We start from the raw sequence: 260887 nt of genomic DNA, 5'->3' as shown, positions 1-260887 counted from the left end.
TATGGTAGAGCTGTACAGGGGAATATGGTAGAGCTGTTCAGGGGAATATGGTAGAGCTGTACAGGGGAATATGGTAGAGCTGTTCAGAGGAATATGGTAGAGCTGAACAGGGGAATATGGTAGAGCTGAACAGGGGAATATGGTAGAGCTGTACAGGGGAATATGGTAGAGCTGTACAGGGGAATATGGTAGAGCTGTACAGGGGAATATGGCAGAGCTGTACAGGGGAATATGGTAGAGCTGTACAGGGGAATATGGTAGAGCTGTGTGGGGGAATATGGTAGAGCTGTACAGGGGAATATGGTAGAGCTGAACAGGGGAATATGGTAGAGCTGTACAGGGGAATATGGTAGAGCTGTACAGGGGAATATGGTAGAGCTGTACAGGGGAATATGGTAGAGCTGTGTGGGGGAATATGGTAGAGCTGTACAGGGGAATATGGTAGAGCTGAACAGGGGAATATGGTAGAGCTGAACAGGGGAATATGGTAGAGCTGTACAGGGGAATATGGTAGAGCTGTACAGGGGAATATGGTAGAGCTGTGCAGGGGAATATGGTAGAGCTGTACAGGGGAATATGGTAGAGCTGAACAGGGGAATATGGTAGAGCTGTACAGGGGAATATGGTAGAGCTGTACAGGGAATATGGTAGAGCTGTGAGGGGGAATATGGTAGAGCTGTGTGGGGAATATGGTAGAGCTGTACAGGGGAATATGGTAGAGCTGTGCAGGGGAATATGGTAGAGCTGTGAGGGGGAATATGGTAGAGCTGTACAGGGGAATATGGTAGAGCTGTGAGGGGGAATATGGTAGAGCTGTGTGGGGAATATGGTAGAGCTGTACAGGGGAATATGGTAGAGCTGTACAGGGGAATATGGTAGAGCTGTGAGGGGGAATATGGTAGAGCTGTACAGGGGAATATGGTAGAGCTGTACAGGGTAATATGGTAGAGCTGTACAGGGGAATATGGTAGAGCTGTACAGGGGAATATGGTAGAGCTGTACAGGGGAATATGGTAGAGCTGTGAGGGGGAATATGGTAGAGCTGTGAGGGGAATATGGTAGAGCTGTACAGGGGAATATGGTAGAGCTGTACAGGGGAATATGGTAGAGCTGTGAGGGGAATATGGTAGAGCTGTACAGGGGAATATGGTAGAGCTGAACAGGGGAATATGGTAGAGCTGTGAAGGGGAATATGGTAGAGCTGTACAGGGGAATATGGTAGAGCTGTACAGGGGAATATGGTAGAGCTGTACAGGGGAATATGGTAGAGCTGTGAAGGGGAATATGGTAGAGCTGTGAGGGGGAATATGGTAGAGCTGTGAGGGGGAATATGGTAGAGCTGTGAGGGGGAATATGGTAGAGCTGTGAGGGGGAATATGGTAGAGCTGTGAGGGGGAATATGGTAGAGCTGTACAGGGGAATATGGTAGAGCTGTGAGGGGGAATATGGTAGAGCTGTGAGGGGGAATATGGTAGAGCTGTACAGGGGAATATGGTAGAGCTGTGAGGGGGAATATGGTAGAGCTGTGAGGGGGAATATGGTAGAGCTGTACAGGGGAATATGGTAGAGCTGTGAGGGGGAATATGGTAGAGCTGTGAGGGGGAATATGGTAGAGCTGTGAGGGGGAATATGGTAGAGCTGTACAGGGGAATATGGTAGAGCTGTGCAGGGGAATATGGTAGAGCTGTACAGGGGAATATGGTAGAGCTGTACAGGGGAATATGGTAGAGCTATTCAGGGGAATATGGTAGAGCTGTGTGGTGGATGATGCTGTTTAGGAGACCAAGACACATCTCGGAAACAGGTCTTCTCATGAAAATGTCTGAACCATTTAGAAACAAGATGCTGAGACTCAGGAACACAAAGATATTGTTGTTGTCCGTTTGGCTCTACAACGCCCACAAGCTTCACAGGACTCATCTGAAGTCAGACCCGTGATAATTCATGGTAGGAAATGAATGGGGTTATTCCACCTCAATAGAATATGGGTCATTCCAGGTCCACATTTTTAAAGAAATGCTGAGCAAAACAAACATCCTTTTGATTTATTTTCTGACCGTCTGTTTTGTCATGTGTGGATGTTTTATTCAATGGGTTTCTATGGGCTGACAGCAGTAAGGTCAAATTCAATGTTTCATCAAAATTAAATATCTAAATGGTCCATGGTCTATAAACAATTCCATATCTTAGCTTAGTAGACATCGCCATCTAGGGGCTGAGACTGAAAAATCCTCAGATACCTTTAAAAGTGTACAGCTCTATAAAACACTCTGGATTGAATCCCTCAGATATGTGACAGGTTGAAACTGCTGGAGTTTATTAACGCGCCGACTACTCCAAATATATCATGGGGGATCAATCACTCAATGTAACGTGGGAATCTGTCACTCAATGTAATGTGGGGATCAATCAATCAATGTAACGTGGGGATCAATCAATCAATGTACCGTGGGGATCAATCAATCAATGTAACGTGGGGATCAATCACTCAATGTAACGTGGGGATCAATCACTCAATGTAACGTGGGGATCAATCACTCAATGTAACGTGGGGATCAATCACTCAATGTAACGTGGGGATCAATCAATCAATGTAACGTGGGGATCAATCACTCAATGTAACGTGGGGATCAATCAATCAATGTACCGTGGGGATCAATCACTCAATGTAACGTGGGGATCAATCACTCAATGTAACGTGGGGATCAATCAATCAATGTAACGTGGGGATCAATCACTCAATGTAACGTGGGGATCAATCACTCAATGTAACGTGGGGATCAATCACTCAATGTAACGTGGGGATCAATCACTCAATGTAACATGGGGATCAATCACTCAATGTAACGTGGGGAACAATCACTCAATGTAACGTGGGGATCAATCACTCAATGTAACATGGGGATCAATCACTCAATGTAACGTGGGGATCAATCACTCAATGTAACGTGGGGATCAATCACTCAATGTAACGTGGGGATCAATCAATCAATGTAACGTGGGGATCAATCACTCAATGCAAAACGCAACATACTGTGACACTTTCTGTATTTTGATTGCTGACATGCAAAACATTGTGGGACGGTGGACGAAATATTTAGTTAATATTAATGTGCATTAATGTTGTAAGCTCACACACACACGGACGTCTAGCGGCTCTGAGCTGCACATAAAGCAGGACGTCAAATCAAAGGCTCTCTTGAACGGTGATCCAACTGGGAATTTACAAGTCAGATAGAACGCATGTTAATGAGCCTGTTCTAAAACCATCCTCTTTCTGCAGGTCACAGTGAATTACAGCCATAATGCCAGTAGATATCTCACCCAGGAACCCATGAATACGAAACAGGTTCTGTTCTGTCTTTGAATTCACCTGCATTTAAAACGCACAGAAAATATATGTTGTTGTAAACTGTGTCAGTTTAGCACCATTACGTTGAGAATTTTATCTAAGCCCAGGCAAAACACTGTGATTAAGTTGTTCCCCTGACGGAAGACACTGTACATTGTGTAGTGTAAAGTCAGAGAAATGACAAAACACTCCAAAAAGGCATTATGATTCTGGACGTAGTCTAGCCTCCCTGGATCATTAAGCTGATCAGAGACCAGCCTCCCTGGATCATTAAGCTGATCAGAGACCAGCCTCCCTGGATCAATAAGCTGATCAGAGCCTCCCTGGATCATTAAGCTGATCAGAGACCAGCCTCCCTGGATCAATAAGCTGATCAGAGCCTCCCTGGATCATTAAACTGATCAGAGACCAGCCTCCCTGGATCATTAAGCTGATCAGAGACCAGCCTCCCTGGATCAATAAGCTGATCAGAGCCTCCCTGGATCATTAAGCTGATCAGAGTCTAGAGTCTGAGCCATTTCAGATCCGGAGGAAATGGAAAAGAAAAGGAGACTGTGGGAGTGGAGAGGTAGAAAGGTTGAATCAGCAGAAGGCTGTTAGGAATGTGTTCTCCCCCTCCCCTCCCTCCCTCCCTCCCTCTCTCTCTCTCCATCTCTCCCTCCCTCCCTCTCCATCCCTCCCTCCCTCCCTCCCTCCTCGTCCTCAACCCACTCCCCCTCCCTCCCTCCCTCCCTCCTCCCTCCCTCCCTCCCTCCCTCCCTCCTCGTCCTCAACCCTCTCTCGCTCCCTCCCTCCCTCCCTCCCCTCGTCCTCAACCCTCTCCTCCTCCCTCCCTCCCTCCCTCCCTCCCTCCCTCCTCCCTCCCTCCCTCCCTCCCTCCCTCCCTCGTCCTCAACCCTCTCTCCCTCCCTCCCTCCCTCCCTCCCTCCCTCGTCCTCAACCCTCTCTCGCTCCCTCCCTCCCTCCCTCCCCTCCCTCCCCTCCCTCCCTCCCTCGTCCCTCAACCCTCTCTCCCTCCCTCCCTCCCTCCCTCCCTCCCTCCCTCCTCGTCCTCAACCTCTCTCCCTCCTCCCTCCCTCCCTCCCTCCCTCCCTCCCTCCCTCCTCGTCCTCAACCCTCTGTCCCTCCCTCCCTCCCTCCCTCCCTCGTCCTCAACCCTCTCTCGCTCCCTCCCTCCCTCCTTTCCTCATCCTCCTCTTACTCCTCCAATTCCAAGACATGCATCATGTTTTTAACAAGGCACTACAGTAATTCTTCAAGAAATTTGGCAAAGCAATTCACTTTTTGTCCTGAATACAGTGAGATCCCTCAATCAATAACAGTTTGTTGTATTCAAAACATTTATATGGGAAGCTATTGAAGTTAAGGAAGTATTTTTATGTTAAGTAAAATAATACAAAAGTAATTCCTGAACTTCTTGCAGTTGGTTTGTCATGTGGTTGCTAATTCCGCTTTTAATCTGTAAGTACACAGAGAATTATCAATCGAAATGACTGTAAAGTCACTTTTTGAAAACAGAATGGAACAGAGAAATCATTAGCTCATTCACTGGCGTCAGCTGATTCAGAATATGTCGATTATATCATCCTGGAATGTTCTGTTGAGGAGGTATTGACAAGCAAAGTCTGAATATTTATTATAAAGCTAACTTTACTGCAGTGAGTAGAGGGGAAAGAGGGGAGGAGAGGAGGGGGCAGGAGAGGATAGGAGAGGAGAGGAAGAGAGAGGAAGATTGTAGAAGACATGAGAGGAGTAGAGGAAAAGAGAAGAGAGGAGTGGAGAGGAGAGGAGGAGAGGAAGAGAAGAGAGGAGGAGAGGAAGAGAAGAGAGGGGAGGAGAGGAGAGGAGGAGAGGAAGAGAAGAGAGGAGGAGAGGAAGAGAAGAGAGGAGGAGAGAGAGGAGGAGAGGAAGAGAAGAGAGGAGGAGAGGAAGAGAAGAGAGGGGAGGAGAGGAGAGGAGGAGAGGAAGAGAAGAGAGGAGGAGAGGAAGAGAAGAGAGGGGAGGAGAGGAGAGGAGGAGAGGAAGAGAAGAGAGGAGGAAAGGAAGAGAAGAGAGGGGAGGAGAGGAGAGGAGAGGAGGAGAGGAAGAGAAGAGAGGAGTGGAGAGGAGAGGAGGAGAGGAAGAGAAGAGAGGAGGAGAGGAAGAGAAGAGAGGAGGAGAGGAAGAGAAGAGAGGGGAGGAGAGGAGAGGAGAGGAGGAGAGGAAGAGAAGAGAGGAGTGGAGAGGAGAGAGGAGGAGAGGAAGAGAAGAGAGGAGGAGAGGAAGAGAAGAGAGGGGAGGAGAGGAGAGGAGGAGAGGAAGAGAAGAGAGGGGAGGAGAGGAGAGGAGGAGAGGAAGAGAAGAGAGGAGGAGAGGAAGAGAAGAGAGGGAGGAGAGGAGAGGAGGAGAGGAAGAGAAGAGAGGAGGAGAGGAAGAGAAGAGAGGGGAGGAGAGGAGAGGAGAGGAGGAGAGGAAGAGAAGAGAGGAGGAGAGGAAGAGAAGAGAGGGGAGGAGAGGAGAGGAGGAGAGGAAGAGAAGAGAGGAGGAGAGGAAGAGAAGAGAGGAGAGGAGAGGAGAGGAGGAGAGGAAGAGAAGAGAGGGGAGGAGAGGAGAGGAGGAGAGGAAGAGAAGAGAGGAGTGGAGAGGAGAGGAGGAGAGGAAGAGAAGAGAGGAGGAGAGGAAGAGAAGAGAGGAGGAGAGGAAGAGAAGAGAGGGGAGGAGAGGAGAGGAGAGGAGGAGAGGAAGAGAAGAGAGGAGTGGAGAGGAGAGGAGGAGAGGAAGAGAAGAGAGGAGGAGAGGAAGAGAAGAGAGGGGAGGAGAGGAGAGGAGGAGAGGAAGAGAAGAGAGGGGAGGAGAGGAGAGGAGGAGAGGAAGAGAAGAGAGGAGGAGAGGAAGAGAAGAGAGGGGAGGAGAGGAGAGGAGGAGAGGAAGAGAAGAGAGGAGGAGGAGAGGAGAGGAGAGGAGGAGAGGAAGAGAAGAGAGGAGTGGAGAGGAGAGGAGGAGAGGAAGAGAAGAGAGGAGGAGAGGAAGAGAAGAGAGGGGAGGAGAGGAGAGGAGGAGAGGAAGAGAAGAGAGGGGAGGAGAGGAGAGGAGGAGAGGAAGAGAAGAGAGGAGTGGAGAGGAGAGGAGGAGAGGAAGAGAAGAGAGGAGGAGAGGAAGAGAAGAGAGGGGAGGAGAGGAGAGGAGGAGAGGAAGAGAAGAGAGGGGAGGAGAGGAGAGGAGGAGAGGAAGAGAAGAGAGGAGGAGAGGAAGAGAAGAGAGGGGAGGAGAGGAGAGGAGGAGAGGAAGAGAAGAGAGGAGGAGAGGAAGAGAAGAGAGGGGAGAGAGAGGAGAGGAGGAGAGGAAGAGAAGAGAGGAGGAGAGGAAGAGAAGAGAGGGGAGGAGAGGAGAGGAGGAGAGGAAGAGAAGAGAGGAGTGGAGAGGAGAGGAGGAGAGGAAGAGAAGAGAGGGGAGAGGAAGAGAAGAGAGGGGAGGAGAGGAGAGGAGGAGAGGAAGAGAAGAGAGGGGAGGAGGGGCGAGAGGAAGCGAGGACGAGATGCTGCCAACAGGATTCTCCCGGGAATATAACAGTAGATAAATAATTCCTCAGATATGGTGACATGGTGTGACTCAGAGAATACCAATGTACCAGTCTCCTGATGGGGGAAATAACACAGCCCTTCCTACCTGTCACCAAAAAAAATATGAACATGTGTCAAGTGGGATTTGAAAAATAGGGGAAGTTGGGTTATGATTATCTTGACTGTTTTAGTGAGCGTCAACATTCCACACAACGATGTAAACTCAACCCAATGTATGTGTCCACAATTCACTAGTTAACTTCCCAAGACGTTGTGACACTGCCCATCCCTTGCAGTTATTGGACAGCAGAGCCTTGGTCGCTGAAGCATTGTGGAGGAAGAGGAGGAGGTGGAGGAGGTGGAGAAGGAAGGGAGGGAGGGAACACCCATAGTCTCATTATTACCTCAACTACCTCGTACCCCTGCACATTGACTCGGTACCAGTACTCCCTGTATATAGTCTCATTATTACCTTGTACCCCTGCACATTGACTCGGTACCGGTACTCCTTGTATATAGTCTCATTATTACCTCGTACCCCTGCACATTGACTCGGTACCGGTACTCCTTGTATATAGTCTCATTATTACCTCCACTACCCCTGCACATTGACTCGGTACCAGTACTCCTTGTATATAGTCTCATTATTACCTCAACTACCTCGGACTATACCACTCATCATATGAGAGGGGGGTTTACGACTATACCACTCATCATATGAGAGGGGGGGGGGGGTTCAAGACTATACCACTCATCATATGAGAGGGGGGGGGGGTTCAAGACTATACCACTCATCATATGACACCTCCTACCTGTAGTGTGTTTTGTTTTCACCTCCTTTTTCCATCTTTCAACCTGTCTCCTTCAGACCTCAGTGAGTGAACGACAGACATGACATACATTCAATATGAACATATACTCAGGTCAGTCTGGCTACAGTGAAACAAGGGATTTTAAGGATTCAAATGAAAGGTTTTTATAATGTCCAAAACATAAGGCATGGGGAAGTTCTGCAGGAGAACTAGACTTACTGCATGGGGAAGTTCTGCAGGAGAACTAGACTTACTGCATGGGGAAGTTCTGCAGGAGAACTAGACTTACTGCATGGGGAAGTTCTGCAGGAGAACTAGACTTACTGCATGGGGAGGTTCTGCAGGATAAGTAGACTTAGTGCATGGGGAAGTTCTGCAGGAGAACGACTTACTGCATGGGGAAGTTCTGCAGGAGAACTAGACTTACTGCATGGGGAGGTTCTGCAGGAGAACTAGACTTACTGCATGGGGAAGTTCTGCAGGAGAACTAGACTTACTGCATGGGGAAGTTCTGCAGGAGAACTAGACTTACTGCATGGGGAGGTTCTGCAGGAGAACTAAACTTACTGCATGGGGAGGTTCTGCAGGAGAACTAGGCTTACTGCATGGGGAGGTTCTGCAGGAGAACTAGACTTACTGCATGGGGAAGTTCTGCAGGAGAACTAGACTTACTGCATGGGGAAGTTCTGCAGGAGAACTAGACTTACTGCATGGGGAAGTTCTGCAGGAGAACTAGACTTACTGCATGGGGAAGTTCTGCAGGAGAACTAGACTTACTGCATGGGGAGGTTCTGCAGGATAAGTAGACTTAGTGCATGGGGAGGTTCTGCAGGAGAACTAGACTTACTGCATGGGGAAGTTCTGCAGGAGAACTAGACTTACTGCATGGGGAAGTTCTGCAGGAGAACTAGACTTACTGCATGGGGAGGTTCTGCAGGAGAACTAGACTTACTGCATGGGGAGGTTCTGCAGGAGAACTAGACTTACTGCATGGGGAGGTTCTGCAGGAGAACTAGACTTACTGCATGGGGAGGTTCTGCAGGAGAACTAGGCACCACCGTCACCTAATTTGTTGCATGTTTTCCTTTTCAAAAAGAAAATCACACAATCGAATGAGTATCCCAAAAAACATTATATCCACTAGAGATGAGAATTTCAGAATCTATACATACCTCAGTGAAATCACACTGTACTTCAATTGCAATGTACAGATTTAAAAGTTAATAAAGAGTTAATTAAGGAGGTTCTAAGTTTGATATTTATGATAACAACAATAAAGATAATAGTAAATCATTATAATAACACCAGCCCCCCCTCCAGGAATATAATTCAGGATGTAGAAGACCCCCCCCCTCCCTCCAGGAATATAATTCAGGATGTAGAAGAGCCCCCTCCAGGATTATAATTCAGGATGTAGAAGGCCCCCCCCCCTCCAGGATTATAATTCAGGATGTAGAAGACCCCCCTCCAGGAATATAATTCAGGATGTAGAAGACCCCCTCCAGGAATATAATTCAGGATGTAGAAGACCCCCCCTCCAGGAATATAATTCAGGATGTAGAAGAGCCCCCACTCCAGGATTATAATTCAGGATGTAGAAGGGCCCCCTCCAGGATTATAATTCAGGATGTAGAAGACCCCCTCCAGGAATATCATTCAGGATGTAGAAGATCCCCCCTCCAGGAATATAATTCAGGATGTGAAGACCCCCCTCCAGGAATATAATTCAGGATGTAGAAGACCCCCCTCCAGGAATATAATTCAGGATGTAGAAGACCCCCCTCCAGGAATATAATTCAGGATGTAGAAGACCCCCTCCAGGAATATAATTCAGGATGTAGAAGACCCCCTCCAGGAATATAATTCAGGATGTAGAAGACCCCCTCCAGGAATATAATTCAGGATGTAGAAGACCCCCTCCAGGAATATAATTCAGGATGTAGAAGACCCTCTGCAGGAGTTTGATGTATGCATTGTGTATGTAGTGTAAAAAAAACTGTAGGAAATAGGTCTCAAACAAGTGTCAATAATAATAAACAATAAAAAGTAGAAGCAATATCAACAGTGTGTTCTGCAGGCTGACAGCACAGAAATAATAATACACTTTCATGTGTTATAACAGAAAATAGGACTAATATAATATACTGAATAGCATCTTACCATCAAACCAAACACAGTTGTTTGACAAACCTTGCGTTTCTAGGCCCTGTGGTGTGAACAAGGTACAGTTTTCAATAAAGACATGACAATCAAAAGGTACAGTTCAGTGGAATAATTTAAAGGAATATCTAACCTGAACATCATCCACACCAAAAGTCCTCCAAGGTCCAGGGGACAAGATCCCAGCAATGTTACACAGTGTATGAGAAAGTGAAGAAAAAGTACAATTCAACAGTGTTTTTATACTCCAGCATGCATAACAGGTTTGAACACAGTTGGAACTGAATTAGCACAAGTATTTGTCACAACATGTATGGGTGTTGCTGGACCAGAAAATGTATTTTCGACTGCAAAGACACCATTTCTCACATCAACGCCACTCACATGCCAAAAAACCTTTCCCCGGACACTGTTTCAAAGCAATGTGTCTGCTTTCTTCATAAATGTGTTTTAGTTTTTCTTATTGAACTTTTATTGACTTGCCATGTATGTTGGGACCAGGTGATTTTCATTAGTGTATATACTATGTTTAGACTCGCTATGTGTAACTACTGCTTATTGCTCAAGTAGATCTGAAATCTCAAATAATCTGTCTGTGAAGAATTGTTGGAAAAATGACAAAGTAGATGTCCTAACCGACTTGCCAAAACTATAGTGTGTTAAGAACAAATTCTAATTTACAAGAACAGCCTACTCCTTCCTCCCCGGTCAGGGAATTAAACCCTGGTCTCCCATGTGCCCTGCCCACTAACATTGGGATTCATTAGCTAAATAGCCCAGTACTGTACTGCCGACCGTCACGTTGTACAGCGCCATATTTTCCTAATGGAAACCCAGAGTTTTTAGTTTTTCTTGGAATAGAAACACCATAATATAGATAAAATTCATTAGGCAAGTACCAATCAAAACTTCAGACACCTACTCATTCCAGGATTTGTATTTATTTTAAAGATTTTCAACATTGTAGAACAGTAGTGAAGACATCACAAATTTGAAATAACACACATGGAATCAGTTAGTTAGTCCAAATAACAAACTGTATACAAATGAGTGAGAATGTCTCACCCCATATTCAAGAATTGCCCTTTTCTCACTCACTCTAGGTTAAATGAAGATGAACTCTCCAAAATATTGTTACTTTTTAAACTAAGCAATTATTATTGTTATTATTATTAATTAATTTAGAATGATATAAAAGTACCTCAGATCCTAACGGAAAACGCCCCTTAAATATTAATTTAGAATCCTCCAATCCTCTAAATTGTCGTCTGTTGAAAGAAGAGAGTCGGACCGAAATGCAGCGTGTAGGTTACTCATGTGCTTTAATAAAGGAAATAGCGATACATGAAATAACTGTGAGATACAAAACAACAGACGGAACGTGAAACTATACAGCCTATCTGGTGAATACACAAAGACAGGTACAATCACCCACGAAATACAACGCGAACTCAAGCTACCTAAATACGGTTCCCAATCAGAGACAAAGAGAAGCACCTGACTCTCATTGAGAACCGCCTCAGGCAGCCAAACCTATACCACACCCCTAATCAGCCGCAATCCCAAATAATACAAACCCCAATACGAAACACAACATATATACCCATGTCACACCCTGGCCTACCCAAACTATACCAAAAACACAAAATATAATGACCAAGGCGTGACATAAATGTAATTATTGGTGGAGAGTCACGTCATTGAACAAAATATTTGTAGATATACTGTGGGCCTACCATAGGCGAAATGAGTATTGGTTAAACTACATTTAGGGGAAGGAAATGTTATGCCCCTTAGATATTAATTTAGAATCCTCCAATCCTCTTATGCTGTACCTCTGACCATCACGTTGTACAGTGCACTATTTTCCATTCCATCCTAAGGGAAACACTGCGGGTTTCGTTTTTTGTTTTTCTCTGAATAGAAATACATTAATCAAATAAATTAAGCCTTTAAAAAAAAACTATCCCATGTACTATGTTATTACAAAAAATGTTTTAAATTCTCTAGTAATGCCAATATGGGAGACTATCAGATGCTTCTCAAAGTTGCCCTCTGGTGGTAAAAACTAGCACTAACTTGCATTAACGTAAAAAATAGCTGACGATTAAATAACGTGCCACAGAATGCTGCAGCAGCACGCAAGGTGTGCTGTTTTAAAGGAGGAACCACTGTAGCCAGGGCTCTATGTAGTACTGTGCGCCTCCCATAGTCTGTTCTGGACTTGAGGACTGGAAAGAGACCTCTGGTGGCATGTCTTTTGGAGTATGCATGGGTGTCCGAGCTGTGTGCCAGTAGTTCAAACAGACAGCTCAGAGCATTCAGCATGTCAACACATCTCACAAAAACAATAATTGATGAAGTCAATATTCTCCTCAACTTGCTCACTTTCCACTTGATTTATTACAAGATTTAGTTGAGGTTTATGGTTTAGTGAACGATTTGTGTCAAATACAATGCTTTCAGTTTCATTAATATTTAGGACTAACTTATTACTTGCCATCCATTCTGAAACTGATTGCAGGTCCCTGTTAACAACATCCGGTGTTGCAGGGATTTTCTGTTGTAGCTGATGTGTAAAGTGTTGAGTCATAGCTGATGTGTAAAGTGTTGAGTCATCCGCATGCATAGACATACTGGGTTTACTCAAGGCCAGTGGCATGTCGTTAGTAACGATTGAAAAAAGTAAGTGGCTTAGACAGCTGCTCTGGGGAATTCCTAATTAAACCTGGATTACGTTTGAGAGGCTTCCATTAAAGAACACTCTCTGTGTTCTGTTAGACAGATAACTCTTTATCCACAACAAACTGATATGGCTTATTAACCTATACAGTCCAAATAATGATGAGCTTCTTTGAAAATTAATATAATAATTTATCAAGTCTACAAGCAACACTAGACTCTATTATTATGGTGGAAGATTTTAAATACCTCTATGGACCGTAAAATTAAATCACACTACAAACTTTCACCATCAGGCACTTAATTAAGGAAATCATGAATGCGATGTATATGTTGGAATTAGTGGATTTATGGAGGCTTAAATACCCTGACCTGGAGGAGGCTCAATCAAACTAGTCGTCTTGATTACTTTCTTTCTTATGTCAAAAAAAGGTTGATAGGGGACAGAAAGTGGTCGGATCATCACATAATTGGCATATATATTACAGAATTTCCACCTGGGTGAGGATATTGAAAATGTAATCAAAGCCAACTGGATGACAACTTGTTTATAACTAGAACAGAAGAAAGTATAACTGACTTTTTCCAGACATAACACAGGTACAGCAGATCCCCTTATTGTATGGGACACTTTTAAATGTGCCTTTAGAGGCCATGCAGTTCAGTACTCATCTCTAACACAAAAGCAATTTAGATCAAAAGAGTCCATATTAACAAAGGAAATTGAAGATAGATAGCAATAAAAACTGTACCATAGAGGCACAGAATAAGTTAGAGGAAAAACAAAAAGAAATGGAGGAACCTATTCAAGAAAGTTCCAGTGTAATAGATTATAAAACATAAAGCGAACTGGATGGAATATGAGGAGAAATACAGACATATTCATTTTCAATCTTCAACATAGAAATATAAAACATATTGAAACTTGTTACAAATGGAGTCAAGCATGATTCACCAAGCTATATTTTGAAAGAGGAAGTGAACCTCTTGCGACGAGCAAACCCGTATCCGGGAGCGTAATCATAGCCTCAAAACCATTAGCATAACGCAGCGGACATAAATACGCAAAAAATCGCAAATGAAATAAAATAAATATATTCAAACACAAGCTTAGCCTTTCGTTAACAACACTGTCATCTCAGATTTTCAAAATATGCGTTACAGCCAACGCTAGACAAGCATTTGTGTAAGTTTATCATGGCATAATGCTAGGCTCTGCTGGCAGCAGGCAACATTTTCATGAAAATAAGAAAAGCAACCAAATTAAATAATTTACCTTTGAAGAACTTAAGATGCTTTCACTCAGGAGACTCCCAGTTAGATAGCAAATGTTCCTTTTTTCCAAAAATATTATTTTTGTAGGTGAAAAAAGCTCCCGTTTCTTCATCATGCTTTGCTGAGAAATCGACCGGAAAATGCTGCAACTATAACGCCAATTTCTTTTCTAAATTTGCTCCATAATATCGGCAGAAACACAGCAAACGTTGTTTAGGATCCATCCTCAAGGTGTTTTTCACATATATATTCGATAATATATCCGTGGAGGCAATTGGTTTCTCATAAGAAGCGATTGGAAAAATGGCTACCTCGGTATTTTACGCAAGATTTTCTGCGGGAGACACCATGTGACTACATGCTATATATGGTCCCTTACAGCCATTCTTCAATGGAAATGCATACAAAGACGTCACAATGCTGTAGACACCTTAGGGAATATGTGGAAAACGTAAGCTCATTCGTAGCTCATTCACAGCCATATAAGGAGTCATTGGCATGAGGCAGTTTAAAAAAATGCGGCACTTCCTGGTTGGATTTTTATCTGGGTTTTGCCCGTAACATCAGTTCTGTGGCACTCACAGACAATATCTTTGCAGTTTTGGAAACGTCAGAGTGTTTTCTTTCCAAAGCTGTCAATTATATGGATAGTCGTGACAAAATATCTTGTTTAAAACGGGAACGTTTTTCATCCAACATTTTTAATAGCACCCCCTAATGCATAACTGGTTTTAAGAATATGTTTTTATTTCAGTCTCCTTCATCTCCACTAACCGTAGCTAATTATATGGACTTTTTTCCTAATAATAGTAATAGTAATAGTAAAATGAACAGCTGTAGAGAAAGACTCATGTGAGGCCAAATTACAGGAGGAACTTCTTGATGCAATTAAAGCCTTTAAGTCTTGGAAATCTCCAGGGTTGGATACCAGTTGAAGTATACAAAGTATACTAAGTATATAAAATATAAATATTTTTTTGATATACTCAGAGGACCATTATTACCATGTTTTAACCACTTCTATATAAACGGTAGATTAACAGACACGCAACAAGAAGGTCTGATTTCATTATTACTGAAACAGGATCCAAGTGGTAAATATAATGATCCAGTCCATTTAAAAAATTGGAGGCCTCTTACACTTCAGTGTTGTGATGCAAAAATTCTAGCTAAATGCTTGGCGCGTAGAATTAAAACGGTATTGTCAGATATTATTCATCCTAATCAGACAGGCTTTTTACATGGATGGTACATTGGAGATAATATAAAACAAGTACTGGAAACAACAGAATATTATGAAATATCGGGGAAACCAGGCCTGGTTTTCAAAGCTGATTTTGATCAAGTATGACTGGAGTTTATATGTAAATGCCTAGAATATTTAAATTTTGGGGATTCTTTTATAAAATGGGTTTAAGTTCTGTATAGTAACCCTCGGTGTAAAATAATAAATAATGGCTACATCTCAGAAAGTTTAAAACTCTCTAGAGGAGTAAAACAAGGTTGTCCACTATCGGCATGTCTATTCATCGAAATGTTGTTGCTGTTAAAATTGGATCCAAAAACAACCAATAATATTAAGGGATTAGAAATCCGGGGCTTAAAAACAAAGGTGTCATTGTACGCTGACGATTAATGTTTTCTTTTAAAACCACTATAGAATCTCTCCACAGCCTCTTAGAGGATCTAGATACTTTTACCTCTCTGGATTTAAATACAATTATGATATGTTAATTAATTATGATGTACTATATTTTATTTCTTTTACTAGGCAAATCAGTTAAGAACAAATTCTTATTTTCAATGACGGCCTAGGAACAGTGGGTTAACTGCCTGTTAAGGGGCAGAACGACAGATTTGTACCTTGTCAGCTCGGGGGTTTGAACTTGCAACCTTGTGGTTACTAGTCCAACACTCTAACCACTAGGCTACCCTGCCGCCAATATTACGTATTGGATCACTAAAAAATCAACTTAAACATTACCGTGTAGTTTACCAATAAAATGGTCTGACGGAGATGTGGACATACTCAGTATACAAATCCAAAAAAGAAATGATCTCACTCAATTATTAAAAACGTAGTTTAAATGTATTTGGCTAAGGTGTACGTAAACTTCCGACTTCAACTGTATCTTTATATCTATATATGTATATGGTGTAAAAGCGTGCTGAAAGTCTGTGGTCAATGTGTTTACTGTAAAATAGCATTGTCTGGTCAAACACTATTTTTTCCAAAAGTTTACTAAGTGTTGGTAACAGGCTGATTGGTTGGCTATTTGAGCCATTTAAGGGTGCTTTACTATTCTTAGGTAGTGGAATGACTTTTGCGTCCCTCCAGGCCTGAGGGCACACACTTTCTAGTAGTCTAATGAAGATATGGTAAATAGGAGTGGCAATATCGTCCCGCTATTATCCTCAGTGATTTTCCATCCAAGTTGTCAGACCCTGGTGGCTTGTCATTGTTGATAGACAACAATAATTTTTCACCTCATCCACACCGGGTTTATTGAATTCAAAATTACAATGCTTGATTTGTTATACTTAGATGTGTAGTGTCAGTGTTTGTTGCTGGCATGTCATGCTTAAGTTTGCTAATCTTTCCAATAAAAAAATCATTATCAGTATTTGGCAATATCAGTGGGTTTTGTGATGAAAGAGCCATCTGCTTCAAGGAATGATGGAGCAGAGTTAGCCTTTTTCCCCTAAAATGTAATGTAAGGTGTTCCAAAGCTTTTTACTATCAGTCTTCATGTCATTTATCTTTGCTTCATAGTATAGTTAATTTACATTTTTATTCAGTTTAGTCACATGATTGCTCAATTTACAGTACGTTTGCCAATCAGCTGTGCAGCCAGACTTATTTGCCAATTATTTTTGCTTCATCCCTCTCAGCCATACAATTTTTCAATTCCTCATCAATCCACAGGGATTTAACAGTTTTTACAGTCATTTTCTTAATGGGTGCTTATTAGTAACTGGAATGAGCAATATCATAAATGTGTCATAAATGTGTCAAGTGCAGCGTCTGCTTGCTCCTCATATGAGCTGTCACTCTATTAGGGTGGGCATACATCTATCACTCCATTAGGGTGGGGATACATCTATCACTCCATTAGGGTGTGGATACATCTATCACTCCATTAGGGTGGGGATACATCTATCACTCCATTAGGGTGGGGATACATCTATCACTCTATTAGGGTGGGGATACATCTATCACTCCATTAGGGTGGGGATACATCTATCACTCTATTAGGGTGGGGATACATCTATCACTCCATTAGGGTGGGGATACAAATGATGTAGACATCTATCACTCCATTAGGGTGGGGATACATCTATCACTCCATTAGGGTGGGGATACATCTATCACTCCATTAGGGTGGGGATACATCTATCACTCCATTAGGGTGGGGATACATCTATCACTCCATTAGGGTGGGGATACATCTATCACTCCATTAGGGTGGGGATACATCTATCACTCTATTAGGGTGGGGATACATCTATCACTCCATTAGGGTGGGGATACATCTATCACTCTATTAGGGTGGGGATACATCTATCACTCTATTAGGGTGGGGATACATCCATCACTCTATTAGGGTGGGGATACATCTATCACTCCATTAGGGTGGGGATACATCTATCACTCTATTAGGGTGGGGATACATCTATCACTCCATTAGGGTGGGGATACAAATGATGTAGACATCTATCACTCCATTAGGGTGGGGATACATCTATCACTCTATTAGGGTGGGGATACATCTATCACTCCATTAGGGTGGGGATACATCTATCACTCCATTAGGGTGGGGATACATCTATCACTCTATTAGGGTGGGGATACATCTATCACTCCATTAGGGTGGGGATACAAATGATGTAGACATCTATCACTCCATTAGGGTGGGGATACATCTATCACTCTATTAGGGTGGGGATACATCTATCACTCTATTAGCAGCCACCAGTAACCGAAAGGTTGCAAGTTCAAATCCCCGAGCTGACAAGGTACAAAATCTGTCGTTCTGCCCTTGAACAGGCAGTTAACCCACTGTTCCTAGGCCGTCATTGAAAATAAGAATTTGTTCTTAACTGACTTGCCTAGTAAAATAAAGGTAAAATAAATAAAAAAATATCTGACCAAATGATGAAAGACAAGCGTTGTAATTTTGAATACTGTAAAGTGGGTGTTGAAGAGGTGTCTATCAACAATGACAAGCCTCTGAGGTCTGACAACTTGGATGGAAAATGACTGAGGATAATAGTGGAAGATATTGCCACCACTATTTATCGTATTTTCTATATCTTCAATTTAAGCCTACTAGAAAATAAAACAAGCTTTTCTTGCAAGAAGTTTCCAGAAGGTATCAAATTTGTCAATAAATGTTACACCCACAGAGCTGCAATAGTCTGGTAGCCAGTTATGGAGGGATACAAGTCTGCTGAACCGTTCAATGATTTAGGGAGGGCAGAGGGCATTATGGGGGTTTGTTGATGTCAAGTAGAGACCCAATCAGTTCTTTACAATCCATCTTCAGCTGTTCTGAGCTGCCCTTCATAATGTCATTGAATCACACATGAACTATGATAGACTGATAGAGGTAGCTATTGCTACCTCTGCAGGCATATCATTTGATTGATATATATACGTTGTATAAATCTAGGACCAACATCTTGATAATTAAATTGTAGCTCATATTTAATTTGAATAGCCTAAAATGAATGGAATGCAATGGAATTTAAGACTGAATATGAACTAAATAAGATCAAGCACTCATGAGTATTAGATCCTCCTGTGCTTTACGGAGGTTTCTCCTCTTCTAATGTGGTAGAGCTCGTTAGCTAGGCAACAGTGTATCATTCTAGAACACCCCACATCATTGGCTAGGCAACAGTGTATCATTCTAGAACACCCCACATCATTGGCTAGGCAACAGTGTATCATTCTAGAACACCCCACATCGTTGGCTAGGCAACAGTGTATCATTCTAGAACACCCCACATCATTGGCTAGGCAACAGTGTATCATTCTAGAACACCCCACATCGTTGGCTAGGCAACAGTGTATCATTCTAGAACACCCCACATCATTGGCTAGGCAACAGTGTATCATTCTAGAACACTCTACATCGTTGGCTAGGCAACAGTGTATCATTCTAGAACAGTGGTTCCCAAACTTTTTAAAGTCCCGTATTCCTTCAAACATTCAACCTCCAGCTGTACCCTCTCTAGCACCAGGGTCAGCTGTACCCCCTCTAGCACCAGGGTCAGCTGTACCCTCTCTAGCACCAGGGTCAGCTGTACCCCTCTAGCACCAGGGTCAGCTGTACCCCCTCTAGCACCAGGGTCAGCTGTACCCCCTCTAGCACCAGGGTCAGCTGTACCCCCTCTAGCACCAGGGTCTGGTAGCACCAGCTGTACCCCCTCTAGCACCAGGGTCAGCTGTACCCCCTCTAGCACCAGGGTCAGCACACTCTCAAATGTTGTTTTTTTGCCATCATTGTAAGCCTGCCACACACACACACTATACTATACTATACATTTATTAAACAGAAGAATGAGGGAGTTTTTGTCACAACCCGGCTCATAAGAAGTGATAAAGAGCTCTTATAGGACCAGGGCACAAATAATAATATTATAATAATCAATGATTTTTCTCTTTATTTAACCATCTTACATATAAAACCGTAAAACTGTAACAAATTGTGAATAACTCACGACAGGTTAATGAGAAGGGTGTGTTTGAAAGGATGCACATAACTCTGCAATGTTGGGTTGTATTGGAGAGAGTCTCAGTCTTAAATCATTTTCCACACACAGTCTGTGCCAGTATTTAGTTTTCATGCTAGTGATGGCCGAGAATCCACTCTCACATAGGTACGTGGTTACAAATGGCATCAGTGTCCTAACAGCAAGATTTGCCAAGGCAGGATACTCTGAGTGCAGCCCAATCCAGACATCTGGCAGTGGCTTCTGATTCAATTACATTTTCACAGAACTGCTTGTTGCAATTTGGATGAGTCTCTCTTGTTCAGATATCGGTAAGTGGACTGGAGGCAGGGCATGAATAGAATAACGAATCCAGTTGTTTGTGTCGTCCGTTTCAGGAAAGTACCTGCGTAATATCACACCGAACTCACTCAGGTGCTTCGCTATATCACATTTGACGTTGTCCGTAAGCTTGAGTTCATTTACACACAAAAAATCATACAATGATGGAAAGACCTGTGTGTTGTCCTTGTCAATGCAGACAGAGAGGAGCTCCAACCTGTGTGTTGTCCTTGTTAATGCAGACAGAGAGGAGCTCCAACCTGTGTGTTGTCCTTGTTAATGCAGACAGAGAAGAGCTCCAACCTGTGCGTTGTCCTTGTTAATGCAGACAGAGAAGAGCTCCAACCTGTGTGTTGTCCTTGTTAATGCAGACAGAGAGGGGCTCCAACCTGTGTGTTGTCCTTGTTAATGCAGACAGAGAAGAGCTCCAACCTGTGTGTTGTCCTTGTTAATGCAGACAGAGAAGAGCTCCAACCTGTGTGTTGTCCTTGTTAATGCAGACAGAGAGGGGCTCCAACCTGTGTGTTGTCCTTGTTAATGCAGACAGAGAAGAGCTCCAACCTGTGTGTTGTCCTTGTTAATGCAGACAGAGAGGAGCTCCAACCTGTGTGTTGTCCTTGTTAATGCAGACAGAGAAGAGCTCCAACCTGTGTGTTGTCCTTGTTAATGCAGACAGAGAAGAGCTCCAACCTGTGTGTTGTCCTTGTTAATGCAGACAGAGAAGAGCTCCAACCTGTGTGTTGTTCTTGTTAATGCAGACAGAGAGGGGCTCCAACCTGTGTGTTGTCCTTGTTAATGCAGACAGAGAGGGGCTACAACCTGTGTGTTGTCCTTGTTAATGCAGACAGAGAGGGGCTCCAACCTGTGTGTTGTCCTTGTTAATGCAGACAGAGAGGGGCTCCAACCTGTGTGTTGTCCTTGTTAATGCAGACAGAGAGGGGCTCCAACCTGTGTGTTGTCCTTGTTAATGCAGACAGAGAAGGGCTCCAACCTGTGTGTTGTCCTTGTTAATGCAGACAGAGAAGAGCTCCAACCTGTGTGTTGTTCTTGTTAATGCAGACAGAGAAGAGCTCCAACCTGTGTGTTGTCCTTGTTAATGCAGACAGAGAAGAGCTCCATCCTGTGTGTTGTCCTTGTTAATGCAGACAGAGAAGAGCTCCAACATGTGTGTTGACCTTGTTAATGCAGACAGAGAGGGGCTCCAACCTGTGTGTTGTCCTTGTTAATGCAGACTGAGGGGCTCCAACCTGTGTGTTGTCCTTGTTAATGCAGACTGAGGGGCTCCAACCTGTGTGTTGTCCTTGTTAATGCAGACTGAGGGGCTCCAACCTGTGTGTTGTCCTTGTTAATGCAGACAGAGAAGAGCTCCAACCTGTGTGTTGTCCTTGTTAATGCAGACAGAGAGGGGCTCCAACCTGTGTGTTGTCCTTGTTAATGCAGCCAGAGAAGAGCTCCAACCTGTGTGTTGTCCTTGTTAATGCAGACAGAGGGGCTCCAACCTGTGTGTTGTCCTTGTTAATGCAGACAGAGAAGAGCTCCAACCTGTGTGTTGTCCTTGTTAATGCAGACAGAGAAGAGCTCCAACCTGTGTGTTGTCCTTGTTAATGCAGACAGAGAAGAGCTCCAACCTGTGTGTTGTTCTTGTTAATGCAGACAGAGAGGGGCTCCAACCTGTGTGTTGTCCTTGTTAATGCAGACAGAGAGGGGCTCCAACCTGTGTGTTGTCCTTGTTAATGCAGACAGAGAGGGGCTCCAACCTGTGTGTTGTCCTTGTTAATGCAGACAGAGAGGGGCTCCAACCTGTGTGTTGTCCTTGTTAATGCAGACAGAGGGGCTCCAACCTGTGTGTTGTCCTTGTTAATGCAGACTGAGGGGCTCCAACCTGTGTGTTGTCCTTGTTAATGCAGACTGAGGGGCTCCAACCTGTGTGTTGTCCTTGTTAATGCAGACAGAGAAGAGCTCCAACCTGTGTGTTGTCCTTGTTAATGCAGACTGAGGGGCTCCAACCTGTGTGTTGTCCTTGTTAATGCAGACAGAGAAGAGCTCCAACCTGTGTGTTGTCCTTGTTAATGCAGACAGAGAGGGGCTCCAACCTGTGTGTTGTCCTTGTTAATGCAGCCAGAGAAGAGCTCCAACCTGTGTGTTGTCCTTGTTAATGCAGACAGAGAGGGGCTCCAACCTGTGTGTTGTCCTTGTTAATGCAGACAGAGAAGAGCTCCAACCTGTGTGTTGTCCTTGTTAATGCAGACAGAGAAGAGCTCCAACCTGTGTGTTGTCCTTGTTAATGCAGACAGAGAAGAGCTCCAACCTGTGTGTTGTTCTTGTTAATGCAGACAGAGAGGGGCTCCAACCTGTGTGTTGTCCTTGTTAATGCAGACAGAGAGGGGCTCCAACCTGTGTGTTGTCCTTGTTAATGCAGACAGAGAGGGGCTCCAACCTGTGTGTTGTCCTTGTTAATGCAGACAGAGAGGGGCTCCAACCTGTGTGTTGTCCTTGTTAATGCAGACAGAGAGGGGCTCCAACCTGTGTGTTGTCCTTGTTAATGCAGACAGAGAAGGGCTCCAACCTGTGTGTTGTCCTTGTTAATGCAGACAGAGAAGAGCTCCAACCTGTGTGTTGTTATTGTTAATGCAGACAGAGAAGAGCTCCAACCTGTGTGTTGTCCTTGTTAATGCAGACAGAGAAGAGCTCCAACCTGTGTGTTGTCCTTGTTAATGCAGACAGAGAAGAGCTCCAACCTGTGTGTTGTCCTTGTTAATGCAGACAGAGAAGAGCTCCAACCTGTGTGTTGTCCTTGTTAATGCAGACAGAGAAGAGCTCCAACCTGTGTGTTGTCCTTGTTAATGCAGACAGAGAAGAGCTCCAACCTGTGTGTTGTCCTTGTTAATGCAGACAGAGAGGGGCTCCAACCTGTGTGTTGTCCTTGTTAATGCAGACTGAGGGGCTCCAACCTGTGTGTTGTCCTTGTTAATGCAGACTGAGGGGCTCCAACCTGTGTGTTGTCCTTGTTAATGCAGACAGAGAAGAGCTCCAACCTGTGTGTTGTCCTTGTTAATGCAGACTGAGGGGCTCCAACCTGTGTGTTGTCCTTGTTAATGCAGACAGAGAAGAGCTCCAACCTGTGTGTTGTCCTTGTTAATGCAGACTGAGGGGCTCCAACCTGTGTGTTGTCCTTGTTAATGCAGACAGAGAGGGGCTCCAACCTGTGTGTTGTCCTTGTTAATGCAGCCAGAGAAGAGCTCCAACCTGTGTGTTGTCCTTGTTAATGCAGACAGAGGGGCTCCAACCTGTGTGTTGTCCTTGTTAATGCAGACAGAGAAGAGCTCCAACCTGTGTGTTGTCCTTGTTAATGCAGACAGAGAAGAGCTCCAACCTGTGTGTTGTCCTTGTTAATGCAGACAGAGGGGCTCCAACCTGTGTGTTGTCCTTGTTAATGCAGACAGAGAGGGGCTCCAACCTGTGTGTTGTCCTTGTTAATGCAGACAGAGAGGGGCTCCAACCTGTGTGTTGTCCTTGTTAATGCAGCCAGAGAAGAGCTCCAACCTGTGTGTTGTCCTTGTTAATGCAGACAGAGGGGCTCCAACCTGTGTGTTGTCCTTGTTAATGCAGACAGAGAAGAGCTCCAACCTGTGTGTTGTTCTTGTTAATGCAGACAGAGGGGCTCCAACCTGTGTGTTGTCCTTGTTAATGCAGACAGAGAAGAGCTCCAACCTGTGTGTTGTTCTTGTTAATGCAGACAGAGAGGGGCTCCAACCTGTGTGTTGACCTTGTTAATGCAGACAGAGAGGAGCTCCAACCTGTGTGTTGTCCTTGTTAATGCAGACAGAGAGGAGCTCCAACCTGTGTGTTGTCCTTGTTAATGCAGACAGAGAGGGGCTCCAACCTGTCTGTTGTTCTTGTTAATGCAGACAGAGAGGGGCTCCAACCTGTGTGTTGACCTTGTTAATGCAGACAGAGAGGAGCTCCAACCTGTGTGTTGTCCTTGTTAATGCAGACAGAGAGGAGCTCCAACCTGTGTGTTGTCCTTGTTAATGCAGACAGAGAGGGGCTCCAACCTGTGTGTTGACCTTGTTAATGCAGACAGAGAGGGGCTCCAACCTGTGTGTTGTCCTTGTTAATGCAGACAGAGAGGGGCTCCAACCTGTGTGTTGTCCTTGTTAATGCAGACAGAGAAGAGCTCCAACCTGTGTGTTGTCCTTGTTAATGCAGACAGAGAAGGGCTCCAACCTGTGTGTTGTCCTTGTTAATGCAGACAGAGAAGAGCTCCAACCTGTGTGTTGTCCTTGTTAATGCAGACAGAGAAGAGCTCCAACCTGTGTGTTGTCCTTGTTAATGCAGACAGAGAGGGGCTCCAACCTGTGTGTTGTCCTTGTTAATGCAGACAGAGAGGGGCTCCAACCTGTGTGTTGTCCTTGTTAATGCAGACAGAGAGGGCTCCAACCTGTGTGTTGTCCTTGTTAATGCAGACAGAGAGGGGCTCCAACCTGTGTGTTGTCCTTGTTAATGCAGACAGAAGAGCTCCAACCTGTGTGTTGTCCTTGTTAATGCAGACAGAGAAGAGCTCCAACCTGTGTGTTGTCCTTGTTAATGCAGACAGAGAAGAGCTCCAACCTGTGTGTTGTCCTTGTTAATGCAGACAGAGAAGAGCTCCAACCTGTGTGTTGTCCTTGTTAATGCAGACAGAGAGGGGCTCCAACCTGTGTGTTGTCCTTGTTAATGCAGACAGAGAGGGGCTCCAACCTGTGTTTGTCCTTGTTAATGCAGACAGAGAGGGGCTCCAACCTGTGTGTTGTCCTTGTTAATGCAGACAGAGAGGGCTCCAACCTGTGTGTTGTCCTTGTTAATGCAGACAGAGAGGGGCTCCAACCTGTGTGTTGTCCTTGTTAATGCAGACAGAGAGGGGCTCCAACCTGTGTGTTGTCCTTGTTAATGCAGACAGAGAGGGGCTCCAACCTGTGTGTTGTCCTTGTTAATGCAGACAGAGAGGGGCTCCAACCTGTGTGTTGTCCTTGTTAATGCAGACAGAGAGGGGCTCCAACCTGTGTGTTGTCCTTGTTAATGCAGACAGAAGAGCTCCAACCTGTGTGTTGTCCTTGTTAATGCAGACAGAGAAGAGCTCCAACCTGTGTGTTGTCCTTGTTAATGCAGACAGAGAGGGGCTCCAACCTGTGTGTTGTCCTTGTTAATGCAGACAGAGAGGGGCTCCAACCTGTGTGTTGTCCTTGTTAATGCAGACAGAAGAGCTCCAACATGTGTGTTGTCCTTGTTAATGCAGACAGAGAGGGGCTCCAACCTGTGTGTTGACCTTGTTAATGCAGACAGAGAAGAGCTCCAACCTGTGTGTTGTCCATGTTAATGCAGACAGAGAAGAGCTCCAACCTGTGTGTTGTCCTTGTTAATGCAGACAGAGAGGGGCTCCAACCTGTGTGTTGACCTTGTTAATGCAGACAGAGAAGAGCTCCAACCTGTGTGTTGACCTTGTTAATGCAGACATAGAGGGGCTCCAACCTGTGTGTTGACCTTGTTAATGCAGACAGAGAAGAGCGCCAACATGTGTGTTGTCCTTGTTAATGCAGACAGAGAGGGGCTCCAACCTGTGTGTTGACCTTGTTAATGCAGACAGAGAAGAGCTCCAACCTGTGTGTTGTCCTTGTTAATGCAGACAGAGAGGGGCTCCAACCTGTGTGTTGTCCTTGTTAATGCAGACAGAGAGGGGTTCCAACCTGTGTGTTGTCCTTGTTAATGCAGACAGAGAGGGGCTCCAACCTGTGTGTTGTCCTTGTTAATGCAGACAGAGAAGAGCTCCAACCTGTGTGTTGTCCTTGTTAATGCAGACAGAGAGGGGCTCCAACCTGTGTGTTGTCCTTGTTAATGCAGACAGAGAGGGGCTCCAACCTGTGTGTTGTCCTTGTTAATGCAGACAGAGAGGGGCTCCAACCTGTGTGTTGTCCTTGTTAATGCAGACAGAGAAGAGCTCCAACCTGTGTGTTGTCCTTGTTAATGCAGACAGAGAGGGGCTCCAACCTGTGTGTTGTCCTTGTTAATGCAGACAGAGAAGAGCTCCAACCTGTGTGTTGTCCTTGTTAATGCAGACAGAGAGGGGCTCCAACCTGTGTGTTGTCCTTGTTAATGCAGACAGAGAGGGGCTCCAACCTGTGTGTTGTCCTTGTTAATGCAGACAGAGAAGAGCTCCAACCTGTGTGTTGTCCTTGTTAATGCAGACAGAGAGGGGCTCCAACCTGTGTGTTGTCCTTGTTAATGCAGACAGAGAAGAGCTCCAACCTGTGTGTTGTCCTTGTTAATGCAGACAGAGAGGGGCTCCAACCTGTGTGTTGTCCTTGTTAATGCAGACAGAGAGGGGCTCCAACCTGTGTGTTGACCTTGTTAATGCAGACAGAGAAGAGCTCCAACCTGTGTGTTGTCCTTGTTAATGCAGACAGAGAGGGGCTCCAACCTGTGTGTTGACCTTGTTAATGCAGACAGAGAGGGGCTCCAACCTGTGTGTTGTCCTTGTTAATGCAGACAGAGAAGAGCTCCAACCTGTGTGTTGACCTTGTTAATGCAGACAGAGAGGGGCTCCAACCTGTGTGTTGTCCTTGTTAATGCAGACAGAGAGGGGCTCCAACCTGTGTGTTGTCCATGTTAATGCAGACAGAGAAGAGCTCCAAACTGTGTGTTGTCCTTGTTAATGCAGACAGAGAGGGGCTCCAACCTGTGTGTTGACCTTGTTAATGCAGACAGAGAGGGGCTCCAACCTGTGTGTTGTCCTTGTTAATGCAGACAGAGAAGAGCTCCAACATGTGTGTTGTCCTTGTTAATGCAGACAGAGAGGGGCTCCAACCTGTGTGTTGTCCTTGTTAATGCAGACAGAGAGGGGCTCCAACCTGTGTGTTGTCCTTGTTAATGCAGACAGAGAGGGGCTCCAACCTGTGTGTTGTCCATGTTAATGCAGACAGAGAAGAGCTCCAAACTGTGTGTTGTCCTTGTTAATGCAGACAGAGAGGGGCTCCAACCTGTGTGTTGACCTTGTTAATGCAGACAGAGAGGGGCTCCAACCTGTGTGTTGTCCTTGTTAATGCAGACAGAGAGGGGCTCCAACCTGTGTGTTGTCCTTGTTAATGCAGACAGAGAGGGGCTCCAACCTGTGTGTTGTCCTTGTTAATGCAGACAGAGAGGGGCTCCAACCTGTGTGTTGTCCTTGTTAATGCAGACAGAGAGGGGCTCCAACCTGTGTGTTGACCTTGTTAATGCAGACAGAGAGGGGCTCCAACCTGTGTGTTGACCTTGTTAATGCAGACAGAGAGGGGCTCCAACCTGTGTGTTGTCCTTGTTAATGCAGACAGAGAGGGGCTCCAACCTCAATTTTGTCCCGCACATTGAATGTAGTTGCGGAGAGACCCTGTAATTCTAGATTCAGATCATTCAGGCGAGAAAAAACATCACCCAGACAGGCCAGTCATGTGAGAAACTCGTCATCATGCAAACGGTCAGACAATTATGGTCAGTAAAGAAAACTTTAAGCTTGTCTCTCATTTCAAAAAGACTTGTCAATACTTTGCCCCTTGATAACCAGGGCACTCCTGTATGTTGTAAAAGCGTTACATGGTCGCTGCCCATATCGTTGCATAGTGCAGAAAATACACGGCCTTGCTTTAACAAAGTTAACCATTTTCACTGTAGTGTCCAGAACGTCTTTCAAGCTGTCAGGCATTCCTGATTTGAATCTAGTATTTGCCATTGATTGCAGGGATGAGGTCCCTGAACCAATAACATTTGGTTGTATTCGTGAAAGTCATATGGGGTGGAAGCTATTGACGTTTTTAGGATGTATTTTTATTTCAAATGAATTTTAAAAAGTAAGAAAATAGATCAAGTAAATTCGAGAGAAGAGAACAATGTCAAATCGGTTTGAGATCTCTATGTGGTTGAGAAGATATTACAAATGTTCATTTAACATGCAATCAAATCAAATTGTATTGGTCAAAGACACATGGTTAGCGGATGTTAATGCGAGTGTAGAAAAATGCTAGAAGGCGTTGCAGTTTTAAGACGGTCCCTTAACCCTCGGAGCAGAGGAGAGAAACATTTTAGCGACATTTTCACCTCCAAAAATAAATATGACACTGAATTGTAAAGACAAGGGATGTAAAGTCTCTATCTTCAGGTGATGTAGAATATGGTGTTTCTATCACCCTGTTCCATTGAAGAGGTATTGATGAGCAAAGTCCCAATCTTTAATACAAAGCTAACTTCACCGGAGTCCTCCCTCTCCTCTTCCTCCTCCTGCTCTCCTCTCCTCTCCTCTCCTCTCCTCTCCTCTCCTCTCCTCTCCTCTCCTCTCCTCTCCTCTCCTACCCTCTCTCCTCTCCTTTCATCTGCTTTCAACCTCCTCTCCTTTCATCACCTCTCAACATCCTCTCTTCTCCTCTCCTCTCCTCTCCTCTCTTCTCTTCTCCTCCACCTCTCATCTCCTCCTCCTCTCCTCTCCTCTCCTCTGCTACCCTCTCTCCTCTCCTCTCCTCTCCTTGCATCACCTCTCAACCTCCTCTCCTCTCTCCTCCTCCTCCTCCTCCTCTGCTACCCCTCTCTCCTCTCCTTTCATCTGCTCTCAACCTCCTCTCCTTTCATCACCTCTCAACCCCCTCTCTTCTCCTCTCCTCTTCTCCTCTCCTTTCCTCTGCTACCCCTCTCTCCTCTCCTCTCCTTTCATCTCCTCTCAACCTCCTCTCCTTCTCTCTTCCCCCTCTCTCCTCATCCTCTCAACCTCCTCTCCTTCTCTCTTCCCCCTCTCTCCTCATCCTCTCAACCTCCCCTCCTTGCCTCTTCTCTTCTGTGTTGATGTCTGGTGACTGCTGACTTCCATTATACCAGCTACTGAAATATTATGTCTTGTTTTCCACTTCACCACTCATTCCACATTAAGAGCCACAGAAACAAATAAACACATCATTGAGTACAGAAAAAAGAAACATTTATTTATAGTGAATTCTCTGTTCCGGTGGGGAACAGGTCCTGACTGTAACAACAGGAGGTTTGAGGTCTTATTGTGATGTCTCTGGTATAAACCTGTTGGCCTTCTGTAGCATTCAGCTGCCTCTCTCTGTAACTATGGTCAATACTCTATCTCTGGTATAAACCTGTTAGCCTTCTGTAGCATCCAGCTGTGGTCACTACTCTATCTCTGGTATAAACCATCCAGCTGCCTCTCTCTGTAACTATGGTCACTACTCTATCTCTGGTATAAACCTGTTATGGTAACTACTCTATCCTGGTATAAACCTGTAAGCATCTAGCTGCCTCTCTCTGTAACTATGGTCACTACTCTATCTCTGGTATAAACCTGTTAGCCTTCTGTAGCATCCAGCTGCCTCTCTCTGTAACTATGGTCACTACTCTATCTCTGGTATAAACCTGTTAGCCTTCTGTAGCATCCAGCTGCCTCTCTCTGTAACTATGGTCAACTACTCTATCTCTGGTATAAACCTGTTAGCCTTCTGTAGCATCTAGCTGCCTCTCTCTGTAACTATGGTCACTACTCTATCTCTGGTATAAACCTGTTAGCCTTCTGTAGCATCTAGCTGCCTCTCTCTGTAACTATGGTCACTACTCTGGTATCTCTTCTGTAGTATAAACCTGTCACTTAGTATAAACCTTCTGCCTCTCTCTGTAACTATGGTCACTACTCTATCTCTGGTATAAACCTGTTAGCCTTCTGTAGCATCCAGCTGCCTCTCTCTGTAACTATGGTCAAACTTCTGTCTCTCTACTGTAGCTCTAATGGATATAAGACATCTAGCATTACTGTAACTCTATGGCCTAAACTCTAACTGTAGCAATATTCATGGCTATACTGTAGCTACATGTACAATCACCTGCCCCATTATATAGCCTTACTACAGCTCTACGGCATTCACATAGCTACAAACATTCAGCTACCCCTTTATATGGCCTTACTACAGTTCTATGACATTCACGTAGCTACAAACATTCAGCTACCCCTTTATATAGCCATACTACAGTTCTATGACATTCACGTAGCTACAAACATTCAGCTACCCCTTTATATAGCCATACTACAGTTCTATGACATTCACGTAGCTACAAACATTCAGCTACCCCTTTATATAGCCATACTACAGATCTATGGCAGTCAGCTTCCCTCTATAGCCTTACTACAGATCTATGGCAGTCAGCTTCCCTCTATAGCCTTACTACAGATCTATGGCAGTCAGCTTCCCTCTATGGCCTTACTACAGATCTATGGCAGGCAGCTTCCCTCTATGGCCTTACTACAGATCTATGGCAGTCAGCTTCCCTCTATAGCCTTACTACAGATCTATGGCAGTCAGCTTCCCTCTATAGCCTTACTACAGATCTATGGCAGTCAGCTTCCCTCTATGGCCTTACTACAGATCTATGGCAGTCAGCTTCCCTCTATGGCCTTACCACAGATCTATGGCAGCCAGCTTCCCTCTATGGCCTTACCACAGATCTATGGCAAGCAGCTTCCCTCTATGGCCTTACTACAGATCTATGGCAGCCAGCTTCCCTCTGTGGCCTTACTACAGATCTATGGCAGCCAGCTTCCCTCTGTGGCCTTACTACAGATCTATGGCAGTCAGCTTCCCTCTATGGTCTTACTACAGATCTATGGCAGGCAGCTTCCCTCTATGGCCTTACTACAGATCTATGGCAGGCAGCTTCCATCTATGGCCTTACTACAGATCTATGGCAGTCAGCTTCCCTCTATGGCCTTACTACAGATCTATGGCAGGCAGCTTCCCTCTATGGCCTTACTACAGATCTATGGCAAGCAGATGCCCCTCTATAGGCTTTATGGCCGGTAATTCTATGGCAGTCAGCTGCCCCTCCTTTATGGCCTGTAGTGTTGACAACCAGCAGACTGTGTGTAAAGGCGATACATTGCAATCCAAAAGACTATTAACATTCCACAGTACAACAATATTGTATACATTTGAACTATGTGGCACTGGTGAGGCTTTATACACGCATCTAAAAACAAAATGTACAGTATTATCACATTTGTGTGTCTCAGTGCAAAATATATTATGTTGAAAAATAACAAAAACGTGCCCTTGTTGTATTTAATTCCATTTCCGTGCACAAACAACAGAACGAATCAACATAGCTAGAAAGGTCTTCAATAGGGTCTGTGTTCCAAATGGCATCCTGTTCCCCATAGAGTACACTATGTTGACCAGCAGCCGTAGGACCTGGTCAACACCAGCAGCCGTAGGACCTGGTCAACACCGTAGGACCTGGTCAACGCCGTAGGCCCTGGTCAACACCGTAGGCCCTGGTCAACACCGTAGGACCTGGTCAACGCCGTAGGGCCTGGTCAACACCGTAGGCCCTGGTCAACACCGTAGGCCCTGGTCAACACCGTAGGACCTGGTCAACGCCGTAGGCCCTGGTCAACACCGCAGGCCCTGGTCAACACCGTAGGACCTGGTCCATGCCGTAGGCCCTGGTCAACACCGTAGGCCCTGGTCAACACCGTAGGCCCTGGTCAACACCGTAGGCCCTGGTCAACACCGTAGGCCCTGGTCAACGCCATAGGCCCTGGTCAACACCGTAGGCCCTGGTCAACACCGTAGGTCCTGGTCAACGCCGTAGGCCCTGGTCAACACCGTAGGCCCTGGTCAACACCGTAGGCCCTGATCAACACCGTAGGCCCTGGTCAACGCCGTAGGCCCTGGTCAACACCGTAGGCCCTGATCAACACCGTAGGCCCTGATCAACACCGCAGGCCCTGGTCAACACCGTAGGCCCTGGTCAACACCGTAGGCCCTGATCAACACCGTAGGCCCTGGTCAACGCCGTAGGCCCTGGTCAACACCGTAGGCCCTGATCAACACCGTAGGCCCTGATCAACACCGCAGGCCCTGGTCAACACCGTAGGCCCTGGTCAACACCGTAGGACCTGGTCAACACCGTAGGCCCTGGTCAACACCGTAGGCCCTGATCAACACCGTAGGACCTGGTCAACGCCGTAGGCCCTGGTCAACAATAGTTCTGCTACAAAGGGAACCAGGTGCCATTTGGAATGCAGACCATTGTTAAATAACACACCTATGGTGTCTGTATTAGGACATCCTCAGTCTGACCAGGACCTAATAACTCCTGCTGAGACTGACGCTGTCCTAATATGGGCACCGTACAGACCTAATGTTACAGTCACCGTCAGGTAGCAGCAGTGTTCTCAGCTTCGTCTTTAAAAAGTACAGTATCCACAAACAATAGTCTCTTACTGTACTGTACGTTCACAACCCCAACAATGTCAACAGAATAATATAATTATGGTGGTGTTGAATAATCATGAACTATAACAGATCAATAGAATAATATAATTATGGTAGTATTGAATAATCATGGCTTTAACAGACAGACAGACAGACAGACAGACAGACTCAAGTGTGTCGCCTGCTTTAACTAGTTACATTACAGTTGGTTCAAGTTCTCTGGCTTTGTTTTCCCGTCTGAATCCCCGGGGAGAGAAGGCAATGGAAGGACAGTCAGCCAGCCAGTCAGCCAGCCAGCCAGTCAGTCAGCCAGCCAGCCAATCAGTCAGGAAGTCAGCCAGTCAGTCAGCCAGCCAGCCAGCCAGTCAGCCAGTCAGCCAGTCAGCCAGCCAGCCAGCCAGCCAAACAGCCAGCCAATCAGCCAGCCAATCATTCAGCCAGCCAGTCAGCCAGCCAATCAGCCAATCAGTCAGCCAGCCAGTCAGCCAGCCAGTCAGCCAGCCAGTCAGTCAGCCAGCCAATCAGTCAGGAAGTCAGCCAGCCAGCCAGCCAGTCAGTCAGTCAGTCAGTCAGCCTAGCCAGTCAGCCAGCCAGCCAGCCAATCAGTCAGGAAGTCAGCCAGTCAGCCAGCCAGCCAGTCAGCCAGCCAACCAGTCAGTCAGCCTAGCCAGTCAGTCAGTCAGTCAGACAGTTACTAGGTGTTAGATCCCATCGCCGTGCCAGCTAGTACAGTCAGTAAGTGATTTAATCAGCTGGTACAGTCAGTCAGTGATTTAATCAGCTGGTACAGTCAGTAATGGATTTAATCAGCTGGCACAGTCAGTCAGTACGTGCTAGATCCTGTCCTCATCTGGTACAGTCAGTCAGAGTTAGGGCTAGATCCCATCCTCGGCTGGTACACTCAGTCAGTACGTGATAGATCCCATCCTCAGCTGGAAGAGTCAGTCAGTAGGTGCTAGATCCCACATCCAGCTGGTACAGTCAGTCAGTCAGTAGGTGCTATATCCCATGTCCAGCTGGTTCAGTCAGTCAGTAGGTGCTATATCCCATGTCCAGCTGGTACAGTCAGTCGGTAGCTGCTAGATCCCACATCCAGCTGGTACAGTCAGTCAGTCAGTAGGTGCTATATCCCACATCCAGCTGGTAGTGTCAGTCAGTAGATGTTATATCCCATGTCCAGCTAGTACAGTCAGTCAGTAGGTGCTAGATCCGATGTCCAGCTGGTACAGTCAGTCAGTCAGTAGGTTGCTAGATCCTACTTCCAGCTGGTACAGTCAGTCAGTCAGTAGGTGCTAGATCCCACATCCATCCGGTACAGTCAGTAAGTCAGTAGATGTTATATCCCATGTCCTGCTGGTACAGTCAGTCAGTAGGTGCTAGATCCCGTGTCCAGCTGGTACAGTCAGTCAATAGGTGCTAGATCCCGTGTCCAGCTGGTACAGTCAGTCAATAGGCGCTAGATCCCGTGTCCAGCTGGTACAGTCAGTCAGTAGGTGCTAGATCCCGTGTCCAGCTGGTACAGTCAGTCAATAGGTGCTAGATCCCGTGTCCAGCTGGTACAGTCAGTCAATAGGTGCTAGATCCTATGTCCAGCTGGTACAGTCAGTCAGAGTTACTGATCTCAGGCATCAGCTGATACTAATACTATTGATAGCGACTATGGCAGGGACCGGGTCCACCAATCCCATCTCCTCGTGCTCGTTGACGCACAGCTGGTAGCCACACCCCTTCCGACGTTTCAGAGGTGTGAGCTTGGTGCGGGGCTTGGCGCGGGGAGGGAGCAGGAAGCCCACGCTGCCGGCGATCAGCATGTGCCAGATAGAGTGTATGTAGAAGTAGTTGTCCTCTGTCTCCACGAAGGCATAGAGCGCCACGGCTGAAACCGCTATCATCGTCCCCGGGAACAGAAAGAACGCCCAGCGCTTCCAGGTCGGAGGGTAACATCGCCGCCGTCGCACTGTACGCACCGTCTGGAGGGGGAGGGGGGAGACAGATAGTTGGGGAGGGAGGGGGAGACACAGATAGTTGGGGAGGGAGGGGGAGACACAGATAGTTGGGGAGGGAGGGGGAGACACAGATAGTTGGGGAGGGAGGGGGAGACACAGATAGTTGGGGAGGGAGGGGGAGACAGATAGTTGGGGAGGGAGGGGGAGACACAGATAGTTGGGGAGGGAGGGGGAGACACAGATAGTTGGGGAGGGAGGGGGAGACACAGATAGTTGGGGAGGGAGGGGGAGACACAGATAGTTGGGGAGGGAGGGGGAGACAGATAGTTGGGGGAGGGAGGGGGAGACACAGATAGTTGGGGAGGGAGGGGGAGACACATATAGTTGGGGAGGAGGGGAGACACAGATAGTTTGGGGGAGGGAGGGGGAGACAGATAGTTGGGGGAGGGAGGGGGAGACAGATAGTTGGGGGAGGGAGGGGGAGATACATATAGTTGGGGAGGGAGGGGGAGACAGATAGTTGGGGGAGGGAGGGGGAGACAGATAGTTGGGGGAGGGAGGGGAGACAGATAGTTGGGGGAGGGAGGGGGAGACACATATAGTTGGGGAGGGAGGGGGAGACAGATAGTTGGGGGAGGGAGGGGGAGACAGATAGTTGGGGGAGGGAGGGGGAGACACAGATAGTTGTGGAGGGAGGTGGAGACACAGATAGTTGGGGGAGGGAGGGGGAGACACAGATAGTTGGGGGAGACAGATAGTTGGGGGAGGGAGGGGGAGAGACAGATAGTTGGGGAGGGAGGGGAGACGAGATAGTTGGGGAGGGAGGGGGAGACACAGATAGTTGGGGAGGGAGGGGAGACAGATAGTTGGGGAGGGAGGGGGAGACACAGATAGTTGGGGAGGGAGGGGGAGACAGATAGTTGGGGAGGAGGGGGAGACAGATAGTTGGGGGAGGGAGGGGAGACAGATAGTTGGGGGGAGGGAGGGGAGACAGATAGTTGGGGGGAGGGGGGGAGACAGATAGTTGGGGGGAGGGAGGTGGGAGACACATATAGTTGGGGAGGGAGGGGGAGGCAGATAGTTGGGGGGAGGGAGGGGGAGACAGATAGTTGGGGGAGGGAGGGGAGACAGATAGTTGGGGGAGACACATATAGTTGGGGCGGGAGGGGGAGGCAGATAGTTGGGGGAGGGAGGGGGAGACAGATAGTTGGGGGAGGGAGGGGGAGACACAGATAGTTGGGGAGGGAGGGTGGAGACACAGATAGTTGGGGGAGGGATGGGGGAGACAGATAGTTGGGGGAGGGAGGGGGAGACACAGATAGTTGGGGGGAGACAGATAGTTGGGGGAGGGAGGGGGAGACACAGATAGTTGGGGGGAGGGAGGGGGAGACACAGATAGTTGGGTGGAGGGAGGGGGAGACACAGATAGTTGGGGGAGACAGATAGTTGGGGGAGGGAGGGGGAGACACATATAGTTGGGGGGAGGGAGGGGGAGACACAGATAGTTGGGGAGGGAGGGGGAGACAGATAGTTGGGGGAGGGAGGGGGAGACAGATAGTTGGGGGGAGGGAGGGGAGACACATATAGTTGGGGGAGGGAGGGGGAGGCAGATAGTTGGGGGAGGGAGGGGGAGGCAGATAGTTGGGGGAGGGAGGGGGAGACAGATAGTTGGGGGAGGGAGGGGGAGACAGATAGTTGGGGGAGACACATATAGTTGGGGAGGGAGGGGGAGGCAGATAGTTGGGGAGGGAGGGGAGGACAGATAGTTGGGGGAGGGAGGGGGGGAGACAGATAGTTGGGGGAGGGAGGGGGAGACAGATAGTTGGGGGGAGGGAGGGGAGACACAGATAGTTGGGGGAGGGAGGGGGAGACAGATAGTTGGGGGAGGGGGAGACAGATAGTGGGGGGGGGGAGGGGAGACACAGATAGTTGGGGGAGGGAGGGGAGACACCGATAGTTGGGGGAGGGAGGGGGAGAGAGATAGTTGGGGGAGGGAGGGGGGAGACAGATAGTTGGGGGGAGGGAGGGGGAGACACAGATAGTTGGGGGAGGGAGGGGAGACACCGATAGTTGGGGGAGGGAGGGGGAGAGAGATAGTTGGGGGAGGGAGGGGGAGACAGATAGTTGGGGGAGGGAGGGGGAGACAGAGATAGTTGGGGGAGGGAGGGGGAGACAGATAGTTGGGGGAGGGAGGGGGAGACACCGATAGTTGGGGGAGGGAGGGGGAGACAAATAGTTGGGGGGAGGGAGGGGGAGACAGATAGTTGGGGGAGGGAGGGGGAGACAGATAGTTGGGGAGGGAGGGGGAGACACAGATAGTTGGGGGGAGGGAGGGGGAGACACAGATAGTTGGGGGAGGGAGGGGGAGACACAGATAGTTGGGGGGAGGGAGGGGAGACAGATAGTTGGGGAGAGGGAGGGGGAGACAGATAGTTGGGGGGGGAGGGAGGGGAGACAGATAGTTGGGGGAGGGAGGGGGAGACAGATAGTTGGGGGAGGGAGGGGGAGACAGATAGTTGGGGAGGGAGGGGGAGACACAGATAGTTGGGGGAGGGAGGGGGAGACACAGATAGTTGGGGGAGGGAGGGGGAGACACAGATAGTTGGGGGGAGGGAGGGGGAGACAGATAGTTGGGGGAGGGAGGGGGAGACAGATAGTTGGGGGAGGGAGGGGGGAGACAGATAGTTGGGGGGGAGGGAGGGGGAGACACAGATAGTTGGGGGAGGGAGGGGGAGACAGATAGTTGGGGAGAGGGAGGGGGAGACAGATAGTTGGGGGGGAGGGAGGGGGAGACACCGATAGTTGGGGGAGGGAGGGGGAGACAGATAGTTGGGGAGGGAGGGGGAGACACAGATAGTTGGGGGAGGGAGGGGGAGACACAGATAGTTGGGGGGGGGAGGGGGAGACACAGATAGTTGGGGGAGACAGATAGTTGGGGGAGGGAGGGGGAGACACAGATAGTTGGGGGGAGGGAGGGGGAGACACAGATAGTTGGGGAGAGGGAGGGGGAGACAGATAGTTGGGGGGAGGGAGGGGGAGACACCGATAGTTGGGGGAGGGAGGGGAGACAGATAGTTGGGGGAGGGAGGGGGAGACAGATAGTTGGGGAGGGAGGGGGAGACAGATAGTTGGGGGGAGGGAGGGGGAGACACAGATAGTTGGGGGAGGGAGGGGGAGACACAGATAGTTGGGGGAGGGAGGGGGAGACACAGATAGTTGGGGGAGGGAGGGGGAGACAGAGATAGTTGGGGAGGGAGGGGGAGACAGATAGTTGTGGAGGGAGGGGGAGACAGATAGTTGGGGAGGGAGGGGGAGACAGATAGTTGGGGAGGGAGGGGGAGACAGATAGTTGGGGAGGGAGGGGGAGACAGATAGTTGGGGGAGGGAGGGGGAGACAGATAGTTGGGGGAGGGAGGGGGAGACACAGATAGTTGGGGGGGAGGGAGGGGGAGACAGATAGTTGGGGGAGGGAGGGGAGACAGATAGTTGGGGAGGGAGGGGGAGACACAGATAGTTGGGGGAGGGAGGGGGAGACACAGATAGTTGGGGGAGGGAGGGGGAGACACAGATAGTTGGGGGAGGGAGGGGGGAGACAGATAGTTGGGGGGAGGGAGGGGGAGACACAGATAGTTGGGGGAGGGAGGGGGAGACAGATAGTTGGGGGGAGGGAGGGGGAGACAGATAGTTGGGGGAGGGAGGGGGAGACACAGATAGTTGGGGGAGGGAGGGGGAGACAGATAGTTGGGGAGAGGGAGGGAGACACAGATAGTTGGGGAGGGAGGGGGAGACAGATAGTTGGGGAGGGAGGGGAGACACAGATAGTTGGGGGAGAGGGAGGGGGAGACAGATATTTGGGGGGAGGGAGGGGGAGACACAGATAGTTGGGGGAGGGAGGGGAGACAGATAGTTGGGGAGAGGGAGGGGGAGACAGATAGTTGGGGAGAGGGAGGGGGAGACACAGATAGTTGGGGGGAGGGAGGGGGAGACAGATAGTTGGGGAGAGGGAGGGGGAGACAGATAGTTGGGGGAGGGAGGGGGAGACAGAGATAGTTGGGGGAGGGAGGGGGAGACACCGATAGTTGGGGGAGGGAGGGGAGACAGATAGTTGGGGGAGGGAGGGGAGACAGATAGTTGGGGGAGGGAGGGGGAGACACCGATAGTTGGGGGAGGGAGGGGGAGACAGATAGTTGGGGGAGGGAGGGGGAGACAGATAGTTGGGGAGGGAGGGGGAGACACAGATAGTTGGGGGAGACACAGATAGTTGGGGGAGGGAGGGGGAGACACAGATAGTTGGGGGAGGGAGGGGGAGACAGATAGTTGGGGGAGGGAGGGAGGAGACAGATAGTTGGGGAGAGGGAGGGGGAGACAGATATTTGGGGGAGGGAGGGGGAGACAGATAGTTGGGGAGGGAGGGGGAGACAGATAGTTGGGGGAGGGAGGGGGAGACACAGATAGTTGGGGGAGGGAGGGGGAGACACAGATAGTTGGGGGAGGGAGGGGGGAGACACAGATAGTTGGGGGAGGGAGGGGGGAGACAGATAGTTGGGGGAGGGAGGGGGAGACACAGATAGTTGGGGGAGGGAGGGGGAGACAGATAGTTGGGGGGAGGGAGGGGGAGACAGATAGTTGGGGGAGGGAGGGGGAGACACAGATAGTTGGGGGAGGGAGGGGGAGACACAGATAGTTGGGGGAGGGAGGGGGAGACAGATAGTTGGGGGAGGGAGGGGAGACACAGATAGTTGGGGGAGGGAGGGGGAGACAGATAGTTGGGGGAGGGAGGGGGAGACAGATAGTTGGGGGAGGGAGGGGGAGACACAGATAGTTGGGGGAGGAGGGGGAGACAGATAGTTGGGGAGGGAGGGGAGACACAGATAGTTGGGGAGGAGGGGGAGACAGATATTTGGGGGAGGGAGGGGGAGACAGATAGTTGGGGGAGGGAGGGGAGACAGATAGTTGGGGGAGGGAGGGGGAGACAGATAGTTGGGGGAGGGAGGGGGAGACAGATAGTTGGGGGAGGGAGGGGGGGAGGGAGGGGGGAGACAGATAGTTGGGGAGAGGGAGGGGAGACACAGATAGTTGGGGAGGGAGGGGGAGACAGATAGTTGGGGAGGGAGGGGGAGACACAGATAGTTGGGGAGAGGGAGGGGGAGACAGATATTTGGGGGGAGGGAGGGGGAGACACAGATAGTTGGGGGAGGGAGGGGGAGACAGATAGTTGGGGAGAGGGAGGGGGAGACAGATAGTTGGGGAGAGGGAGGGGGAGACACAGATAGTTGGGGGAGGGAGGGGGAGACAGATAGTTGGGGAGAGGGAGGGGGAGACAGAGATAGTTGGGGGAGGGATGGGGGAGACAGATAGTTGGGGAGGGAGGGGGAGACACCGATAGTTGGGGGAGGGAGGGGGAGACAGATAGTTGGGGGAGGGAGGGGGAGACAGATAGTTGGGGAGGGAGGGGGAGACAGATAGTTGGGGGAGGGGGGGGAGACAGAGATAGTTGGGGGAGGGATGGGGAGACAGATAGTTGGGGGAGGGAGGGGAGACACCGATAGTTGGGGGAGGGAGGGGAGACAGATAGTTGGGGGAGGGAGGGGGAGACAGATAGTTGGGGAGGGAGGGGGAGACACAGATAGTTGGGGGAGGGAGGGGGAGACACAGATAGTTGGGGGAGGGAGGGGGAGACACAGATAGTTGGGGGAGGGAGGGGGAGACAGATAGTTGGGGGAGGGAGGGAGGAGACACAGATAGTTGGGGGAGGGAGGGGGGAGACAGATAGTTGGGGAGAGGGAGGGGGAAGACAGATAGTTGGGGGAGGGAGGGGGAGACAAAGATAGTTGGGGGAGGGAGGGGGAGACAGATAGTTGGGGAGAGGGAGGGGGAGACAGATAGTTGGGGGAGGGAGGGGAGACAGATAGTTGGGGAGAGGGAGGGGGAGACAGATAGTTGGGGAGAGGGAGGGGGAGACAGATAGTTGGGGAGGGAGGGGGAGACAGATAGTTGGGGAGAGGGAGGGGGAGACAGATAGTTGGGGGAGGGAGGGGGAGACAGAGATAGTTGGGGGAGGGAGGGGGAGACAGATAGTTGGGGGGAGGGAGGGGGAGACACCGATAGTTGGGGGGAGGGAGGGGGAGACAGATAGTTGGGGGAGGGAGGGGGAGACAGATAGTTGGGGAGGGAGGGGGAGACACAGATAGTTGGGGGAGGGAGGGGGGGAGACAGATAGTTGGGGGAGGGAGGGGGAGACACAGATAGTTGGGGGAGGGAGGGGAGACACAGATAGTTGGGGGGAGGGAGGGGGAGACAGATAGTTGGGGGAGGGAGGGGGAGACAGATAGTTGGGGAGAGGGAGGGGGAGACAGATAGTTGGGGAGGGAGGGGGAGACAGATAGTTGGGGGAGGGAGGGGGAGACAGATAGTTGGGGGGAGGGAGGGGGAGACAGATAGTTGGGGAGAGGGAGGGGGGGAGACAGATAGTTGGGGGAGGGAGGGGAGACAGATAGTTGGGGAGAGGGAGGGGGAGACAGATAGTTGGGGGAGGGAGGGGGAGACAGATAGTTGGGGAGAGGGAGGGGGAGACAGATAGTTGGGGAGAGGGAGGGGGAGACAGATAGTTGGGGGGAGGAGGGGGAGACAGATAGTTGGGGAGAGGGAGGGGGAGACAGATAGTTGGGGAGAGGGGAGGGGGAGACAGATAGTTGGGGGAGGGAGGGGGAGACAGATAGTTGGGGAGAGGGAGGGAGACAGATAGTTGGGGGGAGGGAGGGGGAGACAGATAGTTGGGGAGAGGGAGGGGGAGACACAGATAGTTGGGGAGAGGGAGGGGGAGACAGATAGTTGGGGAGAGGGAGGGGGAGACAGATAGTTGGGGAGAGGGAGGGGGAGACAGATAGTTGGGAGAGGGAGGGGGAGACAGATAGTTGGGGGAGGGAGGGGAGACAGATAGTTGGGGGAGGGAGGGGGAGACAGATAGTTGGGGAGAGGGAGGGGGAGACAGATAGTTGGGGGAGGGAGGGGGAGACAGATAGTTTTTGAGAGGGAGGGGGAGACAGATAGTTGGGGAGGGAGGGGGGAGACAGATAGTTGGGGGGAGGGAGGGGGAGACAGATAGTTTGGGAGAGGGAGGGGGAGACAGATAGTTGGGGAGGGAGGGGGAGACAGATAGTTGGGGAGAGGGAGGGAGAGACAGATAGTTGGGGAGAGGGAGGGGGAGACAGATAGTTGGGGAGAGGGAGGGGGGAGACAGATAGTTGGGGGAGGGAGGGGGAGACAGATAGTTGAGGGAGAGGGAGGGGGAGACAGATAGTTGGGGAGAGGGAGGGGAGAGACAGATAGTTGGAGAGGGAGGGGGGAGAGGGAGGGGGAGACAGATAGTTGGGGGGGAGGGAGGGGGAGACAGATAGTTGGGGGAGGGAGGGGGAGACAGATAGTTGGGGAGGGAGGGGGGAGACAGATAGTTGGGGAGGGAGGGGAGACAGATAGTTGGGGGAGGGAGGGGGGAGACAGATAGTTGGGGAGAGGGAGGGGGAGACAGATAGTTGGGGAGAGGGAGGGGAGACAGATAGTTGGGGGAGGGAGAGGGGAGACAGGTAGTTGGGGGAGAGGGAGGGAGGGGAGACAGATAGTTGGGGAGAGGGAGGGGGGGGAGACAGATAGTTGGGGGGGAGGGAGGGGGAGACAGATAGTTGGGGGAGGGAGGGGGAGACAGATAGTTGGGGGGAGGGAGGGGGAGACAGATAGTTGGGGAGGGAGGGGAGACAGATAGTTGGGGAGAGGGAGGGGGAGACAGATAGTTGGGGAGAGGGAGGGGGAGACAGATAGTTGGGGAGAGGGAGGGGGGGAGACAGATAGTGGGGGGGGAGGGAGGGAGAGACAGATAGTTGGGGGAGGGAGGGGGAGACAGATAGTTGGGGAGAGGGAGGGGGGGAGACAGATAGTTGGGGGAGGGAGGGGGAGACAGATAGTTGGGGGGAGGGAGGGGGAGACAGATAGTCAGAGGAGGGGAGACAGGGAGAGGGAGGGGGAGACAGATAGTTGGGGGAGGGAGGGAGGGGGAGACAGATAGTTGGGGAGAGGGAGGGGGAGACAGATAGTTGGGGGAGGGAGGGGAGACAGATAGTTGGGGAGAGGGAGGGGGAGACAGATAGTTGGGGAGAGGGAGGGGGAGACAGATAGTTGGGGAGAGGGAGGGGGAGACAGGTAGTTGGGGAGAGGGATAGTTGGGGAGAGGGGGGGAGACAGATAGTTGGGGAGAGGGAGGGGGAGACAGATAGTTGGGGGAGGGAGGGGAGACAGATAGTTGGGGGAGGGAGGGGGAGACAGATAGTTGGGGGAGGGAGGGGGAGACAGATAGTTGGGGAGAGGGAGGGGGAGACAGATAGTTGGGGAGAGGGAGGGGGAGACAGATAGTTGGGGAGAGGGAGGGGGAGACAGATAGTTGGGGAGGGAGGGGGAGACAGATAGTTGGGGAGAGGGAGGGGGGAGACAGATAGTTGGGGAGAGGGAGGGGGAGACAGGTAGTTGGGGAGAGGGGGGGGGAGACAGATAGTTGGGGAGAGGGAGGGGGGAGACAGATAGTTGGGGAGAGGGAGGGGGAGACAGATAGTTGGGGAGAGGGAGGGGGAGACAGATAGTTGGGGGAGGGAGTTGGGGAGGGGAGAGACAGATAGTTGGGGAGAGGGAGGGGGAGACAGATAGTTGGGGAGAGGGAGGGGGAGACACAGATAGTTGGGGGAGGGAGGGGGAGACAGATAGTTGGGGAGAGGGAGGGGGAGACAGGTAGTTGGGGAGAGGGAGGGGGAGACAGATAGTTGGGGGGAGGGAGGGGGAGACAGATAGTTGGGGGAGGGAGGGGGAGACAGATAGTTGGGGAGAGGGAGGGGGGAGACAGATAGAGAGTCAGAGAATAGATCCCAAGCTTCATTAATTAGTAACAAGACACAGATCAATAACACATAATAGTAACAAGACACAGATCAATAACACATAATAGTAACAAGACCACGTGCACCTTAGGAGCAATAGGGGAGTCCATAGAATCAGGAGAAAGGCATCCGACTCTGGGAGTCCCGTTTAACTGATCGCTGTATCTATAGGTCTAGGAACTAGGAGAGAACCGTTTAACTGATCGCTGTATCTATAGGTCTAGGAACTAGGAGAGAACCGTTCAACTGATCGCTGTATCTATAGGTCTAGGAACTAGGAGAGAACCGTTTAACTGATCGCTGTATCTATAGGTCTAGGAACTAGGAGAGAACCGTTTAACTGATCGCTGTATCTATAGGTCTAGGAACTAGGAGAGAACCGTTTAACTGATCGCTGTATCTATAGGTCTAGGAACTAGGAGAGAACCGTTTAACTGATCGCTGTATCTATAGGTCTAGGAACTAGGAGAGAACCGTTTAACTGATCGCTGTATCTATAGGTCTAGGAACTAGGAGAGAACCGTTCAACTGATCGCTGTATCTATAGGTCTAGGAACTAGGAGAGAACCGTTTAACTGATCGCTGTATCTATAGGTCTAGGAACTAGGAGAGAACCGTTTAACTGATCGCTGTATCTATAGGTCTAGGAACTAGAGAGAACCGTTTAACTGATCGCTGTATCTATAGGTCTAGGAACTAGGAGAGAACCGTTTAACTGATCGCTGTATCTATAGGTCTAGGAACTAGGAGAGAACCGTTTAACTGATCGCTGTATCTATAGGTCTAGGAACTAGGAGAGAACCGTTTAACTGATCGCTGTATCTATAGGTCTAGGAACTAGGAGAGAACCGTTCAACTGATCGCTGTATCTATAGGTCTAGGAACTAGGAGAGAACCGTTTAACTGATCGCTGTATCTATTGGTCTAGGAACTAGGAGAGAACCGTTCAACTGATCGCTGTATCTATAGGTCTAGGAACTAGGACATAAACTTCCGCAGTAAATCTAGCACGCTGTATTTGTCCTGTTGTCTTGACAATCTGTTGTTCCACAAGTCCATCTCAATCAAGTATCTTACTCAGCAACACCCACGCCTGACTGAGTGATGTATTGTGTGTGTGTGTGTGTGTGTGTGTGTGTGTGTGTGTGTGTGTGTGTGTGTGTGTGTGTGTGTGTGTGTGTGTGTGTGTGTGTGTGTGTGTGTATATACCAGTGTTTTGCCCTGGGCAGCAATCTCACAGTGAGCTGCTTCCTGCATTTATCCCACTTAGTCTCAGGGGTCTCTGTCATCTCAGTCTCAGGGGTCTCTGTCATCTCAGTCTCAGGGGTCTCTGTCATCTCAGTCTCAGGGGTCTCTGTCATCTCAGTCTCAGGGGTCTCTGTCATCTCAGTTTCAGAGGTCTCTGTCATCTCAGTCTCAGAGGTCTCTGTCATCTCAGTCTCAGGGGTCTCTGTCATCTCAGTCTCTGTCATCTCTGCCATCTCAGTCTCAGGGGTCTCTGTCATCTCAGTCTCAGGGGTCTCTATCATCTCAGTCTCAGGGGTCTCTGTCATCTCAGTCTTAGGGGCCTCTGTCATCTCAGTCTCAGGGGTCTCTGTCATCTCAGTCTCAGGGGTCTCTGTCATCTCAGTCTCAGTGTTAACTGTCATCTCAGTCTCAGGGGTCTCTGTCTTCTCAGTCTCAGGGGTCTCTGTCATCTCAGTCTCAGGGGTCTCTGTCATCTCAGTCTCAAGGGTCTCTGTCATCTCAGTCTCAGGAATGTCAGTCTCAGGAGTCTCTATCATCTCCGTCTCAGGGGTCTCTGTCATCTCAGTTTCTGGGGACTCTGTCATCTCAGTCTCAGGGGTCTCTGTCATCTCAGTCTCAGGGGTCTCTGTCATCTCAGTCTCAGGAGTCTCTGTCATCTCAGTCTCAGGGGTCTCTGTCATCTCAGTCTCTGGGGTCTCTGTCATCTCAGTCTCAGTGTCACACTAGTTGCTGTTACTGGGAGAACATTAGGTTTTATTCATCACTGACTACAGAATATAATTATAATTTATCACTGATTACAGAATATAATTATAATTTATCAGTGACTACAGAATATAATTATAATTTATTGTATGCTTATACACTTCTCAAATGCTTGTTGAACTTGTTATGCACTATTTATGATGACAATGTTTAGTTCACAAATGGATCGAGCACGTTCTCTTTTATAAACTTTACTTCTCAGCACAAATACGATTCGTAGATTACAACATTCATCAGAATATAATTAGATTCGTAGATTACAACATTTATCTCTGCTAACTGTTAGAAGTGGAAGTGAGGATGTTCTTGTTAAGATCAACCAAGTAGAGACAAGAGAACATGTCCCTGTCCCCGTCTCTGTCCCTGTCCCTCTCTCTATCCCTGTCTCTATCCCTGTCTCTGTCTCTGTCCCTGTCTCTGTCTCTGTCCCTGTCCCTGTCTCTGTCCCTGTCTCTGTCTCTGTCCCTGTCCCTGTCCCTGTCTCTGTCTCTGTCCCTGTCCCTGTCCCTGTCCCTGTCTCTGTCTCTGTCCCTGTCCCTGTCTCTGTCTCTGTCTCTGTCCCTGTCTCTGTCCCTGTCCCTGTCTCTGTCTCTGTCCCTGTCTCTGTCTCTGTCTCTGTCCCTGTCCCTGTCTCTGTCCCTGTCCCTGTCTCTGTCTCTGTCCCTGTCCCTGTCTCTGTCCCTGTCCCTGTCTCTGTCCCTGTCTCTGTCTCTGTCTCTGTCCCTGTCCCTGTCCCTGTCTCTGTCTCTGTCCCTGTCCCTGTCTCTGTCCCTGTCTCTGTCTCTGTCCCTGTCTCTGTCCCTGTCTCTGTCTCTGTCCCTGTCCCTGTCCCCGTCTCTGTCCCTGACTACTTTGCAATTTTCTGTGAACTCTTTTCTCTCTCTCTCTCAGTGTTTGGTCTACATAGTCCTTCGTGAAAAGACGAAAGGTCTCCACAAAGGAAAATGTATTTCATGTTAACCACAGTCCTTCACCTTGGCTCAACCTCCTCATCACCTACACACTGTGCTTATAGATGGAATGTGCTTTGTCAGTAACATTCCCACCCCTCATTCTGTTCTCTAACAGACCCTTAACACAAACCCACATCATCTTGCCTGTTGTCTCCTAGGTTACCGATTTACTCTGAGCACAGTATAGAAAAACAGAAGTTCAGAACACTTTGCCGATCTCCGATAACGTGATGAAAAGGGATAGAAACATCGAAAGTTGGATTTGTTTGAATTTGTAAACTTTTATCACCATTCCGTTTGGTTATTACATCTCTGCACCACTTACATACAAACATTTTGTGGATACTTTGTCAATTTAGCAGTCAAGTTTCAAGTCTTAGTGTCACATGAACAACAAGTACAGGGAAATGTATTTCTTGAAAACTCAAACCCAAAACAATGTGATAATCAATATTAATGTATTACTCGGTCCCAGTCTCAAATCTCTGGAATAATTAAACAGGTTTCCCTCAAGAATTTCCCTGTATTAAGCGCCATACATCATTCCTTCATTTCTGACCAGTTTCCCAGTCCCTGCCGATGATAAACATCCCCACAGCATGATGCTGCCACCACCATGCTTCACTGTGGGGATGGTATTCTCAGGGTGATGAGAGGTGTTGGGTTTGCGCCAGATATAGCATTTTCCTTGATGGCCAAAAAGTTCAATTTTAGTCTCATCTGACTCAGGGGTCTCTGTCATTTCAGTGTCAGGGGTCTCTGTCATCTCAGTTCCATATGTTTGGGGAGTCTCCCACATGACTTTTGATGAACACCAAACGTGTTTGCTTATTATTTTTCTTTAAGCCATGGCTTTTTTTCTGGCCACTCTTCCATAAAGCCCAGCTCTGTGGAGTGTACGGCTTAAAGTGGTCCTATGGACAGATACTCCAATCTCCGCTGTGGAGCTTTGTGGCTCCTTCAGGGTTTTCTTTGGTCTCTTTGCTGCCTCTCTGATTAATGCCCTCCTTGCCTGGTCCGTGAGTTTAGGTGGGCGGCCCTCTCTTGGCAGGTTTGTTGTGGTGCCACATTCTTTCAATTTTTTAATAATGGATTTAATGATGCTCTGTGGGATGTTCAAAGTTGGTGATGTTTTTTTATAACCCAACCCTGATCTGTACTTCTCCACAACTTTGTCCCTGACCTGTTTGGAGAGCTCCTTGGTCTTCATGGTGCCGCTTGCTTGGTGGTGCCCCTTGTTTAGTGGTGTTGCAGACTCTGGGGCCTTTCAGAACAGGTGTATATATACTGAGATCTTGTGACAGATCATGTGACACTTAGATTGCAAACAGGTGGACTTTATTTAACTTATTATGTGACTTCTGAAGGTAATTATTTGCACCAGATCTTATTTAGGGGTTCATAGCAAAAGGTAAAAAATAACAAGTTATTTTTTTCATTTCACTTCACCAATTTGGACTATTTTGTGTATGTCCATTACATGACATCCAAATAAAAATCATTTTAAATACCAAGGGGGATGAATACTTTTGCAAGGCACTGCATGTGTGTGGGCGAGTGGGTGTGTAGAGTCAGTATAAATGTAGGAGTGAGAAGATAATGGAGTGAGTGTTTGTGTGTGTGTAGTGTGCAGGGCCCTGTGAGTGGGCAGGGCCCTGTGAGTGGGCAGGGCCCTGTGAGTGGGCAGGGCCCTGTGGGTGGGCAGGGCCCTGTGAGTGGGCAGGGCCCTGTGAGTGTGCAGGGCCCTGTGAGTGGGCAGGGCCCTGTGAGTGGGCAGGGCCCTGTGAGTGGGCAGGGCCCTGTGAGTGGGCAGGGCCCTGTGAGTGGGCATAGAGAGTGCCAAGATGTAAATAAAAGGTCAATGAAGATCCAAGGTAAACTCTGTCTGTGTGGCTATTTTGTCAGCTCTTTATCAGTCAGTATTGCTTGGAGATAGAAGCTGTTCGAGAGCCTGATGGAGTCAGACTTGATGCACCGGTACCTCTTGCCGTGCGGCAGCAGAGAAAATAGTCTATGGCTTGAGTGGTTGGAGTCTTTGACGATTTTCCAGGCCTTCTTTTCACACTGCCTGATAGATGTCCTGGATGGTACACACAACCCTCTCTTGCACCATGCGATCGAGGCCGGTGCTGTTGCCAAGCAGTGATGCAGCCAGTCAATATCAGTGGTAACCAAGCAGTGATACACCCAGTCAGTATCAGTGGTAACCAAGCAGTGATACAGCCAGTCAATATCAGTGGTAACCAAGCAGTGATACAGCCAGTCAATATCAGTGGTAACCAAGCAGTGATACAGCCAGTCAATATCAGTGGTAACCAAGCAGTGATACAGCCAGTCATATACAGACAGAGAGTGGACAAAGGATGTAAGTGTTGGGGACATTCTTACCCAGGCTACAGCCATGATGCCCAGGGCGAAGAGGGACGGTCCCAGGAGGTTCCACAGGCCGTGACGGTCCAACTGGAGAGCCATGGAGAGAGTCATGGCCCCGAGTAAATACAGCACCTGGAGAACGAGGGGAGAGGGTTGAACACCGACAGACAGACAGACAGACAGACAGACAGACAGACAGACAGACAGACAGACAGACAGACAGACAGACAGACAGACAGACAGACAGACAGACAGACAGACAGACAGACAGACAGACAGACAGACAGACAGACAGACAGACAGACAGACAGACAGACAGACAGAGATGATAGAGAGGGTTATTTTATTTATTTATTTCACCTTTATTTAACCAGGTAGGCAAGTTGAGAACAAGTTCTCATTTACAACTGCGACCTGGCCAAGATAAAGCAAAGCAGTGTGACACAAACAACAACACAGAGTTACACATGGAGTAAACAAACATACAGTCAATAATACAGTAGAAAAATAAGTCTATTTACAATGTGAGCAAATGAGGTGAGATAAGGGAGTTAAAGGCAAAAAAGGCCATGGTGGCAAAGTACATACAATATAGCACAATAAAACACTGGAATGGTAGATTTGCAGTGGAAGAATGTGCAAAGTAGAGATAGAAATAATGGGGTGCAAAGGAGCAAAATAAATAAATACAGTAGGGGGAGAGGTAGTTGTTTGGGCTAAATTATAGATGGGCTATGTACAGGTGCAGTAATCTGTGAGCTGCTCTGACAGCTGGTGCTTAAAGCTAGTGAGGGAGATAAGTGTTTCTAGTTTCAGAGATTGTTGTAGTTCGTTCCAGTCATTTGCAGCAGAGAACTGGGAGGAGAGGTGGCCAAAAAATTGGTTATGGGGGTGACCAGAGAGATATACGTGCTGGAGCGCGTGCTACAGGTGGGTGCTGCTATGGTGACCAGCGAGCTGAGATAAGGGGGGACTTTACCTAGCAGGGTCTTGTAGATGACATGGAGCCAGTGGGTTTGGCGACGAGTATGAAGCGATGGCCAGCCAACGAGAGCGTACAGGTCGCAGTGGTGGGTAATATATGGGCCTTTGGTGACCAAACGCATGGCACTGTGATAGACTACATCCAAGTTGTTGAGTAGGTTATTGGAGGCTATTTTGTAAATGACATCGCCGAAGTCGAGGATCGGTAGGATGAACAGTTTTACAAGGGTATGTTTTGCAGCATGAGTGAAGGATGCTTTGTTGCGAAATAGGAATCCAATTCTAGATTTAATTTTGGATTGGAGATGTTTGATGTGGGTCTGGAAGGAGAGTTTACAGTCTAACCAGACACCTAAGTATTTGTAGTTGTCCACATATTCTAAGTCAGAACCGTCCAGAGTAGTGATGCTGGACGGGCGGACAGGTGAGGGCAGTGATCGGTTGAAGAGCATGCATTTAGTTTTACTTGTATTTAAGAGCAGCTGGAGGCCACAGAAGGAGAGTTGTAATGGCATTGAAGCTCGTTTGGAGGGTTGTTAACACAGTGTCCAAAGAAGGGCCAGAAGTATACAGAATGGTGTCGTCTGCGTAGAGGTGGATCAGAGACTCACCAGCAGCAAGAGCGATATCATTGATGTATACAGAGAAGAGAGTCGGCCCAAGAATTGAATCCTGTGGCACCCCCAAAGAGACTGCCAGAGGCCCGGACAACAGGCCCTCCGATTTGACACACTGAACTCTGTCAGAGTCATCTACAAGTCCATGCTAGGTAAAGCTCCGCCTTATCTCAGTTCACTGGTCACGATGGCAACATCCACCCGTAGCACGCGCTCCAGCAGGTGTATCTCACTGATCATCCCTAAAGCCAACACCTCATTTGGCCGCCTTTCCTTCCAGTTCTCTGCTGCCTGTGACTGGAACGAATTGCAAAAATCGCTGAAGTTGGAGACTTTTATCTCCCTCACCAACTTCAAACATCTGCTATCTGAGCAGCTAACCGATCGCTGCAGCTGTACATAGTCTATCGGTAAATAGCCCACCCATTTTTACCTACCTCATCCCCAAACTGTTTTTATTTATTTTACTTTTCTGCTCTTTTGCGCACCAGTATCTCTACCTGTACATGACCATCTGATCATTTATCACTCCAGTGTTAATCTGCAAAATTGTAATTATTCGCCTACCTCCTCATGCCTTTTGCACATAACGTATATAGACTCTTTTTTTCTCTACTGTGTTATTGACTTATTAATTGTTTACTCCATGTGTAACTCTGTGTTGTCTGTTCACACTGCTATGCTTTATCTTGGCCAGGTCGCAGTTACAAATGAGAACTTGTTCTCAACTAGCCTACCTGGTTAAATAAAGGTGTTCTCAACTAGCCTACCTGGTTAAATAAAGGTGTTCTCAACTAGCCTACCTGGTTAAATAAAGGTGTTCTCAACTAGCCTACCTGGTTAAATAAAGGTGAAATAAAAAATAAAAATAAAAAGAGAAGTAGTTGGTGAACCAGGCGAGGCAGTCATTTGAGAAACCAAGGCTGTCGAGTCTGCCGATGAGGATGTGGTGGTTGACAGAGTTGAAAGCCTTGGCCAGATCAATGAATACGGCTGCACAGTATTGTCTTTTATCGATGGCGGTTATGATATCGTTTAGGACCTTGAGCGTGGCTGAGGTGCACCCATGACCAGCTCGGAAACCAGATTGCACAGCGGAGAAGGTACGGTGGGATTCAAAATGGTCAGTGATCTGTTTAACTTTTCTAACTGCCTGGTTGGTTTCTAGCTTCCCTGAAAAGTTGCATATCACGGGGGGTGTTCGATGCTAATGCAGAACGCCATAGGATGTTTTTGTGTTGGTTAAGGGCAGTCAGGTCTGGGGAGAACCAAGGGCTATATCTGTTCCTGGTTCTACATTTCTTGAATGGGGCATGTTTATTTAAGATGTTGAGGAAGGCATTTAAAAAAAATATCCAGGCGTCCTCTACCGACGGGATGAGGTCAACATCCTTCCAGGATACCCCGGCCAGGTCGATTAGAAAGGGATGAGGTCAACATCCTTCCAGGATACCCCGGCCAGGTCGATTAGAAAGGGATGAGGTCAACATCCTTCCAGGATACCCCGGCCAGGTCGATTAGAAAGGGATGAGGTCAACATCCTTCCAGGATACCCCGGCCAGGTCGATTAGAAAGGGATGAGGTCAACATCCTTCCAGGATACCCCGGCCAGGTCGATTAGAAAGGCTCGATGAAGTGTTTTACGGTGTGTTTGCCAGTGATTAGTACCAGTGATGACTAGAGGTCGTTTGACCGCTGACCCATTACAGATGCAGTCAATGAGGCAGTGACCGCTGACCCATTACAGATGCAGTCAATGAGGCAGTGACCGCTGAACCATTACGGATGCAGTCAATGAGGCAGTGACCGCTGACCCATTACAGATGCAGTCAATGAGGCAGTGACCGCTGACCCATTACAGATGCAGTCAATGAGGCACGCTGAGATCAGAGAGGTGTATTTAGCGGATGATATCTTTCAATTTCAGCCGCTGCCATTTCCGGTCACAACTTGCAGACTTGTTTACGAGTTGCTGTGCGTTTTGTTGCTAACCTTACTTTGCTACCTGACAACTTTACGGTTTTTACTTTTTAATTACCGTTTATATTTTTGTTTTTTCCCTCAACTTTTTCACTCCGGACGCTTTATCTGGACATGGTTCGTCAGGACCTCCAACAGCCGAAGCTAAATAGTAACTTTAACATGATGCCTTCTAATTGCAGTCGCTGTACTCGCCTTACGGCGAGGATAGCTGTGCTACAAGCCCAGCTTCAGACGCAATCGTTAGGCAAGGGTACTTTAAGTGTAGGAAAGGATGAAACAGCGTCTGCGCCACCAGTAAGTACAGATAGTAACGTTAGTATAAATCCCCTCGCACAGTCCCCGCAGCCGGACAGCTTTCTCATGGCTTCTGGAAGGAAATGCTGTAGGAATGCTCAACTGGTGTCGCTCATTCAGCCGACAGAAACTTTCAACCGGTTTTCCCCATTAAGCAGCGAGTCGGAGTCTGAGGCCGAGCCTTCTCTTGTCTCTACTCCTCCCGTTACGGGGTCTGAGACGCCGAAGCTTCCCACCATTAGCTCTGACAAATTGAAAACCCTAGTCAGTGGTGACTCCATTACCCGCAGTATTAGACTTAAAACGAATCATCCAGCGATCATACACTGTTTACCCGGGGGCAGGGCTACCGACGTTAAGGCTAATCTGTTTACCAGGGGGCAGGGCTACCGACGTTAAGGCTAATCTGTTTACCAGGGGGCAGGGCTACCGACGTTAAGGCTAATCTGTTTACCAGGGGCAGGGCTACCGACGTTAAGGCTAATCTGTTTACCAGGGGCAGGGCTACCGACGTTAAGGCTAATCTGTTTACCAGGGGGCAGGGCTACCGACGTTAAGGCTAATCTGTTTACCAGGGGGCAGGGCTACCGACGTTAAGGCTAATCTGTTTACCAGGGGGCAGGGCTACCGACGTTAAGGCTAATCTGTTTACCAGGGGGCAGGGCTACCGACGTTAAGGCTAATCTGATGATGGTGCTGGCTAAAGCTAAAACTGGCGAGTGTAGAGAGAATAGAGATATTGTTATCCACGTCGGCACCAACGATGTTAGGATGAAACAGTCAGAGATCACCAAGTGCAACATAGCTTCAGCGTGTAAATCAGCTAGAAAGATGTGTCGGCATCGAGTAATTGTCTCTGGCCCCCTCCCAGTTATGGGGAGTGATGAGCTCTACAGCAGTCTAACAACTCAATCGCTGGTTGAAAACTGTTTTCTGCCCCTCCCAAAAGATAGAATTTGTCGATAATTGGCCCAATTTCTGGGACTCACCGACAAACAGGACCAAGCCTGACCTGCAGAGGAGTGACGGACTCCATCCTAGCTGGAGGGGTGCTCTCATCTTATCTGCCAACATAGACAGGGCTCTAACTCCTCTAGCTCCACAATGAGATAGAATGCAGGCCAGGCAGCAGGCTGTTAGCCAGCCTGCCAGCATAGTCGAGTCTGCCACCAGCACAGTCAGTGTAGTCAGCTCAGCTATCCCCATTGAGACCGCGTCTGTGCCTCGACCTAGGTTGGGAAAAACTAAACATGGCGGTGTTCGCCTTAGCAATCTCACTAGGATAAAGACCACCTCCATTCCTGTCATTATTGAAAGAGATCAAGATACCGCACATCTCAAAATAGGGCTACTTAATGTTAGATCCCTTACTTCAAAGGCACACCATCACACCATCAGACTGGCTGCACCATCAGGCTGCACCATCAGACTGGCTGCACCATCAGACAGGCTGCACCATCAGGCTGCACCGTCAGACTGCACCATCAGACTGGCTGCACCATCAGACTGGCTGCACCATCAGACTGCACCATCAGACTGGCTGCACCATCAGACTGCACCATCAGACTGGCTGCACCATCAGACTGCACCATCAGACTGGCTGCACTATCAGACTGCACCATCAGACTGCACCATCAGACTGGCTGCACCATCAGACTGCACCATCAGACAGGCTGCACCATCAGGCTGCACCCTCAGACTGGCTGCACCATCAGACTGGCTGCACCATCAGACAGGCTGCACCATCAGGCTGCACCCTCAGACAGGCTGCACCATCAGGCTGCACCCTCAGACTGGCTGCACCATCAGACTGGCTGCACCATCAGGCTGCACCATCAGGCTGCACCATCAGACTGGCTGCACCATCAGACTGGCTGCACCCTCAGACTGGCTGCACCCTCAGACTGGCTGCACCATCAGACTGCACCATCAGACTGGCTGCACCATCAGACTGCACCATCAGACTGGCTGCACCATCAGACTGCACCATCAGACTGCACCATCAGACTGGCTGCACCATCAGACTGCACCATCAGACAGGCTGCACCATCAGGCTGCACCCTCAGACTGGCTGCACCATCAGACTGGCTGCACCATCAGACAGGCTGCACCATCAGGCTGCACCCTCAGACTGGCTGCACCATCAGACTGGCTGCACCCTCAGACTGGCTGCACCATCAGGCTGCACCATCAGACTGGCTGCACCCTCAGACTGGCTGCACCCTCAGACTGGCTGCACCATCAGACTGCACCATCAGACTGGCTGCACCATCAGACTGGCTGCACTATCAGACTGCACCATCAGACTGGCTGCACCATCAGACTGCACCATCAGACTGGCTGCACCATCAGACTGCACCATCAGACTGGCTGCACCATCAGGCTGGCTGCACCATCAGGCTGCACTATCAGTCTGGCTGCACCATCAGGCTGCACCATCAGGCTGGCTCTACCATCAGACTGGCTGCACCATCAGGCTGGCTGCAACATTAGGCTGCACCATCAGTCTGGCTGCACCATCAGGCTGCACCATCAGACTGGCTGCACCATCAGGCTGGCTGCACCATCAGGCTGCACCATCAGGCTGCACCATCAGAGTGGCTGCACCATCAGGCTGCACCATCAGGCTGCACCATCAGAGTGGCTGCACCATCAGACTGGCTGCACCATCAGACTGCACCATCAGACTGCACCATCAGGCTGCACCATCAGGCTGTCTGCACCATCAGGCTGTCTGCACCATCAGGCTGCACCATCAGGCTGCACCATCAGACTAGCTGCACCATCAGACTAGCTGCACCATCAGACTGCACCATCAGGCTGGCTACACCATCAGGCTGTAGCAGTGGGCAGTTTACATTATACTTCTAGCAGGTGCTGATCACTCACTCACTCACACACACACACACACACACACACACACACACACACACACACACACACACACACACACACACACACACACACACACACACACACACACACACACACACACACACACACACACACACACACACACACAGACAAAGCTCTCCTCCCCTGCCAGTCTGACATGTGTGATTTGATTAGTGGCTGCGTTTTGCACTGCTCAGCAAAATGAAAACCTCTAGAAGACAACAGATGTTTGGTCGGGCACTCTCTCTTTCCCTCTTTCGCTCTCTCTCTCTCTCTCAATATTTCTTCATCACTCTCTCCACTTCTCTCCCTTTCTCTCTCTCTCACTTTGTCACTGATTTTGTCTCTGTCAGTGAGACAGAAGGAGAGAGGGATGGAGAGAGGTAGAGCGAGAAGAAGGGAGGAAGTTCCTGCTAGTGTTTAATGTTGAATACAGCAGAATGTCAACAACCAGAGAATAAACGGTGACAGATTACTGACAGATTACTGACAGATTACTGACAGATTACTGACTCCTATATCTTTGTATCAACTTATCTACTTCTCTCTAATGTGAAGCTGGTTCTACTGTATGTCTCTGTAATGTGTAGATTAACTATGGAGATGAACTATTCTGAACAAAAATATGAACACAACATGTAAAGTGTTGATCCCATGGTTTCATGAGCTGAAATAACAGATCAGAGAAATGTTCCATACTCACTTATTTCTCTTAAATTGTTTTGTTGTGGACAAATGTGTTTACATCCCTGTTAGTGAGCATTTCTACATTACCAAGATAATCCACCCCCCTCACAGGTGTGGCATATCAAGAAGCTGATTATTAAACAGCATGATCATTACAAAGGTGCACCTTGTGCTGGGGACAATAAAAGCCCGATCTAAAATGTTTTGTCACACAACACAATGCCACAGATGTCTCAAGTTGAGGGAGCGTGCAATTGGCATGCTGACTGCAGGAATGTCCACCAGAGCTGTTGCCAAAGAAATACATTTTAATTTCTCTACCATAAGCCGCCTCTCCTACGTCATTTAAGAGAATTTGGCAGTACGTCCAACCGGCCTCATAACCGCAGACCACGTGTAACAACGCCAGCCCAGGACCTCCACATCCGGCTTCATCACCTGCAGGATCGTCTAAGAGCAACAACCCGGACAGCTGATTTGCATAACTGAAGAATTTCTGCTCAGACTTTCAGAAACCGTCCCAGGGAAGAGCGTCTTGACCTGGTACCATCATACCAAACTTCAGTTGTTGTGTAACAGGGTTGAAATAGACATCTTTAGTTGTATGAGTTGTCATATTTAAGCAGCCAGGTTATGTACAGTATGTGGAGCCATCTGTTGTATTATGTGAGTATACACATCCCTGTATAAATATAAATATATATATATATTGTACACAGTTGAAGTCGAAAGTTTACATACACTTAGGTTGGCGTCATTAAAACTTGTTTTTCATTCACTCCACAAATGTCTTGTTGACAAACTATAGTTGTGGCAAGTCAGGTTATGACATCTACTTTGTGCATGACACAAGTCATTTTCCCAACATTTTTTTTTACAGACAGATTATTCCAGTGGATCAGAAGTTTACATACACTAAGTTGACTGTGCCTTTAAACAGCTTGGAAAATTCCAGAAATTGACTTTAGAAGCTTCTGATAGGCTAATTGACATCATTTGAGTCAAACTCGGTGTCTCTTTGCTTGACATCATGGGTAAATCAAAGGAAATCAGCCAAGACCTCCGAAAACAAATTGTAGACCTCCATAAATTTGGTTCATCCTTGGGAGCAATTTCCAAACAGCTGAAGGTACCATGTTCATTTATACAAACAATAGTATGGAAGTATAAACACCATGGGACCACGCAGCCGTCATACTGCTCAGGAAGGAGACGCGTTCTGTCTCCTAGAGATGAAAGTACTTATGTGTGAAAAGTGCAAATCAATTCCAGAACAACAGCAGAGGACCTTGTGAAGATGCTGGAGGAAACAGGTACAAAAGTATATATATCCACAGTAAAACAAGTCCTATATCGACATAACCTGAAATGCCACTCAGCAAGGAGGAAGCCACTGTTCCAAAATCGCCATAAAAAAAGCCAGACTACGGTTTGCAACTGCACATGGGGACAAAGATCGTACTTTTTGGTCTGATGAAACTGTTTGGCCATAATAACCATTGTTATGTTTGGAGGAAAAAGTGGGATGCTCGCAAGCCGAAGAACACCATCCCAACCGTGTAGCATGGGGGTGGCAGCATCATGTTGTGGGGGTGCTTTGCTGCAGGAGGGACTGGTGCACTTCACAAAATAGATGGCATCATGAGAAAGGAAAATTATTTGGATATATTGAAGCAACTTCTCAAGACATCAGTCAGGAAGTTAAAGCTTGGTCGCAAATGGGTCTTCCAAATGGACAATGACCCGAAGCAGACATCCAAAGTTGTGGCAAAATGGGACAACAAAGTCAAGGTATTGGAGTGACCATCACAAAGCCCTGACCTCAATCCTACAGAAAGTTTGAGGGCATAACTGAAAAAGTGTGTGCAAGTAAGAAGGCCTACAAACCTGATTCAGTTACACCAGCTCTGTCAGGAGGAATGGGCCAAAATTCACCCAAATTATTGTGGGAAGCTTGTAGAAGGCTACCCGAAACATTTGACCCAAGATAAACAATTTAAAGGCAATGCTATCAAATACTAATTGAGAATGTAAACTTCTGACCCACTGGGAATGTGATGAAAGAAATAAAAGGCTGAAATAAATCATTCCCTCTACTATAATTCTGACATTTCACATTCTTAAAATGAAGTGGTCATCCTAACTGACCTACAACAGGGGATTAATATATTTGGCTAAGGTGTATGTAAACTTCTGACTTCAACTGGATATAACTATATATATATTTATATATGTGTGTTTAAATAAAGTTTTCTAAAATTAGTAGAGTTCTGGTCAAAGGGTTGTTAAACTCTTGATTGAGATTCCATGGTGGGTTTGCAGTTGTTCTGAAGTTTACACATTGTTGTGGTTGCAGAATAAACCGTGAAAGAGAACAGCACTGTGTCCTTTGTCTGTCTGTCTGACGATGAGCCATATGGGAGCATGATAATGCACGGCCCCATGTCATCTGAACACAATTCCTAGAAGCTAAAAATGTCCCAGTTCTTCCATGGCCTGCATACTCACCAGACATATCACCTATTGGGCATGTTTGGGATGCTCTGGATCAATGTGTACGACAGAGTGTTCCAGTTCCTGCCTAAATCCACCAACTTCTCACAGCCATTGAAGAGGAGTCCAGCAACTTCGCACAGAGGAGTGGGACAACATTCCACAGGCCACAATCAACAGCCTGATCAACTCTATGTGAAGGAGATGTGTCAAGCTGCATGAGGCAAATCATGGTCATACCAGATACTGACTGGTTTTCTGATCCACTCCCCTACCTTTTTTTAAAGGTATCTGTGACCATCAGAGTCATATCTGTATTCCCAGTCATGTGAAATCCATAGATTAGGGCCTAAAATTAGTTCATTTCAATTGACTGTAACTCGGTTAAATATTTGAAATTGTTGCATGTGGCATTTAGATTTTTTGTGTAATATTGTAATTTTGGCCAACAATTTACCTACTTATTTTGTCATTCTGTTGAACCCCTATTTGATGTCATATGTTTGTTTAGTGTATATATAGTATATATATATTAGTATGAATGTGGAAGATACATTAAAACAACATAGACACACTACTACTACATAATACACACATTAATCATTTACATCAGTGCATTAGGAAAGTATTCAGACCCCTTGAATTTTTCCACATCTTGTTATGTTACAGCCTTATTCTAAAACTGATTAAATTGTTTTCCCCCCTCATCAATCTAGACACAATAACCCATAACAACAAAGCAAAAATAGGATTTTAGAAATGTTTGCAAATGTACTACAAATAAAAAACTGAAATATTACATTTACATAAGTATTCAGACCCTTTGCTCAGTACTTTTGTTGAAGCACCTTTGACAGTGATCACAGCCTTGAGCCTGGGGAGTTTATCCCATTATTCTCTGCAGATCATCTCAAGCTCTGTCCGGGTCGCTGCACAGCTATTTTCAGGTCTCTCCAGAGATGTTATATCAAGTTCAGGTCCGGGCTCTGGTTGGGCCATTCAATAACATTTAAAGACTTGTCTCAACGCCTGTTTTGTCTTGGCTGTGTGCTTAGGGTCATTGTCCTGTTGGAAAGGAGAACCTTCGCCCAAGTCTGAGGTCCTGAGTGCTCTGGAGCAGGTTTTCACCAAGGATCTCTCTGTACTTTTCTCCGTTCATCTTTCCCTCGATCCTGACTAGTCTCCCAGTCCTTGCTGCTGAAAACATTCCCACAGAATGATGTTGCCACCACCATGCTTCACCGTAGGGATGGTGCCAGGTTTCCTTCAGATGTGATGCTTTGCATTCAGGCCAAAGAGTTCAATCTTGGTTTCATCAGACCAGAGAATCTTGTTTCTCATGGTCTGAGAGTCCTGTTGGCGCCTTTTGGCAAACTCCAAGCAGGCTGTCATGTGCCTTTTACTGAAGAGTGGCTTCCGTCTGGCCCCTCTACCATAAAGGCCTGATTGGTGGAGTGCTGCAGAGACGTTTGTCCTTCTGGAAGGTTCTCCCATCTCCACAGAGGAACTCTGGAGCTCTGTCAGAGTGACCATCGGGTTATTGGTCACCTCCCTGACCAAGGCCTTTCTACCCTGATTGTTCAGTTTGGCCGGGCGGCCAGCTCTAGGAAGAGTCTTGGTGGATCCAAACTTCTTCCATTTAAGAATGATGGAGGCCACTGTGTTCTTGGGGACCTTCAATGCTGCAGAAATGTTTTGGTACCCTTCCCCAGATCTGTGCCTCGACACAATCCTGTCTTGGAGCTCTACGGACAATTCCTTTGACCTCATGGCTTGGTTTTTGCTCTGACATGCACTGTCAACTGTGGGACCTTATATAGACAGGTGTGTATCTTTCCAAATCATGTCCAATCAATTGAATTTACCACAGGTGGACTCCAATCGATTGTATTGGTCACATACACATGGTTAGCAGATGTTAATGCGAGTGTAAAGAAATGCTTGTGCTTCTAGTCCCGGCAGTGCAGTAATATCTAACAAGTAATCTAACAATTACCCAACAACTACCTAAAACACACAAATCTAAATAAGTGAATGAGAATATGTACATATAAAGATATGGATGAGTGATGGTACAGAACGGCATAGGCAAGATGCAGTAGATGGTATAGAGTACAGTATATACATATGATATGAGTAATGTAGGGTATGTAAACATTATATAAAGTGGCATTGTTTAAAGTGGCTAGAGATGCATTTATTACATCCAATTTCCATTATTAAAGTGGCTGTAGTTGAGTCAGTGTGTTGGCAGCAGCCACTCAATGTTAGTGATGGCTGGTTAACAGTGATGGCCTTGAGATAGAAGCTGTTTTTCAGTCTCTCGGTCCCAGCTTTGATGCACCTGTACTGACCTCGCCTTCTGGATGATAGCGGGGTGAACAGGCAGAGGCTCGGGTGGTTGATGTCCTTGATGATTGCGATTGCGCCGTCTGTGGACCTATTGGGGCGGTACGCAAATTGGAGTGGGTCTAGGGTGTCAGGTAGGGTGGAGGTGATATGGTCCTTGACTAGTCTCTCAAAGCACTTGATGACGGAAGTGAGTGCTACAGGGCGATAGTCATTTAACTCAGTTAACTTAGCTTTCTAGGGCACAGGAACAATGTTGGCCGTCTTGAAGCATGTGGGGACAGCAGACTGGGATAAGGATTGATTGAATATGTCCGTAAACACACCAGCCAGCTGGTCTGTGCATGCTCTGAGGACGTGGCTGGGGATGCCGTCTGGGCCGGCAGCCTTGCAAGGGTTAACACGTTAAAATGTTTTACTCATGTTGGCTGCGGTGAAGGAGAGCACGCAGGTTTTGGTAGCAGGCCGTGTCAGTGGCACTGTATTGTTCTTAAAGCGAGCAAAGAAGTTGTTTAGTTTGTCTGGGAGCAAGACGTCGGTATCCACGACGGGGCTGGGATTTTTTTGTAATCCATGATTGATTGTAGACCCTGCCACATACGTCTCGTGTCTGAGCAGTTGAATTGCGACTCTATATTGTCTCTATACTGACACTTAGCTTGTTTGATTGCCTTGCGGAGGGAAATAGCTACACTGTTTGCATTCGGTCATGTTTCCGGTCGCCTTGCCCTGAATAAAAACAGTGGTTCGCGCTTTCAGTTTTGCGTGAATGCTGCCATCAATCCATGGTTTCTGGTTGGGGAAGGTTTTAATAGTCACCGTGGGTACAACATCACCAATGCACTTGCTAATAAACTCGCTCACCGAATCAGCGTATACATCAATCTTGTTGTCTGAGGCTATCCAGAACATATCCCAGTCCACGTGATCGAAGCAATCTTGAAGCTTGGAATCAGATTGGTCAGACCAGCGTTGAACAGACCTGAGCACGGGCGTTTTTTAGTTTCTGTCTATAGGCTGGGAGCAACAAAATGGAGTCATGGTCAGATTTGCCAAAAAAGAGTGCGAGGGAGGGCTTTGTATGCATCACGGAAGTTAGAGTAACAATGATTCAGAATTGCCAGCCCGGGTCGGCATTCGATATGCTGATAAAAATTAGGGAGCCTTGTTTTCAGATTAGCTTTGTTAAAATCCCCAGCTACATTAAATGCAGCCTCCGGATATGTGGTTTCCAGTTTACATAGTCCAATGAAGTTCTTTCAGGGCCGTCGAGGTGTCTGCTTGGGGGGGATATACACGACTGTGATTATAATCGAAGGGAATTCTCTTGGTAGATAATGTGGTCGGCATTTGATTGTAAGGAATTCTAGGTCAGGTGAACACAAGGACATTGAGTTCCTGAATATTGTTATGATCACACCACAACTTGTTAATCATTAGGCATACACCCCCGCCCTTCTTCTTACCAGAGAGATGTTTGTTTCTGTCGGCGCGATGCATGAAGAAACCGGGTGGCTGTACCGAATCTGATAACGTATCCAGAGTGAGCCATGTTTCTGTGAAACAGAGAACGTTACAGTCTCTGATGTCTCTCTGGAAGGCAACCCTTGTTCGAATTTCATCTACCTTGTTGTCAAGAGATTGTCACGAGACTGGACATTAGCGAGTAGTAAACTCGGGAGCAGTGAGCAATGAGCCCGTCTACGGAGCCACACCAGAAGACCGCAAGACCGCTCCGTCTGCCCCTTCTGCGGCGCCGTTGTTTTGGGTCGCCTACTGGGATCTGATCCATTGTTCTGGGTGGTGGTCCAAACAGAGGATCCGCTTCGGGAAAGTCGTATTCCTGGTCGTAATGTTGGTAAGTTGACGTTGCTCTTATATCCTGTAGTTCTTCCCGGCTGTATGTAGTAAGACTTAAGATTTTCTGGGGTAACAATGTATGAAATCATACATAAAAAAACTAAATACTGCACAGTTTCTTGAGAACATGAAGCGAGGCGACCATCTCTGTCGGCGCCATCCTTGTGCACAATTTTGAGTCTCATAGCAAAGGATCTGAATACTTATATAAGTAAGGTATTTCTGTTTTTAAATTTTTAATACATTTGCAAAAATGTCTAAAAACCTGTTTCCGCTTTGTCATTATAGGGTATTGTGATGTCATTATGGGGTATTGTGATGTCATTATGGGGTATTGTGATGTCATTATGGGGTATTGTGATGTCATTATGGGGTATTGTAATGTCATTATGGGGTATTGTGATGTCATTATGGGGTATTGTGATGTCATTATGGGGTATTGTGATGTCATTATGGGGTATTGTGATGTCATTATGGGGTATTGTGATGTCATTATGGGGTATTGTGATGTCATTATGGGGTATTGTAATGTCATTATGGGGTATTGTGATGTCATTATGGGGTATTGTGATGTCATTATGGGGTATTGTGATGTCATTATGGGGTATTGTAATGTCATTATGGGGTATTGTGATGTCATTATGGGGTATTGTGATGTCATTATGGGGTATTGTAATGTCATTATGGGGTATTGTGATGTCATTATGGGGTATTGTGATGTCATTATGGGGTATTGTGATGTCATTATGGGGTATTGTGATGTCATTATGGGGTATTGTGTGTACATTGGTGAGAAAAAAATACATTTTATACATTTTAGAAAAAGTCTGTAATGTAACAAAATGTGTTAAAAGTCAAGGGGTCTGAATACTTTCTGAAGGCCATGTACATAAAACAGGAGGCTGCTGAGGGGAGAACGTCTCATAATAATGTCCTGAATGGAGAGAATGCCATTAAAGACCTGGACACCATGTGTTTGATGTATTTGACACCGTTCCACTATGCCACTTCAGCCATTACCACCAGCCCGTCCTCCCCAATTAAGGTGCCACCAACCCCCTGTGATACATAACTAACCTGTTTGATGATAGACTTAAACCTGGGCATAGAGTTGGATAGAGCACTAACCTGTTTAATGATAGACTTGAGCCGGGCCATAGAGATGACGGTGACCCAGACAGACATGAGGGAACCCAGAAAGTCACAGAACTGGAGAACATCGTATTCCATGATACAAAACACCACGATACCAGGCTGGTCACACGCATGGTAGAACTGAAATTATACACAATATATAATATTAAATACTGTGGCATTGTAGAACTAGAATAGAACACAGTTAAGAAAATAATAATACAAAGAATAATATAAGAATACCTAGGATAGGATAAAGTAATCCTTCTCCCCCTTAAAATACCTAGATGCACTATTGTAAAGTGGCTGTTCCACTGGATGTCATAAGGTGAAAGCACCAATTTGTAAGTCGCTCTGGATAAGAGCGTCTGCTAAATGACTTAAATGTAAATGTAAATGTACCAGGTAGTAACATGACTATATACAGGAAGTACCAGGTAGTAACATGACTATATACAGGAAGTACCAGGTAGTAACATGACTATATACAGGAAGTACCAGGTAGTAACATGACTATATACAGGAAGTACCAGGTAGTAACATGACTATATACAGGAAGTACCAGGTAGTAACATGACTATATACAGGAAGTACCAGGTAGTAACATGACTATATACAGGAAGTACCAGGTAGTAACATGACTATATACAGGAAGTACCAGGTAGTAACATGACTATATACAGGAAGTACCAGGTAGTAACATGACTATATACAGGAAGTACCAGGTAGTAACATGACTATATACAGGAAGTACCAGGTAGTAACATGACTATATACAGGAAGTACCAGGTAGTAACATGACTATATACAGGAAGTACCAGGTAGTAACATGACTATATACAGGAAGTACCAGGTAGTAACATGACTATATACAGGAAGTACCAGGTAGTAACATGACTATATACAGGAAGTACCAGGTAGTAACATGACTATATACATGTAAATGTAAATGTTAAATGTAATAAAATGGAACTGGAATCAATAAAATCCATTCATAAAAATAAGGATGATAATGTGAAGTATTCAGTTTTGAAAACATGGAGTGTGTATTGTTCACATGCTTTTCTATCCCATAATAATGAGTAGGCCATGAATGGGGAACCTGGCACCATCCCTATGGTGAAGCATGGTGGTGGTAGAGAGCCTTGTAACTGTATATCTTCATGTTGGGTTATGTAGAAACATTGTCTGAGTACTTAATATCAGTAATATTTTGGTAATCTGGGCTCTGTGTCGGTGTTCCATTACACCAGTGGTCATTTCATTTCATCAATAATAACTTTGCTGAAACAATTTTTCTTGAATAAAACTAATGACGATAACGAGACAAATTGCTTTTCATTTTTGTTGACGAAAATTGTAACGAGACAAAAATTCCAAGTGAGTCTAATGGACAATTTCTCATCAGCCAGGACACGATGTTGCTTCTAATCAGCCAGGACACGATGTTGCTTCTCATCAGCCAGGACACGATGTTGCTTCTCATCAGCCAGGACACGATGTTGCTTCTCATCAGCCAGGACATGATGTTGCTTCTCATCAGCCAGGACACGATGTTGCTTCTCATCAGCCAGGACATGATGTTGCTTCTCATCAGCCAGGACACGATGTTGCTTCTCATCAGCCAGGACACGATGTTGCTTCTCATCAGCCAGGACACGATGTTGCTTCTTATCAGCCAGGACACGATTTTGCTTCTCATCAGCCAGGACACGATGTTGCTTCTCATCAGCCAGGACACGATGTTGCTTCTCATCAGCCAGGACACGATGTTGCTTCTAATCAGCCAGGACATGATGTTGCTTCTCATCAGCCAGGACACGATGTTGCTTCTCATCAGCCAGGACACGATGTTGCTTCTCATCAGCCAGGACACGATGTTGCTTCTCATCAGCCAGGACACGATGTTGCTTCTAATCAGCCAGGACATGATGTTGCTTCTCATCAGCCAGGACACGATGTTGCTTCTCATCAGCCAGGACACGATGTTGCTTCTCATCAGCCAGGACATGATGTTGCTTCTCATCAGCCAGGACACGATGTTGCTTCTCATCAGCCAGGACACGATGTTGCTTCTCACCTTCCGGTTACTAGTCCAACGCTCTAACCAGGAGGCTACCCTGCCGCCTCTCTACCCTGGGTATCGTATTAAACTCCAGAGTCCTAAATGACAAGGTTAAACACATCTCTCTACCCTGGGTATTGTATGCAACATATGAGAAGGTTACTAGTAAAATGTTGTAACACGTATCTTAACCATTACAGCTGCAAAGAGGAACTAGACAAGGATGTCTGATTCACCAATGTTATTCACTGTTAAGTATTCTTCATAATGACAATAAAATGTGTGTGTGTGTGTGGGTCGGTGGGGTGTGTGTGTGTGTGGGTCGGTGTGTGTGTGTGTGGGTCGGTGGGTGGGTGTGTGGGGGGGGTGAGAGAGAGTGTGTTTAGGTGTGTGTATGAGTGTGAGAGAGAGTGTGTTTAGGTGTGTGTATGAGTGTGAGAGAGAGTGTGTTTAGGTGTGTGTATGAGTGTGAGAGAGAGAGAGTGTGTTTAGGTGTGTGTATGAGTGTGAGTATGTGAGTGTGTGTGTGTGTGTGTGTGTGTGTGTGTGTGTGTGTGTGTGTGTGTGTGTGTGTGAGAGAGAGAGAGAGAGAGAGAGGGAGAGTGTGTTTAGGTGTGTGTGTGTGTGTGTGTGTGTGTGTGTGTGTGTGTGTGTGTGTGTGTGTGTGTGTGTGTGTGTGTGTGTGTGTGTGTGTGTGTGTGTGTGTGAGAGAGAGAGAGTGTGTTTAGGTGTGTGTATGAGTGTGAGTATGTGTGTGTGTGTGTGTGTGTGTGTGTGTGTGTGTGAGAGAGAGAGAGAGAGAGAGAGAGAGAGAGAGTGTGTTTAGGTGTGTGTATGAGTGTGTGTATGAGTGTGTGTGTGTGTGTGTGTGTGTGTGTGTGTGTGTGTGTGTGTGTGTGTGTGTGTGTGTGTGTGTGTGTGTGTGTGTGTGTGTGTGTGTGTGTGAGAGAGAGAGTGTGTTTAGGTGTGTGTATGAGTGTGAGAGAGAGAGAGTGTGTTTAGGTGTGTGTATGAGTGTGAGAGAGAGAGTGTGTGTTTAGGTGTGTGTATGAGTGTGTGTGTATAACTCACAGTAGAAAAGAACATGGTGAAGATGTATACAGAGGCCTCCAGAAGGTAGTGGCCGCGGACAGCGATCACCACAGGAGGAACGAACATCAGGTTACTGAGGCAGAGCAGCAAGGTGGACAGGAGCTGGAAACTATAGGAATACGCCTCCGAGGGGTCTGTACAGCCCCAGCCGTCCCAGCCTGGACCCACAGACAGGAGAGACAGGTTAACATAGACACAGACACACACACATTATAACGCAAACACACACATGTTTACAAGAAAAGTATGCTAACTAACCATGGTAGTATAGTACAGTACAAGGTTGGGGTCAGATTCTGATTTTTGAATTGAGTCACGACAAGAGTTCTGTTGTTTTGGCGGTTCCTTGTTCTGAGTTCTGACATTTCAGGCTCATGAGGGAAGTATTGTTCTTGGAACCATGGGGTCTATGGACTTGGGCTGCAGTAGCAGCATGTCAGTGTGCAAAGCCAAGTTGCAGCAGGTTCAGGCCTCATGAGGCTTTGACAGTTCAAGCGTCTCAGGTATTAGGGGAAAAGGTGGCTTCTGTAAGCCCATTTTGGAGCCAGTGGAAGCTGTGTGTGCCTCCTAGTTTGGTGTGCATCGAATAGCCCCCACGATATGCAACTTTTCAGGGAAGTTAGGAACCAATATATACTGGCAGTTATGAAAGCAAAGGCTAGATTTTTCAAACAGAAATCTGCATTCTGTAGCACAAACTCCAAAAAGGACACTGTAAAGTCCATGGAGAATAAGAACACCTCCTCCCACTGCACTGAGGCTAGGAAACACTGTCACCATTGATAAATCCATGATAATTGAGAATTTCAATAAGCATTTTTCTATAGCTGGCCATGCTTTTCACCTGGATACCCCTACGCCGGTCAACAGCACTGCACCCCCCAAAGAAACTTGCCCAATTCTCTCCCATTTCTCCTTCACCCAAATCCAGACAGTTGATGTTCTGAAAGAGCTGCAAAATCTGAACCCCTACAAATCAGCCGGGCTAGACAATCTGGACCCTCTCTTTCTAAATGTATCTGCCGCAATTTTTGCAACCCCTATTACTAGCCGTTCAAACTCTCTTTCGTATCGTCTGAGATCCTCAAGGATTGGACAGCTGCCGCAGTCATCCCCCTCTTCAAAGGGGGAGACACTCTAGACCCAAACTGTTACAGACCTATATCTATCCTACCCTGCATTTCTAAGGTCTTCGAATGCCAAGTTAACAAACAGATCACTGTCCATTTCGAATCCCACCGTACCTTCTCCGCTGTGCAATCTGGTAGTGGAGCAGGTTGAGGACTTCAAGTTCCTTAGTGTCTACATCACCAGCAAACTGTCATGGCCCAAACACACCAAGAAAGTCATGATGAGGGAACAACAACGCCTTTTTCCTCTCAGGAGACTGAAAACATTTGGCATGGGTCCTTAAAAAGTTCCAAAGCTGCACCATCGAGAGCATCCTGACCGGTTACATCACTGCCTGGTATGGCAACTGCTCGGCCTCAGACCTCATTGCACTACAGAGGGTAGTGCGTATGGTCCAGTACATAACTGGGGCCAAGCTTCCTACCATCCAGGACCTCTACACCAGGCGGTGTCAGAGGAAGGCCCTAAAAATTGTCAAAGACTCCAGCCACCCAAGTCATAGACTGTTCTCTCTGCTACCGCACGGGAGCGACATGTCTAGGTCCAAAAGGCTCCTGAACAGCTTCTACCCCCAAGATATAAGACTGCTGAACAATTAATCAAATGGCTACTCAGACTATTTTCATTGACATCTGTGCAGCAACGCTCCCCATTCAACCTGACAGAGCTTGAGAGGATCTGCAGAGAAGAATAGGAGAAACTCCCCAGATACAGATGTGCCAAGCTTGTAGCGTCATACCCAAGAAGACTCAAGGCTGTAATCGCAGCCAAAGTTGCTTCGACAAAGTACTGAGTAAAGGGTCTGAATACTTATGTAAATGTGATATTTCAGAAGGGGGAAAAACGATTGAATCCATTTTAGAATAAGGCTGTAACCTAACAAAATGTGGACAAAATCAAAGGGTCTGAATACCTTCGGAAGGCACTATATCTCCTAGATGTAGGACAGACACTTCAGAACCATATTCCTTGTGACATTTCTTTTACTCATGAACGTGTTCCTCAATGCATTTCTATACTAGTAAATGGACTATAATAGCTACGCTGTTGGAGTAACAACAGAAGCACGTTGCTGTACCTGCGATAACATCTCCGAATATGTGCCCGACCAATCAACTTTGATTTGAACCTTATAGTCACCTGCTTTGCACTCGCAGGCAGCGTACAAATAGTTGTTAGTACGTAGCAGTTTGCACTGTCCGTAGGTCCCACAGTCATTGATGCAGGGGGTCAGGTAGGAGCGCAGGTACACCTCCGCTGTCATGTTGGAACATGGCTCAAACCTGGACAACAAAACATTGACATCACACACACATCAAATGGGAAAAAATATGAAGTCTCGTCTCATTGACTTTTTGTTCATTTTATATTTAGTCCCAGCTAGGGAGAGATTGACGACTGTCTCAGCAATCAAATCAAATCAAATTCAGTCTGCTTAGATGTTAGAGTACACACTGTCCCCTGATAAACTGTCCCCTGATACACTGTCCCCTGATACACTGTCCCCTGATACACTGTCCCCCTGATACACTGTCCCCTGATACACTGTCCCCTGATACACTGTCTGTCCCCTGATAACCAGTCCCCTGATACACTGTCCCCTGATAACCAGTCCCCTGATACACTGTCCCCTGATAACCTGTCCCCCTGATAACCTGTCCCCCTGATACACTGTCCCCTGATAACATGTCCCCTGATAACCTGTCCCCTAATACACTGTCCCCCTGATACACTGTCCCCCTGATACACTGTCCCCCTGATACACTGTCCCCCTGATACACTGTCCCCTGATACACTGTCCCCTGCTACACTGTCTGTCCCCTGCTACACTGTCTGTCCCCTGATACACTGTCTGTCCCCTGATACACTGTCTGTCCCCTGATACACTGTCCCCTGATACACTGTCCCCCTGATACACTGTCCCCCTGACACACTGTCCCCTGATACACTGTCTGTCCCCTGATACACTGTCCCCTGATACACTGTCTGTCCCCTGATACACTGTCTGTCCCCTGATACACTGTCCCCTGATACACTGTCCCCTGATACACTGTCTGTCCCCTGATACACTGTCTGTCCCCTCATACACTGTCCCCCTGATACACTGTCCCCCTGATACACTGTCTCCTGATACACTGTCCCCCTGATACACTGTCCCCTGATACACTGTCCCCCCTGATACACTGTCCCCTGATACACTGTCCCCTGATACACTGTCTGTCCCCTGATACACTGTCTGTCCCCTTGATACACTGTCTGTCCCCTGATACACTGTCTGTCCCCTGATACACTGTCCCCTGATACACTGTCTGTCCCCTGAAACACTGTCTGTCCCCTAATACACTGTCTGTCCCCTGATACACTGTCTGTCCCCTGATACACTGTCCCCTGATACACTGTCTTCTGATACACTGTCCCCCTGATACACTGTCCCCCTGATACACTGTCCCCTGATACACTGTCCCCCTGATACACTGTCCCCTGATACACTTTCCCCTGATACACTGTCCCCCTGATATACTGTCCCCTGATACACTGTCCCCTGATACACTGTCTGTCCCCTGATACACTGTCTGTCCCCTTGATACACTGTCTGTCCCCTGATACACTGTCTGTCCCCTGATACACTGTCCCCTGATACACTGTCCCCTGATACACTGTCTGTCCCCTGAAACACTGTCTGTCCCCTAATACACTGTCTGTCCCCTGATACACTGTCTGTCCCCTGATACACTGTCCCCTGATACACTGTCCTGATACACTGTCCCCCTGATACACTGTCCCCTGATACACTGTCCCCTGATACACTGTCCCCTGATACACTGTCCCCTGATACACTGTTTGATACCTGATACACTGTCCCCTGATATACTGTCCCCTGATACACTGTGATACACTGTCCCCTGATACACTGTCTGTCCCCTGATACACTGTCCCCTGACACACTGTCCCCTGATACACTGTCTGTCCCCTGATACACTGTCCCCTGATACACTGTCTGTCCCCTGATACACTGTCTGTCCCCTGATACACTGTCCCCCTGATACACTGTCCCCTGATACACTGTCCCTGATACACTGTCCCCCTGATACACTGTCCCCTGATACACTGTCCCCCTGATACACTGTCCCCCCTGATACACTGTCCCCTGATACACTGTCTGTCCCCTGATACACTGTCTGTCCCCTGATACACTGTCTGTCCCCTGATACACTGTCTGTCCCCTGATACACTGTCCTCTGATACACTGTCCCCTGATACACTGTCTGTCCCCTGAAACACTGTCTGTCCCCTAATACACTGTCTGTCCCCTGATACACTGTCTGTCCCCTGATACACTGTCCCCTGATACACTGTCTTCTGATACACTGTCCCCCTGATACACTGTCCCCCTGATACACTGTCCCCTGATACACTGTCCCCCTGATACACTGTCCCCTGATACACTTTCCCCTGATACACTGTCCCCCTGATATACTGTCCCCTGATACACTGTCCCCTGATACACTGTCTGTCCCCTGATACACTGTCCCCTGATACACTGTCCCCTGATAACCTGTCCCCCTGATACACTGTCCCCCTGATACACTGTCCCCCTGATACACTGTCCCCTGATACACTGTCCCCCTGATAACCTGTCCCGTGATACACTGTCCCCATGATACACTGTCACCTGATACACTGTCCCCTGATACACTGTCCCCTGATACACTGTCCCCCTGATACACTGTTCCCCTGATACACTGTCTGTCCCCTGATACATTGTCCCCTGATACACTGTCTGTCCCCTGATACACTGTCCCCCTGATACACTGTCTGTCCCCTGATACACTGTCCCCCTGATACACTGTTCCCCTGATACACTGTCTGTCCCCTGATACATTGTCCCCTGATACACTGTCTGTCCCCTGATACACTGTCCCCTGATACACTGTCTGTCCCTGATACACTGTCCCCTGATACACTGTTCCCCTGATACACTGTCTGTCCCCAGATACATTGTCCCCTGATACACTGTCTGTCCCCTGATACACTGTCCCCATGATACACTGTCCCCTGATACACTGTCCCCATGATACACTGTCCCCTGATACACTGTCTGTCCCCTGATACACTGTCTGTCCCCTGATACACTGTCCCCTGATACACTGTCCCCTGATAACCTGTCCCCTGATACACTGTCTACTGATACACTGTCCCCCTGATACACTGTCCCCCTGATACACTGTTCCCCTGATACACTGTCTGTCCCCTGATACACTGTCCCCTGATACACTGTCCCCCTGATACACTGTCCCCCGGATATACTGTCCCCTGATACACTGTCCCCTGATACACTGTCTGTCCCCTGATACACTGTCTGTCCCCTGATACACTGTCCCCTGATACACTGTCTTCCCCTGATACACTGTCCCCTGATACACTGTCCCTGTCCCCTGATACACTGTCCCCTGATACACTGTCCCCTGATACACTGTCCCCTGATACACTTTCCCCTGATACACTGTCCCCTGATATACTGTCCCCTGATACACTGTCCCCTGATACACTGTCTGTCCCCTGATACACTGTCCCCTGATACACTGTCCCCTGATAACCTGTCCCCTGATACACTGTCCCCTGATACACTGTCCCCCCCTGATACACTGTCCCCTGATACACTGTCCCCTGATAACCTGTCCCGTGATACACTGTCCCCATGATACACTGTCACCTGATACACTGTCCCCTGATACACTGTCCCCTGATACACTGTCCCCTGATACACTGTTCCCCTGATACACTGTCCCCTGATACACTGTCCCCATGATACACTGTCACCTGATACACTGTCCCCTGATACATTGTCCCCTGATACACTGTCCCCTGATACACTGTCCCCTGATACACTGTCCCCCCCTGATACACTGTCCCCTGATACACTGTCTGTCCCCTGATACACTGTCCCCTGATACACTGTCCCCTGATACACCTGTCCCCTGATACACTGTCCCCCCTGATACACTGTCCCCTGATACACTGTCCCCTGATACACTGTCCCCTGATAACCTGATACACTGTCCCCATGATACACTGTCACCTGATACACTGTCCCCTGATACACTGTCCCCTGATACACTGTCCCCTGATACACTGTTGTCCCCTGATACACTGTCCCCTGATACACTGTCCCCATGATACACTGTCACCTGATACACTGTCCCCTGATACATTGTCCCCTGATACACTGTTCCCCTGATACACTGTCTGTCCCCTGATACATTGTCCCCTGATACACTGTCCCCTGATACACTGTCCCCCTGATACACTGTCCCCATGATACACTGTCCCCTGATACACTGTCCCCTGATACATTGTCCCCTGATACACTGTCTGTCCCCTGATACACTGTCCCCCTGATACACTGTCCCCTGATACACTGTTCCCCTGATACACTGTCTGTCCCCTGATACATTGTCCCCTGATACACTGTCTGTCCCCTGATACACTGTCCCCTGATACACTGTCTGTCCCCTGATACACTGTCCCCCTGTACACTGTTCCCCTGATACACTGTCTGTCCCCTGATACATTGTCCCCTGATACACTGTCTGTCCCCTGATACACTGTCCCCATGATACACTGTCCCCTGATACACTGTCCCCATGATACACTGTCCCCTGATACACTGTCTGTCCCCTGATACACTGTCTGTCCCCTGATACACTGTCCCCTGATACACTGTCCCCTGATAACCTGTCCCCTGATACACTGTCTACTGATACACTGTCCCCCTGATACACTGTCCCCCTGATACACTGTTCCCCTGATACACTGTCTGTCCCCTGATACACTGTCCCCTGATACACTGTCCCCCTGATACACTGTCCCCCGGATATACTGTCCCCTGATACACTGTCCCCTGATACACTGTCTGTCCCCTGATACACTGTCTGTCCCCTGATACACTGTCCCCTGATACACTGTCTTCTGATACACTGTCCCCCTGATACACTGTCCCCCTGATACACTGTCCCCTGATACACTGTCCCCCTGATACACTGTCCCCTGATACACTTTCCCCTGATACACTGTCCCCCTGATATACTGTCCCCTGATACACTGTCCCCTGATACACTGTCTGTCCCCTGATACACTGTCCCCTGATACACTGTCCCCTGATAACCTGTCCCCTGATACACTGTCCCCTGATACACTGTCCCCTGATACACTGTCCCCTGATACACTGTCCCCTGATAACCTGTCCCGTGATACACTGTCCCCATGATACACTGTCACCTGATACACTGTCCCCTGATACACTGTCCCCTGATACACTGTCCCCCTGATACACTGTTCCCCTGATACACTGTCCCCCTGATACACTGTCCCCATGATACACTGTCACCTGATACACTGTCCCCTGATACATTGTCCCCTGATACACTGTTCCCCTGATACACTGTCCCCTGATACACTGTCCCCTGATACACTGTCCCCTGATACACTGTCTGTCCCCTGATACACTGTCCCCTGATACACTGTCCCCCTGATAACCTGTCCCCTGATACACTGTCCCCCTGATACACTGTCCCCCTGATACACTGTCCCCTGATACACTGTCCCCCTGATAACCTGTCCCGTGATACACTGTCCCCATGATACACTGTCACCTGATACACTGTCCCCTGATACACTGTCCCCTGATACACTGTCCCCCTGATACACTGTTCCCCTGATACACTGTCCCCCTGATACACTGTCCCCATGATACACTGTCACCTGATACACTGTCCCCTGATACATTGTCCCCTGATACACTGTTCCCCTGATACACTGTCTGTCCCCTGATACATTGTCCCCTGATACACTGTCCCCTGATACACTGTCCCCCTGATACACTGTCCCCATGATACACTGTCACCTGATACACTGTCCCCTGATACATTGTCCCCTGATACACTGTCTGTCCCCTGATACACTGTCCCCCTGATACACTGTCCCCTGATACACTGTTCCCCTGATACACTGTCTGTCCCCTGATACATTGTCCCCTGATACACTGTCTGTCCCCTGATACACTGTCCCCCTGATACACTGTCTGTCCCCTGATACACTGTCCCCCTGATACACTGTTCCCCTGATACACTGTCTGTCCCCAGATACATTGTCCCCTGATACACTGTCTGTCCCCTGATACACTGTCCCCATGATACACTGTCCCCTGATACACTGTCCCCATGATACACTGTCCCCTGATACACTGTCTGTCCCCTGATACACTGTCTGTCCCCTGATACACTGTCCCCTGATACACTGTCCCCTGATAACCTGTCCCCTGATACACTGTCCCCTGATACACTGTCTGTCCCCTGATACACTGTCCCCCTGATACACTGTCTGTCCCCTGATACACTGTCCCCTGATACACTGTCCCCTGATACACTGTCCCCTGATACACTGTCTGTCCCCTGATACACTGTCTGTCCCCTGATACACTGTCCCCCTGATACACTGTCCCCTGATACACTGATACACTGTCCCCTGATACACTGTCCCCTGATACACTGTCCCCCTGATACACTGTCCCCTGATACACTGTCCCCTGATACACTGTCCCCCTGACACACTGTCCCCTGATACACTGTCCCCCTGATACACTGTCCCCTGATAACCTGTCCCCTGATACACTGTCCCCCTGATACACTGTCCCCTGATACACTGTCCCCCTGATACACTGTCCCCTGATACACTGTCCCCTGATACACTGTCCCCTGATACACTGTCTTCTGATACACTGTCCCCTGATACACTGTCCCCTGATACACTGTCCCCTGATACACTGTCCCCCTGATACACTGTCCCCATGATACACTGTCCCCTGATACACTGTCCCCTGATACACTGTCCCCTGATACACTTTCCCCTGATACACTGTCCCTGATACACTGTCCCCTGATAACCTGTCCCCCTGATACACTGTCCCCTGATAACATGTCCCCTGATAACCTGTCCCCTAATACACTGTCCCCTGATACACTGTCCCCCTGATACACTGTCCCCTGATATACTGTCCCCTGATACACTGTCCCCTGATACACTGTCCCCTGATACACTGTCTGTCCCCTGATACACTGTCTGTCCCCTGATACACTGTCTGTCCCCTGATACACTGCCCCCTGATACACTGTCCCCTGATACACTGTCCCCTGACACACTGTCCCCTGATACACTGTCTGTCCCCTGATACACTGTCCCCTGATACACTGTCCCCTGATACACTGTCCCCTGATACACTGTCCCCTGATACACTGTCCCCTGATACACTGTCCCCTGATACACTGTCCCCTGATACACTGTCCCCCTGATACACTGTCCCCTGATACACTGTCTGTCCCCTGATACACTGTCTGTCCCCTGATACACTGTCTGTCCCCTGATACACTGTCTGTCCCCTGATACACTGTCTGTCCCCTGATACACTGTCTGTCCCCTGATACACTGTCCCCCTGATACACTGTCCCCTGATACACTGTCCCCTGATACACTGTCCCCTGATACACTGTCTGTCCCCTGATACACTGTCTGTCCCCTGATACACTGTCTGTCCCCTGATACACTGTCCCCCTGATACACTGTCCCCTGATACACTGTCCCCCTGATACACTGTCCCCCTGAAACACTGTCTGTCCCCTGATACACTGTCTGTCCCCTGATACACTGTCTGTCCCCTGATACATGGTCTGTCCCCTGATACACTGTCCCCTGATACACTGTCTTCTGATACACTGTCCCCCTGATACACTGTCCCCCTGATACACTGTCCCCTGATACACTGTCCCCCTGATACACTGTCCCCTGATACACTTTCCCCTGATACACTGTCCCCTGATACACTGTCCCCCTGATATACTGTCCCCTGATACACTGTCCCCTGATACACTGTCTGTCCCCTGATACACTGTCCCCTGATACACTGTCCCCCTGATAACCTGTCCCCCTGATACACTGTCCCCCTGATACACTGTCCCCTGATACACTGTCTGTCCCCTGATACACTGTCCCCTGATACACTGTCTGTCCCCTGATACACTGTCCCCTGATACACTGTCTGTCCCCTGATACACTGTCCCCTGATACACTGTCCCCTGATACACTGTCCCCTGATACACTGTCCCCCTGATACACTGTCCCCTGATACACTGTCCCCTGATACACTGTTCCCCTGATACACTGTCTGTCCCCTGATACATTGTCCCCTGATACACTGTCTGTCCCCTGATACACTGTCCCCTGATACACTGTCTGTCCCCTGATACACTGTCCCCCTGATACACTGTCTGTCCCCTGATACACTGTCCCCCTGATACACTGTCCCCCTGATACACTGTCCCCCTGATACACTGTCTCCTGATACACTGTCCCCCTGATACACTGTCCCCCTGATACACTGTTCCCTGATACACTGTCTGTCCCCTGATACACTGTCCCCTGATACACTGTCTGTCCCTGATACACTGTCCCCTGATACACTGTCTGTCCCCTGATACACTGTCCCCTGATACACTGTCCCCTGATACACTGTCCCCCTGATACACTGTCCCCCGGATATACTGTCCCCTGATACACTGTCCCCTGATACATTGTCTGTCCCCTGATACACTGTCTGTCCCCTGATACACTGTCCCTGATACACTGTCCCCTGATACACTGTCCCCTGATACACTGTCTGTCCCCTGATACACTGTCTGTCCCCTGATACACTGTCCCCCTGATACACTGTCCCCTAACACACTGTCCCCTGATACACGGTCCCCCTGACACACTGTCCCCTGATACACTGTCCCCCTGATACACTGTCCCCTGATAACCTGTCCCCTGATACACTGTCCCCCTGATACACTGTCCCCTGATACACTGTCCCCCTGATACACTGTCCCCTGATACACTGTCCCCTGATACACTGTCTGTCCCCTGATACACTGTCCCCTGATACACTGTCCCCTGATACACTGTCCCCCTGATACACTGTCCCCTGATACACTGTCCCCTGATACACTGTCTGTCCCCTGATACACTGTCCCCTGATACACTGTCCCCTAAGTGTGTCCCCTGATACACTGTCCCCATGATACACTGTCCCCTGATACACTGTCCCCTGATACACTGTCCCCATGATACACTGTCCCCTGATACACTGTCCCCCTGATAACACTGTCCCCTGATACACTGTCCCCTGATACACTGTCCCCTGATACACTGTCCCCTGATACACCTGTCCCCTGATACACTGTCCCCTGATACACTGTCCCCTGATACACTGTCCCCTGATACACTGTCCCCTGATACACTGTCCCCTGATACACTGTCCCCTGATACACTGTCCCCTGATACACTGTCCCCTGATACACTGTCCCCCTGATACACTGTCCCCTGATACACTGTCCCCTGATACACTGTCCCCTGATACATTGTCTGTCCCCTGATACACTGTCTGTCCCCTGATACACTGTCCCCTGATACACTGTCCCCTGATAACCTGTCCCCTGATACACTGTCCCCTGATACACTGTCCCCCTGATACACTGTCCCCTGATACACTGTCCCCCTGATAACCTGTCCCGTGATACACTGTCCCCATGATACACTGTCCCCTGATACACTGTCCCCTGATACACTGTTCCCCTGATACACTGTCTGTCCCCTGATACATTGTCCCCTGATACACTGTCTGTCCCCTGATACACTGTCCCCTGATACACTGTCTGTCCCCTGATACACTGTCCCCCTGATACACTGTTCCCCTGATACACTGTCTGTCCCCTGATACATTGTCCCCTGATACACTGTCTGTCCCCTGATACACTGTCCCCTGATACACTGTCTCCTGATACACTGTCCCCCTGATACACTGTCCCCCTGATACACTGTTCCCCTGATACACTGTCTGTCCCCTGATACACTGTCCCCTGATACACTGTCTGTCCCCTGATACACTGTCCCCTGATACACTGTCTGTCCCCTGATACACTGTCCCCTGATACACTGTCCCCTGATACACTGTCCCCTGATACACTGTCTCCTGATACACTGTCCCCCTGATACACTGTCCCCCTGATACACTGTTCCCCTGATACACTGTCTGTCCCCTGATACACTGTCCCCCTGATACACTGTCTGTCCCCTGATACACTGTCCCCCTGATACACTGTCTGTCCCCTGATACACTGTCCCCTGATACACTGTCCCCTGATACACTGTCCCCCTGATACACTGTCCCCCGGATATACTGTCCCCTGATACACTGTCCCCTGATACATTGTCTGTCCCCTGATACACTGTCTGTCCCCTGATACACTGTCCCCTGATACACTGTCCCCTGATACACTGTCCCCTGATACACTGTCTGTCCCCTGATACACTGTCTGTCCCCTGATACACTGTCCCCCTGATACACTGTCCCCTGAACACACTGTCCCCTGATACACTGTCCCCTGATACACTGTCCCCTGATACACTGTCCCCTGATACACTGTCCCCTGATAACCTGTCCCCTGATACACTGTCCCCTGATACACTGTCCCCTGATACACTGTCCCCCTGATACACTGTCCCCTGATACACTGTCCCCCTGATACACTGTCTGTCCCCTGATACACTGTCCCCCTGATACACTGTCCCCTGATACACTGTCCCCTGATACACTGTCCCCTGATACACTGTCCCCTGATACACTGTCTGTCCCCTGATACACTGTCCCCTGATACACTGTCCCCTAAGTGTGTCCCCTGATACACTGTCCCCATGATACACTGTCCCCCTGATACACTGTCCCCTGATACACTGTCCCCATGATACACTGTCCCCTGATACACTGTCCCCCTGATAACCTGTCCCCCTGATACACTGTCCCCATGATACACTGTCCCCCTGATACACTGTCCCCCTGATACACTGTTCCCCTGATACACTGTCCCCTGATACACTGTCCCCTGATACACTGTCCCCTGATACACTGTCCCCCTGATACACTGTCCCCCTGATACACTGTCCCCTGATACACTGTCCCCTGATACACTGTCCCCTGATACACTGTCCCCCTGATACACTGTCCCCTGATACACTGTCCCCTGATACACGGCTCAAACCTGGACAACAACAACAGATATCAAATAGTTATATTGTAGTCTTCAATCTCTCATAATTTTTTCAATTTCCATTGAGTGTCAACTAGGGAGGAAAGACCCAGCATTGTTTTCTAACCAATCAACTCATGTGTTAATTCCTCACACCTGCAGCGATTCAATTTCAATATATTATGCACACCAATTACCTCCTCCACATTCCTGAGCCAATCAACTTCAGCCTGCTTATAGACTTATCATCATCCCCTGATACTGTGTACCAATCGGTTGGCTCGTATTTAACCCCTTACACTGGCCTAAATGGATAGGGGATACATTTAAATGTTTCTAACAGAAGAACTATAAAAAGAGGAGAGGAGGAGAGAGGATAAGAGAGCAGGAGAGAGGAGCAGGAGAGAGGAGCAGGAGGGGGCAGGAGAGAGGAGCAGGAGAGAGGAGCAGGAGAGAGAAGCAGGAGAGAGGAGCAGGAGAGAGGAGCAGGAGAGAGGAGCAGGAGAGAGGAGCAGGAGGGGGCAGGAGAGAGGAGCAGGAGAGAGGAAGAGAGAGGAGCAGGAGAGAGAAGCAGGAGGGGGCAGGAGAGAGGAGTAGGAGAGAGGAGCAGGAGAGAGGAGCAGGAGGGGGCAGGAGAGAGGAGCAGGAGGGGGCAGGGAGAGAGGAGCAGGAGAGAGGAGCAGGAGAGAGGAGCAGGAGAGAGGAGCAGGAGGGGGCAGGAGAGAGGAGCAGGGGAGAGGAGCAGGAGAGAGAAGCAGGAGAGAGGAGCAGGAGAGAGGAGCAGGAGGGGGGGAGAGAGGAGCAGGAGAGAGGAGCAGGAGGGGGCAGGAGAGAGAGCAGGAGAGAGGAGCAGGAGAGAGGAGCAGGAGGGGGCAGGAGAGAGGAGCAGGAGGGGGCAGGAGAGAGGAGCAGGAGAGAGGAGCAGGAGAGAGGAGCAGGAGGGGGCAGTAGAGAGGAGCAGGAGAGAGGAGCAGGAGGGGGCAGGAGAGAGGAGCAGGAGAGAGGAGCAGGAGAGAGGAGCAGGAGGGGGCAGGAGAGAGGAGCAGGAGAGAGGAGCAGGAGAGAGGAGCAGGAGAGAGGAGTAGGAGAGAGGAGCAGGAGGGGGCAGGAGAGGAGAGCAGGAGAGAGGAGCAGGAGGGAGGAGCAGGAGAGAGGAGCAGGAGGGGGCAGGAGAGAGGAGCAGGAGAGAGGGAGCAGGAGGGGGCAGGAGAGAGGAGCAGGAGAGAGGAGCAGGAGAGAGGAGCAGGAGAGAGGAGCAGGAGGGGGCAGGAGAGAGGAGCAGGAGGGGACAGGAGAGGAGCAGGAGGGGACAGGAGAGGGGCAGGAGAGACGAGGAGAGAGGAGGAGAAAAGAGCAGGAGAGAGGCTGGGTCAGTAGAGGGTGAGAGAGGCTGGGTCAGTAGAGAGTGAGAGAGGCTGGGTCAGTAGAGGGTGAGAGAGGCTGGGTCAGTAGAGGGTGAGAGAGGCTTGGTCAGTAGAGGGTGAGAGAGGCTTGGTCAGTAGAGGGTGAGAGGCTGGGTCAGTAGAGGGTGAGAGAGGCTGGGTCAGTAGAGGGTGAGAGGCTGGGTCAGTAGAGGGTGAGAGAGGCTTGGTCAGTAGAGGGTGAGAGGCTGGGTCAGTAGAGGGTGAGAGAGGCTGGGTCAGTAGAGGGTGAGAGAGGCTGGGTCAGTAGAGGGTGAGAGAGGCTGGGTCAGTAGAGGGTGAGAGAGGCTGGGTCAGTAGAGGGTGAGAGGCTGGGTCAGTAGAGGGTGAGAGAGGCTTGGTCAGTAGAGGGTGAGAGAGGCTGGTTCAGTAGAGGGTGAGAGAGGCTTGGTCAGTAGAGGGTGAGAGAGGCTTGGTCAGTAGAGGGTTAGAGGCTGGGTCAGTAGAGGGTGAGAGAGGCTTGGTCAGTAGAGGGTGAGAGACTGGGTCAGTAGAGGGTGAGAGAGGCTTGGTCAGTAGAGGGTGAGAGGCTGGGTCAGTAGAGGGTGAGAGGCTGGGTCAGTAGAGGGTGAGAGGCTGGGTCAGTAGAGGGTGAGAGGCTGGGTCAGTAGAGGGTGAGAGAGGCTGGGTCAGTAGAGGGTGAGAGAGGCTGGGTCAGTAGAGGGTGAGAGAGGCTGGGTCAGTAGAGGGTGAGAGGCTGGGTCAGTAGAGGGTGAGAGAGGCTGGGTCAGTAGAGCGTGAGAGAGGCTGGGTCAGTAGAGGGTGAGAGAGGCTGGGTCAGTAGAGGGTGAGAGGCTGGGTCAGTAGAGGGTGAGAGGGTGGGTCAGTAGAGGGTGAGAGGCTGGGTCAGTAGAGGGTGAGAGGCTGGGTCAGTAGAGGGTGAGAGGCTGGGTCAGTAGAGGGTAAGAGGCTGAGTCAGTAGAGGGTGAGAGGCTGGGTCAGTAGAGGGTGAGAGGCTGAGTCAGTAGAGGGTGAGAGGCTGGGTCAGTAGAGGGTGAGAGGCTGGGTCAGTAGAGGGTGAGAGGCTGGGTCAGTAGAGGGTGAGAGGCTGAGTCAGTAGAGGGTGAGAGGCTGGGTCAGTAGAGGGTGAGAGAGGCTGGGTCAGTAGAGGGTGAGAGGCTGAGTCAGTAGAGGGTGAGAGGCTGAGTCAGTAGAGGGTGAGAGGCTGGGTCAGTAGAGGGTGAGAGGCTGGGTCAGTAGAGGGTGAGAGAGGCTGGGTCAGTAGAGGGTGAGAGGCTGGGTCAGTAGAGGGTAAGAGGCTGAGTCAGTAGAGGGTGAGAGAGGCTGGGTCAGTAGAGGGTGAGAGGCTGAGTCAGTAGAGGGTGAGAGGCTGGGTCAGTAGAGGGTGAGAGGCTGAGTCAGTAGAGGGTGAGAGAGGCTGGGTCAGTAGAGGGTGAGAGGCTGAGTCAGTAGAGGGTGAGAGGCTGAGTCAGTAGAGGGTGAGAGGCTGGGTCAGTAGAGGGTGAGAGGCTGAGTCAGTAGAGGGTGAGAGAGGCTGGGTCAGTAGAGGGTGAGAGAGGCTGGGTCAGTAGAGGGTGAGAGAGGCTGGGTCAGTAGAGGGTGAGAGTCTGGGTCAGTAGAGGGTGAGAGGCTGGGTCAGTAGAGGGTGAGAGGCTGAGTCAGTAGAGGGTGAGAGGCTGGGTCAGTAGAGGGTGAGAGGCTGAGTCAGTAGAGGGTGAGAGAGGCTGGGTCAGTAGAGGGTGAGAGGCTGAGTCAGTAGAGGGTGAGAGGCTGAGTCAGTAGAGGGTGAGAGGCTGGGTCAGTAGAGGGTGAGAGGCTGAGTCAGTAGAGGGTGAGAGAGGCTGGGTCAGTAGAGGGTGAGAGAGGCTGGGTCAGTAGAGGGTGAGAGAGGCTGGGTCAGTAGAGGGTGAGAGGCTGGGTCAGTAGAGGGTGAGAGGCTGGGTCAGTAGAGGGTAAGAGGCTGAGTCAGTAGAGGGTGAGAGAGGCTGGGTCAGTAGAGGGTGAGAGGCTGGGTCAGTAGAGAGTGAGAGGCTGGGTCAGCAGAGGGTGAGAGGCTGGGTCAGTAGAGGGTGAGAGAGGCTGGGTCATATACTCAGTTAGGGTATTAGCAGGTATCTCACCCATATACTCAGTTAGGGTATTAGCAGGTATCTCACCCATATACTCAGTTAGGGTATTAGCAGGTATCTCACCCATATACTCAGTTAGGGTATTAGCAGGTATATCACCCATATACTCAGTTAGGTATTAGCAGGTATCTCACCCATATACTCAGTTAGGGTATTAGCAGGTATCTCACCCATATACTCAGTTAGGGTATTAGCAGGTATCTCACCCATATACTCAGTTAGGGTATTAGCAGGTATCTCACCCATATACTCAGTTAGGGTATTAGCAGGTATCTCACCCATATACTCAGTTAGGGTATTAGCAGGTATCTCACCCATATACTCAGTTAGGGTATTAGCAGGTATCTCACCCATATACTCAGTTAGGTATTAGCAGGTATCTCACCCATATACTCAGTTAGGGTATTAGCAGGTATCTCACCCATATACTCAGTTAGGGTATTAGCAGGTATCTCACCCATATACTCAGTTAGGTATTAGCAGGTATCTCACCCATATACTCAGTTAGGGTATTAGCAGGTATCTCACCCATATACTCAGTTAGGGTATTAGCAGGTATCTCACCCATATACTCAGTTAGGGTATTAGCAGGTATCTCACCCATATACTCAGTTAGGGTATTAGCAGGTATCTCACCCATATACTCAGTTAGGGTATTAGCAGGTATCTCCCATATACTCAGTTAGGGTATTAGCAGGTATCTCACCCATATACTCAGTTAGGGTATTAGCAGGTATCTCACCCATATACTCAGTTAGGGTATTAGCAGGTATCTCACCCATATACTCAGTTAGGGTATTAGCAGGTATCTCCCATATACTCAGTTAGGGTATTAGCAGGTATCTCACCCATGTTCGGTGGCACAGAGGGATCTCAGGCTGAGGTACCAGGTGCCAGTCTGGGGGTAGGGGATCCTCAGCTTAGTGATGTTGGAGCTGGAGTTTACTGACAACAGGAAGCCTGATACGGAATCTGGAGGGGGGGGGCAGAGACAGAGAGAGGGAGGGAGAGACAGAGAGAGGGAGGGAGAGACAGAGAGAGGGAGGGAGAGACAACGAGAGGGAAAGAGGGAGAGGGAGAGGGAGAGACAGAGAGAGGGAGGGAGAGACAGGGAGAGGGAGGGAGAGACAACGAGAGGGAAAGAGGGAGAGGGAGAGGGAGAGACAGAGAGAGGGAGGGAGAGACAGGGAAATGGAGGGAGAGACAACGAGAGGGAAAGAGGGAGAGGGAGAGGGAGAGACAGAGAGAGGGAGGGAGAGACAGGGAAATGGAGGGAGAGACAACGAGAGGGAAAGAGGGAGAGGGAGAGGGAGAGACAGAGAGAGGGAGGGAGAGACAGGGAAATGGAGGGAGAGACAACGAGAGGGAAAGAGGGAGAGGGAGAGAGAGAGACAGAGAGAGGGAGGGAGAGACAGGGAAATGGAGGGAGAGACAACGAGAGGGAAAGAGAGAAAGAGGGAGAGGGAGAGAAAGAAAGGGAGAGAGATGTATTTGATCACAAGCTAGTTTCTTATCATTTATCTGATTTTATGGGAATAAACGCCTGGATTATAGTGATATCTGTTATCTCTGCAATATGTTCTATCAAAGCAGCAGCTCCTCCTACCTGATTCACATTTGACAGAGGAGTTGTCTTTCAGGGACAGGGGCATGCCGTGGTTCAGACAGCCAAACACCGTGATGTTCTCTCCTCTCAACGAAGACTGCAGGGGAAACACCTCCGTTAGATGGTACATTTCATTTTACAACGACACTACAGTCCTGAGCTGGGAGGAGAAATGGAGTTGAGACACTACAGAACTGAGCTGGGAGGAGAAATGGAGTTGAGACACTACAGTCCTAAACTGGGAGGAGAAATGGAGTTGAGACACTACAGTCCTGAGCTGGGAGGAGACATGGAGTTGAGACACTACAGTCCTGAGCTGGGATGAGAAATGGAGTTGAGACACTACAGTCCTGAGCTGGGATGAGAAATGGAGTTGAGACACTACAGTCCTGAGCTGGGAGGAGAAATGGAGTTGAGACACTGGAGGTTGAGACTGATCCCTGTAGGAGACCAATCCTTCATCATGGTTTGTTACTGTATAATCCCTGTAGGAGACCAATCCTTCATCATGGTTTGTTACTGTATAATCCCTGTTGGAGACCAATCCTTCATCATGGCTTGTTACTGTATAATCCCTGTAGGAGACCAATCCTCCATCATGGCTTGTTACTCTATAATCCCTGTAGGAGACCAATCCTCTATCATGGCTTGTTACTGTATAATCCCTGTTGGAGACCACATCTTGTTGCTGTGGTTGGCTTGTTACTCTATAATCCCTGTTGGAGACCAGTCCTCCATCATGGCTTGTTACTGTATAATCCCTGTAGGAGACCAATCCTCTATCATGGCTTGTTACTGTATAATCCCTGTAGGAGACCAATCCTCTATCATGGCTTGTTACTGTATAATCCCTGTAGGAGACCAATCCTCCATCATGGCTTGTTACTCTATAATCCCTGTTGGAGACCAATCCTCCATCATGGCTTGTTACTGTATAATCCCTGTAGGAGACCAATCCTCCATCATGGCTTGTTACTCTATAATCCCTGTTGGAGACCACATCTTGTTGCTGTGATTGGCTTGTTACTGTATAATCCCTGTAGGAGACCAATCCTTCATTATGGCTTGTTACTCTATAATCCCTGTTGGAGACCAATCCTCCATCATGGCTTGTTACTGTATAATCCCTGTAGGAGACCAATCCTCTATCATGGCTTGTTACTGTATAATCCCTGTAGGAGACCAATCCTCCATCATGGCTTGTTACTCTATAATCCCTGTAGGAGACCAGTCCTCCATCATGGCTTGTTACTGTATAATCCCTGTAGGAGACCAATCCTTCATCGTGGCTTGTTACTGTATAATCCCTGTAGGAGACCAATCCTCTATCATGGCTTGTTACTGTATAATCCCTGTAGGAGACCAATCCTCTATCATGGCTTGTTACTGTATAATCCCTGTAGGAGACCAATCCTCTATCATGGCTTGTTACTCTATAATCCCTGTAGGAGACCAGTCCTCCATCATGGCTTGTTACTGTATAATCCCTGTAGGAGACCAATCCTTCATCGTGGCTTGTTACTGTATAATCCCTGTAGGAGACCAATCCTCTATCATGGCTTGTTACTGTATAATCCCTGTAGGAGACCAATCCTCTATCATGGCTTGTTACTGTATAATCCCTGTAGGAGACCAATCCTCTATCATGGCTTGTTACTCTATAATCCCTGTAGGAGACCAGTCCTCCATCATGGCTTGTTACTGTATAATCCCTGTAGGAGACCAATCCTTCATCGTGGCTTGTTACTGTATAATCCCTGTAGGAGACCAATCCTCTATCATGGCTTGTTACTGTATAATCCCTGTAGGAGACCAATCCTCTATCATGGCTTGTTACTGTATAATCCCTGTAGGAGACCAATCCTCTATCATGGCTTGTTACTCTATAATCCCTGTAGGAGACCAGTCCTCCATCATGGCTTGTTACTGTATAATCCCTGTAGGAGACCAATCCTTCATCGTGGCTTGTTACTGTATAATCCCTGTAGGAGACCAAATCCTTCATTATGGCTTGTTACTGTATAATCCCTGTAGGAGACCAATCCTTCATCATGGCTTGTTACTGTATAATCCCTGTAGGAGACCAATCCTTCATCATGGCTTGTTACTGTATAATCCCTGTAGGAGACCAATCCTCTATCATGGCTTGTTACTCTATAATCCCTGTAGGAGACCAATCCTCCATCATGGCTTGTTACTGTATAATCCCTGTAGGAGACCAATCCTCTATCATGGCTTGTTACTCTATAATCCCTGTAGGAGACCAATCCTTCATCATGGCTTGTTACTGTATAATCCCTGTAGGAGACCAATCCTCTATCATGGCTTGTTACTGTATAATCCCTGTAGGAGACCAATCCTCCATCATGGCTTGTTACTGTATAATCCCTGTAGGAGACCAATCCTCCATCATGGCTTGTTACTGTATAATCCCTGTAGGAGACCAATCCTCTATCATGGCTTTTTACTTTATAATCCCTGTAGGAGACCAATCCTCCATCATGGCTTGTTACTGTATAATCCCTGTAGGAGACCAATCCTCTATCATGGCTTGTTACTGTATAATCCCTGTAGGAGACCAAATCCTTCATCGTGGCTTGTTACTCTATAATCCCTGTAGGAGACCAATCCTCTATCATGGCTTGTTACTGTATAATCCCTGTAGGAGACCAATCCTCCATCATGGCTTGTTACTCTATAATCCCTGTAGGAGACCAGTCCTCCATCATGGCTTGTTACTGTATAATCCCTGTAGGAGACCAATCCTTCATCGTGGCTTGTTACTGTATAATCCCTGTAGGAGACCAATCCTCTATCATGGCTTGTTACTGTATAATCCCTGTAGGAGACCAATCCTCTATCATGGCTTGTTACTGTATAATCCCTGTAGGAGACCAAATCCTTCATCATGGCTTGTTACTCTATAATCCCTGTAGGAGACCAAATCCTTCATCATGGTTTGTTACTCTATAATCCCTGTAGGAGACCAGTCCTCCATCATGGCTTGTTACTGTATAATCCCTGTAGGAGACCAGTCCTCCATCATGGCTTGTTACTCTATAATCCCTGTAGGAGACCAGTCCTCCATCATGGCTTGTTACTGTATAATCCCTGTAGGAGACCAAATCCTTCATCATGGCTTGTTACTGTATAGAAATTAACAGTAAACATTGCACTCAAAAAAGGTTTTAATTAAAAAAGATAAAGATCTTTCAGTGTTTTAGCAATGTGCAAATAGTTGTAGTATGAATAGTAATAATAATATAATATATATAATAATAATAATAATAGTTGTAGTATGAATAAACAGATAATTATGATTTGGAAATGGTGTTTGTTCTCCACTGGTTGCTCATGGCAACGGGCCGCAAATCTTGTTGCTGTGATTGGGGCTGTTACGGTGACCGTATTACTGCCACACTGTCGGCCACTCATCTCCAAGTTCTGCTTCTCTTACAAACAGGAGTATATCCTACCTAGCTGGCATGAAAATGAACTATGGGGAAAAGTGTCCCTCCATTCGCTATTTAAGTGCATAGAGTAAATGTATTATTTTTTCCCTCTGCCCTTGTGTCACGTTGGCATGAAGGGTCGGGAGACAGGCGTAGGAATGCGTAATAGGATTTTTTATTAAACCCAAATTACAGCCTGCCGTGTGAAGGCATTGGGACGAAGACCAAACAAACACGTAGCAAACACACAGGGTTGAAACCCAAACAAAAAGCATACCTCAAATAAATAACACAATAACATCTGCACAATGATTATCACACTGGTCGAGACCTGTAATCATCTGCACAATGATTATCACACTGGTCGAGACCTGTAATCATCTGCACAATGATTATCACACTGGACGAGACCTGTAATCATCTGCACAATGATTATCACACTGGACGAGACCTGTAATCATCTGCACAATGATTATCACACTGGACGAGACCTGTAATCATCTGCACAATGATTATCACACTGGTCGAGACCTGTAATCATCTGCACAATGATTATCACACTGGACGAGACCTGTAATCATCTGCACAATGATTATCACACTGGACGAGACCTGTAATCATCTGCACAATGATTATCACACGAGACCTGTAATCATCTGCACAATGATTATCACACTGGACGAGACCTGTAATCATCTGCACAATGATTATCACACTGGACGAGACCTGTAATCATCTGCACAATCCACAAGGGCACCAAAGCCCAAAACACACAGCACAGGTACTCACACGCACCAACGGACATTGTAACAATAATGGACAGCCCAATGGAAACCAAAAGGGAACACTTCTACCAGTACTAATCCGTGGGAACAGGGGACAGGTGTGTGTAATGAACGTTCCGGAGGCGTCCGTGACACCCTGTTCTGATACAGGTGCATGATAATGGTCCATTCTAAAGCAAAACAAATTTCACACATATGATTTAGTCTATGTAAAGACAATATTAAATCAAGAATAGTCTAATGGGTGACAATAATATCACTTGTAAATGATATATTATCACTTGTAAATGATATATTATCACTTGTAAATGATATATTATCACTTGTAAATGATGCCGAGCGTAAAGCAAGAAACAGTGCCTTTTCCTCCCATAGGCCTATATGTTTTGATAAGGTTTGTATCACAACTAAAGTAGCCAAATAACTTCTTAAAATTAATCACATTAATTCACTTTACAACGAGTTTAGAGCCTAACTACATATATAAACTGCGCGTGAGTTTCAAGTTTGGGGAAGATCTGTGTGATTTTGGGGAAATATGTGTCTCTAATGTGGTAATACATTTGTCAGGAGGTTAGGAAGTGTAGCTCAGTTTCCACCTCATTTTGTGGACAGAGGGAACATAGCCTGTCCTCTCTTGAGAGCCAGGTCTGCCTTTGGCCGCCTTTCTCAATAGCAAGGCTATGCTCACTGAGTCTGTACATAGTCACAGTGGACAGGTATTCTGCCGCAGTGTACTCTCGGTTTAGAGCCAGATAGCATTCTAGTTTGCTCTGTTTTTTAGTTAATTCTTTCCAGTGTATCAAATAGATATATTTTTTGATTTCTCATGATTTGGTTGGGTCTAACTGTGTTGCTGTCCTGGGGCTTTGTGGGGTCTGTTTGTGTTTGTGAACAGAGCCCCAGAACCAGCTGGCTGAGGGGACTCTTCTCCAGGTTCATCTCTCTGTCAGTGAGGGGTTTTCTGGATTTTGATAACTAGTGGGTATTGTCTCCTTGTTTGGGGTTTTGCGTTGTACACAATGTATATTTTTGCAGAATTCTCCATGCAGAGTCTCAATTGGGTGTTTGTACCATTTTGTGAATTCTTGGTTGGTGACCCCAGACCTCACAATCATAAAGGGCAATGGGTTCTATAACTGAAGTATTTTTAGCCAGATCCTAATTAGGATGTTGAGTTTTATGTTTGATTACATAAAAGGCCCTTGTTGTCTAATTAGATCATTCACAGCCTTGTGGAAGTTACCTGTGGTGCTGATTTTTAGGCCGAGGTACATATAGTTCTTTGTGCTCTAAGGCAACAGTGAAATACTAGAATTTTGTATTTGCGGTCCTGGCAACTGGACCTTTTTTGAACCGTTATTTTTGTCTTACTGAAAGTCAACGTCAGGGCCCAGGTCTGACAGGATCTGTACAGGAGATCTAAGTGCTGCTGTAGGCCCTCCTTGGGACAGAAGATCATCAGCAAACAGGAGACATTTGACTTCAGATTCCAATTAGGCTGGATGCTGCAGAATATTCTAGAGCCCTCGCCACTTCGCTGAAATACAGAAATTATTCACATCCCTTGACTTTTTCCAAATTTTGTTTAAATGATTAAATATAGATTTTGTGTCACTGGCCTACACACAATACCCCATAATGTCAAAATGGAATTGTGATGAATTACAAATTAAAAGCTGAAATGGCTTTTTGTCAATGAGTATTCAACCCCTTAATTACGACAATTGTTTGTTTTAGTGATTCACCATAGTGAAGTAAAGGTTTGTTTTAGTGATTCACCATAGTGAAGTAAAGGTTTGTTTTAGTGATTCACCATAGTGAAGTAAAGGTTTGTTTTAGTGATTCACCATAGTGAAGTAAAGGTTTTCTTTTTCTCTGTGTTTAAGTTTTTGCATTCTTCATCAAAACATTTTTTAATTTGTATTAGTTGTCTTAGGTTTTTCTGCTTGAATTTAAAGTGTGATATGTTAGCTGATAGGTCAAATATACTGTTCATGCTTCCTACTGCTAAATTTACACTTTCACTATTGCAAGAAAACATTTTGTACAGGAAGGATGTCTAGGAAGGATGTCTAGGAAGGATGTCTAGGAAGGATGTCTAGGAAGGATGTCTAGGAAGGAAGGAAGGATGTCTGGGAAGGATGTCTAGGAAGGATGTCTAGGAAGGATGTCTAGGAAGGATGTCTAGGAAGGATGTCTGCCTACAGTATCTTGCTTCCATCGATAGCATTTCTTAATAGTGTGCTATTTGTTCATCTTCGATGCTTCATGGTTGAGTACTGCTCTGTCCAAATAGATTGTAATTTTGCTGTGGTCTGATAGGGGTGTCAGTTGGCTGACTGTGAACGCCCTGAGAGACTGGTTTGAGGTCAGTGATAATGAAGTCTACAGTACTGCTGCCAAGAGTTGAGTTATAAGTGTACCTACCATAGGAATCCCCTCGAAGCCTACCGTTGACTATGTACAGACACAGCGTGTGACAGAGCTGCAGGAGTTGTGACCCATTTTTGTTGGTTGTTTTGTCATAGTTGTGTCTAGGGGGGCATATTGGGAAGGAAATGTTAATAAACCTCCCTGCATGTCTTTTTAGCAGGTCTGACTGAAGGAAGAGGCAGAGTACTATGGTAAGATTAGAGGAACAAACTGACAGCATCTATACATATATATATATACCTATCTATATCTATACCTATATATATATACCTATCTATATCTATACCTATATATATATAACTATCTATATCTATACCTATATATATATACCTATCTATATCTATACCTATATATATATAACTATCTATACCTATATATATATACCGTACCTATCTATATCTATACCTATATATATATAACTATCTATATCTATACCTATATATATATACCTATCTATATCTATACCTATATATATATATATAACTATCTATATCTATACCTATATATATATACCTATCTATATCTATACCTATCTATATCCATACCTATATATATATATACCGTACCTATCTATATCTATACATATATATCTATACGTATCTATACCTCTATACATCTATACCTTCAAGACTGCAGGCTGTTTTTGATGGAACAGGGTCTCTGAGGGCTCTGCAGTACCTACTGACGATACTATCTCGAACCACTTTCGCGTAATAACACACGACTCAAAAACTACCCAACAACCCCTGCTCAGGTAACTGATCCTATTCCCATTTCACAGAGCTATCATAATACTGCTACCATGTTCCCAGGGGTATTGTCGGGAATAATATTGTGCCCATCAAGTTCAATTTGACTATTAGCTCTGTTACTGAAGCCCACCGTGGTAAGCTCCTCCAGTGCTATTGTATCAAATACTGTTTTCAAATCACGTAGAGGGCTTGTATCACTGAACTGCACTGTTGGTATTCTCCTCCAGTGCTATTGTATCAAATACTGTTTTCAAATCACGTAGAGGGCTTGTATCACTGAACTGCACTGTTGGTAAGCTCCTCCAGTGCTATTGTATCAAATACTGTTTTCAAATCACGTAGAGGGCTTGTATCACTGAACTGCACTGTTGGTACGTAAGCATTTCACGGTAAGGTCTCCACTTGTTGTATTCGGCGCAAGTGACAAATAATTGATTTGATTTATCAATGTACAAAGTTTGATCAAATATGGACTTTCTTGACATCTGGGTGCATGACACGAACGCATATAATCTGGTTCTCACAGAGACTTAGCTAAATCCCGGATAAGGACATTGACCAGTATTGTAGTACAGTCTGGTCTCCAGACCACATGTTGAGTGTCTCGGTCTTGTCTCGGTTTTGGATACATTTGTAATCGGTCTTGACTCGATCTCGGACAGTGAGGACTAGTAATTTGCTACCGAGACCAGCTGAGACCAGCGGAGTAAAAAACTCATAATTATCTGCCTGATAGGGCTAGGGCTGTTTACTGCCCCTTCTGGAGGAATTCGGTACCCATATAAAACATGATAAATTTTTGTCAAAAGTTGCTAATATATGCATATAAAAAATATTATCGAATAGGAAACACTCTAAATCTTCTAAAACCGTTTACATTTTGTCTCTATGTAAAGCAGAAGTCTCAGGGCATGCATTCTCCCAAAGTCTCTCTTGTAATGGAAAAAGTTGCCACCACTTTGACGTCATCGTATACACACTTACCAAGCAGTTATAACCATGGGAACAGTTTCTACGTCTTCAGCGCGAAGCCTGCTTTCGATGAGGCGTGTAACTGTGAGAATCACGCGCTCACGAGACGTTCAGCGTGCCGAAAGGTCTCGGTCAAGCAAAAAAAAAGTTTACCCAATGCGCGCTGTGAAGTTTCTCTCTCTTTTCCTCAGGATGGATTGAACAACGTGTGTGTGTCTGTTCGCCCTCACGATTGCTGTAGACCTTTATAACATGTTAAGGCTTAATTATGGACATAGTTTGACAAGTTTACTCACCATATAATGTATACTTTCGACGTTTTGGTGCGCATCCACTATAAATTTGCATACATTTCGACCGAAATGTGGCTAGTTTGAGAACCGAAAGACACAGACTTGAAAACTGAACGCTAACTTGGTGAGTATTAACCCTTCCAGGTCTTCTGATGGAAGAACAGCAACGGTAAGGGAATATTTATGTGTTAATTTTGGGTTTCTGTCGACTCCAAGATAGAGGAGTCATTATGCTAAATGGGAGCGCCGACTCCCTATTATAGCCTAGTGAACGCAAAATGTAACGTTAAAAATAAATGTAACACAGCGATTGCATTTAGAAGAAGTTTATCTTGCTATACATATGTAAAACATGCATATTTAGTCAAAGTTTATGATGTGTATTCCTTGTTAGCTGACGTTATCTGCCGGAGCTATTTATTTCTCCTGACATTGCAGTAGCATTTTTTGAACGATGCATAATTGGAAACAGAGATTTATGGATATATATTGCAGATTATTGAAAAAAAATGAATGTACTGTGTAACATGTTATATTACTGTCATCTGATGAAGATTTCAAAAGGTTAGTGAAATGATTTTTCTTTTAATCCTGCGTTTGTTGATTGCATATTTTTTCCTACTTGGCTATGCTAATGAGGTATGTCTGCAGTGGTGGTTGGACATAAATATGTGCTATGTTTTCGCCGTAAAACATTTTAGAAATCTGACTTGCTGGGTAGATAAACAACTTGTTTATCTTTCATTTGAGCCATTTTTCTTGCTAATCTGTGGAGGTTAAATATTTTTAGGATTATTTCTTGCGTTCCCTGCGCCACATTACAGCTCAGGGGGGGTGGGGGGTGTTCCCAAATGGGAACTAGTGGCCCCAAGGACATTGACCAGTATTGTAGTACAGTCTGGTCTCCAGACCACATGTTGAGTGTCTCGGTCTTGTCTCGGTTTTGGATACATTTGGAATCGGTCTTGACTCGATCTCGGACAGTGAGGACTAGTAATTTGCTACCGAGACCAGCTGAGACCAGCGGAGTAAAAAACTCATAATTATCTGCCTCGTATGGTTCACCAACTACTTCTCAGACAGAGTTCAGTGTGTAAAATCGGAGGGCCTGTTGTCCGGACCTCTGGCAGTCTCTATGGGGGTGCCACAGGGTTCAATTGTCAGACCGACTCTTTTCTCTGTATACATCAATGATGTGGCTCTTGCTGCGGGTGATTCTTTGATCCACCTCTACGCAGACGACACAATTCTGTATACCTCTGACCCCCCTTCTTTGGACATTGTGTTAATAAACCTCCAAACTAGCTTCAACGCCATACAACACTTTTAAATGCTAGTAAAATGAAATGCATGCTCTTCAATCGATCGCTGCCCGCACCCGCCCGCCCGTTCAGCATCACTAGTCTGGACGGTTTTGACTTAGAATATGTGGACAACTACAAATACCTAGGTGTCTGGCTAGACTGTAAATTATCCTTCCAGACTCACATTAAGCATCTCCAATCCAAAGTTAAATATAGAATTGGCTTCCTATTTCGCAAAGCCTCCTTCACTCATGCTGCCAAACATACCCTCGTAAACTGAATATCCTACCGATCCTTGACTTCGGCGATGTCATTTACAAAATAGCCTCCAACACTCTACTCAGCAAATTGGATGCAGTCTATCACAGTGCCATCTGTTTTGTCACCAAAGCCCCATATACTACCCACCACTGCGACCTGTATGCTCTCGTTGGCTGGCCCTCGCTTCATATTCGTCGCCAAACCCACTGGCTCCAGGTCATCTATAAGTCTTTGCTAGGTAAAGGAATTGCAAAGATCGCTGAAGCTGGAGACTTATACAGTGGGGCAAAAAAGTATTTAGTCAGCCACCAATTGTGCAAGTTCTCCCACTTAAAAAGATGAGAGAGGCCTGTAATTTTCATAATAGGTACACTTCAACTATGACAGATAAAATGAGGGAAAAAATCCAGAAAATCACATTGTAGGATTTTTAATGAATTTATTTGCAAATTATGGTGGAAAATAAGTATTTGGTCACCTACAAACAAGCAAGATTTCTGGCTCTCACAGACCTGTAACTTCTTCTTTAAGAGGCTCCTCTGTCCTCCACTCCTTACCTGCATTAATGGCACCTGTTTGAACTTGTTATCAGTATAAAAGACACCTGTCCACAACCTCAAACAGTCACACTCCAAACTCCACTATGGCCAAGACCAAAGAGCTGTCAAAGGACACCAGAAACAAAATTGTAGACCTGCACCAGGCTGGGACGACTGAATCTGCAATAGATAAGCAGCTTGGTTTGAAGAAATCAACTTTGGGAGCAATTATTAGGAAATGGAAGACATACAAGACCACTGATAATCTCCCTTGATCTGGGGATCCACGCAAGATCTCACCCTGTGGGGTCAAAATGATCACAAGAACGGTGAGCAGAAATCCCAGAACCACACGGGGGGACCTAGTGAATGACCTGCAGAGAGCTGGGACCAAAGTAACAAAGCCTACCATCAGTAACACACTACGCTGCCAGGGACTCAAATCCTGCAGTGCCAGACGTGTCCCCCTGCTTAAGACAGTACATGTCCAGGCCCGTCTGAAGTTTGCTAGAGAGCATTTGGATGATCCAGAAGAATATTGGGAGAATGTCATATGGTCAGATGAAACCAAAATATAACTTTTGGGTAAAAACTCAACTCGTCGTGTTTGGAGGACAAAGAATGCTGAGTTGCATCCAAAGAACACCATACCTACTGTGAAGCAAGGGGTGGAAACATCATGCTTTGGGGCTGTTTTTCTGCAAAGGGACCAGGACGACGGATCCGTGTAAAGGAAAGAATGAATTGGGCCATGTATCGTGAGATTTTGAGTGAAAACCTCCTCCCATCAGCAAGGGCACTGAAGATGAAACATGGTTGGGTCTTTCAGCATGACAATGATCCCAAACACACCGCCCGGGCAACGAAGGAGTGGCTTCGTAAGAACCATTTCAAGGTCCTGGAGTGGCCTAGCCAGTCTCCAGATCTCAACCCCATAGAAACTCTTTGGAGTGAGTTGAAAGTCCGTGTTGCCCAGCAACAGCCCCAAAACAGCACTGCTCTAGAGGAGATCTCCATGGAGAAATGGGCCAAAATACCAGCAACAGTATGTGAAAACCTTGTGAAGACTTACAGAAAGCATTTGACCTCTGTCATTGCCAACAAATTGTATATAACAAAGTATTGAGATAAACTTTTGTTATTGACCAAATAGGAGTGGAGGACAGAGGAGCCTCTTAAAGAAGAAGTTACAGGTCTGTGAGAGCCAGAAATCTTGCTTGTTTGTAGGTGACCAAATACTTATTTTCCACCATAATTTGCAAATAAATTCATAAAAAATCCTACAATGTGATTTTATGGATTTTTTTTCCCATTTCGTCTGTCATAGTTGAAGTGTACCTATGATGAAAATTACAGGCCTCTCTCATCTTTTTAAGTGGGAGAACTTGCACAATTGGTGGCTGACTAAATACTTTTTTGCCCCACTGTATATAAAAAATAAAATGGTGCCGTCTGGTTTGATTAATATAAGGAATGTGAAATTATTTATATTTTTACTTTTGATACTTAAGTATATTTTTGTAATTACATTTATTTTGTACAAAGTGGGTACTTTTTCCACTACTGGCAGCACATTGACTCAGTACTGGTACCACTGGCTGCACATTGACTCAGTACTGGTACCACTGGCTGCACATTGACTCAGTACTGGTACCACTGGCTGCACATTGACTCAGTACTGGTACCACTGGCTGCACATTGACTCAGTACTGGCACCACTGGCTGCACATTGACTCAGTACTGGTACCACTGGCTGCACATTGCCTCAGTACTGGTACCACTGGCTGCACATTGACCTACAGTACCACTGCACATTGACTCAGTACTGGTACCACTGGCTGCACATTGCCTCAGTACTGGTACCACTGGCTGCACATTGCCTCAGTACTGGTACCACTGGCTGCACATTGCCTCAGTACTGGTACCACTGGCTGCACATTGCCTCAGTACTGGTACCACTGGCTGCACATTGCCTCAGTACTGGTACCACTGGCTGCACATTGACTCAGTACTGGTACCACTGGCTGCACATTGACATTGACTCAGTACTGGTACCACTGGCTGCACATTGACTCAGTACTGGCACCACTGGCTGCACATTGACTCAGTACTGGTACCACTGGCTGCACATTGACTCAGTACTGGTACCACTGGCTGCACATTGACTCAGTACTGGTACCACTGGCTGCACATTGACTCAGTACTGGTACCACTGGCTGCACATTGACTCAGTACTGGTACCACTGGTACCACTGGCTGGCTGCACATTGACTCAGTACTGGTACCACTGGCTGCACATTGACTCAGTACTGGTACCACTGGCTACACATTGACTCAGTACTGGTACCACATTGCCTCAGTACTGGTACCACTGGCTGCACATTGGTACTGGTACCACTGGCTACATTGCCTCAGTACCACTGGCTACACACTTGACTCAGTACTGGTACCACTGGCAGCACATTGACTCAGTACTGGTACCACTGGCTGCACATTGACTCAGTGGTACCACTGGTACCACTGGCAGCACATTGACTCAGTACTGGTACCACTGGTTGCACATTGACTCAGTACTGGTACCACTGGCTGCACATTGCCTCAGTACTGGTACCACTGGCTGCACATTGCCTCAGTACTGGTACCACTGGCTGCACATTGACTCAGTACTGGTACCACTGGCTGCACATTGACTCAGTACTGGTACCACTGGCTGCACATTGACTCAGTACTGGCACCACTGGCTGCACATTGACTCAGTACTGGCACCACTGGCTGCACATTGACTCAGTACTGGTACCACTGGCTGCACATTGCCTCAGTACTGGTACCACTGGCTGCACATTGACTCAGTACTGGTACCACTGGCTGCACATTGACTCAGTACTGGTACCACTGGCTGCACATTGACTCAGTACTGGCACCACTGGCAGCACATTGACTCAGTACTGGTACCACTGGCAGCACATTGACTCAGTACTGGTACCACTGGCTGCACATTGACTCAGTACTGGTACCACTGGCAGCACATTGACTCAGTACTGGTACCACTGGCAGCACATTGACTCAGTACTGGTACCACCTGAATACAGCCATGTTTTCTTTTACTCGTTATCGTTATTCATAATTTTTTATCTCTTAGAGAAATAACAGAAGTTGTCCGTGCACAGTGAGTAACCATGGGGATCAGCTATTTGGATGGATTGATGACCCAGTTTTTGACAGGTTTCTAAACTCAACTAAGTTGCACTTTTTGGGGCCTGATGCTTGAAAATGGTGCTCCGTGTATTAGATTTGAGGCTAAACACCTCTACTTGAAGACAGTGTCTCATGTAATTAATAGCTTCCAGAACGTTGCTTTACTCTGAGCAAAAGAAACCAACTCCAAACAGTGTTGTAGGTGACTCTGTTCTTTCTACCCTCTGCCTCTCATGTTGTATTTCAGAACCTACCTGAGACTTTCCATGCCAACCTTCAGAACCAGTGCTTTCCATGCCAACCTTCAGAATCAGTGCTTTCCATGCCAACCTTCAGAATCATTGCTTTCCATGCCAACCTTCAGAACCAGTGCTTTCCATGCCAACCTTCAGAACCAGTGCTTTCCATGCCAACCTTCAGAATCATTGCTTTCCATGCCAACCTTCAGAACCAGTGCTTTCCATGCCAACCTTCAGAACCAGTGCTTTCCATGCCAACCTTCAGAACCAGTGCTTTCCATGCCAACCTTCAGAATCAGTGCTTTCCATGCCAACCTTCAGAACCAGTGCTTTCCATGCCAACCTTCAGAATCAGTGCTTTCCATGCCAACCTTCAGAATCAGTGCTTTCCATGCCAACCTTCAGAATCAGTGCTTTCCATGCCAACCTACAGAACCAGTGCTTTCCATGCCAACCTTCAGAATCAGTGCTTTCCATGCCAACCTTCAGAACCAGTGCTTTCCATGCCAACCTTCAGAACCAGTGCTTTCCATGCCAACCTTCAGAATCAGTGCTTTCCATGCCAACCTTCAGAACCAGTGCTTTCCATGCCAACCTTCAGAATCAGTGCTTTCCATGCCAACCTTCAGAACCAGTGCTTTCCATGCCAACCTTCAGAACCAGTGCTTTCCATGCCAACCTTCAGAACCAGTGCTTTCCATGCCAACCTTCAGAACCAGTGCTTTCCAACAGCTGTGTTGGATGACGAGAAGTTGTGGAAAACCAAGGAGTTGTGGCCACAGTGAAATGACCAGTGGGAGACTGTTTCATCCTCTTCATGAAGAGCACATTTCTGAGTTTGTGAAAGTGAACCAGATGTATTAATATTCAGACTCTTTTAATATCGGTGACCTCTTTACCAACCATAGCATTGGGAATCCATCGGTATGCATATCAGCTCGGACCATTACATTCCTGACATTCAAACCTGGTGAATTGGATTATCATGCCCTGCATTGCCACCATTCATCAACAGACAAGTTCATTACACTTGTTCATCAAAGCGTTCAAATATAGGCATTTGTGAAGGTAACATTACAGAGTTTACCAGTTGAATTTCAATCCGTAGTGTGTCTTTGTGCCTTTGATTTTCATTTGATAGTGTAACGTGGTATTTTAATGTGTGAAATTGTGGTTTTTCAGATAATGGCAATGATAGTCAATTTAATGACTGTGTGTGTGAGAGGCTAATCCCAAGAGTGAAGGAGCAAGTCCAGTACATATTGGCCCTCGAGGCCATTAAAGAGTAAGCAGAAATCCACTCCTGTCATTTACTCCCATCAATGTTGCAGTGGAGCTCAGTCCCTCTGCTCTTCCTTTCAACTCCCTCTGCTCTTCCTTTCAACTCCCTCTGCTCTTCCTTTCAACTCCCTCTGCTCTTCCTTTCAACTCCCTCTGCTCTTCCTTTCAACTCCCTCTGCTCTTCCTTACAACTCCCTCTGCTCTTCCTTTCAATTCCCTCTGCTCTTCCTTTCAACTCCCTCTGCTCTTCCTTTCAACTCCATCTACTCTTTAATTACAGACTTTTTTATTTCTTCCACCTCATGTACCATGTCACATGGTTGCTTTTATTCAGTCCGCTTCGGTACAACATACTATGGGGAAGTCACACTCTCATGATCCACAATCATGTCTGACAAGGCCATTGAAATCCTCTCCTCACTGGAAGCCCTACATCCCACAGGTGATGAGCATGAGACTCGGATTCATTCCTTCAATTATTCCTCTCTTCACCTCAGTGTGAACACGGATACCCGCATCCAACTCCTGTGTGCTTATGGGAGCCTACTCAAAGAGAGAGGGTGGCCAGGTTGTGTCTGTGTCTTCCTCGGTCCAGCAGTGCTTGCCTCTCTTCACAGAGTTGTTGATGAAGGGTCGGGTCCTATGTGGACTGATTAGATTGGGCTCAACCTGCTAAACAACATTTACATTTACATTTAAGTCATTTAGCAGACGCTCTTATCCAGAGCAACTTACAAATTGGTGCATTCACCTTATGACATCCAGTGGAACAGCCACTTTACAATAGTGCATCTAGGTCTTTTAAGGGGGGGGGGGGGGAGAAGGATTACTTTATCCTATCCTAGGTATTCCTTAAAGAGGTGGGATAGATGCTGGGATAGATGTCTTGTTCAGTATACGTAGCGTTAAGTCACTTGGTTATTCTAAACGGAACGTGCTGGCTAGCTTAGCTTAGGCTAAAAAGCCTCCTGGCTGACGTCAGCTAGAATGCTTACCTTCCAGCGAGTGAAATTTACTAGCTTTCCACCGGTGTTATGGCAAACCCATACTATTTTCAGTTCCTGGAGTTGGAGGGAGGGAAGCAGGGTTTACATGGGACCTTGGCACGGATCTGAGTGACCAGTGCACCCCTCTGAAAAAACATTACTGTGACAACGTTTGGTCAAACGGGATACTACTTTCAGACATTACCAGAGCCCCTAGTGACCGTAAAGGGCCGAGCTTCATGCTATACAGTCGCACAGAAGCACGATGCATATTGGAAGCTTGTCCATGTTTAATGCCCCCCCCCTCTGATACCCAGCATTCCACAGTGTTCACAGGGTTCAAGGGGTATATCAATCTCACAGGGTGAGAGTGACAAGTTGGGTCAGTGTACACAAAGGGTGCCCCTCCCCCATAAGTGGCTCAATACTGTGATTCATTGCTGATTCCTGCCTGTAGCTCACTAGTCCCTATATCTAGTGATACAGGTTATGGGCTCTATAGGCAATTCGTTGTTGGTAGCAGTCAGGGAATGAGCAGGGTTGGACACAACTACGCTATTATCCCACACGCAGTCTCTGTGATTCATATGAGGCCACAAATGAGCTGCCTGTCCCATCAACAGGTCAACTGTTCGCGAGGCCTCAGCGCCCGTTTTGAGGAAATATCCTCTCGTCTCCAGAAACAGGCATTCCGAGTGGTTCCAATGTCGAAAATCTGGTACAGTCGGTATTCATGGTTACGAAAAGGGGCGGGACTTAGCAACCCATTCTAGACGTACGTGCCCTCAGCAAACACCTCAGACTACAAACCCATGAGCTACCAGCGACTGGCTGCATAGTGGAGGAGGAGGCAAGCAGTGTTACATCACAGCTACTGTCCCATATTCTGTCTCCAGGCTTCATCTGACACCAGAAAAATATCTGTCTGACTCCATCTCACAGTATTCTGTCTCCAGGGCTTCATCTGACACCAGAAAAATATCTGTCTGACTCCATCTCACAGTATTCAGTCACTAGGATTCATCTGACACCAGAAAAATATCTGCCTGACTCCCATCTCACCGTTCCCGTTCAGTGAGCTTGTGTGGCCTTGGCATTGCGCATGGTGATCTTAGGCTTGTGTGCAGCTGCTCGGACCATGGAAACCCATTTCATGAAGATCCTGACTAACAGTTCTTGTGCTGACGTTGCTTCCAGAGGCAGTTTGGAACTCAGTAGTGAGTGTTGCTTCCAGAGGACAGAGGCAGTTTGGAACTCAGTAGTGAGTGTTGCTTCCAGAGGCAGTTTGGAACTCAGTAGTGAGTGTTGCTTCCAGAGGACAGAGGCAGTTTGGAACTCAGTAGTGAGTGTTGCTTCCAGAGGCAGTTTGGAACTCAGTAGTGAGTGTTGCTTCCAGAGGCAGTTTGGAACTCTGTAGTGAGTGTTGCTTCCAGAGGCAGTTTGGAACTCAGTAGTGAGTGTTGCTTCCAGAGGCAGTTTGGAACTCAGTAGTGAGGTGTTGCTTCCAGAGGCAGTTTGGAACTCAGTAGTGAGTGTTGCTTCCAGAGGCAGTTTGGAACTCAGTAGTGAGTGTTGCTTCCAGAGGCAGTTTGGAACTCGGTAGTGAGTGTTCCAACCGAGGACGATTTTTACGTGTTATGCGCTTCAGCGTTCTGTGAGCTTGTGTGGTCTACCACTTCGCGGCTGAGCCGTTGTTGCTCCTAGACGTTTCCACTTCACAATAACAGCACTTACAGTTGACCCGGGGCAGAAATGTGACAAACTGACTTGTTGGAAAGGTGGCATCTGACACCAGTGTTACTACAACTCATAAACCCCCTCGGTGCTGAAGAACCTCAGATTCAGAAGTGAAAAAACCCTGATAAAACTATTACAATACACAGACAGTCCACGAATTGTCCTTTATTGTAATACATGATGACTACGTTTTAATGAAAACTAAATGTCTAGTAAATGGCTATCGCCTTACCTATCTGTTATAAAAGACAATCTAACAACTTGGTAAGCTATATTACAAATAACCTAGTGTCTAAACGTTCCCCTGAATCTCCCTTTCCTTATTAGCCTACTGTAGTAGTTCTGAAATACATTTCAACCACTATACAGCCAGAATATTAGGCCTAACTAGCAGTAGCAGGCTACATGATCTGTGTCAGTGTGTCTTTCTCTGTTTTCTTACTATGCTGACCGCACCACAGTGTGTTCCTTATGAAATATAAAACACTTTTCAATTTAAATCATCCAACATGTGAAAAGCAAATATTGGGAGCATTGTTGTGCTGTCATCTTTTTCTGTTCTCTCTCTGCTTTATGAAGGTGTCCAAGGACATAGATGAGGGCCGGGACCAGAGACGTGTCCAGTAGTACATCATGAAACAGGAGCACCAGAAAACCAGGAGGTATAGGACCCAATACATACTCAACCACACAGCTGCCAAAGTCCTGGATGAGTTCCCATGTCTCAGTCAAAGTCCTGGATGAGTTCCCATGTCTCTGTCAAAGTCCTGGATGAGTTCCCATGTCTCTGTCAAAGTCCTGGATGAGTTCCCATGCCTCTGCCAAAGTCCTGGATGAGTTACCATGCCTCTGTCAACCACACAGCTGCCAAAGTCCTGGATGAGTTCCGGCAACCCATCATTACTTTAAGACATGAAGGTCAGTCAATATGGAACATTTTAAGAACTTTGAAAGTTTCCTCATATGTAGTCGCTAAAACCATCAAGCACTATGATGAAACTGTCTCTCGTGAGGACCACCACCGGAAAGGAAGACCCAGTTACCTCTGCTGCAGAGGATACGTTTATTAGAGTTACCAGCCTCAGAAATTGCAGCCCAAATAAATGCTTCATAGAGTTTGAGTAACAGTCACATCTCAACATCAACTGAGACTGGGTGAGTCAGGCCTTTATGGTCGAATTGCTGCAAAGAAACCACTACTAAAGGACACAAATAATAAGAAGAGACTTGTTTGGGCCAAGAAACACAATCAAGGGACATTAGACTGGTGGAAATTGGTCCTTTGTTCTGTTGAGTCAAAAATTTAGATTTTTGGTTCCAACCGCTGTGTCTTTGTGAGATGCAGAGTAGGTGAACAAATGATCTCCGCATGTGTGGTTCCCCCCGTGAAGCATGGAGAAGGAGGTGTGATGGTGTGGGGGGTGCTTTGCTGATGACACAGTCAGTAATTTATTTAGAATTCAAGGCACACTTAACCAGCATGGCTACCACAGCATTCTACAGCAATACGCCATCCCATCTGGTTTCGGCTTAGTGGGACTATCTTTTGTTTTTCAACAGAACAATGAGCCAACACACCTCCAGGCTGTGTAAGGGTTGTTTGACCAAGAAGGAGAATGATGGAATGCTGCATCAGATGACCTGGCCTCCACAATCACCCAAACTCAACCCAATTGAGATGGTTTGGGATGAGTTGGACCGCAGAGTGAAGGAAAAGCAGCCAACAAGTGCTCAGCATATGTGAGAACTCCTTCAAGATGGTTGGAAAATCCTTCCAGGTGAAGCTGGTTGAGAGAATGCCAGGAGTGTGCAACGCTCTCGTCAAGGCAAAGGGTGGCTACTTTGAAGAATCTAAAATCTAAAATAAATTTTTATTTAACACTTTTTTTGGGTTACTACATGATTCCATATGTATTATTTCATAGTTTTGATGTCTTCACTATTATTCTACAATGTAGAAAATAGTAAAAATAAAGAAACATTATTGAATGAGAAGGTGTGTCCAAACTTATCCTCTACATTATATAAGGAATCAGGTGCCATTTGGGAGTCTGGTGGTGTAGATCTGCATGCTGCTGCTGGTGGCTTTAGGTTGGAACACTGTGATGGCTTTAGGTTGGAACACTGTGATGGCTTTAGGTTGGAACACTGTGATGGCTTTAGGTTGGAACACTGTGATGGCTTTAGGTTGGAACACTGTGATGGCTTTAGGTTGGAACACTGTGATGGCTTTAGGTTGGAACACTGTGATGGCTTTAGGTTGGAACACTGTGATGGCTTTAGGTTGGAACACTGTGATGGCTTTAGGTTGGAACACTGTGATGGCTTTAGGTTAGGGCACGAAAGCCAAAACAACACAGCACAGGTACTCACACGACCAACGGACATTGGAACAATAATCGACAGGACCATGGTAAACCAAGGGCACACTTATACAATTACTAATCAATGGGAATAGGGACCAGGTTTGAATAATGACAGTTCCGGAGGGATCCGCGACATTAGGTTGGAACACTGTGATGGCTTTACGTTGGAACACTGTGATGGCTTTAGGTTGGAACACTGATGGCTTTTCGTTGGAACACTGTGATGGCTTTTCGTTGGAACACTGTGATGGCTTTACATTGGAACACTGTGATGGCTTTAGGCTGTAACACTGTGATGGCTTTACTTTGGAACACTGTGATGGCTTTACGTTGTAACACTGTGATGGCTTTACATTGGAACACTGTGATGGCTTTAGGCTGTAACACTGTGATGGCTTTACGTTGGAACACTGTGATGGCTTTAGGCTGTAACGCTGTGATGGCTTTACGTTGGAACACTGTGATGGCTTTAGGCTGTAACACTGCCTCCATACTGTAGCTAATGCCTTAATGTCTTGGCTTGTATGAAAATAGGCCTATTTCACTTCCTGAAACTAAGGCAGAGGGACAAGGAGGAACTATGACAGTCTACCAACCTGGGAGGGATAGGTAGATATGATGTACTGCTATCAGACAGAGTCTGTCTGGTGGTGTGGACATGTAAAACACAGTGGGATTCCCCTGCTAGAAGGAACTGCTAGCCTGAGTATTTAACCAACAAATCACTCAGGGAAGGTAGCTTTAGTATGTCAGTATCTAAGAGCTAGGTACAACATAATTACCAGGAATTTAGTCTGTGTTTAAACAAAACAGCACAAGACTTGCAAATGTCCTTCCCACTGTGTGGTTGTGTGAGAGAGGGAAAAATTACAAGGTACAAAACACATCTTGTAATGAAATCTTTTTGACACTCACCAAGTTGAGTTTGAGTTCCATATTGAGGACTCCTCCACTGTCCAGGACAGGCATGAGGTTAATGGAGAACACAGCAGCCCTGTCCGGAGGAACAGAGATGTTCGGACCAAAGAAGATGTAGAAGTGGACAGAGAAGGTGTCCAGCTCATTCCTCAGGGTGGGCCGGATGGGCCAGCACCTGTTGGGGTCGGAGCTGGGAGCCATATGGGTTATACTGTCCTGTGGGGAGAGGAGGGAGCCAGCGGGGTCCGAAGAGGAGGAGTTCTGGGCGTGGCTGGGGAGGCCCGGGAGGCCGGCAGGGGTGGAGGGGAGCGTCTCAGAGAGAGAGAAGCCCATAGCACTGCCAAAGGACTGTGGCAGGTTGAGATTAGAGCTGGGGCCAGAAGATGAGCTAGAGGGGGAACCCTTAGAGGCGCTGGATTTGGAGCAATCTGGAGAGGGAAAGAGAGAGAGATAGAGAGAGAGGGGGAGAGAGGGAGAGAGAGGGAGAGAGAGAGAGATAGAGGTAGAGAGAGGGAGAGAGGTAGAGAGCAAGAGGTAGAGAGAGAGAGAAGGGGAGAGAGAGATAGAGAGAGAGGAGGAGAGAGAGGGAGAGAGAGGTAGAGAGACAGAGAGAGAGAGAAACAATGGAGTCATTTAGGAAGAATGGGGAGACAGAGAGACAGACAGACAAGCAGAAAGACAGACAGACAGACAGACAGGAAATGTGGAAATGTGTCATGTCATGGCAATACCAGTGTGAAACAGGCCTCTCCTCTCTTCCCCTCTCTTCTCCTCTCTTCCCCTCTCTTCTCCTCTCTTCCCCTCTCTTCTCCTCTCTTCCCCTCTCCTCTCCTCTCTTCCTGTCTCCTCTCTTCCTTTCTCCTCTCTTCTCCTCTCTCCTCCTTGCCTCTCTTGTCTCCTCTCCCCCTCCTCTCCTCTCAAGAGCCTCTCCTCTCTGCTCAGGCCTAGTTTGCACATGTGCCTGTTAGTATTATCTGTAGAGAAGTGTCTGAGTCAGTCTGAAGTGCTCTCATGGGCGGCAGCAGCCTGTTGACACCACACACACACACACACACACACACACACACACACACACACACACACACACACACACACACACACACACACACACACACACACACACACACACACACACACACACACACACACACACACACACGACTCAGAGGGTTAGAGAAACAAACAAACAAAAGGTGGATCATTGTCAAGAGGCTTCTATTTCCTCTCATCTCCACATCAACCAGTCAGATCATCTGGAAGCGGAAAAACATAACAGGTCCTGTGTGTTGAAATGATCAAATGAAGTGGAACTATACACCTTTCAGCAGCAACGATTTAATGGGTGACTGTGGTTAAACAGACGTTTAATGGGTGACTGTTTAATGGGTGACTGGTTAAACAGACGTTTTAATGGGTGACTGTGGTTAAACAGACGTTTTAATGGGTGACTGTTTAATGGGTGACTGTTGTTAAACAGACGTTTTAATGGGTGACTGTGGTTAAACAGACGTTTTAATGGGTGACTGTTTAATGGGTGACTGTGGTGAAACAGACATTTTAATGGGTGACTGTGGTTAAACAGACGTTTTAATGGGTGACTGTGGTTAAACAGACGTTTTAATGGGTGACTGTTTAATGGGTGACTGTTGTTAAACAGACGTTTTAATGGGTGACTGTGGTTAAACAGACGTTTTAATGGGTGACTGTGGTTAAACAGACGTTGTAATGGGTGACTGTGGTTAAACAGACGTTTTAATGGGTGACTGTTTAATGGGTGACTGTGGTTAAACAGACGTTTTAATGGGTGACTGTGGTTAAACAGACGTTGTAATGGGTGACTGTGGTTAAACAGACGTTGTAATGGGTGACTGTGGTTTTAATGGGTGACTGTGGTTAAACAGACGTTTTAATGGGTGACTGTTGTTAAACAGACGTTTTAATGGTGACTGTGGTTAAACAGACGTTGTAATGGGTGACTGTGGTTAAACAGACGTTTTAATGGGTGACTGTGGTTAAACAGACGTTTTAATGGGTGACTGTTGTTAAACAGACGTTTTAATGGGTGACTGTGGTTAAACAGACGTTTTAATGGGTGACTGTTGTTAAACAGACGTTTTAATGGGTGACTGTGGTTAAACAGACGTTGTAATGGGTGACTGTGGTGAAACAGACGTTTTAATGGGTGACTGTGGTTAAACAGACGTTGTAATGGGTGACTGTGGTTAAACAGACGTTTTAATGGGTGACTGTTGTTAAACAGACGTTTTAATGGGTGACTGTGGTTAAACAGACGTTGCAATGGGTGACTGATGTTAAACAGACGTTGCAATGGGTGACTGTGGTTAAACAGACGTTTTAATGGGTGACTGTGGTTAAACAGACGTTTTAATGGGTGACTGTTGTTAAACAGACGTTTTAATGGGTGACTGTTGTTAAACAGACGTTTTAATGGGTGACTGTTGTTAAACAGACGTTGTAATGGGTGACTGTGGTTAAACAGACGTTGTAATGGGTGACTGTGGTTAAACAGACGTTGTAATGGGTGACTGTGGTTAAACAGACGTTTTAATGGGTGACTGTGGTTAAACAGACGTTTTAATGGTTGACTGTGGTTAAACAGACGTTGTAATGGGTGACTGTGGTTAAACAGACGTTTTAATGGGTGACTGTGGTTAAACAGACGTTGTAATGGGTGACTGTGGTTAAACAGACGTTTTAATGGGTGACTGTGGTTAAACAGACGTTTTAATGGGTGACTGTGGTTAAACAGACGTTTTAATGGGTGACTGTGGTTAAACAGACGTTGTAATGGGTGACTGTGGTTAAACAGACGTTGTAATGGGTGACTGTTTAATGGGTGACTGTGGTTAAACAGACGTTGTAATGGGTGACTGTGGTTAAACAGACGTTTTAATGGGTGACTGTGGTGAAACAGACGTTTTAATGGGTGACTGTTGTTAAACAGACGTTTTAATGGGTGACTGTGGTTAAACAGACGTTGTAATGGGTGACTGTGGTGAAACAGACGTTTTAATGGGTGACTGTGGTTAAACAGACGTTGTAATGGGTGACTGTTGTTAAACAGATGTTGTAATGGGTGACTGTTGTTAAACAGACGTTTTAATGGGTGACTGTGGTTAAACATACGTTGTAATGGGTGACTGTTTAATGGGTGACTGTGGTTAAACAGACGTTGTAATGGGTGACTGTGGTTAAACAGACGTTGTAATGGGTGACTGTGGTTAAACAGACGTTTTAATGGGTGACTGTTGTTAAACAGACGTTGCAATGGGTGACTGTGGTTAAACAGACGTTTTAATGGGTGACTGTTGTTAAACAGACATTTTAATGGGTGACTGTTGTTAAACAGACGTTGCAATGGGTGACTGTGGTTAAACAGACGTTGTAATGGGTGACTGTGGTTAAACAGACGTTGTAATGGGTGACTGTGGTTAAACAGACGTTTTAATGGGTGACTGTGGTTAAACAGACGTTGTAATGGGTGACTGTGGTTAAACAGACGTTTTAATGGGTGACTGTTGTTAAACAGACGTTTTAATGGGTGACTGTTGTTAAACAGACGTTTTAATGGGTGACTGTTTAATGGGTGACTGTTTAATGGGTGACTGTGGTTAAACAGACGTTTTAATGGGTGACTGTTGTTAAACAGACGTTTTAATGGGTGACTGTTTAATGGGTGACTGTTTAATGGGTGACTGTGGTTAAACAGACGTTTTAATGGGTGACTGTTTAATGGGTGACTGTTTAATGGGTGACTGTTGTTAAACAGACGTTTTAATGGGTGACTGTTTAATGGGTGACTGTTTAATGGGTGACTGTTGTTAAACAGACGTTTTAATGGGTGACTGTTTAATGGGTGACTGTTTAATGGGTGACTGTGGTTAAACAGACGTGTTAATGGGTGACTGTTGTTAAACAGACGTTTTAATGGGAGACTGTTTAATGGGTGACTGTTTAATGGGTGACTGTGGTTAAACAGACGTTGTAATGGGTGACTGTGGTTAAACAGACGTTGTAATGGGTGACTGTGGTTAAACAGACGTTTTAATGGGTGACTGTTGTTAAACAGACATTTTAATGGGTGACTGTTTAATGGGTGACTGTTGTTAAACAGACATTTTAATGGGTGACTGTTTAATGGGTGACTGTTGTTAAACAGACGTTTTAATGGGTGACTGTTTAATGGGTGACTGTTGTTAAACAGACGTTTTAATGGGTGACTGTTTAATGGGTGACTGTTTAATGGGTGACTGTTGTTAAACAGACGTTTTAATGGGTGACTGTTTAATGGGTGACTGTTTAATGGGTGACTGTGGTTAAACAGACGTGTTAATGGGTGACTGTTGTTAAACAGACGTTTTAATGGGAGACTGTTTAATGGGTGACTGTTTAATGGGTGACTGTGGTTAAACAGACGTTGTAATGGGTGACTGTGGTTAAACAGACGTTGTAATGGGTGACTGTGGTTAAACAGACGTTTTAATGGGTGACTGTTGTTAAACAGACATTTTAATGGGTGACTGTTTAATGGGTGACTGTTGTTAAACAGACGTTTTAATGGGTGACTGTTTAATGGGTGACTGTTGTTAAACAGACGTTTTAATGGGTGACTGTGGTTAAACAGACGTTGTAATGGGTGACTGTTGTTAAACAGACGTTTTAATGGGTGACTGTGGTTAAACAGACGTTGTAATGGGTGACTGTGGTTAAACAGACGTTGTAATGGGTGACTGTGGTTAAACAGACGTTGTAATGGGTGACTGTGGTTAAACAGACGTTTTAATGGGTGACTGTGGTTAAACAGACGTTTTAATGGGTGACTGTGGTTAAACAGACGTTTTAATGGGTGACTGTGGTTAAACAGACGTTGTAATGGGTGACTGTTTAATGGGTGACTGTGGTTAAACAGACGTTGTAATGGGTGACTGTTTAATGGGTGACTGTGGTTAAACAGACGTTGTAATGGGTGACTGTGGTTAAACAGACGTTTTAATGGGTGACTGTTGTTAAACAGACGTTTTAATGGGTGACTGTTGTTAAACAGACGTTGTAATGGGTGACTGTGGTTAAACAGACGTTTTAATGGGTGACTGTGGTTAAACAGACGTTGTAATGGGTGACTGTGGTTAAACAGACGTTGTAATGGGTGACTGTTTAATGGGTGACTGTGGTTAAACAGACGTTGTAATGGGTGACTGTGGTTAAACAGACGTTTTAATGGGTGACTGTGGTGAAACAGACGTTTTAATGGGTTGTTAAACAGACGTTTTAATGGGTGACTGTGGTTAAACAGACGTTGTAATGGGTGACTGTGGTGAAACAGACGTTTTAATGGGTGACTGTGGTTAAACAGACGTTGTAATGGGTGACTGTTGTTAAACAGACGTTGTAATGGGTGACTGTTGTTAAACAGACGTTTTAATGGGTGACTGTGGTTAAACAGACGTTGTAATGGGTGACTGTGGTTAAACAGACGTTTTAATGGGTGACTGTGGTTAAACAGACGTTGTAATGGGTGACTGTGGTTAAACAGACGTTGTAATGGGTGACTGTTTAATGGGTGACTGTGGTTAAACAGACGTTGTAATGGGTGACTGTTTAATGGGTGACTGTGGTTAAACAGACGTTGTAATGGGTGACTGTGGTTAAACAGACGTTTTAATGGGTGACTGTTGTTAAACAGACGTTGCAATGGGTGACTGTGGTTAAACAGACGTTTTAATGGGTGACTGTTGTTAAACAGACGTTTTAATGGGTGACTGTTGTTAAACAGACGTTTTAATGGGTGACTGTTGTTAAACAGACGTTGTAATGGGTGACTGTGGTTAAACAGACGTTGTAATGGGTGACTGTGGTTAAACAGACGTTGTAATGGGTGACTGTGGTTAAACAGACGTTTTAATGGGTGACTGTGGTTAAACAGACGTTTTAATGGTTGACTGTGGTTAAACAGACGTTGTAATGGGTGACTGTGGTTAAACAGACGTTTTAATGGGTGACTGTGGTTAAACAGACGTTGTAATGGGTGACTGTGGTTAAACAGACGTTTTAATGGGTGACTGTGGTTAAACAGACGTTTTAATGGGTGACTGTGGTTAAACAGACGTTTTAATGGGTGACTGTGGTTAAACAGACGTTGTAATGGGTGACTGTTGTTAAACAGACGTTTTAATGGGTGACTGTGGTTAAACAGACGTTGTAATGGGTGACTGTGGTTTTAATGGGTGACTGTGGTTAAACAGACGTTGTAATGGGTGACTGTTGTTAAACAGACGTTGTAATGGGTGACTGTGGTTAAACAGACGTTGTAATGGGTGACTGTTTAATGGGTGACTGTGGTTAAACAGACGTTGTAATGGGTGACTGTGGTTAAACAGACGTTGTAATGGGTGACTGTGGTTAAACAGACGTTTTAATGGGTGACTGTTGTTAAACAGACGTTGCAATGGGTGACTGTGGTTAAACAGACGTTTTAATTGGTGACTGTTGTTAAACAGACATTTTAATGGGTGACTGTTGTTAAACAGACGTTGCAATGGGTGACTGTGGTTAAACAGACGTTGTAATGGGTGACTGTGGTTAAACAGACGTTGTAATGGGTGACTGTGGTTAAACAGACGTTTTAATGGGTGACTGTGGTTAAACAGACGTTGTAATGGGTGACTGTGGTTAAACAGACGTTGTAATGGGTGACTGTGGTTAAACAGACGTTTTAATGGGTGACTGTTGTTAAACAGACGTTTTAATGGGTGACTGTTTAATGGGTGACTGTTTAATGGGTGACTGTGGTTAAACAGACGTTTTAATGGGTGACTGTTGTTAAACAGACGTTTTAATGGGTGACTGTTTAATGGGTGACTGTTTAATGGGTGACTGTGGTTAAACAGACGTTTTAATGGGTGACTGTTTAATGGGTGACTGTTTAATGGGTGACTGTTTAATGGGTGACTGTTGTTAAACAGACGTTTTAATGGGTGACTGTTTAATGGGTGACTGTTTAATGGGTGACTGTTGTTAAACAGACGTTTTAATGGGTGACTGTTTAATGGGTGACTGTTTAATGGGTGACTGTGGTTAAACAGACGTGTTAATGGGTGACTGTGGTTAAACAGACGTTGTAATGGGTGACTGTGGTTAAACAGACGTTGTAATGGGTGACTGTGGTTAAACAGACGTTTTAATGGGTGACTGTTGTTAAACAGACATTTTAATGGGTGACTGTTTAATGGGTGACTGTTGTTAAACAGACGTTTTAATGGGTGACTGTTTAATGGGTGACTGTTGTTAAACAGACGTTTTAATGGGTGACTGTGGTTAAACAGACGTTGTAATGGGTGACTGTTGTTAAACAGACGTTTTAATGGTGACTGTGGTTAAACAGACGTTGTAATGGGTGACTGTGGTTAAACAGACGTTGTAATGGGTGACTGTGGTTAAACAGACGTTTTAATGGGTGACTGTGGTTAAACAGACGTTTTAATGGGTGACTGTGGTTAAACAGACGTTGTAATGGGTGACTGTGGTTAAACAGACGTTGTAATGGGTGACTGTGGTTAAACAGACGTTGTAATGGGTGACTGTTTAATGGGTGACTGTGGTTAAACAGACGTTGTAATGGGTGACTGTTTAATGGGTGACTGTGGTTAAACAGACGTTGTAATGGGTGACTGTGGTTAAACAGACGTTTTAATGGGTGACTGTTGTTAAACAGACGTTGCAATGGGTGACTGTGGTAAACAGACGTTTTAATGGGTGACTGTTGTTAAACAGACGTTTTAATGGGTGACTGTTGTTAAACAGACGTTTTAATGGGTGACTGTTTAATGGGTGACTGTTTAATGGGTGACTGTGGTTAAACAGACGTTGTAATGGGTGACTGTGGTTAAACAGACGTTGTAATGGGTGACTGTGGTTAAACAGACGTTTTAATGGGTGACTGTTGTTAAACAGACGTTTTAATGGGTGACTGTTTAATGGGTGACTGTTGTTAAACAGACATTTTAATGGGTGACTGTGGTTAAACAGACGTTGTAATGGGTGACTGTGGTTAAACAGACGTTTTAATGGGTGACTGTTGTTAAACAGACGTTTTAATGGGTGACTGTGGTTAAACAGACGTTGTAATGGGTGACTGTGGTGAAACAGACGTTTTAATGGGTGACTGTTGTTAAACAGACGATGTAATGGGTGACTGTTGTTAAACAGACGTTTTAATGGGTGACTGTGGTTAAACAGACGTTGTAATGGGTGACTGTTTAATGGGTGACTGTGGTTAAACAGACGTTGTAATGGGTGACTGTGGTTAAACAGACGTTTTAATGGGTGACTGTTGTTAAACAGACGTTGCAATGGGTGACTGTGGTCAAACAGACGTTTTAATGGGTGACTGTTGTTAAACAGACGTTTTAATGGGTGACTGTTGTTAAACAGACGTTGCAATGGGTGACTGTGGTTAAACAGACGTTGTAATGGGTGACTGTGGTTAAACAGACGTTTTAATGGGTGACTGTGGTTAAACAGACGTTTTAATGGGTGACTGTTGTTAAACAGACGTTTTAATGGGTGACTGTTTAATGGGTGACTGTTTAATGGGTGACTGTGGTTAAACAGACGTTGTAATGGGTGACTGTGGTTAAACAGACGTTGTAATGGGTGACTGTGGTTAAACAGACGTTTTAATGGGTGACTGTTGTTAAACAGACGTTTTAATGGGTGACTGTGGTTAAACAGACGTTGTAATGGGTGACTGTGGTTATACAGACGTTGTAATGGGTGACTGTTGTTAAACAGACGTTTTAATGGGTGACTGTGGTTAAACAGACGTTGTAATGGGTGACTGTGGTTAAACAGACGTTGTAATGGGTGACTGTGGTTAAACAGACGTTGTAATGGGTGACTGTGGTAAACAGACGTTTTAATGGGTGACTGTTTAATGGGTGACTGTTGTTAAACAGACGTTTTAATGGGTGACTGTGGTTAAACAGACGTTGTAATGGGTGACTGTTGTTAAACAGACGTTTTAATGGGTGACTGTTGTTAAACAGACGTTGTAATGGGTGACTGTGGTTAAACAGACGTTGTAATGGGTGACTGTGGTTAAACAGACGTTGTAATGGGTGACTGTTTAATGGGTGACGTTTTAATGGGTGACTGTGGTTAAACAGACGTTTTAATGGGTTACTGTGGTTAAACAGACGTTGTAATGGGTGACTGTGGTTAAACAGACGTTTTAATGGGTGACTGTGGTTAAACAGACGTTTTAATGGGTGACTGTGGTTAAACAGACGTTGTAATGGGTGACTGTGGTTAAACAGACGTTGCAATGGGTGACTGTTGTTAAACAGACGTTGTAATGGGTGACTGTGGTTAAACAGACGTTGTAATGGGTGACTGTGGTTAAACAGACGTTTTAATGGGTGACTGTGGTTAAACAGACGTTGTAATGGGTGACTGTGGTTAAACAGACGTTGTAATGGGTGACTGTGGTTAAACAGACGTTGCAATGGGTGACTGTGGTTAAACAGACGTTTTAATGGGTGACTGTGGTGAAACAGACGATTTAATGGGTGACTGTGGTTAAACAGACGTTTTAATGGGTGACTGTTGTTAAACAGACGTTGTAATGGGTGACTGTGGTTAAACAGACGTTGTAATGGGTGACTGTGGTGAAACAGACGATTTAATGGGTGACTGTTGTTAAACAGACGTTGTAATGGGTGACTGTGGTTAAACAGACGTTGTAATGGGTGACTGTGGTGAAACAGACGATTTAATGGGTGACTGTTGTTAAACAGACGTTGTAATGGGTGACTGTGGTTAAACAGACGTTGTAATGGGTGACTGTGGTTAAACAGACGTTGTAATGGGTGACTGTTGTTAAACAGACGTTGTAATGGGTGACTGTGGTTAAACAGACGTTGTAATGGGTGACTGTGGTTAAACAGACGTTGTAATCGGTGACTGTGGTTAAACAGACGTTGTAATGGGTGACTGTTTTAATGGGTGACTGTGGTGAAACAGACGTTTTAATGGGTGACTGACTGTCTGCTTTCACGTATACTATTTGCTATATAAGCCTGATTCTCTGTAAAACTGTCTTGTATGAGAGCAGAGTGAATCGGAGACGGTACTAGAGAGAGTACTGAAGGTAAACACTGTGTGTGTCCATGAGAACAAAGGCTATTTTACACTAAGGGATTATATTTAGAGTTACAATTCGAGAGTGTGGACGTGTTGAACTATACTTGTGGGGACCACAAGGAAATAAAATCTAAATCAAATCAAATGGTATTGGTCGTATACGCAGACGTTATTGCCAGTGTAGCGAAGTGGTGCAGTAATATCTAACAATTCACAACAATACAGTACACACATCTAAAGTAAAATAATAGATTTAAGAAATATAGAAATATTACGATGAGCAAAATATACACTACATGATCATCGAACATCTCATTCTAAAATCATGGGCATTAATACGGAGTTGGTTTCCCCCCTTATCTCCTATAACAGCCTCCACTCATCTGGGAAGGCTTTCCACTAGATGTTAGAACATTGCTGCTATAACAGCCTCCACTCTTCTGGGAAGGCTTTCCACTAGATGTTGGGACATTGCTGCTATAACAACCTCCACTCATCTGGGAAGGCTTTCCACTAGATGTTGGAACATTGCTGCTATAACAGCCTCCACTCTTCTGGGAAGGCTTTCCATTAGATGTTGGAACATTGCTGCTATAACAGCCTCCACTCTTCTGGGAAGGCTTTCCATTAGATGTTGGAACATTGCTGCGGGGACTTGCTTCCGTTCAGCCACAAGAACATTAGTGAGTTCGGACACTGATGTTGGGTTATTAGGCTCGCAGTCGGCAGTCCAATTCATCCCTGAGTGTTCAATGGGGTTTAGGTCAGGGCTCTGTGAGCTGTTGTTGCTGCTAGATGTTTACGTGGTCCAGCACTCGGCTGTTTCCACTTCACAATAACAGCACTTACAGATGACCGGCTCCAGCAGGACAGACATTTGATGAACTGACTTGTTAGAAAGGTGATGCCACGTTGAAAGTCACTGAGCTCTTCAATAAGTCCATTCTACTGCAAGTGTTTGTCTATGGAGATTGCATGGCTGTGTGCTCCATTTTACACCTGTTAGCAACGGGAAATAGCCGAATCCACTGATTTGAAGGGGTGTCCACATACTTTTCTACAAACAATGCATTCAGAAAGTATTCAGACCCCTTCATTTCTCCACATTTTGTTACGTTACAGCCTTATTCTAAAATTGATTAAATAAAACAATTGATTGCATATTTTTTTCCCTTTTTCATCAATCTACTAAATACATTTGATTCGGTTAAATAAAGGTGAAATGAAAAAATGAAGAAAAAAAATGCTATTGGAATCCAAACAGTCTCTTCCTGTTTGGTTCCTACCGCTTTATGGAGTACTGTCTGAATGGCACACATACGACATACGACATCCATGTAGTTGTCTCAAGGCTTAAAGATCATTTTCATCTACACTGATTGAAGTGGATTTAACAAAGTGACATCAATAAGGGATCATAGCTTTCACCTGGACAGTCTGTCATGGAAAGAGCAGGTGTTCTTAATATTTTGTACAGTCAGTGTATATAATATCCATATATGATAAATATCTTTTTTTCATCTTTTTTTCTCCCCAATTTCGTGGTATCCAATTGTTTAGTAGCTACTATCTTGTCTCATCGCTACAACTCCCGTACGGGCTCGGGAGAGACGAAGGTTGAAAGTCATGCATCCTCCAATACACAACCCAACCAAGCGGCACTGCTTCTTAACACAGCGCCATCCAACCCGGTAGCCAGCCGCACCAATGTGTCGGAGGAAACACTGTGCACCTAGCAACCTTGGTTGTCGCGCACTGCGCCTTGCCCGCCACAGGAGTCGCTGGTGTGCGATGAGACAAGGATTTCCCTACCGGCCAAACCCTCCCTAACCCGGGACGACGCTAGGCCAATTGTGCGTTGCCCCACAGACCTCCCGGTCGCGGCCGGTTACGACAGAGCATGGGCGCGAACCCAGAGTCTCTGGTGGCGCTGCAGTACAGCGCCCTTAACCACTGCACCACCCGGGAGGCCCATATATGATAAATATTGACCCACTACACACACACACACACACACACACACACACACACACACACACACACACACACACACACACACACACACACACACACACACACACACACACACACACACACACACACACACACACACACACACACACACACACACACACACACACACTCATCTGTCAGAGCGATATCAGCCAAACTGTCTCTGTTCATCAGTCTCATGCTGTGTTTTAGCGGGTCACACACCAGAATCTTCTCAGTGTTCTACTATAACATAACGTAGCCAGCAGTAAAGTTAAAGGGTGGATGAATCATACAATGACATTTGTTATTTAACTTTTATTTGATCAGGGAATCAACACCGAGGGGCTCATTTCCAGTGTACACAATATACACAGACCTACAATATACACAGACCTACAATATACACATTTAAAACTACACAGAAATACATGTTCAAATACATAAAAACAATCTACTACCAGGTCCTCAGTCAACTGTAACCATCTCCTACCAGGTCCTCAGTCAACTGTAACCATCTACTACCAGGTCCTCAGTCAACTGTAACCATCTACTACCAGGTCCTCAGTCAACTGTAACCATCTACTACCAGGTCCTCAGTCAACTGTAACCATCTACTACCAGGTCCTCAGTCAACTGTAACCATCTACTACCAGGTCCTCAGTCAACTGTAACCATCTACTACCAGGTCCTCAGTCAACTGTAACCATCTACTACCAGGTCCTCAGTCAACTGTAACCATCTACTACCAGGTCCTCAGTCAACTGTAACCATCTACTACCAGGTCCTCAGTCAACTGTAACCATCTACTACCAGGTCCTCAGTCAACTGTAACCATCTACTACCAGGTCCTCAGTCAACTGTAACCATCTACTACCAGGTCCTCAGTCAACTGTAACCATCTACTACCAGGTCCTCAGTCAACTGTAACCATCTACTACCAGGTCCTCAGTCAACTGTAACCATCTACTACCAGGTCCTCAGTCAACTGTAACCATCTACTACCAGGTCCTCAGTCAACTGTAACCATCTACTACCAGGTCCTCAGTCAACTGTAACCATCTACTACCAGGGCCTCAGTCAACTGTAACCATCTACTACCAGGTCCTCAGTCAACTGTAACCATCTACTACCAGGTCCTCAGTCAACTGTAACCATCTACTACCAGGTCCTCAGTCAACTGTAACCATCTACTACCAGGTCCTCAGTCAACTGTAACCATCTACTACCAGGTCCTCAGTCAACTGTAACCATCTACTACCAGGTCCTCAGTCAACTGTAACCATCTACTACCAGGTCCTCAGTCAACTGTAACCATCTACTACCAGGTCCTCAGTCAACTGTAACCATCTACTACCAGGTCCTCAGTCAACTGTAACCATCTACTACCAGGTCCTCAGTCAACTGTAACCATCTACTACCAGGTCCTCAGTCAACTGTAACCATCTACTACCAGGTCCTCAGTCAACTGTCTGAGCGGCACCAGAACATCCAATTGAAATGCCATCATCTAATTGTTTCAGCAGTGGGGCGCATCAAAACTAAAAGCGGATTTACCTAATTCGGTGGGGACCTGAGGAATCTCATGAGTTAACCAACCCTGTGAACGGGTTTGATATGTCGTGTTTTCCTCAGGTGGGGACCTGAGGAATCTAATTCGGTGGGGACCTGAGGAATCTAATTCGGTGGGGACCTGAGGAATCTAATTCGGTGGGGACCTGAGGAATCTCATTCGGTGGGGACCTGAGGAATCTAATTCGGTGGGGACCTGAGGAATCTCATTCGGTGGGGACCTGAGGAATCTAATTCGGTGGGGACCTGAGGAATCTCATTCGGTGGGGACCTGAGGAATCTAATTCGGTGGGGACCTGAGGAATCTCATTCGGTGGGGACCTGAGGAATCTCATTCGGTGGGGACCTGAGGAATCTCATTCGGTGGGGACCTGAGGAATCTCATTCGGTGGGGACCTGAGGAATCTCATTCGGTGGGGACCTGAGGAATCTCATTCGGTGGGGACCTGAAGAATCTAATTCGGTGGGGACCTGAGGAATCTAATTCGGTGGGGACCTGAGAAATCTAATTCGGTGGGGACCTGAGAAATCAAATTCGGTGGCGACCTGAGGAATCTCATTCGGTGGGGACCTGAGGAATCTCATGAGTTAACCAACCCTGTGAACGGGTTTGATATCTCGTGTTTTTATACTTTAACACCAAAGTTAGGTAAGTTGGAAGCTTGTGTAGTAGAGATTTGGAAACAGAGAAGGAGTGATGAACCTCTGTTTTTTATTTATTTATTTTTATTTTCACCTTTATTTAACCAGGTAGGCTAGTTGAGAACACCTTTATTTAACCAGGTAGGCCAGTTGAGAACACCTTTATTTAACCAGGTAGGCTAGTTGAGAACACCTTTATTTAACCAGGTAGGCTAGTTGAGAACACCTTTATTTAACCAGCTAGGCCAGTTGAGAACACCTTTATTTAACCAGGTAGGCCAGTTGAGAACACCTTTATTTAACCAGGTAGGCTAGTTGAGAACACCTTTATTTAACCAGGTAGGCTAGTTGAGAACACCTTTATTTAACCAGGTAGGCTAGTTGAGAACACCTTTATTTAACCAGGTAGGCTAGTTGAGAACACCTTTATTTAACCAGGTAGGCTAGTTGAGAACACCTTTATTTAACCAGGTAGGCTAGTTGAGAACACCTTTATTTAACCAGGTAGGCTAGTTGAGAACACCTTTATTTAACCAGGTAGGCTAGTTGAGAACACCTTTATTTAACCAGGTAGGCTAGTTGAGAACACAGGTAGGCTAGTTGAGAACACCGCTATTTAACCAGGTAGGCTAGTTGAGAACACCTTTATTTAACCAGGTAGGCTAGTTGAGAACACCTTTATTTAACCAGGTAGGCTAGTTGAGAACACCTTTATTTAACCAGGTAGGCTAGTTGAGAACAAGTTCTCATTTGCAACTGCGACCTGGCCAAGATAAAGCATAGCAGTGTGAACAGACAACACAGAGTTACACATGGAATAAACAATTAACAAGTCAATAACACAGTAGAAAAAAAGGGGAGTCTATATACATTGTGTGCAAAAGGCATGAGGAGGTAGGCGAATAATTACAATTTTGCAGGGATACTGGAGTGATGGAGGTAGATATGTATAGGGGTAAGGTGACAGGGATACTGGAGTGATGGAGGTAGATATGTATATGGGGAAGGGGACAGGGATACTGGAGTGATGGAGGTATATATGTATAGGGGTAAGGAGACAGGGATACTGGAGTGATGGAGGTAGATATGTATAGGAGGAAGGGGATACTGGAGTGATGGAGGTAGATATGTATAGGGTTAAGGGGACACGGATACTGGAGTGATGGAGGTAGATATGTATAGGAGGAAGAGACAGGGATACTGGTGTGATGGAGGTAGATGTGTATAGGGGTCAGGAGACAGGGATACTGGAGTGATGGAGGTAGATATGTATAGGGGTTTAGGGATACTGGAGTGATGGAGGTAGATATGTATAGGGGTTTAGGGATACTGGAGTGATGGAGGTAGATATGTATAGGGGGAAGGAGACACGGATACGGGAGTGAAGGAGGTAGATATGTATGGGGGGAAGGAGACAGGGATACTGGAGTGATGGAGGTAGATATGTATCAGGGTAAGGAGACAGGGATACTGGAGTGATGGAGGTAGATATGTATAGGGGGAAGGTGACAGAGATACTGGAGTGATGGAGGTAGATATGTATAGGGGGTCAGGGATACTGGAGTGATGGAGGTAGATATGTATAGGGGGAAGGAGACAGGAATACGGGAGTGATGGAGGTAGATATGTATAGGGGGAAGGTGACAGGGATACTGGAGTGATGGAGGTAGATATGTATAGGGGGAAGGTGACAGGGATACTGGAGTGATGGAGATAGATACGTATAGGGGGAAGGTGACAGGGATACTGAGCACGAGGACAAGTACATTAGTGTGTCTAGTTTGAGAAATAGACACCTCACAAGTCCTCAACTGGCAGCTTCATTAAATAGTACCCACAAAACAGCAGTCTCAACGTCAAGAGTGAAGAGGCGACTCCGGGATGCTGGCCTTCTAGGCAGAGTTGCAAAGAAAAAGCCATATCTCAGACTGGCCAATAAAAATAAAACATTAAGATGGGCAAATGTGTAACGGTCGTCGTTGCATGAAGGACCGGACCAAAGCGCAGCGTCGTAAAAGTGTTCATGATTTTATTGGATCAACAAACACTCTGAACAAAATAAACCAAGAGTGAAAACCGAAACAGTCCTGTCAGGTGCAGAAAACACTAAACAGAAAACCACTACCCACAAAACACAGGTGGGAAAACGCTACCTAAGTATGTTTCCCAATCAGAGACAATGACAGTCAGCTGTCCCTGATTGAGAACCATACCAAGCCAAAACAAATAAATACCAAAACATAGAAAAAGGAAGATAGAATGCCCACCCCAAATCACACCCTGAACAAACCAAAATAGAGACATAAAAAGCTCTTTAAGGTCAGGACGTGACAACAAGAACACACTGGGCAGAGGAACTCTCCCTCAACTCTCTCATCCCGCGTCTTCTTCACAACTGTACGTGTGTGTTTGGACCATTTGAAGTCTTTTGTGATTTGGACACCGAGGAACTTGAAGCTGGGCCCCATCGATGTGTTTCCTGTAGTCCACGATCAGCTCATTGGTCTTGCTGACGGTGAGGGAGAGGTTGTTGCTCCACCGACAGTCACTGACTGTAGGCTGACTCGTCGTCGTCTGTAATCAGGCCTACCACCGTCGTGTCATCGGTGAACTTGAAAATGGTGTTGGAGTCGTACGTGGCCACACAGTCGTGCATGAACAGGGAGTACAGGAGAAGACAAAGCACACACTGTGGGGCCCCTATGTTAAGAGTCAGAGTGGCAGATGTAATGTAGCCTACCCTCACCGCCTGGGGGTGGCCCGTCAGGATGTCCAGGATCCAGTTGCAGAGCGAGGTGTTCAGAGTCCTAAGCTTGGTGACGAGCTTGAAGGGGACAATGGTGTTGAACGCTGAGCTGTAGTCAATGAACAGCATCCTCACATAGGTATTCCTCTTATCTAGGTGGGAGAGGGCAGTGTGGAGAGCAATTTAGATTGCATCGTCCATGAATCTGTTATGGTGGTGTGCAAATTGGAGTGGGTCTAGGGTGTCTGGGATGATGGTGTTAATGTGTGCCATATCCAGCCTCTCAAAGCACTTCATGATTACAGAAGTGAGTGCTACAGGGTGGTACAGGGTGGTAGTCATTGTGGCATGAAGCAGGGATGATGGTGGTCATTTTAAGATGTGGGGATCACAGACTGGGACAAGGAGAGGTTGTAAATAACAGTGAATATCCCTGCCAGCTGTTCTGCGCATGCTCTGAGAATGCACCCTGGAATCACGTCGGGACCCGCAGCCTTTCAGGTGTTGCCCTGAGATCACCTAATCCACTGGGTCGGTGAAGGCCTGGGCTGGCTGTCTTCGGCCATAGCAACAGGGCTGACTGTCTTCAGCCATAGCAACAGGGCTGGCCGTCTTCGGCCGTAGCATCAGGGTTATCGATGATAGTTCTGTGTGTAGTAGTCCTGTTCTTTAGGCTTGACACTTCCACCCCGTTGGAATTGACACATCAGTTGGAGTTGATTAACGTGCAAACCCCTCCCCCCTCGATTTCCCCGACTCAACCGTCCTGTCCGCCCGGTGAATGGAGAATCCATCAAGTTGGATAGCTGTGGGGGGTATCTTGTCTGTCTTGTTTTTGAAATGCAAAGAATATTGCCGTTTTGAGAATCCCGTAAATCCGCAATCGGAGGTCCTCCATTTTATTATCTAGTGACTGTACATTAGCCAGTAGAATGGAGGGAAGAGGGGGCCGGTTGTCCTTTCAACCTTAATCTCACCAGGACCCTCTCTTACCTCTGTAACGCCGGAGTTCTCTCTTGGGATTGCGTTGGAGTTACAGAGAGCCCAGGGCAGATGAGTCCAAGTCCAAGTAGAAATAGTAAAGTTGGGTCGGAGCAAAACAGCGGCCATTCAGTACAGCGCCATCTTACACGAGAGAGAGAGAGAGAGAAAGACTCCTACAACAATTCTTCCACAGTTTTGTTAAAGACACTACTCTCCTCCATTGATCTCATCCGGAGGATTAATTCTGAGAGCACTTCATAAAGGTCAAATGAAATTTCGCAATGCTTCGTTGTCATCGAAGGGGAGGGATGAATAATTAGTATTTGCGTTGCCATGGTGACAGAGTGCGAACGGGCAGGTGGACTGCTTGGAGCTGTGCGGCGCTGCGGGGGACAGAGAGCTGTGAGGAATGGGACGGCAGGGGTGAAAGGGGTAGAGAGAGAGAATAATGACTACCTCCTGGGTCCTACCGGTTCAGGCCCCAGACAGGAGACCCACACACACAGCACAGTGGGGCCCCATACTCCAGTCTCTAGTCTCTAGTCCCCAGTCTCCAGTCCCCAGTCTCCATCTCCAGAATCCAGTCCCCATTCTCCAGTCCTCAGTCTCCAGTCCCTAGTTCTAATTCTCCAGTCCTCAGTCTCCAGTCCCCAGTCCCTAGTATCCAGTCTCCAGTCCCTAGTCCCTAGTCCCCATTCTCCAGTGTCCAGTCCCTAGTATCCAGTCTCCAGTCCCTAGTCCCCATTCTCCAGTGTCCAGTCCCCATTCCCAAGTATCCAGTCCCTAGTCCCATTCTCCAGTATCCAGTCACCAGTCCCCATTCTCCAGTCTCCAGACCCTAATCCCCAGTCCCCAGTCTCCAAATCCCCAGTATCCAGTCCCTAATCCCCAGTCTCCAGTCCCAGTCTCCAGTCCCTAGTCAGCATTATACAGTGTCCAGTCCCTAATCCCCAGTCTCCAGTCTCCAGTTTCCAGTCTCCAGTTACCAGTCCCTAAATCCCCATAATACAGCCAGGTACAGGACCATAATACAGTACCATAATACAGTACCATAATACAGTACCATACTACAGCCAGGAACAGTACCATAATACAGTACCACAATACAGCCAGGAACAGGACCATAATACAGTACCATAATAGAGCCAGGAACAGTACCATAATACAGTACCATAATACAGTACCATAATACAGCCAGGAACAGTACCATAATACAGCCAGGAACAGTACCATAATACAGTACCATAATACAGTACCATAATACAGTACCATAATACAGCCAGGAACAGTACCATAATACAGCCAGTAACAGGACCATAATACAGTACCATAATACAGCCAGGAACAGTACCATAATACAGTACCATAATACAGCCAGGAACAGTACCATAATACAGCCAGGAACAGTACCATAATACAGTACCATAATACAGCCAGGAACAGTACCATAATACGGCCAGTAACAGTACCATAATACAGTACCATAATACAGCCAGGAACAGTACCATAATACAGCCAGGAACAGTACCATAATACAGTACCATAATACAGTACCATAATACAGTACCATAATAGAGCCAGGAACAGTACCATAATACAGCCAGGAACAGTACCATAATACAGCCAGGAACAGTACCATAATACAGTACCATAATACAGCCAGGAACAGTACCATAATACAGTACCATAATACAGCCAGGAACAGGACCATAATACAGCCAGTAACAGTACCATAATACGGCCAGTAACAGTACCATAATACAGTACCATAATACAGTACCATAATACAGCCAGGAACAGTACCATAATACAGCCAGGAACAGTACCATAATACAGTACCATAATACAGTACCATAATACAGTACCATAATACAGTACCATAATACAGCCAGGAAGAGTACCATAATACAGCCAGGAACAGTACCATAATACAGTACCATAATACAGCCAGGAACAGTACCATAATACAGTACCATAATACAGCCAGGAACAGGACCATAATACAGCCAGTAACAGTACCATAATACAGCCAGGAACAGTACCATAATACAGCCAGGAACAGTACCATAATACAGCCAGGAACAGTACCATAATACAGTACCATAATACAGTACCATAATACAGCCAGGTACAGGACCATAATACAGTACCATAATACAGTACCATAATACAGCCAGGAACAGTACCATAATACAGTACCATAATACAGTACCATAATACAGCCAGGAACAGTACCATAATACAGTACCATAATACAGTATCGTAATACACATACACAGACACGCTGTCTTTACACAGACACACTGTCTTTACACAGACACACTGTCTTTACAGAGACACACTGTCTTACAGAGACACACTGTCTTTACACAGACACACTGTCTTTACACATACACACTGTCTTTACACAGACACACTGTCTTTACACAGACACACTGTCTTTACAGAGACACACTGTCTTTACACAGACACACTGTCTTTACTCAGACACACTGTCTTTACAAATACACACTGTCTTTACACAGACACACTGTCTTTACACAGACACACTGTCTTTACTCAGACACACTGTCTTTACTCATACACGCTGTCTTTACACAGACACGCTGTCTTTACAGAGACACACTGTCTTTACACAGACACACTGTCTTTACGCAGACACACTGTCTTTACTCATACACACTGTCTTTACACAGATACACTGTCTTTACTCAGACACACTGTCTTTACTCATACACACTGTCTTTACACAGACACACTGTCTTTACTCATACACACACACTGTCTTTACACAGACACACTGTCTTTACACAGACACAGACACACTGTCTTTACTCAGACACACTGTCTTTACAGAGACACAATGTCGTTACTCAGACACACTGTCTTTACACAGACACACTGTCTTTACAGAGACACACTGTCTTTACTCATACACAGACACACTGTCTTTACAGAGACACACTGTCTTTACACAGACACACTGTCTTTACAGAGACACACTGTCTTTACTCATACACAGACACACTGTCTTTACAGAGACACACTGTCTTTACTCATACACAGACACACTGTCTTTACAGAGACACACTGTCTTTACACAGACACACTGTCTTTACACAGACACACTGTCTTACAGAGACACACTGTCTTTACTCAGACACACTGTCTTTACTCAGACACACTGTCTTTACTCAGACACACTGTCTTTACTCAGACACACTGTCTTTACACAGACACACTGTCTTACAGAGACACACTGTCTTACAGAGACACACTGTCTTTACTCAGACACACTGTCTTTACTCAGACACACTGTCTTTACTCAGACACACTGTCTTACAGAGACACACTGTCTTACAGAGACACACTGTCTTTACTCAGACACACTGTCTTTACTCAAAGCCTGTGGCATACCGTGCTTCTACATCTGCATTGCTTGCTGTTTGTGGATTAAAGCTGGGTTTCTGTACAGCACTTTGCGTCATGGGCTGATGTAAAAAGGGCTTTATAAATACATTTGATGAATTGATTGATTGATAGGAAAACGATTGAAAAAAGTAATGGGTCTAGACAGCTGCCCTGTGAAACTCCTGATTCTACCTGGACTATGTTGGAGTCTTCCATTAAGAACCTCTACACCCTGATCTGTTTCACCTGTCCTTGTGCTTGTCTCCACCCCCCTCCAGGTGTCACTCCCTGATCTGTTTCACCTGTCCTTGTGCTTGTCTCCACCCCCTCCAGGTGTCACTCCCTGATCTGTTTCACCTGTCCTTGTGCTTGTCTCCACCCCCTCCAGGTGTCACTCCCTGATCTGTTTCACCTGTCCTTGTGCTTGTCTCCACCCCTCCAGGTGTCACTCCCTGATCTGTTTCACCTGTCCTTGTGCTTGTCTCCACCCTCCAGGTGTCACTCCCTGATCTGTTTCACCTGTCCTTGTGCTTGTCTCCACCCCCCTCCAGGTGTCACTCCCTGATCTGTTTCACCTGTCCTTGTGCTTGTCTCCACCCCCTCCAGGTGTCACTCCCTGATCTGTTTCACCTGTCCTTGTGCTTGTCTCCACAACCCTCCAGGTGTCACTCCCTGATCTGTTTCACCTGTCCTTGTGCTTGTCTCCACCCCCTCCAGGTGTCACTCCCTGATCTGTTTCACCTGTCCTTGTGCTTGTCTCCACCCCCTCCAGGTGTCACTCCCTGATCTGTTTCACCTGTCCTTGTGCTTGTCTCCACCCCCTCCAGGTGTCACTCCCTGATCTGTTTCACCTGTCCTTGTGCTTGTCTCCACCCCCTCCAGGTGTCACTCCCTGATCTGTTTCACCTGTCCTTGTGCTTGTCTCCACCCCTCCAGGTGTCACTCCCTGATCTGTTTCACCTGTCCTTGTGCTTGTCTCCACCCCTCCAGGTGTCACTCCCTGATCTGTTTCACCTGTCCTTCTGCTTGACTCCACCCCCTCCAGGTGTCACTCCCTGATCTGTTTCACCTGTCCTTGTGCTTGTCTCCACCCCCTCCAGGTGTCGCCCATCTTCCCCACTTATCCCCTGGGTATTTCAACCTGTGCTTTCTGTCTGTTTGTTGCCAGTTCGTCTTGTTTGTTCAAGTTAACCAGCGGTTTGGGTCTCAGCGCCTGCATTTTCCAATGTCTCTTTTCTCGCTCTCCTGGTTTTGACCCTTGCCTTTCCTGACTCCGAGCCCACCTGCCTGCCCCTGACCCTGAGCCTGCCTGCCCCTGACCCTGAGCCTGCCTGCCCCTGACCCTGAGCCTGCCTGCCCCTGACCCTAAGCCTGCCTGCCGCCCGGTACTGTTGCCCCACCTCTGGTTTACTGACCCCTGCCTGCATTGACCTGTCGCTTGCCTGCCCCTGTTACTTCTAACAGTCTGCACTTGGGTCTTACCTTGATTCCTGATAGAACACCCTCTGTGTTCTGTTAGACAGGTAACTCTTTATCCACATTATAGCAGAGGGTGTAAAGCCATAACACATACATTTTTCCAGCAGCAGACCATGATCGATAATGTCAAAAGCTGCACTGAAGTCTAACAAAACAGCCCACACAGTCATTTTATCATCAATTTCTCTCAGCCAATCATCAGTCATATGAGTAAGTGCTGTGCTTGTTGAGTGTCTTTCCCTATCAGAAAAAAAGAAAGTCTGTTGTCAATTTGTTTACTGTGAAATAGCATTGTATCTGGTCAAACACTATTTTTTCCAACAGTTTACTAAGTGTTGGTCACAGGCTGATTGGTCAGCAATTTAGCCAGTAAAGGGGGCTTTACTATTCTTAGGTAGAGGAATGACTTTAGCTTCCCTACAGGCCTGAGGGCACACACTCTCTAGTAGGCTTAGATTGAAGATATGGCAAATAGCAGTGGCAATATCGTCCGCTATTATCCTCAGTGATTTTCCATCCAAGTTGTCAGACACCGGTGGCTTGTCATCGTTGATAGACAACAATAATGTTTTCACCTATTCCACACTCACTTTACGGAATTCAAAATTCCAATGCTTGTCTTTCATAATTTGGTCAGATGTACTTGGATGTGTCAACGTTTGTTGCTACTCTGTAATGCCTTAGTTTGCTAATCTTGCCAATGAAAAAAATGATTAAAGTAGTTGGCAATATCAGTGGCCTTTGCGATGAATAAGCCATCTGATTCAATGAATGATGGTGCTGAGTTTGCCTTTTGCCCAAAATGTAATTGAATTTGACTATCATTCTTTGAGTAATTTATCATTGTTTCATAGTGGAGTTTCTTCTTTTTATTTAGTTTAGTGACATGATTTCTCAATTTGCAGTATCTTTGCAGATCGGTTGTGCAGCCAGACTTATTTGCCATTCCTTTTGCTTCCTTCCTCCCTCTCAACCATAAAACTGTTAAATTCCTCATCAATCCATGGGGATTTAACAGTTTTTATAGTCATTTTCTTCATGGGTGTTTTCTTAATTGGTGTTAGAGAGGCTCTCAGAAGACCTTGGCCCTGCAGTGACTCTGTGTTCATATCAGAAGAAGAACAGGAGAATCCTCTCAACCTCTATTGTACCAGTTAGAGCTGTGTTTGGAGAGGGGGAAATTAGGAGAGATAACAACTGCTCAACCTCAGAAGCCGTTCACCACATGGTGACTCTGGATTCATTTATTCAGAAGAGGGGCATGTCGTCTTCACGGATTATTGTCACGTTCTGAATTTAGTTCCTTTGTTTTGTCTTTTGTTTTAGTATGGTCAGGGCATGAGTTGGGTGGGTTGTCTATGTTAGTTTTCTATGATTTGCTATTTCTGTGTTTGGCCTGGTATGGTTCTCAATCAGAGGCAGCTGTCAATCGTTGTCCCTGTTTGAGAACCATATTTAGGGAGCCTGTTTTCTATTGTGTTTTGTGGGTGGTTGTTTTCTGTCTTTGTGTGTCTGCACCAGACAAAACTGTTTCGGTTGTTTCCTTTGTTGTTTTGTTATTCAGTGTTCAGTTAACATTAAAAAATATGAACACTTACCACGCTGCGCTTTGGTCCTCAATTTTTTCCCAAGACAGCCGTTACAATTATAAAGGGGAAACCAGGCACAGACGCCTCACAGACACCTCATTCCAAGACAAGCTTAACACCGTTTTCGCCCACTTCAAGGAAAACAATACAGAGCCGTGGCTGTTGGCCCCCGCTGTTCAAAAGGGCTCCCAATCACATCCAGTGAATCGTTTGTGGATGAAATCATCGGACTCAAACATTATCCACATTTCGGTGCCTTATTATCTCAGTATTTCATCAAATTACAGAGAACCCATTGTCTAACATTAGACTCTTTGAAAATATTTTTATGTTGATGCTCACTTTCTGTTGAATGGGGAATGAGGGAGAGCTTGGTTTGTTGTGTTGATAGTCTATTGAAAGAGTTTTGTTACTAGCTAGCTGCCTTTTGAGTTTGGCTCCCACAGAATCATCTGTCCTGTGATCCTGCCAACCAAGACCGGGTCTGAGGAGCTGCTTGGCGTATCAGCTAGCGTAGCTATCAAGCCAGCAGGGTTTTCTTGACGGCTTGACCACAGCACGCCATGCGGGTAGCCATTGTAGCTGGGACAGCGGACCCTGTCTGGAACTGAGAGGAGTAACAGTGTAACCAACGTTGCTACCATGACAAAGACCAACGTCGGCGGGAGTACCGTTGAGGACAGCGGTGCCTTTCTATCACAGGTGAAGGATCTTTAACCAAACAAAAAGGTCTACAAGCAGTTGTTACAACAACAAGAAAATAGCTTCAAAGTGTTTTGTCCAAATACTGGTAGATTCAACTAATAAAATAATGGACGACCTGAAGAACAGTTTGATGGTCAGCCTCATGAATTTAAACAGGATAGTGGAAAGATTACAGCAATCTGTAAATCATTGAGAGAGGACATCAGTTCAGTGTGTGAATCCATGATAACAATGATGGAGAAATCAGATTATCTCAAGGGACAATCAAGGCGGAAACAAAACGGTTGTGGACGGAATTGCAGAGTCTCCACCTGAGACGGAGTCTGAGAACAAAGAAATGATCTCGGAGAAACAGAAGATGGATCACAGGAAGATTGAGGTGGAGCGTGTGCCCACAGGACTGGAAAACTCACCACCAGCGACAGGCCCAGGCCGATGGTGGTCAAGTACCTGGGGTTCAAGAACAAGGTAGCTGTTCTGGAAAAAGCCAAAAACCTCAGAGGAAGGTATATCTTCCTCAACTAGGACTGTCTTGAAGCTGAAGAGAAGAGGACAGAACTGATCCCAGCCATGAAAGCGCGTGGGGACATTGCTTACATCTGCTACGACAGTCTCATTGTCCCCCCTCCCTCTCAGAAGCCTGGAAGGAATGAGAGAGCCAAGCCTATGGGTTCATAGTATCAACCCTGCAGCACACACACACACTTACACACACCAAATGATTAATGGAATGCTGAACGTATGTATTTTTTTGCTTTGTTTGCTGTTGTCCATATTATATCTCTCTGTTACACAGGAAAGAGCTGAAAATGGCCCATATTAATAAGGTTCATGAAATCAATAACGTGCGAACATCAGATAACATTCATATATTAGCCATTTCAGAGACTCACTTAGAGAATTAATTTGATGACACAGAAGTATCAATACAAGGACATAACATCTATAGCAGAGAGAGGAATGCTTATGGGGGAGGAGCCATATACCTGTAATGCTTATGGGGGAGGAGCCATACCCCTGTAATGCTTATGGGGGAGGAGCCATATACCTGTAATGCTTATGGGGGAGGAGCCATATCCCTGTAATGCTTATGGGGGAGGAGCCATATCCCTGTAATGCTTATGGGGGAGGTGTTTCTGTATATATTCAGAGCCATATCCCTGTAATGTTTATAGGGGAGGTGTTGCTGTATATATTCAGAGCCATATCCCTGTAATGTTTATAGGGGAGGTGTTGCTGTATATATTCAGAGCCATATCCCTGTAATGTTTATAGGGGAGGTGTTGCTGTATATATTCAGAGCCATATCCCTGTAATGTTTATAGGGGAGGTGTTGCTGTATATATTCAGAGCCATATCCCTGTAATGTTTATAGGGGAGGTGTTGCTGTATATATTCAGAGCCATATCCCTGTAATGTTTATAGGGGAGGTGTTGCTGTATATATTCAGAGCCATATCCCTGTAATGTTTATAGGGGAGGTGTTGTATATATTCAGAGCCATATCCCTGTAATGTTTATAGGGGAGGTGCTGTATATATTCAGAGCCATATCCCTGTAATGTTTATAGGGGAGGTGTTGCTGTATATATTCAGAGCCATATCCCTGTAATGTATATGGCGGAGGTGTTGCTGTATATATTCAGAGCCATATCCCTGTAATGTTTATAGGGGAGGTGTTGTTGTATATATTCAGAGCCATATCCCTGTAATGTTTATAGGGGAGGTGTTGCTGTATATATTCAGAGCCATATCCCTGTAATGTTTATAGGGGAGGTGTTGTATATATTCAGAGCCATATCCCTGTAATGTTTATAGGGGAGGTGTTGCTGTATATATTCAGAGCCATATCCCTGTAATGTTTATAGGGGAGGTGTTGTATATATTCAGAGCCATATCCCTGTAATGTTTATAGGGGAGGTGTTGTATATATTCAGAGCCATATCCCTGTAATGTTTATAGGGGAGGTGTTGCTGTATATATTCAGAGCCATATTCCTGTAATGTTTATAGGGGAGGTGTTGCTGTATATACTCAGAGCCATATCCCTGTAATGCTTATGGCGGAGGTGTTGCTGTATATATTCAGAGCCATATCCCTGTAATGCTTATGGCGGAGGTGTTGCTGTATATATTCAGAGCCATATCCCTGTAATGTTTATAGGGGAGGTGTTGCTGTATATATTCAGAGCCATATCCCTGTAATGTTTATAGGGGAGGTGTTGCTGTATATATTCAGAGCCATATCCCTGTAATGTTTATAGGGAGTGTGTTGTATATATTCAGAGCCATATCCCTGTAATGTTTATAGGTGGGAGGTAATGTTGCTGTATATATTCAGAGCCATATCCCTGTAATGTTTATAGGGAGGTGTTGCTGTATATATTCAGAGCCATATCCCTGTAATGTTTAGCCATCCCTGTAATGGGGAGGTGCTGTATATATTCAGAGCCATATCCCTGTAATGTTTATAGGGGAGGTGTTGCTGTATATATTCAGAGCCATATCCCTGTAATGTTTATAGGGGAGGTGTTGCTGTATATATTCAGAGCCATATCCCTGTAATGTTTATAGGGGAGGTGTTGCTGTATATATTCAGAGCCATATCCCTGTAATGTTTATGCTGTATATATTCAGGGAGGGTGTTGTTGTATATATTCAGAGCCATATCCCTGTAATGTTTATAGGGGAGGTGTTGCTGTATATATTCAGAGCCATATCCCTGTAATGTTTATAGGGGAGGTGTTGCTGTATATATTCAGAGCCATATCCCTGTAATGCTTAGAGAAGATCTCATGTCAGGTGTTATTGAAGTGTTGTGGTTGCAGGTTCACTTGGCCCTTCATCTAAAGCCTTTTCTTTTGGGGTGTTGCTTTTGGCCACCGAGCGCTGACAGTCAGTATCTAAATATGTGTGAATGTTTGATAGTGTATGTGATGTAAACAGAGAAGTCTACTTTCTTGGGGGCCTGAATATTGAACACTGACTGGTTTTCAAGCTGTCCGCTCGAGGAAGCTTTCAACTGTAATCTGGTTCAGGTTATTAATCAACCTAACAGGGTGTTTACAAACACTACAGGAACAAGATCATTCACATAATGCTGTAGAACTTCGTTCTAAAGTTACATCTGTACCCATTGGATGCAGTGACCACAGTATAGTGGCTATATCCAGGAAAGCCAAAGTTCCAAACCTGAACAAGAAGAATCATCTTTATTATGAAGCAAAGTTAAATGACATGAAGAATGATGGAGAAAGAAAACTGGAGTACTTTAAATAAAATTGGTAGAAAGACAAATTCAACTCTATCGTTCATCGAATCAGGTGGCTTATTCATCACAAAATCATTTGATGTTGCCAATTAATTTAATGATTAGTTCATTAGCAAAGTGGTCCATTTTAGGCAGGAAATGCCAACAACGAACAGTGAGCCATTGTACTCATGTATAAAACAAATACTGAAAGAAAAGCATTGCAAGTTAGAATTTTGTCAAGTTAGTGTGGGAGAGGTGGAAAAATTATTGTTATCGATCAATAATGATGAACCTCCTGGCATTCGCAACTTAGATGGAAAGCTACTGAGGATGGTAGGAGTGGCTATAGAGTCAGCTCTCTGTCATATCTTTAATCTGAGCCTAGAGGAAAAGTCTTTGTCCTCAGGCCTAGAAGACTTTCCTCAAGCCTGGAGTGAAGCCAAGGTCATTCTGCTACCCAAGAGTGGTAAAACGGCCATTATATGTTCTAACATCTGATCTATCAGCTGCCAGCTCTTAGCAAACTTTTGGAAAAATGTGGTCCAATTACAAGGTTACATCTCTGTATTTATTTAATGTTTTATTGAACCTTTATTTAACTAGGCAAGTCAGTTAATTAAGAACAAATTCTTATTTACAATGACGGCCTACCAAAAGGCCTCTCAATGACGGCCTACCAAAAGGCCTCTCAATGACGGCCTACCACGGCCAAACTCTAACCCGGACGATGCTGGGTCAATTGGTTGCCGTCCTATGGGACTCCCAATCACGGCCGGTTGTGATACAGCCTGGAATCAAACCAGGGTCTGTAGTGACAGCTCTAGCACTGAGATGCAGATGCGCTGCGCTACTCAGGAGCTGTAAACAAATTAACAACAGACTTTCAGCTTATAGAGAAAGACACTGAACATGTACTGCACTGACACAAATGACTGATGATTGGTTGAAAGAAGTTGATAATATAATGATTGTGGGAGCTGTACTGTTAGATTTCAGAGCAGCCTTTGATATTACTGACCATAACCTGTTGTTAAAAAAGCAGATGTGTTGTGGCTTTTCAACCTCTGCCATATCGTGGATTCAGAGCTATCTATCTAATAGAACTCAATGTTTTTTTTATGGAAGCTTCCTTAAAGTCAATCATGTAAAGTGTGGTGTACCGCAGGGCAGCTCTCTAGGCCCTCTACTCTTTTCTATTTTTACCAACAACCTGTCACTGGTTTTAAACAAAGCCTGTGTGTCCATGTATGCTGATGATTCAACCATATACGCATCAGCAACCACAGCTAATGAAGTCACTGAAACTCTTAACAAAGAGTTGCGGTCTGTTTTGGAATGGGTGGCCAGTAATAAACTGGTCCTGAACGTCTCTAAAACTAAGAGCATTGTATTTGGTACAAATCATCCCCTAAATTGTAGACCTCAGCTGAATCTGGTAATGAATTGTGCGGCTGAACAAGTTGAGGAGACTAAATGACTTGGTGTTACCTTAGATTGTAAAACTGTCATGGTCAAAACATATACTGTAGATTCAATGGTTGTATAGATTAGGAGAGGTCTGTCTGTAATAAAGAGATGCTCTGCTTTTTTGACACCACACTCCACAAAGCAAGTCCTGCAGGTTGTACTTTTATCTAATCTTGATTATTGTCCAGTCGTGTGGTCCAGTGCTGCAAGGAAAGACCTAGTTAAACTGCAGCTGGTCCAGAACAGAGCGGCACGTCTTGCTCTTCATTGTAATCAGAGGGCTGATATTAATACTATGCATGCCGGTCTCTCTTGGCTAAGAGGAGAGACTGACTGTAATCAGAGGGCTGATATTAATACTATGCATGCCGGTCTCTCTTGGCTAAGAGGAGAGACTGACTGTAATCAGAGGGCTGATATTAATACTATGCATGCCGGTCTCTCTTGGCTAAGAGGAGAGACTGACTGTAATCAGAGGGCTGATATTAATACTATGCATGCCGGTCTCTCTTGGCTAAGAGGAGAGACTGACTGTAATCAGAGGGCTGATATTAATACTATGCATGCCGGTCTCTCTTGGCTAAGAGGAGAGACTGACTGTAATCAGAGGGCTGATATTAATACTATGCATGCCGGTCTCTCTTGGCTAAGAGGAGAGACTGACTGTAATCAGAGGGCTGATATTAATACTATGCATGCCGGTCTCTCTTGGCTCAGAGGAGAGACTGACTGTAATCAGAGGGCTGATATTAATACTATGCATGCCGGTCTCTCTTGGCTCAGAGGAGAGACTGACTGTAATCAGAGGGCTGATATTAATACTATACATGCCGGTCTCTCTTGGCTCAGAGGAGACTGACTGTAATCAGAGGGCTGATATTAATACTATGCATGCCGGTCTCTCTTGGCTCAGAGGAGAGACTGACTGTAATCAGAGGGCTGATATTAATACTATGCATGCCAGTCTCTCTTGGCTAAGAGGAGAGACTGACTGTAATCAGAGGGCTGATATTAATACTATGCATGCCGGTCTCTCTTGGCTAAGAGGAGAGACTGACTGTAATCAGAGGGCTGATATTAATACTATGCATGCCGGTCTCTCTTGGCTAAGAGGAGAGACTGACTGTAATCAGAGGGCTGATATTAATACTATGCATGCCGGTCTCTCTTGGCTCAGAGGAGAGACTGACTGTAATCAGAGGGCTGATATTAATACTATGCATGCCGGTCTCTCTTGGCTCAGAGGAGAGACTGACTGTAATCAGAGGGCTGATATTAATACTATACATGCCGGTCTCTCTTGGCTCAGAGGAGACTGACTGTAATCAGAGGGCTGATATTAATACTATGCATGCCGGTCTCTCTTGGCTCAGAGGAGAGACTGACTGTAATCAGAGGGCTGATATTAATACTATGCATGCCAGTCTCTCTTGGCTAAGAGGAGACTGACTGTAATCAGAGGGCTGATATTAATACTATGCATGCCGGTCTCTCTTGGCTCAGAGGAGACTGACTGTAATCAGAGGGCTGATATTAATACTATGCATGCCGGTCTCTCTTGGCTCAGAGGAGAGACTGACTGTAATCAGAGGGCTGATATTAATACTATGCATGCCGGTCTCTCTTGGCTCAGAGGAGAGAGACTGACTGTAATCAGAGGGCTGATATTAATACTATGCATGCCGGTCTCTCTTGGCTCAGAGGAGAGACTGACTGTAATCAGAGGGCTGATATTAATACTATGCATGCCGGTCTCTCTTGGCTCAGAGGAGAGACTCAGAGGGCTGATATTAATACTAATGCCGGTCTCTCTTGGCTCAGACTGTAATCAGGCTGATATTAATACTATGCATGCCGGTCTCTCTTGGCTCAGAGGAGAGACTGACTGTAATCAGAGGGCTGATATTAATACTATGCATGCCGGTCTCTCTTGGCTCAGAGGAGAGACTGACTGTAATCAGAGGGCTGATATTAATACTATGCATGCCGGTCTCTCTTGGCTCAGAGGAGAGACTGACTGTAATCAGAGGGCTGATATTAATACTATGCATGCCGGTCTCTCTTGGCTCAGAGGAGAGACTGACTGTAATCAGAGGGCTGATATTAATACTATGCATGCCGGTCTCTCTTGGCTCAGAGGAGAGACTGACTGTAATCAGAGGGCTGATATTAATACTATGCATGCCGGTCTCTCTTGGCTCAGAGGAGAGACTGACTGTAATCAGAGGGCTGATATTAATACTATGCATGCCGGTCTCTCTTGGCTCAGAGGAGAGACTGACTGTAATCAGAGGGCTGATATTAATACTATGCATGCCGGTCTCTCTTGGCTCTGTTGGGGCGGTATGCAAATAGGAGGGGGTCTAGGGTGTCCGGGAGGATTCTCTCTTGGCTAAGAGGAGAGACTGACTGTAATCAGAGGGCTGATATTAATACTATGCATGCCGGTCTCTCTTGGCTCTGTTGGGGCGGTATGCAAATAGGAGGGGGTCTAGGGTGTCCGGGAGGATTCTCTCTTGGCTAAGAGGAGAGACTGACTGTAATCAGAGGGCTGATATTAATACTATGCATGCCGGTCTCTCTTGGCTCAGAGGAGAGACTGACTGTAATCAGAGGGCTGATATTAATACTATGCATGCCGGTCTCTCTTGGCTAAGAGGAGAGACTGACTGTAATCAGAGGGCTGATATTAATACTATGCATGCCGGTCTCTCTTGGCTCAGAGGAGAGACTGACTGTAATCAGAGGGCTGATATTAATACTATGCATGCCGGTCTCTCTTGGCTCAGAGGAGAGACTGACTGTAATCAGAGGGCTGATATTAATACTATGCATGCCGGTCTCTCTTGGCTCAGAGGAGAGACCGACTGTAATCAGAGGGCTGATATTAATACTATGCATGCCGGTCTCTCTTGGCTCAGAGGAGAGACTGACTGTAATCAGAGGGCTGATATTAATACTATGCATGCCGGTCTCTCTTGGCTAAGAGGAGAGACTGACTGTAATCAGAGGGCTGATATTAATACTATGCATGCCGGTCTCTCTTGGCTCAGAGGAGAGACTGACTGTAATCAGAGGGCTGATATTAATACTATGCATGCCGGTCTCTCTTGGCTAAGAGGAGAGACTGACTGTAATCAGAGGGCTGATATTAATACTATGCATGCCGGTCTCTCTTGGCTCAGAGGAGAGACTGACTGTAATCAGAGGGCTGATATTAATACTATGCATGCCGGTCTCTCTTGGCTCAGAGGAGAGACTGACTGTAATCAGAGGGCTGATATTAATACTATGCATGCCGGTCTCTCTTGGCTCAGAGGAGAGACTGACTGTAATCAGAGGGCTGATATTAATACTATGCATGCCGGTCTCTCTTGGCTCAGAGACTGACTGTAATCAGAGGGCTGATATTAATACTATGCATGCCGGTCTCTCTTGGCTAAGAGGAGAGACTGACTGCATCACTTCTTGTTTTATTTATAAGAAATATTAATGTGTTGAAAATTCCAAATCGTTGTCAACTAACACACAGTGACACACACACTTACCCCACCAGACATGCCAACAAGGGTCTTTTCACAGTCCCCTGATCCGGAAACAGAGAGTATTATATGTTATAGTATTTCAACAGTATATATCTGTGTTATATACGTGTTTCAAAAGTGTGAATATGTGTTAACTTGTTTCAACAGTATGCTATGTTGTCTTAGGCCTCTCTTTATGTAGTATTGTCTCTCTTATCGTGATGTTTTGTCCTATATTTCTATGTTACTTATTGAAAAAAAATGTATATAATTGAATCTCAGCCCCCATCCCCGCAGGAGGTCTTTTGCCTTTTGGAAGGTCGTCATTTTAAATAAGAATTTGTTCTTAACTGACTTGCCTGGTTAAATAAAATAAATAAAAAATATATATATGTTATAGACATGTTTCGACAGTGTCAGTAGCCGTCAGTGCAAGTAGGCGTTATACACTCTCTGAGTGTTAGTAGGCGTTATACACTCTCTGAGTGTTAGTAGGCGTTATACACTCTCTGAGTGTTAGTAGGCCTTATATACTCTCTGAGTGTTAGTAGGCCTTATATACTCTCTGAGTGTTAGTAGGCCTTATATACTCTGACAGTGTTAGTAGGTGTTATATACTCTGACAGTGTTAGTAGGTGTTATATACTCTGACAGTGTTAGTAGGTGTTATATACTCTCTGAGTGTTAGTAGGTGTTATATACTCTGACAGTGTTAGTAGGTGTTATATACTCTGACAGTGTTAGTAGGTGTTATATACTCTGACAGTGTTAGTAGGTGTTATATACTCTGACAGTGTTAGTAGGTGTTATATACTCTGAGTGTTAGTAGGTGTTATATACTCTGACAGTGTTAGTAGGTGTTATATACTCTGACAGTGTTAGTAGGTGTTATATACTCTGACAGTGTTTAGTAGTTAGTAGGTGTTATATACTCTGACAGTGTTAGTAGGTGTTATATACTCTGACAGTGTTAGTAGGTGTTATATACTCTGACAGTGTTAGTAGGTGTTATATACTCTGACAGTGTTAGTAGGTGTTATATACTCTGACAGTGTTAGTAGGTGTTATATACTCTGACAGGTGTTAGTAGTGTGTAGGTATATACTCTGACAGTGTTAGTAGGTGTTATATACTCTGAGGTGTTAGTAGGTGTTATATACTCTGACAGTGTTAGTAGGTGTTATATACTCTGACAGTGTTAGTAGGTGTTATATATACTCTGACAGTGTTAGTAGGTGTTATATACTCTGAGTGTTAGTAGGTGTTATATACTCTGACAGTGTTAGTAGGTGTTATATACTCTGACAGTGTTAGTAGGTGTTATATACTCTGACAGTGTTAGTAGGTGTTATATACTCTGACAGTGTTAGTAGGTGTTATATACTCTGACAGTGTTAGTAGGTGTTATATACTCTGACAGTGTTAGTAGGTGTCTAGTGTTAGTAGGTGTTATATACTCTGACAGTGTTAGTAGGTGTTATATACTCTGACAGTGTTAGTAGGTGTTATATACTCTGACAGTGTTAGTAGGTGTTATATACTCTGACAGTGTTAGTAGGTGTTACTCTGACAGTGTTAGTTATATACTCTGACAGTGTTAGTAGGTGTTATATACTCTGACAGTGTTAGTAGGTGTTATATACTCTGACAGTGTTAGTAGGTGTTATATACTCTGACAGTGTTAGTAGGTGTTATATACTCTGACAGTGTTAGTAGGTGTTATATACTCTGACAGTGTTAGTAGGTGTTATATACTCTGACAGTGTTAGTAGGTGTTATATACTCTGACAGTGTTAGTAGGTGTTATATACTCTGACAGTGTTAGTAGGTGTTATATACTCTGACAGTGTTAGTAGGTGTTATATACTCTGACAGTGTTAGTAGGTGTTATATACTCTGACAGTGTTAGTAGGTGTTATATACTGACAGTGTTAGTAGGTGTTATATACCTGACAGTGTTAGTAGGTGTTATATACTCTGACAGTGTTAGTAGGTGTTATATACTCTGACAGTGTTAGTAGGTGTTATATACTCTGACAGTGTTAGTAGGTGTTATATACTCTGACAGTGTTAGTAGGTGTTATATACTCTGACAGTGTTAGGTGTTATATAGAGTGTTAGTAGGTGTTATATACTCTGACAGTGTTAGTAGGTGTTATATACTCTGGTGTTATATACTCTGACAGTGTTAGGTGTTATATACTCTGACAGTGTTAGTAGTAGACAGTGTTAGTATATACTCTGACAGTGTTAGTAGGTGTTATATACTCTGACAGTGTTAGTAGGTGTTATATACTCTGACAGTGTTAGTAGGTGTTATATACTCTGACAGTGTTAGTAGGTGTTATATACTCTGACAGTGTTAGTAGGTGTTATATACTCTGACAGTGTTAGTAGGTGTTATATACTCTGACAGTGTTAGTAGGTGTTATATACTCTGACAGTGTTAGTAGGTGTTATATACTCAGTGTTAGTAGGTGTTATATACTCTGACAGTGTTAGTAGGTGTTATATACTCTGACAGTGTTAGTAGGTGTTATATACTCTGACAGTGTTAGTAGGTGTTATATACTCTGACAGTGTTAGTAGGTGTTATATACTCTGACAGTGTTAGTAGGTGTTATATACTCTGACAGTGTTAGTAGGTGTTATATACTCTGTTATATACTCTGACAGTGTTAGTAGGTGTTATATACTCTGACAGTGTTAGTAGGTGTTATATACTCTGACAGTGTTAGTACTCTGACAGTGTTAGTAGGTGTTATATACTCTGACAGTGTTAGTAGGTGTTATATACTGACAGTGTTAGTAGGTGTTATATACTCTGACAGTGTTAGTAGGTGTTATATACTCTGACAGTGTTAGTAGGTGTTATATACTCTAGTGTTAGTAGGTGTTATATACTCTGACAGTGTTAGTAGGTGTTATATACTCTGACAGTGTTAGTAGGTGTTATATACTCTGACAGTGTTAGTAGGTGTTATATACCTGACAGTGTTAGTAGGTGTTATATACTCTGACAGTGTATACTCTGACAGTGTTAGTAGGTGTTATATACTCTGAGTGTTAGTAGGTGTTATATACTCTGACAGTGTTAGTAGGTGTTATATACTCTGACAGTGTTAGTAGGTGTTATATACTCTGACAGTGTTAGTAGGTGTTATATACTCTGACAGTGTTAGTAGGTGTTATATACTCTGACAGTGTTAGTAGGTGTTATATACTCTGACAGTGTTAGTAGGTGTTATATACTCTGACAGTGTTAGTAGGTGTTATATATGAGTGTTAGTAGGTGTTTATACTCTCTGACAGTGTTAGTAGGTGTTATATACTCTGACAGTGTTAGTAGGTGTTATATACAGTGTTCTGTGTTATATACACTCTGAGTGTTAGTAGGTGTTATATACTCTGACAGTGTTAGTAGGTGTATATACTCTGACAGTGTTAGTAGGTGTTATATACTCTGACAGTGTTAGTAGGTGTTATATACTCTGACAGTGTTAGTAGGTGTTATATACACTCTGACAGTGTTAGTAGGTGTTATATACTCTGACAGTGTTAGTAGGTGTTATATACTCTGACAGTGTTAGTAGGTGTTATATACTCTGAGTGTTAGTAGGTGTTATATACTCTGACAGTGTTAGTAGGTGTTATATACTCTGACAGTGTTAGTAGGTGTTATATACTCTGACAGTGTTAGTAGGTGTTATATACTCTGACAGTGTTAGTAGGTGTTATATACTCTGACAGTGTTAGTAGGTGTTATATACTCTGACAGTGTTAGTAGGTGTTATATACTCTGACAGTGTTAGTAGGTGTTATATACTCTGACAGTGTTAGTAGGTGTTATATACTCTGACAGTGTTAGTAGGTGTTATATACTCTGACAGTGTTAGTAGGTGTTATATACTCTGACAGTGTTAGTAGGTGTTATATACTCTGACAGTGTTAGTAGGTGTTATATACTCTGACAGTGTTAGTAGGTGTTATATACTCTGACAGTGTTAGTAGGTGTTATATACTCTGACAGTGTTAGTAGGTGTTATATACTCTGACAGTGTTAGTAGACAGTGTTAGTATATACTCTGACAGTGTTAGTAGGTGTAGTGTTAGTAGGTGTTATATACTCTGACTGATACTCTCAGTGTTAGTAGGTGTTATATACTCTGACAGTGTTAGTAGGTGTTATATACAGTGTTAGTAGGTGTTATATACTCTCTGACAGTGTTAGTAGGTGTTATATACTCTGACAGTGTTAGTAGGTGTTATATACTCTCTGACAGTGTTAGTAGGTGTTATATACTCTCAGTGTTAGTAGGGTGACAGTGTTATATACTCTGACAGTGTTAGTAGGTGTTATATACTCTGACAGTGTTAGTAGGTGTTATATACTCTGACAGTGTTAGTAGGTGTTATACTCTCTGAGTGTTAGTGTTATATACTCTGACAGTGTTAGTAGGTGTTATATACTCTCTGACAGTGTTAGTAGGTGTTATATACTCTGACAGTGTTAGTAGGTGTTATATACTCTGACAGTGTTAGTAGGTGTTATATACTCTGACAGTGTTAGTAGGTGTTATATACTCTGACAGTGTTAGTAGGTGTTATATACTCTCTGAGTGTTAGTAGGTGTTATATACTCTGACAGTGTTAGTAGGTGTTATATACTCTGACAGTGTTAGTAGGTGTTATATACTCTGACAGTGTTAGTAGGTGTTATATACTCTGACTCTGACAGTGTTAGTAGGTGTTATATACTCTGACAGTGTTAGTAGTGTTAGTAGGTGTTATATACCTGACAGTGTTAGTAGGTGTTATATACTCTGAGTGTTAGTAGGTGTTATATACTCTGGACAGTGTTAGTAGGTGTTATATCTGACAGTGTTAGTAGGTGTTATATACTCTGACAGTGTTAGTAGGTGTTATATACTCTGACAGTGTTAGTAGGTGTTATATACTCTGACAGTGTTAGTAGGTGTTAGTAGGTATATACTCTGACAGTGTTAGTAGGTGTTATATACTCTGACAGTGTTAGTAGGTGTTATACTCTGACAGTGTTAGTAGGTGTTATATACTCTGACAGTGTTAGTAGGTGTTATATACTCTGACAGTGTTAGTAGGTGTTATATACTCTCAGTGTTAGTAGGTGTTATATACTCTGACAGTGTTAGTAGGTGTTATATACTCTGACAGTGTTAGTAGGTGTTATATACTCTGACAGTGTTAGTAGGTGTTATATACTCTGACAGTGTTAGTAGGTGTTATATACTCTGACAGTGTTAGTAGGTGTTATATACTCTGACAGTGTTAGTAGGTGTTATATACTCTGAGTGTTAGTAGGTGTTATATACTCTGACAGTGTTAGTAGGTGTTATATACTCTGACAGTGTTAGTAGGTGTTATATACTCTGACAGTGTTAGTAGGTGTTATATACTCTGAGTGTTAGTAGGTGTTATATACTCTGACAGTGTTAGTAGGTGTTATATACTCTGACAGTGTTAGTAGGTGTTATATACTCTGACAGTGTTAGTAGGTGTTATATACTCTGACAGTGTTAGTAGGTGTTATATACTCTGACAGTGTTAGTAGGTGTTATATACTCTGACAGTGTTAGTAGGTGTTATATACTCTGACAGTGTTAGTAGGTGTTATATACTCTGACAGTGTTAGTAGGTGTTATATACTCTCTGACTCTGACAGTGTTAGTAGGTGTTATATACTCTGACAGTGTTAGTAGGTGTTATATACTCTGAGTGTTAGTAGGTGTTATATACTCTGACAGTGTTAGTAGGTGTTATATACTCTGACAGTGTTAGTAGGTGTTATATACTCTGACAGTGTTAGTAGGTGTTATATACTCTGACAGTGTTAGTAGGTGTTATATACCTGACAGTGTTAGTAGGTGTTATATACTCTGAGTGTTAGTAGTACTCTGACAGTGTTGTAGTAGGTGTTATATACTCTGACAGTGTTAGTAGGTGTTATATACTCTCTGAGTGTTAGTAGGTGTTATATACTCTGACAGTGTTAGTAGGTGTTATATACTCTGACAGTGTTAGTAGGTGTTATATACTCTGAGTGTTAGTAGGTGTTATATACTCTGACAGTGTTAGTAGGTTATATACTCTGACAGTGTTAGTAGGTTATATACTCTGACAGTGTTAGTAGGTGTTATATACTCTGACAGTGTTAGTAGGTGTTATATACCTGACAGTGTTAGTAGGTGTTATATACTCTGACAGTGTTAGTATGTTATATACTCTGACAGTGTTAGTAGGTGTTATATACTCTGACAGTGTTAGTAGGTGTTATACACTCTCTGAGTGTTAGTAGGTGTTATATACTCTGACAGTGTTGAGTGTTAGTAGGTGTTATTATATACTCTGACAGTGTTAGTAGGTGTTATATACTCTGACAGTGTTAGTAGGTGTTATATACTCTGACAGTGTTAGTAGGTGTTATATACTCTGACAGTGTTAGTAGGTGTTATATACTCTGACAGTGTTAGTAGGTGTTATATACTCTGACAGTGTTAGTAGGTGTTATATACTCTGACAGTGTTAGTAGGTGTTATATACTCTCTGAGTGTTAGTAGGTGTTATATACTCTGACAGTGTTAGTAGGTGTTATATACTCTCTGAGTGTTAGTAGGTGTTATATACTCTGACAGTGTTAGTAGGTGTTATATACTCTGACAGTGTTAGTAGGTGTTATATACTCTGACAGTGTTAGTAGGTGTTATATACTCTGACAGTGTTAGTAGGTGTTATATACTCTGACTGACAGTGTTAGTAGGTGTTATATACTCTGACAGTGTTAGTAGGTGTTATATACTCTGAGTGTTAGTAGGTGTTATATACTCTGACAGTGTTAGTAGGTGTTATATACTCTGACAGTGTTAGTAGGTGTTATATACTCTGACAGTGTTAGTAGGTGTTATATACTCTGACAGTGTTAGTAGGTGACAGTGTTTATATACACTCTGAGTGTTAGTAGGTGTTATATACTCTGACAGTGTTAGTAGGTGTTATATACTCTGACAGTGTTAGTAGGTGTTATATACTCTGACAGTGTTAGTAGGTGTTATATACTCTGACAGTGTTAGTAGGTGTTATATACTCTGACAGTGTTAGTAGGTGTTATATACTCTGACAGTGTTAGTAGGTGTTATATACTCTGACAGTGTTAGTAGGTGTTATATACTCTCTGAGTGTTAGTAGGTGTTATATACAGTGTTAGTAGGTGTTATATACTCTGACAGTGTTAGTAGGTGTTATATACTCTCTGACAGTGTTAGTAGGTGTTATATACTCTGACAGTGTTAGTAGGTGTTATATACTCTGACAGTGTTAGTAGGTGTTATATACTCTCTGAGTGTTGACAGTGTTAGTAGGTGTTATATACTCTGAGTGTTAGTAGGTGTTATATACTCTGACAGTGTTAGTAGGTGTTATATACTCTCTGAGTGTTAGTAGGTGTTATATACTCTGACAGTGTTAGTAGGTGTTATATACTCTGACAGTGTTAGTAGGTGTTATATACTCTGACAGTGTTAGTAGGTGTTATATACTCTGACAGTGTTAGTAGGTGTTATATACTCTGACAGTGTTAGTAGGTGTTATATACTCTGACAGTGTTAGTAGGTGTTATATACTCTGACAGTGTTAGTAGGTGTTATATACTCTGACAGTGTTAGTAGGTGTTATATACTCTGACAGTGTTAGTAGGTGTTATATACTCTGACAGTGTTAGTAGGTGTTATATACTCTGACAGTGTTAGTGACAGTGGTGTTATATACTCTGACAGTGTTAGTAGGTGTTATATACTCTCTGAGTGTTAGTAGGTGTTATATACTCTGACTACTCTGACAGTGTTTAGGTGTTATATACTCTCTGGTGTTATAGGTGTTATACTCTGACAGTGTTAGTAGGTAGTGTTATTATATACTCTGACAGTGTTAGTAGGTGTTATATACTCTCTGAGTGTTAGTAGGTGTTATATATATACTCTGACAGTGTTAGTAGGTGTTATATACTCTGACAGTGTTAGTAGGTGTTATATACTCTGACAGTGTTAGTAGGTGTTATATACTCTGACAGTGTTAGTAGGTGTTATATACTCTGACAGTGTTAGTAGGTGTTATATACTCTGACAGTGTTAGTAGGTGTTATATACTCTCTGACAGTGTTAGTAGGTGTTATATACTCTGACAGTGTTAGTAGGTGTTATATACTCTGACAGTGTTAGTAGGTGTTATATACTCTGACAGTGTTAGTAGGTGTTATATACTCTCTGACAGTGTTAGTAGGTGTTATATACTCTGACAGTGTTAGTAGGTGTTATATACTCTGACAGTGTTAGTAGGTGTTATATACTCTGACAGTGTTAGTAGGTGTTATATACTCTGACAGTGTTAGTAGGTGTTATATACTCTGACAGTGTTGAGGTGTTGACAGTAGGTGTTATATACTCTGACAGTGTTAGTAGGTGTTATATACTCTCTGACAGTGTTAGTAGGTGTTATATACTCTGACAGTGTTAGTAGGTGTTATATACTCTGACAGTGTTAGTTATACACTCTCTAGTGTGTTATATACTCTGACAGTGTTAGTAGGTGTTATATACTCTGACAGTGTTAGTAGGTGTTATATACTCTGACAGTGTTAGTAGGTGTTATATACTCTGACAGTGTTAGTAGGTGTTATATACTCTGATACTCTGACAGTGTTAGTAGGTGTTATATACTCTCTGAGTGTTAGTAGGTGTTATATACTCTCTGACAGGTGTTATACTACTCTGGTGTTAGTAGGTGTTATATACTCTGAGTGTTAGTAGGTGTTATATACTCTGACAGTGTTAGTAGGTGTTATATACTCTGACAGTGTTAGTAGGTGTTATATACTCTGACAGTGTTAGTAGGTGTTATATACTCTCTGGTGTTAGTAGGTGTTATACTCTGACAGTGTTAGTAGGTGTTATATACTCTGACAGTGTTAGTAGGTGTTATATACTCTGACAGTGTTAGTAGGTGTTATATACTCTGACAGTGTTAGTAGGTGTTATATACTCTCTGACAGTGTTAGTAGGTGTTATATACTCTGACAGTGTTAGTAGGTGTTATATACTCTCTGAGTGTTAGTAGGTGTTATATACTCTGACAGTGTTAGTAGGTGTTATATACTCTGACAGTGTTAGTAGGTGTTATATGACAGTGTTCTAGGTGACTGAGTGTTAGTAGGTGTTATATACTCTGACAGTGTTAGTAGGTGTTATACACTCTGACAGGTGTTAGTAGGTGTTTAGGTGTTATACACTCTGACAGTGTTAGTAGGTGTTATATACTCTCTGTTATACACTCTGACAGTGTTAGTAGGTGTTATATACTCTGACAGTGTTAGTAGGTGTTATATACTCTCTGAGTAGGTGTTATTAGTAGGTGTTATATACTCTGACAGTGTTAGTAGGTGTTATATACTCTGACAGTGTTAGTAGGTGTTATACACTCTGACAGTGTTAGTAGGTGTTATATACTCTGACTGAGGTGTTATATCTCAGTGTTAGTAGGTGTTATATACTCTGACAGTGTTAGTAGGTGTTATATACTCTCAAACAGTGTTAGTAGGTGTTATATACTCTGACAGTGTTAGTAGGTGTTATATACTCTGACAGTGTTAGTAGGTGTTATATACTCTGACAGTGTTAGTAGGTGTTATATACTCTAGTGTTAGTAGGTGTTATATACTCTACAGTGTTAGTAGGTGTTATATACTCTGACAGTGTTAGTAGGTGTTATATACTCTGACAGTGTTAGTAGGTGTTATATACTCTCTGACAGTGTTAGTAGGTGTTATATACTCTGACAGTGTTAGTAGGTGTTATATACTCTGACAGTGTTAGTAGGTGTTATATACTCTGACAGTGTTAGTAGGTGTTATATACTCTGACAGTGTTAGTAGGTGTTATATACTCTGACAGTGTTAGTAGGTGTTATATACTCTGACAGTGTTAGTAGGTGTTATATACTCTCTGAGTGTTAGTAGGTGTTATATACTCTGACAGTGTTAGTAGGTGTTATATACTCTGACAGTGTTAGTAGGTGTTATATACTCTCTGAGTGTTAGTAGGTGTTATATACTCTGACAGTGTTAGTAGGTGTTATATACTCTGACAGTGTTAGTAGGTGTTATATACTCTGACAGTGTTAGTAGGTGTTATATACTCTGACAGTGTTAGTAGGTGTTATATACTCTGACAGTGTTAGTAGGTGTTATATACTCTGACAGTGTTAGTAGGTGTTATATACTCTCTGAGTGTTAGTAGGTGTTATATACTCTGACAGTGTTAGTAGGTGTTATATACTCTCTGAGTGTTAGTAGGTGTTATATACTCTGACAGTGTTAGTAGGTGTTATATACTCTCTGAGTGTTAGTAGGTGTTATATACTCTGACAGTGTTAGTAGGTGTTATATACTCTGACAGTGTTAGTAGGTGTTATATACTCTGACAGTGTTAGTAGGTGTTATATACTCTGACAGTGTTAGTAGGTGTTATATACTCTGACAGTGTTAGTAGGTGTTATATACTCTGACAGTGTTAGTAGGTGTTATATACTCTGACAGTGTTAGTAGGTGTTATATACTCTGAGTGTTAGTAGGTGTTATATGCTCTCTGACAGTGTTAGTAGGTGTTATATACTCTGACAGTGTTAGTAGGTACTCTGACAGTGTTTAGGTGTTATATACTCTGACAGTGTTAGTAGGTGTTATATACTCTGACAGTGTTAGTAGGTGTTATATGCTCTCTGAGTGTTAGTAGGTGTTATATACTCTGACAGTGTTAGTAGGTGTTATACACTCTGACAGTGTTAGTAGGTGTTATATACTCTGACAGTGTTAGTAGGTGTATATGCTCTGACAGTGTTAGTAGGTGTTATATACTCTGACAGTGTTAGTAGGTGTTATATACTCTGACTGACAGTGTTAGTAGGTGTTATATACCTGACAGTGTTAGTAGGTGTTATATACTCTCTGAGTGTTAGTAGGTGTTATATACTCTGACAGTGTTAGTAGGTGTTATATACTCTGACAGTGTTAGTAGGTGTTACCTCTGACAGTGTTAGTAGGTGTTATATACTCTGACAGTGTTAGTAGGTGTTATATACTCTGACAGTGTTAGTAGGTGTTCTGACAGTGTTAGTAGGTGTTATACTCTCTGACAGTGTTAGTAGGTGTTATATACTCTGACAGTGTTAGTAGGTGTTATATACTCTCTGAGTGTTAGTAGGTGTTATATACTCTGACAGTGTTAGTAGGTGTTATATACTCTCTGAGTGTTAGTAGGTGTTATATACTCTGACAGTGTTAGTAGGTGTTATATACTCTCTGACAGTGTTAGTAGGTGTTATATACTCTGACAGTGTTAGTAGGTGTTATATACTCTGACAGTGTTAGTAGGTGTTTAGGTGTTATACTCTGACAGTGTTAGTAGGTGTTATATACTCTGACAGTGTTAGTAGGTGTTATATACTCTGACAGTGTTAGTAGGTGTTATATACTCTGAGTGTTAGTAGGTGTTATATACTCTGACAGTGTTAGTAGGTGTTATATACTCTGACAGTGTTAGTAGGTGTTATATACTCTGACAGTGTTAGGTGTTATATAGTGTTAGTAGGTGTTATATACTTAGTAGGTGTTATATACTCTCTGACAGTGTTAGTAGGTGTTATATACTCTAGTGTTAGTAGGTGTTATATACTCTGACAGTGTTAGTAGGTGTTATATACTCTCAGTGACAGTGTTAGTGTAGGTGTTATATACTCTGACAGTGTTAGTAGGTGTTATACACTCTGACAGTGTTAGTAGGTGTTATACACTCTGACAGTGTTAGTAGGTGTTATATACTCTGACAGTGTTAGTAGGTGTTATATACTCTGACGGTGTTAGTAGGTGTTATATACTCTGACAGTGTTAGTAGGTGTTATATACTCTCAGTGTTAGTAGGTGTTATATACTCTGACAGTGTTAGTAGGTGTTATATACTCTGACTCTGACAGTGTTAGTAGGTGTTATATACTCTCTGAGTGTTAGTAGGTGTTATATACTCTCTGAGTGTTAGTAGGTGTTATATACTCTGACAGTGTTAGTAGGTGTTATATACTCTCTGACAGTGTTAGTAGGTGTTATATACTCTGACAGTGTTAGTAGGTGTTAGTAGGTGTTATATACTCTGACAGTGTTAGTAGGTGTTATATACTCTGACAGTGTTAGTAGGTGTTATATACTCTCTGACAGTGTTAGTAGGTGTTATATACTCTGACAGTGTTAGTAGGTGTTATATACTCTCAGTGTTAGTAGGTGTTATATACTCTGACAGTGTTAGTAGGTGTTATATACTCTGACAGTGTTAGTAGGTGTTATATACTCTGACAGTGTTAGTAGGTGTTATATACTCTGACAGTGTTAGTAGGTGTTATATACTCTCAGTGTTAGTAGGTGTTATATACTCTGACAGTGTTAGTAGGTGTTATATACTCTCTGAGTGTTAGGTGTTATACTCTGACAGTGTTAGTAGGTGTTATATACTCTGACAGTGTTAGTAGGTGTTATATACTCTCAGTGTTAGTAGGTGTTATATACTCTGACAGTGTTAGTAGGTGTTATATACTCTGTTTATACTCTGAGTGTTAGTAGGTGTTATATACTCTGACAGTGTTAGTAGGTGTTATATACTCTGACAGTGTTAGTAGGTGTTATATACTCTGACAGTGTTAGTAGGTGTTATATACTCTGACAGTGTTAGTAGGTGTTATATACTCTGACAGTGTTAGTAGGTGTTATATACTCTGACAGTGTTAGTAGGTGTTATATACTCTCTGAGTGTTAGTAGGTGTTAGTAGGTGTTATATACTCTGACAGTGTTAGTAGGTGTTATATACTCTGACTGAGTGTTAGTAGGTGTTATATACTCTGACAGTGTTAGTAGGTGTTAGTAGGTGTTATATACTCTGACAGTGTTAGTAGGTGTTATATACTCTGAGTGTTAGGTGTTATATACTCTAGGTGTTAGTATATACTCTGACAGTGTTAGTAGGTGTTATATACTCTGACAGTGTTGTAGGTGTTATATACTCTAGTAGGTGTTATATACTCTGACAGTGTTAGTAGGTGTTATATACTCTGACAGTGTTGACAGTGTTATACACTCTGACAGTGTTAGTAGGTGTTATATACTCTCAGTGTTAGTAGGTGTTATATACTCTGAGTGTTAGTAGGTGTTATATACTCTGACAGTGTTAGTAGGTGTTATATACTCTGACAGTGTTGACAGTGTTATATACTCTGACAGTGTTAGGTGTTATATACTCTGACAGTGTTAGTAGGTGTTATATACTCTCTGAGTGTTAGTAGTGTTAGTAGGTGTTATATACTCTGACAGTGTTAGTAGGTGTTATATACTCTCTGAGTGTTAGTAGGTGTTATATACTCTGACAGTGTTAGTAGGTGTTATATACTCTGACAGTGTTAGTAGGTGTTATATACTCTGACAGTGTTAGTAGGTGTTATATACTCTGACAGTGTTAGTAGGTGTTATATACTCTCTGAGTGTTAGTAGGTGTTATATACTCTGACAGTGTTAGTAGGTGTTATATACTCTCTGAGTGTTAGTAGGTGTTATATACTCTGACAGTGTTAGTAGGTGTTATATACTCTGACAGTGTTAGTAGGTGTTATATACTCTGACAGTGTTAGTAGGTGTTATATACTCTGACAGTGTTAGTAGGTGTTATATACTCTGACAGTGTTAGTAGGTGTTATATACTCTGACAGTGTTAGTAGGTGTTATATACTCTGAGTGTTAGTAGGTGTTATATACTCTGACAGTGTTAGTAGGTGTTATATACTCTGTTACAGTGTTAGTAGTGTTAGTAGGTGTTATATACTCTGACAGTGTTAGTAGGTGTTATATACTCTGACAGTGTTAGTAGGTGTTATATACTCTCTGTTAGTGTTATATAGGTGTTATATATATACTCTGACAGTGTTAGTAGGTGTTATATACTCTCAGTGTTGTAGGTGTTATATACTCTGACAGTGTTATAGGTGCTCTGACAGTGTTAGTAGGTGTTATATACTCTGACAGTGTTAGTAGGTGTTATATACTCTGACAGTGTTAGTAGGTGTTATATACTCTGACAGTGTTAGTAGGTGTTATATACTCTGACAGTGTTAGTAGGTGTTATATACTCTGACAGTGTTAGTAGGTGTTATATACTCTGACAGTGTTAGTAGGTGTTATACACTCTGACAGTGTTAGTAGGTGTTATATACTCTCTGAGTGTTAGTAGGTGTTATATACTCTGACAGTGTTAGTAGGTGTTATATACTCTGACAGTGTTAGTAGGTGTTATATACTCTGACAGTGTTAGTAGGTGTTATATACTCTCTGAGTGTTAGTAGGTGTTATATACTCTGACAGTGTTAGTAGGTGTTATATACTCTCTGAGTGTTAGTAGGTGTTATATACTCTGACAGTGTTAGTAGGTGTTATATACTCTGACAGTGTTAGTAGGTGTTATATACTCTGACAGTGTTAGTAGGTGTTATATACTCTGACAGTGTTAGTAGGTGTTATATACTCTCTGAGTGTTAGTAGGTGTTATATACTCTGACAGTGTTAGTAGGTGTTATATACTCTGACAGTGTTAGTAGGTGTTATATACTCTGACAGTGTTAGTAGGTGTTATATACTCTGACAGTGTTAGTAGGTGTTATATACTCTGACAGTGTTAGTAGGTGTTATATACTCTGACAGTGTTAGTAGGTGTTATATACTCTGACAGTGTTAGTAGTGGTGTGTTATACACTCTGACAGTGTTAGTAGGTGTTATATACTCTTAGTAGGTGTTATATACTCTGACAGTGTTAGTAGGTGTTATATACTCTGACAGTGTTAGTAGGTGTTATATACTCTGACAGTGTTAGTAGGTGTTATATACTCTCTGAGTGTTAGTAGGTGTTATATACTCTGACAGTGTTAGTAGGTGTTATATACTCTGACAGTGTTAGTAGGTGTTATATACTCTCTGAGTGTTAGTAGGTGTTATATACTCTGACAGTGTTAGTAGGTGTTATATACTCTGACAGTGTTAGTAGGTGTTATATACTCTGACAGTGTTAGTAGGTGTTATACACTCTCTGAGTGTTAGTAGGTGTTATATACTCTGACAGTGTTAGTAGGTGTTATATACTCTGAGTGTTAGTAGGTGTTATATACTCTGACAGTGTTAGTAGGTGTTATATACTCTGAGTGTTAGTAGGTGTTATATACTCTGACAGTGTTAGTAGGTGTTATATACTCTGACAGTGTTAGTAGGTGTTATATACTCTGACAGTGTTAGTGTCTCTGAGTGTTAGTAGGTGTTATATACTCTGACAGTGTTAGTAGGTGTTATACACTCTCTCTGACAGTGTTAGTAGGTGTTATATACTCTGACAGTGTTAGTAGGTGTTATATACTCTGACAGTGTTAGTAGGTGTTATATACTCTGACAGTGTTAGTAGGTGTTATATACTCTGACAGTGTTAGTAGGTGTTATACACTCTGACAGTGTTAGTAGGTGTTATATACTCTCTGAGTGTTAGTAGGTGTTATACACTCTGACAGTGTTAGTAGGTGTTATATACTCTGAGTGTTAGTAGGTGTTATATACTCTGACAGTGTTAGTAGGTGTTATATACTCTGACAGTGTTAGTAGGTGTTATATACTCTGACAGTGTTAGTAGGTGTTATATACTCTGACAGTGTTAGTAGGTGTTATATACTCTGAGTGTTAGTAGGTGTTATATACTCTCAGTGTTAGTAGGTGTTATATACTCTGACAGTGTTAGTAGGTGTTATATACTCTGACAGTGTTAGTAGGTGTTATATACTCTGACAGTGTTAGTAGGTGTTATATACTCTGACAGTGTTAGTAGGTGTTATATACTCTCTGACAGTGTTATATACTCTGACAGTGTTAGTAGGTGTTATACACTCTGACAGTGTTAGTAGGTGTTATATACTCTGACAGTGTTAGTAGGTGTTATATACTCTGACAGTGTTAGTAGGTGTTATATACTCTGACAGTGTTAGTAGGTGTTTATCTGAGTGTTAGTAGGTGTTATAGGTGTTTAGGTGTTATATACTCTGACAGTGTTAGTAGGTGTTATATACTCTGACAGTGTTAGTAGGTGTTATATACTCTGACAGTGTTAGTAGGTGTTATATACTCTGACAGTGTTAGTAGGTGTTATATACTCTGACAGTGTTAGTAGGTGTTATATACTCTGACAGTGTTAGTAGGTGTTATATACTCTGACAGTGTTAGTAGGTGTTATATACTCTGACAGTGTTAGTAGGTGTTTATATAGTGTTAGTAGGTGTTATATACTCTGACTCTGACAGTGTTAGTAGGTGTTATATACTCTAGAGTGTTAGTAGGTGTTTATATACTCTGACAGTGTTAGTAGGTGTTATATACTCTGACAGTGTTAGTAGGTGTTATATACTCTAGTGTTATATACTCTGACAGTGTTAGTAGGTGTTATATACCTGACAGTGTTAGTAGGTGTTATATACTCTGACAGTGTTAGTAGGTGTTATATACTCTGACAGTGTTAGTAGGTGTTATATACTCTGACAGTGTTAGTAGGTGTTATATACTCTGACAGTGTTAGTAGGTGTTATATACTCTGACAGTGTTAGTAGGTGTTATATACTGACAGTGTTAGTAGGTGTTATATACTCTGACAGTGTTAGTAGGTGTTATATACTCTGACAGTGTTAGTAGGTGTTATATACTCTGACAGTGTTAGTAGGTGTTATATACTCTGACAGTGTTAGTAGGTGTTATATACCTGACAGTGTTAGTAGGTGTTATATACTCTGACAGTGTTAGTAGGTGTTATATACTCTGACAGTGTTAGTAGGTGTTATATACTCTGACAGTGTTAGTAGGTGTTATATACTCTGAGTGTTAGTAGTGTTAGTAGGTGTTATATACTCTGACAGTGTTAGTAGGTGTTATATACTCTGACAGTGTTAGTAGGTGTACAGTGTTAGTAGGTGTTATATACTCTGACAGTGTTAGTAGGTGTTATATATATAGGTGTTATATACTCTGAGTGTTAGTAGGTGTTATATACTCTCTGAGTGTTTAGGTGTTATATACTCTGACAGTGTTAGTAGGTGTTATATACCTGAGTAGTGTTATATACTCTGACAGTGTTAGTAGGTGTTATATACCTGACAGTGTTAGTAGGTGTTATATACTCTGACAGTGTTAGTAGGTGTTATACTACTCTGACAGTGTTAGTAGGTGTTATATACTCTGACAGTGTTAGTAGGTGTTATATACTCTGACAGTGTTAGTAGGTGTTATATACTCTGACAGTGTTAGTAGGTGTTATATACTCTGACAGTGTTAGTAGGTGTTATATACTCTGACAGTGTTAGTAGGTGTTATATACTCTGACAGTGTTAGTAGGTGTTATATACTCTGACAGTGTTAGTAGGTGTTATATACTCTGACAGTGTTAGTAGGTGTTATATACTCTGACAGTGTTAGTAGGTGTTATATACTCTGACAGTGTTAGTAGGTGTTATATACTCTGACAGTGTTAGTAGGTGTTATATACTCTCTGACAGTGTTAGTAGGTGTTATATACTCTCAAGGTGTTAGTAGGTGTTATATACTCTGACAGTGTTAGTAGGTGTTATATACTCTGACAGTGTTAGTAGGTGTTATATACTCTGACAGTGTTAGTAGGTGTTATATACTCTGACAGTGTTAGTAGGTGTTATATACTCTGACAGTGTTAGTAGGTGTTATATACTCTGACAGTGTTAGTAGGTGTTATATACTCTGACAGTGTTAGTAGGTGTTATATACTCTGACAGTGTTAGTAGGTGTTATATACTCTGACAGTGTTAGTAGGTGTTATATACTCTGACAGTGTTAGTAGGTGTTATATACTCTGACAGTGTTAGTAGGTGTTATATACTCTGACAGTGTTAGTAGGTGTTATATACTCTGACAGTGTTAGTAGGTGTTATATACTCTGACAGTGTTAGTAGGTGTTATATACTCTGACAGTGTTAGTAGGTGTTATATACTCTCTGACAGTGTTAGTAGGTGTTATATACTCTGACAGTGTTAGTAGGTGTTATATACTCTGACAGTGTTAGTAGGTGTTATATACTCTGACAGTGTTAGTAGGTGTTATATACTCTCTGAGTGTTAGTAGGTGTTATACTCTCTGACAGTGTTAGTAGGTGTTATATACTCTGACAGTGTTAGTAGGTGTTATATACTCTGACAGTGTTAGTAGGTGTTATATACTCTGACAGTGTTAGTAGGTGTTATATACTCTGACAGTGTTAGTAGGTGTTATATACTCTGACAGTGTTAGTAGGTGTTACTCTGACAGTGTTAGTAGGTGTTATATACTCTGACAGTGTTAGTAGGTGTTATATACTCTGACAGTGTTAGTAGGTGTTATATACTCTCTGAGTGTTAGTAGGTGTTATATACTCTGACAGTGTTAGTAGGTGTTATATACTGAGTGTTAGTAGGTGTTATATACTCTGACAGTGTTAGTAGGGTGACAGTGTTGGTATATACTCTGACAGTGTTAGTAGGTGTTATATACTCTGACAGTGTTAGTAGGTGTTATATACTCTGACAGTGTTAGTAGGTGTTATATACTCTGACAGTGTTAGTAGGGTTATATACTCTGTTATAGGTATATACTCTGACAGTGTTAGTAGGTGTTATATACTCTGACAGTGTTAGTAGGTGTTATATACTCTGACAGTGTTAGTAGGTGTTATACACTCTGACAGTGTCTAGTGTTAGGTGTTATATACTCTGACAGTGTTAGTAGTAGGTTAGTAGGTGTTATATACTCTGAGTGTTGTAGGTGTTATATACTCTGACAGTGTTAGTAGGTGTTATATACTCTGACAGTGTTAGTAGGTGTTATATACTCTGAGTGTTAGTAGGTGTTATATACTCTGACAGTGTTAGTAGGTGTTATATACTCTGACAGTGTTAGTAGTGTTAGTAGGTAGGTTATATACTCTGACAGTGTTAGTAGGTGTTATATACTCTGACAGTGTTAGTAGGTGTTATATACTCTGACAGTGTTAGTAGGTGTTATATACTCTGACAGTGTTAGTAGGTAGTAGGTGTTATATACTCTGACAGTGTTAGTAGGTGTTATATACTCTGACAGTGTTAGTAGGTGTTATATACTCTCTGAGTGTTAGTAGGTGTTATATACTCTGACAGTGTTAGTAGGGTATACTCTGTTATATAGGTGTTATATACTCAGTGTTAGTAGGTGTTATATACTCTGACAGTGTTAGTAGGTGTTATATATATACCTGACAGTGTTAGTAGGTGTTATATACTCTGACAGTGTTAGTATACCTGACAGTGTTAGTAGGTGTTATATACTCTGACAGTGTTAGTAGGTGTTATATACTCTGACAGTGTTAGTAGGTGTTATATACTCTGACAGTGTTAGTAGGTGTTATATACTCTGACAGTGTTAGTAGGTGTTATATACTCTGACAGTGTTAGTAGGTGTTATATATAGTGTTAGTAGGTGTTATATACTCTGACAGTGTTAGTAGGTGTTACATACTCTGACAGTGTTAGTAGGTGTTATATATACTCTGAGTGTTAGTAGTTATACACTCTGACAGTGTTAGTAGGTGTTATATACTCTGACAGTGTTAGTAGGTGTTATATACCTGACAGTGTTAGTAGGTGTTATACTCTGACAGTGTTAGTAGGTGTTATATACTCTGACAGTGTTTAGGTGTTATATACTCTCTGGTGTTAGTAGGTGTTATATACTCTGACAGTGTTAGTAGGTGTTATATACTCTCAGTGTTAGTAGGTGTTATATACTCTGACAGTGTTAGTAGGTGTTATATACTCTGACAGTGTTAGTAGGTGTTATATACTCTGACAGTGTTAGTAGGTGTTATATACTCTGACAGTGTTAGTAGGTGTTATATACTCTCTGACAGTGTTAGTAGGTGTTATATACTCTGACAGTGTTAGTAGGTGTTATATACTCTGACAGTGTTAGTAGGTGTTATATACTCTGACACTCTGACAGTGTTAGTAGGTGTTATATACTCTGACAGTGTTAGTAGGTGTTATATACTCTGACAGTGTTAGTAGGTGTTATATACTCTGACAGTGTTAGTAGGTGTTATATACTCTCTGAGTGTTAGTAGGTGTTATATACTCTGACAGTGTTAGTAGGTGTTATATACTCTCTGACAGTGTTAGTAGGTGTTATATACCTGACAGTGTTAGTAGGTGTTATATACTCTGACAGTGTTAGTAGGTGTTATATACTCTGACAGTGTTAGTAGGTGTTATATACTCTGACAGTGTTAGTAGGTGTTATATACTCTGACAGTGTTAGTAGGTGTTATATACTCTGACAGTGTTAGTAGGTGTTATATACTCTGACAGTGTTAGTAGGTGTTATATACTCTGACAGTGTTAGTAGGTGTTATATACTCTGACAGTGTTAGTAGGTGTTATTACTCTGACAGTGTTAGTAGGTGTTATATACTCTCTGAGTGTTAGTAGGTGTTATACTCTGACAGTGTTAGTAGGTGTTATATACTCTGACAGTGTTAGTAGGTGTTATATACTCTGACTGTTATATACTCTGACAGTGTTAGTAGTGTTAGTAGGTGTTATATACTCTGACAGTGTTAGTAGGTGTTATATACTCTGAGTGTTAGTAGGTGTTATATACTCTGACAGTGTTAGTAGGTGTTATATACTCTCTGAGTGTTAGTAGGTGTTATATACTCTGACAGTGTTAGTAGGTGTTATATACTCTGACAGTGTTAGTAGGTGTTATATACTCTGACAGTGTTAGTAGGTGTTATATACTCTGACAGTGTTAGTAGGTGTTATATACTCTGACAGTGTTAGTAGGTGTTATATACTCTGACAGTGTTAGTAGGTGTTATATACTCTCTGACAGTGTTAGTAGGTGTTATATACTCTGACAGTGTTAGTAGGTGTTATATAGGTGTTATATACTCTGACAGTGTTAGTAGGTGTTATATACTCTGACAGTGTTAGTAGGTGTTATATACTCTGACAGTGTTAGTAGGTGTTATATACTCTGACAGTGTTAGTAGGTGTTATATACTCTGACAGTGTTAGTAGGTGTTATATACTCTCTGAGTGTTAGTAGGTGTTATATACTCTGACAGTGTTAGTGTTAGTAGGTGTTATATACTCTGACAGTGTTAGTAGGTGTTATACACTCTGACAGTGTTAGTAGGTGTTATATACTCTGACAGTGTTAGTAGGTGTTATATACTCTGACAGTGTTAGTAGGTGTTATATACTCTGACAGTGTTAGTAGGTGTTATATACTCTGACAGTGTTAGTAGGTGTTATATACTCTCTGAGTGTTAGTAGGTGTTATATACTCTGACAGTGTTAGTAGGTGTTATATACTCTGAGTGTTAGTAGGTGTTATATACTCTGACAGTGTTAGTAGGTGTTATATACTCTGACAGTGTTAGTAGGTGTTATATACTCTGACTCTCTGAGTGTTAGTAGGTGTTATATACTCTGACAGTGTTAGTAGGTGTTATATACTCTGACAGTGTTAGTAGGTGTTATACACTCTGACAGTGTTAGTAGGTGTTATATACTCTGACAGTGTTAGTAGGTGTTATATACTCTGACAGTGTTAGTAGGTGTTATATACTCTGACAGTGTTAGTAGGTGTTATATACTCTGACTCTGACAGTGTTAGTAGGTGTTATATACTCTGACAGTGTTAGTAGGTGTTATATACTCTGACAGTGTTAGTAGGTGTTATATACTCTCTGAGTGTTAGTAGGTGTTATATACTCTGACAGTGTTAGTAGGTGTTATTACTCTGACAGTGGTGTTATATACTCTGACAGTGTTAGTAGGTGTTATATACTCTGACAGTGTTAGTAGGTGTTATATACTCTGACTGTTAGTAGGTGTGTTGACAGTGTTAGGTGTTATATACTCTGACAGTGTTAGTAGGTGTTATATACTCTGACAGTGTTAGTAGGTGTTATATACTCTGACAGTGTTAGTAGGTGTTATATACTCTGACAGTGTTAGTAGGTGTTATATACTCAGTGTTAGTAGGTGTTATATACTCTGACAGTGTTAGTAGGTGTTATATAGTGTTAGTAGGTGTTATATACTCTGACAGTGTTAGTAGGTGTTATATACTCTGACAGTGTTAGTAGGTGTTATATACTCTGACAGTGTTAGTAGGTGTTATATACTCTGACAGTGTTAGTAGGTGTTATATACTCTCTGAGTGTTAGTAGGTGTTATATACTCTAGTGTTAGGTGTTATATACTCTGACAGTGTTAGTAGGTGTTATATACTCTGACAGTGTTAGTAGGTGTTATATACTCTGACAGTGTTAGTAGGTGTTATATACTCTGACAGTGTTAGTAGGTGTTATATACTCTCTGAGTGTTAGTAGGTGTTATATACTCTGACAGTGTTAGTAGGTGTTATATACTCTGACAGTGTTAGGTGTAGGTGGTATACTCTGACAGTGTTAGTAGGTGTTATATACTCTGACAGTGTTAGTAGGTGTTATATACTCTGACAGTGTTAGTGTTAGTAGGTGTTATATACTCTGACAGTGTTAGTAGGTGTTTATATACTCTGACAGTGTTAGTAGGTGTTATATACTCTGACAGTGTTAGTAGGTGTTATATACTCTGACAGTGTTAGTAGGTGTTATATACTCTCTGTTATATACTCTGACAGTGTTAGTAGGTGTTATATACTCTGACAGTGTTAGTAGGTGTTATATACTCTGACAGTGTTAGTAGGTGTTATATACTCTGACAGTGTTAGTAGGTGTTATATACCTGACAGTGTTAGTAGGTGTTATATACTCTCTAGTGTTAGTAGGTGTTATATACTCTGACAGTGTTAGTAGGTGTTATATACTCTCTGACAGTGTTAGTAGGTGTTATATACTCTGACAGTGTTAGTAGGTGTTATACTCTGACAGTGTTAGTAGGTGTTATATACTCTGACAGTGTTAGTAGGTGTTATATACTCTGACAGTGTTAGTAGGTGTTATATACTCTCTGAGTGTTAGTAGGTGTTATATACTCTGACAGTGTTTAGTAGGTGTTATATACTCTGACAGTGTTAGTAGGTGTTATATACTCTGACAGTGTTAGTAGGTGTTATATACAGTGTTAGTAGGTGACAGTGTTAGTAGGTGTTATATATGACAGTGTTAGTAGGTGACTCTGACAGTGTTAGTAGGTGTTATATACTCTGACAGTGTTAGTAGGTGTTATATACTCAGTGTTAGTGACAGTGTTAGTAGGTGTTATATACTCTGACAGTGTTAGTAGGTGTTATATACTCTGACAGTGTTAGTAGGTGTTATATACTCTGACAGTGTTAGTAGGTGTTATATACTCTGACAGTGTTAGTAGGTGTTATATACTCTGACAGTGTTAGTAGGTGTTATATACTCTGACAGTGTTAGTAGGTGTTATATACTCTGACAGTGTTAGTAGGTGTTATATACTCTGACAGTGTTAGTAGGTGTTATATACTCTCTGACAGTGTTAGTAGGTGTTATATACTCTGACAGTGTTAGTAGGTGTTATATACTCTGACAGTGTTAGTAGGTGTTATATACTCTGACAGTGTTAGTAGGTGTACTCTGGTGTTAGTAGGTGTTATATACTCTGACAGTGTTAGTAGGTGTTATATACTCTGACAGTGTTAGTAGGTGTTATATACTCTGACAGTGTTAGTAGGTGTTATATACTCTGACAGTGTTAGTAGGTGTTATATACTCTGACAGTGTTAGTAGGTGTTATATACTCTGACAGTGTTAGTAGGTGTTATATACTCTGACAGTGTTAGTAGGTGTTATATACTCTGACAGTGTTAGTAGGTGTTATATACTCTGACAGTGTTAGTAGGTGTTATATACTCTCTGAGTGTTAGTAGGTGTTATATACTCTGACAGTGTTAGTAGGTGTTATATACTCTGACAGTGTTAGTAGGTGTTATATACAGTGTTAGTAGGTGTTATAGTGTTAGTAGGTGTTATATACTCTGACAGTGTTAGTAGGTGTTATATACTCTGACAGTGTTAGTAGGTGTTATATACTCTCTGAGTGTTAGTAGGTGTTATATACTCTGACAGTGTTAGTAGGTGTTATATACTCTGACAGTGTTAGTAGGTGTTATACACTCTGACAGTGTTAGTAGGTGTTATATACTCTGACAGTGTTAGTTGACGTTATATACTCTCTCATGCTGCATGTTTCTCTTTTCTTGGAAACAGTGCAGCCTGAAGAACATGAAACATTTATCTTGCCTTGGAAACACTACTTCTCTACTCTTGACAAGAGAGGCTTATCAGGATCTCAGAGAGAGGAGAGATCTCTATTCCGCTCTCACTTGGTCTCCCTCCACATCTCTCTCCATTCTCTCTCTCTCTCTCCCTTCTTCTCTTTTCTCTCTCCCTTCTCTCTCTCTCTCTCCCTTCTTCTCTCCCTCTCTCTCCCTTCTCTCTCTCTCTCTCCCTTCTCTCTCTCTCTCTCTCCCTTCTCTCTCTCTCTCCTTCTTCTCTTCTCTCTCTCTCCCTTCTTCTCTCTCTCTCTCTCCCTTCTTCTCTCTCTCTCTCTCTCCCTTCTTCTCTCTCTCTGTCTACTCCCCACTGTTCTCCTCTGGTCTCTGTAGTGCCATCTCTAAGGCTCCTCACAGTGCTACACCCTCTCTTACTCTCCCCCCGCCACCTCGCTCTCTCTCTCTTTCTCACCCTATGATGTTAATACACTTCTCTTACCAACGACTAGGGAATGTTTTTACCAGTATTGAAAACTTTCCAATAGTCCGCGTAATATAAAAGCCTTATTGTTTTGCAAATGAAAATGTCCTTAGTTTTCCATCTCTCGGTAATGAATATTTGATAAAGGGTACAGTAGAGTGGTGCTCTCTCTCTCTGGATCTTTTTTACTTTTCGGATCATGTAGTACACTGGAGAACAAAAGTCAAATCCTTTCAAACTATTTAAAGTGGACGGACAAAAAAAATCTGATGAACAAATTTTATAAAAGCATAGAGTGTGTTTAAAAGAACAGAGCATAAAGTGTTTTAAAAAGCACCACTTCTCTACCTGTCCATTTTGTTCATTGGTTGATTGTGTTTACTTTTCTTTTCTTCCCACAACCTGTCTTTATCCCTCCGTTCTGTTTATCTGTCTCACTGTGATGACATCAGTCTGTTCTGTTTATCTGTCTCAGTGTGATGACATCAGTCTGTTCTGTTTATCTGTCTCTCTGTGATGACATCAGTCTGTTCTGTTTATCTGTCTCTCTGTGATGACATCAGTCTGTTCTGTTTATCTGTCTCTCTGTGATGACATCAGTCTGTTCTGTTTATCTGTCTCTCTGTGATGACATCAGTCCGTTCTTTTTATCTGTCTCACTGTGATGACATCAGTCCGTTCTGTTTATCTGTCTCACTGTGATGACATCAGTCCGTTCTGTTTATCTGTCTCTCCGTGATGACATCAGAGTGCCGTGCGGCCAGACATCCCTTGTCGTTTCACACGAAGACGAACACACACACCCTTGTCGTTTCACACACAGTGATTCACCACTCAGGTCCAAACCCACAGATACTCACTGGAATCATCAGGCATGCTGGAATCACAAAGACAACATTTCAAAGGGTGGCTTGAGAGGGAATAGACAGGGAGTATTTGAGGTGCTAAAATGCCCTCTAGCGATCACACAAGCTCAGATCTACTGAAACGACCTCAGATCAGACCTGCTGAAATGACCTGAGATCAGTCCTGCTGAAATGACCTGTGATCAGACCTGCTGAAATGACCTGAGATCAGTGAAGTGGCGAGTTAGAGAAGTGGCCACAAGCTGAATACGCTGGGCCTCTCTATATGTAAACCAGAGTAATACTAGAATAGAAGGATTTTCACTTTGTTATCACTATTCTGATACAGCTCTTCTTCCAACAGGGTAGTATCCCAGAAACCACCTGGTAGTAACATGACTATATACAGGAGGTACCAGGTAGTAGCATGACTATATACCGGAAGTACCAGGTAGTAACATGACTATATACAGGTACCAGGTAGTAACATGACTATATACAGGAAGTACCAGGTAGTAGCATGACTATATACCGGAAGATTCTCTAGGTTAGCTAGCCAGCCATTGTCGTTCTCCTAACGCAACGTAACGTAACCAACACTGCTAGCTAGCCAGCGAGCCCCCGAAAAGCAGCATTGTAGAAACTTCACACTCAACGGAACGACTTGATTAGGGTAGTGTCAACAACGCAGCTAGCCTACCTCAGCAGTACTGTATCATTTTAATCATTTTAGTCAATTAGATTCTTGCTACGTAAGCTTAACTTTCTGAACATTCGAGACGTGTAGTCCACTTGTCATTCCAATCTCCTCTGCATTAGCGTAGCCTCTTCTCTAGCCTGTCAACTATGTGTCTGTCTATCCCTGTTCTCTCCTCTCTGCACAGACCATACAAACGCTCCACACCGCATGGCCGCGGCCACCCTAATCTGGTGGTCCCAGCGCGCACGACCCACGTGGAGTTCCAGGTCTCCGGTAGCCTCTGGAACTGCCGATCTGCGGCCAACAAGGCAGAGTTCATCTCAGCCTATGCCTCCCTCCAGTCCCTCGACTTCTTGGCTCTGACGGAAACATGGATCACCACAGACAACACCGCTACTCCTGCTGCTCTCTCTTCGTCCGCCCACGTGCTCTCGCACACCCCGAGAGCTTCTGGTCAGCGGGGTGGTGGCACCGGGATCCTCATCTCTCCCAAGTGGTCATTTCTCTTTCTCCCCTTACCCATCTGTCTATCGCTCCTTTGAATTCCATGCTGTCACAGTTACCAGCCCTTTCAAGCTTAACATCCTTATCATTTATCGCCCTCCAGGTTCCTCGGAGAGTTCATCAATGAGCTTGATGCCTTGATAAGCTCCTTTCCTGAGGACGGCTCACCTCTCACAGTTCTGGGCGACTTTAACCTCCCCACGTCTACCTTTGACTCATTCCTCTCTGCCTCCTTCTTTCCACTCCTCTCCTCTTTGACATTTACATTTACTCATTTGACCTCACCCTCTCACCTTCACCTTCCCCCCTACTCACAAGGCAGGCAATACGCTCGACCTCATCTTTACTAGATGCTGTTCCTCCACTAACCTCATTGCAACTCCCCTCCAAGTCTCCGACCACTACCTTGTATCCTTTTCCTCTCGCTCTCATCCAACACTTCCCACACTGCCCCTACTCGGATGGTATCGCGCCGTCCCAACCTTCGCTCTCTCTCCCCCGCTACTCTCTCCTCTTCCATCCTATCATCTCTTCCCTCTGCTCAAACCTTCTCCAACCTATCTCCTGATTCTGCCTCCTCAACCCTCCTCTCCTCCCTTTCTGCATCCTTTGACTCTCTATGTCCCCTATCCTCCAGGCCGGCTCGGTCCTCCTCTCCCGCTCCGTGGCTCGACGACTCATTGCGAGCTCACAGAACAGGGCTCCAGGCAGCCGAGCGGAAATGGAGGAAAACCGCCTCCCTGCGGACCTGGCATCCTTTCACTCCCTCCTCTCTACATTTTCCTCCTCTGTCTCTGCTGCTAAAGCCACTTTCTACCATTCTAAATTCCAAGCATCTGCCTCTAACCCTAGGGAAGCTCTTTTGCCACCTTCTCCTCCCTCTTGAATCCTCCTCCCCCCTCCTCCCTCTCTGCAGATGACTTCACAACCATTTTGAAAAGAAGGTCGACGACATCCGATCCTCGCTTGCTAAGTCAGCACCCCTTCTGAAAAAACCTACACTCGATCCCTCCGATGTCAACAACTACAGACCAGTATCCTTCTTTCTTTTCTCTCCAAAACTCTTGAACGTGCCGCCCTTGGCCAGCTCTCCCGCTATCTCTCTCAGAATGACCTTCTTGATCCAAATCAGTCAGGTTTCAAGACTAGTCATTCAACTGAGACTGCTCTTCTCTGTATCACGGAGGCGCTCCGCACTGCTAAAGCCAACTCTCTCTCCTCTGCTCTCATCCTTCTAGACCTATCGGCTGCCTTCGATACTGTGAACCATCAGATCCTCCTCTCCACCCTCTCCGAGTTGGGCATCTCTCGGCGCGGCCCACGCTTGGATTGCGTCCTACCTGACAGGTCGCTCCTACCAGGTGGCGTGGCGAGAACTGCCTCCTCACCACGTGCTCTCACCACTGGTGTCCCCCAGGGCTCTGTTCTAGGCCCTCTCCTATTCTCGCTATACACCAAGTCACTTGGCTCTGTCATAACCTCACATGGTCTCTCCTATCATTGCTATGCAGACACACACAATTAATCTTCTCCTTCCCCCCTTCTGACGACCAGGTGGCGAACCGCATCTCTGCATGTCTGGCAGACATATCAGTGTGGATGACGGATCATCACCTCAAGCTGAACCTCGGCAAGACGGAGCTGCTCTTCCTCCCGGGAAGGACTGCCCGTTCCATGATCTCGCCATCACGGTTGACAACTCCATTGTGTCCTCGTCCCAGAGCGCTAAGAACCTTGGCGTGATCCTGGACAACACCTGTCGTTCTCAAATAACATCAAGGCGGTGGCCCGTTCCTGTAGGTTCATGCTCTACAACATCCGCAGAGTACGACCCTGCCTCACACAGGAAGCGGCGCAGGTCCTAATCCAGGCACTTGTCATCTCCGTCTGGATTACTGCAACTCGCTGTTGGCTGGGCTCCTGCCTGTGCCATTAAACCCTACAACTCATCCAGAACGCCGCAGCCCGTCTGGTGTTCAACCTTCCCAAGTTCTCTCACGTCACCCCGCTCCTCCGCTCTCTCCACTGGCTTCCAGTTGAAGCTCGCATCCGCTACAAGACCATGGTGCTTGCCTACGGAGCTGTGAGGGGAACGGCACCTCAGTACCTCCAGGCTCTGATCAGGCCCTACACCCAAACAAGGGCACTGCTCATCCACCTCTGGCCTGCTCGCCTCCCTACCACTGAGGAAGTACAGTTCCCGCTCAGCCCAGTCAAACTGTTCGCTGCTCTGGCCCCCCAATGGTGGAACAAACTCCTCACGACGCCAGGACAGCGGAGTCAATCACCACCTTCCGGAGATACCTGAAACCCCACCTCTTTAAGGAATACCTAGGATAGGATAAAGTAATCCTTCTCACTCCCCCCACCCTTAAAAGACCTAGATGCACTATTGTAAAGTGGCTGTTCCACTGGATGTCATAAGGTGAAAGCACCAATTTGTAAGTCGCTCTGGATAAGAGCGTCTGCTAGTTCATATGGACCTGGCCCCTAGTTCATATGGACCTGGCCCCTAGTTCATATGACCCTGGCCCCTAGTTCATATGGCCCTGGCCCCTAGTTCATATGACCCTGGCCCCTAGTTCATATGACCCTGGCCCCTAGTTCATATGACCCTGGCCCCTAGTTCATATGACCCTGGCCCCTAGTTCATATGACCCTGGCCCCTAGTTCATATGGCCCTGGCCCCTAGTTCATATGACCCTGGCCCCTAGTTCATATGGCCCTGGCCCCTAGTTAATCGTTATGACGACGGAACAGCCAAAACTCCGCCGGCCAGTTATGTTATTACAAGACGAAGCCCCCCAGCTCTCTGTAACGTAGCTCTGCTAGCCCAACCTAGCTACCCAGCTCTCTGAACCAAGCCCCCCAGCTCTCTGTAACGTAGCTCTGCTAGCCCAACCTAGCTACCCAGCTCTCTGAACCAAGCCCCCCAGCTCTCTGTAACGTAGCTCTGCTAGCCCAACCTAGCTACCCAGCTCTCTGAACCAAGCCCCCCAGCTCTCTGTAACGTAGCTCTGCTAGCCCAACCAAGCCCCCCAGCTCTCTGAAACGTAGCTCTGCTAGCCGAACCAAGCCCCCCAGCTCTCTGAAACGTAGCTCTGCTAGCCCAACCAAGCCCCCAGCTCTCTGTAACGTAGCTCTGCTAGCCCAACCAAGCCCCCAGCTCTGTAACGTAGCTCTGCTGGCCGAACCAAGCCCCCCAGCTCTCTGAAACGTAGCTCTGCTAGCCCAACCAAGCCCCCCAGCTCTCTGTAACGTAGCTCTGCTAGCCGAACCAAGCCCCACAGCTCTCTGTAACGTAGCTCTGCTGGCCGAACCAAGCTACCCAGCTCTCTGTAACGTAGCTCTGCTGGCCGAACCAAGCTACCCAGCTCTCTGTAACGTAGCTCTGCTGGCCGAACCAAGCTACCCAGCTCTCTGTAACGTAGCTCTGCTGGCCGAACCAAGCTACCCAGCTCTCTGTAACGTAGCTCTGCTGGCCGAACCAAGCTACCCAGCTCTCTGTAACGTAGCTCTGCTGGCCGAACCAAGCTACCCAGCTATCTGTAACGTAGCTCTGCTGGCCCAACCAAGCCCCCCAGCTCTCTGTAACGTAGCTCTGCTGGCCGAACCAAGCTACCCAGCTCTCTGTAACGTAGCTCTGCTGGCCGAACCAAGCTACCCAGCTCTCTGTAACGTAGTTCTGCTGGCCGAACCAAGCTACCCAGCTCTCTGTAACGTAGTTCTGCTGGCCGAACCAAGCTACCCAGCTCTCTGTAACGTAGCTCTGCTGGCCGAACCAAGCTACCCAGCTCTCTGTAACGTAGCTCTGCTGGCCGAACCAAGCTACCCAGCTCTCTGTAACGTAGTTCTGCTGGCCCAATCTAGCTACCCAGCTCTCTGTAACGTAGCTCTGCTAGCCCAACCTAGCTACCCAGCTCTCTGTAACGTAGCTCTGCTAGCCCAACCTAGCTACCCAGCTCTCTGTAACGTAGCTCTGCTAGCCCAACCAAGCCCCACAGCTCTCTGTAACGTAGCTCTGCTAGCCCAACCTAGCTACCCAGCTCTCTGTAACGTAGCTCTGCTAGCCCAACCAAGCCCCACAGCCCTCTGTAACGTAGCTCTGCTGGCCCAACGTAGCTACCCAGCTCTCTGTAACGTAGCACTGCTGGCCGAACCAAGCCCCCCAGCTCTCTGTAACGTAGCTCTGCTGGCCGAACCAAGCACCCCAGCTCTCTGTAACGCAGCTCTGCTGGCCGAACCAAGCTACCCAGCCTCTGTAACGTAGCTCTGCTAGCCCAACCAAGCCCCACAGCTCTCTGTAACGTAGCTCTGCTGGCCGAACCAAGCCCCACAGCTCTCTGTAACGTAGCTCTGCTGGCCCAACCTAGCTACCCAGCTCTCTGTAACGTAGCTCTGCTGACCGAACCAAGCTACCCAGCTCTCTGTAACGTAGCTCTGCTGGCCGAACCAAGCTACCCAGCTCTCTGTAACGTAGCTCTGCTAGCCCAACCAAGCCCCACAGCTCTCTGTAACGTAGCTCTGCTGGCCGAACCAAGCTACCCAGCTCTCTGTAACGTAGCTCTGCTGGCCGAACCAAGCTACCCAGCTCTCTGTAACGTAGCTCTGCTGGCCGAACCAAGCTACCCAGCTCTCTGTAACGTAGCTCTGCTGGCCGAACCAAGCCCCCCAGCTCTCTGTAACGTAGCTCTGCTGGCCGAACCAAGCCCCCCAGCTCTCTGTAACGTAGCTCTGCTGGCCGAACCAAGCTACCCAGCTCTCTGTAACGTAGCTCTGCTAGCCCAACCAAGCCCCACAGCTCTCTGTAACGTAGCTCTGCTGGCCCAACCTAGCTACCCAGCTCTCTGTAACGTAGCTCTGCTAGCCGAACCAAGCCCCCCAGCTCTCTGTAACGTAGCTCTGCTGACCGAACCAAGCCCCCCAGCTCTCTGTAACGTAGCTCTGCTGGCCGAACCAAGCCCCACAGCTCTCTGTAACGTAGCTCTGCTGGCCGAACCAAGCCCCCCAGCTCTCTGTAACGTAGCTCTGCTGGCCAACCTAGCTACCCAGCTCTCTGTAACGTAGCTCTGCTGGCCGAACCAAGCCCCCCAGCTCTCTGTAACGTAGCTCTGCTGGCCGAACCTAGCTACCCAGCTCTCTGTAACGTAGCTCTGCTAGCCGAACCAAGCCCCCCAGCTCTCTGTAACGTAGCTCTGCTGGCCCAACCTAGCTACCCAGCTCTCTGTAACGTAGCTCTGCTGGCCGAACCAAGCCCCCCAGCTCTCTGTAACGTAGCTCTGCTGGCCCAACCTAGCTACCCAGCTCTCTGTAACGTAGCTCTGCTAGCCGAACCAAGCCCCCCAGCTCTCTGTAACGTAGCTCTGCTGGCCGAACCAAGCCCCCCAGCTCTCTGTAACGTAGCTCTGCTGGCCGAACCAAGCCCCCCAGCTCTCTGTAACGTAGCTCTGCTGGCCGAACCAACCTAGCTACCCAGCTCTCTGTAACGTAGCTCTGCTGGCCGAACCAAGCCCCACAGCTCTCTGTAACGTAGCTCTGCTGGCCGAACCAAGCCCCACAGCTCTCTGTAACGTAGCTCTGCTGGCCGAACCAAGCCCCACAGCTCTCTGTAACGTAGCTCTGCTGACCGAACCAAGCCCCCCAGCTCTCTGTAACGTAGCTCTGCTGGCCGAACCAAGCCCCCCAGCTCTCTGTAACGTAGCTCTGCTGGCCGAACCAAGCCCCCCAGCTCTCTGTAACGTAGCTCTGCTGACCGAACCAAGCCCCACAGCCCTCTGTAACGTAGCTCTGCTGGCCGAACCAAGCCCCACAGCCCCCTGTAACGTAGCTCTGCTGGCCGAACCAAGCCCCCCATCCCTCTGTAACGTAGCTCTGCTGACCGAACCAAGCCCCCCAGCCCTCTGTAACGTAGCTCTGCTGACCGAACCAAGCCCCCAGCCCTCTGTAACGTAGCTCTGCTGGCCGAACCAAGCCCCACAGCCCTCTGTAACGTAGCTCTGCTGACCGAACCAAGCCCCCAGCCCTCTGTAACGTAGCTCTGCTGGCCGAACCTAGCCCCCAGCTCTCTGTAACGTAACTCTGCTGGCCGAACCAAGCCCCACAGCCCTCTGTAACGTAGCTCTGCTGGCCGAACCAAGCCCCACAGCCCTCTGTAACGTAGCTCTGCTGACCGAACCAAGCCCCCCAGCCCTCTGTACCGTAGCTCTGCTGGCCGAACCAAGCCCCACAGCCTCTGTAACGAGCTCTGCTGGCCGAACCTAGCCCCCCAGCTCTCTGTAACGTAGCTCTGCTGGCCGAACCTAGCCCCCCAGCTCTCTGTAACGTAGCTCTGCTGACCGAACCAAGCCCCACAGCTCATATGACCCTGGCCCCTAGTTCATATGGACCTGGCCCCTAGTTCATATGACCCTGGCCCCTAGTTCATATGGACCTGGCCCCTAGTTCATATGACCCTGGCCCCTAGTTCATATGGCCCTGGCCCCTAGTTCATATGACCCTGGCCCCTAGTTCATATGGCCCTGGCCCCTAGTTAATCGTTATGACGACGGAACAGCCAAAACTCCGCCGGCCAGTTATGTTATTACAAGACGAAGCCCCCCAGCTCTCTGTAACGTAGCTCTGCTAGCCCAACCTAGCTACCCAGCTCTCTGAACCAAGCCCCCCAGCTCTCTGTAACGTAGCTCTGCTAGCCCAACCTAGCTACCCAGCTCTCTGAACCAAGCCCCCAGCCTCTGTAACGAGCTCTGCTAGCCCAACCAGCTACCCAGCCTCTGAACCAAGCCCCCAGCTCTCTGTAACGTAGCTCTGCTAGCCCAACCAAGCCCCCAGCTCTCTGAAACGTAGCTCTGCTAGCCGAACCAAGCCCCCAGCTCTCTGAAACGTAGCTCTGCTAGCCCAACCAAGCCCCCAGCTCTCTGTAACGAGCTCTGCTAGCCCAACCAAGCCCCCCAGCTCTCTGTAACGTAGCTCTGCTGGCCGAACCAAGCCCCCAGCTCTCTGAAACGTAGCTCTGCTAGCCCAACCAAGCCCCCAGCTCTGTAACGTAGCTCTGCTAGCCGAACCAAGCCCCACAGCTCTCTGTAACGTAGCTCTGCTGGCCAACCAAGCTACCCAGCCTCTGTAACGTAGCTCTGCTGGCCGAAACCAAGCTACCCAGCTCTCTGTAACGTAGCTCTGCTGGCCGAACCAAGCTACCCAGCTCTCTGTAACGAGCTCTGCTGGCCGAACCAAGCTACCCAGCTCTCTGTAACGTAGCTCTGCTGGCCGAACCAAGCTACCCAGCCTCTGTAACGTAGCTCTGCTGGCCGAACCAAGCTACCCAGCTCTCTGTAACGAGCTCTGCTGGCCCAACCAAGCCCCCCAGCTCTCTGTAACATAGCTCTGCTGGCCGAACCAAGCTACCCAGCTCTCTGTAACGTAGCTCTGCTGGCCGAACCAAGCTACCCAGCTCTCTGTAACGTAGTTCTGCTGGCCGAACCAAGCTACCCAGCTCTCTGTAACGTAGTTCTGCTGGCCGAACCAAGCTACCCAGCTCTCTGTAACGTAGCTCTGCTGGCCGAACCAAGCTACCCAGCTCTCTGTAACGTAGCTCTGCTGGCCGAACCAAGCTACCCAGCTCTCTGTAACGTAGTTCTGCTGGCCCAATCTAGCTACCCAGCTCTCTGTAACGTAGCTCTGCTAGCCCAACCTAGCTACCCAGCTCTCTGTAACGTAAGCCCAACCTAGCTACCCAGCTCTCTGTAACGTAGCTCTGCTAGCCCAACCAAGCCCCACAGCTCTCTGTAACGTAGCTCTGCTAGCCCAACCTAGCTACCCAGCTCTCTGTAACGTAGCTCTGCTAGCCCAACCAAGCCCCACAGCCCTCTGTAACGTAGCTCTGCTGGCCCAACGTAGCTACCCAGCTCTCTGTAACGTAGCTCTGCTGGCCGAACCAAGCCCCCCAGCTCTCTGTAACGTAGCTCTGCTGGCCGAACCGAGCACCCCAGCTCTCTGTAACGTAGCTCTGCTGGCCGAACCAAGCTACCCAGCTCTCTGTAACGTAGCTCTGCTAGCCCAACCAAGCCCCACAGCTCTCTGTAACGTAGCTCTGCTGGCCGAACCAAGCCCCACAGCTCTCTGTAACGTAGCTCTGCTGGCCCAACCTAGCTACCCAGCTCTCTGTAACGTAGCTCTGCTGACCGAACCAAGCTACCCAGCTCTCTGTAACGTAGCTCTGCTGGCCGAACCAAGCTACCCAGCTCTCTGTAACGTAGCTCTGCTAGCCCAACCAAGCCCCACAGCTCTCTGTAACGTAGCTCTGCTGGCCGAACCAAGCTACCCAGCTCTCTGTAACGTAGCTCTGCTGGCCGAACCAAGCTACCCAGCTCTCTGTAACGTAGCTCTGCTGGCCGAACCAAGCTACCCAGCTCTCTGTAACGTAGCTCTGCTGGCCGAACCAAGCCCCCCAGCTCTCTGTAACGTAGCTCTGCTGGCCGAACCAAGCCCCCAGCTCTCTGTAACGTAGCTCTGCTGGCCGAACCAAGCTACCCAGCTCTCTGTAACGTAGCTCTGCTAGCCCAACCAAGCCCCACAGCTCTCTGTAACGTAGCTCTGCTGGCCCAACCTAGCTACCCAGCTCTCTGTAACGTAGCTCTGCTAGCCGAACCAAGCCCCCCAGCTCTCTGTAACGTAGCTCTGCTGACCGAACCAAGCCCCCCAGCTCTCTGTAACGTAGCTCTGCTGGCCGAACCAAGCCCCACAGCTCTCTGTAACGTAGCTCTGCTGGCCGAACCAAGCCCCCCAGCTCTCTGTAACGTAGCTCTGCTGGCCAACCTAGCTACCCAGCTCTCTGTAACGTAGCTCTGCTGGCCGAACCAAGCCCCCCAGCTCTCTGTAACGTAGCTCTGCTGGCCGAACCTAGCTACCCAGCTCTCTGTAACGTAGCTCTGCTAGCCGAACCAAGCCCCAGCTCTCTGTAACGTAGCTCTGCTGGCCCAACCTAGCTACCCAGCTCTCTGTAACGTAGCTCTGCTGGCCGAACCAAGCCCCCCAGCTCTCTGTAACGTAGCTCTGCTGGCCCAACCTAGCTACCCAGCTCTCTGTAACGTAGCTCTGCTAGCCGAACCAAGCCCCCCAGCTCTCTGTAACGTAGCTCTGCTGGCCGAACCAAGCCCCCCAGCTCTCTGTAACGTAGCTCTGCTGGCCGAACCAAGCCCCCCAGCTCTCTGTAACGTAGCTCTGCTGGCCGAACCAACCTAGCTACCCAGCTCTCTGTAACGTAGCTCTGCTGGCCGAACCAAGCCCCACAGCTCTCTGTAACGTAGCTCTGCTGGCCAACCAAGCCCCACAGCTCTCTGTAACGTAGCTCTGCTGGCCGAACCAAGCCCCACAGCTCTCTGTAACGTAGCTCTGCTGACCGAACCAAGCCCCAGCTCTCTGTAACGTAGCTCTGCTGGCCGAACCAAGCCCCCCAGCTCTCTGTAACGTAGCTCTGCTGGCCGAACCAAGCCCCCCAGCTCTCTGTAACGTAGCTCTGCTGACCGAACCAAGCCCCACAGCCCTCTGTAACGTAGCTCTGCTGGCCGAACCAAGCCCCACAGCCCCTGTAACGTAGCTCTGCTGGCCGAACCAAGCCCCCATCCTCTGTAACGTAGCTCTCTGACCGAACCAAGCCCCCAGCCCTCTGTAACGTAGCTCTGCTGACCTAACCAAGCCCCCCAGCCCTCTGTAACGTAGCTCTGCTGGCCGAACCAAGCCCCACAGCCCTCTGTAACGTAGCTCTGCTGACCGAACCAAGCCCCCAGCCCTCTGTAACGTAGCTCTGCTGGCCGAACCTAGCCCCCAGCTCTCTGTAACGTAACTCTGCTGGCCAGAACCAAGCCCCACAGCCCTCTGTAACGTAGCTCTGCTGGCCGAACCAAGCCCACAGCCCTCTGTAACGTAGCTCTGCTGACCGAACCAAGCCCCCAGCCTCTGTACCGTAGCTCTGCTGGCCGAACCAAGCCCCACAGCCCTCTGTAACGAGCTCTGCTGGCCGAACCTAGCCCCCAGCTCTCTGTAACGTAGCTCTGCTGGCCGAACCTAGCCCCCAGCTCTCTGTAACGTAGCTCTGCTGACCGAACCAAGCCCCACAGCTCTCTGTAACGTAGCTCTGCTGGCCGAACCAAGCCCCCCAGCCCTCTGTAACGTAGCTCTGCTGGCCGAACCAAGCCCCCCAGCTCTCTGTAACGTAGCTCTGCTGGCCGAACCAAGCTACCCAGCTCTCTGTAACGTAGTTCTGCTGGCCGAACCAAGCTACCCAGCTCTCTGTAACGTAGTTCTGCTGGCCGAACCAAGCTACCCAGCTCTCTGTAACGTAGCTCTGCTGGCCGAACCAAGCTACCCAGCTCTCTGTAACGTAGCTCTGCTGGCCGAACCAAGCTACCCAGCTCTCTGTAACGTAGTTCTGCTGGCCCAATCTAGCTACCCAGCTCTCTGTAACGTAGCTCTGCTAGCCCAACCTAGCTACCCAGCTCTCTGTAACGTAGCTCTGCTAGCCCAACCTAGCTACCCAGCTCTCTGTAACGTAGCTCTGCTAGCCCAACCAAGCCCCACAGCTCTCTGTAACGTAGCTCTGCTAGCCCAACCTAGCTACCCAGCTCTCTGTAACGTAGCTCTGCTAGCCCAACCAAGCCCCACAGCCCTCTGTAACGTAGCTCTGCTGGCCCAACGTAGCTACCCAGCTCTCTGTAACGTAGCTCTGCTGGCCGAACCAAGCCCCCCAGCTCTCTGTAACGTAGCTCTGCTGGCCGAACCAAGCACCCCAGCTCTCTGTAACATAGCTCTGCTGGCCGAAACAAGCTACCCAGCTCTCTGTAACGTAGCTCTGCTAGCCCAACCAAGCCCCACAGCTCTCTGTAACGTAGCTCTGCTGGCCGAACCAAGCCCCACAGCTCTCTGTAACGTAGCTCTGCTGGCACAACCTAGCTACCCAGCTCTCTGTAACGTAGCTCTGCTGACCGAACCAAGCTACCCAGCTCTCTGTAACGTAGCTCTGCTGGCCGAACCAAGCTACCCAGCTCTATGTAACGTAGCTCTGCTAGCCCAACCAAGCCCCACAGCTCTCTGTAACGTAGCTTTGCTGGCCGAACCAAGCTACCCAGCTCTCTGTAACGTAGCTCTGCTGGCCGAACCAAGCTACCCAGCTCTCTGTAACGTAGCTCTGCTGGCCGAACCAAGCTACCCAGCTCTCTGTAACGTAGCTCTGCTGGCCGAACCAAGCCCCCCAGCTCTCTGTAACGTAGCTCTGCTGGCCGAACCAAGCTACCCAGCTCTCTGTAACGTAGCTCTGCTAGCCCAACCAAGCCCCACAGCTCTCTGTAACGTAGCTCTGCTGGCCCAACCTAGCTACCCAGCTCTCTGTAACGTAGCTCTGCTAGCCGAACCAAGCCCCCCAGCTCTCTGTAACGTAGCTCTGCTGACCGAACCAAGCCCCCCAGCTCTCTGTAACGTAGCTCTGCTGGCCGAACCAAGACCCACAGCTCTCTGTAACGTAGCTCTGCTGGCCGAACCAAGCCCCCCAGCTCTCTGTAACGTAGCTCTGCTGGCCAACCTAGCTACCCAGCTCTCTGTAACGTAGCTCTGCTGGCCGAACCAAGCCCCCCAGCTCTCTGTAACGTAGCTCTGCTGGCCGAACCAAGCCCCCCAGCTCTCTGTAACGTAGCTCTGCTGGCCCAACCTAGCTACCCAGCTCTCTGTAACGTAGCTCTGCTAGCCGAACCAAGCCCCCCAGCTCTCTGTAACGTAGCTCTGCTGGCCCAACCTAGCTACCCAGCTCTCTGTAACGTAGCTCTGCTGGCCGAACCAAGCCCCCCAGCTCTCTGTAACGTAGCTCTGCTGGCCCAACCTAGCTACCCAGCTCTCTGTAACGTAGCTCTGCTAGCCGAACCAAGCCCCCCAGCTCTCTGTAACGTAGCTCTGCTGGCCGAACCAAGCCCCCCAGCTCTCTGTAACGTAGCTCTGCTGGCCGAACCAAGCCCCCCAGCTCTCTGTAACGTAGCTCTGCTGGCCGAACCAACCTAGCTACCCAGCTCTCTGTAACGTAGCTCTGCTGGCCGAACCAAGCCCCCCAGCTCTCTGTAACGTAGCTCTGCTGGCCGAACCAAGCTACCCAGCTCTCTGTAACGTAGTTCTGCTGGCCGAACCAAGCTACCCAGCTCTCTGTAACGTAGTTCTGCTGGCCGAACCAAGCTACCCAGCTCTCTGTAACGTAGCTCTGCTGGCCGAACCAAGCTACCCAGCTCTCTGTAACGTAGCTCTGCTGGCCGAACCAAGCTACCCAGCTCTCTGTAACGTATTTCTGCTGGCCCAATCTAGCTACCCAGCTCTCTGTAACGTAGCTCTGCTAGCCCAACCTAGCTACCCAGCTCTCTGTAACGTAGCTCTGCTAGCCCAACCTAGCTACCCAGCTCTCTGTAACGTAGCTCTGCTAGCCCAACCAAGCCCCACAGCTCTCTGTAACGTAGCTCTGCTAGCCCAACCAAGCCCCCCAGCTCTCTGTAACGTAGCTCTGCTGGCCGAAACAAGCTACCCAGCTCTCTGTAACGTAGCTCTGCTAGCCCAACCAAGCCCCACAGCTCTCTGTAACGTAGCTCTGCTAGCCCAACCAAGCCCCACAGCCCTCTGTAACGTAGCTCTGCTGGCCCAACGTAGCTACCCAGCTCTCTGTAACGTAGCTCTGCTGGCCGAACCAAGCCCCCCAGCTCTCTGTAACGTAGCTCTGCTGGCCGAACCAAGCTACCCAGCTCTCTGTAACGTAGCTCTGCTGGGCGAACCAAGCTACCCAGCTCTCTGTAACGTAGCTCTGCTGGCCGAACCAAGCTACCCAGCTCTCTGTAACGTAGTTCTGCTGGCCGACCAAGCTACCCAGCTCTCTGTAACGTAGTTCTGCTGGCCGAACCAAGCTACCCAGCTCTCTGTAACGTAGCTCTGCTGGCCGAACCAAGCTACCCAGCTCTCTGTAACGTAGTTCTGCTGGCCCAATCTAGCTACCCAGCTCTCTGTAATGTAGCTCTGCTAGCCCAACCTAGCTACCCAGCTCTCTGTAACGTAGTTCTGCTGGCCCAATCTAGCTACCCAGCTCTCTGTAACGTAGCTCTGCTAGCCCAACCTAGCTACCCAGCTCTCTGTAACGTAGCTCTGCTAGCCCAACCAAGCCCCACAGCTCTCTGTAACGTAGCTCTGCTAGCCCAACCTAGCTACCCAGCTCTCTGTAACGTAGCTCTGCTAGCCCAACCAAGCCCCACAGCCCTCTGTAACGTAGCTCTGCTGGCCCAACGTAGCTACCCAGCTCTCTGTAACGTAGCTCTGCTAGCCGAACCAAGCCCCACAGCTCTCTGTAATGTAGCTCTGCTGACCGAACCAAGCCCCACAGCTCTCTGTAACGTAGCTCTGCTGGCCGAACCAAGCCCCCCAGCTCTCTGTAACGTAGCTCTGCTGACCGAACCAAGCCCCCCAGCTCTCTGTAACGTAGCTCTGCTGACCGAACCAAGCCCCCCAGCTCTCTGTAATGTAGCTCTGCTGGCCGAACCAAGCCCCCCAGCTCTCTGTAACGTAGCTCTGCTGACCCAACCAAGCCCCCCAGCTCTCTGTAACGTAGCTCTGCTAGCCGAACCAAGCCCCCCAGCTCTCTGTAACGTAGCTCTGCTAGCCGAACCAAGCCCCACAGCTCTCTGTAATGTAGCTCTGCTGGCCGAACCAAGCCCCACAGCTCTCTGTAACGTAGCTCTGCTGACCGAACCAAGCCCCACAGCTCTCTGTAATGTAGCTCTGCTGACCGAACCAAGCCCCACAGCCCTCTGTAACGTAGCTCTGCTGGCCGAACCAAGCCCCACAGCCCCCTGTAACGTAGCTCTGCTGGCCGAACCAAGCCCCCAGCCCTCTGTAACGTAGCTCTGCTGACCGAACCAAGCCCCCAGCCCTCTGTAACGTAGCTCTGCTGACCGAACCAAGCCCCCCAGCCCTCTGTAACGTAGCTCTGCTGGCCGAACCAAGCCCCACAGCCCTCTGTAACGTAGCTCTGCTGACCGAACCAAGCCCCCCAGCCCTCTGTAACGTAGCTCTGCTGGCCGAACCTAGCCCCCCAGCTCTCTGTAACGTAGCTCTGCTGGCCGAACCAAGCCCCCCAGCTCTCTGTAACGTAGCTCTGCTGGCCCAACCTAGCTACCCAGCTCTCTGTAACGTAGCTCTGCTAGCCGAACCAAGCCCCCCAGCTCTCTGTAACGTAGCTCTGCTGGCCCAACCTAGCTACCCAGCTCTCTGTAACGTAGCTCTGCTGGCCGAACCAAGCCCCCCAGCTCTCTGTAACGTAGCTCTGCTGGCCCAACCTAGCTACCCAGCTCTCTGTAACGTAGCTCTGCTAGCCGAACCAAGCCCCCCAGCTCTCTGTAACGTAGCTCTGCTGGCCGAACCAAGCCCCCCAGCTCTCTGTAACGTAGCTCTGCTGGCCGAACCAAGCCCCCCAGCTCTCTGTAACGTAGCTCTGCTGGCCGAACCAACCTAGCTACCCAGCTCTCTGTAACGTAGCTCTGCTGGCCGAACCAAGCCCCACAGCTCTCTGTAACGTAGCTCTGCTGGCCGAACCAAGCCCCACAGCTCTCTGTAACGTAGCTCTGCTGGCCGAACCAAGCCCCACAGCTCTCTGTAACGTAGCTCTGCTGACCGAACCAAGCCCCCAGCTCTCTATAACGTAGCTCTGCTGGCCGAACCAAGCCCCCCAGCTCTCTGTAACGTAGCTCTGCTGGCCGAACCAAGCCCCCCAGCTCTCTGTAACGTAGCTCTGCTGACCGAACAAAGCCCCACAGCTCTCTGTAACGTAGCTCTGCTGGCCGAACCAAGCCCCCCAGCTCTCTGTAACGTAGCTCTGCTGACCGAACCAAGCCCCCCAGCTCTCTGTAACGTAGCTCTGCTGACCGAACCAAGCCCCCAGCTCTCTGTAATGTAGCTCTGCTGGCCGAACCAAGCCCCCAGCTCTCTGTAACGTAGCTCTGCTGACCCAACCAAGCCCCCAGCTCTCTGTAACGTAGCTCTGCTAGCCGAACCAAGCCCCCCAGCTCTCTGTAACGTAGCTCTGCTAGCCGAACCAAGCCCCCAGCTCTCTGTAACGTAGCTCTGCTGGCCGAACCAAGCCCCCCAGCTCTCTGTAACGTAGCTCTGCTAGCCGAACCAAGCCCCACAGCTCTCTGTAATGTAGCTCTGCTGACCGAACCAAGCCCCACAGCTCTCTGTAACGTAGCTCTGCTGGCCGAACCAAGCCCCCCAGCTCTCTGTAACGTAGCTCTGCTGACCGAACCAAGCCCCCCAGCTCTCTGTAACGTAGCTCTGCTGACCGAACCAAGCCCCCAGCTCTCTGTAATGTAGCTCTGCTGGCCGAACCAAGCCCCCAGCTCTCTGTAACGTAGCTCTGCTGACCCAACCAAGCCCCCAGCTCTCTGTAACGTAGCTCTGCTGGCCGAACCAAGCCCCCCAGCTCTCTGTAACGTAGCTCTGCTGACCGAACCAAGCCCCACAGCTCTCTGTAACGTAGCTCTGCTGGCCGAACCAAGCCCCCAGCTCTCTGTAACGTAGCTCTGCTGACCGAACCAAGCCCCCAGCTCTCTGTAACGTAGCTCTGCTGACCGAACCAAGCCCCCAGCTCTCTGTAATGTAGCTCTGCTGGCCGAACCAAGCCCCCAGCTCTCTGTAACGTAGCTCTGCTGACCCAACCAAGCCCCCAGCTCTCTGTAACGTAGCTCTGCTGGCCGAACCAAGCCCCCAGCTCTCTGTAACGTAGCTCTGCTAGCCGAACCAAGCCCCACAGCTCTCTGTAATGTAGCTCTGCTGACCGAACCAAGCCCCACAGCTCTCTGTAACGTAGCTCTGCTGGCCGAACCAAGCCCCCAGCTCTCTGTAACGTAGCTCTGCTGACCGAACCAAGCCCCCAGCTCTCTGTAACGTAGCTCTGCTGACCGAACCAAGCCCCCCAGCTCTCTGTAATGTAGCTCTGCTGGCCGAACCAAGCCCCCCAGCTCTCTGTAACGTAGCTCTGCTGACCCAACCAAGCCCCCCAGCTCTCTGTAACGTAGCTCTGCTAGCCGAACCAAGCCCCCCAGCTCTCTGTAACGTAGCTCTGCTAGCCGAACCAAGCCCCACAGCTCTCTGTAATGTAGCTCTGCTGGCCGAACCAAGCCCCACAGCTCTCTGTAACGTAGCTCTGCTGGCCGAACCAAGCCCCACAGCCCTCTGTAACGTAGCTCTGCTGACCGAACCAAGCCCCCCAGCCCTCTGTAACGTAGCTCTGCTGGCCGAACCTAGCCCCCCAGCTCTCTGTAACGTAACTCTGCTGGCCGAACCAAGCCCCACAGCCCTCTGTAACGTAGCTCTGCTGGCCGAACCAAGCCCCACAGCCCTCTGTAACGTAGCTCTGCTGACCGAACCAAGCCCCCAGCCCTCTGTACCGTAGCTCTGCTGGCCAGAACCAAGCCCCCAGCCCTCTGTAACGTAGCTCTGCTGGCCGAACCAAGCCCCACAGCCCTCTGTAACGTAGCTCTGCTGGCCGAACCAAGCCCCACAGCTCTCTGTAACGTAGCTCTGCTGGCCGAACCAAGCCCCACAGCTCTCTGTAACGTAGCTCTGCTGGCCGAACCAAGCCCACAGCTCTCTGTAACGTAGCTCTGCTGACCGAACCAAGCCCCCAGCTCTCTATAACGTAGCTCTGCTGGCCGAACCAAGCCCCCAGCTCTCTGTAACGTAGCTCTGCTGGCCGAACCAAGCCCCCAGCTCTCTGTAACGTAGCTCTGCTGACCGAACAAAGCCCCACAGCTCTCTGTAACGTAGCTCTGCTGGCCGAACCAAGCCCCCAGCTCTCTGTAACGTAGCTCTGCTGACCGAACCAAGCCCCCAGCTCTCTGTAACGTAGCTCTGCTGACCGAACCAAGCCCCCCAGCTCTCTGTAATGTAGCTCTGCTGGCCGAACCAAGCCCCCAGCTCTCTGTAACGTAGCTCTGCTGACCCAACCAAGCCCCCAGCTCTCTGTAACGAGCTCTGCTAGCCGAACCAAGCCCCCCAGCTCTCTGTAACGTAGCTCTGCTAGCCGAACCAAGCCCCCAGCTCTCTGTAACGTAGCTCTGCTGGCCGAACCAAGCCCCCAGCTCTCTGTAACGTAGCTCTGCTAGCCGAACCAAGCCCCACAGCTCTCTGTAATGTAGCTCTGCTGACCGAACCAAGCCCCACAGCTCTCTGTAACGTAGCTCTGCTGGCCGAACCAAGCCCCCAGCTCTCTGTAACGTAGCTCTGCTGACCGAACCAAGCCCCCAGCTCTCTGTAACGTAGCTCTGCTGACCGAACCAAGCCCCCAGCTCTCTGTAATGTAGCTCTGCTGGCCGAACCAAGCCCCCAGCTCTCTGTAACGTAGCTCTGCTGACCCAACCAAGCCCCAGCTCTCTGTAACGTAGCTCTGCTGGCCGAACCAAGCCCCCCAGCTCTCTGTAACGTAGCTCTGCTGACCGAACCAAGCCCCACAGCTCTCTGTAACGTAGCTCTGCTGGCCGAACCAAGCCCCCAGCTCTCTGTAACGTAGCTCTGCTGACCGAACCAAGCCCCCAGCTCTCTGTAACGTAGCTCTGCTGACCGAACCAAGCCCCCAGCTCTCTGTAATGTAGCTCTGCTGGCCGAACCAAGCCCCCCAGCTCTCTGTAACGTAGCTCTGCTGACCCAACCAAGCCCCCAGCTCTCTGTAACGTAGCTCTGCTAGCCGAACCAAGCCCCCAGCTCTCTGTAACGTAGCTCTGCTAGCCGAACCAAGCCCCACAGCTCTCTGTAATGTAGCTCTGCTGACCGAACCAAGCCCCACAGCTCTCTGTAACGTAGCTCTGCTGGCCGAACCAAGCCCCCAGCTCTCTGTAACGTAGCTCTGCTGACCGAACCAAGCCCCCAGCTCTCTGTAACGTAGCTCTGCTGACCGAACCAAGCCCCCCAGCTCTCTGTAATGTAGCTCTGCTGGCCGAACCAAGCCCCCAGCTCTCTGTAACGTAGCTCTGCTGACCCAACCAAGCCCCCAGCTCTCTGTAACGTAGCTCTGCTAGCCGAACCAAAGCCCCCAGCTCTCTGTAACGTAGCTCTGCTAGCCGAACCAAGCCCCACAGCTCTCTGTAATGTAGCTCTGCTGGCCGAACCAAGCCCCACAGCTCTCTGTAACGTAGCTCTGCTGGCCGAACCAAGCCCCACAGCCCTCTGTAACGTAGCTCTGCTGACCGAACCAAGCCCCCCAGCCCTCTGTAACGTAGCTCTGCTGGCCGAACCTAGCCCCCCAGCTCTCTGTAACGTAACTCTGCTGGCCGAACCAAGCCCCACAGCCCTCTGTAACGTAGCTCTGCTGGCCGAACCAAGCCCCACAGCCCTCTGTAACGTAGCTCTGCTGACCGAACCAAGCCCCCAGCCCTCTGTACCGTAGCTCTGCTGGCGAACCAAGCCCCCAGCCCTCTGTAACGTAGCTCTGCTGGCCGAACCAAGCCCCACAGCCCTCTGTAACGTAGCTCTGCTGACCGAACCAAGCCCCCAGCCCTCTGTAACGTAGCTCTGCTGGCCGAACCTAGCCCCCAGCTCTCTGTAACGTAACTCTGCTGGCCGAACCAAGCCCCCACAGCCCTCTGTAACGTAGCTCTGCTGGCCGAACCAAGCCCCACAGCCCTCTGTAACGTAGCTCTGCTGACCGAACCAAGCCCCCCAGCCCTCTGTACCGTAGCTCTGCTGGCCGAACCAAGCCCCACAGCCCTCTGTAACGTAGCTCTGCTGGCCGAACCTAGCCCCCCAGCTCTCTGTAACGTAGCTCTGCTGGCCGAACCTAGCCCCCCAGCTCTCTGTAACGTAGCTCTGCTGACCGAACCAAGCCCCACAGCTCTCTGTAACGTAGCTCTGCTGACCGAACCAAGCCCCACAGCTCTCTGTAACGTAGCTCTGCTGACCGAACCAAGCCCCCCAGCTCTCTGTAACGTAGCTCTGCTGGCCGAACCTAGCCCCCAGCTCTCTGTAACGTAGCTCTGCTGGCCGAACCAAGCCCCCAGCTCTCTGTAACGTAGCTCTGCTGGCCCAACCTAGCTACCCAGCTCTCTGTAACGTAGCTCTGCTAGCCGAACCAAGCCCCCCAGCTCTCTGTAACGTAGCTCTGCTGGCCCAACCTAGCTACCCAGCTCTCTGTAACGTAGCTCTGCTGGCCGAACCAAGCCCCCAGCTCTCTGTAACGTAGCTCTGCTGGCCCAACCTAGCTACCCAGCTCTCTGTAACGCAGCTCTGCTGGCCGAACCAAGCCCCCCAGCTCTCTGTAACGTAGCTCTGCTAGCCGAACCAAGCCCCACAGCTCTCTGTAATGTAGCTCTGCTGACCGAACCAAGCCCCACAGCTCTCTGTAACGTAGCTCTGCTGGCCGAACCAAGCCCCCCAGCTCTCTGTAACGTAGCTCTGCTGACCGAACCAAGCCCCCAGCTCTCTGTAACGTAGCTCTGCTGGCCGAACCAAGCCCCCCAGCTCTCTGTAACGTAGCTCTGCTGGCCGAACCAAGCCCCCCAGCTCTCTGTAACGTAGCTCTGCTGGCCGAACCAACCTAGCTACCCAGCTCTCTGTAACGTAGCTCTGCTGGCCGAACCAAGCCCCACAGCTCTCTGTAACGTAGCTCTGCTGGCCGAACCAAGCCCCACAGCTCTCTGTAACGTAGCTCTGCTGGCCGAACCAAGCCCCACAGCTCTCTGTAACGTAGCTCTGCTGACCGAACCAAGCCCCCCAGCTCTCTATAACGTAGCTCTGCTGGCCGAACCAAGCCCCCCAGCTCTCTGTAACGTAGCTCTGCTGGCCGAACCAAGCCCCCCAGCTCTCTGTAACGTAGCTCTGCTGGCCGAACCAAGCCCCCCAGCTCTCTGTAACGTAGCTCTGCTGACCGAACCAAGCCCCACAGCTCTCTGTAACGTAGCTCTGCTGACCGAACCAAGCCCCCAGCTCTCTGTAATGTAGCTCTGCTGGCCGAACCAAGCCCCCAGCTCTCTGTAACGTAGCTCTGCTGACCCAACCAAGCCCCCAGCTCTCTGTAACGTAGCTCTGCTAGCCGAACCAAGCCCCCCAGCTCTCTGTAACGTAGCTCTGCTAGCCGAACCAAGCCCCCCAGCTCTCTGTAACGTAGCTCTGCTGGCCGAACCAAGCCCCCAGCTCTCTGTAACGTAGCTCTGCTAGCCGAACCAAGCCCCACAGCTCTCTGTAATGTAGCTCTGCTGACCGAACCAAGCCCCACAGCTCTCTGTAACGTAGCTCTGCTGGCCAGACCAAGCCCCCAGCTCTCTGTAACGTAGCTCTGCTGACCGAACCAAGCCCCCAGCTCTCTGTAACGTAGCTCTGCTGACCGAACCAAGCCCCCAGCTCTCTGTAACGTAGCTCTGCTGACCCAACCAAGCCCCCCAGCTCTCTGTAACGTAGCTCTGCTGGCCGAACCAAGCCCCCCAGCTCTCTGTAACGTAGCTCTGCTGACCGAACCAAGCCCCACAGCTCTCTGTAACGTAGCTCTGCTGGCCGAACCAAGCCCCCAGCTCTCTGTAACGTAGCTCTGCTGACCGAACCAAGCCCCCAGCTCTCTGTAACGTAGCTCTGCTGACCGAACCAAGCCCCCAGCTCTCTGTAATGTAGCTCTGCTGGCCGAACCAAGCCCCCCAGCTCTCTGTAACGTAGCTCTGCTGACCCAACCAAGCCCCCAGCTCTCTGTAACGTAGCTCTGCTAGCCGAACCAAGCCCCCAGCTCTCTGTAACGTAGCTCTGCTAGCCGAACCAAGCCCCACAGCTCTCTGTAATGTAGCTCTGCTGACCGAACCAAGCCCCACAGCTCTCTGTAACGTAGCTCTGCTGGCCGAACCAAGCCCCCAGCTCTCTGTAACGTAGCTCTGCTGACCGAACCAAGCCCCCCAGCTCTCTGTAACGTAGCTCTGCTGACCGAACCAAGCCCCCAGCTCTCTGTAATGTAGCTCTGCTGGCCGAACCAAGCCCCCCAGCTCTCTGTAACGTAGCTCTGCTGACCCAACCAAGCCCCCAGCTCTCTGTAACGTAGCTCTGCTAGCCGAACCAAGCCCCCAGCTCTCTGTAACGTAGCTCTGCTAGCCGAACCAAGCCCCACAGCTCTCTGTAATGTAGCTCTGCTGGCCGAACCAAGCCCCACAGCTCTCTGTAACGTAGCTCTGCTGGCCGAACCAAGCCCCACAGCCCTCTGTAACGTAGCTCTGCTGACCGAACCAAGCCCCCAGCCCTCTGTAACGTAGCTCTGCTGGCCGAACCTAGCCCCCAGCTCTCTGTAACGTAACTCTGCTGGCCGAACCAAGCCCCACAGCCCTCTGTAACGTAGCTCTGCTGGCCGAACCAAGCCCCACAGCCCTCTGTAACGTAGCTCTGCTGACCGAACCAAGCCCCCCAGCCCTCTGTACCGTAGCTCTGCTGGCCGAACCAAGCCCCCCAGCCCTCTGTAACGTAGCTCTGCTGGCCGAACCAAGCCCCACAGCCCTCTGTAACGTAGCTCTGCTGACCAAACCAAGCCCCCAGCCCTCTGTAACGTAGCTCTGCTGGCCGAACCTAGCCCCCAGCTCTCTGTAACGTAACTCTGCTGGCCGAACCAAGCCCCACAGCCCTCTGTAACGTAGCTCTGCTGGCCGAACCAAGCCCCACAGCCCTCTGTAACGTAGCTCTGCTGACCAACCAAGCCCCCAGCCCTCTGTACCGTAGCTCTGCTGGCCGAACCAAGCCCCACAGCCCTCTGTAACGTAGCTCTGCTGGCCGAACCTAGCCCCCCAGCTCTCTGTAACGTAGCTCTGCTGGCCGAACCTAGCCCCCCAGCTCTCTGTAACGTAGCTCTGCTGACCGAACCAAGCCCCACAGCTCTCTGTAACGTAGCTCTGCTGGCCGAACCAAGCCCCCCAGCCCTCTGTAACGTAGCTCTGCTGGCCGAACCAAGCCCCCCAGCTCTCTGTAACGTAGCTCTGCTGACCGAACCAAGCCCCACAGCTCTCTGTAACGTAGCTCTGCTGACCGAACCAAGCCCCACAGCTCTCTGTAACGTAGCTCTGCTGACCGAACCAAGCCCCCCAGCTCTCTGTAACGTAGCTCTGCTGGCCGAACCAAGCCCCACAGCTCTCTGTAACGTAGCTCTGCTGACCGAAACAAGCCCCCCAGCTCTCTGTAACGTAGCTCTGCTGGCCCAACCAAGCCCCACAGCTCTCTGTAACGTAGCTCTGCTGGCCGAACCAACCAAGCCCCCCAGCTCTCTGTAACGTAGCTCTGCTGGCCCAACCAAGCCCCACAGCTCTCTGTAACGTAGCTCTGCTGGCCCAACCAAGCCCCACAGCTCTCTGTAACGTAGCTCTGCTGGCCGAACCAACCAAGCCCCCCAGCTCTCTGTAACGTAGCTCTGCTGGCCCAACCAAGCCCCACAGCTCTCTGTAACGTAGCTCTTCTGGCCGAACCAATCCCCACAGCTCTCTGTAACGTAGCTCTGCTGGCCGAACCAAGCTCCCCAGCTCTCTGTAACATAGCTCTGCTGGCCGAACCAAGCTCCCCAGCTCTCTGTAACGTAGCTCTGCTGGCCGAACCAAGCCCCCAGCTCTCTGTAACGTAGCTCTGCTGGCCGAACCAGGCCCCCCAGCTCTCTGTAACGTAGCTCTGCTGGCCGAACCAAGCCCCCCAGCTCTCTGTAACGTAGCTCTGCTGGCCGAACCAAGCCCCCCAGCTCTCTGTAACGTAGCTCTGCTGGCCGAACCAAGCCCCCCAGCTCTCTGTAACGTAGTTCTGCTGGCCGAACCAAGCCCCCCAGCTCTCTGTAACGTAGCTCTGCTAGCCGAACCAAGCCCCCAGCTCTCTGTAACGTAGCTCTGCTGGCCGAACCAAGCTCCCCAGCTCTCTGTAACGTAGCTCTGCTGGCCGAACCAAGCTCCCCAGCTCTCTGTAACGTAGCTCTGCTGGCCCAACCAAGCTCACCAGCTCTCTGTTACGTAGCTCTGCTGGCCGAACCAAGCCCCCCAGCTCTCTGTAACGTAGCTCTGCTGGCCGAACCAAGCCCCCCAGCTCTCTGTAACGTAGCTCTGCTGGCCGAACCAAGCCCCCCAGCTCTCTGTAACGTAGCTCTGCTGGCCGAACCAAGCCCCCCAGCTATCTGTAACGTAGTTCTGCTGGCCCAACCAAGCCCCACAGCTCTCTGTAACGTAGGTCTGCTGGCCGAACCAAGCCCCCCAGCTCTCTGTAACGTAGCTCTGCTGGCCGAACCAAGCCCCCCAGCTCTCTGTAACGTAGCTCTGCTTCCGAACCAAGCCCCCCAGCTCTCTGTAACGTAGCTCTGCTGACCGAACCAAGCCCCACAGCTCTCTGTAAAGTAGTTCTGCTGACCGAACCAAGCCCCACAGCTCTCTGTAACGTAGCTCTGCTGGCCGAACCAAGCCCCACAGCTCTCTGTAATGTAGCTCTGCTGGCCGAACCAAGCTACCCAGCTCTCTGTAACGTAGCTCTGCTGGCCGAACCAAGCCCCCCAGCTCTCTGTAACGTAGTTCTGCTGACCGAACCAAGCCCCCCAGCTCTCTGTAACGTAGCTCTGCTGATCGAACCAAGCCCCCCAGCTCTCTGTAACGTAGTTCTGCTGGCCCAACCAAGCCCCCCAGCTCTCTGTAATGTAGCTCTGCTGGCCGAACCAAGCCCCCCAGCTCTCTGTAACGTAGCTCTGCTGGCCGAACCAAGCCCCCAGCTCTCTGTAACGTAGCTCTGCTGGCCCAACCAAGCCCCCAGCCCTCTGTAACGTAGTTCTGCTGGCCGAACCAAGCCCCCAGCCCTCTGTAACGTAGTTCTGCTGGCCGAACCTAGCTACCCAGCCCTCTGTAACGTAGTTCTGCTGGCCGAACCAAGCTACCCAGCCCTCTGTAACGTAGCTCTGCTGACCGAACCAAGCCCCCCAGCTCTCTGTAACGTAGCTCTGCTGGCCGAACCAAGCCCCCAGCTCTCTGTAACGTAGCTCTGCTGGCCGAACCAAGCCCCCCAGCTATCTGTAACGTAGTTCTGCTGGCCCAACCAAGCCCCACAGCTCTCTGTAACGTAGGTCTGCTGGCCGAACCAAGCCCCCCAGCTCTCTGTAACGTAGCTCTGCTGGCCGAACCAAGCCCCAGCTCTCTGTAACGTAGCTCTGCTTCCGAACCAAGCCCCCAGCTCTCTGTAACGTAGCTCTGCTGACCGAACCAAGCCCCACAGCTCTCTGTAAAGTAGTTCTGCTGACCGAACCAAGCCCCACAGCTCTCTGTAACGTAGCTCTGCTGGCCGAACCAAGCCCCACAGCTCTCTGTAATGTAGCTCTGCTGGCCGAACCAAGCTACCCAGCTCTCTGTAACGTAGCTCTGCTGGCCGAACCAAGCCCCCAGCTCTCTGTAACGTAGTTCTGCTGACCGAACCAAGCCCCCAGCTCTCTGTAACGTAGCTCTGCTGATCGAACCAAGCCCCCAGCTCTCTGTAACGTAGTTCTGCTGGCCCAACCAAGCCCCCAGCTCTCTGTAATGTAGCTCTGCTGGCCGAACCAAGCCCCCAGCTCTCTGTAACGTAGCTCTGCTGGCCGAACCAAGCCCCCCAGCTCTCTGTAACGTAGCTCTGCTGGCCCAACCAAGCCCCCCAGCCCTCTGTAACGTAGTTCTGCTGGCCGAACCAAGCCCCCCAGCCCTCTGTAACGTAGTTCTGCTGGCCGAACCTAGCTACCCAGCCCTCTGTAACGTAGTTCTGCTGGCCGAACCAAGCTACCCAGCCCTCTGTAACGTAGCTCTGCTGACCGAACCAAGCCCCCCAGCTCTCTGTAACGTAGCTCTGCTGGCCCAACCAAGCCCCCCAGCTCTCTGTAACGTAGTTCTGCTGATCGAACCAAGCCCCCCAGCTCTCTGTAACGTAGCTCTGCTGGCCGAACCAAGCCCCACAGCTCTCTGTAACGTAGCTCTGCTAGCCGAACCAAGCTCCCCAGCTCTCTGTAATGTAGCTCTGCTGGCCGAACCAAGCCCCCCAGCTCTCTGTAACGTAGCTCTGCTGATCGAACCTAGCCCCCAGCTCTCTGTAACGTAGCTCTGCTGGCCGAACCAAGCCCCCCAGCTCTCTGTAACGTAGCTCTGCTGATCGAACCAAGCCCCCAGCTCTCTGTAACGTAGCTCTGCTGACCGAACCAAGCCCCCAGCTCTCTGTAACGTAGCTCTGCTGACCGAACCAAGCCCCACAGCTCTCTGTAACGTAGCTCTGCTGACCGAACCAAGCCCCACAGCTCTCTGTAACGTAGCTCTGCTGACCGATCCAAGCCCTCCAGCCCTCTGTAACGTAGTTCTGCTGGCCGAACCAAGCCCCACAGCTCTCTGTAACGTAGCTCTGCTGATCGAACCAAGCCCCCCAGCTCTCTGTAACGTAGCTCTGCTGGCCGAACCAAGCCCCACAGCTCTCTGTAACGTAGCTCTGCTAGCCGAACCAAGCCCCCCACCCCTCTGTAACGTAGTTCTGCTGGCCGAACCAAGCCCCACAGCTCTCTGTAACGTAGCTCTGCTGACCGAACCAAGCCCCCCAGCTCTCTGTAACGTAGCTCTGCTGGCCGAACCAAGCCCCACAGCTCTCTGTAACGTAGCTCTGCTGGCCGAACCAAGCCCCACAGCTCTCTGTAACGTAGCTCTGCTGGCCGAACCAAGCCCCCCAGCCCTCTGTAACGTAGCTCTGCTGGCCGAACCAAGCCCCACAGCTCTCTGTAACGTAGCTCTGCTGACCGAACCAAACCCCCCAGCCCTCTGTAACGTAGCTCTGCTGGCCGAACCAAGCCCCACAGCTCTCTGTAACGTAGCTCTGCTGACCGAACCAAGCTACCCAGCTCTCTGTAACGTAGCTCTGCTGGCCGAACCAAGCCCCACAGCTCTCTGTAACGTAGCTCTGCTGGCCGAACCAAGCCCCCCAGCTCTCTGTAACGTAGCTCTGCTGGCCGAACCTAGCTACCCAGCAGCTCTCTGTAACGTAGCTCTGCTGACCGAACCAAGCCCCCCAGCTCTCTGTAACGTAGCTCTGCTGACCGAACCAAGCCCCACAGCTCTCTGTAACGTAGCTCTGCTGACCGAACCAAGCCCCACAGCTCTCTGTAACGTAGCTCTGCTGGCCGAACCTAGCTACCCAGCTCTCTGTAACGTAGCTCTGCTGATCGAACCAAGCCCACCAGCTCTCTGTAACGTAGCTCTGCTGGCCGAACCAAGCCCCACAGCTCTCTGTAACGTAGCTCTGCTGGCCCAACCAAGCCCCACAGCTCTCTGTAACGTAGGTCTGCTGGCCGAACCAAGCCCCCCAGCTCTCTGTAACGTAGCTCTGCTGGCCGAACCTAGCTACCCAGCTCTCTGTAACGTAGCTCTGCTGGCCGAACCAAGCCCCACAGCTCTCTGTAACGTAGCTCTGCTGACCGAACCAAGCTCCACAGCTCTCTGTAACGTAGCTCTGCTGGCCGAACCAAGCCCCACAGCTCTCTGTAACGTAGCTCTGCTGGCCCAACCAAGCCCCACAGCTCTCTGTAACGTAGGTCTGCTGGCCGAACCAAGCCCCCCAGCTCTCTGTAACGTAGCTCTGCTGGCAGAACCAAGCCCCACAGCTCTCTGTAACGTAGCTCTGCTGGCCCAACCAAGCCCCACAGCTCTCTGTAACGTAGCTCTGCTGGCCGAACCTAGCTACCCAGCTCTCTGTAACGTAGCTCTGCTGGCCGAACCTAGCTACCCAGCTCTGTAACGTAGCTCTGCTGGCCGAACCTAGCTACCCAGCTCTCTGTAACGTAGCTCTGCTGGCCGAACCTAGCTACCCAGCTCTCTGTAACGTAGCTCTGCTGGCCGAACCAAGCCCCACAGCTCTCTGTAACGTAGCTCTGCTGGCCGAACCAAGCCCCCCAGCTCTCTGTAACGTAGCTCTGCTGGCCGAACCTAGCTACCCAGCTCTCTGTAACGTAGCTCTGCTGGCCCAACCAAGCCCCACAGCTCTCTGTAACGTAGCTCTGCTGGCCCAACCAAGCCCCACAGCTCTCTGTAACGTAGCTCTGCTGGCCGAACCAAGCCCCACAGCTCTCTGTAACGTAGCTCTGCTGGCCGAAACAAGCTACCCAGCTCTCTGTAACGTAGCTCTGCTGGCCGAACCAAGCCCCCCAGCTCTCTGTAACGTAGCTCTGCTGGCCGAACCAAGCTACCCAGCTCTCTGTAACGTAGCTCTGCTGACCGAACCAAGCTACCCAGCTCTCTGTAACGTAGCTCTGCTGACCCAACCAAGCCCCACAGCTCTCTGTAATGTAGCTCTGCTGGCCGAACCAAGCTACCCAGCTCTCTGTAATGTAGCTCTGCTGGCCCAACCAAGCTACCCAGCTCTCTGTAACGTAGCTCTGCTGGCCCAACCAAGCCCCACAGCTCTCTGTAACGTAGCTCTGCTGGCCGAACCTAGCTACCCAGCTCTCTGTAACGTAGCTCTGCTGGCCGAACCTAGCTACCCAGCTCTGTAACGTAGCTCTGCTGGCCGAACCTAGCTACCCAGCTCTCTGTAACGTAGCTCTGCTGGCCGAACCTAGCTACCCAGCTCTCTGTAACGTAGCTCTGCTGGCCGAACCAAGCCCCACAGCTCTCTGTAACGTAGCTCTGCTGGCCGAACCAAGCCCCCCAGCTCTCTGTAACGTAGCTCTGCTGGCCGAACCTAGCTACCCAGCTCTCTGTAACGTAGCTCTGCTGGCCCAACCAAGCCCCACAGCTCTCTGTAACGTAGCTCTGCTGGCCCAACCAAGCCCCACAGCTCTCTGTAACGTAGCTCTGCTGGCCGAACCAAGCCCCACAGCTCTCTGTAACGTAGCTCTGCTGGCCGAACCAAGCCCCACAGCTCTCTGTAACGTAGCTCTGCTGACCGAACCAAGCCCCCCAGCTCTCTGTAACGTAGCTCTGCTGACCGAACCAAGCCCCACAGCTCTCTGTAACGTAGCTCTGCTGACCGAACCAAGCCCCACAGCTCTCTGTAACGTAGCTCTGCTGGCCGAACCTAGCTACCCAGCTCTCTGTAACGTAGCTCTGCTGATCGAACCAAGCCCACCAGCTCTCTGTAACGTAGCTCTGCTGGCCGAACCAAGCCCCACAGCTCTCTGTAACGTAGCTCTGCTGGCCCAACCAAGCCCCACAGCTCTCTGTAACGTAGGTCTGCTGGCCGAACCAAGCCCCCCAGCTCTCTGTAACGTAGCTCTGCTGGCCGAACCTAGCTACCCAGCTCTCTGTAACGTAGCTCTGCTGGCCGAACCAAGCCCCACAGCTCTCTGTAACGTAGCTCTGCTGGCCGAACCAAGCTCCACAGCTCTCTGTAACATAGCTCTGCTGGCCGAACCAAGCCCCACAGCTCTCTGTAACGTAGCTCTGCTGGCCCAACCAAGCCCCACAGCTCTCTGTAACGTAGGTCTGCTGGCCGAACCAAGCCCCCAGCTCTCTGTAACGTAGCTCTGCTGGCAGAACCAAGCCCCACAGCTCTCTGTAACGTAGCTCTGCTGGCCCAACCAAGCCCCACAGCTCTCTGTAACGTAGCTCTGCTGGCCGAACCTAGCTACCCAGCTCTCTGTAACGTAGCTCTGCTGGCCGAATCTAGCTACCCAGCTCTCTGTAACGTAGCTCTGCTGGCCGAACCTAGCTACCCAGCTCTCTGTAACGTAGCTCTGCTGGCCGAACCTAGCTATCCAGCTCTCTGTAACGTAGCTCTGCTGGCCGAACCAAGCCCCACAGCTCTCTGTAACGTAGCTCTGCTGGCCGAACCAAGCTCCACAGCTCTCTGTAACATAGCTCTGCTGGCCGAACCAAGCCCCACAGCTCTCTGTAACGTAGCTCTGCTGGCCCAACCAAGCCCCACAGCTCTCTGTAACGTAGGTCTGCTGGCCGAACCAAGCCCCCCAGCTCTCTGTAACGTAACTCTGCTGGCCGAACCAAGCCCCACAGCTCTCTGTAACGTAGCTCTGCTGGCCCAACCAAGCCCCACAGCTCTCTGTAACGTAGCTCTGCTGGCCGAACCAAGCCCCACAGCTCTCTGTAACGTAGCTCTGCTGGCCCAACCAAGCCCCCCAGCTCTCTGTAACGTAGCTCTGCTGGCCGAAACAAGCTACCCAGCTCTCTGTAACGTAGCTCTGCTGGCCGAACCAAGCCCCCCAGCTCTCTGTAACGTAGCTCTGCTGGCCGAACCAAGCTACCCAGCTCTCTGTAACGTAGCTCTGCTGACCGAACCAAGCTACCCAGCTCTCTGTAACGTAGCTCTGCTGGCAGAACCAAGCCCCACAGCTCTCTGTAACGTAGCTCTGCTGGCCCAACCAAGCCCCACAGCTCTCTGTAACGTAGCTCTGCTGGCCGAACCTAGCTACCCAGCTCTCTGTAACGTAGCTCTGCTGGCCGAACCTAGCTACCCAGCTCTGTAACGTAGCTCTGCTGGCCGAACCTAGCTACCCAGCTCTCTGTAACGTAGCTCTGCTGGCCGAACCTAGCTACCCAGCTCTCTGTAACGTAGCTCTGCTGGCCGAACCAAGCCCCACAGCTCTCTGTAACGTAGCTCTGCTGGCCGAACCAAGCCCCCCAGCTCTCTGTAACGTAGCTCTGCTGGCCGAACCTAGCTACCCAGCTCTCTGTAACGTAGCTCTGCTGGCCCAACCAAGCCCCACAGCTCTCTGTAACGTAGCTCTGCTGGCCCAACCAAGCCCCACAGCTCTCTGTAACGTAGCTCTGCTGGCCGAACCAAGCCCCACAGCTCTCTGTAACGTAGCTCTGCTGGCCGAAACAAGCTACCCAGCTCTCTGTAACGTAGCTCTGCTGGCCGAACCAAGCCCCCCAGCTCTCTGTAACGTAGCTCTGCTGGCCGAACCAAGCTACCCAGCTCTCTGTAACGTAGCTCTGCTGACCGAACCAAGCTACCCAGCTCTCTGTAACGTAGCTCTGCTGACCCAACCAAGCCCCACAGCTCTCTGTAATGTAGCTCTGCTGGCCGAACCAAGCTACCCAGCTCTCTGTAATGTAGCTCTGCTGGCCCAACCAAGCTACCCAGCTCTCTGTAACGTAGCTCTGCTGGCCCAACCAAGCCCCACAGCTCTCTGTAACGTAGCTCTGCTGGCCGAACCTAGCTACCCAGCTCTCTGTAACGTAGCTCTGCTGGCCGAACCTAGCTACCCAGCTCTGTAACGTAGCTCTGCTGGCCGAACCTAGCTACCCAGCTCTCTGTAACGTAGCTCTGCTGGCCGAACCTAGCTACCCAGCTCTCTGTAACGTAGCTCTGCTGGCCGAACCAAGCCCCACAGCTCTCTGTAACGTAGCTCTGCTGGCCGAACCAAGCCCCCCAGCTCTCTGTAACGTAGCTCTGCTGGCCGAACCTAGCTACCCAGCTCTCTGTAACGTAGCTCTGCTGGCCCAACCAAGCCCCACAGCTCTCTGTAACGTAGCTCTGCTGGCCCAACCAAGCCCCACAGCTCTCTGTAACGTAGCTCTGCTGGCCGAACCAAGCCCCACAGCTCTCTGTAACGTAGCTCTGCTGGCCGAACCAAGCCCCACAGCTCTCTGTAACGTAGCTCTGCTGACCGAACCAAGCCCCCCAGCTCTCTGTAACGTAGCTCTGCTGACCGAACCAAGCCCCACAGCTCTCTGTAACGTAGCTCTGCTGACCGAACCAAGCCCCACAGCTCTCTGTAACGTAGCTCTGCTGGCCGAACCTAGCTACCCAGCTCTCTGTAACGTAGCTCTGCTGATCGAACCAAGCCCACCAGCTCTCTGTAACGTAGCTCTGCTGGCCGAACCAAGCCCCACAGCTCTCTGTAACGTAGCTCTGCTGGCCCAACCAAGCCCCACAGCTCTCTGTAACGTAGGTCTGCTGGCCGAACCAAGCCCCCAGCTCTCTGTAACAGCTCTGCTGGCCGAACCTAGCTACCCAGCTCTCTGTAACGTAGCTCTGCTGGCCGAACCAAGCCCCACAGCTCTCTGTAACGTAGCTCTGCTGGCCGAACCAAGCTCCACAGCTCTCTGTAACATAGCTCTGCTGGCCGAACCAAGCCCCACAGCTCTCTGTAACGTAGCTCTGCTGGCCCAACCAAGCCCCACAGCTCTCTGTAACGTAGGTCTGCTGGCCGAACCAAGCCCCCCAGCTCTCTGTAACGTAGCTCTGCTGGCCGAACCAAGCCCCACAGCTCTCTGTAACGTAGCTCTGCTGGCCCAACCAAGCCCCACAGCTCTCTGTAACGTAGCTCTGCTGGCCGAACCTAGCTACCCAGCTCTCTGTAACGTAGCTCTGCTGGCCGAATCTAGCTACCCAGCTCTCTGTAACGTAGCTCTGCTGGCCGAACCTAGCTACCCAGCTCTCTGTAACGTAGCTCTGCTGGCCGAACCTAGCTATCCAGCTCTCTGTAACGTAGCTCTGCTGGCCGAACCAAGCCCCACAGCTCTCTGTAACGTAGCTCTGCTGGCCGAACCAAGCTCCACAGCTCTCTGTAACATAGCTCTGCTGGCCAACCAAGCCCCCAGCTCTCTGTAACGTAGCTCTGCTGGCCCAACCAAGCCCCACAGCTCTCTGTAACGTAGGTCTGCTGGCCGAACCAAGCCCCCCAGCTCTCTGTAACGTAACTCTGCTGGCCGAACCAAGCCCCACAGCTCTCTGTAACGTAGCTCTGCTGGCCCAACCAAGCCCCACAGCTCTCTGTAACGTAGCTCTGCTGGCCGAACCAAGCCCACAGCTCGCTGTAACGTAGCTCTGCTGGCCCAACCAAGCCCCCCAGCTCTCTGTAACGTAGCTCTGCTGGCCGAAACAAGCTACCCAGCTCTCTGTAACGTAGCTCTGCTGGCCGAACCAAGCCCCCCAGCTCTCTGTAACGTAGCTCTGCTGGCCGAACCAAGCTACCCAGCTCTCTGTAACGTAGCTCTGCTGACCGAACCAAGCTACCCAGCTCTCTGTAACGTAGCTCTGCTGACCCAACCAAGCCCCACAGCTCTCTGTAATGTAGCTCTGCTGGCCGAACCAAGCTACCCAGCTCTCTGTAATGTAGCTCTGCTGGCCCAACCAAGCTACCCAGCTCTCTGTAACGTAGCTCTGCTGGCCGAACCAAGCCCCACAGCTCTCTGTAACGTAGCTCTGCTGGCCGAACCAAGCTCCACAGCTCTCTGTAACGTAGCTCTGCTGGCCGAACCAAGCCCCACAGCTCTCTGTAACGTAGCTCTGCTGGCCCAACCAAGCCCCACAGCTCTCTGTAACGTAGGTCTGCTGGCCGAACCAAGCCCCCCAGCTCTCTGTAACGTAGCTCTGCTGGCAGAACCAAGCCCCACAGCTCTCTGTAACGTAGCTCTGCTGGCCCAACCAAGCCCCACAGCTCTCTGTAACGTAGCTCTGCTGGCCGAACCTAGCTACCCAGCTCTCTGTAACGTAGCTCTGCTGGCCGAACCTAGCTACCCAGCTCTGTAACGTAGCTCTGCTGGCCGAACCTAGCTACCCAGCTCTCTGTAACGTAGCTCTGCTGGCCGAACCTAGCTACCCAGCTCTCTGTAACGTAGCTCTGCTGGCCGAACCAAGCCCCACAGCTCTCTGTAACGTAGCTCTGCTGGCCGAACCAAGCCCCCCAGCTCTCTGTAACGTAGCTCTGCTGGCCGAACCTAGCTACCCAGCTCTCTGTAACGTAGCTCTGCTGGCCCAACCAAGCCCCACAGCTCTCTGTAACGTAGCTCTGCTGGCCCAACCAAGCCCCACAGCTCTCTGTAACGTAGCTCTGCTGGCCGAACCAAGCCCCACAGCTCTCTGTAACATAGCTCTGCTGGCCGAACCAAGCCCCACAGCTCTCTGTAACGTAGCTCTGCTGACCGAACCAAGCCCCCCAGCTCTCTGTAACGTAGCTCTGCTGACCGAACCAAGCCCCACAGCTCTCTGTAACGTAGCTCTGCTGACCGAACCAAGCCCCACAGCTCTCTGTAACGTAGCTCTGCTGGCCGAACCTAGCTACCCAGCTCTCTGTAACGTAGCTCTGCTGATCGAACCAAGCCCACCAGCTCTCTGTAACGTAGCTCTGCTGGCCGAACCAAGCCCCACAGCTCTCTGTAACGTAGCTCTGCTGGCCCAACCAAGCCCCACAGCTCTCTGTAACGTAGGTCTGCTGGCCGAACCAAGCCCCCCAGCTCTCTGTAACGTAGCTCTGCTGGCCGAACCTAGCTACCCAGCTCTCTGTAACGTAGCTCTGCTGGCCGAACCTAGCTACCCAGCTCTCTGTAACGTAGCTCTGCTGGCCGAACCAAGCCCCACAGCTCTCTGTAACGTAGCTCTGCTGGCCGAACCAAGCCCCCCAGCTCTCTGTAACGTAGCTCTGCTGGCCGAACCTAGCTACCCAGCTCTCTGTAACGTAGCTCTGCTGGCCCAACCAAGCCCCACAGCTCTCTGTAACGTAGCTCTGCTGGCCCAACCAAGCCCCCAGCTCTCTGTAACGTAGCTCTGCTGGCCGAACCAAGCCCCACAGCTCTCTGTAACGTAGCTCTGCTGGCCGAACCAAGCCCCACAGCTCTCTGTAACGTAGCTCTGCTGACCGAACCAAGCCCCCAGCTCTGTAACGTAGCTCTGCTGACCGAACCAAGCCCCACAGCTCTCTGTAACGTAGCTCTGCTGGCCGAACCAAGCCCCACAGCTCTCTGTAACGTAGCTCTGCTGGCCCAACCAAGCCCCACAGCTCTCTGTAACGTAGGTCTGCTGGCCGAACCAAGCCCCCCAGCTCTCTGTAACGTAGCTCTGCTGGCCGAACCTAGCTACCCAGCTCTCTGTAACGTAGCTCTGCTGGCCGAACCAACCCCCACAGCTCTCTGTAACGTAGCTCTGCTGGCCGAACCAAGCTCCACAGCTCTCTGTAACATAGCTCTGCTGGCCGAACCAAGCCCCACAGCTCTCTGTAACGTAGCTCTGCTGGCCCAACCAAGCCCCACAGCTCTCTGTAACGTAGGTCTGCTGGCCGAACCAAGCCCCCCAGCTCTCTGTAACGTAGCTCTGCTGGCCGAACCAAGCCCCACAGCTCTCTGTAACGTAGCTCTGCTGGCCCAACCAAGCCCCACAGCTCTCTGTAACGTAGCTCTGCTGGCCGAACCTAGCTACCCAGCTCTCTGTAACGTAGCTCTGCTGGCCGAATCTAGCTACCCAGCTCTCTGTAACGTAGCTCTGCTGGCCGAACCTAGCTACCCAGCTCTCTGTAACGTAGCTCTGCTGGCCGAACCTAGCTATCCAGCTCTCTGTAACGTAGCTCTGCTGGCCGAACCAAGCCCCACAGCTCTCTGTAACGTAGCTCTGCTGGCCGAACCAAGCTCCACAGCTCTCTGTAACGTAGCTCTGCTGGCCGAAGCAAGCCCCACAGCTCTCTGTAACGTAGCTCTGCTGGCCCAACCAAGCCCCACAGCTCTCTGTAACGTAGGTCTGCTGGCCGAACCAAGCCCCCAGCTCTCTGTAACGTAGCTCTGCTGGCCGAACCAAGCCCCACAGCTCTCTGTAACGTAGCTCTGCTGGCCAAACCAAGCCCCACAGCTCTCTGTAACGTAGCTCTGCTGGCCGAACCAAGCCCCACAGCTCTCTGTAACGTAGCTCTGCTGGCCCAACCAAGCCCCACAGCTCTCTGTAACGTAGCTCTGCTGGCCGAACCAAGCCCCAGCTCTCTGTAACGTAGCTCTGCTGGCCCAAACAAGCTACCCAGCTCTCTGTAACGTAGCTCTGCTGGCCGAACCAAGCCCCCAGCTCTCTGTAACGTAGCTCTGCTGGCCGAACCAAGCTACCCAGCTCTCTGTAACGTAGCTCTGCTGACCGAACCAAGCTACCCAGCTCTCTGTAACGTAGCTCTGCTGACCCAACCAAGCCCCACAGCTCTCTGTAATGTAGCTCTGCTGGCCGAACCAAGCTACCCAGCTCTCTGTAATGTAGCTCTGCTGGCCCAACCAAGCTACCCAGCTCTCTGTAACGTAGCTCTGCTGGCCGAACCAAGCCCCACAGCTCTCTGTAACGTAGCTCTGCTGGCCGAACCAAGCTCCACAGCTCTCTGTAACGTAGCTCTGCTGGCCGAACCAAGCCCCACAGCTCTCTGTAACGTAGCTCTGCTGGCCCAACCAAGCCCCACAGCTCTCTGTAACGTAGGTCTGCTGGCCGAACCAAGCCCCCCAGCTCTCTGTAACGTAGCTCTGCTGGCAGAACCAAGCCCCACAGCTCTCTGTAACGTAGCTCTGCTGGCCCAACCAAGCCCCACAGCTCTGTAACGTAGCTCTGCTGGCCGAACCTAGCTACCCAGCTCTGTAACGTAGCTCTGCTGGCCGAACCTAGCTACCCAGCTCTGTAACGTAGCTCTGCTGGCCGAACCTAGCTACCCAGCTCTCTGTAACGTAGCTCTGCTGGCCGAACCTAGCTACCCAGCTCTCTGTAACGTAGCTCTGCTGGCCGAACCAAGCCCCACAGCTCTCTGTAACGTAGCTCTGCTGGCCGAACCAAGCCCCCCAGCTCTCTGTAACGTAGCTCTGCTGGCCGAACCTAGCTACCCAGCTCTCTGTAACGTAGCTCTGCTGGCCCAACCAAGCCCCACAGCTCTCTGTAACGTAGCTCTGCTGGCCCAACCAAGCCCCACAGCTCTCTGTAACGTAGCTCTGCTGGCCGAACCAAGCCCCACAGCTCTCTGTAACGTAGCTCTGCTGGCCGAACCAAGCCCCACAGCTCTCTGTAACGTAGCTCTGCTGACCGAACCAAGCCCCCCAGCTCTCTGTAACGTAGCTCTGCTGACCGAACCAAGCCCCACAGCTCTCTGTAACGTAGCTCTGCTGACCGAACCAAGCCCCACAGCTCTCTGTAACGTAGCTCTGCTGGCCGAACCTAGCTACCCAGCTCTCTGTAACGTAGCTCTGCTGATCGAACCAAGCCCACCAGCTCTCTGTAACGTAGCTCTGCTGGCCCAACCAAGCCCCACAGCTCTCTGTAACGTAGCTCTGCTGGCCCAACCAAGCCCCACAGCTCTCTGTAACGTAGGTCTGCTGGCCGAACCAAGCCCCCAGCTCTCTGTAACGTAGCTCTGCTGGCCGAACCTAGCTACCCAGCTCTGTAACGTAGCTCTGCTGGCCAACCAAGCCCCACAGCTCTCTGTAACGTAGCTCTGCTGGCCGAACCAAGCTCCACAGCTCTCTGTAACATAGCTCTGCTGGCCGAACCAAGCCCCACAGCTCTCTGTAACGTAGCTCTGCTGGCCCAACCAAGCCCCACAGCTCTCTGTAACGTAGGTCTGCTGGCCGAACCAAGCCCCCAGCTCTCTGTAACGTAGCTCTGCTGGCCGAACCAAGCCCCACAGCTCTCTGTAACGTAGCTCTGCTGGCCCAACCAAGCCCCACAGCTCTCTGTAACGTAGCTCTGCTGGCCGAACCTAGCTACCCAGCTCTGTAACGTAGCTCTGCTGGCCGAACCTAGCTACCCAGCTCTCTGTAACGTAGCTCTGCTGGCCGAACCTAGCTACCCAGCTCTCTGTAACGTAGCTCTGCTGGCCGAACCTAGCTACCCAGCTCTCTGTAACGTAGCTCTGCTGGCCGAACCAAGCCCCACAGCTCTCTGTAACGTAGCTCTGCTGGCCGAACCAAGCTCCACAGCTCTCTGTAACGTAGCTCTGCTGGCCGAACCAAGCCCCCAGCTCTCTGTAACGTAGCTCTGCTGGCCCAACCAAGCCCCACAGCTCTCTGTAACGTAGGTCTGCTGGCCGAACCAAGCCCCCAGCTCTCTGTAACGTAGCTCTGCTGGCCGAACCAAGCCCCACAGCTCTCTGTAACGTAGCTCTGCTGGTAAGCCCCACAGCTCTCTGTAACGTAGCTCTGCTGGCCGAACCTAGCTACCCAGCTCTCTGTAACGTAGCTCTGCTGGCCGAACCTAGCTACCCAGCTCTCTGTAACGTAGCTCTGCTGGCCGAACCTAGCTACCCAGCTCTCTGTAACGTAGCTCTGCTGGCCCAACCAAGCCCCACAGCTCTCTGTAACGTAGCTCTGCTGGCCCAACCAAGCCCCACAGCTCTCTGTAACGTAGCTCTGCTGGCCGAACCAAGCCCCACAGCTCTCTGTAACGTAGCTCTGCTGGCCGAACCAAGCCCCACAGCTCTCTGTAACGTAGCTCTGCTGGCCGAACCAAGCCCCACAGCTCTCTGTAACGTAGCTCTGCTGGCCCAACCAAGCCCCACAGCTCTCTGTAACGTAGCTCTGCTGGCCAACCAAGCCCCACAGCTCTCTGTAACGTAGCTCTGCTGGACCAACCAAGCCCCACAGCTCTCTGTAACGTAGCTCTGCTGACCGAACCAAGCCCCCAGCTCTCTGTAACGTAGCTCTGCTGGCCGAACCAAGCCCCACAGCTCTCTGTAACGTAGCTCTGCTGGCCGAACCAAGCCCCACAGCTCTCTGTAACGTAGCTCTGCTGGCCGAACCTAGCTACCCAGCTCTCTGTAACGTAGCTCTGCTGATCGAACCAAGCCCACCAGCTCTCTGTAACGTAGCTCTGCTGGCCGAACCAAGCCCCACAGCTCTCTGTAACGTAGCTCTGCTGGCCCAACCAAGCCCCACAGCTCTCTGTAACGTAGGTCTGCTGGCCGAACCAAGCCCCAGCTCTCTGTAACGTAGCTCTGCTGGCCAACCAAGCCCCACAGCTCTCTGTAACGTAGCTCTGCCGGCCCAACCAAGCCCCCAGCTCTCTGTAACGTAGCTCTGCTGGCCGAACCTAGCTACCCAGCTCTCTGTAACGTAGCTCTGCTGGCCGAACCTAGCTACCCAGCTCTCTGTAACGTAGCTCTGCTGGCCGAACCTAGCTACCCAGCTCTCTGTAACGTAGCTCTGCTGGCCGAACCTAGCTACCCAGCTCTCTGTAACGTAGCTCTGCTGGCCGAACCAAGCCCCACAGCTCTCTGTAACGTAGCTCTGCTGGCCGAACCAAGCCCACAGCTCTCTGTAACGTAGCTCTGCTGGCCAACCAAGCCCCACAGCTCTCTGTAACGTAGCTCTGCTGGCCCAACCAAGCCCCACAGCTCTCTGTAACGTAGGTCTGCTGGCCGAACCAAGCCCCCAGCTCTCTGTAACGTAGCTCTGCTGGCCGAACCAAGCCCCACAGCTCTCTGTAACGTAGCTCTGCTGGCCCAACCAAGCCCCACAGCTCTGTAACGTAGCTCTGCTGGCCGAACCTAGCTACCCAGCTCTCTGTAACGTAGCTCTGCTGGCCGAACCAAGCTACCCAGCTCTCTGTAACGTAGCTCTGCTGGCCGAACCAAGCTACCCAGCTCTCTGTAACGTAGCTCTGCTGGCCCAACCAAGCCCCACAGCTCTCTGTAACGTAGCTCTGCTGGCCCAACCAAGCCCACAGCTCTCTGTAACGTAGCTCTGCTGGCCGAACCAAGCCCCCAGCTCTCTGTAACGTAGCTCTGCTGCCGAACCAAGCCCCACAGCTCTCTGTAACGTAGCTCTGCTGGCCGAACCAAGCCCCACAGCTCTCTGTAACGTAGCTCTGCTGGCCCAACCAAGCCCCACAGCTCTCTGTAACGTAGCTCTGCTGGCCGAACCAAGCCCCACAGCTCTCTGTAACGTAGCTCTGCTGGACGAACCAAGCCCCACAGCTCTCTGTAACGTAGCTCTGCTGACCGAACCAAGCCCCCAGCTCTCTGTAACGTAGCTCTGCTGACCGAACCAAGCCCCACAGCTCTCTGTAACGTAGCTCTGCTGACCCAACCAAGCCCCACAGCTCTCTGTAACGTAGCTCTGCTGGCCGAACCAAGCTACCCAGCTCTCTGTAACGTAGCTCTGCTGATCGAACCAAGCCCACCAGCTCTCTGTAACGTAGCTCTGCTGGCCGAACCAAGCCCCACAGCTCTCTGTAACGTAGCTCTGCTGGCCCAACCAAGCCCCACAGCTCTCTGTAACGTAGCTCTGCTGGCCGAACCAAGCCCCAGCTCTCTGTAACGTAGCTCTGCTGGCCGAACCTAGCTACCCAGCTCTCTGTAACGTAGCTCTGCTGGCCGAACCAAGCCCCACAGCTCTCTGTAACGTAGCTCTGCTGGCCGAACCAAGCTCCACAGCTCTCTGTAACGTAGCTCTGCTGGCCGAACCAAGCCCCACAGCTCTCTGTAACGTAGCTCTGCTGGCCCAACCAAAGCCCCCAGCTCTCTGTAACGTAGCTCTGCTGGCCGAACCAAGCCCCCAGCTCTCTGTAACGTAGCTCTGCTGGCCAACCAAGCCCCACAGCTCTCTGTAACGTAGCTCTGCTGGCCCAACCAAGCCCCACAGCTCTCTGTAACGTAGCTCTGCTGGCCCAACCAAGCCCCACAGCTCTCTGTAACGTAGGTCTGCTGGCCGAACCAAGCCCCCCAGCTCTCTGTAACGTAGCTCTGCTGGCCGAACCAAGCCCCACAGCTCTCTGTAACGTAGCTCTGCTGGCCCAACCAAGCCCCACAGCTCTCTGTAACGTAGCTCTGCTGGCCGAACCAAGCCCCACAGCTCTCTGTAACGTAGCTCTGCTGGCCCAACCAAGCCCCCCAGCTCTCTGTAACGTAGCTCTGCTGGCCGAAACAAGCTACCCAGCTCTCTGTAACGTAGCTCTGCTGGCCGAACCAAGCCCCCCAGCTCTCTGTAACGTAGCTCTGCTGGCCGAACCAAGCTACCCAGCTCTCTGTAACGTAGCTCTGCTGACCGAACCAAGCTACCCAGCTCTCTGTAACGTAGCTCTGCTGACCCAACCAAGCCCCACAGCTCTCTGTAATGTAGCTCTGCTGGCCGAACCAAGCTACCCAGCTCTCTGTAATGTAGCTCTGCTGGCCCAACCAAGCTACCCAGCTCTCTGTAACGTAGCTCTGCTGGCCGAACCAAGCCCCACAGCTCTCTGTAACGTAGCTCTGCTGGCCGAACCAAGCTCCACAGCTCTCTGTAACGTAGCTCTGCTGGCCGAACCAAGCCCCACAGCTCTCTGTAACGTAGCTCTGCTGGCCCAACCAAGCCCCACAGCTCTCTGTAACGTAGGTCTGCTGGCCGAACCAAGCCCCCCAGCTCTCTGTAACGTAGCTCTGCTGGCAGAACCAAGCCCCACAGCTCTCTGTAACGTAGCTCTGCTGGCCCAACCAAGCCCCACAGCTCTCTGTAACGTAGCTCTGCTGGCCGAACCTAGCTACCCAGCTCTCTGTAACGTAGCTCTGCTGGCCGAACCTAGCTACCCAGCTCTGTAACGTAGCTCTGCTGGCCGAACAAGCTACCCAGCTCTCTGTAACGTAGCTCTGCTGGCCGAACCTAGCTACCCAGCTCTCTGTAACGTAGCTCTGCTGGCCGAACCAAGCCCCACAGCTCTCTGTAACGTAGCTCTGCTGGCCGAACCAAGCCCCACAGCTCTCTGTAACGTAGCTCTGCTGGCCGAACCTAGCTACCCAGCTCTCTGTAACGTAGCTCTGCTGGCCCAACCAAGCCCCACAGCTCTCTGTAACGTAGCTCTGCTGGCCCAACCAAGCCCCACAGCTCTCTGTAACGTAGCTCTGCTGGCCGAACCAAGCCCCACAGCTCTCTGTAACGTAGCTCTGCTGGCCGAACCAAGCCCCACAGCTCTCTGTAACGTAGCTCTGCTGACCGAACCAAGCCCCCAGCTCTCTGTAACAGCTCTGCTGACCGAACCAAGCCCCACAGCTCTCTGTAACGTAGCTCTGCTGGCCGAACCAAGCCCCACAGCTCTCTGTAACGTAGCTCTGCTGGCCGAACCTAGCTACCCAGCTCTCTGTAACGTAGCTCTGCTGATCGAACCAAGCCCACCAGCTCTCTGTAACGTAGCTCTGCTGGCCGAACCAAGCCCCACAGCTCTCTGTAACGTAGCTCTGCTGGCCCAACCAAGCCCCACAGCTCTCTGTAACGTAGGTCTGCTGGCCGAACCAAGCCCCCCAGCTCTCTGTAACGTAGCTCTGCTGGCCGAACCTAGCTACCCAGCTCTCTGTAACGTAGCTCTGCTGGCCGAACCTAGCTACCCAGCTCTCTGTAACGTAGCTCTGCTGGCCGAACCAAGCCCCACAGCTCTCTGTAACGTAGCTCTGCTGGCCGAACCAAGCCCCCAGCTCTGTAACGTAGCTCTGCTGGCCGAACCTAGCTACCCAGCTCTCTGTAACGTAGCTCTGCTGGCCCAACCAAGCCCCACAGCTCTCTGTAACGTAGCTCTGCTGGCCCAACCAAGCCCCACAGCTCTCTGTAACGTAGCTCTGCTGGCCGAACCAAGCCCCACAGCTCTCTGTAACGTAGCTCTGCTGGCCGAACCAAGCCCCACAGCTCTCTGTAACGTAGCTCTGCTGACCGAACCAAGCCCCCCAGCTCTCTGTAACGTAGCTCTGCTGACCGAACCAAGCCCCACAGCTCTCTGTAACGTAGCTCTGCTGACCGAACCAAGCCCCACAGCTCTCTGTAACGTAGCTCTGCTGGCCGAACCTAGCTACCCAGCTCTCTGTAACGTAGCTCTGCTGATCGAACCAAGCCCCCAGCTCTCTGTAACGTAGCTCTGCTGGCCGAACCAAGCCCCACAGCTCTCTGTAACGTAGCTCTGCTGGCCCAACCAAGCCCCACAGCTCTCTGTAACGTAGCTCTGCTGGCCGAACCAAGCCCCCCAGCTCTCTGTAACGTAGCTCTGCTGGCCGAACCTAGCTACCCAGCTCTCTGTAACGTAGCTCTGCTGGCCGAACCAACCCCCACAGCTCTCTGTAACGTAGCTCTGCTGGCCGAACCAAGCTCCACAGCTCTCTGTAACATAGCTCTGCTGGCCGAACCAAGCCCCACAGCTCTCTGTAACGTAGCTCTGCTGGCCCAACCAAGCCCCACAGCTCTCTGTAACGTAGGTCTGCTGGCCGAACCAAGCCCCCCAGCTCTCTGTAACGTAGCTCTGCTGGCCGAACCAAGCCCCACAGCTCTCTGTAACGTAGCTCTGCTGACCGAACCAAGCCCCACAGCTCTCTGTAACGTAGCTCTGCTGGCCGAACCTAGCTACCCAGCTCTCTGTAACGTAGCTCTGCTGATCGAACCAAGCCCACCAGCTCTCTGTAACGTAGCTCTGCTGGGAACCAAGCCCCACAGCTCTCTGTAACGTAGCTCTGCTGGCCCAACCAAGCCCCACAGCTCTCTGTAACGTAGCTCTGCTGGCCGAACCAAGCCCCCAGCTCTCTGTAACGTAGCTCTGCTGGCCGAACCTAGCTACCCAGCTCTCTGTAACGTAGCTCTGCTGGCCGAACCAAGCTACCCAGCTCTCTGTAACGTAGCTCTGCTGGCCGAACCAAGCCCCACAGCTCTCTGTAACGTAGCTCTGCTGGCCGAACCAAGCCCCCCAGCTCTCTGTAACGTAGCTCTGCTGGCCGAACCTAGCTACCCAGCTCTCTGTAACGTAGCTCTGCTGGCCCAACCAAGCCCCACAGCTCTCTGTAACGTAGCTCTGCTGGCCCAACCAAGCCCCACAGCTCTCTGTAACGTAGCTCTGCTGGCCGAACCAAGCCCCACAGCTCTCTGTAACGTAGCTCTGCTGGCCGAACCAAGCCCCACAGCTCTCTGTAACGTAGCTCTGCTGACCGAACCAAGCCCCCCAGCTCTCTGTAACGTAGCTCTGCTGACCGAACCAAGCCCCACAGCTCTCTGTAACGTAGCTCTGCTGACCGAACCAAGCCCCACAGCTCTCTGTAACGTAGCTCTGCTGGCCGAACCTAGCTACCCAGCTCTCTGTAACGTAGCTCTGCTGATCGAACCAAGCCCACCAGCTCTCTGTAACGTAGCTCTGCTGGCCAACCAAGCCCCACAGCTCTGTAACGTAGCTCTGCTGGCCCAACCAAGCCCCACAGCTCTCTGTAACGTAGGTCTGCTGGCCGAACCAAGCCCCCAGCTCTCTGTAACGTAGCTCTGCTGGCCCAACCTAGCTACCCAGCTCTCTGTAACGTAGCTCTGCTGGCCGAACCAAGCCCCACAGCTCTCTGTAACGTAGCTCTGCTGGCCGAACCAAGCTCCACAGCTCTCTGTAACATAGCTCTGCTGGCCGAACCAAGCCCCACAGCTCTCTGTAACGTAGCTCTGCTGGCCCAACCAAGCCCCACAGCTCTCTGTAACGTAGGTCTGCTGGCCGAACCAAGCCCCCAGCTCTCTGTAACGTAGCTCTGCTGGCCGAACCAAGCCCCACACCTAGCTCTGCTGGCCCAACCAAGCCCCACAGCTCTCTGTAACGTAGCTCTGCTGGCCGAACCTAGCTACCCAGCTCTCTGTAACGTAGCTCTGCTGGCCGAACCAAGCCCCCCAGCTCTCTGTAACGTAGCTCTGCTGGCCCAACCTAGCTACCCAGCTCTCTGTAACCAGCTCTGCTGGCCGAACCTAGCTATCCAGCTCTCTGTAACGTAGCTCTGCTGGCCCAACCAAGCCCCACAGCTCTCTGTAACGTAGCTCTGCTGGCCAACCAAGCCCACAGCTCTCTGTAACGTAGCTCTGCTGGCCGAACCAAGCCCCCAGCTCTCTGTAACGTAGCTCTGCTGGCCCAACCAAGCCCCCAGCTCTCTGTAACGTAGGTCTGCTGGCCGAACCAAGCCCCCAGCTCTCTGTAACGTAACTCTGCTGGCCGAACCAAGCCCCACAGCTCTCTGTAACGTAGCTCTGCTGGCCAAACCAAGCCCCCCAGCTCTCTGTAACGTAGCTCTGCTGGCCAACCAAGCCCCACAGCTCTCTGTAACGTAGCTCTGCTGGCCCAACCAAGCCCCACAGCTCTCTGTAACGTAGCTCTGCTGGCCGAACCAAGCCCCCAGCTCTCTGTAACGTAGCTCTGCTGGCCGAACCAAGCTACCCAGCTCTCTGTAACGTAGCTCTGCTGGCCGAACCAAGCCCCCAGCTCTCTGTAACGTAGCTCTGCTGGCCGAACCAAGCTACCCAGCTCTCTGTAACGTAGCTCTGCTGACCGAACCAAGCTACCCAGCTCTCTGTAACGTAGCTCTGCTGACCCAACCAAGCCCCCAGCTCTCTGTAACGTAGCTCTGCTGGCCGAACCAAGCTCCACAGCTCTCTGTAACATAGCTCTGCTGGCCGAACCAAGCCCCCAGCTCTCTGTAACGTAGCTCTGCTGGCCGAACCAAGCCCCCAGCTCTCTGTAACGTAGGTCTGCTGGCCGAACCAAGCCCCCAGCTCTCTGTAACGTAGCTCTGCTGGCCGAACCAAGCCCCACAGCTCTCTGTAACGTAGCTCTGCTGGCCCAACCAAGCCCCACAGCTCTCTGTAACGTAGCTCTGCTGGCCGAACCTAGCTACCCAGCTCTCTGTAACGTAGCTCTGCTGGCCGAATCTAGCTACCCAGCTCTCTGTAACGTAGCTCTGCTGGCCGAACCTAGCTACCCAGCTCTCTGTAACGTAGCTCTGCTGGCCGAACCTAGCTATCCAGCTCTCTGTAACGTAGCTCTGCTGGCCGAACCAAGCCCCACAGCTCTCTGTAACGTAGCTCTGCTGGCCGAACCAAGCTCCACAGCTCTCTGTAACGTAGCTCTGCTGGCCGAAGCAAGCCCCACAGCTCTCTGTAACGTAGCTCTGCTGGCCCAACCAAGCCCCACAGCTCTCTGTAACGTAGGTCTGCTGGCCGAACCAAGCCCCCCAGCTCTCTGTAACGTAACTCTGCTGGCCGAACCAAGCCCCACAGCTCTCTGTAACGTAGCTCTGCTGGCCAAACCAAGCCCCACAGCTCTCTGTAACGTAGCTCTGCTGGCCGAACCAAGCCCCACAGCTCTCTGTAACGTAGCTCTGCTGGCCCAACCAAGCCCCACAGCTCTCTGTAACGTAGCTCTGCTGGCCGAACCAAGCCCCCCAGCTCTCTGTAACGTAGCTCTGCTGGCCGAAACAAGCTACCCAGCTCTCTGTAACGTAGCTCTGCTGGCCGAACCAAGCCCCCCAGCTCTCTGTAACGTAGCTCTGCTGGCCGAACCAAGCTACCCAGCTCTCTGTAACGTAGCTCTGCTGACCGAACCAAGCTACCCAGCTCTCTGTAACAGCTCTGCTGACCCAACCAAGCCCCACAGCTCTCTGTAATGTAGCTCTGCTGGCCGAACCAAGCTACCCAGCTCTCTGTAATGTAGCTCTGCTGGCCCAACCAAGCTACCCAGCTCTCTGTAACGTAGCTCTGCTGGCCGAACCAAGCCCCACAGCTCTCTGTAACGTAGCTCTGCTGGCCGAACCAAGCTCCACAGCTCTCTGTAACGTAGCTCTGCTGGCCGAACCAAGCCCCACAGCTCTCTGTAACGTAGCTCTGCTGGCCCAACCAAGCCCCACAGCTCTGTAACGTAGGTCTGCTGGCCGAACCAAGCCCCCCAGCTCTCTGTAACGTAGCTCTGCTGGCAGAACCAAGCCCCACAGCTCTCTGTAACGTAGCTCTGCTGGCCCAACCAAGCCCCACAGCTCTCTGTAACGTAGCTCTGCTGGCCGAACCTAGCTACCCAGCTCTCTGTAACGTAGCTCTGCTGGCCGAACCTAGCTACCCAGCTCTGTAACGTAGCTCTGCTGGCCGAACCTAGCTACCCAGCTCTCTGTAACGTAGCTCTGCTGAACCTAGCTACCCAGCTCTCTGTAACGTAGCTCTGCTGGCCGAACTAAGCCCCACAGCTCTCTGTAACGTAGCTCTGCTGGCCGAACCAAGCCCCCAGCTCTCTGTAACGTAGCTCTGCTGGCCGAACCTAGCTACCCAGCTCTCTGTAACGTAGCTCTGCTGGCCCAACCAAGCCCCACAGCTCTCTGTAACGTAGCTCTGCTGGCCCAACCAAGCCCCACAGCTCTCTGTAACGTAGCTCTGCTGGCCGAACCAAGCCCCACAGCTCTCTGTAACGTAGCTCTGCTGGCCGAACCAAGCCCCACAGCTCTCTGTAACGTAGCTCTGCTGACCGAACCAAGCCCCCAGCTCTCTGTAACGTAGCTCTGCTGGACCGAACCAAGCCCCACAGCTCTCTGTAACGTAGCTCTGCTGACCGAACCAAGCCCCACAGCTCTCTGTAACGTAGCTCTGCTGGCCGAACCAAGCTACCCAGCTCTCTGTAACGTAGCTCTGCTGCGAACCAAGCCCACCAGCTCTCTGTAACTAGCTCTGCTGGCCGAACCAAGCCCCACAGCTCTCTGTAACGTAGCTCTGCTGGCCCAACCAAGCCCACAGCTCTCTGTAACGTAGGTCTGCTGGCCGAACCAAGCCCCCCAGCTCTCTGTAACGTAGCTCTGCTGGCCGAACCTAGCTACCCAGCTCTCTGTAACGTAGCTCTGCTGGCCGAACCAAGCCCCACAGCTCTCTGTAACGTAGCTCTGCTGGCCGAACCAAGCTCCACAGCTCTCTGTAACGTAGCTCTGCTGGCCGAACCAAGCCCCACAGCTCTCTGTAACGTAGCTCTGCTGGCCCAACCAAGCCCCACAGCTCTCTGTAACGTAGGTCTGCTGGCCGAACCAAGCCCCCCAGCTCTCTGTAACGTAGCTCTGCTGGCCGAACCAAGCCCCACAGCTCTCTGTAACGTAGCTCTGCTGGCCCAACCAAGCCCCACAGCTCTCTGTAACGTAGCTCTGCTGGCCGAACCTAGCTACCCAGCTCTCTGTAACGTAGCTCTGCTGGCCGAACCTAGCTACCCAGCTCTCTGTAACGTAGCTCTGCTGGCCGAACCTAGCTACCCAGCTCTCTGTAACGTAGCTCTGCTGGCCGAACCTAGCTACCCAGCTCTCTGTAACGTAGCTCTGCTGGCCGAACCAAGCCCCACAGCTCTCTGTAACGTAGCTCTGCTGGCCGAACCAAGCTCCACAGCTCTCTGTAACGTAGCTCTGCTGGCCGAACCAAGCCCCACAGCTCTCTGTAACGTAGCTCTGCTGGCCCAACCAAGCCCCACAGCTCTCTGTAACGTAGGTCTGCTGGCCGAACCAAGCCCCCCAGCTCTCTTTAACGTAACTCTGCTGGCCGAACCAAGCCCCACAGCTCTCTGTAACGTAGCTCTGCTGGCCCAACCAAGCCCCACAGCTCTCTGTAACGTAGCTCTGCTGGCCGAACCTAGCTACCCAGCTCTCTGTAACGTAGCTCTGCTGGCCGAACCTAGCTACCCAGCTCTCTGTAACGTAGCTCTGCTGGCCGAACCTAGCTACCCAGCTCTCTGTAACGTAGCTCTGCTGGCCCAACCAAGCCCCACAGCTCTCTGTAACGTAGCTCTGCTGGCCCAACCAAGCCCCACAGCTCTCTGTAACGTAGCTCTGCTGGCCGAACCAAGCCCCACAGCTCTCTGTAACGTAGCTCTGCTGGCCGAACCAAGCCCCACAGCTCTCTGTAACGTAGCTCTGCTGGCCCAACCAAGCCCCACAGCTCTCTGTAACGTAGCTCTGCTGGCCGAACCAAGCCCCCAGCTCTCTGTAACGTAGCTCTGCTGGCCGAACCAAGCCCCACAGCTCTCTGTAACGTAGCTCTGCTGGCCGAACCAAGCCCCACAGCTCTCTGTAACGTAGCTCTGCTGGCCGAACCAAGCCCCCAGCTCTCTGTAACGTAGCTCTGCTGACCGAACCAAGCCCCACAGCTCTCTGTAACGTAGCTCTGCTGCCGAACCAAGCCCCACAGCTCTCTGTAACGTAGCTCTGCTGGCCGAACCAAGCCCCCAGCTCTCTGTAACGTAGCTCTGCTGGCCGAACCAAGCCCACCAGCTCTCTGTAACGTAGCTCTGCTGGCCGAACCAAGCCCCACAGCTCTCTGTAACGTAGCTCTGCTGGCCCAACCAAGCCCCACAGCTCTCTGTAACGTAGGTCTGCTGGCCGAACCAAGCCCCCCAGCTCTCTGTAACGTAGCTCTGCTGGCCGAACCTAGCTACCCAGCTCTCTGTAACGTAGCTCTGCTGGCCGAACCAAGCCCCACAGCTCTCTGTAACGTAGCTCTGCTGGCCGAACCAAGCTCCACAGCTCTCTGTAACGTAGCTCTGCTGGCCGAACCAAGCCCCACAGCTCTCTGTAACGTAGCTCTGCTGGCCCAACCAAAGCCCCACAGCTCTCTGTAACGTAGGTCTGCTGGCCGAACCAAGCCCCCCAGCTCTCTGTAACGTAGCTCTGCTGGCCGAACCAAGCCCCACAGCTCTCTGTAACGTAGCTCTGCTGGCCCAACCAAGCCCCACAGCTCTCTGTAACGTAGCTCTGCTGGCCGAACCTAGCTACCCAGCTCTCTGTAACGTAGCTCTGCTGGCCGAACCTAGCTACCCAGCTCTCTGTAACGTAGCTCTGCTGGCCGAACCTAGCTACCCAGCTCTCTGTAACGTAGCTCTGCTGGCCGAACCTAGCTACCCAGCTCTCTGTAACGTAGCTCTGCTGGCCGAACCTAGCTACCCAGCTCTCTGTAACGTAGCTCTGCTGGCCGAACCAAGCCCCACAGCTCTCTGTAACGTAGCTCTGCTGGCCGAACCAAGCCCCCCAGCTCTCTGTAACGTAGCTCTGCTGGCCGAACCTAGCTACCCAGCTCTCTGTAACGTAGCTCTGCTGGCCCAACCAAGCCCCACAGCTCTCTGTAACGTAGCTCTGCTGGCCGAACCAAGCCCCACAGCTCTCTGTAACGTAGCTCTGCTGGCCGAACCAAGCCCCACAGCTCTCTGTAACGTAGCTCTGCTGGCCCAACCAAGCCCCACAGCTCTCTGTAACGTAGCTCTGCTGGCCGAACCTAGCTACCCAGCTCTCTGTAACGTAGCTCTGCTGGCCGAACCAAGCCCCCAGCTCTCTGTAACGTAGCTCTGCTGGCCGAACCTAGCTACCCAGCTCTCTGTAACGTAGCTCTGCTGGCCGAACCTAGCTACCCAGCTCTCTGTAACGTAGCTCTGCTGGCCGAACCTAGCTACCCAGCTCTCTGTAACGTAGCTCTGCTGGCCGAACCAAGCCCCCAGCTCTCTGTAACGTAGCTCTGCTGGCCGAACCAAGCCCCACAGCTCTCTGTAACGTAGCTCTGCTGGCCGAACCAAGCTACCCAGCTCTCTGTAACCTAGCTCTGCTGATCGAACCAAGCCCACCAGCTCTCTGTAACGTAGCTCTGCTGGCCGAACCAAGCCCCACAGCTCTCTGTAACGTAGCTCTGCTGGCCGAACCAAGCCCCACAGCTCTCTGTAACGTAGCTCTGCTGGCCGAACCAAGCCCCCAGCTCTCTGTAACGTAGCTCTGCTGGCCGAACCAAGCCCCCAGCTCTGTAACGTAGCTCTGCTGGCCGAAAGCTACCCAGCTCTCTGTAACGTAGCTCTGCTGGCCGAACCAAGCCCCCAGCTCTCTGTAACATAGCTCTGCTGGCCGAACCTAGCTACCCAGCTCTCTGTAACGTAGCTCTGCTGGCCGAACCAAGCCCCACAGCTCTCTGTAACGTAGCTCTGCTGGCCGAACCAAGCCCCCCAGCTCTCTGTAACGTAGCTCTGCTGGCCGAACCAAGCTACCCAGCTCTCTGTAACGTAGCTCTGCTGGCCCAACCAAGCCCCACAGCTCTCTGTAACGTAGCTCTGCTGGCCGAACCAAGCCCCACAGCTCTCTGTAACGTAGCTCTGCTGGCCGAACCAAGCCCCACAGCTCTCTGTAACGTAGCTCTGCTGGCCCAACCAAGCCCCACAGCTCTCTGTAACGTAGCTCTGCTGGCCGAACCAAGCCCCAGCTCTCTGTAACGTAGCTCTGCTGGCCGGAACCAAGCCCCCAGCTCTCTGTAACGTAGCTCTGCTGGCCGAACCTAGCTACCCAGCTCTCTGTAACGTAGCTCTGCTGGCCGAACCAAGCCCCAGCTCTCTGTAACGTAGCTCTGCTGGCCGAACCAAGCTACCCAGCTCTCTGTAACGTAGCTCTGCTGGCCGAACCAAGCCCCACAGCTCTCTGTAACGTAGAACCAAGCCCCACAGCTCTCTGTAACGTAGCTCTGCTGGCCGAACCAAGCTACCCAGCTCTCTGTAACCTAGCTCTGCTGATCGAACCAAGCCCACCAGCTCTCTGTAACGTAGCTCTGCTGGCCGAACCAAGCCCCACAGCTCTCTGTAACGTAGCTCTGCTGGCCCAACCAAGCCCCACAGCTCTCTGTAACGTAGGCTCTGCTGGCCGAACCAAGCCCCCAGCTCTCTGTAACAGCTCTCTGGCCGAACCTAGCTACCCAGCTCTCTGTAACGTAGCTCTGCTGGCCGAACCAAGCCCCAGCTCTCTGTAACGTAGCTCTGCTGGCCGAACCAAGCCCCACAGCTCTCTGTAACGTAGCTCTGCTGGCCGAACCAAGCCCCCCAGCTCTCTGTAACGTAGCTCTGCTGGCCGAACCAAGCCCACAGCTCTCTGTAACGTAGCTCTGCTGGCCCAACCAAGCCCCACAGCTCTCTGTAACGTAGCTCTGCTGGCCCAACCAAGCCCCACAGCTCTCTGTAACGTAGCTCTGCTGGCCGAACCAAGCCCCACAGCTCTCTGTAACGTAGCTCTGCTGGCCGAACCAAGCCCCACAGCTCTCTGTAACGTAGCTCTGCTGACCGAACCAAGCCCCCCAGCTCTCTGTAACGTAGCTCTGCTGACCGAACCAAGCCCCACAGCTCTCTGTAACGTAGCTCTGCTGACCGAACCAAGCCCCACGGCTCTCTGTAACGTAGCTCTGCTGGCCGAACCTAGCTACCCAGCTCTCTGTAACGTAGCTCTGCTGATCGAACCAAGCCCACCAGCTCTCTGTAACGTAGCTCTGCTGGCCGAACCAAGCCCCACAGCTCTCTGTAACGTAGCTCTGCTGGCCCAACCAAGCCCCACAGCTCTCTGTAACGTAGGTCTGCTGGCCGAACCAAGCCCCCCAGCTCTCTGTAACGTAGCTCTGCTGGCCGAACCTAGCTACCCAGCTCTCTGTAACGTAGCTCTGCTGGCCGAACCAAGCCCCACAGCTCTCTGTAACGTAGCTCTGCTGGCCGAACCAAGCCCACAGCTCTCTGTAACATAGCTCTGCTGGCCGAACCAAGCCCCCAGCTCTCTGTAACGTAGCTCTGCTGGCCCAACCAAGCCCCACAGCTCTCTGTAACGTAGGTCTGCTGGCCGAACCAAGCCCCCAGCTCTCTGTAACGTAGCTCTGCTGGCCGAACCAAGCCCCCAGCTCTCTGTAACGTAGCTCTGCTGGCCCAACCAAGCCCCACAGCTCTCTGTAACGTAGCTCTGCTGGCCGAACCAAGCTACCCAGCTCTCTGTAACAGCTCTGCTCAAGCTACCCAGCTCTCTGTAACGTAGCTCTGCTGGCCGAACCAAGCTACCCAGCTCTCTGTAACGTAGCTCTGCTGGCCGAACCAAGCCCCCAGCTCTCTGTAACGTAGCTCTGCTGGCCGAACCAAGCCCCACAGCTCTCTGTAACGTAGCTCTGCTGGCCGAACCAAGCCCACAGCTCTCTGTAACGTAGCTCTGCTGGCCGAACCAAGCCCCCAGCTCTCTGTAACGTAGCTCTGCTGGCCCAACCAAGCCCCACAGCTCTCTGTAACGTAGGTCTGCTGGCCGAACCAAGCCCCCAGCTCTCTGTAACGTAGCTCTGCTGGCCGAACCAAGCCCCACAGCTCTCTGTAACGTAGCTCTGCTGGCCAAAACCAAGCCCCACAGCTCTCTGTAACGTAGCTCTGCTGGCCGAACCAAGCCCCACAGCTCTCTGTAACGTAGCTCTGCTGGCCCAACCAAGCCCCACAGCTCTCTGTAACGTAGCTCTGCTGGCCGAACCAAGCCCCCAGCTCTCTGTAACGTAGCTCTGCTGGCCGAACCAAGCCCCCAGCTCTCTGTAACGTAGCTCTGCTGGCCGAACCAAGCCCCCAGCTCTCTGTAACGTAGCTCTGCTGGCCGAACCAAGCTACCCAGCTCTCTGTAACGTAGCTCTGCTGGCCGAACCAAGCTACCCAGCTCTCTGTAACGTAGCTCTGCTGGCCCAACCAAGCCCCACAGCTCTCTGTAATGTAGCTCTGCTGGCCGAACCAAGCCCCCAGCTCTCTGTAATGTAGCTCTGCTGGCCCAACCAAGCCCCCAGCTCTCTGTAACGTAGCTCTGCTGGCCGAACCAAGCCCCACAGCTCTCTGTAACGTAGCTCTGCTGGCCGAACCAAGCCCCACAGCTCTCTGTAACGTAGCTCTGCTGGCCCAACCAAGCCCCACAGCTCTCTGTAACGTAGGTCTGCTGGCCGAACCAAGCCCCCAGCTCTCTGTAACGTAGCTCTGCTGGCAGAACCAAGCCCCACAGCTCTCTGTAACGTAGCTCTGCTGGCCCAACCAAGCCCCACAGCTCTCTGTAACGTAGCTCTGCTGGCCGAACCAAGCTACCCAGCTCTCTGTAACGTAGCTCTGCTGGCCGAACCTAGCTACCCAGCTCTGTAACGTAGCTCTGCTGGCCGAACCAAGCCCAGCTCTGTAACGTAGCTCTGCTGGCCGAACCAAGCTACCCAGCTCTCTGTAACGTAGCTCTGCTGGCCGAACCAAGCCCCACAGCTCTCTGTAACGTAGCTCTGCTGGCCGAACCAAGCCCCCAGCTCTGCTGGCCGAACCAAGCCCCCAGCTCTCTGTAACGTAGCTCTGCTGGCCCAACCAAGCCCCCAGCTCTCTGTAACGTAGCTCTGCTGGCCCAACCAAGCCCCACAGCTCTCTGTAACGTAGCTCTGCTGGCCGAACCAAGCCCCACAGCTCTCTGTAACGTAGCTCTGCTGGCCGAACCAAGCCCCACAGCTCTCTGTAACGTAGCTCTGCTGGCCGAACCAAGCCCCACAGCTCTCTGTAACGTAGCTCTGCTGGCCCAACCAAGCCCCACAGCTCTCTGTAACGTAGCTCTGCTGGCCGAACCAAGCTACCCAGCTCTCTGTAACGTAGCTCTGCTGGCCGAACCAAGCTACCCAGCTCTCTGTAACGTAGCTCTGCTGGCCGAACCAAGCTAGCCCCCAGCTCTCTGTAACGTAGCTCTGCTGGCCGAACCAAGCTACCCAGCTCTCTGTAACGTAGCTCTGCTGGCCGAACCAAGCTACCCAGCTCTCTGTAACGTAGCTCTGCTGGCCGAACCAAGCCCCACAGCTCTCTGTAACGTAGCTCTGCTGGCCGAACCAAGCCCCACAGCTCTCTGTAACGTAGCTCTGCTGGCCGAACCAAGCTACCCAGCTCTCTGTAACGTAGCTCTGCTGGCCGAACCAAGCCCCCAGCTCTCTGTAACGTAGCTCTGCTGGCCGAACCAAGCCCCACAGCTCTCTGTAACGTAGCTCTGCTGGCCCAACCAAGCCCCACAGCTCTCTGTAACGTAGGTCTGCTGGCCAACCAAGCCCCACAGCTCTCTGTAACGTAGCTCTGCTGGCCGAACCTAGCTACCCAGCTCTCTGTAACGTAGCTCTGCTGGCCGAACCTAGCTACCCAGCTCTCTGTAACGTAGCTCTGCTGGCCGAACCAAGCCCCACAGCTCTCTGTAACGTAGCTCTGCTGGCCGAACCAAGCCCCCAGCTCTCTGTAACAGCTCTGCTGGCCGAACCAAGCCCCACAGCTCTCTGTAACGTAGCTCTGCTGGCCCAACCAAGCCCCACAGCTCTCTGTAACGTAGCTCTGCTGGCCCAACCAAGCCCCACAGCTCTCTGTAACGTAGCTCTGCTGGCAGAACCAAGCCCCACAGCTCTCTGTAACGTAGCTCTGCTGGCCGAACCAAGCCCCACAGCTCTCTGTAAAGCTCTGCACCGAACCAAGCCCCCAGCTCTCTGTAACGTAGCTCTGCTGGAACCAAGCCCCACAGCTCTCTGTAACGTAGCTCTGCTGACCGAACCAAGCCCCACAGCTCTCTGTAACGTAGCTCTGCTGGCCGAACCTAGCTACCCAGCTCTCTGTAACGTAGCTCTGCTGATCGAACCAAGCCCACCAGCTCTCTGTAACGTAGCTCTGCTGGCCGAACCAAGCCCCACAGCTCTCTGTAACGTAGCTCTGCTGGCCCAACCAAGCCCCACAGCTCTCTGTAACGTAGGTCTGCTGGCCGAACCAAGCCCCCCAGCTCTCTGTAACGTAGCTCTGCTGGCCGAACCTAGCTACCCAGCTCTCTGTAACGTAGCTCTGCTGGCCGAACCAAGCCCCACAGCTCTCTGTAACGTAGCTCTGCTGGCCGAACCAAGCTCCACAGCTCTCTGTAACATAGCTCTGCTGACCGAACCAAGCCCCACAGCTCTCTGTAACGTAGCTCTGCTGGCCCAACCAAGCCCCACAGCTCTCTGTAACGTAGGTCTGCTGGCCGAACCAAGCCCCCAGCTCTCTGTAACGTAGCTCTGCTGGCCGAACCAAGCCCCACAGCTCTCTGTAACGTAGCTCTGCTGGCCCAACCAAGCCCCACAGCTCTCTGTAACGTAGCTCTGCTGGCCGAACCTAGCTACCCAGCTCTCTGTAACGTAGCTCTGCTGGCCGAGACCCAAGCTACCCAGCTCTCTGTAACGTAGCTCTGCTGGCCGAACCTAGCTACCCAGCTCTCTGTAACGTAGCTCTGCTGGCCGAACCTAGCTATCCAGCTCTCTGTAACGTAGCTCTGCTGGCCGAACCAAGCCCCACAGCTCTCTGTAACGTAGCTCTGCTGGCCGAACCAAGCTCCACAGCTCTCTGTAACGTAGCTCTGCTGGCCGAACCAAGCCCCACAGCTCTCTGTAACGTAGCTCTGCTGGCCCAACCAAGCCCCACAGCTCTCTGTAACGTAGGTCTGCTGGCCGAACCAAGCCCCCCAGCTCTCTGTAACGTAACTCTGCTGGCCGAACCAAGCCCCACAGCTCTCTGTAACGTAGCTCTGCTGGCCAAACCAAGCCCCACAGCTCTCTGTAACGTAGCTCTGCTGGCCGAACCAAGCCCCACAGCTCTCTGTAACGTAGCTCTGCTGGCCCAACCAAGCCCCACAGCTCTCTGTAACGTAGCTCTGCTGGCCGAACCAAGCCCCCCAGCTCTCTGTAACGTAGCTCTGCTGGCCGAAACAAGCTACCCAGCTCTCTGTAACGTAGCTCTGCTGGCCGAACCAAGCCCCCCAGCTCTCTGTAACGTAGCTCTGCTGGCCGAACCAAGCTACCCAGCTCTCTGTAACGTAGCTCTGCTGACCGAACCAAGCTACCCAGCTCTCTGTAACGTAGCTCTGCTGACCCAACCAAGCCCCACAGCTCTCTGTAATGTAGCTCTGCTGGCCGAACCAAGCTACCCAGCTCTCTGTAATGTAGCTCTGCTGGCCCAACCAAGCTACCCAGCTCTCTGTAACGTAGCTCTGCTGGCCGAACCAAGCCCCACAGCTCTCTGTAACGTAGCTCTGCTGGCCGAACCAAGCTCCACAGCTCTCTGTAACGTAGCTCTGCTGGCCCAACCAAGCCCCACAGCTCTCTGTAACGTAGCTCTGCTGGCCGAACCAAGCCCCCAGCTCTCTGTAACGTAGCTCTGCTGGCAGAACCAAGCCCCACAGCTCTCTGTAACGTAGCTCTGCTGGCCCAACCAAGCCCCACAGCTCTCTGTAACGTAGCTCTGCTGGCCGAACCAAGCTACCCAGCTCTCTGTAACGTAGCTCTGCTGGCCGAACCTAGCTACCCAGCTCTGTAACGTAGCTCTGCTGGCCGAACCTAGCTACCCAGCTCTCTGTAACGTAGCTCTGCTGGCCGAACCTAGCTACCCAGCTCTCTGTAACGTAGCTCTGCTGGCCGAACCAAGCCCCACAGCTCTCTGTAACGTAGCTCTGCTGGCCGAACCAAGCCCCCCAGCTCTCTGTAACGTAGCTCTGCTGGCCGAACCAAGCTACCCAGCTCTCTGTAACGTAGCTCTGCTGGCCCAACCAAGCCCCACAGCTCTCTGTAACGTAGCTCTGCTGGCCCCCAAGCCCCACAGCTCTCTGTAACGTAGCTCTGCTGGCCGAACCAAGCCCCACAGCTCTCTGTAACGTAGCTCTGCTGGCCCAACCAAGCCCCACAGCTCTCTGTAACGTAGCTCTGCTGGCCCAACCAAGCCCCACAGCTCTCTGTAACGTAGCTCTGCTGGCCGAACCAAGCCCCACAGCTCTCTGTAACGTAGCTCTGCTGGCCGAACCAAGCCCCACAGCTCTCTGTAACGTAGCTCTGCTGACCGAACCAAGCCCCCCAGCTCTCTGTAACGTAGCTCTGCTGACCGAACCAAGCCCCACAGCTCTCTGTAACGTAGCTCTGCTGACCGAACCAAGCCCCACAGCTCTCTGTAACGTAGCTCTGCTGGCCGAACCTAGCTACCCAGCTCTCTGTAACGTAGCTCTGCTGATCGAACCAAGCCCACCAGCTCTCTGTAACGTAGCTCTGCTGGCCGAACCAAGCCCCACAGCTCTCTGTAACGTAGCTCTGCTGGCCCAACCAAGCCCCACAGCTCTCTGTAACGTAGGTCTGCTGGCCGAACCAAGCCCCCCAGCTCTCTGTAACGTAGCTCTGCTGGCCGAACCTAGCTACCCAGCTCTCTGTAACGTAGCTCTGCTGGCCGAACCAAGCCCCACAGCTCTCTGTAACGTAGCTCTGCTGGCCGAACCAAGCTCCACAGCTCTCTGTAACATAGCTCTGCTGGCCGAACCAAGCCCCACAGCTCTCTGTAACGTAGCTCTGCTGGCCCAACCAAGCCCCACAGCTCTCTGTAACGTAGGTCTGCTGGCCGAACCAAGCCCCCCAGCTCTCTGTAACGTAGCTCTGCTGGCCGAACCAAGCCCCACAGCTCTCTGTAACGTAGCTCTGCTGGCCCAACCAAGCCCCACAGCTCTCTGTAACGTAGCTCTGCTGGCCGAACCTAGCTACCCAGCTCTCTGTAACGTAGCTCTGCTGGCCGAACCTAGCTACCCAGCTCTCTGTAACGTAGCTCTGCTGGCCGAACCTAGCTACCCAGCTCTCTGTAACGTAGCTCTGCTGGCCGAACCTAGCTATCCAGCTCTCTGTAACGTAGCTCTGCTGGCCGAACCAAGCCCCACAGCTCTCTGTAACGTAGCTCTGCTGGCCGAACCAAGCCCACAGCTCTCTGTAACGTAGCTCTGCTGGCAGAAGCAAGCCCCACAGCTCTCTGTAACGTAGCTCTGCTGGCCCAACCAAGCCCCACAGCTCTCTGTAACGTAGGTCTGCTGGCCGAACCAAGCCCCCCAGCTCTCTGTAACGTAACTCTGCTGGCCGAACCAAGCCCCACAGCTCTCTGTAACGTAGCTCTGCTGGCCAAACCAAGCCCCACAGCTCTCTGTAACGTAGCTCTGCTGGCCGAACCAAGCCCCACAGCTCTCTGTAACGTAGCTCTGCTGGCCCAACCAAGCCCCACAGCTCTCTGTAACGTAGCTCTGCTGGCCGAACCAAGCCCCCAGCTCTGTAACGTAGCTCTGCTGGCCGAAACAAGCTACCCAGCTCTCTGTAACGTAGCTCTGCTGGCCGAACCAAGCCCCCCAGCTCTCTGTAACGTAGCTCTGCTGGCCGAACCAAGCTACCCAGCTCTCTGTAACGTAGCTCTGCTGACCGAACCAAGCTACCCAGCTCTCTGTAACGTAGCTGACCCAACCAAGCCCCACAGCTCTCTGTAACGTAGCTCTGCTGGCCGAACCAAGCTACCCAGCTCTCTGTAACGTAGCTCTGCTGGCCCAACCAAGCCCCCAGCTCTCTGTAACGTAGCTCTGCTGGCCGAACCAAGCCCCACAGCTCTCTGTAACGTAGCTCTGCTGGCCGAACCAAGCCCACAGCTCTCTGTAACGTAGCTCTGCTGGCCCAACCAAGCCCCACAGCTCTCTGTAACGTAGGTCTGCTGGCCGAACCAAGCCCCCAGCTCTCTGTAACGTAGCTCTGCTGGCAGAACCAAGCCCCACAGCTCTCTGTAACGTAGCTCTGCTGGCCCAACCAAGCCCCACAGCTCTCTGTAACGTAGGTCTGCTGGCCGAACCTAGCTACCCAGCTCTCTGTAACGTAGCTCTGCTGGCCGAACCTAGCTACCCAGCTCTGTAACGTAGCTCTGCTGGCCGAACCTAGCTACCCAGCTCTCTGTAACGTAGCTCTGCTGGCCGAACCAAGCTACCCAGCTCTCTGTAACGTAGCTCTGCTGGCCGAACCAAGCCCCACAGCTCTCTGTAACGTAGCTCTGCTGGCCGAACCAAGCCCCCAGCTCTCTGTAACGTAGCTCTGCTGGCCGAACCTAGCTACCCAGCTCTCTGTAACGTAGCTCTGCTGGCCCAACCAAGCCCCACAGCTCTCTGTAACGTAGCTCTGCTGGCCCAACCAAGCCCCACAGCTCTCTGTAACGTAGCTCTGCTGGCCGAACCAAGCCCCACAGCTCTCTGTAACGTAGCTCTGCTGGCCGAACCAAGCCCCACAGCTCTCTGTAACGTAGCTCTGCTGGCCGAACCAAGCCCCCAGCTCTCTGTAACGTAGCTCTGCTGGCCGAACCAAGCCCCACAGCTCTCTGTAACGTAGCTCTGCTGGCCCAACCAAGCCCCACAGCTCTCTGTAACGTAGCTCTGCTGGCCGAACCAAGCCCCCAGCTCTCTGTAACGTAGCTCTGCTGGCCGAAACCAAGCTACCCAGCTCTCTGTAACGTAGCTCTGCTGGCCGAACCAAGCCCCCCCAGCTCTCTGTAACGTAGCTCTGCTGGCCGAACCAAGCTACCCAGCTCTCTGTAACGTAGCTCTGCTGACCGAACCAAGCCCCACAGCTCTCTGTAACGTAGCTCTGCTGACCCAACCAAGCTACCACAGCTCTCTGTAATGTAGCTCTGCTGGCCCAACCAAGCTACCCAGCTCTCTGTAATGTAGCTCTGCTGGCCCAACCAAGCCCCACAGCTCTCTGTAACGTAGCTCTGCTGGCCGAACCAAGCCCCACAGCTCTTTGTAACGTAGCTCTGCTGGCCGAACCAAGCTCCACAGCTCTCTGTAACGTAGCTCTGCTGGCCCAACCAAGCCCCACAGCTCTCTGTAACGTAGGTCTGCTGGCCGAACCAAGCCCCCCAGCTCTCTGTAACGTAGCTCTGCTGGCAGAACCAAGCCCCACAGCTCTCTGTAACGTAGCTCTGCTGGCCCAACCAAGCCCCACAGCTCTCTGTAACGTAGCTCTGCTGGCCGAACCTAGCTACCCAGCTCTCTGTAACGTAGCTCTGCTGGCCGAACCTAGCTACCCAGCTCTGTAACGTAGCTCTGCTGGCCGAACCTAGCTACCCAGCTCTCTGTAACGTAGCTCTGCTGGCCGAACCTAGCTACCCAGCTCTCTGTAACGTAGCTCTGCTGGCCGAACCAAGCCCCACAGCTCTCTGTAACGTAGCTCTGCTGGCCGAACCAAGCCCCCCAGCTCTCTGTAACGTAGCTCTGCTGGCCGAACCTAGCTACCCAGCTCTCTGTAACGTAGCTCTGCTGGCCCAACCAAGCCCCACAGCTCTCTGTAACGTAGCTCTGCTGGCCCAACCAAGCCCCACAGCTCTCTGTAACGTAGCTCTGCTGGCCGAACCAAGCCCCACAGCTCTCTGTAACGTAGCTCTGCTGGCCGAACCAAGCCCCACAGCTCTCTGTAACGTAGCTCTGCTGACCGAACCAAGCCCCCCAGCTCTCTGTAACGTAGCTCTGCTGACCGAACCAAGCCCCACAGCTCTCTGTAACGTAGCTCTGCTAACCGAACCAAGCCCCACAGCTCTCTGTAACGTAGCTCTGCTGGCCGAACCTAGCTACCCAGCTCTCTGTAACGTAGCTCTGCTGATCGAACCAAGCCCCACAGCTCTCTGTAACGTAGCTCTGCTGGCCGAACCAAGCCCCACAGCTCTCTGTAACGTAGGCTCTGCTGGCCCAACCAAGCCCCCCAGCTCTCTGTAACGTAGGTCTGCTGGCCGAACCTAGCTACCCAGCTCTCTGTAACGTAGCTCTGCTGGCCGAACCAAGCCCCCAGCTCTCTGTAACGTAGCTCTGCTGGCCGAACCAAGCTCCACAGCTCTCTGTAACGTAGCTCTGCTGGCCGAACCAAGCCCCACAGCTCTCTGTAACGTAGCTCTGCTGGCCCAACCAAGCCCCACAGCTCTCTGTAACGTAGGTCTGCTGGCCCAACCAAGCCCCCAGCTCTCTGTAACGTAGCTCTGCTGGCCGAACCAAGCCCCACAGCTCTCTGTAACGTAGCTCTGCTGGCCCAACCAAGCCCCACAGCTCTCTGTAACGTAGCTCTGCTGGCCGAACCAAGCTACCCAGCTCTGTAACGTAGCTCTGCTGGCCGAACCTAGCTACCCAGCTCTCTGTAACGTAGCTCTGCTGGCCGAACCTAGCTACCCAGCTCTCTGTAACGTAGCTCTGCTGGCCGAACCTAGCTACCCAGCTCTCTGTAACGTAGCTCTGCTGGCCGAACCAAGCCCCCAGCTCTCTGTAACGTAGCTCTGCTGGCCGAACCAAGCCCACAGCTCTCTGTAACGTAGCTCTGCTGGCCGAACCAAGCCCCACAGCTCTCTGTAACGTAGCTCTGCTGGCCCAACCAAGCCCCACAGCTCTCTGTAACGTAGGTCTGCTGGCCAACCAAGCCCCACAGCTCTCTGTAACGTAGGTCTGCTGGCCGAACCAAGCCCCACAGCTCTCTGTAACGTAGCTCTGCTGGCCCAACCAAGCCCCACAGCTCTCTGTAACGTAGCTCTGCTGGCCGAACCCAAGCTACCCAGCTCTCTGTAACGTAGCTCTGCTGGCCGAACCTAGCTACCCAGCTCTCTGTAACGTAGCTCTGCTGGCCGAACCTAGCTACCCAGCTCTCTGTAACGTAGCTCTGCTGGCCGAACCAAGCTACCCAGCTCTCTGTAACGTAGCTCTGCTGGCCCAACCAAGCCCCACAGCTCTCTGTAACGTAGCTCTGCTGGCCGAACCAAGCCCCACAGCTCTCTGTAACGTAGCTCTGCTGGCCGAACCAAGCCCCACAGCTCTCTGTAACGTAGCTCTGCTGGCCGAACCAAGCCCCACAGCTCTCTGTAACGTAGCTCTGCTGGCCGAACCAAGCCCCACAGCTCTCTGTAACGTAGCTCTGCTGGACGAACCAAGCCCCACAGCTCTCTGTAACGTAGCTCTGCTGACCGAACCAAGCCCCCCAGCTCTCTGTAACGTAGCTCTGCTGACCGAACCAAGCCCCACAGCTCTCTGTAACGTAGCTCTGCTGACCGAACCAAGCCCCACAGCTCTCTGTAACGTAGCTCTGCTGGCCGAACCAAGCCCCACAGCTCTCTGTAACGTAGCTCTGCTGGCCGAACCAAGCTACCCAGCTCTCTGTAACAGCTCTGCTGATCGAACCAAGCCCACCAGCTCTCTGTAACGTAGCTCTGCTGGCCGAACCAAGCCCCACAGCTCTCTGTAACGTAGCTCTGCTGGCCCAACCAAGCCCCACAGCTCTCTGTAACGTAGGTCTGCTGGCCGAACCAAGCCCCCCAGCTCTCTGTAACGTAGCTCTGCTGGCCGAACCTAGCTACCCAGCTCTCTGTAACGTAGCTCTGCTGGCCGAACCAAGCCCCACAGCTCTCTGTAACGTAGCTCTGCTGGCCGAACCAAGCTCCACAGCTCTCTGTAACGTAGCTCTGCTGGCCGAACCAAGCCCCACAGCTCTCTGTAACGTAGCTCTGCTGGCCCAACCAAGCCCCACAGCTCTCTGTAACGTAGGTCTGCTGGCCGAACCAAGCCCCCAGCTCTCTGTAACGTAGCTCTGCTGGCCGAACCAAGCCCCACAGCTCTCTGTAACGTAGCTCTGCTGGCCCAACCAAGCCCCACAGCTCTCTGTAACGTAGCTCTGCTGGCCGAACCTAGCTACCCAGCTCTCTGTAACGTAGCTCTGCTGGCCGAACCTAGCTACCCAGCTCTCTGTAACGTAGCTCTGCTGGCCGAACCTAGCTACCCAGCTCTCTGTAACGTAGCTCTGCTGGCCGAACCTAGCTACCCAGCTCTCTGTAACGTAGCTCTGCTGGCTGAACCTAGCTACCCAGCTCTCTGTAACGTAGCTCTGCTGGCCGAACCAAGCCCCACAGCTCTCTGTAACGTAGCTCTGCTGGCCGAACCAAGCCCCCCAGCTCTCTGTAACGTAGCTCTGCTGGCCGAACCTAGCTACCCAGCTCTCTGTAACGTAGCTCTGCTGGCGCAACCAAGCCCCACAGCTCTCTGTAACGTAGCTCTGCTGGCCGAACCAAGCCCCACAGCTCTCTGTAACGTAGCTCTGCTGGCCGAACCAAGCCCCACAGCTCTCTGTAACGTAGCTCTGCTGGCCCAACCAAGCCCCACAGCTCTCTGTAACGTAGCTCTGCTGGCCGAACCTAGCTACCCAGCTCTCTGTAACGTAGCTCTGCTGGCCGAACCTAGCTACCCAGCTCTCTGTAACGTAGCTCTGCTGGCCGAACCTAGCTACCCAGCTCTCTGTAACGTAGCTCTGCTGGCCGAACCTAGCTACCCAGCTCTCTGTAACGTAGCTCTGCTGGCCGAACCTAGCTACCCAGCTCTCTGTAACGTAGCTCTGCTGGCCGAACCAAGCCCCACAGCTCTCTGTAACGTAGCTCTGCTGGCCGAACCAAGCCCCCCAGCTCTCTGTAACGTAGCTCTGCTGGCCGAACCTAGCTACCCAGCTCTCTGTAACGTAGCTCTGCTGGCCCAACCAAGCCCCACAGCTCTCTGTAACGTAGCTCTGCTGGCCGAACCAAGCCCCACAGCTCTCTGTAACGTAGCTCTGCTGGCCCAACCAAGCCCCACAGCACAATACATCAGGTCAGGGCCGGGTAGAACATGTTTTTTATTCAATCGCTAGGATACGGGCAGGGCTCCGATATCATTTTCAAGAATGACTAAATTGATCACAAACCTTTTGAAGCTGAGCCACTTGCTTCTGCTCTGCTGGTAAGATCATAACATGGTGTTAGAAGGGCTTCAACCCCGTTAAATATAAGACCAAAACATTGTCTGAGTCGACAAGAGAGATTATTTCACAAAAAAATAAGAACGTTCCGTGAGTTTTGTCGGAGTTACTTAAACTAGCTAGCTAACAGCTCTACTCTAATGTCTCGTCATTGAGCAGCTCAAAGCAGAGCCGTTGCTATGGATACTCATACATGCCGAGCGGTAGCGCAGCCAGGAGCAGCTATGACTGAGACAGAGACGAGTAGCTAACGGATTTACTAATGAAGAAAGTTATTTCCGATTTTAGGGTCGGGCCTTAAATTTAGAAGAAGCAATTGGGTCTGGGTACGGCTCGGGCTTAAATGTAATGCCCATGCAAGGCTCTGGTGTACGTGCGTGCATATGTGTGTGTGACTGATCTCGTGGCTTGCTGTTAACACATGCTCACATCTCGAGGATATAACAGACCTGCACGATACTTCAGAATGCTTCAGTTAAATCTCCATGAAAGAGTGTGACTGTGAATGTTATGATATAGAAGGCTTTCTGTAATGACACTGCAGTCTCAAAGGGATCTGAGTGGTTTGATTTCCTTACAGACGAGACCCTCGTTAGGACACACACATAACAGGACACTCCCTCATTAGGACACAGACATAACAGGACACTCCCTCGTTAGGACACACACAACAGGACACTCCCTCATTAGGACACACACATAACAGGACACTCCCTCGTTAGGACACACACATAACAGGACACTCCCTCGTTAGGACACAGACATAACAGGACACTCCCTCGTTAGGACACACACATAACAGGCCACTCCCTCGTTAGGACACACACATAACAGGACACTCCCTCGTTAGGACACACACATAACAGGACACTCCCTCGTTAGGACACACACAACAGGACACTCCCTCATTAGGACACACACATAACAGGACACGCCCTCGTTAGGACACACACATAACAGGACACTCCCTCATTAGGACACAGACATAACAGATTCACAGAGATTGGTTTTGATCTCACCGACTACACATACGACCCAAATGAGGCCTCAAACCTCTGCACAACACAGAGACAAGAGACAGACACAGAGAAAGAAAGAAACCATCACTGCCTACCTGTGACCTGCACACCGATGCGGAAGTATACGTCCTGGTTGCTTAGGTAACGCTCCACCAGGATATAGTACCAGTGTTCCCAGGCAGGAAGGGGTGTGTCAAGCTCACAGGGTGACCACTCCCTGCAGTCCAGAGCTGATGAGTTGTGGACTGGAGGAGCCCTGGCTCGGATCTTTAAGACAACAGAACAGCTGTCTCCAGTACTGTCTCTGTCTCCCGGTCCCCTGGTGTCTCCCGTCTGTCCCCTGGATGGTTGGTCTCTGGGGTGTGTGCTGCAGTTAGCCAGTTGGACCTTTACACTGGACACGTAACTGGGGATGAACACTCTGTAAATGATCATAAAAACACATTGACAGTATATCTGAAATTGCGATACAGTATTTACATTTTAGCCCTGAAGAGTATGACTTAGACTGTTTGAGAGGGTTGGACCTCATTCTGCCCGATGGTGAGAAGCACGCATGTTGTTTAAAGTACAGTAGACCGTTATCGACACTATTGTAGGTGAAAGCTGTGTGCTGGAAAACACAAGTAGAGCATGGATGTAGTTACTTGTGCTCATGTGAATTTCCTTTCTTTTTCTGCTCCAGACCAGTCTAAAATTCTCACTTAAAAACATAGTTATTTTTGTGTTTAACAGACTAAATAAATTCATATTATGCATCCACACAGGCTGTTCTAGAAAGGGGCTAATTAAGAAAGATGCAGTAATGTTCTGCATCATCATCACTATCATCATAATCATCATCATCATCATCACTATCATCATAATCATCACTATCATCATCATCATCACTATCATCATCATCATCATCATCATCATCATCATCATCATCATCATCATCATCATCATCACTATCATCATCATCATCATCACTATCATCACTATCATCACTATCATCACTATCATCATCATCATCATCATCATCATCACTATCATCATCACTATCATCACTATCATCATCATCATCACTATCATCATCATCATCATCATCATCATCATCATCATCATCATCATCATCACTATCATCACTATCATCATCATCATCATCACTATCATCATCATCATCATCATCACTATCATCACTATCATCATCATCATCATCACTATCATCATCATCATCATCATAATCATCATAATCATCACTATCATCACTATCATCATCATCATCATCATAATCATCACTATCATCATCACTATCACTATCATCATCAGCACTATCATCACTATCATCATCATCATCATCATCATCATCATCACTATCATCATAATCATCACTATCATCACTATCATCATCATCATCATCATAATCATCACTATCATCATCACTATCACTATCATCATCATCATCATCACTATCATCACTATCATCATCATCATCATCATCATCATCATCATCACCATCATCATCATCATCATCATCACCATCATCATCATCATCATCACTATCATCACTATCATCATCATCATCATCATCATCATCATCATCATCACTATCATCACTATCATCACTATCATCACTATCATCATCATCATCATCATCATCATCACTATCATCATCATCATCATCATCACCATCATCATCATCACTATCACTATCACTATCATCATCATCACTATCATCACTATCATCACTATCATCACTATCATCACTATCATCATTATTATCATCATTATTATCATCATCATCATCATCATCACTATCATCATCATCATCATCATCACCATCATCATCATCACTATCACTATCACTATCATCATCATCACTATCATCACTATCATCACTATCATCACTATCATCATTATTATCATCATCACTATCATCACTATCATCACTATCATCATTATTATCATCATTATTATCATCACTATCATCATCATCATCATCATCATCATCACTATCATCACTATCATCATCATCATCACTATCATCACTATCATCATCATCACTATCATCATCATCATCATCATCACTATCATCATCATCATCATCACTATCATCACTATCATCATCATCATCACTATCATCATCATCATCATCATCACTGTCATCACTATCATCATCATCACTATCATCATAATCATCACTATCATCACTATCATCATCATCATCATCATAATCATCATCATCATCATAATCATCATCATCATCATCATCACTATCATCATCATCATCATCATCACTATCATCATTATCATCATCATCACTAGCATCACTATCATCATCATCATCACTATCATCACTATCATCATCATCATCACTATCATCATCATCATCATCATCATCACTATCATCATTATCATCATCATCACTAGCATCACTATCATCATCATCATCATCACTATCATCACTATCATCATAATCTTCACTATCATCACTATCATCATCATCATCATCATAATCATCACTATCATCATCATCATCACTATCATCATCACTATCACTATCATCATCATCATCATCAGCACTATCATCATCACTATCATCATCATCATCATCATCATCATCACTATCATCATCATCATCATCATCATCATCACCATCATCATCATCATCATCATCATCACCATCATCATCATCATCACTATCATCACTATCAGCATCACTATCATCATCATCATCATCATCATCATCATCACTATCATCATCATCATCACCATCATCATCATCATCACTATCATCACTATCAGCATCACTATCATCATCATCATCATCATCATCATCATCACTATCATCATCATCATCATCATCACCATCATCATCATCACTATCACTATCATCATCATCACTATCATCATCATCATCATCATCATCACCATCATCATCATCATCACTATCATCACTATCAGCATCACTATCATCATCATCACTATCGTCATTGTCATCATCATCATTATTATCATCACTATCATCAACACCATTATCATCTACGTTATATCATCATTTTTATCATCATCATCACTAATATCATTATTATCCTCATCATGTATCATCATGTATCATCATTATCATTATTTATCATTATCATTATTTATCATTATCATTATTATCCTCATCATGTATCATCGTGTATCATCATTATCGTTATTTATCATTACCATTATCCTTATTTATCATTACCATTATCGTTATTTATCATTACCATTATCATTATTTATCATTATCATTATTTATCATTGTCATTATTTATCATTGTCATTATTTATCATTATGTATCATCATTATCATTATTTATCATTATCATTATTTATCATTATCGTTATTTATCATTATTATTTATCATTATGTATCATCATTATCGTTATTTATCATTATCGTTATTTATCATTATCATTATTCATCATTATCATTATTCATCATTATCATTATTTATCATTATCAGTATTTATCATTATCATTATTTATCATTATCATTATTTATCATTGTCATTATTTATCATTATGTATCATCATTATCATTATTCATCATTATCATTATTCATCATTATGTATCATCATTAACATTATTTATCATTATTTATCATTATCATTATTCATCATCATTAACATAACTATCATTATCATCATCATCATTAATCATTTTTATCATAATTACCATTATTTATCATTATGCAGCATTATTATAGCCCCATTCTACTGATTTATCATTAGGAGACAGAAAAGGCATCCTTTCTTCTAGAAAATATTGACATTATTCAAAATATACCAAATTAGGATGAATTATCTGTACAACATTGTGGAAATGTGAAGATTAACTATATGCTTTGATTACTGAGAAAGTAAATGTTTTTGTTTTCATCCAAAGGACTATCAGTTAGCTGTTTTCTATTTGTCCTTTCAGTCCAATTAATTTAGCCTTATGTTACACATCAAACAAGCCAACGAGAGTTTAAACCAGATGGGATGGTGTATCGCTGCAGGGCTTAAACAACAGATGAAATGGCAACATTAATTGTTTTCTAAATACTATTAAAGGCATTCAGATAAACAGGTTATTATGAATGTAGATTTTTCCATTTGAAAATTAAAAATAAAATAATTAAAAATAAGTAATTCATGTTTCCTTCATTAGCTAGCTTCCACTCCATTGGGCTCGTTTCACACCTGATTAATTCAAACAAATCATTCTCGTTCCTAGTTCATTGACATTCAGTAGTCCTACTGAAGAGAACAGATTTAGAATGAATAACACTATGCAAACTCTCTGTATGTTGTTGAATTGACCCGTAATACACAGTTAGTCCCAGCATTAAAAAAAGAGAGAGCCAGAGACAGGGAGGGAGAGGGAGAGAGAGAGACAGGGGGAGAGAGAGAGAATGAGAGAGAGAGAGAGAGAGAGAGAGAGAGAGAGAGAGAGAGAGAGGGACAGAGAGAGACAGAGAGAGATAGTTATGTTTATTTATTTTCCCTTTAGTACTTTAACTATTTGCACATCGTTATAACACTACAGTATACAGTGTTCCCAGGCAGACATAATATGACATTTGAAATGTCTCTATTCCTTCGGGAACTTTTGTGAGTGAAATGTTTACTGTTCATTTTTATTGTTTATTTCACTTTTGTTTATTATCTATTTCACTAGCTTTGGCAATGTAAACATATGTTTCCCATGCCAATAAAGCCCTGAAATTGAATTGAATTGAGAAGGAGAGAGACAACACCTGCCCAAGCCCCATCCTGCGATCTAAGAGGTAGCATCAGATGCTCAACATGCTCTGATCACACCTACTGTGATGGTCCGAGCCCAAACCAAACAAAACAACACTAGACACTATGAAACACAAAGCTTTTACTATCTCATCCTGGAATATACAAGGTCTGAGGACATCTGCCTTTGGCCTAAAGAGCAGGAACCCAGACTTCCTCCTTGAAATCGGAAATGAACCAAGAAGGGCCAATAGCAGCACCTAGATATTCTGCACAGATTCTGTCAGACCTGGGCTCTGACAGTAAATCTCAGTAAGACAAAAATAATGGTGTTCCAAAAAAGATTCAGTTGCCAGGACCACAAATACAAATTCCATCTAGACACCGTTGCCCTAGAGCACACAAAAAACTATATATACATCGGCCTAAACATCAGCGCCACAGGTAACTTCCACAAAGCTGTGAACGATCTGAGAGACAAGGCAAGAAGGGCCTTCTATGCCATCAAAAGGAACATAAAATTCAACATACCAATTAGAATCTGTCTAAAAATACTTGAATCAGTTATAGAACCCATTGCCCTTTATGGTTGTGAGGTCTGTGGTCCGCTCACCAACCAAGATTTCACAAAATGGGACAAACACCGTAGGCAGACATGGCTCTCAAGAGAAGACAGGCTATGTGCACACTGCCCACAAAATGAGGTGGAAACTGAGCTGTACTTCCTGCCAAATGTATGACCATATTAGAGACACATATTTCCCTCAGATTACAAAGACCCACAAAGAATTTAAATTGGGTGAAATACCACAGTGTGCCATCACTGCAGCAAAATGTGTGACCTGTTGCCACAAGAAAAGGTCAACCAGTGAAGAACAAACACCAATGTAAATACAACACATATTTATGTTTATTTATTTTCCCTTTTGTACTTTAACTATTTGCACATAATATGACATTTGAAATGTCTTTATTCTTTTGGAACTTTTGTGAATGTAATGTTTACTGTTAATTTGTATTGTTTATTTCACTTTTGTTTATTATCTATTTCACTTGCTTTGGCAATGTAAACATATGTTTCCCATGACAATAAAGCCCTGAAATTGAATTGACAGACAGACACAGAGAGACAGAGAGACAGACAGACAGAGAGGCAGGCAGGCAGGCAGGCAGGCAGGCAGGCAGGCAGGCAGGCAGGCAGGCAGGCAGGCAGGCAGGCAGGCAGGCAGACAGACAGACAGACAGACAGACAGACAGACAGACAGACAGACAGACAGACAGACAGACAGACAGACAGACAGACAGACAGACAGACAGACAGACAGTCACAATAGGAATCAGGTAGAGTAGACGTACTTGTAGAGCACAGATCTGTTGTGGGCAGGAACCATCTGTTCTATGAAGTAACCAGGATAGAGAACAGAGATCCCTATCAGCCTCTGAACGATGAGCTGGGGCTGGAAGAGATACTGACACTCCTCATACAGACCCTAGAGGAGAGGAGAGGAGAGGAGAGGAGAGGAGAGGAGAGGAGAGGAGAGGAGAGGAGAGGAGAGGAGAGCATAGGGGGGAGGGGAGGAGAGGGAAGGAGAGAGGTGAGAGGTGAGTAGAGGAGATGAGGGGAGGAGGAGGTGGGAGGGAGAGGGGAGGAGGAGTGGGGAGGCGAGGGATTGGTGGAGGAGGGGGAAGACAATAGGGGAGAGGAGGGGGAGGACAAGAGGGGTGAGGAGAGGAAAAAATATTTTTGTTAGCAAACCCTTTTCAGAAAGATAGCTGATTGCAGCTGTTACTGTACTATAAGAGACAGAGAGGGTAGAGAGGGTAGAGAGGTAGAGAAGGTAGAGAGGTAGAGAGGGTAGAAAGGGAGAGAGGGTGGAGAGGGTAGAGAGGGTAGAGAGGGTGGAGAGGGTAGAGAGGGTGGAGAGGGTGGAGAGGGTAGAGAGGGTAGAGAGGGTAGAAAGGGTAGAGAGGTAGAGAGGGAGAGAGAGGGTAGAGAGGTAGAGAGGGAGGAGAGGGTAGAGAGGGTAGAGAGGGTAGAGTGGGTAGAGAGGTAGAGAGGGTAGAGAGGTAGAGAGGGTAGAGAGGGTAGAGAGGGTAGAGAGGTAGAGAATAAGAGAGGTAGAGAAGGTAGGATGCCACCTTTCCAACGAGTCAGTTCGTCAAATTTCTGCCCTGCTAGAGCTGCCCCCAGTCAACTCTAAGTGTTTTATTATAAAGAGGAAACGTCTAGGAGCAACAACGGCTCATACACGAAGTGGTAGACCACACAAGCTCACAGAACAGGACCGCTGAGTGCTGAAGTGCGTACTGTAGCATGTCAAAATCCTCTGTCCTCGGTTGCAACACTAACTACTGAGTTACAAACTGCCCCCTGGAAACAACGTCAGCACAAGCTGTTCGTCGGGAGCTTCATGAAATGGGTTTCCATGGCCAGTTTCCAAGCCTAAGATCTCCATGCGTAATGCCAAGCGTGGGCTGGACTGGTGTAAAGCTCCCCACCATTGGACTGGAGCAGTGAAAAAGCATTTTCTGTAGTAATGAATCACGCTACAAATCAAATCCATTTTTATTTGTCACATACACATATTTATCAAATCAAATCCTAGCAGATGTTATTATCGGTGTAGATAAATGCAGTAATATCTAACAATTCACAACAATACACAAATCTAAAAGTAAAATAATGGAATTAAGAAATACATAAACTAAGACGAGTGATGTCGATGTGGCATTGACTAATATTCAGTCTATATTAGAATAGAACACAGTATATACAGTAGGATAGAATACAGTAGAATAGAATACAGTAGAATAGAATACAGTAGAATAGAATACAGTAGAATAGAATACAGTAGGATAGAATACAGTAGAATAGAATACAGTAGAATAGAATACAGTAGAATAGAATACAGTAGGATAGAATACAGTAGGATAGAACACAGTATATACATATGAAATGAGTAAAGCAGTATGTAAACATTATTGAAGTGGAGAAAGGGGGATACGTAGTCAATTATACAACTGAATGCTGCCGCTGGGGCGGCAGGTAGACTAGTGGTTACGTAGTCAATTATACAACTGAATGTCTATGTATCAGTTGAGGCTCCTCAGAGGAGGAAGGGGAGGACCATCCTTCTCAGTGAATTTCATAAAAATGTCAATTGTAAAACATTTAAAAAGTGATCCTTTTTAGATAAAACTACACTAAATATAATCACGTCACCAAATAACTGATTAAAACACTGTTTAGCAAATGTCTACAATAGCCTCAATAGCACTCTGTAGGGTAGCACAATGGTGTAGCCGGAGGACAGCTAGTTTCCATCCTCCTCTGGGTACATTGAATTCAATACAAAACCTAGGAGGTTTTCACCTCCTTCCATAGACTTATACAGTAATTATGACAACTTCCAGAGGACGTCCTCCAGCCTATCAGAGCTCTTGCAGCATGAACTGACATGTTGTCCACCCAATCAAAGGATGAGAGAAGGGATCTAGTACTGAAAGTATACGCTACAGATGGCTAGCACTGCAGTGCATAAATTGTGGTGAGTAGTTGCCTCAAAGAGAAAGAAAGACAACAATTGAACAGCTTTGAACAAATCAATTTGTTCCAAAATGAAGGAGAAGCAAGAGAGAAATGTATAAATGTATTGCCACTAGGTGTAACTGCTTACTGACTGTACACTGTAACGGTACATGTTTGTAGCAGGTTTACTAACACATTAGTTCTATTAGCTATATTGACTATGACGTTACTTTATCTAATATGGTGACGTGTAGCGGTTTGGCTTGGAAAGGTTTTTTCTCCTGGTCACATACAGCTGATGTGTTGTGCATTGAAGTCCACAAGCGAAAGGAAGAGAAGGAATACAATGTGGCTGCCATGAGAGTGAACTGTGTTTCCTCGTGATCAGGGGTTCATTCCGCTGATTCTGTTTAAAAAAACGTTTCTTAAACGGCAATAATATACCTGAATTTGTCCAATAGAAACTCTCGTTTGTAACTGTTGGACTAATGATTACACCCTAGATCAGGCAAGAGTGTGCAAGGCGGTATTGACTGTCACTGTCCTCAAATTTGTCTCTATCTCTCAACCACTGACAGACCAGCCAATCAGTCGCGTGCCTGACACTCCAGATGATCTCTGGGGAATTCCTGATTCTACTGGGATTATGTTGGAGAGGCTTCCATTAAAGAACACCCTCTGTGTTCTGTTAGACAGGTAACTCTTTATCCACATTATAGCAGGGGGTGTAAAGCCATAACACCCTCTGTGTTCTGTTAGACAGGTAACTCTTTATCCACATTATAGCAGAGGGTGTAAAGCCATAACACCCTCTGTGTTCTGTTAGACAGGTAACTCTTTATCCACATTATAGCAGGGGGTGTAAAGCCATAACACATACGTTTTTCCAGCAGCAGACTATGATCGATAATGTCAAAAGCTGCACTGAGGTCTAACAAAACAGCCCCCACAATCTTTTTATCATCGATTTCTCTCAGCCAATCATCTGTCATTTGTGTAAATGCTGTGCTTGTTGGTTGAATGTCCGTTCCTATAAGTGTGCTGAAAAGACTATTGTCAATTTATTTACTGTGAAATAGCATTGTATCTGATCAAACACAATGTTTTCCTGAACTGTACTAAAGGTTGGTAACAGGCTGATTGATCGACTATTTGAACCAGTAAAAGGGGCTTTAAAGCGATTACAGCCTCCAGTCTTCTTGGGTATGACGCGATTACAGCCTCCAGTCTTTTTGGGTATGACGCGATTACAACCTCCAGTCTTCTTGGGTATGACGCGATTACAGCCTCCAGTCTTCTTGGGTATGACGCGATTACAGCCTCCAGTCTTCTTGGGTATGACGCGATTACAACCTCCAGTCTTCTTGGGTATGACGCGATTACAGCCTCCAGTCTTCTTGGGTATGACGCGATTACAGCCTCCAGGCTTCTTGGGTGTGACGCGATTACAACCTCCAGTCTTCTTGGGTATGACGCGATTACAGCCTCCAGTCTTCTTGGGTTTGACGCGATTACAGCCTCCAGTCTTCTTGGGTTTGACGCCTCAAGCTTGACACACCTGTATTTGGGGAGTTTCTCTCATTCTTCTCTGCAGATCCTCTCAGGCTCTGTCAGGTTGAATGGGGAGAGTTGCTCCTGCGTTGTCTTGGCTGTGTGCTTAGGGCCGTTGTCTTGGCTGTGTGCTTAGGGCTGTCGTCTTGGCTGTGTGCTTAGGTCCGTTGTCTTGGCTGTGTGCTTAGGGCTGTCGTCTTGGCTTTGTGCTTAGGTCCGTTGTCTTGGCTGTGTGCTTAGGTCCGTTGTCTTGGCTGTGTGCTTAGGGCTTTTGTCTTGTTAGAAGGTGAACCTTCACCCTCAGTCTGAGGTCCTGTGCGCTCTGGAGCTGGTTTTCATCACGGATCTCAGTACTTTGCTCCGTTCATCTTTCGCTCAATCCTGACTAGTCTCCCAGTCCCTGCCACTGAAAACATCCCCACAGCGATGCTGCCACCACCATGCTTCACCGTAGGGATGGTGCCATGTTTCCTACATCATCTTATCTCTCAGCTCTCTTCCCGTAATCTTACAAGTTAATATAATATTAATTCAACTTTTTATTCATTTTATTCTCTACAAATCCATCTGATAATATGGATAACTTTTTAGATAACTTGGATATTCCATCCATTGATATGGACATGTGCTGGACAACCCTGTGCATCTTGATGGGATAGTTAATACAAAGTGACAAAGCCCCAGGCCCTGACGGCTTCCCAGTCGATTAAAAACTAAATTCTCAGATAAACTCGCCCCATTACTATTAGATATGTTCACCAACTTAAACTCAAGATCCGGCAGAAGGTGGTGGATCCCTACCATCATATCTGATGATCAAACGGGCTTCATCAATCAATAAAATCAAATTTATTCATAAAGCCCTTTTTTTACATCAGCTGATATCTCAAAGTGCTGTACAGAAACCCAGCCTAAAACCCCAAACAGCAAGCAATGCAGGTGTAGAAGCACAGTGGCTAGCCCTTCGTACATCAGCTGATTTCTCAAAGTGCTGTACAGAAACCCAGCCTAAAACCTCAAACAGCAAGCAATGCAGGTGTAGAAGCACGGTGGCTAGCCCTTCGTACATCAGCTGATATCTCAAAGTGCTGTACAGAAACCCAGCCTAAAACCCCCAAACAGCAAGCAATGCAGGTGTAGAAGCACAGTGGTTAGGAAAAACTGCCTAGAAAGGCCAAAACCTAGGAAGAAACCTAGAGAGGAACCAGGGGTGGACAGTCCTCTTGTGGCTGTGCCGGGTGGAGATTATAAACCTAGAGAGGAACCAGGTTATGAGGGGTGGCCAGTCCTCTTGTGGCTGTGCCGGGTGGAGATTATAAACCTAGAGAGGAACCAGGTTATGAGGGGTGGCCAGTCCTCTTGTGGCTGTGCCGGGTGGAGATTATAAACCTAGAGAGGAACCAGGTTATGAGGGGTGGCCAGTCCTCTTGTGGCTGTGCCGGGTGGAGATTATAAACCTAGAGAGGAACCAGGTTATGAGGGGTGGCCAGTCCTCTTGTGGCTGTGCCGGGTGGAGATTATAAACCTAGAGAGGAACCAGGTTATGAGGGGTGGCCAGTCCTCTTGTGGCTGTGCCGGGTGGAGATTATAAACCTAGAGAGGAACCAGGTTATGAGGGGTGGCCAGTCCTCTTGTGGCTGTGCCGGGTGGAGATTATAAACCTAGAGAGGAACCAGGTTATGAGGGGTGGCCAGTCCTCTTGTGGCTGTGCCGGGTGGAGATTATAAACCTAGAGAGGAACCAGGTTATGAGGGGTGGCCAGTCCTCTTGTGGCTGTGCCGGGTGGAGATTATAAACCTAGAGAGGAACCAGGTTATGAGGGGTGGCCAGTCCTCTTGTGGCTGTGCCGGGTGGAGATTATAAACCTAGAGAGGAACCAGGTTATGAGGGGTGGCCAGTCCTCTTGTGGCTGTGCCGGGTGGAGATTATAAACCTAGAGAGGAACCAGGCTCTGAGGGGTGGCCAGTCCTCTTGTGGCTGTGCCGGGTGGAGATTATAAACCAAGATGATATCATGGCCAAGATGTTCAAACGTTTATAATAATAATCCCAGTAGTTGTCGAGGCAACAGGTCAGGACCTCAGGAGTAAATGTCAGTTGGCTTTTCATCGCCGAGCATTCAGAGTTAGACAGCAGCTACGGAAGAGAGAGTCGAAAACAGCAGGTATGGGACAGGTAGCACGTCCGGTGAACAGGTCAGGATTCCATAGCCGCAGGTAGAACAGTTGAAACTGGAGCAGCAGCACGACCAGGTGGACTGGGGACAGCAAGGAGTCATCAGGCCAGGCAGTCCTGAGGCATGGTCCTAAGTCCCAATGCTCATGTCCTTGGGGAGGGGAGGGAGAGAGAGAACATTAGAGGGAGCATACTTAAATTCACACAGGACACCGGATGAGACAGGAGAAGTACTCCAGATATAACAGACTGATCCAACCCCCCACGACACATAAACTACTGCAGTATAAATACTGGAGGCTGAGATAGGAAGGGTCGGAAGACACTGGCCCCGTCCAACGATACCCCCGGACAGGGTCAAACAGGCAGGATACTACCCCACCCACGTTGCCAAAGCACAGCCCCCACACCATTAGAGGGATATCTTCAAACCACCAACCTCCTACCCTGAGACAAGGCTGAGTATAGCCCACGAAGATCTCCCCCACGGCACAAACCCGTATGCAAAGAGCGACAACTATTTTCCAATGTTATACTCTCTCTTTTTGTTTCTCCAGACCCCGAAATTGTTCTTTCTCTTGATCCGGAGAAGGCTTTCGACCGGGTGGAGTGGGAAAATGTATTTAAGATTGTAGGAAGATTTGATTTTGGGTCCAATTTTATCTCATAGATACATCTGCTCTATTCTGCTCCAACAGATAGCATGCACACCAACTCTAAACATTCAAAATGCTTCCCCCTCTCCAGAGGAACGCGCCAAGGGTGCACTATATCCCCGCTCCTTTTTGCACTTACGAACAGCTTTCTTTGGCCTTAAAATGATCACCATAATTCACTGGAATCACAAAGTGTCACTACTGACCTACTATTATATATCACCATGTAACCTCTGTCGATAGCATATAACACATTTGGATCATTCTCAGGTTACAGATTGAACATTCAGAAAAGTTAATGTTTTGCAATTAACCCCGCTGCCAAGCTAATTCCCCTTTCCTTTTGTCGCCCTTTGGTTTTTACTATTTAGGTGTGAATATAACACATTCTCTAGCAACTCTCCATCAAACTATCTTTGCAAGATTAGTCACACGAGTTAAAGTAGATTTACAACGCTGGGATAGTCTGCCTCCCTCCTTAAGCTGGCAGAATCCAATCTGTTAAAATAAACATTTCTATACCTTTTTCAATGTCTTCCGATCTTTCTTCTGAAATCATTTTTTACCAGATTAGATAGGCTCATCAGGTATTTTATCACCTAGGATAGGTAGAAAGAAGGAGATAAGATGGAGGATTGGCACTTCCAAATGTACTGCTTTACTATTGGCCAATATTCAAAAGATTATGGTCTGGTGTAAGTACCAACTGGACCAACTTCATTAGAACTCCTGCCAATCATCCTCCCGCTCTGCCCTTGTGTCAAAGTATACTAGATATCACAGAAGGTTGGTGGCACCTTAATTAGGCAGAACAGGCTGTGATAATGATTGAGGCGGAATCAGTGGATTGGTTTCAAATACATTACCAGTCAACAGTTTGGACACACCTACTCATTCAAGGGTTTGTCTTTATTTTTTACTATTTTCTTGTTCTTATTCTACATTGTAGAATAATAGTGAAGATGTCAAAACTATGAAATAACACATATGGAATCATGTAGTAACCAAAAAAGTGTTAAAGAAATGAAAATATATGTTATATTTTAGATTCTTCAAAAGTAGCCACACTTTTCATTGATGATAGCTTTGCACACTCTTGGCATTCTCTCAACCAGCTTCACCTGGAATGCTTTTCCAACAATCTTGAAGGAGTTCTCACAAATGCTGAGCACTTGTTGGCTGCTTTCCCTTCACTCTGTGGTCTAATGAGCCTCGAAATTGAGCTAAAGTGCATCCTGCTTCCATTGATCATCCTTGAGATGTTTCTAGAACTTGACTAGAGTCCTCCTGTTGTCCCACAGTTGACAGTGCATGTCAGAGCAAAAGCCATGAGTTCGAAGGAATTGTCCGTAGAGCACCGAGACAGGATTGTGTCGAGGCACAGATCTGGGGAAGGGTACCAGAACATTTCTGCAGCAGTGAAGGTCCCCGAGAACGCAGTGGCCTCCATCATTCTTAAATGGAAGAAGTTTGGAACCACCAAGACTCATCCTAGAGCTGGCCGCAGCCAAGCTGAGCATTCAGTCGAGAAGGGCCTTGGCTCCAAAGTTCCTCTGTTGAGATGGGAGAACCTTCCAGAACGACAACCATCTCTACAGAATTCCACCAATCAGGCCTTTATGGTAGAGTGGCCAGACAGAAGCCACTCCTCAGTAAAAGGCACATGACAGGCCACTTGGAGTTTGCCAAAAGACACCTAAAGGACTCTCATCATGGCCTGTGTGTCTCCTCATATTTATACCCCAGTGAAACAGGAAGTCATGGCTTACCACTTAAGTGTTCCTAGTCACTCAGGTGAACTTAAAAACGTAAAATATTAATGGGAATGTACTTCAGTTAGATTTTACTCATAATAATTTCTAGGGGTGACAATAATTGAGGCACGCATGTTTCAGAGAAAATCTTTATTTCACATTCATTTTTTTTCTCCAATCATTTTACTTCAAATAAAGGCTAGATTTTGTTCTAATATTTTCAGAGAAAGACCAAGAGAATAAACAGCAAAGACGTATTTTTCACAGCTCATTTTGCTCATATTTACCAAGGCTGCCAATATTAGCAGAAGGAATTGTATATCTCATTAGTTAGGTGTTATACCCAGATATCTCTCATTAGCCAGGTGCTACATCCTGATATCTGATTAGCCAGGTGCTACATCCTTATATCTGATTAGACAGGTGCTACATCTTGATATCTGATTAGCCAGGTGCTACATCCTGATATCTGATTAGCCATGTGCTACACCCTGATATCTGATTATCCAGGTGCAATATCCTGATATCTGATTAGCCAGGTGCTACATCCTGATATCTGATTAGCCAGGTGCTACATCCTGATATCTGATTAGCCAGGTGCTACATCTTGATATCTGATTAGCCAGGTGCTACATCCTGATATCTGATTAGCCAGGTGCTACATCCTGATATCTGATTAGCCAGGTGCTACATCCTGATATCTGATTAGCCAGGTGCTACATCTTGATATCTGATTAGCCAGGTGCTACATCCTGATATCTGATTAGCCAGGTGTTACACCCTGATATCTGATTAGCCAGGTGCAACATCCTGATATCTGATTAGCCAGGTGCTACATCCTGATATCTGATTAGCCAGGTGCTACATCCTGATATCTGATTAGCCAGGTGCTACATCCTGATATCTGATTAGCCAGGTGCTACATCTTGATATCTGATTAGCCAGGTGCTACATCCTGATATCTGATTAGCCAGGTGCTACATCTTGATATCTCATTAGCCAGGTGCTACATTCAGATATCTCATTAGCCAGGTGCCACATCTTGATATCTCATTAGCCAGGTGCTACATTCAGATATCTCATTAGCCAGGTGCTACATTCAGATATCTCATTAGCTGGTGTTACTTCCAGATATCTCATTAGTTAGATGATGTTACATCCATATATCTGAATAGTTAGGTGACCGATCGGTTCGAGTCGGTCTAATGTAGCAACATTTGTTTTTTTTACATTAGATAAAATTAGAGACTCAGAGCTAGAACATGGTATATCATACACTATATTTGAGGAACAATGGGAAAGTAATTCTGCTTTGAAAATTGGTCAACTTGTAACGTCACTTTTGAGAAAATGTCTACACCCATTCAGCATCATTCACACCCTCTTAAGCTTTAGCCCCAGCCATCTCTTTAAGGATTCACATGTGAGGCCATGCACTAAACAACCAAAGAGTTCAAGACTAAAGGCTGGTTTATACTACGAGTGTGTTGGTAAATGTAATCTGGAGTGCCAGAGTGTGCTCTGGGCGTTGGTAAACTCAGATTGTTGTCAGATTGGCCGTTCGTAAATTCAAAGTGTTTCGCTCTCTGAGCTTTCAGAGCTGACACTAACGCTCTGGCCCAAGGTTTGATCAAAGCGTTCTGACCTCAAAATGGCAGTCAAATACCCAAGCTAACTGGCTTGAGTGCTTTGAAATCGGCGTAGATAACCAGAGAGAATTTACCAGCCACGTCTATCGACAGTTGTCGCAGTGACGTCGTAAACATTCTATTGAAATGGTTACTTGCATAGCGGAGTCTTTTGTTTAGACATGTAGCTAGCTATCTAACTAAACAATGAACCATAATCCAAACTCATAATATTATTACCCTGCAGGAATCTGCAGGTAGCTAACCAACCAGGTTCAATGTTAGCTAGCTAGCTAACATTAGGCTTTAACTAGGCTTTAACACCTTAGGCTATTTCCCTAACATCTGGAACTAAGGACTAATAACACACAACAACAAAAAAATGAGGAGAAAATTAGATCCAAAAGAATTAGTGTAATTTGTATCAAATGCAACCTTAAATTACAATTTTGGCAAAAAAGACAAACTCAGCTCTAGCATTCATTGAATCAGATGGCTCATTTCTCACAAAACCCACTGATATTGCCAACTACTTTAATGATTCTTTCCCAGAGGGGGGCTCAAGATGGTGTGATAATGGAGTCACTTAAGATGGCGGCATGAGAGGGTGGAACATTTCTAGCTGAGGAACAATTTGAGGGTTTTCTCACAAAGTTGATAAAGTTTATAATTTTAGGCTGCAGTTGATTCATACCCGAATACCCCAACCAAGGAGCAGCTTCCAAAGAAGCTGAGAAGTGAACCATCAATGTGCCAGCTACAGGAGAACATCGTCCGCATCCTCACAGCTAAAATCAAAGAGAGAGCAGATAACATCATGGATTTGGTGTAAAAGAACACTGTCAGTATCGTTAACCTGAAGAAATCAATTGATTTCAGTGCTGAGGAAGTAAAAACTCTGAAGCAGCAGAACGCAACATTCAGGTTGCAAAGCAGGAGCTGAAACTCACTGAAATGGAGTCAAAGGTAAACGAGAATGACCGGTGTAGTCGGAGATGGAATCTTCAAATTTATGGAACAGCAGAAAAATCTAACGAGAACATCAAAGCAAGAGTGAAGGACATTTGCAGCCACAACGACCAGTGATCATGAGATTCATCACCAGGACAGCGAGGGATATGACATGGAAAAGTGCAAAGAAATATGACTATTAAAAGAACGACAACCTGAGGTTCAAGGAGGATCTGACAGCATTTGACAAAGAAGCTCAGAATTGTCTGTGGCCGATGATTGAGAGAGCAGGAAGGAAGGGAAAAGTGCAGACTTTGATGGAAGCTAAGGCTTTTGTTAATGGAAGGGAAATTCACGCTGATGCCTAGTTTGTTGACTGCTGGATTTATCAAGTGAGTTGTGCAGGACTGAGTTTTATTTGCATTCGATAAAAGTTTATATTTCTTGAGGAAAGAGCATTGTTTGTGAGCCAAACTTTTACTTATTTTTTAATGGCAGGGAAATTCGCACCGACACTTAATGTTAGCTTGATGGCTATTCGTTTGACCAATTTACGGCACAATGTTATTTGCAATTGTATGAAAATATATATATATATATAATTTAGGTCAAACACTTGCAAAATACTGTTTTTATTCGCAACTAGTAAGAACATTTATTTTTGTAAAAGTTTAATATTAATATGAATTAATTAATTATAATTATAATAATTAATAATAATTATTAATTATTCTTCATATAGTGATAGTAAATGTCCATTTCTGTTTTTTCTATTAACATCATGGACATCAGGGGAATCCGTAATATTTGAAAAGGAAATCTTTATTTTTGTATTGTAAGGGTAAGAGTGCTGACTTTTATTTAATTCAATAAACTCATGCCTATTCCACAGATACTGCATTTTGGAAGTGGCAATGGGGGAATGATATTTGGTTTTCATTTGGTACTAATGGGTAAGCAGGTGTCACTATATTAAAAGGCAACTTTAAGAGTCAAAATCAAATCAAATTGTATTGGTCACATACACATGGTTAGCAGATGTTAACGCGAGTGTAGTAATATCCGTGCAGTAATATCTAACAAGTAATCTAACAATTTCACAACAACTACCTAATAAACACAAGTATAAAGGAATGAATAAGAATATGTACATAAAGATATATGGATGAGAGATGGCCGAACGGCATAGGCAAGATGCAGTATACAGTATATACATATGAGATGAGTAATGTAGGGTATGTAAACATTGTATAAAGTGGCATTGTTTAAAGTGGCTAGAGATACAATAATTACATCCAATTTTTTATTATTGAAGTGGCTAGAGATTTGAGTCAGTATATTGGCAGCAGCCACTCAATGTTAGTGGTGGCTGTTTAACAGTCTGATGGCCTTGAGATAGAAGCTGTTTTTCAGTCTCTCGGTCCCAGCTTTGATGCACCTGTACTGACCTCGCCTTCTAGATGATAGCGGGGTGAACAGGCAGTGGCTCGGGTGGTTGTTGTCCTTGATGATCTTTATGGCCTTCCTGTAACATCGGGTGGTGTAGGTGTCCTGGAGGGCAGGTAGTTTGCCCCCCGGGTGATGCGTTGTGCAGACCTCACTACCCTCTGGAGAGCCTTACGGTTGTGGGCGGAGCAGGTGCCGTACCAGGCGGTGATACAGCCCGCCAGGATGCTCTCGATTGTGCATCTGCAGAAGTTTGTGAGTGCTTTTGGTGACAAGTCGAATTTCTTCAGCCTCCTGAGTTTGAAGAGGCGCTGCTGCGCCTTCTTCACGATGCTGTCTGTGTGAGTGGACCAATTCAGTTTGTCTGTGATGTGTATGCCGAGGAACTTAATTAAATCATGTCTGTGACTATAACAGAACGTGTGTAGGAGGCAAAATCCCAAGGAAAACTGTTCACAAAAAACACACAAAAATATCACTCCGCCAGTCTCTGTATTGTCTATGGCAAGGGAAAATAGATAGCGTCCAGTTTACGGTTCCTACAGCTTCCACACGATGTCGCCAGTCTTGGCAATTTGGTTGAAGTTAATCCTTGGTCAAATGAGAAATAGGCACTTCCTGTCGTCGAGTACACCGGAGGAAGTTATGAAAGACTTGCTGCTATTGAATACAGATCGCCCCGTGATCAATTTGATCGATTATTAACGTTTACTAATACCTAAAGTTGGATTACAAAAGTAGTTTGAAGTGTTTTGTCAAAGTTTCTAGGCAACTTTTTTTAATTTAAAAAAATGACGTTGCGTTTTGGAAAGCAGTTTTTTCCTGGATCAGACGGGCTTCATAAATGGACATTTTGGGTATACATGGACGGATTTAATCAAAAAAAAGACCCAATTGTGATGTTTATGGGACATATAGGAGTGCCAACAAAGAATCTCGTCAAAGGTAATGAATGTTTTATATTTTATTTCTGCGTTTTGTGTAGCGCCGGCTACGCTAATTATTTTGTTTTATGTCCCCTTTGGGTATTTTGGGGGTTGCATGCTATCAGATAATAGCTTCTCATGCTTTCGCCGAAAAGCATTTTAAAACTCTGACATGTTGGCTAGATTCACAACGAGTGTAGCTTTAATTGAGTACCCTGCATGTGTGTTTTAATGAAAGTTTGAGTTGTATCGAGTGCTATTAGCATTTAGCGTAGCGCATTTGCATTTCCAGATGGCTAGATGGGAGGCATGCGTGTCGGGTCGACGTAAGAGGTTAACCAGTTTTAGAAACTTTAGAGTGTTTTCTATCAACACATACTAATCATATGCATATACTATATTCCTGGCATGAGTAGCAGGACGTTGAAATTTTGCGCGACTTTTAACAAAAAGCTGAAAAAATTCGCAGCCTCTTTAGCTCAGTTACCTTAGCTTTCTTGGGAACAGGAACAATGGTGGCCCTCTTGAAGCATGTGGGAACAGCAGACTGGGATAGGGATTGATTGAATATGTCCGTAAACACACCAACCAGCTGGTCTGCGCATGCTCTGAGGGCGCGGCTGGGGATGCCGTCTGGGCCTGCAGCCTTGCGAGGGTTAACACATTTAAATGTTTTACTCACCTCGGCTGCAGTGAAGGAGAAGCTGCATGTTTTGGTTGCAGGCCGTGTCAGTGGCACTTATATTGTCCTCAAAGCGGGCAAAAAAGTTATTTAGTCTGCCTGGGAGCAAGACATCCTGGTCCGTTTCCTTTTTGAAATCCGTGATTGACTGTAGACCCTGCCACATACCTCTTGTGTCTGAGCCGTTGAATTGAGATTCTACTTTGTCTCAATACTGACGCTGAGCTTGTTTGATTGCCTTGCGGAGGGAATAGCTACACTGTTTGTATTCAGTCATGTTTCCGGTCACCTTGCCTTGATTGAAAGCAGTGGTTCGCGCTTTCAGTTTCACACGAATGCTGCCATCAATCCACGGTTTCTGGTTTGGGAATGTTTTAATCGTTGCTATGGGAACGACATCTTCAACGCACGTTCTAATGAACTCGCACACCGAATCAGCGTATTCGTCAATGTTGTTGTCTGACGCAATACGAAACATATCCCAGTCCACGTGATGGAAGCAGTCTTGGAGTGTGGAATCAGACCAGCGTTGGACAGACCTCAGCATGGGAGCTTCTTGTTTTAGTTTCTGTCTGTAGGCAGGGATCAACAAAATGGAGTCGTGGTCAGCTTTTCCGAAAGGAGGGCGGGGCAGGGCCTTATATGCGTCGCGGAAGTTAGAATAGCAATGATCCAAGGTTTTGCCAGCCCTGGTTGCGCAATCGATATGCTGATACAATTTAGGGAGTCTTGTTTTCAGATTAGCCTTGTTAAAATCCCCAGCTACAATGAATGCAGCCTCAGGATGTATGGATTCCAGTTTGCAAAGAGTCAAATAAAGTTTGTTCAGAGCCATCAATGTGTCTGCTTGGGGGGGAATATATACGGCTGTGATTATAATCGAAGAGAATTCCCTTGGTAGATAATGCGGTCGACATTTGATTGTGAGGAATTCTAAATCAGGTGAACAGAAGGACTTGAGTTCCTGTATGTTTTTGTGACCACACCATGTCTCGTTAGCCATAAGACATACGCCCCCGCCCCTCTTCTTACCAGAAAGATGTTTGTTTCTGTCGGCGCGATGCGTGGAGAAACCAGCTGGCTGCACCGACTCCGATAGCGTCTCTCATGTGAGCCATGTTTCCGTGAAGCAAAGAACGTTACAGTCTCTTATGTCCCTCTGGAATGCTACCCTTGCTCGGATTTCATCAACCTTGTTGTCAAGAGACTGGACATTGGCGAGAAGTATACTAGGGAGTGGTGCAAGATGTGCCCGTCTCCGGAGTCTGACCGGAGTCTGACCAGAAGACCGCTTCGTTTCCTCTCTTTTACGAAGTCGTTTTTTTGGGTCGCCGGCTGGGATCCATTCCGTTGTCCTGGTTGAAAGGCAGAACACAGGATCCGCTTCGCGAAAGTCATATTCTTGGTCGTACTGATGGTGAGTTGACGCTGCTCTTATATTCAGTAGTTCTTCTTGACTGTATGTAATGAAACCTAAGATGACCTGGGGTAATAATGTAAGAAATAACACGTAAAAAAACTAAAACTGCATAGTTTCCTAGCAACGCGAAGCGAGGCGGCCATCTCTGTCGGCGCCGGAAGGTCAAGTGTTTGTGGGCCACAGTTCAATATGTATCAAGGTTTGTGAGCCACGGTTCGGTATGTATCACGGTTCAATATGTATCACGGTTTGTGGGCCACGGTTCAGTATGTATCATGGTTTGTGAGCCACGGTTCAGTATGTATCACGGTTTGTGAGCCACGGTTCAGTATGTATCACGGTTCAATATGTATCACGGTTCAATATGTATCACGGTTTGTGGGCCACGGTTCAGTATGTATCTCGGTTTGTGGGCCACGGTCCAGTATGTATCACGGTCCAGTATGTATCACGGTCCAGTATGTATCACGGTCCAGTATGTATCACGGTTCAGTATGTATCACGGTTCGGTATGTATCACGGTTCAGTATGTATCACGGTCCAGTATGTATCACGGTCCAGTATGAATCACGGTTCAGTATGTATCACGGTTCGGTATGTATCACGGTCCAGTATGTATCACGGTTCGGTATGTATCACGGTCCAGTATGTATCACGGTCCAGTATGAATCACGGTTCAGTATGTATCACGGTCCAGTATGTATCACGGTTCGGTATGTATCACAGTCCAGTATGTATCACGGTTTAGTATGTATCACGGTTTGTCGGCCACGGTTCAGTATGTATCACGGTCCAGTATGTATCACGGTCCAGTATGTATCACGGTCCGGTATGTATCACGGTTCAGTATGTATCACGGTTCAGTATGTATCACGGTTCAGTATGTATGTATCACGGTTCAGTATGTATCACGGTTTGTCGGCCACGGTCCAGTATGTATCACGGTCCAGTATGTATCACGGTCCAGTATGTATCATGGTCCGGTATGTATCACGGTTCAGTATGTATCACGGTTCGGTATGTATCACGGTTCAGTATGTATCACGGTTCAGTATGTATCACGGTTCAGTATGTATGTATCACGGTTCAGTATGTATCACGGTTCGGTATGTATCACGGTTCAGTATGTATCACGGTTCAATATGTATCACGGTTTAGTATGTATTACGGTTTGTGGGCCACGGTTCAGTATGTATCACGGTTTGTGGTCCACGGTTTAGTATGTATCACGGTTAGGTATGTATCACGGTTAGGTATGTACCACGGTTAGGTATGTATCACGGTTAGGTATGTATCACGGATGGATACCACGGTTCAGGTATGTACCACGGTTAGGTATGTACCACGGTTAGGTATGTAGCACGGTTCAGTATGTATCACGGTTCAGTATGTATCACGGTTAGGTATGTATCACGGTTCGGTATGTATCACGGTTCAGTATGTATCACGGTTAGGTATGTATCACGGTTCGGTATGTACCACGGTTCAGTATGTACCCCGGTTCAGTATGTACCACGGTTCTGTATGTACCGCGGTCAGGTATGTACCATGGTTCAGTATATACCACGGTTCAGTATGTACCACGGTTCAGTATGTACCACGGTTCAGTATGTATCACGGTTCAGTATATACCACGGTTCAGCATGTATCACGGTTCAGTATGTATCACGGTTCAGTATGTACCACGGTTAGGTATGTATCACGGTTCAGTATGTATCACGGTTCGGTATGTACCACGGCTAGTAATGTATCACGGTTCAGTATGTATCACGGTTCAGTATGTACCACGGTTAGGTATGTATCACGGTTCAGTATGTATCACAGTTCGGTATGTATCACGGTCCAGTGGGTATCACGGTTCAGTATGTATCACGGTTCAGTATGTATCACGGTTCAGTATGTATCACGGTTCAGTATGTATCACGGTTCAGTATGTATCACGGTCCAGTATGTATCACGGTCCAGTATGTATCACGGTCCAGTATGAATCACGGTTCAGTATGTATCACGGTTTAGTATGTATCACGGTTTGTCGGCCACGGTTCAGTATATATCACGGTTCGGTATGTATCACGGTCCAGTATGTATCACGGTTCGGTATGTATCACGGTTCGGTATGTATCACAGTTCAGTATGTATCACGGTCCAGTATGTATCACGGTCCAGTATGTATCACGGTCCAGTATGTATCACGGTTCAGTATGTATCACGGTTAGGTATGTATCACGGTTCGGTATGTATCACGGTTCAGTATGTATCACGGTCCAGTATGTATCACGGTCCGGTATGAATCACGGTTCAGTATGTATCACGGTTCGGTATGTATCACGGTCCAGTATGTATCACGGTTCGGTATGTATCACGATCCAGTATGTATCACGGTCCAGTATGAATCACGGTTCAGTATGTATCACGGTCCAGTATGTATCACGGTTCGGTATGTATCACAGTCCAGTATGTATCACGGTTTAGTATGTATCACGGTTTGTCGGCCACGGTTCAGTATGTATCACGGTCCAGTATGTATCACGGTCCAGTATGTATCACGGTCCGGTATGTATCACGGTTCAGTATGTATCACGGTTCGGTATGTATCACGGTTCAGTATGTATCACGGTTCAGTATGTATCACGGTTCAGTATGTATGTATCACGGTTCAGTATGTATCACGGTTTGTCGGCCACGGTCCAGTATGTATCACGGTCCAGTATGTATCACGGTCCAGTATGTATCACGGTCCGGTATGTATCACGGTTCAGTATGTATCACGGTTCGGTATGTATCACGGTTCAGTATGTATCACGGTTCAGTATGTATCACGGTTCAGTATGTATGTATCACGGTTCAGTATGTATCACGGTTCAGTATGTATCACGGTTCGGTATGTATCACGGTTCAGTATGTATCACGGTTCAATATGTATCACGGTTTAGTATGTATTACGGTTTGTGGGCCACGGTTCAGTATGTATCACGGTTTGTGGTCCACGGTTTAGTATGTATCACGGTTAGGTATGTATCACGGTTAGGTATGTACCACGGTTAGGTATGTATCACGGTTAGGTATGTATCACGGATGGATACCACGGTTCAGGTATGTACCACGGTTAGGTATGTACCACGGTTAGGTATGTAGCACGGTTCAGTATGTATCACGGTTCGGTATGTATCACGGTTAGGTATGTATCACGGTTCGGTATGTATCACGGTTCGGTATGTATCACGGTTCAGTATGTATCACGGTTAGGTATGTATCACGGTTCGGTATGTACCACGGTTCAGTATGTACCCCGGTTCAGTATGTACCACGGTTCTGTATGTACCGCGGTCAGGTATGTACCATGGTTCAGTATATACCACGGTTCAGTATGTACCACGGTTCAGTATGTATCACGGTTCAGTATGTACCACGGTTCAGCATGTATCACGGTTCAGTATGTATCACGGTTCAGTATGTACCACGGTTAGGTATGTATCACGGTTCAGTATGTATCACGGTTCGGTATGTACCACGGCTAGGTATGTATCACGGTTCAGTATGTATCACGGTTCAGTATGTACCACGGTTAGGTATGTATCACGGTTCAGTATGTATCACAGTTCGGTATGTATCACGGTCCAGTGGGTATCACGGTTCAGTATGTATCACGGTTCAGTATGTATCACGGTTCAGTATGTATCACGGTTCAGTATGTATCACGGTTCAGTATGTATCACGGTTCAATATGTATCACGGTCCAGTATGTATCACGGTCCAGTATGTATCACGGTCCAGTATGAATCACGGTTCAGTATGTATCACGGTTTAGTATGTATCACGGTTTGTCGGCCACGGTTCAGTATGTATCACGGTTCGGTATGTATCACGGTCCAGTATGTATCACGGTTCGGTATGTATCACGGTTCGGTATGTATCACAGTTCAGTATGTATCACGGTCCAGTATGTATCACGGTCCAGTATGTATCACGGTCCAGTATGTATCACGGTTCAGTATGTATCACGGTTAGGTATGTATCACGGTTCGGTATGTATCACGGTCCAGTATGTATCACGGTTCGGTATGTATCACGGTTCGGTATGTATCACAGTTCAGTATGTATCACAGTTTAGTATGTATCACGGTCCAGTATGTATCACGGTTCGGTATGTATCACGGTTCAGTATGTATCACGGTTCAGTATGTATCACGGTCCAGTATGTATCACGGTCCAGTATGTATCACGGTCCAGTATGTATCACGGTTCAGTATGTATCACGGTTCGGTATGTATCACGGTTCAGTATGTATCACGGTCCAGTATGTATCACGGTCCAGTATGAATCACGGTTCAGTATGTATCACGGTTCGGTATGTATCACGGTCCAGTATGTATCACGGTTCGGTATGTATCACGGTCCAGTATGTATCACGGTCCAGTATGAATCACGGTTCAGTATGTATCACGGTCCAGTATGTATCACGGTTCGGTATGTATCACAGTCCAGTATGTATCACGGTTTAGTATGTATCACGGTTTGTCGGCCACGGTTCAGTATGTATCACGGTCCAGTATGTATCACGGTCCAGTATGTATCACGGTCCGGTATGTATCACGGTTCAGTATGTATCACGGTTCAGTATGTATCACGGTTCAGTATGTATGTATCACGGTTCAGTATGTATCACGGTTTGTCGGCCACGGTCCAGTATGTATCACGGTCCAGTATGTATCACGGTCCAGTATGTATCATGGTCCGGTATGTATCACGGTTCAGTATGTATCACGGTTCGGTATGTATCACGGTTCAGTATGTATCACGGTTCAGTATGTATCACGGTTCAGTATGTATGTATCACGGTTCAGTATGTATCACGGTTCGGTATGTATCACGGTTCAGTATGTATCACGGTTCAATATGTATCACGGTTTAGTATGTATTACGGTTTGTGGGCCACGGTTCAGTATGTATCACGGTTTGTGGTCCACGGTTTAGTATGTATCACGGTTAGGTATGTATCACGGTTAGGTATGTACCACGGTTAGGTATGTATCACGGTTAGGTATGTATCACGGATGGATACCACGGTTCAGGTATGTACCACGGTTAGGTATGTACCACGGTTAGGTATGTAGCACGGTTCAGTATGTATCACGGTTCAGTATGTATCACGGTTAGGTATGTATCACGGTTCGGTATGTATCACGGTTCAGTATGTATCACGGTTAGGTATGTATCACGGTTCGGTATGTACCACGGTTCAGTATGTACCCCGGTTCAGTATGTACCACGGTTCTGTATGTACCGCGGTCAGGTATGTACCATGGTTCAGTATATACCACGGTTCAGTATGTACCACGGTTCAGTATGTACCACGGTTCAGTATGTATCACGGTTCAGTATATACCACGGTTCAGCATGTATCACGGTTCAGTATGTATCACGGTTCAGTATGTACCACGGTTAGGTATGTATCACGGTTCAGTATGTATCACGGTTCGGTATGTACCACGGCTAGTAATGTATCACGGTTCAGTATGTATCACGGTTCAGTATGTACCACGGTTAGGTATGTATCACGGTTCAGTATGTATCACAGTTCGGTATGTATCACGGTCCAGTGGGTATCACGGTTCAGTATGTATCACGGTTCAGTATGTATCACGGTTCAGTATGTATCACGGTTCAGTATGTATCACGGTTCAGTATGTATCACGGTCCAGTATGTATCACGGTCCAGTATGTATCACGGTCCAGTATGAATCACGGTTCAGTATGTATCACGGTTTAGTATGTATCACGGTTTGTCGGCCACGGTTCAGTATGTATCACGGTTCGGTATGTATCACGGTCCAGTATGTATCACGGTTCGGTATGTATCACGGTTCGGTATGTATCACAGTTCAGTATGTATCACGGTCCAGTATGTATCACGGTCCAGTATGTATCACGGTCCAGTATGTATCACGGTTCAGTATGTATCACGGTTAGGTATGTATCACGGTTCGGTATGTATCACGGTTCAGTATGTATCACGGTCCAGTATGTATCACGGTCCGGTATGAATCACGGTTCAGTATGTATCACGGTTCGGTATGTATCACGGTCCAGTATGTATCACGGTTCGGTATGTATCACGATCCAGTATGTATCACGGTCCAGTATGAATCACGGTTCAGTATGTATCACGGTCCAGTATGTATCACGGTTCGGTATGTATCACAGTCCAGTATGTATCACGGTTTAGTATGTATCACGGTTTGTCGGCCACGGTTCAGTATGTATCACGGTCCAGTATGTATCACGGTCCAGTATGTATCACGGTCCGGTATGTATCACGGTTCAGTATGTATCACGGTTCGGTATGTATCACGGTTCAGTATGTATCACGGTTCAGTATGTATCACGGTTCAGTATGTATGTATCACGGTTCAGTATGTATCACGGTTTGTCGGCCACGGTCCAGTATGTATCACGGTCCAGTATGTATCACGGTCCAGTATGTATCACGGTCCGGTATGTATCACGGTTCAGTATGTATCACGGTTCGGTATGTATCACGGTTCAGTATGTATCACGGTTCAGTATGTATCACGGTTCAGTATGTATGTATCACGGTTCAGTATGTATCACGGTTCAGTATGTATCACGGTTCGGTATGTATCACGGTTCAGTATGTATCACGGTTCAATATGTATCACGGTTTAGTATGTATTACGGTTTGTGGGCCACGGTTCAGTATGTATCACGGTTTGTGGTCCACGGTTTAGTATGTATCACGGTTAGGTATGTATCACGGTTAGGTATGTACCACGGTTAGGTATGTATCACGGTTAGGTATGTATCACGGATGGATACCACGGTTCAGGTATGTACCACGGTTAGGTATGTACCACGGTTAGGTATGTAGCACGGTTCAGTATGTATCACGGTTCGGTATGTATCACGGTTAGGTATGTATCACGGTTCGGTATGTATCACGGTTCGGTATGTATCACGGTTCAGTATGTATCACGGTTAGGTATGTATCACGGTTCGGTATGTACCACGGTTCAGTATGTACCCGGTTCAGTATGTACCACGGTTCTGTATGTACCGCGGTCAGGTATGTACCATGGTTCAGTATATACCACGGTTCAGTATGTACCACGGTTCAGTATGTATCACGGTTCAGTATGTACCACGGTTCAGCATGTATCACGGTTCAGTATGTATCACGGTTCAGTATGTACCACGGTTAGGTATGTATCACGGTTCAGTATGTATCACGGTTCGGTATGTACCACGGCTAGGTATGTATCACGGTTCAGTATGTATCACGGTTCAGTATGTACCACGGTTAGGTATGTATCACGGTTCAGTATGTATCACAGTTCGGTATGTATCACGGTCCAGTGGGTATCACGGTTCAGTATGTATCACGGTTCAGTATGTATCACGGTTCAGTATGTATCACGGTTCAGTATGTATCACGGTTCAGTATGTATCACGGTTCAATATGTATCACGGTCCAGTATGTATCACGGTCCAGTATGTATCACGGTCCAGTATGAATCACGGTTCAGTATGTATCACGGTTTAGTATGTATCACGGTTTGTCGGCCACGGTTCAGTATGTATCACGGTTCGGTATGTATCACGGTCCAGTATGTATCACGGTTCGGTATGTATCACGGTTCGGTATGTATCACAGTTCAGTATGTATCACGGTCCAGTATGTATCACGGTCCAGTATGTATCACGGTCCAGTATGTATCACGGTTCAGGTATGTACCACGGTTAGGTATGTACCACGGTTAGGTATGTAGCACGGTTCAGTATGTATCACGGTTCAGTATGTATCACGGTTAGGTATGTATCACGGTTCGGTATGTATCACGGTTCAGTATGTATCACGGTTAGGTATGTATCACGGTTCGGTATGTACCACGGTTCAGTATGTACCCCGGTTCAGTATGTATCACGGTTCGGTATGTATCACAGTTCAGTATGTATCACAGTTTAGTATGTATCACGGTCCAGTATGTATCACGGTCCAGTATGTATCACGGTTCGGTATGTATCACGGTTCAGTATGTATCACGGTTCAGTATGTATCACGGTCCAGTATGTATCACGGTCCAGTATGTATCACGGTCCAGTATGTATCACGGTTCAGTATGTATCACGGTTCGGTATGTATCACGGTTCAGTATGTATCACGGTCCAGTATGTATCACGGTCCAGTATGAATCACGGTTCAGTATGTATCACGGTTCGGTATGTATCACGGTCCAGTATGTATCACGGTTCGGTATGTATCACGGTCCAGTATGTATCACGGTCCAGTATGAATCACGGTTCAGTATGTATCACGGTCCAGTATGTATCACGGTTCGGTATGTATCACAGTCCAGTATGTATCACGGTTTAGTATGTATCACGGTTTGTCGGCCACGGTTCAGTATGTATCACGGTCCAGTATGTATCACGGTCCAGT

General features: G+C 48.0%; 1 protein-coding gene and 1 long non-coding RNA gene across 2 annotated transcripts; both read right to left on the bottom strand.

Annotated features, from left to right (window-relative positions):
- Positions 1-28834: 28834 nt before the first annotated feature.
- LOC135574626 (uncharacterized) lies at positions 28835-29484 on the bottom strand. The gene is made up of 2 exons (XR_010465490.1): positions 29160-29484; positions 28835-29028 (listed from the first exon to the last, which is right to left on the bottom strand). It is a non-coding gene; the product is annotated as an uncharacterized LOC135574626 (long non-coding RNA).
- A 4109-nt stretch (positions 29485-33593) lies between these two features.
- tmem8b (transmembrane protein 8B) lies at positions 33594-237192 on the bottom strand. The gene is made up of 10 exons (XM_065026934.1): positions 237069-237192; positions 231064-231389; positions 106677-107107; positions 85164-85260; positions 84406-84529; positions 69071-69213; positions 66779-66957; positions 63637-63783; positions 48362-48478; positions 33594-34113 (listed from the first exon to the last, which is right to left on the bottom strand). The coding sequence occupies exons 1-10, from the start codon at positions 237101-237103 to the stop codon at positions 33772-33774; spliced, it is 1941 nt and encodes a 646-aa protein (XP_064883006.1). The 5' UTR covers positions 237104-237192; the 3' UTR covers positions 33594-33771.
- Between the last annotated feature and the right edge of the window lie 23695 nt (positions 237193-260887).

This window comes from Oncorhynchus nerka, linkage group LG13, assembly GCF_034236695.1.
Source record: "Oncorhynchus nerka isolate Pitt River linkage group LG13, Oner_Uvic_2.0, whole genome shotgun sequence".
Classification (NCBI taxonomy): Eukaryota; Metazoa; Chordata; class Actinopteri; order Salmoniformes; family Salmonidae; genus Oncorhynchus; species Oncorhynchus nerka.
This window is presented reverse-complemented; position numbering and strand designations above follow the sequence as displayed.

Excerpts from the sequence above, each read along its gene's own strand:
- tmem8b (XM_065026934.1), bottom strand. The coding sequence starts at position 237,103 with ATGGTTCCTGCCCACAACAGATCTGTGCTCTACAA. Across the intron at positions 69,214-84,405 it reads CTCTGTGCCACCGAACATGG|GTTTGAGCCATGTTCCAACA; the intron begins GTGAGATACCTG and ends TTTGTTGTCCAG. Across the intron at positions 48,479-63,636 it reads TCAAGTCTATCATTAAACAG|GTGCTGTATTTACTCGGGGC; the intron begins GTTAGTGCTCTA and ends CTCGTTCTCCAG.